The following is a 288358-nucleotide window of genomic DNA, read 5'->3' as shown; positions in this document are numbered from 1 at the left end:
TGCTTTCAGCCAGCTGGCTTCTAATTTGTACTGTAACATGGGTGTATTTTCTTCCAGATGCAGGACTTTGCATTTATCTTCATTGATCTTCATTAAGCTCTTGTTAGCATATTTTTCCAGCCTTAGAGACCCCTCTGAACAGCAGCCTTGCCCTCCAGTGTACTGACTATCCCCCCCAGTTTGGTGTCATTTGCAGATCTGCTGAGACTGCATGCTATCCCATCATCCATGTTGTCAATAAAGACATTGAACAGTATTGGCCCTGAGGGATGCCACTAGTAATTATTCACCAGTTGGGCTTTGTTCTGCTGATCGCCACCCTTTGAGCCCAATAGTCCAGCCAATTTTATGCCCACTTTATTGTCCACTCACCCAGGCCATATCTTACCAGTTGGCTGTTTTGCCTCTACATTATAGAACACAGCGATTGGTCAGGCATGTTTGGCCTTGGTAAATCTACTCTGACTGTTCCTAGGCACCTTCTTATCCTTCATGAGAACTTTGAGGAGGGTTTGCTCCCTGATATCCCCAGAGACTCAGGTTAGCATAACTAGTCTGTAGTTTCCCAGCTCCTGCTTCTTGTCCTACTTGAAGATGGTATGATGTTCGCCTGTTTCCAGTCATCAGGAACCTTCTCCAATCTCCGTGACCTTTCAAAGGTTATGGGGAACAGACTTGCAAAGGCATTGGCCAGCTCCCTCAGCACCCTCAGATATTGCCTGTCTGATCCAGTTGGCTTGTATGTGTCCAACTGGCATAAGTACTCCTTAACTGTGTCTTTCTCTAGTGGGGACATTGCAGCATTCTCACAGACACTGCTAGTAGAGTCAGGAAAGTGGGAGGCCAGCAGGCAAACCCTACCAGTGAAAACAGAGGGAAAAAATCAATTAGCTCAGTGTTTTCCATGTTCCTGGTCGCTGGGTCTGCTGCTCCACTGAGCAGTGGACCCACAATTTATTTAGCCTTTCTTCTGCTGCTGATGTACTTCTAGAAGTCTTTCATGTTGCCCTTCACATCTGTTGCTAGTTCCAACTCCAACTGAGCTTTGGCTTTTCTAACTCTATCCGTGCACACTTCAGCAGTGTTTCTATGTTTGTCCTGGCTAGTCCATCCCTGCTTCTACATTCAGTGGTCTATCTTTAGCATTTGAGCTCAGTCAGGAGTTCCCTGCTAATCCGTGCTGGCCTTCTGTCAGGCCTGCTCAGCTTTCAGCACACTGGTTGATTTTGTTGCTTTTCAAGGACAGTCTCTCACAGGATCCTGCTTAGCAGATCCCTGAAAAAAGCCAAAATCTGCTCTCCTGAAGTCCAGGGATGTATTCTATTTGTCTTGTTCACTTCCTTCAGGATTTTAAATGCTTCATTGCTGCTGTTGAGGTTTGCCACTGACTTTCAAATCTTTGACTGGTTCTTCCTTTTTTTGAAAGTAGCTGGTCCAGCAGAGCATCTTTTCTGTTTGCTCATGAATCACCTGTCTCAAGATATTGTCTTCAACACACTCTCTAAATCTGCTGGATGCTTGTGCCCAACCCTATTGTCTTTCTAGTGGTTGAACTCCTGGTTGAACTTCCTGGCTCTGCATGACTTCTGACTAACATAATCATCAGTATTAAAAGGCTTTTATAAGAATGCTTTAAGATCTCCCACGGTTATCTCTCTGCAGCTATTACATATCCATTAGGCTATCAATTCACATTTTTCTGTTCTTTCCATTTAATTTATATACATAGTCCAGTAACTGTGCTCTAAATGATCTTTAACCACAATTATTATCCTATATAAAGGAAATACTAATAGCTGTTTAATGAGTCATTCAGTTCAGTTTATTATGAATCATTATAAAATCTTAGCAAGATATGTAAGATTTCAGTTGAAGCTAATTGATTATAACTGTCAGACCAGTGAGTTTAAACAATGAACATTATAAAATATAAATAGTAATTTATTTGATAGTTTGGCTATTTTAAGTCTGAACGACAGTTCTTTTTCAGTATAGGTGTCTTTCTGCAGATTTAATAATATTTATGGATCAATTGACAAAAAAAGTAGGATTATCTTTGATCTATGTCAGCATATTTGACTGTTGGGGTTGAGTTGGCTGTGACATCCTACTGTACAGCTTTTAAGATCAGAGGAAACTATATGTATGCCTGGTTTGGTAATACATAGGAGATAGTCCACAGTCAAAAGTAATTTTGCATCGCATCTCTAACTTCTGAAAACTATGGTTATTTTGGCAATAACTTCAAACGATGTAGAGACTATCAAAATATTTCAATAATGAGATGTTTTTGCCTGCATTTCTAGTCTGGAAACCATCTGCTTTAAAATTTTCCTGTGATCTATATAGACATATAGGTTCATAGTCAATCTTGAGAAAACTTGATTTGGAAGTAAATATGGAAATAATTCTGGTTGTTGGGTACTCCTAAAATATGTATAATCTCATAAGTATCGTAAGGTAAGTCGCTTCCTGACACCAGTGCTGCTTGTGGTTCTAGGAGTGGAAGAGCTCTGAGGAGGCTAAGATAAAACACAAGAGGGACAAAGACAACAATTAGATAAAACCAGTACATGAGAGGTTGTCAGCTTATTTTCCTCTCTAGGACTATGAAGTATACACTGGTTTATGCTAGAACCTGCTATTTTTTTGTCAGTTTTTGCATCTTGAGTTTCATTTCACTGATACTGGGTTGTCCTTGTCTTCTTAGAAAGTTATAGCTATCTAAAGATCAGTAGGATACAGGCCCTATAACCCCCAGCACAATTTTCTACCTTGAAGTAGCATACTTCTAATCATACTTACTTAATTATACAATGTTGTGTTATCCCTGATTAAAATTTAAGTACTTTGACATTGAGTGGCTAGATAGATTGTGATTTTTGTTTTAGCTTACAAATTTCTTCTCTCTGTTCCTAGTGTTTGGCTGACCAGAGATTTCTTAGGTAAATATTTGATTGTTTTTCTTTAACAAAAACGTTTTGCTCAAATGTCCAAGCCAGATCAGGCAAGACAAGGAACAAATCATAAGTGGCAAAAATCACACTAAAAAACATATATTACTTTGTGTATTCTGTTTTTCGTTACCTGATGATTGAAAGCTGCTGTTCAAGTTAATGTTTACATGGTGTGGTTTTTGTTTGTTTCTGTTTTTCTTTCAGTATTTAGCTATCTGCTTATTCTACACTTACGCACCAGACAGATCTGTGACATATATCCATTGACTTCAATAGTTATACTGCAGGACAAAATTTGGAAGAAAATGCGGAAGGCTATTTTTAACTACTTTAACTGGCTGTCCAGTAAATTAGAAGGTGAATTAAATGCGTCTTAGCTCTTGGTAAATTCTTTCATTAACAGGCAGAATTTTATTTCCTTTCAGATTTACTCTGAAATACCAGAGAATAAAATTTGAGTAAAGCTGGTACTTCTCAGAAATGAAAATGGAATGTTGATTCATTTCATATTAGATAAATACAGTCAACATTCCTCAAACTAATGTCTTCTAATCACTTAGGTACCATATTCTAACAACTCTATAGCAGACCAAATAAAATTTTATGAATTATTTGAATAGCCATTGTACTGCGTAATTGCCAAATTATTTACCATATATTGTCTTTCAATTTTTTGGCAAGGTCCAACAATCAGAGGAGGCTGAGTGTTCACAATGTATTTTGGAAACCATTCTTATTTCTTCCTTTATCAGAGATTAAAATTGAGAGCTTTTACTATTTTTCATATGATGGGGATACTAAGCCCTTTATCATGGTTAGACTTTTGTCTTTTTTTCCTTTTAGTATTGGAGAAATTCTGAAACAGGGTAGGAAAAAAAGGAGCACAGAGAAATAAGAGTTTCATTATTTTCTCTTGAAAATATGAGAAGGCTGGGATGAACAGAACAGCAAAAAGTGCAAATACTAAAGTTGATTTTGAGGCATTCAGAACCGGAGAGGAAAAAAGATGACACTTTGAACTTTAATAACAGATTTGTTTCTTCTCATTATTCCACCAGTTTTCTAGGGTCTAGACAGTTTCCTGGAATAAACACTGTTTCTGTTTTAATGTTCTAAGTATAGTGGAGACAAAATCTGAGGGAAAGATTAGTGATGTCTTACCTGTGGGTTTTTTTGTTTGTTTGTTTTTTTCTTATTTCCATTCTTGCTGAACTCTGTTGTGATATGAACAGAAATGGTGGACTTAAGCCTCTTTCAGATTTTAACTAGGAATTAGGGGCAGAAATATTAGAAAGTAATACTTTTTTTGCTTACCTGTAGAGAATCTGAACAATTATTGCTCTCCTTTTTGTATTACTTGATCCTGCTGTATTACAGTTAAGAACCAATTCCTGCCTTAGATTCAGTATAAAGAGATAAGACTACAAAATATGGGGAAAGGACAATTCGAAAGAGGTGAAAAGTAAGAAATGAACTTTACAAAAATTAAGAACTTGATCTAAAAATTGTGAGCATAATTCATTCTCTACAGAAGTCAGATGACCACGTGATCAATTTGTCATTAACTTGCTCAAGATCTCACAGGAAATGTGTTGCAGTACTAGGAACTGGGAATTGAACTTAAGTTCCCATCCAACAGTTGCAAGAAAAACAATGCATCCTGGAACCTAAATGAATCTGATGGAGATTACCAGGAGTCAATATATTCATAACATAATGCTCCTGGGAGATTTGGTCTCTCTCTTTCTCTGTCCCCCTTTTTTTACCACGTACAGCTTGCCAGCTCTCCATTGCTTTTCAAAGGGATAGTGAGCATACCTCTTTCCAGTATCTCTACATTTTCATCTCTTTTAAAAAGAAAGTTGCCACATTAATTTGATACTTAGTTGTGTCAAAAATTCAATTTAAGGTCTCTGATACACTGTGTAAGATTGGGACAAGCATAATTCTTTTTTTCTTCAAGACATTAGCTGTTTGCTGCTGGCCCATGCCAGCAGTCTGTTGCCCCGGTCTTTTTGGCTGTTTGCATTGCAATGTGAGGGTGTGTTTTGAGGGGACCAAAGCTACGTGAAGTATGTTAGTATTCAGCTTCTTTCAGGAGGCCCTGGTAAAACCTTTGTATGAGACATGGTAGCCCATTCTTTTGTATGAGAATCTAAGAAGTTTATAGGTGTTAATGCAAAGTGAGCATTACTCAAAGAGGTAACGGCACATGGGCTTTTGCCTGTTCTTGGATGCACAAATTATCCATGCAAAGCAAAGTCTCTTAAGTTGTATAACAAAGTATTGTTTCCCAGAATAAAAAAATATAAAAGAAACACCCTGCTGCCTGTTCAGTAATTCTTTTAAGTATGCTTTTCCCATTTAACCCAATCAGTTTCTTAAAAAGCAATTAAAAAAGGCATCAAAGGAGAACTGTATTTTTTTTTCTTTAAAATGAAGCATTTTTACTTTGATAAATGGAGATGAGCAGATAAGGATGTATGGGTAATTTCGTTGCTCTTACGAAAAAAAAAAGTTGAGTCTAAAAACCTGCTAAGACTATAATATTTTTTTCTTTCTATTCTTTTCTTGTTAAGAGGTGCTAAGAAGTAAATAAAAAGTGGGAAAGATCTAATGTGTTCGTTGAAGTGGTTAGTCAAAAATAAGACAGTAATTCAGTGGTTTAGAAAGGTCATATTATACAACTGCTACTAAAACTTTGGTATTTATGCTAAAGTGATTCTGAGTGATAATTTTGGACCCAACAGTAAAGACATTTTAGCTCCTCTAACACCTTTAATCCTTTAATTTGTTTTGAAACTATTAACTTTCAAACTCTTAAGTGTCACTGTTGCAAGATTATATTGTTGATTTTTCTTCACTTTCTGTTTAGTAGGCAAATCATCGTAACTTATTGAAGTGTTAAGATTTCCATGATTCCTAGTCTGAAAAGTAACTATTTAGCAATTCATTGCCTTTCCTTAGGGAAATCAGGGTGATGGCACTGGAGTGACAATTTTAGTCAATTACTTTTTTAAGATTTAGATTAACCTTGTTCATAGGACAGGTTTTTCTGACAGTATAATCAGTATGGTCTTGAGCTGTCCTGCAGTTTTGCTCAAAGTGCATTTTTCTTCTCTTTTTAATTATAAGGATAGTTTATTAAGTTCATTGCCCTAGTGATTATTCTGCCATGCTATTTAAATTGTTGTTAACAGTTCAGTAATGCAGTCATGGTAAGACTACAGAAAAAAAAAATCTCAAAACTGGTCATGAAGACATGGTGGGGAAAGTTCATTTTGGGGGTGAGCTTTTTTCATAGAGAAGTTACAGAATGTTTAACCTTTATTCCTCTGATATTATTAAGAAATTGAGTTGTTAAGGGAATAATTGAAAGTAGCTAACATTGTTAATAAAGGAGGATTCAATGCTTCATTATCTAGGACTCTGACCTGCTTGATTTTAGGTTTTAGTTTGTTTTTTATGTCTTTATGTGGTGAGTTGAGATTAGTACGGCATTAGGATCTTCCATCACTTAGAGATTTTCTGTATAAACTGCATCTTTCTTTTCAATACCATTCCATACACAGGAGCAGATTAGTGCTGACATTTAGCAAAAGTCTGATAGAATAATCAAAGTCATGGGAATGAGCTTTAAATGCTTCATAGTGCCTTGGTGACTATCCATAGCTTGTTGAAACATACATGTATACAAATACTGACCTATTTGCATTACATGAATTAATTGGGAACTGGTTTGGCTAGCTGAGATGTTTTTGCAGCTCTTCTTGGAAGCTGAGGAATTTATTTGGCTCTAGTGGGATGAATTTGCTGAGGCTGGTTTGGAGATTAACACATTCTGATATTGTACCACGCATCAATTGGATTATAATTTGTGTGATGGATTGGAAGAATAAAAGCCAAATGTACATAATGGTGAACTCTGCTAAAAAGGCAATAACTTTGAAAATAAATTTGCTTCATCATCAAACTTTGTGATCCATATATTTTTAGAGGTATTGCTTCACTCACCATTTTAAGAAGGTTCATTAATGCTGATATTTTCATCTACTGAAGATTTTTAAAATCACTTTGTAAGTATTAGTATTTTTTAAAATTAAATTGAAGAAAGTAGTTTTGAATATATAAAAGGCACCCATGTTAGACAGCATACTTATCAGAAGCCATGAATTTGGGGTGGCAGGGTGTCTTACCCTGGGAGCAGTGTACAGCCTTAGCTGTCACTTGAAATGCTCACACAAATCATGACTTGACCCTTACAAATCAGATTCACACCTTTGTTTTCATAACCATAATTGCCATTTTGTAGTTAAATTCATGCCTAACTTTTGGTATTTCCTGTCACTACTTTTGCTTTGAATGTGGAACACAAATTTTGAAATAGACATGAACATCACTGAACATTGCTCAGTGTATTGCATTTGTACTCTGCACTCGCATTCTGAAGGGAGAGTTTCATTGACCTTGGGGAGTGCAAGTGAAAAATCATTTCCACAGAAATTGAACTTGAGTTTTCTAGGAGCCTTTAGGTAAACCTTATGAGCCTTTGAGAAGTTATTAGATGCACAAAGCTTTCTCATTTTTGAGCTTTATCATCTAGCTGAAGCACTTTGAAGTAGTCCTGCAGATTTGTGTGGCAGAGAAGTCAACTACAATCTTGAATTATTAGCAGTTAGAAACTGATATATTGTCAGATAAAGTTGGAGACCTTCAAATTAATAACTCTTTATTGCAGAGCCAGCAATAGTCAGCAAATACATGTGTCTAAATTTATTCCATTAGGAGCTCACATTGCTTTTTTCATGATTGTGTCCAAATTACAAAGATTTTAAAAGTAGATATTAATTAAACACAGCTCAAATATACACTGTTGTGGGAAAACTATTCAGTTTTCCATAAGGAGCTAAATATATTTTTAGTATCTGGACAAGTGTATGCTAAAGAATTTATATATCTTGCAGACTTGATATGGACAGAGACCTAGGACATACTTGCACTTTAGCCAGAGATGCTCAATCTAGCTTCAGACAAGTTGTTACGTCTTCACTAAATAGTACAGTGCAGTTCTGTGCAGATCTACTGCTTTGGGTCCCCAAATCCCTATACATCAAAGATGTAATAGTGCCCCCTCAGTCAATTGGACCTGTCCACAAAGCCGTATTAGTATGGCATTACTGCTTTGAGTCCCAGAGCAAGCTGAACTGCAAACTAGATTGATTTTCTTTCTAAAATGGGCTTCAATATGCTGAGGTGGACCCAGCTCTGTTGTGCACTGTCATGTGATCAGTAGCAAGCACTATAGTACAGAGTACTTCGAATTCCTTAGTCATCCTGTAAATCGACATAGTGTAGTTAATATACCTGTACTGATTGGAAGGGTTTTGCATCCCTCGCTCTACATAAGAAGTTTGTTGTTTTGGTGTGTTCTATCTTATTGGTCTTGCTACTAAGTGAGAAGAAATGATGTGTGTGTGTGTGGGGGGGGAAGAGCCTTACACCAAATATTTATTCTGAAAGTTAATCATGAACCACATATCCAGCCAGGATGAATTAGTATAGCTTTATTCAGAGGAACTTCATATCCCTATAAGTTAAAATAGAATAATACAGACATAAATGTCCAGGAAAGTACCAAATTACATAATTATGTACCATAGCTGTTGCATCCATATAAAGCAGTTTCTCTTTCCAACAAGCTTTAGCAGTTTGAAATGGTCTTTATGAAAATTCTGTTTTGTAGTCATATTTTTTAATTTGAAGTCATTTCATTTATTTGAGTGAGTGACTCAAGATTATACTTGGAGAAAACAGAAAAAATTTTTGACCCTGATATTTTATGCTGGGTTGAACATTGTGCTGTATGCTTTCAAGTAATTTGATTTTAATTTAACATTATATGCTACTTATTTCTGTAAACTTATAAAGAAATATTATAGGGTACTTGAAAATTAGCTCCTATCAGAGATCCATGGAGGAAAAAAAAAAGCTTTGGTATGCATTTCGTCTGAGATTTAGCCAGAATTTCTTTTTACAATAGGAGAATCTCATTTCTAGAGATACAGCTTTATCAAACTGTACTTTATCTCCATTTTCTGCTCATTTTCCTATAGGTTTTATCCTTACACTTCTCCCCACAAATGTAATGTCCTTAATTCTGAAATGGCAGTATGCATTTTTTGATGATATAGTGATGCTGTTCCTAGTGCAGTGTATTTTATTTCACTCTGCACTTTAAAATTGAAGTTTATGCATAGCTTTTATTTCATGTGATGAAGGGAGAGTTTCACATGTACCCAGAGTGAACTAGATGAGGATCCGTTATTGTGCTGTATTATTACTTGCAGAACTGTAATACCTGGCTGGACTAATCAGAATTTTGATTTCACTAGTCACTGTATAAATAATATGAAGTGAGCCAGTTTCAGCCCTGAAAATTCCACAGTCTAAATAACAAGCTATAATAAGAATAATAGTGTCCTATTTTCTGCTGTTAAGTCTATAGCTAGATAGACTTTGAATCATCTTGTATATCAAATATGCAGAACATGTAAAAAAAAAAATCTCAGTAGGCATTTCTGAATTTCCTTTTTTTCTTGGTGAGAATTGGAATAATGTAGGTCCTATTTTTTGATGTGTGCTTAAATTTTTGTATTCGTGCTCCAAAACCAGACCCCCTCAGTGAAGGTATGGATATGGCTTCATTCATGTGGAACCTGTGCAAAGGATGATGTCAGGTGAGTCACAGCAGTCTCTTCTGATTACATTTCTGCATCAGTATGGTCCCACTTCATCCAATGTGTAATGCAGTCATTGATGTGACTTTTTCTGAATGGTTCTTGCCACAATCTGCCAAGGCCCTGAGGGCACTACTGGACCTTACTGGCCCTACCCACCTCTTGAGGGGCCCTTCCCCAACCCTGCCTAGGCCCAGAACTCCATTTCAGCTCAGCCTGGGGCTGTCAGTCCCTGCCCCAGCAAAGTCACAGGAGTGTCTGGGCCTGGTCTTGTCTCCTGTTGTCCTGATTGGTCTGTCTTCATGGATGCTGGACCTACGTTGTATGTAGCCTTGTTTCCAGTCCTATTTCTCATTCTGCCTCCAGCCCTGTCTCTTGGATGGGCCTTGGATTCACATAATAAGCAGCACTGTCTCCAGCATTCTCTTCTGCTATTTCTGACTGGACCCCCTGGATGGACCCCAAACCTGACTTATCACCTATCTTGGCCAGGACTGTCAGCAGACAGTCACCCTCCCCAACCCGACCCTGCCTGGGTTCTGTGGGATGGTGCCCTGCTGGTGAAGGCACTGCCTGTGCTTTGATCACCTTTGGTTCCCAGTTTGTCCTCCCTTCTGGAGCAGTCCCACTCTCACTGCTCCCTGACACAGCCCACTGAAACTGCAGGCCTTGCAGACTGATTACTTGTCATTGGGCAAGGTCCATTTTCCTCTGTATGTCTGCCAGGTGGCAGGCATACATACATTCTGTCTGTAGCGCAGACAGTCTCCTAGCATGAAGTTGGCCTTCATGTTTGCTTCCTTTCCTCTGTTTTACTTTCTGTCAGAGGTTTCCTTATACATCACTTCTGAAATGCGTTTTGTAGTTGTCTGCGCTGGAAAGAGCCACTTTCTGATGACAGCTACTCTCCTAATCTTGTAAATATATGTGGCATTTCAGAGTTCACACTCAGATTCCAGAATTGTCTATCTCTATAAGGTTGAACTCTAAAAGGAAGACTTTCACTTAGTGGAGAAGGATCGGGAGGAGCTTAAACAAACTGGACATACACAAGTGTGCGGATCTGATGGGATGCACCCATGAGTGCTGAGGGAGCCGATTGATGTCACTGCGAGGCCACTCTTAGTCATCTTTGAAAGGTCATGACGATCGGGAGAGGTTCCTGAGAACTGGAAGAGAACAAAAGTCACTCCAATCTTAAAAAAGGGCAAGAAGGAGGATCCAGGGAACTACAGGCTGGTCAGCTCACCTCGATCCCTGGAAAAGTGATGGAACAGCTCATCCTGGATACCACTTCGAAGCACATGAAGGACAAGAAGGTGATCAGGAGTAACCAGCATGGATTCACCTAGGGGAAATCGTGCTTAACCAACCTGAAAGCCTTCTACGATGAAATGACTGGCTTGGTAGTTGAAGGTAGTGGATATTGTCTACCTTGACTACAGTAAGACTTTCAACACTGTCTCCCATAACATCCTCATATGCAGGCTGATGAAGTACAGGCTAGATGAGCAGACAGGGAGGTGGTTTGAAAACTGGCTGAATGGCTGAGCTCAGAGGGTTGTGATCAGTAGGGCAAAATCTAGTTGGAGGCTAGTAACTGGCAGTGTACCTCAGGGGTCAATACTGGAGCCGATACTGTTTAACATCTTCATTAATGACCTGGATAAAGGGACAGAGCACACCCTCAGCAAGTTTGCTGATGATACAAAACTGGGAAGAGTGGCTGATGCACCTGATGGTTGTGCCACCATTCATATAGACCTTGACAGGCTGGAGAAAGGGTGACAGAAACCTCATGAAGTTCAGCAAAGGGAGATGCTGAGTCTCGTACCTGGGGGGGAATAGCTACATACACCAGTACAGGCTGCGGGTTGACCTGCTGGAAAGCAGAAGGAGACCTGGGCGGTCCTTGTGGACAAGTTGACCATGAGCCAGCAGTGTGCCCTTGTGGCCAAGAAGGACAAAAGCATCCTGGACTGCATTAGGAAGAGCATTGCCAGCAAGTCGAGGGAGGTGATCCTCCCCCTCTACTCAGCCCTAGTGAGGCCACACCTGGAGTATTGTGTGTAGTGCTGGGCTCCCCAGTAGAAGAGAGACATGGACATACTGGAGCAAATCCAGCAAAGGGCTAAGATGATTAAGGGACTGGAGCATCTCTCATATGAGGGAAGGCTGAGAGAGCTGGGACTGTTTGCATGGAGAAGAGAAGTCTCAGGGGAATCTTACCAGTGTGTATAAATATCTAAAGGGAGGGTGTAAAGAAGACAGAGAGGTACTCTTCTCAGTGGTGCCCAGTGACAGGACAAGAGGCAATGAGCACAAATTGAAACACAGGAATTTCTGTGTGGATATATAAAAAACAAACAAACAAACAAACAAAAACCCTTTCTACTGTGAAGGTGACCCAAAACACTGGATCAGGTTGCCCATAGAGGTTGTGGAACCTCCATCCTTGGAGATATTCAAAAGCCATCTGGACACGATCCTGGGCAGTCTGTTCTAGGTGATCCTGCTTGAGCAGGGGATAGGATTAGATGATCTCCAAAGGTCCCATCCAACCTCAACCATTCTGTGATTCCATGAAAAGAGTATCTCTATTATATATTCCTTGTCTACTGAACAAATTTATACTTTATTTCATGTTATTGAGTAAGAAAGATTTATTATATTTTTTGAAATTTTGTTAAAGGTACCTCCCATTTTGATTTATTATCCTTCCAAGGAAATTGGCACCAACAATAATTTCTGCTCAGTTATTTCACAAAGGCAGAAAATGGTGACTTCTTGATAATTACAGAAAGATTCTATTTAATTTTGAGAAGTCATGGCCAGTTCAGATTTAAATGCAGGGTGAATAATATGAGGTATCTCTTCACAAGAGGAAAAATACAATGAATTTAAAAACAAACAGAATCCGAACCTATGGTGTATTATAATAATGCCAGATTCTGCTGTCAGATAAAAAGGTATATATGCAGAGCAACTCCAGCTATTTAAACAGATAAATTCCAAATTTATTCTGTCGCTACTGTCAGCTGGATCTGTCTTTGGGTTCCTTCATTATTATGTGTCCTTAGTGACAAGATTTTCTAAAACACTCTGATAACAGCCTTTAGCTCAACATGTTCTGTGCATTTTTAAGGAACCTATAACATTTCTAAAAATAGAATCTTCACAATTCAATACTATGATTTTTTTTCTTTGGTGAATTTCAACTGACAGCTGTCTGGCAGAAATGAGAAATAAATCACAGTTGAGATATAACTGGAGAGAACTGGATTCTGTATTGGATTAACATACATACAATATGCAAATGTAGATTATTTTTCAAATGTTCAACATTTTTATAATCCTGGTGTTGAAATAGTGTAATTGGAATTGATTCAAACATGTATCCTTTTCACTTATAGTTTATGACCATTTCCAAATGGAAACCAACAGAAAAGCCTCCTGACGCTTCCTAGAATCCCCCTGGGCGTTCATGTCTCTTGGCTGTGCTCTCCAGCTTATCTATCATAACCTCAGAAATTTTGCACCATCTTTTTTAAATTATATTAACAAAGCTAGTAACTTGTTTAGCAAGTATATATATCCAAGTAAAATCTTAAAAAGCTATCTTGCTTTCCCTCTTTAACTCACAGAACTATATCCATACAAATGTCCCAGCCATAATCAGAGGCCTCAGAAAAAGTACCAGAGAGTAATCAGAGACAATATATCTTTCTCACCATTCTTCTTCATAAACCAAAGGAGGGGAGAGAGAAATCATAAACTCAGATACAAATGAAGGTGTATGGATGGGAAGATAAGTGTGAGTTTGGCTCTGTAGTTATAAGAATTCAAAGGTTCTTTCTGTATTAACTATGACAAAATAGTGTGAAAAATGGCTGGATAGTGCATGTGGAGAGCTCACATGTTAAAATAAGGCTCTGCAAGGTCTGTATTCATCAGCAATTTCTTACAAAGTATCTTATCAAAGATTATGCTCATCAGAACAGTTTAAACCTTTACTGGACACCCCAAAACTGCAGAAGATAAGCATATTCTCTTGTCTTGAAAAAGACTGTCATCTAAAGAAAAAGAACATAACTGGTCACAGTAGCCCTAGAACAAATCCCCTTAATAGTGAATTTCTGAAAAATTTGTTTGCACCCTTTACTCCTTCTGTGGAGTATAAAGAATGGTTGAGTTTGTAATTTTTTTTATTTAATACTGAAAGGATTGCCTCTTGATTTTGTTTTTGTTTTCTTCATGAGACTGAAGAGAATCATGAGACTTAGGTTGTGTGCTGTATATTATCCCCTTCCCTTCTTTTTTCTTTCTTCCTTATGGAAGACTGGCAAAGCTGTGCAGTATTGTTTCCATTTACTCTTCTGGTGTTTTTGGTAGGCAAGAATTCAAATTTAAACAAAAGGAAAATCACATATATACCTTTATGAGAAGGCACTGAGTGTCTTTATAATGTGGTGTAACAACTACCTGACAGAACAGCAGCCATAGCATTTAGAATGACTAGCTTAGACATTTGAAATTGTGTTAGTTGCTTAAAAATAACAATTATGTAGCTGCCTGCACTACAGACTGCAGCTTGTGCTTCAGCCTCTTTTGATTTCATTGTTCTGTTCTTCCAGTGAGCCTTCAACAATAATAAAAAATGAATAATAATAAATCATAGGGCATAAATGTTATGTTTAATAGAAGGAAGAAGAGGTTTGAAAAGAAAAACAAATACATTTTTATAGAGACTTAGATAGAGAGGGTTATTACTACTCATGGATAGCCCTCAGGAGCTCCTTCTCTTCAGGAAGTTAGTATGTGAAATATTTCAGTGGTGGCTAGAGCTTGTCACGACCTACTAGAAAAAAGATAAAATTCACATGAGCATAATTAAAGGCACATTCCATTTTCTGTACATCTTTATAAATAATGTTAGGAATTCTTTTATTATTATTATTTATACAGTGCATTCACAGCTTGTTCATAGTGTGGCTAGGTTCTTTCAAACTGTCAGAAATTTTTGCAGGGTATATAAAACCATGTAGACTATAAACCTGTTAATGGTATTCACTACTGGTACAAGCAAGATGTTTTTGTGGGCACTGCTAGCAGAAGAAAGTTAAATAAAGATTGTTAGGTATGTTGAATCTGGAACAGAAAGAAAACAGGATTTGCATAGTTGGATATCAGAAATAGGTGAAAGTTGCAGATCTTGTGTAAATGCAAAATACAAATACATATTGACTCTTCATTTTGTAAAATTATCATATAAAGTATAGCACTGATTTATAATGTAAGAACTGTAAGCAGTTCTTTAAAAGCAGGGATTTTTTTTCCCTGCCAGGAATAGTTAAGAGAAAGATACTAAGTCATTTGACACTTCTATCTGCAACATCAGTCTTCTAAAAAGGTGTTTTTTCCATCTCAGTCTAGCAGTATGTTACCAGATTTTTGTTATTAGAAAATAGTTACTGTATAATCTGTCATTATCATTTGCACAGTCTGCTTTAGCCTTTTCTGTGGAGCAAGGCCTTTCTGCTGTGTTACCAACCATCTTTGGCCACAGTCATGCATGATATATAAGACTGTAGTTTTCCTCATCAGCAGTTCAGCTTGTACATTTTTCTTGAAGTCATATGCTCTGGGATTACTCAATTTAGCTAACATTGACCTTTTCCTCCTAATAGTTGCATACCTGGATGCTCATTGCATAGCTGAACATTTGCTACTGTCTAGAAGAATGAAAAGTCATTTCACTACAAAAACACCTGTAGCTTTCCTTCAGAAGTCGTGCTTTCTGTGGCATGCTTGAGCATAATGTACTTATTACTTACTAAGAAATCATGTTGAAAGTTGTGCTTTTGGAATGGAACACAAACTTTTTCTTTTTTCTTTTACAGTGCTTATTTTCCTACTAGGACAAATAAAATGAAATGGGTTTTTGGGAAAGATTAAGCTATAGATACTGCTCACAGACTTCTTCCTCCAGTACCACAGAAAATAAGCTGAACCAAAAGTGCTGTGTACACTGCAGAACAAGAAAATAAATGTTTTATACTATAATTTTATTGTATCATATTCTGGAAATGGTAAATAGGAGACAGATTTTTTTATTATTAATATTATTAAAATAAATCTGGAAAAGAGTCTCCAGTCGCACTAGAAGAACACTGCTAAGAGAAGCTTCCTTTATATAGTTTGTATTTTCTTCAAGGCAAACACAGATGTCGTATTTCTGGCAAAGAGTAAATTCCAGGTGCAGTTATATAAAGATAATTTAAGGAAACCTCAAATTTTGGATGCCTGGTTGCTGGCAGGGTGGTATTTATGTGATGGCTAACAAGAGAAAGATGGGAATTGAATTCCTGGCAAGAAGAATATGCTTGTTGCAAACATTTGATATAGGGCATTTTTAATGATCAGTGTGGAGAGGATGCACAGGAGTGAATTCCTGCCTGTACAAATCCTGTACAGTGCCAGGCAAAACAGTTGTCCTCTTGGCAAGTCTAAGCTAAAGGATTTAATACTAGGGAGAAAATAATCAAAAGCTGGATGTTATTTGAGCAAACAAAGTTAAAGATTGATAAGGATGGTTCGTAAATACAAGACTTTTTTTAAGGAACTTATGTACAAAAAAGAAAAGGAGAAACTATGTAGCCTTAATTATAATGTTAAACTAGTCAAAAGATGTAATATAATTGTGTAGTTGCTTGCTTATTGCAAATAGCATCATATTTTTATTGTGATAGAATAATTTGGATTTGCATAGTTAAGAGGGAAAGAGAGTTGTGTGGTTTTTCCCCCATTAGTAGTTGTCATTCCATTTATTTTTATTTCTGCTGTAGATAACTGTTTTCATGTGGAGTGAGACTACTGTTGTCATGAAATAACATTGTATTTTTATTAACAGTCATTTAGACAAATTCATACTTCGTGCTGTGCACAAATGGCTCAGCAGTGTCATTTCAGGACAGTGTGGAATGGGCCATGTGGAATCACATTATCCCTCATGGAGTGAAAAGGACTTTATGGCTGCAAGCGTGTACTACGCTGTAGAGATTAGCTTAGTGTCTAGCCAGTGTCATTAGTCAATTCACAGAGATGAGACAGAGCCTGAGCCCAGTATCCTGCTGCTGCATAATTTTGGAATTACTGGGCAGCCTGAGAAAAGAATTATTTGTGCAATTTGAGGGTTAAGCACAATTTAGTCTAAAGAAGGGGCTTTTGATGACCTGAACAAAAGAAATAACGAGTCCAATAAGAAAATCTGGCCATCTGATAAGGTCAATATTAAAGTGTGCTCTAAGATCCTAACTAGCCATGTATTTCATCCACATCATGTTTGGAAGGGATCAAGGGAGGACAATGTTAAAAATTTAAATCAGAGGTTCATTTAAATCCATTTAAAATTTTAAATTCATTTAAATCCATTTAAATCAGAGGTTCAAATCCTCATGTAATGAGAGAGACTGAAATTAGGTTTCTCGACTAGCAGTGTAGAAGTGAAAGCTAAAGCAAAGAGAAAATGTCAAATGCCTTTAATATGTTTGCATGGGGAACATGTGTATCCTTTGGTTAAAGTGAGAGCAGTATTTTTTTTTTCCCCCAGTGATTCAGATGTTTTCAAACGTGCACTGAATGAGTAACAAAAGATTCCCAATGAAACTTGCTACATCCATTCTCTAGATGAGAGGGTACCACTGTTTTCCAAAGTACTTTTTCTCAAAATGTATGGCAATTTTTAATGTTTTAGATCTGGGTGTCTGTTTGGACTGCTTTCATACTCTGATATGGAGAAAAATGTAAACCTGTAAATCCTGTAAATGCTGCCTCCAATTTTCATCTGATGTGTGATGTGTGGCAATGCTAAGATGGCAGACATAAATAACATTAGGTGATAGTATGCAGTAGTGAATAACTCAGTGAAAATTTAAACACAGAAGAAATGTTAAAACACATTAGATAAAGTTCACCCAGATAGACTTTCCATTTTTGCCACTCATCATTTCTCTTGATCTCTGTGTGGGTTTCCAGGGATTTATAGATTGATTTTGATTTTAATTTTTATATTTATTTTTTTCCTTCTGAAGTAGTTTGATCCTTATCAGATGCCCTTTGGAAAGAACTGATGGAATCAGAAGAGTTCATAGCAAAGCAAAGCAAATTATTTTGTTTCTGCTCAAAGAATTTAGAAATGAAGGTTCTAAGGGACTTAAAAATGTCCTCACGGGAAATTCTCTTTTCAGTGATTTATGGAAAAGGTTCACAAAGCAATAAACTCTCACTGTAATGTTCAGTAATGAGGAAGAGGAAAGATTGATGAAGACACATTTATTTAACCAAATAGAGAAAACAAATATGTTATGTGCCCAGAAGACACATCTCAAGACAGAGAACACTTAAAAAAAGCACCCTTTAGTGATTCAAAGTAGCAGTGCCTTTAATGTCATAGCTGTAACACAATAGGTTAATAACAAACAGGCACACTGGGGAAGAAAAGCCTTTTTTGTTTTGCTTTCCATTCTATTTGACCTAACTTATAGCTGTGGGATAATTTCTGCCCTTGCTTCCTGGGCAGACAGGTAGACAGTTTCTCCCACACCCGTGTCTGCCACAGATTTTAAAGACAGACAAGATGTGCAGGGAACTGCAGGTGCTACTTTTTGTTGCTGCCTGGAAGGGCCAGGTTGTTGGGAATGTGCAAAGAACAAGAGCCCGACTTTGCTAACATACTGGATAGCAGGTTTTATGTTACACTGTAGAAGTGAGCACTGCAAATTTCTCCCCTGTGTATGTTGCTGTATGTTCCGCAAGACAATGTGCTAAAACCTCCAGAACTTTTCTTGCTGAGGTGTAATTTCTACACCTCCCTTTAGCTTAGGTTATGCCTAAATATACACACAGCAAGAGGAGTGTTTGATTGCAGCACAGGCCAGAATAGCCATCTACCTTTAATGTAGCTGTCATGGCCAGCAACATGAACAGGTTTCAGGATGCAGCACAGACGAGTAGCTAGAATACAAATACATTAGGGATTTTCTTAAAGTACATTTTTTGATAACTTTACTAGAAATATCCTGGATAATGCTTATCACTCCTTCATTTTACAGTACTCAGGTTAGTCCAGTCATAAGAATAGCTTTAAGTATTTCCAAGGCATGGTTTCTTTATGCTCTGTATACTATGTAGCACAGTTTTAATGGTGCAACAGTTGTTAATGTTGCATTCCTAGTGCACAAAGAACATTAATGGCTGTATTAAACTATTTTACTCAGAGCACTTAAATTGTTGTACAATCAAATGTAACTTGGAGAAAGAGAAGCGGGGATGAGAGCTGGGGGAAGGAAAGCAATGAAAGAAAATTTAAACTGGCTGAATTTGAGGCAAAATACATAAGGCATAATTTTACCAAATAATGTTCATCTAGAATTTTGCTTCCCTACTCTTATTTTATAAGCAAATGATCCATTTCAAATTTTTTTCAGAATCCTTCATCTTTAGGGCTTTGCATTGTCACATACATACCATATACACACCTTTGTCGTAGTTCTCCTTTCTGCTTGCAGATTTTGTGTGCTGATACAACAACTCTTTTTCAGAAAGTTTCCTTTACTGGGACAGTTAAGGCCTGGTGAGCTGCTCTGACTGCATTCCTGTGGTACAAATTCATGTGGCAATTATGGTGAGAATGATTGTGGTGTAACATACCAGTAGTCAGCTTGGGGAAGTATGAAGACTGGGGACTTGAGCTGATATACTTGCCTTTGCAGCCTGAGAGTCCAGTCTGGAATAAATGTCCCTCCATCCCCCCACACTCCCAGTGAAACCTGTCCAGGTGCATTGATGAGTTTGTGGGCAGGAGTGGGAGAAGGAGGCTGAGAAGGAGAAAGAGAACAGGAGGGGGTACATGGGGAGAAAAATTAAAATACTTCATTTTGACATTTCAATTTTCTGATTCAAAATGATTTTTTAAAATTAAATTTGGCTATTTTTTTAAACAAGCAGAAAAATAAAAAACACTTTTGTTCATTAAATCCAGGAGGGGTTGTTTCCTTTGACTGAGAATTATGTTTTATGAGGAGAGGGATAAGGTTGTTTTTGTAAGAAAATAGAAATTCTTTAGTTTTGTATCAGCCCTAAATACTAATATTTTTTCAATGTTTTTGGTTTAGCAGCTATATCAGCACAACCACTTATTTACAAAGCTCCACCTGCAAAACTGGTTTTGTAATCCTAATGATAAATACCTCTTTCTTCCTTAATTAGCACAGTTTAGTTATTGTTAGTAAATGGTACAATTTACTGGAGATGTAAATTAATATAACTATATTGCCAGGTCTTGCAGAAATTTATTGCAACTACAAGTGTCACCTGATGAAACTGTCTTGGGTACTGTGGCCTTCAGATGAGGTGCAGAATATGAAATGTAAAGGTTCTACCCTTTGGTGAGAAGTAGCATTTTATTAAGTTAATCTTAATAAGACTGTGGAATACAAAACTGCTCTGGGCAGCAATGTTAAAAATAAACAGTGCCACCTGGAACTTAGCTGGACCAAGACCTTTATATGATGAAGAATACAGGTATCTTTTTGCTCAGTTTTGCTCAGTACAGCACAAAGCCAGCTAGCTAGCTAGCTAGATGTATCATTGTTCTAGTGAGAAGATTAATTCAGAATGAGGGTATGCCATAAAATCTTTCCTGCTAAATTATCTATAAAACAATATTAGAGGTGATTTTGTTTGTAGTGCCAGAACAGTAGTTTTCAGAGCAAGTTATGCCTGCATAAATGAAATATTCAGCTTGAAGTTTGAAGCATGAGGGAAAACCTTGCTTGGCTTCAGGCCATCATCTCTGTAACTGTTGAAACTACTAATTTCTGTGAAACTACATAAATACATATGGACACAAGCTTTATGAATATCAAGCTGGCAGTTCTGCCCACCTGAGAGATGCTATTGAAGACTGTTGCCTTAAGATGATTTCTGCGTAGACATTCACTTAGTCATGCTAACTTTTCTTTAATGTTTTTGGATGGGGATAAAAGAAAATAGTTTGCACAGTGGAAGTCCAGAAAACAATTTATACTGTTGATAGGTGATGTGAATGCATAGTTCATTGGCTGGACCATTGCTATAAGTCCAGCCTAGCCCTGATTTAGACATAATGAGGAACAACTAGTTCTGTCTTTCCAGACCGGCTAGCTCTGGACCTGCCAGGTATCCAGAGGCAGAATGGCTGCAGCTGCTGCCTCCCATTTCGCGCTCTCTCCAGCTGTTAGAATAATGAGCCAGCTCTGCTGGCTGGTAGGTGGAAAAGACAGGAATAAGGCAGTGGCCCAGCTTTTCCCTTTCTTCTTTAGTTGCTGTGGTGTCCTGAGAGAATAGGGAAGAATTGGGTTTCTTTCCTGCTAGTACCCCTTTCTACTCACTCTCTGTTGTCACAACGAAATAATGATGTAAGCCCTAAGATAGCACATGCTGCACTGAAGTATTGTCAAAACTGAGGGTTTGTTTGATGGTTTTTAATGACATTAAAATAGGTACTCTAAGTAGCTGTCAACAGGTGCCTCATGTGAATAGTGAAGTTGAGAATAAAGATTTCCTATAAAGGAGAGAGTAAGCAGAATAATGTTAGGATTCCTGCTTTGTATATTGTGCATATACACTTTTTCATTTTCTAAAAAAAGTGATTTTATGAATCTATGGTTCTTTGCCTCATTCTGTGAATCCCAGTAAAAGAATGTGGTTACAATTTTCCTTTGAGGTTTACCTTTCCTCTCCCACTGAGGTCAAAATGCCTTCATATGCCTTGAACTAGTTACATGGTCAGAATTTATGCCTAAGTAAATAAATTGTATATTTTGTGACAAGAAAGAAAAGCGTTGTTAGATTTCACAGTGGAGCTGAGTGAAAATGAGAAACCAGGTCTATTAGCAAATTTCTAATGAGCTATATACTTTTAGTGGTATTTTTAATCATATGTAAATGAAAAAAATCAACCATAAAATCAACTTTTTGTACTGTGTAAATTCAACATAAAAAGTAGACATCAAAATTGGGGAGAAAAACAAACCACATGCTATAAATATGTAACATGAAAGATAAGAAATATAACATTTCTATTAAAATAATCTAATTAAATCTAATTAAAATAATAAAAAATCCTTCATAAAAATACTTATTCTAATTTTTTGTAGAATGAATATTCTTTTGTCATCCAAGGAAGGATTTTGAATGAAAAAATTATGAACAAGATTAAGTTTAGGAGGAGAAGATTCTGCCCATTATGTGAAAACAAAGTAATAAATGAATTTGATAAATGCTGAAAGATTGGAGTTGACAAAGACTGTAAAGCTGAGAAAAATCTGAAAGTAACTTTGGAAATACAACAGTTCAAGACCTGTGAAACTTCCTTAATTTCTTCACATGCTACAAAGGCAAATCTGTGTGTTTAATCTTGTATTTAAAAGGACTATGTAGAGCACTCTGTGTATACCATACTGATGGACGAGTTTGCCTGAGACCGTAACCAGTCTAATCCCAAACATTTGTGAGAAGTGGATCCTGTAATGGTCAGCACAAGGTTATAAACTGTTGTTAATAAGTAACAAGCTCTCCCCCCGCAACTTTCTGCAAAGAACTAAGCTCAGAAGACTACTTCTGTGCAACGTGAAATCTAGTTTGCTACAGTAAGGAAGACCAGTCGCATTAAGATGATTCTTCATCACCTATGTGGTGTTGGATGCAAAGTCACTGTTTCATTTAGCAATCACACAGTATTTTCAGTTCCTTGGTTTCCAAAAGCAAATGCATGCAGCCTGTCATTTACTGGGGTAATGGGTGTAAGCTCCACTGGTCGCTGTGAAACTCCTGCCAGGAAGCTTGTTCTTTTCCATAATTTCCACTTTGTCTTGAAACCATTTGCTATGCAGCTAAATTCCTAACTTTTCAACTATTTGGATAACTTTGGCACATTTATCTACTTACTAACTCCCAGCTGAATCTATCTGAGATGGTGGGGGAGATTTCCTCTCTCCCTATCCCCCAACATGCACGTATGTGTTTTTGTTTTCTTGGAAATATATTTGCTGAAACAAAGTTTTTCTGGAAAACTGTCAATTCAGTTTTTTATTGGAAACCGGTGTTTTCATATTGTCAAAAAAGTTGTCTTTTAACATTAACAAAGAAACACATTATTTTTTGTTGAAAATAAGTTCTTATCTTATTTAGAAAATCTAATTTCTCTATAATAACTTGTTAAAACTCTTTTCCAAAGCCAGCAATCTAAACAAAGCATACAAGGTCTTTCAGTATTTTTTCTTGAGTATTTTTCTTGAGAATTTTTTTTTGTAACTTCTGCCATGATTTCAATATGAGAATAATTTTCGTAACCATCACAGAAAGAGGAAATTTTCTTCCCTTTTTTTTTTTACATTCAGTTCAAAATTAATGCCAAGCTCTATCATTGGAATAAATCATGTGAAAAGATGAAAATTGAAACAAATAGTGAGTACTAAGATAACTACCTTGTAACAAAAGCCTTCTCTTTTTAAATTAATGTCTTAATGCACCAGAAAATTTTCAGTTATTTGTTTAGATTAGCATTCTGTAAACATGAACATCGTGCAGATTTTACATTTGTCATTCTTCAGGCTTGCTGAATGTCTTACTGTGATCTTCATTATTCAGCACCTTTTCAAATGGAGTTGACGAGCTCGTTGCTGGGACAAGGCTGATTAACCACTAAAGCAACAGCGTAACACATCCCAGCAGTCAAACTAATAACCACAGACTGAAGGGTAGCTGTTCAGTGGGATTAGGTCTTCTACTATGAGGCTGTAGAGCTATACACCTCTAAGATGTTAGCTTCTTCAGCATCTTTCCCTTAGAAAGCCTATTTATTCTAGTAGAGGTGAATGAATCCTGCTTCTTTTATCAAGAATAATTGAGTACTGCTTTCATCAGTGTAAGTACTTGGTCCTGGGATACTAGTTAAGCAAACATCTAGTTATCTTCATCTAAGATGTTAGCAACCAGGGTGGTAAATTGAATAATGCCTGGTTTAAATGGAGTGCAGAACTGAATTAAAACTTTCTTTGTGGATACAAATTTTCATCTTAAAAAGGCAAATATCAGTATCTCCTGCTGCTTCATATAACTAGAGTTTTCTTAAGTGGTGATTTTTTTAAATAATGGGATAGTTTACATGAAACTTTAGCACTTCCTATAGTGCTTTAGTATGTATAATATACTCTATTCACTTGGGACCTTACATCCTTCTATGATATAATGCTGTCAATGCTATGTTTGAGAGATACTATTAGGAATTTGGGGACAGATAAGAAAAAAAAATACCTTTAGTTCTTTAGGCTTTCCTTCAAGTGGCACAGTCCCCATCTTAGGTAGAACAACCCCAAAGGGTGTTCAACTTTATCAGCTGTCAGATATCTCCACAGGTTATTTAAACAGGTTGGTGAAATGTGGGAGAGACCTACCTACGTATCTTTACCTTGATTATGGTCCCCAAACCCTTGCACTGGGTGAAGATAGGACATCGCTATGTAAAACTACCCAAGAATGCCTTAAGAATGGGAGATCATCAAAAGATTGTCCTAAGTGTAGTTTGGCAGCTGGATCAAAAGAAAAGTTGGTATGAAGAATGATGCTAGACAATAACATGGTTAAAAATGTGTTGGCTTATTTTTTTCATATGATAAAGCATATGTTAATCATGGTAGGAACACCCCAAACCCATATTATTTTCTTCAGTTACCTTTTTTTTTTTTAAAGTTAAAGAGAAATAGTTTAGACAAATTTTTTTAAGAGCATGAAATAGATCTTTCCAAGATGCTGAGGGACAGGGTATGCAAACCACAAGATGAATCTTCCAAACCTGAAGATTATAGGCTTACTCATTTTTGCTGTTGTTTTGATTATGATGGTTACTTCATGACATTAGCAGTTAATATTGCTGTTGCTGTTTACATGCCATACAGTGATATGTGGCAGAGAAATTAATCTGACCCCTTCTGATGTGTCATAACTACTCGTTAGCTAAGGATGTGGTCATGTTTCTGTCTAGCATCTTACTGAACTGGAGTTATCAGCTTGCTATTTGCTAGAAATGTAATAAGTTATTTCATAAGACAAGTGTTCAGGATTGCAATTTACAAATAAAAAGGGAACAATATCCTCCAGAACATATTTCATGCATGCAACTGCGTATAGAAAATTATTTGTGTTGATCTTATAAGCCATATCAGTCTCTTCATGAAGTTCTAATATTGACTAGGGGTTTAATACAGGGATATGTACAGAGTCTCCTCCTGTTTGTGTTTTCCATCCAGCTTCTTTAGGTTGATTTTTAGAAAGGCACCACTTTTAACGTCAAAACAAAAAAGCAAACGGTAGAATCTATACTGTGAACAGAAAGATGTTATATTCAGAACACTAAATGTGTTACTCTATCTAAAACATACAAATAACAGTAGTATTAACTGGGGAAGAAGGGGGCTAATAAATATATACCCATTAAAATAAGCTGGTAGGTACATTGATGGAGTTTCCTGAAGTAGGTAAGTATTTACAATCCTGGCTTGTTATAAGTGTTAATAGTGTTAAAAAGTTACAAGACATGGTGCTTTATTTAAGACCTGCTATTACTGAGATCAGAAGCTGAAGTACAGGATGGGATTTAGGATCACCTTTCACTGGTTCTTAGTGCCTACCTGCTTGAAGCCTGCATGATTAGTGAGGTTTGGAAGTAACATTACATCTTTGACATTATTACTGAAGTTCTTAAGAACTATATAATTAATGGTGCCTGAAATAGATCTGTTCTTTTTCTGTTAGCGAAATAAAAAAGGAAATGAACCTCTGCAACCAATGAAAAAGAAATAACTCTTTAAAAAGTGATGCAATTCTGATGTTCCAAATGTTAATGTTAATGCAAGTATAGATTTAAAATAAAATAAATCATGTCAAACCATATTTAAGTGAACATACTTCAGAAGCATGTGTGAGAATGGAACATGACCCACAATTTTTAATGAGATAGCTTTGTCTAACTTAAAAAAATAAAAATAGTCATGGCTGTAGTAAATGTTTCTGCACCTCTAGGCTTTTTTAATAAATACTTCTATCTGAATATTCCTTTTAGGAATGAAAAGAACTCACTATGGTGATTTACCTCTGATTCCACAGAATGCGACAATTTCTGAAGTTTGTTGGAGTTAGTTTTGCTAAATGGCAAATCAGTTCAGGCAAAAATTTGTTGAGGTTTATTAAACTGTCTATTTAGTTTTATGGCAACTTAATCCTGGGATTTCATTTTAATATTCATAGTAATGGTTGGATCCATCTAAAACTGCTCACACTCATACTCTGTCTCTATTTAATTAAAAGGAGTAGATAAGAGGATTTGGGATGCAGACACTGGATGCTGCACATTGTTTCAAAATTGCTGCTACAACTGTCCACTTTAAAGTATGCATTTCTTTTCTCTCTGGGCAAAGTTAAATGTAGAAAAACAAGCAAACAAAAAGAATAAAATGGTGTCTTGACCTTGAATACATTTTCTAACTAGCTGTGAGAGGAGAATCAGCCAAACTCCCGCCTCCCAGTGGAACAATTTCTTGCTGTTGTAATTATCTCAGAAGGAAGAAGAAAATGCATAACCTAGCTAACTAAACTGTAATGAAAAGGATAACTTTGGCCTTAAGATCCTCCTATATATTTGCAATGACGAATTTCCTTCTTCTGCTCTGTGATTGCTGAATCAGTCTCCTGCAAGTTCTCCTATTCCTCTTTGCATTCATAAAGATAAAAGCTAAGGATATCAAAAACATCTAGATAAAATGAAAGAGAAGGTGGATATAGAGATGTATTATAGTTGTGAGATAATTTAATGGAGTTGATTTAAAGAGAACAAGCAAATGATGTTCTCTGAAAGTTAGGCACCTTAAAATGTGCCAGGCTTGACACCCACAAATGAGGCATCTGCAAGTACATTTTTCTTGAAAACTTTAGCTGTCTTCAAACTACATGTTACAGACTTGATTGTGTAACCATTATTTGTGTTCTTTGAGGTGGATAAATGTTTGCTAATGGTCTCTTTTTGCAAATGTCAGATTTAGCAGCTCTCTGAAAGAAAACTGTGGAACTCAATTAGCCCAACTGTATGCATAAATACTATCTGCAGTCATGTGTGCAAGTTTTCAAGTACAAAATTAGATGATGAAAATTTGGACAATAACTCTTTGAAAGTGTATGATAATTCCCTGGCAAATTTCTATTAGTACTAAATTTAAAATAAAAAAGTACTACGTCTTCTGCAAGCTCAAAACTGATATAATATAACAAGATAGTCAAAGCAAGAGAGTACAGGTGTGAGAATGAGGATGAGGAAATACCAGTGCATAGGCTTTGAATATAGTAGTGGGAACTGGCACTGAGAATAGGCCAAGTTACCTAAAGAAGAGATATAGAAGAAATAAGATATGTTTTTTTTACCCTTACCATTTTTATACATAACAGTAAAATAGTAAGATAATATAACAGTAGTAGTATAGTATAATAGTAAGTATCTTCTTATTTTTAACTAAAATGAAATTTTCTGGAAAGAAAGGGAAAATTTTAAATAAACATCTATCCACTTTTTTTTTTGGCTCACAGACAATGTTGTTCTATTTTGTTTGTTTGTTTTCCCCAGATGTATTTTTTAAGTTATTGAGTTGTTTTTGTCAAAATGGAAGAAAATGAATTCTTACTAATACTAAGATACAATTTGACACATGGACAAAAGAGAGGACGTTTTTCATTAGAGTTGTTTTTCACATAGTTAGAGGGAACAGAACTAATGTAGAAAACAGCACATAAATAACCTGTATGGTGAATACATTTTTAGGTGTTGAGTAAGAGAGATGGGATGACAGTCTGAGAAACAAATAGGATAAAATGTCACTGTGTTGAAGTCAGGAAAAGCAGAATATGCTAGTCTTTGAAATGGAGGGCAAATGCTTAAGGGGAAAGGGATGGATTAGAAGAGGAGTCATGCGACTTAAATAGTGTGATGACTATGAAAATAAAGTGGAAGATATAATATTTATAATACAAGGAAAGGCTTTGGCATTCAGGCTATATTTGCCGAGTATAATTCTGGCAGTGTAGAAACTTTAGAACTTAATGTTTGCTGCACAAAATTTCATGTTAAGGTGCCCATTATTTTGTTATACTCTATCTAACAACTTGAAAAAGTATGTTCTCTAAGTAGTGAAAATGTATTCAGATCATTAAAGATGAACTATGTGTATGAATCCTTGGGTTAGATAGCTGAATGGTTCATATGGGTAGTGCATAAAGATTATTTCATTTATTCTAAATGTTACTGATTTACCTGATTAGTGCCATGGTCCTGCATCATTAAAATTGGTGTGATCTTTGCCACTGGTGTCTGTATGTGTGGCTTCAAGTCTGCTAAGGTAGAGTCATCAATATTTATTGTGCAGAAATAGAACTGCCTAAATGAAATTGTTCTATAAAGTGCACGTAGCTAACTTTCTTCACCACTGTCAGGAAGAAATGGTTTTATATCTAATTGTACAGGGGATTTCCATATACAGTCTAAACTAACAAATAATCATTGTGCTCAGTCAAAGGAGCTGTTTACCTTCCACATATACATTAAACATTTCTCCTCAAAAAATACTGATACTGAGGTGATCTGCTGCTGAATACTTTTTGAAACTTGAAACATTTTCACTCATACTCTATGAACCCATTAGTCACTTTGGCCTTCAATTTTTAAATTTGAAAACCTTATAAAAAGCATATTAAAGGAATTCAAAATAATGCAGACACATTATTTTACCGTAACCCAACAACATTTATCTGTTAAAGATTTATGGATTTAAGTGAGTTGTGATATATATAAACATGACTGAAATAACACTTACTTAAGAGAAAACAAGATTAGCCAATTAAAGAGCTTAGAGTAAAGAAATAGAAACTGCAAGCAGAGCCATATCCTTTTTTTGTTCTTATAGAATTAATAAAAGCTGAAGTGTGCTTTCTTAGAGAAAATGCAGTGTAAGAAGAACATTTTGTAATTGTGGCCTTGCTTCTTTCTTCAAGGAAAAATTTAAAAATCATTTTGCCTGGTGTTTTCCAAAAATGCTTAAGTTCTTTTGACACATCATTAGGCTGAAATCTGAGATTGTGAAAGTCATTTCAGACCATGAGTCTTGGTACAGCTATATACTGATGTATATCAGCCTAGATTCAGCCCATAAGCTTTTGGTGTTATATTCTTTTCTGGATTCATCAAAGCAGGTAACGTGTTTTGTGTGTGTGTGTGTGTACATGTAGATTTTGCTTTCAGGCACAGAGACATGTAGTGTGTGTATGTTGTACGAACCCTACGTTTTAAAATGTCAGTATTTCAGCTGCTTTGAAATGGGATTTTTGTGCTTGTTTGCTTAAAAGGTTTATTTGAAAGTCTTAAAAAGTGAAGCTTGTTTATGGGAATCACCAGGGGTTTGTGCAGGGGGGAAGATTACATTTGTCAGCTAAACAGCTAGCAGTTAGCTAAACAGCAAAGAAGACCAACAAATGTGCTATTCCTCTGAAGTTGTACAAAACTTGTTTTCACTTCAATTTTATTTTGTGTTAGCAGAATTGAATCTATAATTCATGGTGAAAACTAGGGATTACTAGTCCAGAAAAACTAAAGAAAAATAGTTTTGAAAAGTGTACTTCCTCATGATGAAAAGCACAGCTATCACTGCTTTTATGTTCTTTTACATTCTCACTCACTTTAGAAGGTAAGTGCTTCCTAAGAGTTAATACACTTTTCCTTCTCCCTCTTAGGTAGGGAGATATTTTTCTCAGCTTGAAATGGAAAGCAGTCTTAGAGAGATTTGTGTTTTTGAGCAAATAACAAAGAAATGGATTGTCTGAATTTCATGGTTACTGCGGTTGAACCAAGTCTGGCGGATTGATATGTAGGGTAGGGAGCACTGTAGATACTCATAACAGGAAATCCAGAAAACCCCAAACAGAGAAAACTGAGAGGTAAAGAATGAGATTATTTCACCTTTGCTGATAAGGGAATGGCATCTGGGCATTTCTTTTGGGTGGTGTCACTTAACTGAACCTTTGAAAATTCCCCCAGAAATTTAGAATTCTTCTGCTTAACTTTAAGCACGGAATTGTGATACCTAAGCTATGAACCTGCTCATTCCAGATTCCCTCTGTAGTCAATGAAGATGGGTGGCCTAAGAGGAGGCTGCTTTACCCACTGGAGGATCCTGTATCATTTCAGTGAGTACAGAGGAAGGCAAAATCATCCTGAGAAACTAGAACCAAAGCAGAAGGCAACATATGTAATTTAATACTGTGTGTTTTTAAAAAATCTAGCTTCTCTTCTATGCTTTTAAAGTCTGCAAGTCATTGTTATTTTAGAAATTCTTTTTGTCATATTGATGAGCTTTTTTCCATTGAAAAACAACTTTCTCAGAGATTCATTAATTTCTGAAGTGGTGAATGAAACTGCATTCTTGTTAAAGCAGAGGAAAAAATAGAAATACATATATGAATATAGTGTTTTAACACATCCACAGCCATTCTATTATCATTTTAAAGTATCTACTGTGGTGCAGCAAATAAAATATTCTTGTTTCTTTACACACAATCATTTCTGATGCATAAGATATGGACTTATTTATAATTGCATGTACAATAATAAGCTGGTGATAACACCAGCTGTTTTATATAGCTGGATTTTTTCTGTTTAGAAAGCTCAAAGGAAATCCCTGTATTTCAATTCAGGCTATTAATCCTTATAGTTCTCTGATCTTTGTGCTAAAGCAGGCAGCAGGACAGATTTCTGACATACCAGAATGTATCAGAAGCCTGTCATCCCCATGTGTAGTCAGTCAATGTCAGTTCGCTGTGTATAGTCTCAGAGTAGTCAGTGAGATTTTTAAAATTTAGTAGTGAAGGTCACCTCATGGCCCAACTTACCAGTAGGGTAAACAGGGAAAATAGTTAAGTTTTGTGAAAGTTTTGAGAACTCTCATTTTGATCTGATGTCTGCCATCCATAGACCTCAGTTCAGTATGGACACATCCCTACCTTTAACAATGTGAGTTTGGCTCAGAAAATTGAACGGATTTCTGATGTGCTCAAAATGTGTATGTGCCAGCACTTTACTGAAATGAAAGGTTTGCAAAAGCTTTTCTTCTTCTTTGCTCTTACGGATCATTATTTACAGTTACTATTACACTAGCAGAAACCAGCAATAGCCATCTCTGCCTTTGTCTTTGCAGGTTATCAGTACTTATTATAAAGAGCTACATATAACAACTCAGCTGGAAGAGAAGCTGGAGAAGAATATACCTGCTTGGTAAGTTGAGTTCCTTTTAGAAAGCATATAAAATCTGTGCACTGTTATCTACACAGACTTCCTGTTGGTTTCCAGATTAATTTTTAGACAGTTTTTAAGCTAAGGTTCATAAACAATCCAAACCTAATTACATTCTCATGGCTCTTGGTAAGTGCAGAGAACGCTCAAAGCAGCCTTGTGTACAACTACAAAATCCCAGATGGACAGCTGATACAGTGTTAGTATGATTTGTTACATTTACAAAAACAGTTTGATAATAATTGTGTGGTTTTTGGTTTAGATGATTTTAAAATGCATCAAAGATGCTTAGGTTAGATCCTTCTTTTTTCACAGTAGTAAAAGTTCCAAGGAAAGTTATAGGAATTATCATCCTGATTTTCAAAACCTAAGCACTCTGCAGTTACTTTTGCCAAATGAGAAGAATTTGTAAATCAAAATATGCATAGAAAATATGTTACATAGCAAGGCAGGGACTGTGTGTTTGGACCACTTAGCAAATGTGGAACCAACAGGTTTTTATCTGATGGGTTTTTCAGAAAGGTTTATGGAAATAGGTTGTTTCTGCTAGAATGGCATTTCCCTGAGTTCTTTTTTTTTATTTAGCTGCTTCTGTAGTTGTTTATTTCAATTCCTAATGGATAGCACAGAACTAAAAAAGGAAAACCTTCTTAAAAAGGCAGGAATGGATCTATTTATTCTTTTTGCTTGCTTGACAATTAGGTAGTATGAATGAAGATGAAGCAAGTTAAAAAACACAGACAAAAAAAGGTCATTGAGATCCAGGAAATTCTAGGGATAAATGTGCTTTGAGTTATTCAACAACAAAAAAAATATTTCTGAGAATTAGGAATAATGAAGACAAAGACCAATGCTGAGAATGTTTGAAAGATCACAGAAAAAATTTAAATTGCATCTATAATGTAAAATTTTGCATATCGGTGGCACAAAATGTCTCCAGAAATGGATGGCTCTACAAAATCAGCCTTAAATTAAAGGGAAAAGATACATTTGCACTGCTTCAGTAGTACATGTCACATAATTGCTTACTAATATGCAAAAAAGGCTTATATTTTGTCCTCTAATTCTTTGAACATTTACTTACTAGCTGTAGTAAATCAGTTCAAAATCCAGACTTGAAACTCCTCAGGGGTAGATAGGCACACAAATCATATATCTAAACAATCTCCTGACAATGGGATCCAAACCCTATGTCCCTTTTTTCAGTTCATCAGGTTCCTGGCAAAATCTCTGTATCCACTACAGAGAAACTACTGAGAGCCTCTGCCCATCTCTACTTCCCCTATCCATTTGTGGAAAAGAAAAATGAAATGGTTTAAATGACTGTGAAGAATTTTTAAAACAGTCATCAGCATCCTCTGTATTAAAATTTTTGGTTATATTCAAAATTACTAGACAGTTTTTCCTTATAGCTTTTGAAGCTACTTTAAAAGAACAGTAATAAAATATTCTGCAGGGATACACTGCTGTTTTAGATTCTTTTATAAAATACAAAGCTTTGCTAAATAATATAAAGTTGTTTGCCAGTAAATGATAATATTTTTATTAATAATATTACTAGTATGAATACTTTTATTATGTTTCTTGGGGCTTCTTGATATTCAGATTTCTTACTTTGTGGGAATTATAACACAATTCAATTTTCTTGTATAAGCATACTAAAGAACACACATAGTTTCAACAGTGTCTATGTCCATTTCACAGAATTCAATAAATGACTTTATATCAGTATGTTAAAATAACCATTTACGGACAACTTAAGTGTCTTCACATACTGATTCATTAAATCCTATGAAATATGCTTAAGGAAGCTGCTGGAAAAAAAAAAGAAAGTGACAGAGAGAAAAAAACCTGTCTTTAGATTTGCCGTATAGAGGATATCTTTGTAAACTACTGTAAAAGACTCCCCTCCTCTTTTTTTCCTACATAATCAAATATTTTGCCATTTTCCAAATTAATAAGGTTTCCCTTAGGATTCCTAACATAACCCTGGAGAACTCTTTCTACTGAGAATGAAATATTACAAGGGTCGTCCATTAGTCACTTTGTGGTATATAACTGAAAGTCTGTGTTCTCTGTGCCCAGAAAGAAGCTCTAACTCAGTGTTCTTCAGATAGAACTCTAAACTGGATCATGTGTCATGAGTAGTAAAAATAAAAATTCAAATACATAATCAATTGTGTTTACTCTCATTGTTAAACAATAATGAATTATGTTTAATAAAGAATTCATGGACAAACCTAAAAATATTTCTGTGCATCTTTACTGGAATAAAATGGCATGAGAGATTGTTGTCCCAGCATTTTGAAAGGCAGGTTTGGCAGAAGGGAGCCCTTGCCAAGACTTAAAATATCTATTCTGTGAGAAACTTGGACATTTGAAAATACAATTTCATTTTATGAAACAAAGTTCTGTAATTATTCTGAAAAAATGGTGTGCTATGTTTCCAATAATGAATATGTACCCAGTGATACCAGAAGCTTGTAAATTCCTGAATCCTTTGGGCTGCCTAATTCCTATCATATAGGGATCTAGGTGCAGCAAGTTCTGGTGCAGAGACTGTGGAGTGGGAAGTGAGAGCAGCTGCTGTTAGAAGTTGATGTGCTTCTTGTCTGCTTCATTTATGTGCACAATTGCATAGGACTCTTGGAAGAAACTGATCCTACAGTAAGCATTAAGCTTTACTTTAACAAGAAATCAGTCCTTGAGGCAAGTTTTGAAACCTGGCAGGCATGGTTCTGTGAGGAAGTTCATCAAAACTTATGCTCATCCCTGTCTGCCTAATGGTTCAACTGAAATTGTTGATAGCACCCAAAGAAACTAACAGCAGCTCCCACTGACTTGGAGTGATTAGCACTTTTGTCATAGCTGAATTCAATTCGTTGCTCTTAATAAAGTTGTGAGTGCTCAGCAGGAGAAGCATTACACTAAATACAGGAAATGTGGAGAGCCACTGTAAGGTACTTGCTATTAACTTATGTTTGTGAAGTGTATGGAGCCCTCCACAGTGTTCATATGCATGGCACAGTGTTGCTTTGGTAGGATTCAAGTCTCTCTTTGCAGTCAGCAATAAATGTAAAAAGAGAGCCTAAAAGCCTGTTGATTTCTTGTTAGCTAGTATTTGATTGCCAAACCATTATTCTTGTTTTTGTTAAATTTGGGGCAGGCTGAAATGATGATAAAAAAACATACTTTATTATAAAATGTACCATTTTCTCTGACTCTGATATATCACCATAGATTGTACACACTCGACTAAACTGTATAATGCCTGATATCATGCCTTTTGAAATATATGTGTATTTTCTAAATAATAGTCCTTTTTCATAACAGTAATTGAATGGCTAAAAACAAGTAAGTAAATGACTGCCTACTACTAGAACTACTGCTGGCAAACCTCTGCTTTGTTGAGAGGACTAGATGCAACAGCTGGTGTGATTCACCTGATGTTGCAGACTATAGCAACTTCCTAACGAAAAATGAGTGCACCACAAAAAGAACAGGTTAAGAAGTTGTACTCCATTACTGAACGGAGTACTAGGATGTACATTACATACTAGATGGCACTCTGTGTCTTGCCATGAGGAAGATTAAACAGCTTTCAATAAGCATTTCCATCATTAATTTCTGATCCTGAAAGAAACTGGTGGTGCCTTCAGATTCTTGTTTTCTCCACACTATGGCTGAGAGGAACTGAATGATGGCATAAGGAGCAAAACTCCTCTTTCCCTCCCGTGTAGAACACTGAAAATTTTCTGGTAGCAAACTACTGTTTAGTAGTAGTTCTTCTTTGGGGTAAGGGACAATGATGTTCACAAGCATACCTGCTCTTTCTCTCATATTGATTTCAAAGCAACCAGGTACCATAATCTTTGTTCTTAAATCTCAATTCTCTGTGAGTAAACACCACAAATGGAAACTTTATGTAATCGGAGCCAAAAGAACCCACTCCCCACCCCCACAACTATCTAATGCCTTTTCAGTACAACATTATCTGAAATGGCAAGCATACATATCAGTTTTCTAGATATTTACTTTATAGTCTTCACACTTATCAGAGGATAACCTTAAAAAGAGATGGAAATGAATAAAATTTAGACCAATAAACAAATAATGGCTTGCAGGTCTCTTGTCTTGTGCTATAATGGAAGATGTCACAACTATACACAGTCAGATAAATAAGCACATCAAAACTGAAAGCCAGTTCCTCTGAAACTTAAAGCTTTTGCTGTGAATTACAATTCTAAAACCTGTAAGCTGTATAGCTGGGTATGCTGGTGGTGGCAGCCATTATTAGAAAGCCATTATTAGAAAGCTGATGAAATTTGCATGCTTCATGCTTCTTCACTGGGTAGTTCATCATCCAGTATAAAGCCATTTTCTGAAACCTTATTGCTGACAAATATGGACATTACCTGAGCCATGACGTATTCACAGTAGTAGGATCCAGGCTTTTCCAGGAATGAAACTAGGTCATATATCACACAGAACAAGAAACTGATCATGGCGGTCACCTTCTTAGTCTTCCTTTGTTATCCTGGTAGAGATGAGAAGTTGGATGTTATTGCTATTATTATTCTTATTAATACTAATACAAACTTTTCACCAGGTGAACGTAATGCTGATGCTCAAATAGAGCAAGTAGAGATGAATGGTAGACATTTCTTCCATAGTCCCCTTGCCCTCTCAGCCCTATTAATCACAGTTAAAACACTCAGTATTTCAAGCAGATGTCAGTGTTTTGTGGTTTTTTTTTTCTCAAACTAGTCCTATCTTGTGCATGCTGGGAGACTATCATTTCTTCTAAGCTACTCTGCTGAGTCAGGGAACCAAGTCCCTGCTGCTTGATTTTCCTGGCTGCTTAGCTCTTTCCTTGCCTGTTTGGATTTCAACACTTGCAGCAAAGGACTTTTTGTCTTTACTATATGTGAGGACAGTATACTATCTCCTCAAACTGCATTCCACATCCTTGTAATGTGTTGGAAAGGGCTGCATGCCTGTGAAAAGACACCACTTACATCTCGTTTGCGGCCTAAGCAGAAACCCAAATTCCAGGGTGAATAGGTTATAAACCTGGTGGTTGTGCTGTGGATTAGGCTAGCTGGATTGTTCAGACCTAACTTGGCCTTTCTGAAGATATCTGTTGGGGGCGTTTCCACGGAAAGACCAGGTAGGAGGACCACAGTGAAATGGTCACCTTCTTCATCACCTACAGGATTATATTAGCAAACATGAAACCACTTGGGCCTATACAGTTGCTACAGACCCTTGCTTAGCTTTTTGGTGTGTCACTGAGGTTGTCATTCCTGGCACTGCACCCTCTTGGCAAGCCTAAGCTGCACATTGCTAGATTGTAGGTTTTACTGCTCTGTCATCAGCTATTTGCCATGCAATAATTTTGGCTTCTCGCTAGAACTCTCTGTTTTTGTAGACCAGTTGGAGGCATTTGCATACTACTCCATCCCTGCTCAAGCTGCTAATGAGGGTGTTAACCTTCATAATCAATAATATTAATGTGAAGACCTGGCACCACACTGCCTCAATATTTAATTTTGCATTGTCGTCTCCCTAAATACCCTTGTCACATAATGTCTCATGTCACCCAGCTTGAAAATATATATATGATTTGTTTCAAAGACAAAAGCTAGATCGCTTATCAGGAGCTGCTGTTTGTTGGATGTCCACCTGTACATTTCTGTTCTGTTTGCCTTTTTTTTCATCTAGCAGAGTCACCTTCAGCTGTTTCTCAGAGCAAATGAAATAGTTGCAAACATTCTTCACCTAATATAGAGTGTATCAAGCAGGAGGAAGGAGGGAAGCATTAGAGTATATCCTGTTAGAGCAAAAGGAAATCTCAATGATTGCAAGTAGTAGCATGAGTACACTATACCACAAAGAACAATTATCATAAGGAACCTATCTCTATGCTCTTTGGAGATTGTCAGCATGTTCACAGCTTATATGTTGCTGATGATATCAGTGCAAAGATACATATAATTTGATATATTTTTGTACATATTGATTTGCATATCACATGCATCTAGATTTATAATGGTTGCAGGTCTATTGTGAGTGATTCAACAGACTGTTGCAAAAAAGCAAGTCAGTGGACATATGGGAAGGTAATTACAATATGGCTGTTTAGTAGGGTACATTCTGGGGCATTAAGTTTATAGCCAGGACGGAATGATTTCATAATCTTCCTTAAGTGAGTACATAAGTAATCTTACTGATACTTCAGAACTAACTAGTGTGGTAGTAATTCAGGATATTACTGGGCATTTTCTACAGGAATGATGACATAGTGCCCATAGATCAAAAGAAGTTTTGGTACCTAAATTATAGATTGCCCAGTTTACTCTAAATAGATTAGCATCGTAGACTGAACCTTGAGTCTTGAAGGTGAAGCTAAGTCTATCTGTACCTTAGCCATGGATCTGTGTTTATTTTCCAATGCATTTGTATGCCATTACCATAATTTCTTTGCTGTATAATGTTTCTCAGTCAGTTATGCTGACTCAGTCAGTTATGCACATGAAGGCCATGAGAGATGTTCTGCCAGACTTGGGCAAAAATACACAGCAATAGATTTGTTTGTGTTGCTCACAGACTTTAAACCAGCAAGTGCTTGCATGTGGTGGAGGATTCCCAAATGCCTTCTTTCCTTTCCCCTCATTTCATTCACAGGGCAGCTCAGTTATACTTTGGATAGAGTTTGCCTTGCCATAGAATAATTGATTTTGCACATAGCAAAGTAAGCAATCTCATTCTGTGCCTTTATACTGGAATGATTCATCCTAAAAAAATTAGCAGATTAATTATGAAATCATTTCTTAAATTTCCTTGAGAATCTTGGAAATCAATGTACTGATCATTAAAAAAAAAATTTGTCCAATTTTCAATGTTTTTAAAATATTCAATATTTGTTTTTAAAACAAAACAATATATATTTAAACTGTTACAAAATGTGTTTGAATACATTGATTTTTTTGAAATTTTGTGATGATTTCAGGAAAAAATCAACAACCATTCAAGTACAAGGTGATAAAGGGAATGAGCCACTATTGGATCCAGATGAGAAAAGGTATTTCCTATGTAACTCTAAATGTTCCTGTCTGACTACAAAGTGAAGAAAAACTAGTTTTAATATAGGAAACCTAGAGTTAGAGAAAAAGAGGATTTATTGTCTGGCTAGGCAGTATTCTTTTGAAGCTTTTGTTAGCTTTTTCTGTTTTTCATGGGATGCAATTTAAAATATGTTGTTGATTGGTATTAAAAAAAAAGCTTTTAATTGTCAGTTTTTCCTTGTATGCTATACTGCATTTATTTCCATGACTTCTTTGTTTTTGTCTTGCGAATCAGTCTTAATTTTTCTGAAATGCTTTAGAACCCTGTTTGAGTAGTAGTAAAGTATTTTTCAGTGTCCTAATTTCTAACTGACTCTACAACTTGAAATAACTATTGTTTATATACACAGGCTTGTGTCAGTGTAAATCATAGTGTTACATCACAGTAAAACATGTGGGACATCCAGAGTTGTAGAGATCCTAACCAGAAGACCATTGTACATTGAGGAACTGGGGATCCATGTAACAGTGCCCCCAAGCAGGCGCAGGCTTGTGCCACGCTGCACATATAGTCTGACCTTCAGGCTTGTGCTGTGCTGCACACATCCCTCAGCAGCAGGATAAACTCAGCCACCTAATTGTAACAGAGGAGCCTGTAGGGAGCTCCCACTTGGCACCAGTGATTACACCACATGCGTGTCCTTGTCTTTATCTTGAAGTGCAGCAGCAGATTCTCATGTGAACATCCTTTTGCTTGACAGTAGGAATGATGAATAGAATTGTTTTATTCTAAGAAAATCCTGTAAGAAATCTGAAGACCCAAGATGCTGATGAACCTCTCCATGGATGGGATCTGCACTGCGTGCCATGCCATGCTCTGACTGGAGGTCTAACCGAGGCTGCACAACTCAAGGTTCCCAGCATCTGAAGGGATGTAAGATTATCTATCTTTTTTTTTTTCCTTCTAGTGTTAGCTCCAATAGATGTTTTTTTAATCAATACCTTATGGCGTCAGAGTGCTTTACTTATTGAGATCATAATGAACACTAGCCCCAGTGCGTTACAAGGGTCAAGCATTCAAAAAAAGATCATATGATGAAAAAGTGTAAGTAAAAAAACTGATTGCTCTGTTTTATTGTTCAAAAACATATGTGTCTATTATAGGATAAACTGGCCTAACCAGACACCCATCACATACAGGGAAACAGTGTCCTGACATCTAATTAAAATTTTCTCACTGTTTTGCTCTGTTTTTTTCATGAGGATATGGATTTATTTTCTAAATTTTCCTTTTCAAGTTTTCAATGCACAAGCATTGCAGAAGGAGAGCAGGAAACAGTTTAGTCTGCATATTTTGCTAAATGACTACCTTCAGTAGGCCCTATAACAAGAGCTTCTTATGCTATAAACAGAAAATAGAACAAATTTTTTCAGTTGTGTTAAATACTGCTGATTCAGCATGTGTAAGCACAGACAAAATCAACAGCTATTGAGCACTAGAAAAAGGCCTGCTGACTTTCTTATATCAAATGGTTACAGAAAATTACTTCAGGCCGGGGAGGGGAAGGGAGAACAAAAAACAGAGATTCAAAAGATACTTAAAAGTTTGGTGTTACACAAGGAATCTATGTTTTCTATATTCTTCAGAAAGGTGATTCAGAGAAGCCAGTTTATTAGCCAAACACCGAGTGGTGTCAGCATGAACCTGATCACATCTAGTCACCAGTTCTTCACTCCCTCACCCTAGGCAGCATTTAAAGAGCTACCTACATCTACTGTTGATTGATCACGCTAAATACTTTTTGTAAAAACAGGTGTTTCAGTCCTCTTGTCAAAGGAAGAGGAGTTTCTGAAAAGCATACTTGAAAACAGGCTTGTTCTTTCTTGAGGTGAGGAAGAGGAGTTTGCTAGGGACTTTTCAGATCCCTTAAAAGATGCAGGATTAGCAATGGGAGAAGAACCTAGACAGTAGAATTTCCTGCTTGCAAGCCTAACCTTTGCTACAGAGTATGTGGATTCTGTTTTCTGATTTTGGCTTAATAAATCACGTACTCTTGTGCAGTCACATAGGTTCAGAAGGAAGTGTGGAGAACACAGTAATGACCTCAATACATTGGGAGGAGCAAGATGCTTATTTGCATTGCTTTAACCGGTAGAGGGCATTAAAAATGGGGCTCTTAAACTTGTGTGCATGCCTTACTTGCCGAGCTATTGTAAAGGAGGGAGGAGGTTTCTTGTCTTTTGGCAAGGTTGCTTTTTCTTTGTTTTGATATCTCCAACTGAATTTTGCAGCCTGCATGATACACTAGGCCTGTGTTACATGTGAGAATACCTTGGGGGATTTAGGAAAAGGGAGAATTTCCTTTTGAATCTCAGCAGGATATAGGTGTGTTACTGAGCACTGTCAAAGTTTAGGCAGTTAGGAAACAGGAAGCAGAATTTTTCAAGATTACACTAAATTCTGATTTGTTCTGTTACTGCCTCTCTACCTGAACAGAAAACTCTCAATAGAAAAATTCTCTTGGTTAAGTAAAGAAAGCTTTTGGACAGCTTTTCCTCTGAGAACCTGGCACACTGCCTGCCATTTGAGTCGGGAGGAAAAGCACTCCTCAGAGCGCACTCTCAATTGTGCATAAACCAGGCCATGAATGGTAGGCAGGTGCCTGTGGGAAGGTTTCAAATTATTTATTCTTCAGCCCACCTTTAGTGGCTCTGTCACATACAGAAAAGAAGGCAGATTTCTGAATTTGTGAATCCAAAGAAAATGTGCATGAAGGAGCCTGGTTCAGCTCAGAGACTTCTAACAAAATGGAAAGACCTGTCGTGACTCTCAGAAAAGTTTTTTTTTTTTTGATTTGTTTCATTTTATGCTGTTTCATTTAATCCTGTAACACTTTAGTGCAAATGCATAAATGATCTCTGAATTACAGATTAGAAGTAATGCACCATTTCTAGGGAGACCATTCTGCCCTACATTCCTTTATAGATCATTTCAATGGGAAAGATGGTACCATTTAGCTTTTCCTGTATACTTAAAGTTAAGTTTCCTCTTCTGCTTCTTGTTTGAAATGGGCATTTAAAGCTGCTCATGACAACAGTTTTCTAGAGCTGAGGCCTCCATTACCTGGGTGAATTGTGAAATCAATATGCTGTTTCATAAAACCTGAGCACTGGTGGGACTCCCCCTCCCCATAGCCATCAAGGAAGAGCTAGGCACCTCTGTCAGCTTGTGTTCCAGCATAGACAGCAGTTCAGACAAACCTCTGTGTTCAGCATCTGCTGCTGAATATCTCTGGTCAGCAGGCAGTTTCATTAAATAACATTTTGTGTTTACTTACCATGCTCTCTTGGCTGCATATAATATTTGGGTCCTTTTAGTCGCATCATGTGGACCACCTGGACAAATAAAGTATGTGATCCAGAATCATTTGATTTAAGTCACTATAATTACAATAACAAAAACTATTCCTGGAAAGTAAAATAAAGCACTTACCAGTTGTAAAACAGCATTACTAAGAGAAGCGATAATTCCGTGGTGAGGTAAATTCAACAAATCTGAAAAAGGATGAACTAAATTTCTCTCCCCAAATTAAACCTTATAAGAACTGAAAACTTATATCTTGCTGTACTGCAACATTTATATTTATTACAGCATTTGTTTTATAAATAAAATAAATATATATTTATATTATATTTATTCAAGCATTATATTTATTCCACTTAGGGAATATATTTTTCATTGCCAAATCACTCTCCCTAATTTCATAGAATCTATTTTTCAAAATCTAAAACTTTCATAGAAGTAAAATCCAATCAAGAAATGTCAGTTTGTTATTTATATATACAAAGCAATGCTAAATACAACTAGCAGAAAAAAGAGGACAGAGTAACTCAACAGTTCTCCCCCTTCTCTCTCCACATCTCCTTCCTTTCATAGAAAGCAAGTATGTGAGCTACATACGGTAAAAGCACTGGAGAAAATTTACTAAGGGTTTTGATATTGTGATTAGTTCTTTCCTTACTGAAGTTCGTAAGTCTTATTTCTGCTGATGTTTGCAGCACATTAAGTCAATGTTTATTCATTCTGAAAAACCTTATATAAATCTGAACTGCAATTCTGTGCCTGTAAAGCCTTGTCATGTATTTCTTGGTCAGATGTTTCTACCATGAAAATTCAACTGCAATCAAATATGCAGCTAACCCCATAACTGGAAGAGTAATAAACACACAGGGGAAAATCAAACTTCAAAGTAACTTGAAGAGGATAAAACAGCAGGGGATGAAGCCAATAGGAGCTTTCTGAATAATATTAAATGTATTGCCCTGACTTCACTGACTACTGAGATAAAATAAAATGCAGAGGCAAAATAGAAAACTTAACTATTTACTGCAGGCATATGGCCAAATAATATAAGGCATTCTGTTAAGGCACATTTATTTTTAATCTCTCCTGATATGATTCCATTCCATCCCCATACACCTTAATCAGTTCAGAGAAAGAAAGGGGTCAATTTATGCCTCTTGAATTATCTTTCTGACAGAGGCATATAATAGAAAAGCATGTGTTTGCCTAGTAAATGCACAACATTCAGCATGTGAGAACAACAAACCATCTCTAACATTACAACACAAAGCAGGAGAGCAGTAGGTTGCACTCCTGAACACTGGACTGATACTGGCTACTCATCTTGTAGGGCAGTCATTACATTCCCCCTTAACTTTCTTCATGTGTTCTCAGGACACAAAGAAGTAACCAGGACAGTTAATCAAGTGAAATGCATGCTAAAGAAGATAAATATTGTCAAGATTATTGTCTTTATCCAATAAAGAAAGATTTTTTTTAAATATAGACTAAGCCAAACTCTATGATCTTTGATAGCAACCAGTATATTGTCCACGTTAGACAGAAGTGTGTAAGTACAATATAAAGGTATTCAGAATTGTAGGAAATATAACAATTACAGGAGTTAAAATCTGAATCATACAATATGCATGCATGATATATAACCAATAAGAAAGTGCATTAAGGAACTGGTTTTATCCATGCATATTGGAAAATTAGGACTGAGGGAATGGTGATTTTAGGATCAGTTAAATTTACAGCACAGATCATAATAAGCATGTAAATTGGTGAAATTGGGTTAGTTTAGATAATCAGTCCCCAACAGTGGCCAAAAGCTGATACCTAGCAACAGACCAGGCATATACAGCTCCTCTAAACAACAATCAAGTACTATACAGGAACTTCCTGAGTAAGAAGTGATTTTTCTATATTTAGCAACCCACAACTGAGCTGTTTTTCATGAACACGTCCAGCCTCTTTTTGAACCTATGTAAAATCTGAGCATCCAAGACTACCTCAGCTGTTCATCATGTGAAGACTCTCCTCCTTTTGTTTATTTTGGTCCTGACTCCTGCTAACTTTATGTGATGACCCTTAGTTCCTGTACTGGAAGAAATGGTAAATAATTTATCCCTCTCGGGTCTCTCCACACTGCTAGTAATTTTATTGATTGCTACCATATTCCTCCCCTCCTAACTCATCTGTCTTTTTAGTAAAAGTCCTAGTTACTATATGTATGTAGTTTGGTCCCTAATGCCATTGAGTAGAGTAAATGTTAGGAGTCTAAGTACACAGAAGGGTTTTAGCACAAGTCACAGAATGGCTAAGGTTGAGGACCTCTGGAGATCGTCTGGTCCAACCCCCTGCTAAAAGCAGGGTCAAATAGAGCAGATTGCCCAAGGCATTGTCCAGCCGAGTTTTGAGTGTTTCCAATGATGGAGATCCCAAAACCTTTCTGGGCAACATGTTCCAGTGTTTTGGGTCACCCTTGCAGTACAAGTTTTTTGCTGTGTATAAATCAAATTTCCCGTGGTTCAGTTTCTGCCCATTGCCTTTTGTCATGTCAGTGGGCACCACTGAGAAGAGTCTCCCTCTGTCTTCTTTACACTCTCCCAACAAGTATTTATACACATAGATAAGACCCCCTTGAGCCTTCTTTTCTCCAGGCTAAACCGTCCCAGCTCTGTCAGCGTCTCCTCTTATGAGAGATGCGCCAGTCCTTTAATCATCTTTGTGGCCTGTTGCTGGACTTGCTTCATTGCACCAGTCTTTCCTGTACTTGGGAAATCAGCTCTGGACACAGCATTCCAGGCAGAGGTGAAGGATCACCTCCCTCGACCTGCTGACAATGATCTTCCTAATGCAGCACAGGATGCCGTTGGCCTTCTTGGCCACAAGGACTCATTGCTGGCTCACGGTCAACTTGTTGTCCCCAAGGACCACCCAGGTCTTCTTCTGCAAAGCTGATCCCCAGCCAATCAGCACCCAGCCTGGGCTGGTGCAGGGAGTTATTCCTCCCTTGGTGCAGGATTTGGCATTTCCCGTTGTTGAACTTCATGAGGTTCCTGTCAGCCCCTTTCTCCAGCCTGTTATGGTCCATGTGAATGGCAGCACAACCATCGGGTGTATCAGCCTCTCCTTCTGTTTTCTATCACCTGCAAACTTGCTGAGGGTGCACTTAGTCCCATCATTGAGGTCACTAATGAAGATGTTAAAGAGTATTGGCCCCATTATTGACACCTGGAGGACACCACGAGTGACTGACCTCCAGTGGACTTTGTGGTGCTGATCACAACACTGAGCTTGGCAGTTCAGCCAGGTTTCAGTCCACCTCACTGACCACTTATCTAGCCTGCACTTCCTCAATTTCTTCAATTTCTCTGTGAGGATGTTATGAGAGACAGTGTCGAAAGCCTTTCTAAAGTTGAGATCAACGGTATCCACTGCTCTCCCCTCATCTGTTGAGTTTAATGTCCTTAATTTATATTCTAAGTCATGAAGCACAATCCCCACCCCCACTGCAACATGAGGTCTCATTTAGGTTTTACCATGATAGCGTACTCTCTCAGGTCCCAAAGGTGAATCCCTCTAGTGGTGCTTTAAATTGGTACCATAATCACAAAAGCCAAGATAGCAGATTCCTGTGTATTTCTACACCAATAACAGTGCGGCCTGTCCCCCCATCTCCTTTAGTGTTTCTGGGGACTGTGAAGGCAGTAATGCTTTTGTTAAAAGCTTACGCATCAATAATCTCAGAGCCATAAAGCAGGACTCCTCACTTGCATATTCTCTTAACAAACTTTTATGTAATACGTCAATTTTATTGTCTTCTCACGGTTTAGCTTACTTTAAAATCCAAACAGCCCCAAAATCTCTGAGCAGTAGAGCTCATGCAAAGGCCTATTATCCTTGAATATTAGCAAAAAGACACTCCTTGGAATCAGTGTTTTCTGCGAATAAATTTTTCAAAGGTAATATTTTTCTTTTCCTGTCAACCTTCCTTTTACACCTCAGTTTTATCTGAAAAGAGGACAACTACCTGATGGAATTCAATCTGGGCAATTGAAACCATTTTATAGCCTGTAATGGCCTGAGTCTATAATCTGAGTCTATAATGTTACAGCTCAGCAGAACATACTAATATCACTGTCAACTAACATCAACTTCTTAGTGGTTTTAAGGTTTTTAAGCTAGCCTGTCTCTCTGTCTCTCGGGGGGAAGTGGGGCTGATGAGGGAATTTGCCTCAAAATACAGTCTGCTGTTCCAAACCAAATGCTAATGCAGATGTATCAGTTACTGTTGTTCAGGCTATAGGCAATAACTTGAATATATTAAGTTTTGACTACCTTCCCATATGCTGAAGATCATTACTATCAGTGTCCCTACCAGAAAAAAAACCCTGAAACCATGTAAATCAGTGACATTACAGTATATTGCTTCATTAACTCTACAGATAGACAGTTCAGGCCTAGAGAAGGTAATTTGCTCCACCGTGGCCTCTCAGTGGATCATACCCACTCAGGCAGAGATTATCTTGGGTATCTAAATATATGTATATTCAGACAGAGAAAGAGAGACTTTATAAACATTTTTTCACTCCTTTAGAGTATATTGAAGTTTTTTTAAAGAATGACATCCAGGAACTATTATATTGTCTTTGCATTTAAGATAGAAGTATTTTTAGCTGGGGTTATGGCAATGAAAGTAAAATGGAAAAAATTGCGGGGGGGGGGATTTTCACTGCAAACCAAATTTAAATGCAGGACTTTTATAAATGAAGTAAATAGAATATCTGAAAAAAACAGGAATTTATCTTAATTTTGCTCAGAATAGCAACTGTTCCTTCTGATTTGACAATTTATCTTGTTCTTGATTTAAATAAGAACAGAAAAAGAATCAGGTTATTATAGAAATTGATTTGCCTTAACATAAGGTTGGGGAGGGGTGTAATAGAAAGTTTGATATTCATTCACACTTAAATGTCACCACAATAGGGTTATTATTAGGAGTCATTTCCTTATTTGTTTTCATGAAGTTCTATAAAGCTCAAATATCTCTCTGTATGCACAGGATTGGAATGTCTATGTTATTAACATTTATGTTAATAACATTTATGTTAATAACATAGATATTAACATTTATGTTAATAACATAGAAAATAATTGCAAAGAACTTTCACATCCAAAACTCAACAAGTGAAAACCAGTCACTAGTGCCACATGAAATGCTTGTAAACCAGTGACTTATTAGATTTTCTTTTTGTATTCACTTAGTAGAGGTTTGTTGCTTCACAGCAACAGTCTTAAGAACTTCATAATCATAATGCAATTAAATCTAAAATAATATAACATCTGTAAGAACCATACCTTTGACTCATGTGAAAGATCAGTTGTATTTATTTGGATATGGATATTTTATTCTTAATCCAAGAATGTTTTCGAGGTAGTCTCTAGAATAATAACACTGTCAGTGATCTGTTCAGTCATTTATTGCTCTTTGCTCCATAATGAACTCTGCTTTCATAACCCAGAGTAAATGCTCAGTAACTGTGATTTGATTTGAACAGCAAAAGTTAGAGCAAATTTATAAAACAAGTCATTATATTCAGTCAGATCTTTGTGAAGTGCAGTTTAAGAATAGCATCATTTTCTGATTTGTGAGGTAGCATTCTTAAATCCATATTTTAGCAATCTTTTATGTTCCTATTTCAGAGAGAAGTTGCCTGAATCTTTTTTTAGTAGTGACATGTTCAGCTGCCTCTCAGGAAAGCAAGGAAGGCCTTTTCCTTCTTCCCTGAAATTCCAGTCAAAGATTGTGACATAAACTTATCTTCTGTCCTGTACATCCATCCTGTAAACTTATCAGCAATATTTCCTTTCATGCTTCTGTACTTATCTAAATTTTTTACCTTTAAACTTTTATTTCAGTATCATTAGTGGCATCATAACCAGTTAAATTAAAACATGGAGTGTCTAATTACCTTCATGTACAGAATGCATTTTACAGAATGTCTTGTGATTTGGGGGAGACACTATTGAGACATTTAAGATAATAGGTTTATAGATGTTTGTGTAGCAGAATCTTACGTTTGGAAATTTAAACCAAAATATTTCTCTCAATTTTATCACCTTGTGACTTCTGTGCCTCTCAACATTTCCTATGCACTTTCCTGACACTCTGATAATGTGAAGGTTTAAGACTCTTTCTAAAATTGAGAAAAAGATGGACTTTCACTTTAAGGAGAACCGGATTGTGCAAGGGTTTGTAGAGGTTTTTCAAAGGTATAGTACTTAACAATGTAAGTAGGTATCTGATACAATTTGCAAATGCACTGAGGTACCTTAATCCCATTCACTTCAAGTTGTCTCAGATGCGTTGACATATTTAAATCTTGTAAATGTCATATTTATCTAATTACCTTTTGAAAAATAAGGTCTTAAAAATCTGACCAGCATCTTTTAGAAACAGAGTGATAAAGCATGGAATGAAACACAAATTTCCTGGATCCCAGATGATGCATAAATGGAAAAAGACATCCTTTCCCATAGTTCTAAAGAGCTGTTTACAAAAATATCCCTGTTAACTTAAAATTGTTTGATCACTTTTTAAAAAAGAGTCTTAAATAAAAGATTTTAATTAAGATTTTATGGGACAATTACAGCAGTAATTACATATCAATTTTTTTTTTAAATATGTTCCTGGAGGTTTTTTAATTATATGATAGAAACATCTCAATTACAAACCTCTTAAATGTCAAAAATATGCATTTGATAATTAATTTGGTATTCATTTAGCGTACAACAACTCACTGGTAAATATGGATTGTGTACAGTAGCATGTTTCATACCACATTTTCTGTCTACCCATTTTGGAAGTCAGGCTCCCTATAGTTGTCCTGCTCAGAGTAAATGCCAGCCTGTGCTAGAGTCCTAGAATTCTAACTTTCTTAGGAGCAAGCATGCCACATGATGTGAGAAAGCCAAATTCTGCTCTCAGTTATGTTGATTTTGCTAGTGCAATATATGTCTAACAGTTACTAAGAGCAAGACTTGGCCACAAGGTTGCACATCTGTGACTGAGCAGCGTGAGATGCTTGTTTTAGCCTTGGCAGCAGGGGAGTGATTGAATTCTTCCTTGATACATGATGAAGCATTGCTAGGTACTGTCACCAGAGTGAATTTTTCATGAATCAAACCTGGGTTGTAACTGGTAGCAAATACCTGTTTTTCTACAAAGCCCTCTTTTTAGGCCCACTCTGTAGTACAAATTTGTCTTTGCTGTGCCACCAAGATATATGAAAATAAAATATCCCCTTCCACACCAAAACTGGTATGCTGGCATACCAACCGACCCCACCACTCCATCTGCTTTCCTATGGTATAAGAAGAGAGCTTTTGGTTCATCTTTCAGGGCACACAGGGTTCCTTTTCTGATAACAGAAAAAAATACCCTTTCCTTTTAGCATATGCTGTGTTTATTCTTCAGTGCTCTGCTGGCATAAACTATGCCAACAGTGCTCTGTAATGTAGCTGTGCCCAATTGTACTGAACAATTCAAATGTTATTTAACTATACACCTTTTTAAGTCTCTTTGGGAACGTCATTATACCAACTTTGAAATATATTTAGATGCCCACACATCAGTAAAGGGAACATTGTGTATGTTAATTATCAGGCCTGTGAGTTAACTCTGTCTGGTGGTTACTAATTCTTCAGTGTTACAAAAGGTAAGCTGTAGACCTGAGGTGAATAAAAGACTTCTGATTCATGAAAGACTCAGGCTGACCTTGCCTGTGCCATTAATCATGAGTACAGCTCAAGCAGATTGTATAGCAATGCAGCGATTTCAGAAGGAGAGTATAAGGATGTATGCACTTTGGGGGCCATAAACCATTGTTTTCTAAAATGCCTTAGATCATCAGAAAAAGTCACATGAAATAGTTTTACAAGAGATTTCCTATGGCATAATGCCCCACGCCTATCTGTGCCTCTGATACCTGCATTTCTATGTTTATGCATGGTTATGTACAGGACATGTGGACAAATATATGTTTTATATTTTTATTCTGCCTCTGTGAATATTTTGGCAAAACAAATTATTATATTTTCCATCCTTAGAACGCTCTCTGAAACTTTTGATGTGGGTCTGGCACCAAAATACAATGATATGCTGAACTGTAGCAAATGGTCAGCTGAACAGACTGAAATAACTATCTCTATAATATGTATGTCTATAGTACCTACGGAGTAACAATCTAATTGCAAAGAAAAGTGATGTGGCACTCTTTACATATATTCTTTAGTGATACTTACAAGGAGGAAAATGACTTTGTACTAAAAATACAGTAATACCCTTAAAAAACTCTGTCCGTTTTATGTTCTAATAATAGTCTCATTTTAAATGAAGAGGGGGAGCCAAGGGGAATTTCCTTCATGTAAAGAAATAGCTGCTTTCATCTTTTTATTTTTCTGGAAAAAATGTAGTATTTTGATGAACATTTTAAATACTCATTGATGTATGCTAAGATCTTTTCCTTTTTTAATTCAGTCTTTACATGCTCAAAGTGAGCAACAGCATTTTAAATTTGAATTTTCAGTGAAATTTTGAAGGAAGAAATATGATGTCTTGACATACTGTTTTTGTCTTTACGAAAAAATAAACAACCCCAAACCACAGAGCACACCCCCCTTACTTGTAGTCATTAGACATACTCCAGGAAGTTATCTTCATTTTTGTTCTAAAATGATTAGAAGTCAGCATGTTGCTATTGCTTCTTGTCTTAGAGTTTATGTCCTTTATGTCCAATTTACCATTCAGTTTTGTAACACCATCACAGCAGACTCTTTACCACTTAAATGATAAAAGTTTCAATAGGCACTTTAGTGGAATTACGAAAAAGCTACCACTCTTCCACCGTGATGCCAGAAAGCGATCTTCTTTCTAAGTCATGTCAGTAAACTGTACCTAGTAGGCCTGAGCTTGTCTCAGTGTAATTCCAAAGTAACAAAATAACAACAACAAAAAACCATGTATATTACAGGATTTATCTTTCCTTCGCAGATCAAACCAAAACTGACAGTATGATAAATGTAGTACAATGCTGGAAACATTGCTGTCTTTTATAATCAAAGGAGTCTTGTCCTAATAGAAAGCTTAGGTTTATCTTTTTAATTTGTTGGTGGTTTACTTTTTTTAAATTTCATCTTCATATTTTTTCTTAAGTGACTTTGTCAGGGTTGTAACTTTCTTCTTCTCCAAACATGTCTGCCAAAACCTTAAAGCGAGGTCCCCAGTCACTCAAATAGTCATAATCCTGGTCTGCCTCTGTAGTAAGTGAATCTATAGAGCTGAGAGACTCTGCAACAGATCCATTTCCTTCATAGGCATATGTTGCCAAGGAGTCATAAGGAGGTGCAGTTGGATCCACATCATTTTCGTGCAGCCTTTGATTAATGAAATCTCTTATGTCTTTATTATCTTCCGTTGGTGGTCTTTGACGCGGAAAACGCAAGGTATCTGGTTTTATGTCCCTGCGTATTTTGTTATCTTCAATCACTTTGGGATTCCTCAGGGCACCTATGTCAAAAGCCTGGGTATCCTCTTCTCCACCTCCCTCATCATCATAATGAATAACATTATCTCTTATATCTTCTTTAGAAGTCATCAGGGTATCCTTTTTCTTCTGCCTCCGCAGTGCTACATACAGTACCACAATGACTGTAATGAGAGAAAACTTAAGTTAAGACATGCACAGAAATAATTTGCTACCCTGATGACATATCATTATATCCTCCTTTGAAAGTTGCAAGCAATCAAAGGGTTTTTTTTCTCCTTAGAAGATATGCTCCTATTTTTTTTTAAATAACAGTGCTCTAGCCAATGAAGAGACATTTGCTATTTGATGTATGAATCTAACTTTCCTTACCACTAGCTGTGCTACTGAAAGAAGTAACAAATAATTTTCCTACTAGCTTGCTTTATGAGAAATTAGAGTTGGACAGGATGTTAGCTTTTTAGCTCAGGGGGAGAGATGTGATTTTTTTTAAAATGCCTTCTGTAGCAGAATAGAGAAAAAAAGCCTAATTCCCACAAAACAGTACTGAAGAGAAAAAATTATTTTGGAAACTTTGAAATTGTCTCTTGGAGAAAAAAAATCCTGCCTTCAGCTTTTTTTAGAGCAGACTTTGCCCTCTTCAGGGATCTGCTTGGAAGAATCACTTGGGAACCCATCCTGGAGAGAAGATGGTTTCAGGAGAGCCAGCTGATTTTCAAGGATCACCTCCTCCAAGTTCAAGAATGGCCCATCCCAATGAGCAGGAAATCAAGCAGAGGCACCAGGGGTCCTGCATGGATGAACAAGGAGCTCCGGACTAAACTCAAACATAAAAAGAAAGCATACAAGAGGTGAAAGCAGGGACGGGTGACCTGAGAGGAATATAGAGACACTGTGCAAGTATGCAGGGATGAGGTTAGGAAAGCCAAAGCCCATCTGAAGTTAAAACTGGGGAGGGATATAAAGGGCAAGAAGAAAGGCTTCTACAAGTACATCAGCAGTAAAAGGAAGAATAGAGAAAATGTGGGCCCACTGCTGAATGGGGCAGTGGCCCCTGGTGACAAAGAACTCTGAGAAGGCAGAGGTACCAAATGCCTTCTTTGCATCAGTCTTTACTGGTAAGACTGGCCTTCAGGAATCCCAGATCCCTGAGACCAGTGGGAAAGTCTTCACAGCCAGAAAGACTTACCCTTAGTGAAGGAGGATCAGGAAACATTAAAAAAAAATAAATAGAACAACACAAGTTCATAGGATCTGAGGGAATGCACCTGTGGGTGCTGAGGGAGCTAGCTGATGTCATTGCAAGGCCAGTTGTGATGATCTTTGAAAAATCACGGCAATCAGAAGAGGTGCCTGAGGATTGGAAGAGACCCCTCTCATCTCCAAGAATGGCAGGAAGGAGGATCTGGGGAACTACAGGCCTGTCAGCCTCACCTTGATTCCTAGGAAGGTGATGGAGCAGCTAATCCTGGAAACCATTTCCAGACACATGAAGGACACAAAGGTGATAGGGAGTAGTCAGCATGGATATATGAAGGCAAAATTGTTCTTAACCAACCTGATAGCCTTTTACAATGGAGTGACTGGCTTGATGGATGAAGGGAGAACAGTGGCTGCTGTTTATCTCAATTTTAGAAAGGCTTTTGGCACTGAATCTCATAACATCCTCACAGACAAATTGAGGAAGTGCTCACTAGGCAAGTGGACAGTGAGGTAGATTGAAAATTGTTGGGACTGCCAAGCTCAAAAGGTTGTGATCAGCAGCACGAAATCCACTGGAGACAAATCACTAGTGGTGTTCCCCAGGGGACGATAATGGGGCCAATTCCATTTAACATCTTCATTTGTAACCTGGATGATGGGACAGAGCGCATCCTCAGCAAGTTTGCAGGTGATAGAAAACTGGAAGGAGAGGCTGATACACCCGATGGTTGTGCTGCCATTCACATGGACCATAACAGGCTGGAGAAAGGGGCTGACAGGAACCTCATGAAGTTCAACAACAGGAAATGCCAAATCCTGCACCAAGGGAGGAATAACCCCCTGCACCAGCCCAGACTGGGTGCCAGCTGGCTGGAGATGAGCTTTGCAGAAGACCTGGACAGTCCTTCTGAACCAACAGTATCCTGTGCTGCATTAGGAAGATCATTGCCAGCAGGTTGAGGGAGGTGATCTTTCATCTCTAATCAGCTCTGGTGAGGCCACGTTTGGAGTGGTGTGTCCAGTGCTGGCCTCCTCAATACAGGAGAGACAGGGACCTACTGGCATTAGTTTAGCAAAGGGCTACCAAGATGTTTAAGGGATTGGAGCATCTCTCATAGGAGGAGACGCTGGCAGAGCTGGCACTGTTGAGCCTGGAGAAGAGGAGGCTCGGGGGGTCTTATCCATGTGTATAAATACTTGTTGGGAGAGTGTAAAGAAGACAGAGGGAGACTCTTCTCAGTGGTGCCCATTGACAGGACAAGAGGCAATGAGCACAAATTGAAACGCAGGAAATTCCAGTTATACATAAAACCTTTTTTACTTCAAGGTGACCCAAAACACTGGATCAGGTTGCCCAGACAGGTTTTGGAATCTCCATCATTAGAGTTACTCAAAACTTGACAGGGCAATGTCTTGGACAACCTGCTCTATTCAACCTTGCTTTTAGCGGGGGGTTTGGACTAGACAATCGCCAGAGGTCATTTCCAAACTCAGCTGTTGTAGGATTTTATGTTTCTATCTGATATAAACTGTTTAAGACAATTTTATTCGGAATGGCAACTGAAAAGATTTCCTACAGGTTTGTGTGTTTTTTTCAGTCTTTTTTCTTTGAAGATATATTTCACTGAAGGCAACACCTTTCTGCAAAATCTGCTTGTAGTAAACTGGCATTTTGATACATTAAATTCTCCTACTTTGGTAGAAATGACAATGTTCTAAGCACTGATGATGAAGTAACATAATAATGAATGAAGAGTTGCAGTGATTATGTATTTATGGTCAGGCTTGTATAGTTTAGAATAACTTCTGATACTGGTTATATGTTGACTGTATTTTATGTAGAAATGGCTTCAACAAAAATAACTTCAAATACAATTTTAAAGAGTCTGTATCAGGCCAGGTCCACAGCAAGATTATCAATGCAATAGTAAGCAGGAGACAGTCTGTATATAAATTAAATATCTTTCTTCTGGGTTACACACAGCACTGGAGATCTCATTATATATAAATTAATTTTTCTAGGTAATATTACCAGGTTGATTGGAATGAAAAGAATTATTAAAAGACCAAAACCTCTCTTCCAAACCCAACCTGAGTAATTCAGTCTACAGCTCTGTGGAAAGCAGGAATGAAAATATCTCCTTTAGTGTGATATATGTATCAATCAGCAGCAGAGATGATAAGGAGTTCTTTCACATAATTTTTTTTGATTGAATTATTGCTGTTTTATTGAAATAAAATGTAATTTGTTTCAACAAACCACTAGAGAAAGATAAACACAGTTTTTTTGAAGGCATGCATGATCACCTAGCAAATTTCAGGAAAATTCAGCCTAATATTTCCGTTTCCCCAGAAACTCTGTCACAGTAAATGATCTTTGGACTAAGAGCACCAAGCTCTCTGCTGCTTACTTAGTTCACGCGGTCCAGATTACTGGACACAAGGGTGGCACTGGAAAGGCTTTGCTACAGCCACATATTTGGGGCTTCTAGACACTTTGCTCTGTAATAGAGAGCTTAGCTATCCTGAAAATCCTACCTTAAGCTGGAGCTCTAAATGACTGTGTTCCTATCTGTTCTTGTGATAATGAGCTAAAACTCTTTGCTTCATAATGGAATTTGTTTGACGCTGAGGCTCACTGTGAGCTGCTTTTACTCGGGAAACCCCTAGAAGTAAAAAGGTAGCTCTGGGGAATTGTGGTAGATGAGACAATGATCTGTGCTACTTTATTTCAGAAAAACTGAACTGAATGGGTGTATTTATTATTAATTCCCACTCCATGGGAAGTGTGAACATTCATAGTTCCATTCTGATTTGAAACAACATTTTTCTCACAATATAAAATTTTTACACAGAGAAGAAATTCTGAATTTTAATTCTGCTACTCAGAAGCTCCTAATGTAACCGAGAGCCTGTAGTAATTTACTTAGGTGGTAAATTACTATATTTATCTAAACACAAAGAGGTTTTCATACCTTATATTCAGTGGTCCACAGCTCTTTTTGATCTCTACCCTTTAGACCTACATAAGGAGTAGGCCTGAGGTCTAAGAAGCCTGATACTATCAAGACAAGGCATGGACCAGCATCCCTAAGTATTGGTTGGCATTACACAGTCCACAGTGTGCCTATGTAAACTACAAAATAGCTGTATTTCATTATCAGTTGATTATTTTTATATATATATAATATATATTATTACGTATACTATATTATAGGTGCACATGAGTATTGGTTAAACTTGGCATGCTGAAATTAAGAAAAGATTTAAATATAATGTAGATCCAGGTGACAATGCCACATTATGGAATTCATGCCTGCCTGAAATGAAAGTGTTCCTGGTAAGTTTTACAATGGTCTAGCCAGTCACAGTCTGCATGCATTACAACTAAATTCCCCTCTTTCGTTTCATCGTTCTTTTTTCTTTATCACTCACAAGTTGGTATTAAGAATTAAATAAAGGCCTTTACTAAGCCCTTTGCTGCTGCTGCTGTCAGTAGGACGTGCCCATCTTAGTAATTTTAAGTATATGGATATCAGTTCTTCAAGAAAGGTATTTAATCAAAACCGTTTCAGAGAAAAATTTGCATTTCAGACTCCACTGGAAACTGGTTCTCTTTATGCAATAAGAAATATGTAGATGTTAGTAAATTCACATCATGGTCAGTGCTTTGGGATGTTTTTCTAGAAAGAAGCAGCACAAAAATTCTCATAAGCAGTCAAGTATTTTCAATGTCTTTTGTTAAACAACGGATGAAACTAATGATAACACAAACTAAGTCAGAGTTGAGTTAGAATATCACACTTCACATGATACCGCAAGAACTAACCTAGAAGTATAACAATGCACAACAGGATTGCGATCAGCGCGCCTGTGCTGAGGCCTACTGGTAAGAAGATTGCTTCCACATTGCAGGACAGGATGGTACCGTCAGCATCACACCTGCAGACCCGGATAGTCATCGTGTTTGTGCTGCTTTGGACAGGGTAACTGCTGTCTTCTATCACCACTGGAAGAAAATGCAGCTCTTGCTGCCTTCTGCTGTAACCATTTCTCCTGGTTTCAATCCCAGCTGTGTTGTCTGTAAAACATGGCACAGTCACAACAGGATTTTTACTATGATGTACTTCAGTTCACATTTTATGTACGTATCACCTTAAATAGTAGGAAGCTATTCCATCTTTGAAACTCAGTGGATTACACACGTTCTGTAATTACCATGTTTTATCATTACAGAAGCTGTTGTATTCTGACTGGTACAGCTAAGAAATCTATTTTTTGCAGAGCATCAAATAATTTTCTGTTTCTTGTAAATAAATCTTGCTCAGCTTGACAGCAAATATTTCAAAGAAGACATAATTAAAAAAAATGCATTACAGGTATTAGGTGAGGAAGGCTTTTCAGTTTTTCCTTTCTCATTATGTCTTTGTTATAATCTAAGACCATGGTCCAAAAGACTTTGATTGCAAGTGTATTTAGGACTGAGTCTAAATGAATTCATTTCCTTTTAAAACTAAAAGATACCTGGGCAGAATACAAAAACTTTCCCATCCCATTAAAAATAAGTACAGAAATGAACTGAGTAGTTTGTAGTCAGTGCATTTCCCACTAATTAGTTATGAATGTGTTCAGAGCTCCCAGAAGCTGTTTTGTCATTTCTTCCCAGTACCTAAATGAACACCTTTACCTCTGCTTTTCTTAACTTAGACAAACTGGAGTAGCAAGGAAATGATGTGCAGATTAGAGGAATTACATTGAAAGCAAAAAGAAAGTGAAATTAGCAGGGAATTAGCTGACAGGTCTGAATGAAGGTAGCCTGCAGCAGTCCCTGTTTTGCCATCTTCCCCATGTGGTTTACTATATCTTTGAAAGTGTTGACTTGCTGTCCCTGTTATGCCTTTTATTGCAGCTTGGAGTTTTGTTACTAGGTATAAAGATTAAGGTCCCTTAATTTAACGTGCAAATACATGTGTGCAATTCTGGTTAAGGAAGAATAAGATTAATAAGAAGAAAGCCTAAATATCCAAAATAAGATGTGTTTTGACCAGAGACCATTCAGAAAGCACTTAATTGACAAAAGACTTATGTCAGAAGTCACCATTTTATCAAACTCAAATATTGCAAGTGGACATGTTAAGTTCAGTGATATTTAGTTTGAAAAAATAAATTGTTCTTTTACTGTTTGATTTTGCTACTCTAAGTATATTTCACAATTGTTTGCATTGAACCACCTTCCATCTTCAGTTTGTCCTTTGTCTCTATGATTAAGCATCCACTGTATATAAAAAGTTTTTTATCTAATTTGGAATCATCCCGCTTCATCTTCCCATTATTTCTATTAACTTTTTTCCAGTTGCAATGGTAAAGATCACTTTAATATGTAGTACAGTGTAACCAAATGACTTCCCATTCTCCCTGAGAGGGAGCAAACAGACTGAGCTCTTAAATCTTTGACTCTGAATATTTTTTGTTGTTCTTCTATGACCCCCTTCCATTTGTTCAAGGGCCTTTTGAAAATAGAGATGCAGGTTTATGTTTGAACTTTACGCAGAAGCAGCCTGATGCTGAGATTCCATCCGTCTTTTAGGTCTGTCTGTTCACAATAAATTCCTTTTCAGGCTGTGCAGGACAGGGAATTGTCTGGAGGGAAGGAAAATTCTCTCTCACATGGGCAGCTGCGTGTGCTCAGCAGGGAAAAAACCCTCTGGAGCGCAGAGCGAGGCTGGCAAAGCAGGAGACTGAAGCTAGAGGAAGGTGGGCAGGTGTGTAGGAAGTGCTCCAGCCCTGCCACAGCTGTTGACAGCTGGCAGGTTGGTTTTGGTGCTGCCAGGGGCATAGTCTAGAAGCCCACGTGTTGTGCTAGATCCTGTTGCACCAATAAAACTCCTCCGGTGGTTCTGGACTCCAAAAAGCAGCTGTAAGCTGCTGTCTTGCTTTTATCTTTTAATTAAGTTGATTCCTGGGAAAGTATGGAACCTGGAAAAGTTTATTTTCTTGGGTGTACGTATACACATTAAATCTGTTGTAATATCACACCACATTTATCACACTATATTTAGCTGTATAGAATAGCACTAGATGTTGGGCTTGTTTAACATTGGCAAAAGGCATCGTGATTCATAAAGTTATTAACTGTAATGCAGTGAACAAGATTGTCTGCTCAAAAAAAAAATCAGGATTCCTCTCACAAAGTACCTGCTTGGTACCAACATAATTGCTAGGTCAAAAATTGTGATATTTTTGTTTTTAAAAGGTGTCCTTGCGATAGGGACAGTAAGGTTGTGTTATTAGACCTCTACCCTGTGCACAAAGCAGACCTTCCACCTCTTTGGCAAACAAAGACAGAAGATAATGAAAATGCACTACAGATTTTCTGTTTGGACAGATTTTTCTAATAGTACTGTAAAATCTCCAAAAATTATGAAATCTTTTATGTTTGGAAAACATTCCACAAAAGCTTTTTTCTGTCTCACTTATGTTTATGAAATAGTGTAATTCTTTCTTCTTTTTTAATGTGTGCTAAGAAATGCTTTTAAGATTGTGCATATATATATAGAGAGAAATAAACATAAATATATATACAAACATGTATGCATGCAAAGTCGTGTATCTTCCCTTGGTAGCTTATAATTCCATTATTATGGGACTACTGCATTTCTATTTATACAAAAGAGAAAGGTTTTTAACTGGTTACTAAGACAAGGAGCCATCTGAGTGACAACACTGCTTGAAAAAAATGACAAATTTAATTATCTAATAATACTTAAGCAATATCCTCACCAAACTCATATGCTAAACACACTTTTCAAAGGCTGTAAGCCAGAAAGGTCACAGAGTTTAATTACTGTATGACCTTTTTAAGTTTAAAGACTCTCTTGAAGAATTAAATATTTTAAAGAGACCTGAGGAGAACTGGAAGACTTTTACATTTAAAAAATAGTTTGTAATTATTTGAAACAATTTAATCTTGGTGAAATTAAAGCATATTTCAGCAATGGGCAGCAAAAAAATGAAGTTAAAATGTTAAATAAATCCCCATCAAAAGAACAAAGTTATTTAGAAATATACTGTATTTACATTGTATGACTACATATTTATGAAGATGATACCCAGGAGGGCCTTCAAATGTGTTTAAAAGTGAAGGAATGAAAATAATTCATGTAAAATATGGGCAAGCTCTAAAGAGCTATATTTCCCTTCTTCCATGAAGATACAAAGGGAGATCATGTATGTTTTTTTCTGTATTACAATCCTTAGAAAAGTTCAGCAGTTTTCTAAGGAAATACTACAGACGGAGAATAAAGAAACTACAATGCGGCATTATGGGGAGGGGTGCAAACTTCCACTTTACCCAAATTGTAAAGTCCAGTGGGACACAGATGTCAAGCATTTAAATCTTGCTTGGCATAATTATCGTTAGATATTGAAATGCCGTTGTATTTTTAGATACTAGTAGCTGTTGAAATCAAACCGTTTAGACTAAGCATTTCTGGAGAAAATTAATTCCATTATAAAGTTGTCCTTAATATTCATTGAACTGTGTTTCAAGCTAACTATTTGAATTGTCTCTGCTAAAATGCTGGGCTGCATTTTTTTCTGGTTTCATAAGTTAATATTATTCACATTCCCTGTTTTATAAATTATTATGGCTTCATTATATGCTAAATAGTATTTACAAATCTTTAAGTGAAATTCTTTGCTCAGGTGAAAAGTCTTTTTAGCTATCTATGCTGTGTTAAGACAGAAGTAACTCATAAGTTTGGGAATAACTAGTTTTGTCTTCTTCACAAACAAGCTATACCAAAAAAAGACCATAATCTAATAAGCACAGTTTATTTTCCTGCTGTTTCATATTTATTTTTTCCTGAATTTTCTTAATGATAAATGTATTCATGTTTAATAGTTGTGCTTATTTTGTTGGCTTTATTTTTGTATTTCCTAACATTGGCAAAAGTGTTTGGCTTCAAAAATAGTGTGAGTCATATACTTAACTGGTTAAAAAAAGAATAATAAGTGGCCTCTCCTTTTTTTTTCATTCTCTAGATTATCCTTTCTAGTCCTTTTTCAGATGAGATTACTTAATTCTCAGGAACCTGATACTTTGACAACATACATGACATCTTCTCAAATTAAAATTAAGTAATTAAAATTTAAATAATTTTACTTAAAAGTAACACTTAAAACTTACATAGTTAAATAGGGAAAGGAATGATACTGAATTTTATTGAAAGGCTTTCCATTTTCTTTGCAGAGTACTCTAGAACTTTTTTTACCAAGAGCTCATCATAACACTATTCTTCAGCGCTTACCTAATCACTGATAAACATGCTAAAAATTTCTTTCCATATTTGTTTCAAATAATTAGTGGGGAGAAATTTGTTGCAGTTTATTGCAACATATTATAATAAGGCAAACATCAATACCACCAGTGTATAAAGTACTTACATAGATACCTGAAAAAGTACTTAGAGATTGGAGCAACTGTGTACACATTTGTTATGTTAAAAAAAAAAAAAATCTTATTCTGCTTCTGCCCAAACCAGGAAGTTCTTAAACTCTGTAGCATCCTGCACACCTGCCCTGGGCTTGGGTAGGCCTGCCCCAGTATCCATGCTCTCCTTTAATCTATTCCATATAAATACATATCTTACTTTAAGATAAGGCACCTTGTCTCTTAAGGGACCTGACCAGTTGTTACGCCTTCATACTTGTTACAATAGTTGTTATCATTAATTGTTACATTATCATCAGTCTTAGGATAAGTAGAGGTACCACTTTGTGAAGAAACAAAGTACAGCACAATTAATTTGGCAGCAAGGGTATTGGATTCTATATAAATTGTATAAAAAGTATGGACTGGCAATATGAAGAAAGAATTTCCCTACCAACCAGCAAATCAGAAAAAGTAAGTAACAAAAAAAAAATGCTCAGAGGTCTTTTTTAGCTGTTTCTGTTCAAAAGAGTATATGCTTGAAGATGCCTTTTCATCTTGGATTGTTCTTTGCCATTTATTGAGACTATTCAAGTTAAAAAGAAAGAAGAGATGATCAGTTATGACAAAAATTGGGGAAAAAAATCAGAGAGGTTAATCATATAAATCCACATGTTATGCAGGGTGTTGTGGGATGTCATTATACTGCAGCAGGACTGTACATATTTAAAACTAATTCTTCTGTAGGACTACATTTCCTTCAGAAAGCACAATAGCTGGATACTTTGAAAACCGTTAGCAAGGTAATAATATTTGTATGCCTTGTTTAAAAGTAAGTACACCTACATTGGTAAATGAGTTCTTCCTGAGATACTGAGAGAGAAAAGGAAGAAAATAAAACAACTAGTAGTACTTTTGTATGCCTATAGGAAAATCTCAGAGTGCCATGACCATTCCTGTCCCCTAAATGAGAAAAGATGCAAGACCTGAATGTATATTAATATATACCTGACTGTTTAACAATTATAAAAATGCGTTAAATAAAAAGTTCATCTGTAGGCACAACTATAATATGAAGGAATCATAATTGTCATTATAATTCCAGCCTGATGCTCTGAAAGAGAGATATGGGCAAACAACTTACTTCTGTAGTCATGGACTGTGAAATTTGTTTTGTTGGAAGCCTCAGGTGACAGTCTGAAGGAAAACCTTTGCCCAGCTGGTGACAAATCTTTGTCTGCTGCAGTGATAGTCTGTATTACCTGAAATCAGATTAAAATTAAATTTGAAGTCAGTTCACTCTTCTAAAAGAAGCAGTTTTGCAGAAGTGGAAAGTGATCCTCAGATGAAACAATGACAGTGAACATCCTGCTGGATTATTCTCCTTCCTCTAATGTGTTGGGAGGTGGAGGCAAGAAGTCTGAATGCTACAACCTCCAGAGGACTGGTGATGTCCCACAAGGTCTGACTCAGACATATCTGAAGGAGATTAGAAAAATTTGCCAGATACTTGACTGCAGAAATATTTAATATTTGTCCTTTGTATCAAAATACTCGTGATTGATTGTTTGCAAGTCTGATAGATTAATTAAAGATAGTTTAGTTTATCTGGTACTAGTACTACTACTGCTAGTACATGCTGCAGTACTGCACAAAAGTACACCCTAATGTTACAGCCTGGAATGAAGTAGAGTTGAAAGGTCTGCACCATTGAGCCATGAAGAAATACTGGGACAAGAACTTTTGAGTCCAAGTCCTATCTACTGGATTTCAGGTAAGCACAGTGCAATTAAAGTGTTTCATGGTAGGGATTTCAACTGATCTTTTAAAAAGGGAGGTAACTTTTTATGTAACGAAGGTCTAAATATTTATAATTTTTGATACGCCAGTACTTATCTGAGCCTTCCCTGTAAAAGACTCCCTCTTCTACTATTAACAAACTGGTAACTACTAACTAGTAACAAACTAAGTATTGGATAAACCACAAGTTAAATTAGATTCCTCAGTAGATAGTTGAAATATATAAAATAATAAAAAGATGAGATAGGAAGATCTTTGGGAGTCATGGCCAAATCCATAATAAAAAGGTTCAGATATACTGATTACCTATTACATACATGCAAAGGGGAGTCACGGCAAAAGGGAGTTACACGGCAGGCTGAATACTGAATATGTTCATCCCATGGCTGACAGTAACTCACAGAGTTGAAGAGGTGAAGTTACAAGCCTTATCTCAGAAACAGTATTGGCAGCTAATACGTTTGATGGTAGGCCTTGATGCTTTGCGGTACTACTTTGTTTAATTGTGCAAATTTTGTGCAGAAAGCCCAGATGCCAACAGCCTCTGGGACAACTTTTTCCTCATTTAGTTCTCTATTGATACTAGCATCACTCACGGTATAAGATGACATTCTGAGTCCAAAAGAGGTTTTTCATGTTATGTATATGCTTATAAAAACAAGCTTTTAGCAGGACTGTCTTTGGAGCTTTCGTTCTTTTGCTCAAGATAGGATGCAGAGATGTATGTAAGTCTGTTCTACTCTATTTACTCACTTGACTGCAGTTTTTTTCCTTACATTTGAAGCTCTTCAAAGCAAGGATTCTTTCTCTTATTATGACTATTCCCTGCACATTATAGGGTGGCTCTGGTCCATATATTCTGGGATAATAAAAATAAACAGACTGTAAAGGTCAACAACCAGAACTCCAAAAGGTGAGTATTTCTAACACAGACTTTTTTTTTTTTTTTAAGTATTCTAAACATGATGTCATTTTTCAAACCAAGAAATGGCTATTGCTGTAAATAATAAGGAAATAAAAAGCAAAATATCAAGCATTACAGATTTGAAATACCTGTCCCGGTTTGGCATTTTCACATACAGGTGTCTCATAGGGAACTGAAATTTCAGGAGGAAACTCGTTGACATCCAGGACATTTATTATAACGTTGACTTTGCTGGTTAATAGTGGGTTACCTATAAATGATTTTTAGGAGAAAAACATTAAGCAATACTATTTATGTTTGTTATCATCACCAGTGCCCATAACCTGTCATAAAATGTTTTGATCCTGGTATTGTGACTTCTAAAAATCCTTGACTTCAGTTTATTTCTGATTTGTACTAAGGAGAAACCAGAAGCAAACTTCTTATCATTTTGTACCAGACTTGATCCATTACTGTTCATGGAATAAGGAATCAATCAACATGATTATGTTTATCAGAGCATAATTTACAGAAGTTGAAGATGCACTTGTAAGTATAGGTGCAAACTTTTCTCAGATCACTTTTGATGGAGTCTATGGAAAACACTTCCAGTGATTAAAACTGAATCCTATGTTCCACTATGGAATGTAGAAAATCAATATTTATTACTTATCCCATTTACCATTTCAAGATGATAATGAAGGAGGTAAGTGGAGCATACCCATTTTGTAGATGGAGGAAGTAACAGAGAAGGAATGGTACAAGGATTTGCTAAAAAATCAGAGTGAGTCAGTGGCAAATTTAGCAGTGAAACATATATGCTAGCATTCAACTCATGATTAGACCATCAAGCTATGTTATAACAGATATTCATTTAACTGTTTAAGCAGCAAATATTTATGTGCAAAAGAAATGCTAAAAAATACTATACACTATCCTTCTGTTCGTTATCTTACTAATGTAGATACCTTCCATCATTTACTAAGCTGACAGATTTTAGTCACTACATGCATTTTATAAACAAGATTATCTACAAATTCAATGGCCCGCAGAAAGGAGACCAAGTTCAATACAAAGCAGATAAAATTCTCTTTTGCTGTATGCTGAGAAACCTTACATGATAGCAGGTACATAAAAACAGTTTAGCTGCTGAGTCAAAAGGATAATTAATCCCTTTGAATTTAAAAGAGTGGCAGCCACAATGAGGTCACCATTAATTTTTCAAGAATTCCCCACTATGAAGCATGGCTAGTGTAGGAATGGCAGAACGGGGTAATGATTAAGAATAAGAAGAGCTTTCTCGAATCTTCAGACATAAATTAAACCTTTTACAGATAGTCAATTGTTTGCATTAGCTACTTACTTTGAAAATTGAACAAACCTTTGCACTTGCAGTGTTTATAACAGACATAGCAGGGGAGGAAGGTCATTTCCCAAGCCAACAGTATATTACAACTCAACATGCACAGAATCTCACGGTAGCAGTGTAGAAATTTTGCACAATTTCTTTCTTGTTCTTAGGAACTGTTAAATGCAGTTTTTTCAAGAGACCTCTGTCAAAGCCAAAAGGTAGTTCAAAATGATTTCCAAATTAAGTTAGACCAGCCGCAAGTAAAACTTTACTTTATCTGTTTACAAATAGTAGATAAACTGGCCAGCCTTGGAATCTAAAAACAAAACAAAACAAAACAAAAAACAAAATCCCATAATATTTGTAGTTTCTTCCTGTGAACATACCTAAGAGATTTGGTCTTTTTGAATGAGACTTTGAAGTCTCGTTCATTTCCAATTCACCATCAACCCTGCTTGCAGGATCTCTCTGCATTGTACAATATGAATGAGGCCAGCATTTGGTATAGCGGTTGGGGACTGGTAGTGATTCCTTAAGTAAATGAAGAGGCAAAAGAAATCTAGATCACTTGCTCACAGTTGAATTGGTTGCTTTGTACTAACAGGAAGAAAGGAAGTACTAAGAGGTTATCCTAGTCACTACAGGACAGGACCCTATTTCTGAACAGAGAGAAAGATCAGATGAGCCGTAAGTAGGTGAAGTTCACATAGTTACTGTCAGAAACAGAATCTAACTTGCAACTAGCCTGCTAGCAGTGCTCTTTGCAAAGAATGCAGCAATTCACATGCACTAACTCAGGTTTTCCTTGAGTTTTTATATTTTCATTTTAAGGCACAACACTGAACAACAGGAGTTCAGGATACCTGCAAGCATGATAGAGATTAATGCATTGATATGAAGGTAGAGTCATAGATGTTTCTTTCTTTTTAGAAATATGTAAAAAAATGCCTTTCTGATAAAAGAATATCTGTATTTCAAATTTGTGTGTCATGTACATGACATATAGAAGATATTAGCTATCTTGATCATTCCAGTTAAACATGTGAGTTTCTATAAAATATCTACTTAGACCATATTTCTGAAAGTGTCCTAAAGAAATTATTTTTTCAGCTTTTTGAAAGATGTACATACTCTGGGGAATATATATATATATTTTTTAAACATACAGAAAGATTTGACATTGTACCTTCCCTCAGAATCACTATAGAATACTTTGGAAATATACATGCATATGTGTATAGTTTTTACATTTATTTTCCATGGATGACCAGCTTTATTTTCTCTGATTCCTTAAAAGAAATACTAGAGATCAAAATCTTTTCTGCTAACTGTTTTCACAAGGTAAAATTTTACCTTGAATAAGTGGTCAGCAAAATCAAACACGAAAGTAAATAGAATTACTACAGTGTAAAATGGAACAACTTCTGGGTTCCACTTTATTGTGTGATTAATTCTCTTTCTAGTCTAGTCTACACTAATATCAGTATTACTACTTATATCCACAAAGGAAGACTGCAGCAAGATTGTGTACCACTTTGAATCCATACAGAGTTACAAAGACTTGTAATGTTTGATGTGAACAAGAATGAAGAATTACATTTCAGATACCACCTTGCAAATTTGACCTGCATTTTCTCTGTTTTGTTTGTTGTTCATCTGAAAATCAAATCTATCTGAGCCCAATGAGCTCAGTAGTGACCTGCATGCTGGTGTCAATGAGTGAGTCACTGAAAACATCTGCTCATGCCTTTTAAATCCAGTTTGCACCAAAGAGAAGATAAGTGGTTAAATCATTAGACTAGGAATTAAGATACAGGTTTTAGTTTTCAATTCTGCCTGTATGATACAGGCAAATTACTTAGCTTCCGTTTTTCTCAAATTCCCTGTATGTAAGATAATGACAACCCTGTTTACCATGATCTATTAACATCTTTTTGGTTCACGGATACTACAGTAACAGAAAATATATAAAACATTTTAGATAGACCTATGGAAGTGTGTGAAGTCCAAGACATCTGAGAAAACAGATGCTGACAGCCCATTACACCAAGCATGGAGAACTGGTGATTCTTTAATGCCATGTATGGTATGCAGGAGAGGATAACCTCCATCTTGAGTTTTAAGCTCAGGTTTCTTTAGCATTCACAAAATGTGGGCCTACAGCTAGAGGAGGTAGGAAGATGGTTGGAGCAGGAAGGATTGTGTTTACTTGATGGTTATTTTTGTTCTTAATCAGGATCTTGAGGAGAGGAAGGCCGAAATAAGATCTTATGTATTTTATGTAGTTCCTGTTTTGTAAGACACAAAAGCTATTTCCATACTAGGTAATTAAGTGGCAGTGGGGAACTTTTTGAGCACTGGAATGTGATTATTTATACTGTTAAATTCTTACAGCAGCCCCCATTGGCATGGTTTTGGCTTGGGGCAGCTAATGGTCTCGCAGACAATTCAGATGCATATGGTGGGAGTTAGTATGTACTAGGGACATGATTTACATGTGGCCACCCTCTTCGGAAGGCAAGAGTGTTTAATAGTAGAGAAATAGGCCATTCAGTGCCAGCTGGCCTCAGTGCTTGAGATGGACCCTAGGCATGTTTAATTTACTAGTAATGGACAGAGTCTGTGGGGTCAAAGATGATCAGAAACAGCAACTATGCAGGCTGCTAGGGAGTTGATTTACTCTGAGAAGAAACTTACTCTAAGAGTATAGAGAACCTGTATGACAGCTGACTTACTTCTTATTTACTATCCTGTTACTTCTATGGATGTGCGGATGTGTAAGGAACCTTTATGCTGCCTGTGTTTCTGTGTCGTCATCTGCATGTTAACAACACAGTCACCCACCTCCCACCTGTGTTAGCAGCACAGTCACCCACCGCCCACTTTGGCCTGGGTTTCTCTACCAAGGACAAGGACAAAGTTGCAGTGTGTTGTGTTAAGCATGGCGGTAGGATATCTATCACTCCACACCGGCTAACCCCCCGAGATGTTCTCAAGGGTTGGCTGTGCTGCAGTTTGGAGACTGATTCCCAGTTTATGCTTAGATTAGATGTTTGGCATTTCTTCAGGATTAGAAATAAAGAGCACAGGATAATGCTACAGAGTCAGATCTGGTCATTATGTAAGAGGGCTAGAACAACCTCCCATAGCCCAGTTCTCTACAGGGCAACCAGCCGCTACTGTTTGTATGCAACATGTATTCTTTTATTCCCGGGTAACCAGGCCTTCCCACGGCTGTGAGTGTACAAATTGACATAGGCAGGCCTAGACCAAGCAGATTTCACAATTAATTCTTTGCTAAAGGTCCAAGTTCTGCCTCTCTTTAGGCTACCAGCCTGCATCATATAATCTCTGGTGCAGGCAGGATGAAGGAGCATGATCTGGAGTTTAGGGAAGAATTATCTCAGTATGTCTATCAAATAAATGCAGAATGAGGATGCTGGACATAAAACTATTTACAACAGCTATTCCCAAACAACTGGGTTTTAAAACTTTTTTCTCCCTACAGGGTGATGTTAACAAAGTTTATTTTAATAAACATAAGGCAATTCCCTTCTGCTTCATTCTTGAAATGTTTTCCCTTGAAAATGATAACTTCTGGGGTTTTAGTGCTAATAATAGTCAGACCAATCAACTTGTCTAAATAGTCTAAAAGTCTAATGGTACATCTATATCTACATTTGTATTTATCTACTGCCTGCTGCTATACTGAGCTATCTTAACTGCATGGTGCTTGTGTCATTGTTTATAAGGTAGCTTGATTGCTCAAAAGTCATAACACTAGAAGACAGAATTATTTGCTGTGAGAAAAATGTAACATAAGCATCATCTTTGATTTGTACAGGGTTTCATTTTGAAGCTACACATGAACAGTGTGGAACAATGATTAGAAAGCCCCAGGGCTAAGGCACAGGCAGCTGGTCTACCCAAACCTACTCATAACCTTGGCATCATTTTCCATAAACAGTACAGGGTAATGATGGCAAAGCCAGTTTAATTTATTTTTTTTCTCTGGCTTGACAGGGATAAAGATGGTGGGTTTTCTTTATAACTGTCCTTTTAAAAAAAAGAGAACATCATTTGCAAAATGGCCTTTAGCTGTCTAAAACAGAGCTTTTCTCTTTAAAAAAGTGTTTTTTTTAAGCTTCTGTTACAGTGAAAATAAAGATTTGAGAAAGCAAAATAAATATTTTAGCAATAAAGTTTTTTAAGTTACTGAATTTAATATGCCTATTACTAGTTTCAAGTTTGTTTCTCTTAAAGAGATGAGGTCAGTGAGAACTGAAAATCCTTGAATAACAATAATTCTCATTCTCTGGGCAAATTTATGTAACTGTTTGCAGTACAGGGCCACTCCCCTTGGATAATCATGAATATGTCAAGGCAGCACACTAAAATAATGGACTGTTACTCTAAAATGAGATAGCAATTTCAGTGTTTCTACATCAGCACCAAATAGGTGGTAATTTTCATTTAAAGCAGAAACGTTTCCAATGTATTATTTTTTTTTTCCTTTTTTGTTCAGATGTTCCCTCCTCTTGTCTTTGGTCTTTTTGGCTGTGTGCAGTGTGTCATTTCTCAAACCACAACATTTATTTCTGTACTAGCTCTGAGTCAGACAACTGCATATGAAGTTTTGACTGTTAATATATCTCAAATTCTCCAAAGCTCTGCCAATTACAGGTATAGTGCAGGTATGGCAATTGTTTTTAATGCTACAGATAATGGTTGGTGTATATGTTTTAAGGTATACAGATATAAATCACAAATATTTCTAAGGTGCAGATTCTCTATGTTCTGTGAGGATGCACAGACAGGTAAATCTGGGGGGTTTTAGCTGGCTTTAATTACTCTTGGGAATAATAAACATATTCACACAGAGTTTATTAAAACCCTTGCCTTACTGTAAAAAATTATACAAATCTCATATGTTCATTACCCATGAATAAATCTAAATAGTTAAGCTTTACTGAAACATAGACCATTATGAGACCTCCACATGCTATCTACATGCCTTTCAGTTTCTCCGGAAACCAGTGACATTTCTGCTGGACTTTCTCATACATGTATATGTGTTTCCACATACTCAGTCACTTGAGATAGTTTAGTTTCCTCTGTCAGTGTATTCCAAGCAAAGGCTAAAATTCATGTGTTCATTTGTCTGTTTCCCTTGTTATGTTTTTAACCTCTAGGGAGTTATCCCATGTTTCTTTCTGAGAAAACTACAACTGGGAATTTCTTTCTTATTTTAAATAATACATATCTTCTGCTTCTAAAATCTCTCTCTTTCTGTCAGCAGAATGTATTACTTATTGAGTACTCAGTGCAGTACATTGAGGAAAACAAGTTCTCTGTTTTATAAACTTACATTCCTGGACACACAAACAATACATAATGAATGGGAAGTACAGCAGGGGTCCTCCTCCACCCCCAGTGGATGTCAACAGACTTCTGTAGCCTTTGCACAAATGCTTGATGACCAAAAGAATTTTATTCAAAGGGTGCTATAAGCCTAGAAGGGTTTCTGTTTGACAGCATCATGAAGGAGGAATGCTACACAGAAGGCTGACAATGAAGAGAGCTACAGCTACGTAATACAGCGGAGGAGGGAGTTCTCATCAGGGAAAAGGCTTTGTAGGAGGAGGCACAAAGACAAGTGTGAAGGAAGCAAACAAGGCAACCACAGATTGTATAGGAGAAGAAAACAAGTGGTTAGGCAGAAAGAGTCTTGGGCAGAGAGGAAACTCAGAAGAAGAGATAAAGCGCAAAGGTTGATTCATTTAGTTTCTTAAATTATTAGCATGTCCTCTTGACTCAATTTTAATGTACTTTTTGTCTGAGAATCAAAGGAATGTTTACATTTTTCCATCCTCAAAAAGCAGATAGACCTCTTCCTTGACTAACCTAATTTTGTATTAAGTGAATTACAAAACCAGAGACAATAACAGAAGGGTTTTCATACAATAACACAGAAAGTACCTCCCTTCACTGTTGTAAGGATAAAATGAAATGAGAACTGAGGACAGTTCTTTCAGAAGTACAGTACTTATGTAATAAATATAAGCAACAGCCATATAGCTGAATTATAAATATCTTACATAAGGTTTAATGGCTGAACCTCTGTATCTGGTGTTCACTTTGAAACCTTGCTGCTATTTCACCCCCCTAATCTCTTGCTCTTCATGCTGACAAACTTCTTTCAGCTTTTGAGGGAACTGTGCCCACAGGAGGGCTACTAGATAAACCTTACTATACAGGCCTGTTAGAACATCACACTTAGCCTTACAGTGAGTCTTGCCAAAATGATATTTATTGTGCATTCTTAAATCATTTCTTCATAATATGTGTACTCTTCACAGCATATTTATGTCTAAACACTACATTCTGAAAAAAACATCACATTAGCATATTAATTCCATTTTTGCCATACTTACTAACTTTACTTGCAATTATAGAGAAATTGTACTGTGCTGTGCTTTCTCTGTCCAGTAATTCATTAGTAGCAATGGTTCCTTCAGTAGCATCTATTGTAAAGTAGCTGTTCCCATCATTCTTCCAATCTATGAAGTATCTGCACGTGAAAAATATTGAACAGAGTAGATGCAAATGTGCAAAGATTACACATTTTATCATAAAAGCAGTCTAGCTAGCTAAAGGAATTTTGTTATTTTTCTCTCCTCATCTATTACCATTTTTGCAAGAAAATAATAAACAACGATTTGTTCATTTATTTTTTGGAGAGCTGGAATGCTCAAGAGAAAATGGGATGAAATAAAAGATTTAGTACTTTTGGTGTTCAGATTATTTTAAATCTTTGAGCTCTGAAGAAGCTGATACACAGCTTCTGTGACCCTGATCACTCACACCAGTCACTTTGGAAAACACTAGACAGGTTTAGAGGGAAAAAGAGAAAAGATGTCTAAAACAGTGCTTAAGGTACAAATAGCGGATCAGATCTGGTCTCTTTGCATGCATTTGTAGCTGCAAATAAGATGGAGGTAGCCTCACTGGGCTTGTAGAGCTGCCCTATGGGAAGTATACAGGCCGTTGGTACAGTTTTCTGTTTCCAGAGCGGAGGGTCCCTCATATAGGGAATGCTGGAGCATGGGGAATGGAGAAGAGTCTGGTCATCTCCCCACAGGCATAAGAACAATAAAGGGCTCTTTGCCTTTGGGAAAAAGAACCAGCTCTCACTTTCACTGGAGCTGTGAAGAGCAGGGCAACTTTACTGTTTTTTTATTCTTCTGATCCTTTGTTAAAAAAGTACTAACACAGAACAGATTCAAAACTTGAAGTGTGTATTTATTTGTTGTTTTTCCCTAGCAGAACTTCCCCTAGACTTAATAGACATATCTGCTTAATAATATGGCTGCTTACAAGCAATCTGATAATTATTCCAAAACCATTTCCCTTAAATGCTAATGAGTTTGAAAGTCTATTTTCACATTTGATGCTACCGTTTGTAGTCATAGCAGAATAATAATTTTTCTGATGCAGCTCTGCCAGCTACTAATTTCCTTTTCATTGTCGGTCCCTGCATACCTAGATGATGTTTCTTAAAAAACAGGCAGGATGAAACTGAGAAAGCCATTTGTGAATAGTAGGCAATAAGAGCAAAACAGCCCACAACAACGTATACATTTAAAAGATCATAAAGGCCAGAGAACCATGCATATGACACCTCACCTCATGTAAACCAGTGACAACAAAAGCCAGTATTCCCTTCTCTGATTAGTGTCATTTATAGAAAGAATATATAGGCAATGTCATGATAAACAATAAATTATCAGATACAGCTTCACTGTAAAAGAAAGCAAAGATTAAAAGGGGTATATGGCATATCCCTGAAGAAAATATCTTAGATTTGGACTCAAGAACACTAATAATCCAGGAAGACTTTAATAATTAAAATGCAAAAATAAGGTGCCATGCTCCTTTGGAGTCATTTAATTTAATCAAAGTCATAAACAAATCCTATACGTAGATGAAATAGGTTAGTTTATCAATTGCCAGTCATCCTTACTAGTCCACTGCTTTATTTGAGAAGCCTCAGAAATGATATGCTAAAGGCAGAATATATCCTTTTACACAGCTGAGCAGGCACATTTTCATGAATATAATAACATTACCTACCTACACTTGTAATTTCAATCTCATTGTTCAAAATCTGGTTGACATAAAAATTCTGAAAAATATATATGCCGTTTATTAAAAATGTTATTATCCCAAGATAAAAATTTCAAGAATAGTGAAATTACTCTTCCAGGCATTCCCTGTTTAATAAATTATAATTGCTTCCAAAATTGAATATGCATCCATACACAAATAAACGGAAACAAAACAAGAAAAAGGAACTTTGCTTATCTCCCCCCTGTGGAAGATTAGCTTTGCCTAAGTGTCCTACACACCACAATGTAAGTCAGTAAAGAAAGAACAGGATCTAATTCAAATGGCAGTGCAGGCGGTGCAGGGATTTTCCCATTTTAGTTTAATGATGCCTGAAGTAGCCCCATGTTCCTTCACCAGAAGGCTTTAAAACTACGAAATACATATATTCAGTTTGAAAAGAGATTCTTTATACTAATTTTATACATTGTTGTGTTTAAAATTCAGTTCAAGCACAAATACTCATAGGATCAGAATCTGATATTCTATCTGTGAGCATTCGTGCAGGTGGTTAACTTCATGCACAAGCCCAATAAGCCTACTCCTAAACATAAGCATTTGCAGGATCTAAGTCCAGCGTACACATTGCAAGACTAGCGGTACTTTTGCTGAAACTAAAGGCAGAAATCCTCTTTGCATCAGTGGAAATGGGATCAGTGGGAACTGAGAAGTGTGATAAAAATCGATTATCTGGCTACACAGTTCTTCAGAATTTACTGTCTTCGTCTACATTCACACTGTGGATACTATTATGTCAGCGTTGTCAATCAGTCTGGTTTTACCTTAGCATTATCTTAAAAGACATCCCTATCTTCCCCCTTCCTCCTCCCTCCATGTGCTGTACCCGTGGTAAAAATACAGCTGGGACATTGCCAGTCATCTCAGCTCCTCTCGTCCTGAGAATCTGTATATTAGCTTAGACCACAGAAGAGGGAAGGAAGTATTGGAGATGTATTGCCTAAAAATATACTTATGAGAACAACTGCAAACAAGCATCCCATCTTCCTCCTTTCAGTGGTTGTTCATGTGCAGTTCCGAGGAAAATATATCTGGGGGAAGATCCTCTCACAGACAGCTCTGCTGGATATAGAATTGCTCCCAGAGACTTCAGTAAGTCTGCAATACTTAGTAAAAGAGTGAATTGGACTCCATAAAGCTGCTCTTCAAATGGAAATTATTGGGACATCCCTCAGAGAAGTCACTATTGCTGCCTGAGCTCTTATTGGAGGAGGCCTTAAAAGAGATGTAATTTCCTTTTGCAGCCCAAAAGCACTCTTTTTGTACAGTCTGATACCCAGTGTGAGATTCTTTGAAAAGAGCATAGCAATGCACATGCTGCTTTCTTAGAAGCTCAAGAATAATTTGCAGTCATCCTGGTTAAAAGGTGAGGCAGTGCATGGCTCATGGGGACCATGGGAATGCCCTCCAAAAGAGGGCTATTGTCTTTTGAAGGGGGGAGGACAATGGGGGGACTGTGTTAACTCCAGCTGCAGGTCAGAAGGTGGCAGAATGCTTGATGGAGGGCTGTCGAATACATGAGCGACAGCCGGTCACCCTCATGACGATAATAGGAGCTCCAAGCTGTTGAGCAGACAACCTCAGTTGTTCACACTGTTACACCATGAATGAAAGAACTGGACAGCTGTCCTGCTGCTGGTATGGGAACGTGTGACACCAGGTCACTCTCGTGAGGGATAGCAGGTGGCAGGATGCTGAGGAGGCTGTGTAACTCAGGACATGCTCTTTGGTCTTCAAAATGTGAAGGGGAAGACTTCCCTTGCCTGGCAGGGATGACCTTGGATCCTCACCAGAACTTTATAAACTTTGCTAAAAATCTTCCTTTGTTGTTCTGTCATGCAGTGGTGGCATAATGAAACAGTGGTATCATATAACAAGTTATAACATGTACAAACTTATAAAAAGTTACCATAGTCTTTCTTTTTCTTTAAATTGACGCCTACACACAGTGTGCATTTGCGTTCCCCTGCATTGGCCCTCAGTGGGGATTTTCCTGACCATTGCCAAGCTTACAGAGACAGGCATGTGGAAACTTAGGCTGAGGTCAAAAAGGAGAGCCTAAGAGAAAGTTACTAGGACCTCTACAATGCAATGGCCAATGTTTTCTGTTTCCCAAACTGTAACTGAGTATTCTTATCTTGCTAGTATTATCTTGATGGTGAATAACTTATACTCTTATCATTTCATACAATATTGTTCTCTTAAATTTCCATTGTATTATATGCATGCACACATATGTATACTACAAATTTTTCTATCAAGATTTCCACCAGCTAAAAAGCATTATAGCCACCACCAGTGCCCAGGATAATTTTCTCTTCTCAGCTGTCTTTTGATAGAGTTTCACTGCCTCCAGAGAAGAACAATTACAAAGTACTGGCCTAAATATTTTGTTTTATGCTTTTGAGCAACATAAGGATGCCATAAGAGAAGGCTCCAGTGCTGGAGTCACTCTCAGGAAAGAGGATGTAACAAATGTAGAGAAAGTAAAAGTAACAAAGAATCAAGAGGAACCAGAAAAGGTTTTCTGGGTGTGCTGGAGTGGCATCATGAAGGGTGGGTCATATCAAGCTGTTAGTGCTCTCTTGTGCACTCTCAGCACAGACGTACCATGGTGTATTTACCCTTGTTTGTGCTCTCATGTAGCCAGCAGCTACCGTCACCAGTACTGAAGAGCAGCATCCAAGACTCAGATAGACTGCTTTGATGTCACTTTGGACTGGATGGTCTCAGAGAGTAATTAAAAGAGCAGAGATAGAAAATGCAATATCTTACTCATATACACTCATACCTCCTAGAAAATAAGAACAAAAGCAGCAACAGTCTTGTGATTCCTCTAGGCATACCATTGCCTGTTAGATACATGATGGAGCTCATGAATTTGGAGAAAAAATATTCTTGCAAATTTTCTTTCTGTTTCTGTCTCTGAAAGATGATTAGATGTAGCACTTGATAACATGGCCAAAGAGGGACCATCTGAAATGGAACACGTCCTACCAATGCAATTCCTAAAGCTTGCAGGTGATACTATAACCATGCAAATCAAGCCAGGAGATCAGCAAGGTAAGTGTTTGTGTTGTAGCGGTACAGAGAATATTGTTTTAATGGTAGACCAGATGGAGGATTAAGGTGAAATGCGACAGAGGTAAAACATGGAGGGTGGAGCAGAAGGACTACTTAAACACAGAAGGTAGGTACAGTACAGCTCCAGTGGGCATAAAGAGATGGACTCTGACCTGGCCACACAGTGGAAGGAAGTAGGGAAGAAAAGATACGCGCCACACCCTTTACCACTGATTGTAATAGTAAGCAGGGAAGGGAAAAGCATCAGTCATGCCCCTGCAGAGGCTGTTATGCTACAAGCATAACTCTGGCCAAACTTGCTGCTGCTGCGAGTATATCCACAGTGTGAGCAAGCATATAGAAAATGATCTAAAGGATTAAAGCATATTCAACTGGAAGCAGTTTGGAAAATGAAAGGAATCATCCAATTCACTGAACAACTGCATTATTAACATTTAAATACTTGTTTTTCCTTTTATTATTATTTTACTGCTTGACCAATACGAAACAGTAATTGCATCCAGCAAAATCAAAAAAAAAGCGTTAGGGGGCATTCCATTAACTTTATATTTGATGCAGTGCTACATCATCTGTGACATTTATCAGTATGAATATTCCTGTCTGTACTTCAATATTTATAGTGAAACTAGTTTAAATGGACCCACATGGTAAAATTTTATTTTTTTTAATTCTAAATCTAAGAAAACTCCAAACCCAAATTTTCTGTGTACTCTCTGAATGATTTGGCTGCCAACCTCGGTTTAGAAAGCATCTCATTACTCAAACTACAGCACGCCAAACCTAAACACTGTAATGAAGCATTTTAGATGCAAGAAAATTCCTGACATGACAGGATAAAAAGAAATCATTTTTTCTAGGAATGAGGTAAACATGAATTTCTCAGTCCAGGCTGGATCACTGTTGTTACTCTGTACTTTAAACTGTTTTGCTTAGTATTACCCGCTGGAAAGTTTTTAGTTTGACCACTTTGTGAGAACTGCTACAGAAATTTTTGTTGATGAGCAAATATGTATAAAATGTTAATAAATGCAAATTAGCTAGCCTGGGCTATGAATCTTAAATGATTAAGGGAATTAAAGAAATTACAGAAACACAGCCTTTTTTTTGCTTGAGGTGGGGAAGAGCAGGGGAAGGAATGGGAACAACCACAAAAAGACAAAGTTAACATTACTGATTTGCAAAGGAGGAAAGAAGAGCGATCCTGGCAATTTCTATCCTGTAACTGAAGGCTAAATTTTGTGTCTTACGAAATAACAGATCCGTAGACCAAGATCTTCAAAGATAGCTAAGTGATGAACTTCTAAAGATATGGACTTAAGTGATCTTTTTCTTTTTAAATTAATTTATTGTTGATTGCAAGGAGTATCTACAAGTAAAAAAAGTCAGTGGGACTATGAGGAGCTCAGGACATCAACTTTGGTTTGAGATGGACAAGTAACATAGTTGATAAACACGCTTTATAAAAACATTTTAACTCTTAACAGAGAGTTCAGCTCACACTTTGTTGATGGAAAGCATATTCCTTACTCTGGCTCCTGCTGAGTCAGAACACTGATTTTGGGGAGACAAATGTTGCAAAGAAAGGCAAAAGATATTGTAATGTGATAATCACTATTTGGGTTTCTGTGACCTTAAATTGTTTAACCTGGGTTCACTTTAAGTTAAACTGCAGGTAAATGAAATTCAGAATTTATGTCAATTTGGGACAGTTAAATACCACTCATCATATCAAAAATAACAGATGGAACCTAAAAAAAAAATTAGAAACATAAACAAAAGATAATAAGATTCAGTTGGGAAGTGTGATCAGTTAGGATTTTTTTGTAATCCCAATACATATATAATTAAACAGATGAAAGAAACATTCAAAGCAGGAGTGTCAAAAGGGGTGAGGGACTAAAAGAATGCAGATGAGACTTTAGGTGTGATTTGACTACTTGGAAGTCCAAGGGAGAATAATCATGTACTGTGGTTGGAAAATCATAGATCTCTGCATATAACTAAGTGTCTAGCAAATGGCACCTAGACAATGGTATTTGTCTTGGGCACCACATCAGTAGATAGAAATCAGCAAATTGGAGGGTGTTCAGAGAAGAGCAAGAAAAACTGTATTGGGTCTAGGTGTCCTGAATTATAAGAAAAGATTAAAAGAACTAAAATACGTTCAGCTTGGATAAGCGATGACAAAAGGGAGAAATGATAGTAGTCTACAGATAGCTGAAGGGCTTAAACACCAAGAAAGGAAAGGTATTATTTTGTTCAGCACACAGGAGCAGAGGGGTGAAATTAAGAAAGGGAAAATTTATGTTATGCAGCAAAATCTTTCTGGCAGTGATGTATATTATGCTGTATAAAAGAGAAATGATATGAGTTCTGTCACTTGGTACCACAAAGCTAAGCTAGGTAAAATAATGGAGAATGTACAGTACAGGAAAAAACCCTGCATTTCCTGAAAGATGGACTGAATAATCCTATCAGTCTCTGTAATCCTAAGCACTATGATCCATAACAGGAAACAGTATCCTCTTGTTAATCATGCTCAGTTACAAATCTGCTCTAAGGTGCAGTTCCAAGTATTTTAAAATTTAGCCATAAAAGTTTTTTGAGATTACAGTTATTAAAAAAATAGACAAAAAGAAAATCACTAGTACCGCAAGAAACAAGAAATCCAGATTTCAAGTCAAGCCTAAAAATAATTAAAATGTTAGAAAATGTGGGGTGTTGAAGCATGCAAACAACTTTCTGTCGTCCAAAAAAAATCACATCTTGCCACTCAAATCTCCTTGCTGCTGTGTCTTCGATGATACAGTCCTTGAGCTATCATTGTGAAAGTCTCAAAAAATCATGAACCCCTGGACCATACATACACATTTCAAACACTAAGTCAGTTCTTTATTGCCTCACTTACTTTTGCTCTTCTCAAATGTAAGTACTAAACTCTTCATCTCCTGACAGCTGATCACCTGGAAGTGTCTGCCATTCCAGTAATGACCAAAGAGTGAACGCCTTAATTTTGCTAAAGGTGAGATCAAGAACTTTTAAAGCAAGTAGACAGTGCATGCCTACAGAAGCCATAACGCTCAACCAAGAATAATTAGATGCAACAAAGCATTTTATTTTCTTGTGGTAAATGATACAGTTATCTGCTTATTAGGGCTAGATGGGATAGTTAGATTACCAAAGTCTTCCTCAGGGCTGCGGCACTGAATCAGCATTAAGTTACTTTATTTCTTTTTTTCATATCTTGATTTGAGTTAAAGCTTACTTTTGATTCTTGTGGTTTTCTACTAACTTAAAAATGCTGTCTCACAAAGTTTTACAAGAGCAGCAATGGTAAATATCCTTTTTTCTCTGCTGGATAATGTTATAATATGAAATAAGGTGAAATGCACTGCTTGCCTAACAGCAGGAGACAAAAGTCTTTGCATATCATTCATGTTGTTCTGTGTTAAAGCAACTGCAAAGTCCCTTCTCATAATTTTTTTAATGTCCTTTTCACCATACAACCCAACAGCTATTGTACTGTATGCATACAAAGTATTAGATATATAAAAGATCAGATAAATTTTAATAAAATAAAATACTTTCTTGACTAAAACTCAGTTAATATTAAAAATATTTTAAAATAAAATTCTTAATATAATAAAAAGAGATAGGACATCTCTTGTGCAGCACAAACCACACTTCTAGTTTTAATAGCCTTGTTTTAATCTTGTGATCTTTCCATATGGGAATCGTCTTGCTTAAAGGAAGTAAATCCAATCAAACTTATCTATTATGACATAATCTGATATATTCATAGTCAGTAAGAATTATTAGAAGAGTGCAATATTCATAATACCAAAATAACATGGGAAGTTTCGCTGTAATATTTTCCTGTCATTAACCAAAAAAATGTGTGGGACGTAATAATGTTCCAAAGTGGTAGATGTTGTTCTGCAAGGCTGGCTTTTCTGTTTATTTGTTTAAATAATTTATTAAGCCATCTCTTAATGGGAACACGAGCTCTGTGTGCCTGTGCTGAAGATCTTCTGAAAGCTGCTGATGCATTAGAGGTCAAACCAGAGAAAACCCTGACTGGTTTGTGGTCAGATCTTATCCTTTGTGTAATCCTACAGGTACCAGCCCGACCCCAAGAGAAACCCACCCATGCAGATACTTAGTAGTCTATAACCTTCATGTTTAAGTATTTGCAGGGGGATACGAGCCATGGCGCAAAACAAAACAAAAACGACCCCAAACGAAATGTGGAAAGGAACCCACACAGCCATTCAATACTGTCTAACTAACCTTAAGCCTTTACAAAACATCTCTCCCAAGTGCACAGTCAGCCAATGTAATCCAGCTGCTGCCCTTCCTGGAGAAGTGGTTACCTCCTACCCTTGCCTCCTTCCCAGCAGTATTAGTCCTGCAGTTCCCCCAAATGTGACTTCTTTTTAAAATGAAATGGTCAAGTTTGGAAAGAAATAGTAGGTAGGTTTCAGTTGGCGTATTACCTAAATTGTTTCACAGATTGGGTTAATGAGCAGTTAAACTTGCAGAACCGAGGAAGGCAATAAGGTCCCCTGGGGGATGTTTTAAATCAAGCAGCTAAAGGTAATAATATTCAGATGAAATAATGAGCAGCCAATATAGTTTGTCTAACCTAGTTTAGTTGCCTTTACTGCCTTATAATAACATAAAAACAAAGGGCTGAGGGTCGGTAGAATGGGTGCAGGGGCATTACTTTAGAATGGTTGCTTTGTTCACAGGTGGAAAAACCTGGAGACGCTTGTGTAGGTTACACTAAAGAAGTGAAAGACTCCTCTTTTGTATTCTACCATAATGCATGGACATTGTACGTGTCACACCTAAAAATAAATGCATATCAATTTACTAATATTTTAAAATATTCCTGATGGTTTTACCATGACTTTTCTTTCATCATTCCACTCAAATTGCCATTTTTTTCATCATTTTGTAAAGATTGTTCAAATATGCTTAGCACTGACATAAAGCTGTTGCAATAGTCTAAGCTGAATGCTTTTAAACATCTCACTAAAGCAAAAACTAGTCCTTTAATGGAAAGGTGGCTTTTCTGTGTTTTAAAATATTTTGGCTTCAAAAGCAGAGATTTTTTGTATTATTTTAAGGATAGAAGCCAAACTAGTTTGTTTTATTCTGTCCCCCTTTCCAAAGGAATTCAGCAGTATACTTCTCACACTAATAATATTGTGAGACCTATTTCAGTCTTCCCAGAAAGAATCTTGTATATACTGTGCATTAGCTAGTGATGCTTTAGAGAAGGGTAGATGAAATTTCTACAGTTTGGGAGAAGGAGCAAACAGTTCTCTGTCAGACTGTCCCATGCCCATCATCTTTACGTCTTTCACATAACAGCAGATCTTCCATATGAAAAAATAACACAGTTTGAGTCTTCTGCACACTATATAACTCGGTTCTGCATAGTATGGGCTGCATATTTCTGCATTTTTTTAACCAGGAGGGTGAAGGATTAGCGATTTTAGCAGTCAGTACTGCAGCAGTTACCTGATATGAAATGAGTAGTATCAATGCAAACAAATTATACTTTGCTCCTTTGGAGAAAATCAAGCACTATGCAGAATTAATTGACAGGGAAGCAGTGGCTGCAGACACACAGAATCCAATGACGGATCAGAATCAAGTGAGAGAAGCTGTTAAACTTTTCATAAGCCTTATAAATCTTACATACAAATTTCAGTAAAACACCCTAGACAATATAGGAAATAAAATGTGTCACACTTCAATTATCAGCCCTTCCAAGCTGCCAGTTCTGCCTGTCTACTAATTCCATTGCTTCCTCCCTCTCTCCGTTTGAAGATGTTGTTCATTTGCTTATCAAACTCTTCAGTCAGCTCCACTGTCTGCTTTGCATTTCTCATGATGAGTAGAGTATCTTATCAAAACCTGTTGTCCTTCAGAAAATGCATTGTTTTTATTCATTTCTAACATCATTCTTGCTGCCTCATTGAGCAGGCAGAACTGCAAGACAGCAAGGGAGAGGGAAAGCTTTGTTCTGTAGTTTAATTGTGTCTCAGTTGTTTGGACTAAGAGCAGCATTATAAGGCATGTTGGATGTAACCCCTTCGCTACATGCTCAACAGCAGGCAGTATTGCTTGGATGGTGCTGTAGTGCAGCACTTTCTTTACCAGCACCACAGTTACATGCATCAGTATTTCCACTAATGAGCAGATGGAGTATAGAAAGATAGGAAGCAAACTGGAGCCTTCAGAAAGCTGAGAGGGGAGAGACAAATGTGGATTACTCCCTTAGATGTTCAGCCCCAGTAGAAGCTGAAACTTTATTTTGTACTTGAGGGCATGTGGCACCAAGTGATAAAACAGAGAGTGAAGCTGTGTTATACTTCCTCTGCTTCTGTTCCCTTGCCCCCTCTTGCTTTAAGATTTGAACCTACGCCAGGCCACAGAGTGCTAACAGCAAGAAGCATATGCTGTATAGGAGAGCAGATCTAGTGACTTCTCTGTGGCATAAATTCACAGTATAAATTCCATTGGAATAATCTTTGATTGCTTCACTTTTGCATCATGTAAATACTGGCTCTGTTCTTCTCTTTTGGATACTAAAATCTGACTAAATCACTCTTTTTTTTTCCTACAAAAAACCTGAGGTAAAATGCTAATGCTGACACAATCAAAGAAAAAAACAGGTAACAGTAACTGTGCTGACTCTAGAAAGCTGTAGCACATTGTTTTATCACCTGCTTGGGCCTTCAGTGGGGTTAAGAAAGCCAGTGTCACCCCAGTCTTCAAAAAGGGCAAGAAGGAGGACCCAGGGAGCTACAGGCCAGTCAGCCTCACCTGCATCCCTGGAAAGGTGATGGAGCAGCTCATCCTGGAAGCCATCTCCAAGCATGTGGAGGACAAGAAGGTGATCAGGGGTAGTCAGCATGGCTTCACCAAGGGGAAATCATGCCTAACAAATCTGATAGCCTTCTCTGATGGAATGACTGGCTGGGTAGATGAGGGGAGAGCAGTGGGTGTTGTCTCCCTTGACTTCAGCAAGGCTTTCGACACTGTCTCCCATAACATCCTCATAGACAAGCTCAGGAAGTGTGGGCTAGAGGAGTGGACAGTGAGGTGGATTGAGAACTGGCTGAATGGCAGAGCTCAGAGAGTTGTGATCAGTGGCACAGAGTCCAGTTGGAGGCCTGTAGCTAGCAGTGTCCCCCAGGGGTCAGTCCTGGGTCCAGTCTTGTTCAACTTCTTCATCAATGACCTGGATGAAGGGACAGAGTGCACCCTCAGCAAGTTTGCTGACGATACAAAACTAGGAGGAGTGGCTGATACACCAGAGGGCTGTGCTGCCATTCAGAGAGACCTGGACAGGCTGGAGAGGTGGGCAGAGAGGAACCTCATGAAGTTCAACAAAGGCAAGTGCAGGGTCCTGCACCTGGGGAGGAATAACCCCATGCACCAGTACAGGTTGGGGGTTGACCTGCTGGAAAGCAGCTCTGCGGAGAAGGACCTGGGAGTGCTGGTGGACACCAAGTTAAGCATGAGGCAGCAATGTGCCCTTGTGGCCAAGAAGGCCAATGGTCTCCTGGGGTGCATCAGGAAGAGTGTTGCCAGCAGGTTGAGGGAGGTGATTCTCCCCCTCTACTCAGCCCTGGTGAGGCCCCATCTGGAGTACTGCGTCCAGTTCTGGGCTCCCCAGTACAAGAGGGATGTGGCACTACTGGAGCAAGTCCAGCGAAGGGCCACAAAGATGATTAGGGGACTGGAGCATCTCTCTTATGAGGAAAGGCTGAGAGAGCTTGGCCTGTTTAGCTTGGAGAAGAGAAGGCTGAGAGGAGATCTTATCAACGTGTACAAGTATCTGAAGGGAGGGTGTTGAGAGGATGGGACCAGACTCTTTTCAGTGGTGCCGAGCGACAGGACGCGAGGCAACGGGCACAAACTGAAACACAGACACGTCCATCTGAATATGAGAAAAAACTTCTTCACTGTGAGGGTGACAGAGCACTGGAACAGGCTGCCCAGAGAGGTTGTGGAGTCTCCTTCTCTGGAGATCTTCAAAACGCGCCTGGATGCAATCCTGTGCAATGTGCTCTAGGTGACCCTGCTTGATCAGGGGGGTTGGACTAGATGATCTCCAGAGGTCCCTTCCAACCTCAGCGATTCTGTGATTCTGTGATTCTGTGACTGACTTGGTCTGTTGACTGGGTTTGCAAGAAGAAACGTTCAGTGACATCAGGAAGTTGAGGCTGCATTTCTGGTTCTAACCAGGTCAGATGAAGCGATCACAAATTAAAGGACTATTCAAAACAGCTCTGACATTGTAGGAGCTGCTGAATTTTCCTTTTCCCTTTCTCCTCCTCAGTCCTCAGCTCATATGAAGAAACCCAGAATTTAAATCGAACAATATTAGTATGGAATCACCTTTTCAAAGGTTTTATGAATTTCATGAAGGCCCCAGGCAGAAGCTCCTGGATAAGCACCTCCCTACTCTCACTTGCACATTGGTGACCTGAACTGAGCCAAGTCGGGTCCCATCACTTGCCCCTAAAACTGATTCTTCTTCTCTCCTACATGAGGCGGAATTTCAGTGCTGTGTCTCCTTCACAATGTAACTTTTTGAGACTTACTGCCTAAACTAATCTGGTATTATAAAACCGAAGATTTAATATTTACATAAATGCTATCATCAGTATCATTAATGTTTTTCTTTCCTATTTGCCCGTACTGAACATCAGCATTGTATTTAGTTACTTTGCTCCTCTTTCAGCCATCTTAGATGATTCGGTACCATGATTTGCCACACTCACCTTTCCAGCTTAGATGGAAATATCTGAGACCTGTCTGCATCTACAATCAGGATATGACTGAAGTTTCCAAACACATAACTCCCAAAATCTATGCGTCTGTCAAAAAAACTGTGGCTTAAACTAAGGAGCCTGCAAGTGAGTAAATGACCAAATATATAAGAATCTCTAGCCCAAATGCAAGGATTATTTAAACATAAAGAATGACAACCTTGAACACTTTAGGACATTTTAATTTCCTTAAATTAGAGCTGATGTCTCCAAATAGTGCTAAAGGAGAAATTTAGATTGAAAGAAATTAGTATCTGACTAAGTTGCAAAGGTTAAAACAGCTATTCTTGTGGAAAGGGACAAAAAATCTTCAATTACAAATGCTTGAACCTTAACTTTATACTAAGAAGCATGGTTTCAGTTTTGACTTTGTGAACCACTTTGCAGAATAACCACCTAACAGTATCATATAAGTTTTCCTTAGAAATTGGTTTAAGTTTGGCCCTTCATAATTCTCTTAGTGTCAAGCCATGAGAGGTTCACAGCTTGAGGTGGTATGTCTGCAACCGTTAAACCTCTGTTTTAATCTCACCGTGCTTTTTAGAATTGCTTGTGAAATCCATTGCTGCAGAAATTTGGAATAAGAGCCCTTGATCTAAAATCAGGAAGACTATTATTTGAGCTAAAGTAAGATGACAGTGTGTGCCTCTGCCCGCTTCGCAAAATCACATCACCAGGTGGTACACTTATAACAGGCTGCTGTGAAGTAAACTAGAACTATTATGGTCATATTGCTCCTTTCCCTTCACTCTGGCTTCTTAGCTAGTCTCATTAATTTAAAAGCTTTCCCTGCCAAGTTCTTCTCTTCTGCCTTGGAGCTGAATGCAATCTTCTTGATTTCAGCATCCGCTTCCCTCACAAACAAGGCATTCACTGAAAGGAGTAGTCCCTGAACTTCTTGGTTTTGCACATAATTTTAATGTCAAACTCCTGACTGATATTTTATAGGTTTATATGGTTGCATACACCAACTGAGGATTACTTACTGTTGTTCAGAAACATCAGTAATTTGAGGAATAACTGTATTATTGACTATAAATAAAGGTACAGGTCTTTCTCAGTTTAAAACCTTGTCTTCAGTTGCTTTTGACTTTACTGGACTTGGGAAGGATAATTTCAAGTACCTGTTTTTTTAGCATTTCACACAAAAATAATGCAACTGTTTCCAGGAGTAAATCTAGGAAAAAAACATATGCCTGTAAAGAGAATCATACCAAACTTTTCTCTGGAAATATCCAGCTTTCCTCTAGCTCAGGCTTTCTGACTTATGCCAGAGAATATTTGCTTTTGTTCCATGCTCCTGCCAGTCCTGTGAGAACCCATGCAGACTGAAAAATCATCTGCACACACTCCACAAGGACAAAGCAGGGCTTTTCAGCTAAAGCCTCTGAAACGTCTGTTCCCAGTGAACATGCTGCAGCATCAGTTACAGTTCTGGTAAGTGGCATCACATTTACCATCCCCAGTGAAGAGGGTTGTCTTCACTTTAGTCTTAAGCGCATAGAGACAAAGCTGCACTTTTCTTGTAATGGCTACCTGTAGCACCTTCAAGCTGATCACTGACATGGAGGTAGTGCTTGAATTAATTCATTGATTGAGTTGAATTCATAGTGCTTGAATTAACATAACTGAATGAGTTACTTCTTGTCAGCTGAGCTGTGCTAACTCTCTGCTTGTGTGTACCTAATCCATTGCATATTTGAAGTAAAGCATATTAACTTAAACTACCATGAAGGGGATCACAGTAATAATTTGTTAGACACATCTTGCTTGACAGTTGCAACAGGTAAAGCACAGATAAACAGTCAGTTGCTGTCATTCTGCTATAAAGCAGTAATTCATTAAGCTGCAATAAAACAGTGTTTTTGAAGGACAGTTCAAACCGAGAAGATGCAGATTTTGTCTGTCTTGTGTTTGAAGAGCAGTCACCTTAAAACCAAACAGCTGCTGAGGAGGAAGCCATCTCAGGCAAACCTACAGAACAGCAGGTCTGTACATGAAGTCACGCGGGGATCAGTTTATGAGCAGAGGACTATAGAGCAGAGCATGTGATTGCCTGAGGTCATGAAGACAAAGTCTGGAAGCTAGAGAAGAAAACAGAGGAGGAGGCAGGAACCCTGAGGGAAAGAGGGGGAGGAAGTAGGAGTTTGTTGCCTTATATCTTTTCCAGCATTGCTGGATGGTGAGTAGATGCACAGGTAGAAACAGGATGTGGTTGTGGATACAGTAGCTGAGTGTTCACTGAGCCAAATGAGATGGGAAACTAATGAGGCTGGTGGGGGAGGAGCAAATGTATCAGCCACATATATCCCTTGGTATTCAGAGAAAACATTGGAATAGATATCCAGTTTCTAGAGTTCCAGAAACCAGATCAAAGTAACTGGAGCAAAGAGAAAAAAATGCTTCAAGCCACTGAGATCAAAAAAGAAGCCCTTGTCATCAGCAGAAGAAAGGAAGGCAGTAGCGCTGGAAACTAATGAAGAGGTGGGATGTGGTTCAGGACGAACAGCAGAGAAACAGCTAGAGGAGAGAGAAAAATGGACAGAGAAATAGGAGACTGGTATTAGACTGCCTAAGCTTAGGGGATATAAGAAAACAGCCTCACATGTGGATTAGTAGGAGGACTGCAAATAATAGCAAGGGGTCTGGAGCAGGAGCTGAAAGGTATCAGTGCAGGACTTTGAACTGGTTGGACTGGATGAGTTGGAACTTGACACAGAGGTCTTAAAAGTAGTTGGGGAGACTGGGACCTCAATAAAAAGCAAAGGATAGCATGGAGTTAGAACTGGGACAGAGACAAACAGGCAGGAATAGTGCAAAGAGTCTGTATAGCTCGCTAAAGCAAATGAAAACGAACCCCAAATTCCTGTGTTCCACCATCTTTTCCCGTCTGCAAAACCTACTGGCAAAGCATCTCATCCCCTGCTAATGTGATACCACAGAGAAAAATCACTTGCTCTGTTATTAAATGAAGAGGCTTAGGGTGCTGGAACTAAAGGTCCCAATCTTTCTGATAATCTGTGACTTACGTGTTGACATCACAGCATGGGATTTTTCTTTTTGTAGAAAAAGAAAATTAAAAAATTGTACACAAACATAAACACATCAAGAAGAATTATAGGATTGGAAGGTCAAGCACTTTCTTATTACATAGGTAACTTTAATTCATCTTGTTGGTGCCTGTACATTGCAAAACACTATCCATAAAGATTTCTGGACTACAGTGAACTAGTTCAGCAAATAAATAAGGCTGCTCCTTTGGAACCTCATGCAGGGAATACAGACTTGTCCCCAAGATACTGAGGGAAGGCTTGACCTGTGACTGGTACACATGAATTTTTGTGTTTTTAATATCACGGTTTTATGGCTCTAGACTTGGACAGGATAATGTGCAGTCCCCACAGCTTTCCTGCTTTGAGCGGTTCTTGTGGTTCATAAGGTAAAGCTCCTGAGTCAAGCAGGGGAGATCTGAAGGGCAGTGTTGTGGCATTGAACAAGAAACTCATTGTAATAGGAGTCAGATCTGCAGTTCACATCAGCGGCAAAAATCCTTTCATGCTTTATGCCATACGATCATCTCCTAGGAAATCTGACAGCTTCTAAGGCACCAGTGAAAAAGTTGTTTAACTTCACACAGTGTTAGATAAACCTTACTTTTCAAGGAATCATTGGCGATAATTCAGCCTTGCCATTTACATTTTCTTTCTTGTTATTTAGATAGCACTGCCCTAACTTTCATAAAGTATGGACAGGTGTAAGAGTGATTCTGAAAAAGCTGTAAAATACCTTGCACCAGAAGTGATGAACTTTCAGTAAAAATATTTTGGTATTTATAAATTATATACATTGTCATGAACACTAAAGTACAGGTGCTTGTTTCTCCTACATGGCTTGCAACCATCATAAACTAGAGGTGTCTGAGAAGAACATGAGATCGTTGCTCCTTTCAGAAGTGCTTTGGGATTTTTAATGGCCACAAAGTACATAGGACCACAGTTTAACATTTATGCTGAACATCTCCTGCAGCACTATGAAGAAAATACGAACGGACAGAATAGCTCTCCTAAGAGACATAAACTCTAGATTTAGCACAGTTTGAAAATCAGGTGCACTGGGGTAATGTTCCAAAACAGCTTCAAAACCAGTCACCCTTGCAGGTGTTGAATACCTGTAGCCCCTTTTCTCCTTGTGTTTAATTTCCCCTTTTTTACTGAATGTGCACTCTGTGCCCCTTCATTTCCACATCTCTGTCAAGTATCATCCCACAAAACAAACTTTTAAAAATTCCTGATTTCTCAAGGAACTTAGTTCCAGATGTAGGAGAAAAGAGAAAAAGAATATAAACTGCAGCATTTTTAATGGCTTCCAGTGATATATTTTTCTTTTTCCAAGCATCTGAATCCAGCCTCCACTCTTAGCTGTTATCTCCCCCTTCCTGCTATGTCTAGCATAACAGAGTTAACTAGGGCTGCTTCCTTTAATGTGAGCTGTTTCAGACTGCTTTGTTCTCCAGAGTTTTGCCTTCTGTTGCATACAGTGCAGATTTGTCTTCTATCCCAGTCTCTATTGTTTTAGCAGATTGCTGATTTTGTTGTTGGTGTAATGGGCATCAAAATGGCCAAACTGCTCTAGAAAAAAACATTTCAAACTGTGCCACCCAGCAAATTGTATCGGCTGTTGTCTCAAAGAACATTACTTGCTTTTCCATGACTATTAAAGGGCCTATTTAGCTGGAAGATGATCAGACTCCTTCTTTAAAATATGATGAAATTGATGGAGCCATTATTTACATCTATGAGACAATCTAGAATTTAAACAGCTGAAAGAGCATAATTGCTGTAAGATACATTTGCAAGTTGTAATCACATACAGCTCTTTCCACTAATTTATGCTTTTCTAACTTCTGTTCACTGACTTTCAGTCTCAGTTAAAGGATATAAAACTCATGGAATACTGAACACTACATCAGTAACTAACAATTGCATATACTTCCTTTTTTTTTCACTTGGACTAGTCAGCACCTGAATACATGCTTCCAGGGCATAGCAGCTTGATCAGAGCTCAGTTAAGTAAGAATCTTATCATTGAATTCAAAGAGCTGGAGACCAAACTGAGTATGCAATATCAAATCTGTCATCAGTTTAAATGAGGTGAGCTAACGATGAGATTTCAGGACTGAAACATCGTTCAAAACCAGACCACGAGAAGGGTTACAGCTGTACAGACAGATTTCCAACTTAATCTTCTCAGCACATCAGCTTGCTTACTGGAACCCATCCTTGTCCTTAAAGTACCTGTACCACCCTCCAAAGCCGATTGAATTCAATGTGTGGCTGACTTCTGGGTGGGAATGCATCCCTCTGAGAGCACTCCTGTACTAGGACATAGTCCATGTCTTCCCCTGCACATGAACTGGCTGCAGTTCCTTAAAAATGACCCAGGGAGCGCTTCTGTGGTTCTGCAGTGTTCATGGTCAGCAAATTGAGTAGTGAGGCTAAAATGCAATGGTATTTTATAAATCAGTGTACAGATACAGCTTGTAAGAGAAGTTTCCCAGTCAATGGTCTAAATCGTATTGCTGATCTTTTGAACTGAATGTGTAGGTGGCCATTTAAATACCCAAATGATGATTTCAGGGTTAAAGAAAGGTCGACACAAACACCTCAAAACAGCTTAAAATTCAGTATTACAGCGAACTCTGTATGGAGACACCTTCATGTTGAAATGGGGGATTTTCCTGTCTAGATGCAGGATATCCTAGTCTCCTAGGATAGTTTGTGAAATATAAATCCTCACTGAGGAGAGGTTATACATTCAAATGACTCTGCTGTCATAGGAGAAATGGCTCAGCAATATGATTAAGGGGCTTGTTATCTGGTCACAATATAGTTTTCAACATAATATTGACTTCAGGGGGGCTATGTTCATAGTCTCCCCACCAAGGAAAAAGGTTCCTGTTTTAGTCTTTGTTACTGAATGTTTTGATCCTGTCTGGGAAGGAATGTGTCACAGATTCATGGTCAAATATATTCTTGTATTAGAAAATAATGAAGGGTATATTTTAAAAAAATGTAACAAACAACACTAGTAATAGGATTAAGCAATAATTAACAGTGAATTCCACTGGTGAAATAGGAGCTAGACACTCACTGTCTGTTGCATATTAAATTTTTGAATATGATTACAACATAGCATCTAACGACTTTATTGTACATTTTGAGAATACCAATGCTGAGTCCGAACAGACATAGTTAATAAACATGGATTATATTAAAAAATCCAAATCAATTTTATAATGAATTAATTCATTTGGAATACATACTCTGAGTGATTATATGCATGACTGCGTAGGCACTAGTGACATTTTACTGTTCCATCATATTTCCATTTGATAAACGTTTATATTTAAAGATTAACTACTTCTATTCTGTCTCAAATATTGTTCATGAAAGTCTGGAACTAAAAATATTTCCTGAAGTCAGCTAGATCCAGCCTGGATTGGTACTGGAGGTATGTGTAATGATGCCCTACATCTTACACTAAGTCTGCACAGGAGCTTCTTTATTGGTACATAAGTCTGGTTCACTTTTTTCTAATGTTGCTGGAAATACGTCAGCAAAAACAATACATTACATTTGTATAACAATTGTTCTCCCCCTTTATTTCAGAAAAATAAGCTATACCAGAAAATGGGAGGTTTTGCTGGCACAGGTTTACATTCAAGACTTCTCCTGGAGTCTGCTGAACACAGCAGTGTTGGTCAGCAATCATATCTCCACAGTCTTAGCCGACACAGATATAGCAATTATTTATTACAGCATTTGTTATTTGCCATATATGAAGAGTGAGCAGTTTGTGTGAAAGGGGCAGCACTTACTGTCACCCAGTGATGTGTAATAGAGATGTAGCATGTACAATCTCCCTTTTCACTCTTGTACTTCATAACAGCTTTTCATGGAGGCCCCAGACAGAACAGTATTTCCTCAATCTCATCTCATATTCTCTGAAGTCATGTCAGTGTATGATAACTTATATGATCCTCTTTATGGTATGAAGCTGTCAGCACTTAATGTATTTTGCCAAACAACCACCTAAACTAGCATCTCTTTTCAATATTTTTTCAGAGCAACAACTACCCATTATGGTGACCAATTTGGAACATTTTATATCTTTTTACCAAGCTCTTTACTGCCTACATTCACTGTCAGCAGCAGTTTGGGTCATGTGAGAGTTACTGACGGAAGAAAAGCTTTCTCACCTTACAGAACTGCTGCCAGCATCAAGGTCTTGTGCTGTCACTGCACCTATAATGGTCCCCACAGGAGTATCCTCATAAACCTCCATTGTGTACATAGGCTTGCTGAAAACTGGCGGTTCATCCATGTCCAACACATTTATTTTCACAGTGGCAGTGTCTTTGAATGGACCCACAGAGTGAAATCGATGGTCAAGATGGAGGTTGGAGGCCTCGACTTTAAAGGTGTATGCCTTTTTTGTTTCAAAGTCTAATGGCTGTAAAAAGAGCAAAAGCAAAATATCAGATTTGACTAAAAATTAACAGTGCAAAATCAGTTTGGTAGGATTAATCTGACATAATTTAAGATGTCTTCAGTGCAGACCAGCACCTGAGCTAATCGTCTAAGCTTCTTCTGCAGCCACTGGAGAGGAACAGACACCTTTAGACTGCAGTTCATCTCCTGCTAAAGTGGTTGTCTGAAATGTGCCAGATGAATCACACCCAGGAAATGACTATTTCTCCACATTAAACAATCAGGATGACTGACAGGGATGTAGACAGCTACCCTGTAGATGTCTGAAGTTAAATGGGTGAGATTCACCTCTTGCAAACGAATCCTGTGCAGACTAGCCAGAGAACTGCTTTCCCAGCTCCCATGCACCAGCACTATGATCAGTCATGTCCAGCTAATCTAATTCCTTAAACAGAAGATTTGTGCTCCTTTTAGCAGGGAAAGCTTTCAAAGAAACATACCAGTGATGGAAATGAGCCCAAATGAAGACTCCAATTTATACCAATGGGTCAAACCAAACTTCAGGTGTAGCTGGAAATCGGAATTCAAACCTGATCTGAACCAATGCTTTCCTGTAAAATGGCTATCTTAAAGTGGAAATCCTATTCATGCAGCATATTTGAACAGCATGTATGTTGCATATATAGACTTTGACACTGCCTTATGATCCCAGGTGTAATTCATACAGTCTGGAAGACAGCAGAGCAGTTTTTGTGTACCCATCTGGCTTTCTGATGGATATGCATTCTGCAATGGGATTGTTTTGGTCTGGATTTCTGTCAATGTAGATCAGTTTAGTGTCTTTGGTTACAAAAGTGTCTTTGGTACAAAAGTAATCAGCTTTAAACCTTAATGCAGTCATATTTAGCTGAAAAGACATAGAAGCTTTATTTTCAGTTAAAGGGTTTAGCTGCATTGGCTTTCATGTTTTTTTAACGTTACTGAAGCAATCTTTTCCAGATGGCTGGGTAATACTGGCACCTAGTGGTTTTGGTTATAATTGTCAAGTTAGAAATTTTCTGACTGGAAAGGATATGCTAGCTGGAAAGGAGCACACGATCACACATGTAGAAGCAAGAACAGGTTAATATCTCTCCATTTTTTTCTCCTAACCATCATTACCACAGCGTTTCCAGTCATTTGTCACAGCTAGGATAGATTTAAATTATGCCATTTTCTGTCCTTATCACAACAGGACATAATTGGCCAGATGCCTGGCTGGCATAAATAGGAGTAGCTCCATTAAAATCAATGGAGTTACCTTGATTTACATTAGCTGAGCAGCTAGCATAATGGTTTTAAATCCTTATGAAAGACATTATAATTTTAATAGACTACATGGCCAGTCTTTTCTGAGCTGGGGGTTTAAAATTAGACATTCAAGTCTACATGCCATGAAAATATTCAGGCTTGAAAACCTAGTAACCAACCCACAATCACATGCAACCATTCTTCTACACACAAAAGTCCCAGTAAAAGTCAGTAAGAGCTGCAGCTTCATGACTGGACGGAAAGCATTTAGTTTTAAAGAATGCAAACAAAACATATTTCCAGAGACTTATTGCATCTGTGTGTCATCTCTGGCTGTCAGTGTTTGCAGACCACCTCTGAAGGTATGCAGTTGTATACAATTTTGGCAGCAGCACTCAAGTTCTTACCCAAACGGTAACTATTGAGCTGGTCCACATTGTGTGAGGGCCCATTCAGAGTTCATCTGTTACATCAGGCTGCATATTGGGGAACATGACTTGAATGCAAGTATATGTACATGCTTGCCTCTGTTATGCACAAACATCTCCTCACAAAGCAGAAAACCAATAAACTCAAATCTGCATGCAGAAACATGCCAGGCATGGAGGCACTTGATTGCATTAAGGCTCTGCTGTGTGCAATTTTCCATCCTTCCAGGTGACAGAGTAGCTGCACCTTGACTTGTCTTCTCCCCCTCAGTTTGCTTGCGAAGTCTTGAGATCAGTTTGATGCAAGAATAATTAAAAGAAGAAAATGGAAAAAAAAGAAGCCCAGATAAACTTCCAGGTAGGCCCTTGTGTCTATAGACTGAAGAAGCTATTACAGCTACTGGTGCTGGTTACGTCAATTCACGTCAAATGCAAGCATCCCAAGGGGTGGCATATTCTGGCTGTTAGCCCTGAGAGCTGTCATTTGTACAAGTGAACACCCAGAAAGCTTCACATCAGTTTTGGTATGTCTGCAGTTTCAAACTGTTTTTAAGCAAGTTGAGAGCAAGCTTTATCAGTTTGACTAAGAAGAAACAGACAGAATAACATGTGGAAGTTCTTGTGCTGCAGTGGCTGAAACCCTAAGCTGTTTCCCCCCCCCCCCCATGAATGGACATGCTGCTCCACTACCCAAATTGCTGTCATACTTTCCTTTCAGTTTCTATACCGCTCATGTCCACCATTATGTACTGCAAAAAAAAAGCCCACCAACTCCTTCTCTGGCTGATTGTTAAAAACTGGTAACGTTTTTAAGCAAAATTTTATGGGGAGAAAATCTGGAGTTTATAGTCTGGAGTGGAAAAAAATCTGAGTAATTATGAGGGATAAAACTAGACATAAAGATTAAGACAGAGAAAGCGAGAAATCTAAGCTCTCAACTGAGTAGTAATTCTAACTGATGTCTTATGTGGATCTTTCACACCTCTAAAAATGCATTAAAACTTTTCAGACTGCCTCATCAGATGCATGAGTATATTTGCAGATAAACGTGCTAGTGGCAAGAGCTGTAATATATTCAGAGTCATAAAATATATGAGAGTCCTTGCAAGCTCTCTTTCACTGAGTTACTCTTAAAGACAGCAGTACCAGATCATGGTCCCTGGCCATTGCCTGGTACATGGCTTTCATGATACAAGGGGAAAGGAGTCATTCTTTGGGGAGGCATAGAAAGGAGCAGGATTTTGGCCAATTCTGTGTATTGGTGTGCTCAAGCTGGCATATTTTAGAACACTGCTAACTAGAAGCCAGATGATGGAGCTGAATTACTCCTCCCCCCCCTACATATTATGGGGAGTATTTTGCAGTATTATGCTATAGTATATTTTTGAAAGGCTAGTTTGACCCTAAGAAAGGAAAATGTTTTCCCACTGTAAACTCAGGGCAACCCATTCTCTTTTGCTGTCCTTCCACAGGGGTGGTGATAAGTACAGCTAGAGGTTAAAAAATATGCAGTCAATTCACAGAGCAGATAACACTCTAAATAAGACAAGACAGGCTGCAAGTGCTGACCCTTCTTCAGAGAAACAAAGCAGAGACAACCTCCCACAAAACAGCAGAAGTTAACCTTTTAATATAAGTGAGACTAAACTGCAGCTGAAAGATTTGTGGAAAGGCCAGAAAGGTTGCAAAACAGTAAATCTAGGATTTTCCAAAAAAAAAAAAAGTGCAACATATATTTTGGAGTTAAAGAGTATTGTATTAATGCATTGTGCTTGTGGAGAGTCCATACTACAGTCTCCTGATCAGTTCTGTTCTGCCCAGTTCTGCACAGTTGAGCCATACAGATAATTATTGACAGTTTCAAATTTTGGCATTCATCTGATATGTCTGGATTCCACCTGAAAACAGAAAAATTGAAAGTCTGCCTGACTCTCAGACAAAACCTTTTGGCTTTTTAGTTCTAAAGATCTTGGAATACCATTTCTTTGTATGACTTTTTGAATACCACTCAGATACTACTCAGATCTGTGAAGGAAATGAGTGGTCCACACAATGTTTTAGCTGCCCAAGGTTTTTTTTTTTTTTTTTTTAACATTTTTTGCTGCCACATGGTAAATGTCTGATGCTGCTCAGTCCTATTTTCCTTTAAAATCCTGAGTGCTGTTAAGTGTACAAACATAGCAGAATGTTAGGGAGAGTATTCAGTTCTTTAAAAAATATCTGTAAGATTACTGAAGGTTCTTTCAGTTAATCAGATCTTAATATGGAATGACTTCATAAAGTTTTTTTTAATTAACCAATAGAAATATTTATTTTTTCTATAAAAATTAACTATATTCAAAAAGTTAGGCTCAAATAAGGCTATAATTTTATTAAAGTTCAGGATTTTTTCCACAGCAAACAGCAGTTTTGCTAATACTAAGGGAGCTTTTTATTAACCATGGAGTATTCGGCTATTATAGCAGCATTTCTAATTGATATTCTAAGTGCCAGTGTCAGAATAGATGTACTCAGCCCCTCCACCAGTTCTTATCTGCCTTCTCTGTGTTGTGGATATAAGCTGCTCTATATAGATGCATAGTAAAGCACTATCAGCATGTACACAGCTGTGTGTAGCAAAGGCATTTTGCAAATCCCAGAATCAAATAACACATAATGACAAATCACTTTATCTTGCAACTCAGGAGGTACCATGAACTGGTTTATTTAGTAAGACTCGGAGAGCACATAAACAGCTCTGGTTCAGAAATAAATATATTTTGAAATATTGCTGTGTCCCTTTTATTCAAGATAGAAGTGAAGCAATGCTGATAAATAGAGGCATATATGTATCTAAATTTATATTTATATATATAAACATACATACATACCCTTAATAAAAACTAAATAACTGAATCAGAAAAATGAGCTGTAAGACATAATGAGTTCTGATGAGAAGCATGAAAAGAATGGGAAAAGAACTATACTATCAGCTTCTTCTTCACAAAGAAGCTGGATTGAAAACTCCAGAATTTTCTGATTTTTTTATCCATACCTAACAGATACAGCAATATCATTAGTGATACAAATATTCATGATCCACATCTGCAACTGGGGAAGAGCCACATTTTGTGATGGGACTGTCATGGTACATGACTTTAGGGGGGAATTCCTATTTATATTAGTATCAAAAAATAGGAGTAGTTTGGAGAGGGACAAGGGAGGTTGTCTTGAGCAAAAGTATAGAATTAAATGGACTGAATGTGTATTTTCTTTGTGAGCAAGAGGTAGAGAGGGGCACACTGTAAGTAAAAGGTACTTATTATTCTCAAGACGAGAGGCATACACAGAGCTTTACTTGGAAATTTGTAGCTCAGATCTCAGGGGGTGTCTACCAGGATGTATAAATATCTGAGAGGAGGATGTAAAGAAGATGGAGCCAGACTCTTCTCAGTGGTGCCCAGTGACAGAAGGAGAGGCAACGGGCACAAACTGAAACAGGCAGTTTCATCTGAACATCAGAAAACACGTTTTCACTGTGAGGGTGACTGAGCACTGGAACAGGTTGCCCAGAGAGGTTGCAGAGTCTCCATCCTTGGAGATTTTCAAACCCAACTGGACATGGTTCTGGGCAATCTGCTCTAGCTGACCCTGCTTGAGCTGGCAGGTTGGACCACATGATCACCAGAGGTTCCTTCCAACTCCAACTGCTCTGTGATTCTGTGAATTAACCTAGCAAATCTGAGGAAATGTCTATATTCCTACATGAGAAAACACGAAGCCTTGTGCCTGTGTTATGTTTCTTTTTTCCAAGACTGGGAGTAGTTTGTTTTTCAAGTAGTGAGATAGGTATGGGAGAGGGTGGAGGAAGAGGAAGGTAAGATAAAGCAGGAACATGATAATGTAAGCTGTATACATTATGTAGTAAAGACACAGTATTAAATTTACTAGAAAAATTGTAAACAGATTTCTGTAGAGAGGAAGAACAGTTTTTAAATCACAGCCAGCAGAGCGTGGCCTACTGCAAGCAGCAGGCTATGTCACATGCTCCCGGCCTTTAATGCTCCATCTAGGAGCATACATGAGAGGGGAAATCTGGAAAAATCTCTCAGCCTAGCTAATCCACCCATGGCCAATCAAGTGCTGACTGCACAGTTAAAGAAAGAAAATAATAGGCTGAATATTTGAAATGAATAAGTGGATGTAAACATCTATCCAAAAGCTAAATTTCTCCATTTATCACATAGGAATATCTTAGCACTTTCTGCAGGTGCCTTTCACTGTTCCAGAAAAAACAAAACAAAACAAACAAACAAACAAAAAAGCTGCATCTGAATACAACAGAGACTAAAGTTCTCCCCTTCCTTATTCCTCTCATAATTCTTTTCAGTGGCTACCATTATCTTTATGATTACACATAATCTTCACGCAGGCATGGCTTTTCGCCTGTACCAAAGGGCTTAATGTTTGCTTTGCCTCCTCAAAATGTGAAACTACCCAGCACTTTCCTCATTCATACGCAACCCTGAATTATGTTTATAGGCAGACAGAGGCCATGCCCACAGGGAAGAAAGGGCTGGGGTGAATCGCCAGGGTGCAGCTCGCACGCAAAGGAAGGTAGCAGCTCTGCAACGCTGGCTGAGGGACGCCGGGAGCCTGCCTTAGGCTCATTATTGCAGTGCACAGGTGCTATCAGCCTGACCTGACAGTGTAGCAATGTCCTAGCACTACATCCCATGAGCAGGACAGCTTGGCTGCCAGCAAACTTCTTGCTTGCTCCAATTAAAGGCTTTGTGAAAGTGAAAGAGGCCCTTGAGGTTATGAGGGAGTAATACTCCCAATACCTCAGCGAGGCTGCTGGGTTCAGTCGTCTTACTCCCAGTTTCGGTTATTTTGTCATCACTTTGTAATGTTACTTCTTCTTGCCATGCAATGCTTTATATTCTCCCTCACAAGCTGTGATTTTTGTGGATACAGCTTTGTCACCTGATCAGCCAAGAGTGATGCAGAAAAAAATAGGTACAGAAATTCCCTGAGCTTCCACTGACCCATGCTGGGAGGTTCAGGCAGGGCAGTGCAGCAGCACAGGACCGTGCCACATCGAGCCTAGAGGCAGGTTTCTTCCTAGATTTTAATGACGCTGTGCTCAAGCTTGTAAACTAAGGTCTGAGCCAGCATCAGTTGCTCCGTTCTGGATTAGCTCCTGCTGAAAAATACTGTATTAAACAGAGAAGTTCATTCTATGCCTAATATACTAATATTTTTTACTCTTATAAAGAACTGTATGCAGCACTTCCCTAAAGCCAGGCATTCTTCCCTCTTTTTACTGACATTATTTTCCCTTTTTTTGAGAGACAGAGAGGAAGCTATTACAGTACTAACCACACAGTGGTGCTAAATGGCATTATGATCGTTTGATTGGCAGCATGTAAGAAAATCGACTCCTTTTTTTAATATATGTATATAGTACAAGACAGTAATAATAAATCTTATTTTGGATCATAGCTTGAAAATAAATTAGCAACCAATAAACAGACGATTTAAGATGTGCACCTTGTCCAGCTTTAGCTGGTCATGCCCATTTAGTATCAGTGAAAGCAGAGAATGGTCTTTTGTCTCTGCTGATTCACTTAGTGCACTGGAAAGAACAGTTGGCTTGTACAATTTTTGTCAGCAAATGTATCCTTCACCAAAAATAAATTTAGTCCAGGGACTAAACTAACTTCATTTTTCTTAATTTTGATATAGAGGTGGCATCATGCTTTTTGCATAACAGCAAAAAAGCATCTATGCAGAGACTGACAGTTTCTGCCTGCAAGAAATTTTTCAGGAAAACAAAAGCAAGCTTTATAAATGTGCAAGGATGTGGTTGAAATGGCTCAGTGCTGAGTTACTGCAGTGCTTACAATGTGAGAATATGCTGTGATACAGGAAGAAGTGCAAATATGTTTTTAAAGCACAGGACAATTTTTATTAAGGGTTTTGACTGATGATTACTTATAATTCAGACTTCTCAGTGTTGGCTCTACTCATTCACGGACTCATTCACAGACAGATTAAAGAAGTACTTAAGTACCTACCTAACTGAAGTATTTGCATAATGTACCCTGAACAAATCAGTGTTTTGAACACCACGTAATGTGAAATTTGGCAACTCGTCCTTTTTCCTCCAATTTTTTTTCAGAAGGTGCTTCTGTGCAGGCAAGTGAATAGCCCTATTGCAGACTTGTGCAGTGTGGGTAGTATGCATTTTAATAGATGTCTGTGGAATTGTGAATGTCCAGCACTTCTGAAAATTTGAAAACTACAATTCAAAAAAATATATGTGTATTATTACAAGTGTAGAGAATATGAAAGACAAACTGGGTTCACAGTATCTTTAAAAATCCACATTTCTTTTGTTTAACTCCAGGATCTAGCAAGGAACTTAGACTGATGGATAATTCCAAAATGTCTTAAAAAGCCTAAACCATTCAAAGCTTAGTGAACGGTGCTTTTCCCTGAGAAAAGTTTTGTGAAGGGCAATGTGAAGGATCAGAGTATGGATAAAGGCATTTGTTGCTGGAGGACCTGCATGTTGGGTTTATCTTCTTTTCGCAGTCCTGCATACAACAGAGCTGGCGTTCACTGACCTTCAAAGCCTGTCACTGTACCCAGGTGCTTTGTGATGAGAAAGATTAAGAAGGGCTTAGGATTAATTTGTTTATTTTGCCTCATGTTCAGTGACAGAGATCTATCACTTATATTAGGCAACATCTACTGACTTATTCATTACAGGATCTTTTAGCTATCGTAAAAGCACCCTAAAATTTCAGATATACCGTATCTTATTACTTCAAAGACTAAATAAATACAGCAAAATAGCATCAGCAACTCTAAAGTATTTGGATATCGAATTGGTTGTGTCTATTATTTTTTCAGAAAAAAAAAGGTTCAATTAGATATTAAATCCCTTTCAAAAGTGACTGAGCATTTTGTCTGTGCTGGCTCTGTGATGGTTGTATCAGGCAAATCTGTATTTAGATGGTCTTCACTGGTAACAAAAGTTATATGCATCCTGTACCCTATTTGACTTGTTGCCAATTTGAATATTTTTGCATATACAGTCTAATGTATATACACTTAGGTGTAACTATATGGAACAATTCCATTGCTGCAGATAAAAACAAATTGCACAGCTGAGGCTTAGGACTAAGCGAGGAAGAACTGAATCCTATCAAAAACCTACTCTTGATGCTGAGCATTCATTTTTCAATGGCTCCTACTCATTACCATTTCCAACTGGCAACGCACTCTGAGGGACATGCAGATGCTAAGCGCAACAGTTCCAAAAGCACTTATTTTTGAATCATCTGCCTGGAGGAAAATGGTGATGAGAATGATTTTTAAAAATGAAACAGTTCACCAGTTTACACAAAGAGGAAGCAATATATTCAAACTTTTAGTCACAAAAGAACGATGCATGTGAAGAGTTGAATTTATGTCTCATTGGCAAATAACTTCACATGGGTACCCAAGCTTCCATTTTATGTCACTAAAACTGGCAAAAGAATAAGTGATGTGACATCATCTGGCCTTTTAATGTGCCTATCGATAATTTACTATTTCCCAGATCAAGAGATTGGAGCCAGGAATTTGGTCATTAGAATGCATAGAAAGCAAATCTAGATCCTAGAAAATAAATCTAGGTCAGATTTGGGGAGAGATTTAAGCACCTAAATTCTAAAGTTTATTGGAACTCAAGTTGCTCATTTCCTAAAAGTTGTTTTATTACACACGTCCAGAACTCCTTCCTTTTGGACAGGGCTAAGCAGCTATGCACCCGTCTCTCTTATGATACCAGTCAGGACCCTGAAATTATTCCCATACCCTCAAAAGGTGTTCAGTTTCACAGATGTGCTTAGTTTACACAAAATTACACCTTTAACAGTTTACTGTCCGTAATATATAGCGACTCCAGCCTTTAAAAACTAGCTGATGTTTCGGCTTTGTTTTTACTCAAGAAGTTGGTCACTGGTGTACCTGTCACCTGTGCTGAAGGCTGAGGTTCAGAAGACAACTTTAAGGTTAAAATGGGAGTGTCCCTACTTTGGATCTCCTGCTGAGTACTTTGATCACCCGGTTCATAAAATAATTACAAAATTGATAAATTCAGTAATCTTGAGCTTATTCTAGCCCAGTACAGCAATATCAGCAGCTGAGATGCTCCCTTATAAGAACATTTGATAACCTACTAGTTGGGACATTAGTAGGAGAGCAGAAGTAGGATGCGTGGGTCTGCAGCCATTTGGGCCTCCTTTACACTGAGTGAGGACTCTTCACCAATGTACTGGACAACAGTTTTATTATTAAAATAATCAAACATAAAACCAAAATAATCAAAATAAAATACTAAGAAGTGAAAATGAAATACATTGTCCAAATCATAAAATATTGCTCTTTTATTCCAAACTGGACCATTTTTTCATGGGGTTTTAGTATAAAAAATTCCAATATAAGAGAAATTATACTTTGTAGGCAGAGCTAAGAATTACTTTTCCACAAGTAAAAGTGATGTAATTTGTGAAAAGTCATACCTGATTGCATATGAAATAAAACACAAAATTCCAATTTCTTTTAAGACTAAGATCGCAACTGTGGATTCTAACAAAGATACAATTTACTGTGTGTGTACAATTACACAATATTTAATTCTCTTAACTTCTCACTTGAACGACAGGTTCATACACCTGGTCTGTGCTGCATACCTTTTTCAGTTTGATGACTCCTTCCTGGTTGTTCTCATCTGTTGTGATTTCAAACAAGTTTCCTCCATCTCCTGGAACTATGTTGTACTCAATTTCTGCATTTTTCCCAAAATCAGGATCCACAGCTCTGATCCTTCCAACAGCAGAACCAACATGCGAGGATTCAGGTACTTTCAAATGGAAGATACCTGTGAGAAAGTGGTAAACAGTCATTCCTGGGACTTCTTGACATATAACATGGTATGTCTGATAAAAAGTAGGGAGCTTGTGCCAAAAAAAAAAGGCTTAAATCAGCCTATTAAGATGATAAGTTCAAAACAACAGAGGATTAGAAAAAAATATGCATGTTTTACCCACTGAACATGCTAACTTCCCCTAGTTTCTAGAATTGGGCTAATGTGACTGTAAGGGCCTCGTCATGTCTATCTATCTGTCTGTTCATCTGTCTGTCTAGCTATATTTAATGTTACCCATACAGTTGATTCTTTTGGAATTAAATTCTACTTATAGACAGTACGTGTTTATAAGCCTTTTCCTCCTTCTAACACAGTTCTAACAGTTACTTTTAACACAGTTTTCAGTATCTGTATTTTTATTTTTATTTTGTCTTAGAAAACAGATCTATCCATTTTACAGTAGTTGAAAGGAAAAATTCAACTGAACAAGGATTTCCACCTGTTAGTGTAATACCCAGTATTAAAATTTCATACACAATTCCTTATGGGAAGAAATTGAAGAGTGCTGTTTATATATTAGCCACTAGAGGGTGCTCTTACTAGAATTTTAGGGGTAAACATGCATTTCTAGTTTTGCACACTTTTATTTTCAGTTTAATTACTATTAATTATAATAATTAAAAAAACCCTGAAAAGCACACAAGACTTCCCTATTTTTTATAAGCATAACTATTGATATGTGAGGACAAAATGGTTTCACTCATGGAAAAAGGTATATGGAAAAGATGCTAGACATAGTCATTAAAATAGCTTTAAAAAAAAGGTCAGAACTACTTTGAATCAGCCTTGACTTTAACAACATCAACAGCAGGCCTCAGATTATAACATCTTGCTTTGGCTTATTACATTGCTGCCTAAAAGGTCTGCCTTTCCTGCGTAGCTTCGTCTCCTGTAGGAGGCATATTAGGGGCACCTCTGAGATTTCCCCCTGGCTGCAGTTCAGCCACACTTCACAAAATCAAACTCTGAGAAGTTGCACCTCCTATAACAGCAGGATAGATGACTTTCACATCCAGCTGATGAATTAAACAGCAGACACAGCTCCTTGTTGCTATCTCCTTACAGTGCATGCTGTGTCAGCTTTTTCAGCTTTGTAATGCTTCTGAGAAAAGGAAAAATAACAGTAGTACTGCAAGATTAGGAGCAAACCTACTCTTCTCTGAGCTAGAAACACTATTTTGGACTATGGTGCCTGCATAATTGTTTCTTTGAATATCTCTGAAAAAATTAGTTCTTCCTGCTTCCTCCCTCTATCCATCAGTATGCAAAGTATATCTGAAGGCAAAATTTGCTTTATTTTGTTTGAGAAAATCCATGTGTGCAAAATTCACTTGTGTCAGCATCCACACCCGGACATTATCATGTGTGTCTTTGTCGTATTCATTGACTGAGCTGCTAAAGGTTGTGCAATTATCATTTTGCAATTTTTTTCCAAGGGAACATACAAAGGGAAACTTTTCTTCTTCTTCTTGTTTTAACAGCTGGAAAGGAATGCTATGAGGCAAATAATTATAAGGCAGTGTTACTTCAGCTATTTTTTAGTAGTACTTCAATGACTCTGACTAAAGAGTAAAAGCTTAAAGTATTATATAGGACATAGAATCACAGATTGTACTATTACCTAATGTCACTTACAAACATGCTTATTACTGGGTCTCTGCTACTCAAGTTGTTCCAAAGAGGTGCAAAAACAAAGGGTTCACGAGGGCTTTTCTTACACTTGAATCTCTTTATTATGTTTCCTCAATGTAGTTCTAGCCCTAATGCCCAAGTCTTTGACAGACACTTATGTTGGATTACAAAGCTCATTGCCATAGTATTTGCTCTCTACAGTCAAATTTGGGTGAACATAAAATGTAAGAGCATATGATAATGGATTTTTCCTTCCTTGCCTAGTTGATACTGAAACTTTGCCTAGTTTGCTTAGTGAACTGATGAGTACTCAGATTCATTAAAACAAACATTTCTCTATACAATATTGTACCTAGCTGTAAAGCATATCGGGCTTAGATGAAGTCAGAGAAACACTACGTTGCTCTTTTCAGATTATTTAGCCTCTAACAGTTATTTTCAATGACTTGGAATTTCGTCATTTCCAGAAATTCAGCAGCAATAAAGATGGGGTCATTCAGATTAATCTGAAGCTCTGAAGTAATTGTCAACTCTGCCAGAGTCAGATCTCTGAAGATGTAGTATGTAATTATGCTGTCATCACCCTCCTGTAATAGTACCTTCACAGCATATGGAAGATCTTAATGGTGCTATTTTGACAACATACTTTTGAGAATAAAATAAATGAAAACAAATAATGTATATTGTCGCCAACTCAGGAAAAAAAATCAACATAATATAATGCATAGAATGATTTTTTTTCTCAAAAATACTCTTTGTAAAGAAAAGAAGGCATTTGAAATGATCAATACATGCTGCACATGAGAGGTAACAGAACGATTGTTCTGTAGATTTTATTTTTCTGTTTCTAGAGGACACTACTGTTGCTGTGGACTTGCTGTGACTGTTTAGCATTATTTAATTTTTATTGTCCATTCTGCCTACATAGACTCCTACCTCCATTTACTGTAGAGCTATATTGAAACACACTTGAGTAATAGCCTGTTACTCCCAAAGGTCCTGAAAAGCTTGTTCTTTGCAACTTCTAGAAATCGTGGGACAAGCAGCCTGGACAAACATGCAGCAACGAATTACACTGTTCAAACATTTCTGTCAAATTTTGCAGATTCTGTCATGTGACTTCTTTGCCCACAAAATCTTTTCTTCTGGTTGCAAACAACTCTTCTAAATATTTTCAAAGTTTGGTGCTGGCTTTTGTAAAGGATTAGTGATATGGGATTTACCAAAGGAAAAGTCCCTTACTTTTCTCAGACTGCACTAGGAAACTGAACTCTGCAACTCTGCAACACTTCTGTTGATTTCAGCCATGTATGTTGCATGCATGTCCGAATATTTTTACACATAGGAAAGCTCAATGCATATTGCCTGGTTAAGACTTGGTCAAGATGCCATAAATAGAATCTTAAAAAAAAAGACATTAAAGGTGATTTTTAAGGCCAAATTTAATGTGCCAGGTGACAGATTTAGCTTATGCAACAATTCACACTTAAATTTCACTGATGTACAAACCAGATCCCAAAGCTAGAGAAAGGTCAGTGTTTATTTAACTTAACACAGGCACTGAGGACATCCCCTCACAAAGGCTATGGCAGGTCCTGTCTCTGTGACCCATGTTGTTAAACTTCCCTGGAGTTCCAGGCTGAGAAGTATCAACAAGGTTGATAAAAAGAGATGAGTGATGATACTGTTGAAGCCTTTATGCTGAAACAACTGATAGGGATTATTACTCAGCCCCAAAAACATTCAGGAAACTGAGATGGAGGTGAGCTAACAACTAATATACTCCACCTCTGAGTTTCTAAAACAAAGATAGTTCCAAAGAGTTTGGTGGGAAGAGATCCAAGATGAGTAAGTGACAGGTAATCAGTGATATTGACTGAAATTCAGCATACATTTGCTGTTCTTTTGACATGATTGGATTAGTTTTCATTTTTAAGGCTCAGAAGTTCTTCTCTGGCTTGATTTTCACTTAGAAAGTTTTTTTGCTTCCGCACACTTATAGTTTATGGAAAAGCTGGCATTTACCAAAAAGGTTTTCAGTTCTGATGAGAATAACGAATGAAAACCATCAGTATATCAGCAAAACAACCATTAAATAGTAATCCAGGTTAGCATCTAAAGACTTTGACTAAATGCATAATGGCCATCAAACAAACAGCTATCAATCCCAGACTTTTTAAAATCTGTCCCCCCCCCCCAAAAAAAAAAAAAAAAGCTTGTGTGCATGTAAATTATCTTCCCCTGCTTTTTTTTGCCTACATTTGTTTCAGGTCTTCTTTAAAATACCTCTTCCAAAGTACTGCATTACAGTTAGTCATGATTAAAAAAAATAGATAATCAAAACCTCTAATTTTTATTTTTTAGAAAAAAAAATACTGATTATCTATATTATGTAATATTACAAACCTTGCAAAGCTGAAACTCAAAATCAAGCAGACAAGAAAGAAAATTGTTCCTTTAGCAACAAAATGAACAAAAATACTGTAACACTTGTTATCTTGACTTACCAAGGCATGGCAGTTACTTATCCCGAATGGCCTCAGCAGTGCCTGGCCAGGTTCTACAGGCACTGTTTTGTGCCTGTTTAAGAATAATCCACAGTTCTTACTTACTTGCATATGTTTTAATATTGGTGTAATAGGCAAAACGAAGGGTACTGTACATATAATCTGGTGTCTGATATATTTAATTTGTTACAACAGCTACAGTTAATAATCAGTGGCATCTGATGTACAGGCTCCTACAGCTGGGAAGATGGGTATTTGTGCCTCTCTTAGCTGCACCCCGGTGCCATGTAGGGGCCTGGGACCTCGTGTGGGGAAGAGAAAGGCCGTGCTTCACCACCACGTGCTCTGATGCAGGGATGGAGGTTGACAGTCAGGCATGAACTCACATTGGCAAGTAAAGCTTCAGTTACAGCAAGGCTTCTTCCAACCCTGAACCCACTGCTCTGAATTAGGGTTTACGGCCTCATTAGATACAGCCCACCCATTCTTAAAGATGCCTGGCTCTTTGCTGCAGATTCCAAAGTCCTCATCTGCCAAAACCTACATCTCCCCAGACTGCAAAGATCCTGTATGTTCAGGTGTCCCCAGTTCTTCAGGATAAAATGCGCAGAGGTAAGAGGCCTTTCAAGTTTGACTCCGCCTGACTCTACACTAATCCACATGATGGAGCTTCCCTGAGCTGGTAGCTTCAGAGCCAGGAGTCCCTATCAGCCCCTCAGGTAAGCTAGCAGACCGAGTGTTTGGAGGACCTCATCTTTTTTCCCTCCCTACAGGAAAAAAAATCCAGCATATGTGTTATAATTTTTGTGTATTGAAATATTTCAGCTTAATCATTTGATGTTTTTTGTCACTGAAACCTGTTGTCAGACAATTTGCTAAAAATACACATTCCTACTGCATGTCTGAGATTAATTCCACTGAGTGTAATATCCCCCTAGTCACAGCACCTGCCCAATGGGAAATGCCAGTTCATTTTCTCAGCTGAGGATATTCTGACCAACGGCTTCTGTTTCCAAAGAGGGTCAGGCACAGCAAAGACAACAGAGAATGCTCCATTTAACAGTACAATGTAGAAATGATTCCAGAAGCAATTTTTGGAACCAAAGACTTTGAGGAGTGGCTAACTTAACACCCAGACAGGAATGATGCTTGCCTTTGTTTCATGAATCTTAAATTGTCTTTTGTATTGTAGCACAGTTTTAATAGGTGGCAAAGAAAATGCTCACTTCTAGAACTCCCTTATGTTTGTAATTAAGGCTTTCTCCTAAATGATATGGTAAGCTGAGGAGACTAAATCAAGTTCTTGAGTGACTGCTTTAATCATTCCATTATTACTATATGAGAAAGATACCACCATTATCACTTCTCTGTCTTGCTGTAGAGCAAGGTGGTGCCTGAAATGGTTATTTGTGCAAAGTCTAACTTTGTCCATATGACTATGTTTTGTAAGATGTGTTTCCTGGATGCTAAAGACTTATGTGGAAGAGCAGTTTTAGATGATCAGCTTCATTATGTATCATGAGCAATGAAGAATCTTTTCCACTAGAAACTGTTCTGCTAATAACCAGTCTACTATGTATGATAGAAAAATTATTATCAAACAAAAAAAATTACAAAGCCCAGACTGGAATGTCATGTAATTATTACAGAATGAGAACTATATTTTATTGGTTTTGGTACATTCTAGAAGCTTGAAACAAATGCTTTTATATAAATTAGGCAGTAGTTATAAAGAACTATAAGAATGTAGCATGCTTTACAGATAGACAAAATTTTCAGAAGAAAATATTTTTCCTTTTCCAAAAATCTCAGACAGCATGTAATTGGCATTTATCAAGTAGGCATATTGGTAATATTCTGGTGATCACACTGTTACCATGAAATAAATCAATACGCTTATTCCCTCCATAAAATTTAAATTGCATGATATATGAGAAACTATATTGGCAAGGATGGGATGCAGAGTTTGTAATGCTCTGCTTAATATCTCTGCTTCTTATATATCTTGTGGGAGATTTTTCATATTTTCTTTATTACTTTGGCACAAAATATAATAACATGATTTTATTACAATTCATTCACTGTTAAAAATGTGGTCAAACCATTTACTTTAGGATCTAAGCCAAGTACTCTAAATTTTCTGCACTGGAAGAATCTTTTTCTCTTCATTGACTAAGGAAATTAGGTTCCTATCTTTAGTCCTCTGAATCACACCTAAGTTACATGCCTAAAATCACCTAAACAAAACATGTTTCACATCTGTATTACTCAAGACTGCTTGTGAAACCTTGATTTGCATATATCCATGTATATTGCATTGGGTACATTATTCTGTAAACACTTTTCACTAAAGAATACATTACTTTTCTTCACTGAGTTGGCACTGTTTGAAACAAAAAATGAAATTTTTAAACAATATAAATCTAAAAACATCAAGTACAAGAGAATAATGGATTACTGTTCTTTGTTTTAAGTGTGGTTTGCTGTATACAGTTTCTTTATAATACTTTTCTTTCCTAATATTGAAGTGTGATATAGAGCAAAAAATATGATACTTCTGGCCTGACATTTGTAGTCTCTTAGGCTTTATAGCAAATATAATCGACTTATCAAAGTGATGTTTATATCTTCCAAATTAAATGTCTAAATTTGAGATCCGTATATAAATATTGCTCCATTTGCAATGAAATCTGTGGATGGTCAGTGCTTACTTAAAGATCCATCTCTTTGACAGTGTTGGCTATCATATCTATAAAATGAACAAATTTGCTGCAGAAGCTACTGAGAACAAATACTCTTCATGAATTCAAGAGAAAACAGGATTTCTATAGAGAACTTTTGTTATTATATTTTTCTTTTTATGACTTTCTTAATGCAAAAACTCTACTAAATACATAGTTTGGACTCTACTTAAATAGTCATCAGCTTTCATTTTGATATGCAAATGGAAGACATTTTCAAATGTCCTGAGTATCTACAGCTCCTACTGTTGTCAGCAGGAAGGAACCTTTGGATTGTTGCAAGTGCTTTTGAACATATGGACATCTTATTTAACACTTTTACAAGATGTGAACACTCCTGAAAATCAGACTAAAACTGTGGTTGTTAGGTATTTCTGAAAATCATTGATCTGTTGAGATAATAATTAGATAATTGCCTATGGTCTGTTTCACTTCATGTTGCACCATAGCCTCTAAATTTTCAGAAAAAACATGCGAATGCTCAGAAGCAGAACAGCTGTGTTGATTTCTTACTTGGACAGAAGGCCTTCAGGAACAGGGCAGATGCTGCTAGAAATGATGTTAGTGATGCAACAAGAAACACTGTCGTCTCTGAGTCATTTTGCAAACAACTGTTAAGGTATTGAAAGGCAACCCCATGCTGTTAAATCTGTAGCCCCAGCTACTCTTCAGTATCAGATAGCAAGCGGAGACTTGTAGTGCCTTTGAGCAGTCCCAAGGTTGCCATGGATAATTTCATTCATTCGTTCTAAATACTCCCCGTGTTTTGAATGAATAATTTCTTCACTACTCCCTACAGAAAACACACTGGGGCAGAATGAATGTCATGTTTTCTGCCAAAGGATGTTGAATTTCTATGAAACATTTTTGTTTTCACCTTCTATCCAGAAGGCAGCAGATGTAAAATATAATTGTTAATAATAATAATCTACTATGATAATAAAATATTTAAAAAATCCTGACACATAAAAGTTGCTGTTAATGATCAAATACCACTTAAAACTGATGTTGGAGGGGGAAAGAAAATGGATAAGTGCAGACTAACAAGAGTATTTTATGATCAATAGATAATATTTAACTTCTAACCACTATTGTCATCGTTTGTATTTCTTGGACTATTGCTTTTATGGAGCTGTCAGACTATTACATTTTACGTATTGATGAATTATCTATATTTTGTTTGCTTATGGAATAATACCAAGAAACTTTTTTTTTTCTTTTTTTTGGTTTACTTGCTCTGCTTTGCAGCTGAGGGCTCAGTCTCTCTGTTTAGTGCCTTAAAGAGGTTTTATTCCATTCAGCCAGTACTCCAAACAGTCTTCTAAGAACAGCCTTTGCTCTTTGTGTATTCTTGAGAAAGTTAAAAAGATCAGCAACAATATGAGTGTGGCAGACATAAAATTTACTGAACATTTAATGTTCTTGAGATTCTATAGTAACTGAATATTTCTCTCCCCACTTTAATTCTCAAGTTTTTTAATGTTATGCTTCAGTGGGTTTGGGGTCATTGTTCAGTTTCAATAGAATGTTTCACTCTTTAAGATGTTTTATGATCAAGATCAAGCCACAGTGACAACTACCATACCTAAAGAGCTTTCTAAGGAGCTTTAACTGAGACTACATCCACTTTCTGGGTCATATCCGCTCTTAGTGAAAGTGTTTGAGGAATTCTGATATGAAAAGGAGTAAGAGAAAAGTTGGAAAAAGTTGGCATAATTATAAATAAAAAGCTGAAGAGATGCTGAACTTTATGTAAACTCATCCTTTATGTTACACACACACAAATAGTAACAGATACCTACATCACTGTCAGATGCTGTGAGTAAAGGTGGGCTGCATGGCCTCAGTAGCAAAGCACAGGCTCAAAAACCTACATCTGTATAAGGAAGTTTCATGTAGCCAGCTATATTCTGTGACATGGAAGCCAGCCAATATAGAACAGCCTATTTCCATGTTATTAAATTCTCTTGCCCACAGCAAAATAGGTCAGCTTCATGGAAAGTGAAGAGAGTAGGAACCACTCTCTACTACACAGAGTAGCTCCTGATCTGTCCCAATTCTCCCATGTGCCCCAAATTTGTCTGAGAAAGCTTTATTTGGTGTAGGCCAAAACCGTGCCAGGGATTGTTATAATAGTTTAACAGTACAGACGATTTAAGTATCCAGGAAAGTTTCCTGACACTGTTTAGTAGTATAGATGCAAGTAAAGAAAATAATAGTCACCAGTTAGTCACAATAGTCATTGGTAGTCATCACTGCTCATAATATGAAACTGCAAGGAAAATACGTTTTGTGCTCTGGACTCAAGTATTCTTGGTAAAATGTAAATAAATACACAAACACACTAGCAAAACTCATTGTAAAGCAAATTCACCAAAATCTTGTACTTCTTTCCCAACTATAATACAAAGGCTAATCTAGCAAAGTTTCTGAGACACATAATTGTTAGTACAAGCAGTATACGGTTACTAAACACCATTTATAATAGAACAGTCGAAGGTGGCAAATCAAATGGGGTCCTTGATGTATCAAATCCTGCTCAAGCATGTGACAAGACCTAGTCCATACACAATGACCAAAAGCCCCAATCCTGCAAATATTTGCATACATGCTTAATTTTACTACTACAGTTATTTCTACTAAACAAAGCCAAGCATATATAAGCAATGTAGGCAAAGAGCAATTTTTTTTTCAGGAAAGCTTTTCACCATACAAATACTTCTTTAGGTCTACACAAGCAAAATAAAATGGGCTGTTGCACACCTTGACCACCACAGCTGTAGCAACACCAGTACTTAGAGCAAATAACTCTAAGTATTTTTTTTCTTAGAGATACTTTCACATTACAGTACTGAAAATGTACACGTTCTTAACCATTTTGCAGCATATCATGGAAATACTCCCCCAAACTGTTCTTTTAGTCTATATAAAAATATCTATAATCACATTGATTAAGTGCTGGAGTAGGAAAAAAAAATACAGAGGCATTTATATGACTAGCTGGCCAACATGTGGCTAACATGGGCTGCTCAAATGGAAACAACAGGAAAGGGTCATTGTGATAATGGTGTAGTGGACAAGTCAAGCAAGACAGAGCTGTAAAGAGTTTATCTGGGATGGTGAAGACCCAGGAGCTCAGTATAGCAAAATGTGGTGAGACTCAAAGCTGGAAGTGAGTCAACAAAGGGCATTTTAAGGAACAAAAAATTTAGGGAGGAGGGGGAGGAGATGGCTACACTGCAGTTAAAAAATAAAGGTGTGGTCAAGGATAAATTTGTCTCTTTTAGGGTAAGGGAGGCGAGTATATGTTGGATGTAAGGTAAGACAGCATGGGGAGGAAAGCGAAGGAGATGTTGATAGTATGGAGATATGAGACTTGGAAGGAATCTGGACTGAAGTTTTCCATGTCCTCCCCTGATTCCTGTGCGAACACTGGGCAAATACAATTTGCAAATATTTATTCAAGCACGTACTGATTTGACTACTGTTTTGTTGGTGTCATAGCTATTGTTAAGTGACTCCCAGGTATTAAAATCTAAACCTATAATGACCTCTGCATTCCTGTCTCCCATCACTCCTTGAAGTGGCTGATTAAGATATGTGTTCACCTCAAAAAATGAAATTTTATTGTATTCAGAAATCACAGATAAATGGATAAATTGGACTCACCTAATATTTTCTGACTGGATGTTAAAAGATTGAAGCTTGATTTACAAAACCTGTAAAGATAAGGAGCTGGTGCTTTTTTCCTTTTTGTCTTAGTGGTTTGAAAATGAACAAAAGATGGAGTAGACCAGGTTTCAAACTTCCCTCCCTTTCTGATTCAGAGCAGGCTTTGACTTGGTCTCCCACCTAATCACTGGCTGTAGGCTAGTCTGCAATGAATCTGTCTACCTGTCTTGTGTAAGTAGCTCCCATTTGGTATAAAATAAGTAATTAGCTGCCGGAACTGAATTAGCGCATCTTGTCTGCCAGGCAAATGCTTTAATCAATAGAGGATAGACTCATTTTCATTCTGAGAGCCAAGGAATGTACAAGGGTTGTATTCAAAGCACAACAACTTTTAACAGGAGCTTCACAGAAAGCCGTCCTCCCCTAGCTAAAACCCAGTAGGTAGAATAACTTCCCAGAAAGCTGGATCCGCTTGTCTCAAATTCTTAATTAGGCAGATAGGAGCTCTGAACCTTACCTTACCCAAGCAACTTTTCTAGCAAATTGTCAAAGTACAGAGGAGATAACCTGTCTTCTTATTTTGAATCACAACCTCTGTTTTTATTATTTTAATTTTTTAGGTTATCGAACAAAAAAATTAGCTAATCACACGGTCCTCTCCAGGGTTTCTGTAGATGTCTATTTTACTGCTGGGGGTGATCAGTGTTGCATTCTTCTGAAATCTTTTAAGGCAGACACCATCATTTGAGGAACTTCTTTCTCATAGGCCAGTAGATGTGTGGTTTAAAGAAGGAGCTTGACTACACTCATCCAAAGCAGTGGGTTAAAAGAGTTTTGTTGCTATCATTTCATGTGGACCAGAAGGCCTTTTATGTGCACTCTGCATGTGAACCCAAATCTCTAATGAAATCTGAGCAAGACAGATACAAAGCCACATGAGTGGAATCTGTTATATTTAATTTACTGAATGAACAAACTGACTTGCTTTTATATATGCTTTTTTATATACGCTTTTATACACACCTTGTTAAATAGTGTGTGTGCAATTTCTGTGATATAGCAGCCTTCCTAGAGATAATTGAACATAAAAGTAAATAATAACGATGAGAATTTTCATTTCATAGAGTGTGTATGAGTATGTATGTATAGGCAGTTTATTCTATGATCAGCATTTGCTTTTTTTCTTTCAAAATAGTTGTAGTTCTACAATTTTTAATACTTGAAAGTAAGACCTTTAAAATATAGTGCAAACCCACAAATAACTGCCGAAAACTGATGCTTTCTAAAGGGTAATGATTTGCAACCTCTTTTCCTAATTTCATAATTGCAAAAGTGATCATCTAGACAATACATCGCTCAAACAGCATATAGCAATGGCTATATGACTGAAGGAAAACAGCTTAGCTCTCTTTTATAAGGCTGTTTTTTTCTGGAAGTGAAATTACTAAAATTGCATTGATGAACAATATTTTTTCCAGTTTGTAAATTATCAGTTTTGTTTACTTTTCTATATTTGCTGACTTTTCCTTTTCCTTTCCACTTTAAGATTGTTGTTTCCTCTGCCCTGCTCTCTCCAATTAATAAATTCTACAAAATAGATTGCACCATCTACTTTTGAAATCCCAATCCAATTAGCTGCCACGTTTCTAATACACTAACAGGGAGATGAAGTGCAGGTCTTAGGACCAGTCCTTCAACCTCGTATTATTTAAGGTATCATTACCAGAAAGATGAATAGTTCCTTTCCTATTTCCAAGCATGTTAGCATTTTTGTTAGCCATCCTTTTTCTGTGCAAGCAATCTTGATGGCTTTCACTGGGATACTTCTGGAAAGACTAATGATAGGAAAACCTCACCCTTGTGATGGTTAGTCATAGCTCTGGAGCCTTCCAAACATTTTATAATGTGGTCACCAAACAGCCCTGAGAGGATGGTTTCTGACCATCAGAGAGCTGTTATCTTAAAGCCAATGTTAGATAAAATTAAATAATACAGGTAGATAAAGTTAAAGTATAGGGTCTAATCCTTATTTCATTTTACTCACATTAAAACTATTTTTCAATCATTGCCCTACAATAATGAGTCCTCTAGTGGGCTGGAAATGATATTATAAAATGCATCTTTAGCCAAATAGTTCTGTTCAATAAAAAATATAAAATAAGGGAATGTGAACACCTTAAAAATAAACCAACTAATCTGAATTCATAAGACACTTGAGAATGGTCTTTTCTTCGCTAATATCAAAATAAAAACTATATACACTTTAAAATTTAATGACATTTCTTCTGTATCAGGGATTTATCCTGTAAAAAGTATATTTATGCCATATTAAAATAAAAAGTCATAGTATTTCTTTGACTAAGACCCTTCCTATGTGCCTTTATTGCTCTGCATATAAGATTTTATTTCTCTAAATTGCTTTCACAGTCACTCTGTCATCAGTGAACAAAAGAAAGAGACAGGAAAACTGAAGCACAATAACCTTACAAAATATGAATCAACCACTTCACTTAATTGGTTTGATTCTATAATGTATAATTTATACCAACTAATTATAAAGCTTTTGTCATTTAAATGCTGAAGTAAATATAATCCATCCATCCTTTCTTGAAGCTTATTTTAAGAGTTGGAAACAAGCCACAACTGTCCTTGCGGCTAGCTCAGAATTGTCTAACACTTGACGCGTTAAGAGTTAGCCCATTAGCTTCCAAGAAGGATTTGCTGAATTGTCTTTTTACTTAACCAGTTATCATGTACACGAGTAGCTGAGAAAGAAAAGCCATCAGGTCCCTTCTGAACCAGGATGCATGCCTACAGATAAACAGCTTTTATCCAGTCTTCTCTGTTCAAAAGCAATGTTGTGTTATGCCAAATTTTCATTTAATTGCTTAAACATTGCTACTATTATATAAAAAGTACATTTTCTTTCACTCCTTTCCTTAATTTTTTTTCTGCAAGAATCAAGTTTTGCTATGAAACAGTTATTTTAACGTTTACAAACAAGTTCCATCTTCAGTAATGAAACGTGCGCAGTAATTCAGAAAAGCAGTGTCTTAATGAGTCAGGCAAGACAGACATATAGAATCCTCATGGAAATACATTTCTACTAAGAAGTAATTGGAATCTATTTTTCCTTGTAGTTATTATGAAAATATCAGTTTTCTGAAGTTTCTTAGTTTTCCGAAATGTGGGCCAAGAGATACCTGCAGGTCAAACAACTCAATCAGAAATATGTGATATTTAGAGGTTTCCTTGTTGTTACACAGGCATCTCCTCATTACTGAGAAACGTACAAGGTGGGAGTTCCCTGATGACTGTGTTTAAAAGCAGAGGTACTAAATAAAAAATCCTGTGTTTGGCAGGATAGTTGATGGCTTTTCATCACTGTAATCTGATATCCCACTCAAACCTGCCTGTCTCCTTAAAGGACCCTCAATGAGATGAAGGTGTTCCATGCTAGAATTTTTTGGAAAGCTAGTAATGCATTATTTATCATTGTAGTTTCTTCTAAGCATTAATAATATACACTCTCCCACTTCTGCTGTGAATTTTTTTTTCATCTTGACTGAGTTCAGAAAATAAGTTTAAACTTTATTGTTATAATGGATATCTTTTTATTCTATAAGATAATCTGGGGCACGGCATCTTTGGCATAAGCACTTTGGGAAACTGCAATCCTGATTATGTAACACAGAAACATCTACCCAGCACTGGCTAATGCTAATGGAACTTTATTCCCTTTTTTAAGTCTGTACTTGCACTTGCTGGCTTTGTTGGCCAGTGACATGATACTGGAGGCCTCAACCCAGCTAAGAACAATAAGGACTCTCTAGGTCTTGCCAGGCCTGAACTTGGGACCTACCAGGACCTGACTTTAAAGGCTTATTTTTCACTTAAACTAAAATCATGTATAAATATCCTTTTAGCTATGGTGGTCAAGCAGATGATCAACTCCATTCCCTAACAAGCAGTAATTCTGATTCATGGCAATGTTTTCAAAAAGCAAACCCAAACTAAGTAAAATTACAATATTTGAAATAAAATTCATACTCAACTTTTTTTTCCTACTAATTATTTTTGTCAGTATCTGCAATTAACAGGGTGGCTCTATGAATTTCGGGCATGCTATACACTATCTCACATACCACTTAATCATTTGGGACTGGCTGAGTAATTCCCCATTCACCAGGATTTTTGTTATCACTATTCTGATTAAGCAGAAATCCTTAGTTTACCACAATCTATGTCCTCTGTAATATGTTCACAAAAAAGGGAATATGTCAGTTGACTGTCTGCCTTGATTAAACATGTTGCAATGCACTGGGGCACCCAAACTGACATTTAAGCCTGTGAGCCATGCTAAATGTTTATTACTTCCAATATCGACATGCACCTCAGATATTATTCTCTTCTGTTTTGTTGAGATCCACTGCTATACTTTGGCTTCTGCGACACTTGATATAATAGAACGAAAAGGTTTTCAACTCTACTCCTGTGCAAAGCAGAGAACAAACTTGGTCTCTTGGGTTTTTTGCTCCTTCATAGCAATGATTGGATAAAAAAGTCGTAAATACAGTCCATGCATGAAATGAGACCTCAAGTCTATCATCTTTTTCAAAGAGGAAAATATATCCCATGATTTCTCTGTTTCATGAAAATTTTCTGACATATGTGAGACTAGTATATTTTCTGTAACACTCTAGTAGATGAAGGTATGCAATGAAATAGAAAATGACTAAAGCCCCTAACAGCAAAGGAAGTCAAGTGTACAACTGAAAATCAGACACAGGAAAGAGCACTGGCACCAAAGAGCTTGCCAACGCACTGAATTTTTCAATTTTCAGGAGATTGTAAGATTTCCTCTTGCACCTGTGATAACCTCCTTGCAGAAGGGATTCCAGCTGAGAGGAGCAGACAGATTGCAATGGGGGGTGCTTTGAACATTGAGCATAAAGACAGTGGGGACATTACTTCAAAGAGACCCTCTGTGATGATTCCCCTGTGGAGCAGAGGTGGAGTTCCTCACAAGTGTTTTGACAGGCTGTTAGAAAACACAAGGAAGAACCAGTGGTTATAGTCCATGTGAGTTCTGACAGAATAGTGTAAGACCGGACAGCAGTCTTGGAGGCAAAATTTAGGTTGGTAGGTAAGAAACTGAAGATGAAGACAACCGGAGTAGCATAGTCCGAAATTGTCTCACTGTGTACAACTGGGGAGAGAAAGATGGAGGGGCAAAGTTTTAATGCCTAGCTGAGAAAGAGGTGTAAGGAGCAGGGATTCACATTACTGGCAACTAGGGACACTTGCTGAAGAAAGGATGTCTGTATAAAAGCCGTAAAATTCATTTCAACCATAAGAAAACCAGGCTTCAGAAAGCTTAGAAAGTTTCCTATGTGATTAGATTGAATCACAGAATCACAGAATCGCTGAGGTTGGAAGGGACCTCTGGAGATCATCTAGTCCAACTCCCCTGATCAAGCAGGGTCACCTAGAGCACATTGCACAGGATTGCATCCAGGCGCGTTTTGAAGATCTCCAGAGAAGGAGACTCCACCACCTCTCGGGGCAACCTGTTCCAGTGCTCTGTCACCCTCACAGTGAAGAAGTTTTTCCTCATGTTCAGATGGAAGCGTCTGTGTTTTAGCTTGTGCCCATTGCCTCGCGTCCTGTCACTCAGCACCACTGAAAAGAGTCTGGTCCCATCTTCTCGACACCCTCCCTTCAGATACTTGTACACGTTGATAAGATCTCCTCTCAGCCTTCTCTTCTCCAAGCTAAACAGGCCAAGCTCTCTCAGCCTTTCCTCATAAGAGAGATGCTCCAGTCCCCTAATCATCTTTGTAGCCCTTTGCTGGACTTGCTCCAGTAGTGCCACATCCCTCTTGCACTGGGGAGCCCAGAACTGGACACAGCACTCCAGATGTGGCCTAACCAGGGCTGAGTAGAGGGGGAGGATCACCTCCCTCTTCCTGCTGGCAACACTCTTCCCGATGCACCCCAGGATACCATTGGCCTTCTTGGCCACAAGGGCACATTGCTGCCTCATGCTTAACTTGGTGTCCACCAGCACTCCCAGGTCCTTCTCCGCAGAGCTGCTTTCCAGCAGGTCAACCCCCAGCCTGTACTGGTGCATGGGGTTATTCCTCCCCAGGTGCAGGACCCTGCACTTGCCTTTGTTGAACTTCATGAGGTTCCTCTCTGCCCACCTCTCCAGCCTGTCCAGGTCTCTCTGAATGGCAGCACAGCCCTCTGGCGTATCGGCCACTCCTCCCAGTTTTGTATCGTCAGCAAAATGGAATCACCATTGTGATTCCAGCTGAAGAGTTCAGGAAAATTGGCAGGTGCAGAAAAGCACACAGTTAAAGTAAAGGGTGCAGTCACCATAATTCTGCATTTTTCACTAAAGAATGTTAGAAAAGACAATGGTAGTCAAGAAGGAAATGCAGAAAAGGTAGATCAAACAGAAAACAATCTAAATAGGGTCCAGTAGTGAGAAGAAAGAAAGCAACAATATAATGCCAGAAGTTTAAAAAAGGGAACTTGTACGGCTTGCTTTAATGCCCAATGTTAAACAAGGCTATCAGCGTAATAGGCATGTTAGAAATCTGATGAAAAGAGCAAAGTCAGTGAGACAGTCCAATACCAAAGAGCAAAATATACATGAAAGGCAAAGTAGGCCTTATCAGTGGAGGAATAATGATATGCGTTAAAAGAAGCTCTAGGTCAAATCAGACTTGAAGAAGAGAACAGTGTTAACACTAGCTAGTCAGGAAGAGTTCTCTAGTTCACCCAAATTTTACAGCAATCATAATGAGTTTTGATTCAATATCTGTGCAGGAGCAATAAGAGCCCAAACTACATGATGGTTGTATTCAGTTAAATAAAAAAGTGGAAATAAATAAAACTGAGGAATATTGTCATAAAGAATCTGAATGAGATAGCTGAGAGAGTTAAATCGCTGCAGGTGGTGTGGATGCTGTTTAGGGACACCATTTTGGAGGCACAAAGCAAATATTTGGCACCTATGGAAAAGCAAGTCAGTAAGAATAAACAACATGGCTATTAAAAGCAAGACCTTATCTTTCAAAAACATTAAGTTGTGTCTGAGTGAAGACAATAGAAAGAACTATAAAATCTGCTTTAACTATAAAAGCACAGTAAGGAAGACCAATAATGAGTTTGAGTAAAACTCTGGTATATAAGCTAATAAGAAATGTCTTTTAACACATCTAGAGGCGAAAGTCTGAGAGGGGGTGTGTAGGGCCAACCCAAAATCAAGTTACAGAAGTGCTCAGAGAAAATATGATCGCAGATGTAAAGCTGAATTCATTCTTTTCTTTGTGTTCAGCGTAGAAAAGCTTTGAAATTTTTCTACCCTGGAACTCTTCTTAAGGGGAGATCTATGAGAGAAGGTTAAATTAGCTACAGAAGCCACTGTGGAATGAATAGTTAAAACAGTAACAAATCATTGGGACTAGATGGTATTCACCCAAGAGCCTGAAGAATGAAATAACTGAACTATTATGATGTGTAATGTCTTATGTAAAAACACCCTGGCACATGAAGACTTGGAGGTGCTAATATAACACTGATTTTTTTTCTTTTTTTTTCAAAGGTTTTCAGGGAGTTCTGGGGAACTAAAGATGGATATACCTGACATGCACAGGGCAAATTAGTAAGAGCAGAATTAGTGGATACATAAATAATATCAGATAATATTTGTATGGATAATATCAAAGAAAACTTAACACAGCTTTTCTAAATAAAGGTCATATTTTACATAACTTTCTGAATTCCATGCAGTAGTCAACATGTATGTAGATGTGTAGGGATGGATTCAAAACAAAAGGAAGCTGTTTGCCATATATAAGTAATCTCTGGAACTAGGATGTCATGGACTCTGGAATTTTACATGGGTTACAAAGCAACTGGGCAACTTGCTAGAACAAAAATCCATTGAGGGTTATTGAATACCAAGACACCATCTGAGCCAAAAATTATTAGAAACTGAGGAAGCATTCTGGAGTATGTGTTATATGGATATATGCCTTATATATATCTTCTAGATCACACTGAAGGAGACAGAATATCGGGCCAGGTGGATCTTTGTCTTAGCATGGTCATTCTTATATTCCTGCAGAAATGCAACATATTTTCATACTGAAGAAAGGAAGAATAAGAATTTATACATGAGAGAAAATTGTGAATTGTCAGGTATGGTTTGGTACCTAAGGACCATTTATAATACAAAAAGCAGGATTACAATGCATGCACAAGGAAAGACATACAAAGAAGTATAAAGCTGCCATGCTCTCACTGTAAATTCACACAAATCACAAATGTTATAATATGAATTTGCCTTAGTAACAACTTTTAGCAGCTAATTGTTTTGCCATAGTTATCAGACTTTATGCTTGATCAGTGTCTGTATTTCAAACCTATGAAACATACAGAACTTCAGTAAATTTGAAGGAGTGCTGTAAATGTAAATGATCCTTCTGCTAATCATACACAGACTACAAGACTTTAAATTAGCATATTTCTGAAAAGCCTCATTTAGACTAATTGATATAAAGTGATATAAATTGTCAGTGAATGATCACAATTTTGAGGCTGTAAGTATTTTCAAGGACAGATTTAATCTTCTTGGCCAAGATGTGTAAAAGATTTGCACCTGCTTATCATAACAGCAATGTTTATCATGAGCCAGTTCTGTCTTTGGTGCCTGGAAGTCTCAGGTTAGAACTATCCATCATTTGAAGAGGATATCTACTTTCCCTTGACAAAATATTATTTCCCAAATCATTTTAAAGTGTAAATGAAATGAACTCTCAGCCTGAGGCTGGCCCTCCAAAATGGTGATGTATTGCCTTTTAAAAATTCAGAACTCACAGTTGTAAATAGAGCTTTATATTCTTGAAAAAACAACAACTGTATATTCTATATTTTTTCATCATATACAGTTCTTCTTTGTAGATCCCTAATACTTATTTAAATAATTTCTTGCTTTAATACTTTAAGTCATGCTTATTTGAAAGTTAATGCATTTAGAATACTACATACTCTTAGGAAATCTGGGTGGGTTGTCATTGACATCTGTGAGAGTAATGTTTACAGTGGTAGTACCAGCTAATCCTCCCAGCTGTCCTCCCATGTCCTTGGCTTGGATAAGAACTTGATATTGTTCTTTAACTTCTCTGTCCATATTTGGCAAAGCTGTTCTTATTACACCTAGGAGAAAAAAGGGGAAAGAGAAAGAAAAAATAAACAAAGGGCTATGATTGCCTACTACTATATTTTAATACGGATCTCTTGGACAGACCTCCTACAGAATTGATCAGAGAGTAGCTCACATAGAAACACAAATCAATCATCACTTGGGTCTTTCAAAACTGCTCTATACTTATTTGCTATTCAACAACTCAGAATGACTGCTACGTGATTAGATCAGGACATGAATCACCTTCATTGAGCATGATGAGAGCAGTGCATTTTCACTAGAGATGTGAAAGGCAAGGTTATCGGTTTGCCACATCAGGACCAAAGAAAGCTGTGTTGTGCAGACTCAGACAATGTAAGACAAGATGTTTGGTCACCATTAGTATTTCAGAGACTTATCTTTATCTGTTTCAGATGAATCACTTGCCATCACAGTTAAGTTCCTCTCATTCTGTACTAAAGGAGGTCTTTATTAGAAGGTTCTCCCTTATTTGATGAAGTTTGCTCGCCATAGCACCTAGATACAGTGAAAAAGTTCAGGTACTTTCTTAAAGTAATGTAAAATGTAATCAATATCCTAGTAAGGCATTAGTCGGATGGCTCTTAATCTTTGGTGACTTCAGTCTAAATAGGTATGCCATAATCTCCCTCCTGATATGTTAGAAAAGTGTATGATAAAAGCAAGATTTGCAGAGAGAGGGAAGTAATGCTGATCATTTGATTAGCTGATGAAGTTGTAAAAAGCTACAAGATTTTGGGCACACAAGCCTTTCTCTTAAAACCGAACATATAGAAAAAGATATATTACTTCGTCAAAATTTTACAAGTGCATGCTATATTGTAAAATGCTACAAATCCAGCAATAGTTTTCAGCAAATGGCTTAGTGCAAACAGGCTAATGCAGGTAGCATGCATAATTATAAAATAAACCAGTTGGAAAGGCATTCTTCTCCTTTAGGTTATTATTATTTTAGAACACACTCTTTTTCAGTATTAACCTGTTTGGTTTTAAAAGTAGTCTTTTTCCCCAGCATTATAATGGAGCTGGAATGATAATAAACAAGCTTTAAGGCTCATTCTTATTTTTCTGGCAACTAACAGCTGGTATGTTAACAAGAATAGGAACCATTAGCTTACAGTACTTGTTCGAGTCTAGAAATAACTTTGACCTAAATTTTCCGTTTATGGAGCTTATCAAAAATTCCTATTAAATTGAATTGTATAACAGTAAGGCTTTTCCATTCTCTCCACTTGTAACACTGATTATGATAACAACAATTAATAATAACTATTATTTTCTATCTCAGCATGGCATTTACTGTACTGCATAGATCTGGAATATGAATCACAAATATTTGAAGTAATTAAGAACATTTACATAGAGCAACAGTGCACTTTGAGTTTTTTAAAACAGTGTTCTTCAATGTTTTGTTTGTTCTACACAGAAATCTTGAATTTTAAAACACCATGACTGTAAAAATTTAGGAACATGCATGTTTGTAAAGTTGGACTAATATACCAAAAAAATTAGTGATATCATGGCAACAGGTATCATGACAACAGTAGAATCATTAAGAATTTAAGTAGAAAGTGATATTCATGAAAAAAATCCTCTTGCAAACAGGATGAATATTACTAGGTCTCCTCTTAAAGCTCTTAATCCATGTTTTTACATTGTGGAGAGGGTACATTCCACAGTATTTTATAACATTCTTGGTATGCTTATTCTAAGAATAAAAGAGCTATGAGAATGAATTGCCCTTGTTACACTAGCAAAACATCATAGAAGATTAAAAAAAAAAAAAAAAAAAAAACCCTGACCTGGAGAGATAGCATGTTGTGAGCAGGAGATGCAGTTCATCTGATTTTTGTGTAACAGTTTTAGGTACTATTGAGTGGTTTTCTCAGTTAGAAATATTCCTAATGGTCCCCAGAAAATGAAGAATTAGCTATCAGTCTAGCAGTAAAGTGCTCAGTCACCCACTGTTTTTCCCATCTGGAAGTATAAAGGTATTCCATATTTTTTCTGTAAGAAATCTGTCTCTAGTAAAAAAATATCAATGAGAATAATTTTCCTGTCTAACAGTTCATAGGCAATTTTCCCTTCACTATCTGTTCTATTTCAAAAGCATAGATGAAAACCGCTATTTCTACCAAAACCATCAGTTCGTATGGATGGGACAAAGATGATTTAAAGTTAGTTAACCACAGCAAAGGATAAAAATAAAATGGTGATAAAAAATCCCTGGGAAATAAAGGACTGCAGACTTTGGTAATCCAACTTCAGCTTCACAAAGAATATATGAACTTTGAACTTGAAGACTTACTCTAATGTACAGGTCTTATATGCATGTAATACTGTTCTGAGTGTTATTAAACTCCCTTACTTTAAGATTTTACAGTAAAAATTGTTTGACCCAGAACTGAGAAATTTTGACTTTTTTTTCTTTGCAAAGAAAACATTGATATCTAATGTGGTGGGAAATATGACCTCAATGAGGCTGCTGAAAACTGAAAATGGTAAGTGTGGGACCAGAGTCTGAAGAAACACTCTGAAAAGTTGTTGGACCATAATGAATTTAAAAGGAGATGATCCACTTATGAGGAAGAGAAAATCCAGGTTCTGTGAATAAACTCGTGAATAAACATTGAGGTTAATATTCCTACTGAAACCAATTTGGATTTCAAGACTATAACTAAGGTCAGAATTTGGACTATAATGATTTAGTCTATGGAAAAACTGAATAACTTAGACATCTAGCTTCAAAAGAGAATATTGACCTCATAGACATAGCAGAAGATTGCGTGGAAAGATGTTTATCAAAAGGACATTTTAGTAACAGAACAGAAAGTATAGAGGAAAGATAAAGTAGGTTATCCTTCTGTGGAGTAATAATATATGTTAAATAAACCTCAAAGTAAAACCAGGAGAGCAATCTCATAGCATCAACAAGTAATCCCCAAATATAAAATTCCAGCCTGGAGAAGAGAAACGCAGTGGCAAGTGTGTATGAACAGCCACCTGACCATCACTGACTTCAATATGCTGGGGAGATCAGAGAGGATACTAGAGAAGGAAATGCAAAATTAATAATAGCGAGAGATTTCAATTAATTCTACATAGTTTGGGCAAACATCACATCAGACAGATGCACAGACTACACTTAGACATGAACAATGACTGCTTCAAGGAGCAGCTGCCTAGAGAAACCTTGGGAAGAGAGGCAACCATTGATTTGTTAGACTTGGTAGCACTAAAGCCTGATTCAAAGTGTATCAGTCCAAGATCGGCTCTCCAGCACAGACTGTAAAGCACTTCATGGTCCTGTGAGCGCAACAGGAGTTAACTGTTCCACTCCCACATAGCGGGGTTTACTTTCAGTGGAGGACTGCAAAAGATCAGGAGGTCAGTAAAAAGAAGAGTTAAGGGGTAGCTGTGGCATTCAAACTCATAAAGGTTAAAGACTATTTAAGCATACTAGATTCATGTCAATGTAAATGTTTATCACCTGTCAAGAACAACCTGAAAAGGGATTATGTGTAAAGTCATGTGCAGGCCAAACATGGTCCTAACTTCATGTATAAAATTATGGCCTGTGATTTGACCATTATCACTTTGCAATGAGATTTTGAGGTTATAATAGAAATTTCTACAAACATAGCAGCTGATGTGTGAGAGTAGCTAAAAAGCATACAGAATGCTTAGAACTGCTAAGAAAGGAATAAAGAATAAAAGAAATATCATTAAGCCACTGTATATTTCCATATAAGATGCCTGCATTTTGAACACTGTGTGCAGCTCCTGGTCCTTCGACACTGAAAAGGTTATAGTACAACTGCGAAAGGTCCTGAGAAGGAGGAGAAGGATGATCAGTGTTATGGAATGGCTTCTGTTTAATGAACTCTTCAATCTGGAAAAGCAACAACTAAGGGAGAATATGATATGGGTCTGTAAAGCCATGGCAAATGACAAAATAATAAATAGGAATTAACCGTTCACTGTCTCTTCCAGTATAAAAAGTAAAAGGTATGAAATGAAACTAAGAGGTGTCAGGTTCCAAAGAAGTAAAAGGAGGTGGTTCTTCACACTAGACAAACTTTCACTGTGGAATTTGTAGTCACTGGGTGTACAGATACTGAAGACCCACACAAATTAACCCTACTGAAAAGTGGTCAAGTTATGGAGGAGAAGTCCTTTCAGACCTACTGGTTACATGGACACTGCTAATGACTCAGGAAGTTCCTAAGTCACAAATTGCTGGAGACTGGGAGAGTATTCATGGGATACATCACTAAAGGCTTGCCCTCTACTTTTATTCTTCCCTGGAATTGAGCAGGTGATCACTGTTGGAAATAAGATACAGGGCAGGATGGACCTTTGGTCTGACCCAGTATGGATGTTCTTAAGTTCTTTAAATAATTACAAGGGAATATTTCAAATTGTAAATAGAATGCAAGGGGCAGCAAAAAGCCAGCAACAGCAACCCGAACAAATGCTTGTCCATCTGCCAGGAGTTCGGAGTTTGGTATGTCATTTTGCTTCAGAAAGGCCATCTTCTCCTGTCAAAAACACTTGAGGCAAGTGTATGGCAAAGGTAATATTGCATACTTCAGAGACTTTGCAGTAAAAAACTACTGTATCATCTCCTCAGTTATAAAACAAGGAAATGGAAATGCTTGAAGATCCACAGTGCTGCCCAAGCCTTCTCCATTTTACAGTAAGTTATTAAACAGCATTCTCTGCATTATTATTCAGAAACTGTCATGTTAGAGCCACAGATAACTCTCATCTTGTGGCCTTTCTAATGCAAGGCAGGTTACAGCACATTGCTGCTCATAGTTGCATTAATCTATATGCTTTTTCTGGTGCAGGATTTTAAGCTTATGCTCAGCTAGCTGTTTCTTGACTCTTCCTTTACAGCTGTGTCCCTTCTTTTACCACCAAGCTCTACCTGAGTAACTCATCTACAGTATTAATAGAAAGATGTGGAAACACTGGTTTTGTATGATGTTCCAGGGCTAGCAAGGTGCAAGCTATCTCCTAAGGTCCACTCACTATTCACTACTGAGTAATAGATGAGAGCATGTGACCTTATGAGATAACAGCAATTCAAAGTGCAAGAGGGAAAAAGGTTCTTCCTTTAGGTATTAGTAACTATTAAATTTTTCTTGGGTAACTCATACTAGAACACAAGTTGTGGCTTCAGTAAAGGTTTTTCTTGCCATTGAGTTCCTTTTCATTCCTCACAAGATTGAAATAAATTAAAAAAAAAAACTATAAAGGTAAAGACATTTTTTTCCCCCAGACACCTAAAGAAGTCACAGTACAGTTTTAAAAGTAAAGTTGCTGACTGCAAATTGCAAAACGATCTCCTGCTAAATGGAGCATGTGACAGAGCAATGTCCCCTTTGGTGCACAAACAGCCTTATGTGGTTCTCACCTCCAAATTATTGATTGATGTGGGAGAAAGGCTCTTTAACACACAATCCAACATTAAAGCACAGCTTCACTGGGAGGAAAAACTCTATTTGTTGCAAGGGTCATATGGGCAGCTAACCCTGTAACACATTCAGGATGATGCCATATGTGGCATTCTCATGTAGGTTCTTGGTTCCTTAACTGAATTATTAAATATAGAAACAAAAAATTTATTTATTAATTTAAAAATATAGGACAAGATACCTAATTAACTGGCCTCCCAAACTCCCAGCTACTTCAGTCTCTTTAAAAATATTCTTCTTTACTACTCACACATCCAGTAACTCCAGACAAACATACTATGCCCCAGGAAAAGAGGAGGGCAGGAGATGATTAGCTGTTCCATGGTCCCAGATTAGCTCTATATAGCAAAACAGTCATTGCCAGAGAATTTCTGACTCTAAGTTCAGCAACTAAAAGTACTGAGAAAAAAGAATGAAGACCTGAGATACAAAATGAAATCACCAGGGAAAGAAATAGAATGCATGTAACACTTAAAGCTTTAGCTATAAAGAAATGGTAAAGTATAAGGAAAAACTTCTTCAGTGTATACATGCTTTAGATATTCCAGGATTGCTGGGAGGAGAGTGGACTTTTTTCTTTTTATAACAGATCATGATTCATTCAAAAACCAGTAAATAACCAAAACAGCATTATGTACAAAGTTACCTTACTGGCTTAGGTACAAAGCTGGTACAAAGCTACCCTATCAGCGCAGCCCATATTTATTCATGGATATTGCCCATATGTATTGAAATCCAAAGTTTAAATCTTCCAGGATTGCTGATAAACTGTTTACCTGTCTTCGGATCAATGGAGAAATATGGTTGCCCCTCAAGGATGCTGTAAACCACTCTAGCACTGTTTCCATAGGTGGGATCGTCAGCATCTGTAGCCTTTACCTGAAGTACATACGCACCTGCAAAGAAATATAGGTAAGCAAATTTTCAATATAAAGCAGTGAGTAGGGATATTTCAGACATCTTAGTCCTGTTGATGGTGGATTCTGCTGTTACTCTTGTTTCTCTGAAAACAAGGTGAGAATAACCCAGTCACCAGGTCCACATTAGCATCCATGCAGGTAACAACTGAAGCAAAATGGGAAGGAAAGGAGAGCAAGCCCACCATCTGAAGACATTTATAAACAAGTTATGCACACATTGCTCACAAAACCCTTTTATCCAACACATATAAAATGGAGGCCTGGGAAAGCTCAACACTAGATTTTGAAAAGGGGATATGCCTCACAGTCTTATGAAAAGGTAGATGTACCTGCAGATGTGCACACAGACAACCGTGCAAGTAAAATATGCGGGTTGTCCTTGAAACAAGTGTTTGGTCGAGCAACTTTGGAATCCGCCAGCAAACAAATCTCTAAGTACCTTTAAAAAAACATGCTCAAGTGTCCTAAAGGCAAGCTCCTCAGTCATGAAATGCATATTCACACTGTAGAATGGAACTGGATATTTTGTTCAGTAAGTTGTGCTTGAAATCCAGACTCGACTCTTGTTCCCTTTCCACTACAGCTTGGTAGGAAACAAAAGTACTGTGGAAGCAGAACCTCTGCTTGATGCTTTATCTTCATGCATGGTTGTATACAGACAATACTCAGTGGTATAGTTTGCTTTATATTCCGACCTACAGGAGACTCATCCCATGAAGCAAACAAAGCACATTATGAATCATAAAATTCACTGTAGATAGCAATTGTCCTACAGAAATTTCCTGTCCTTCCCACTGGTCACGAAGTAGTTTACTTGCATTTCCCCACTGCCCCATAATGGAAATAGTATTCAAACCATTTGCATAGTCTCCAGCAAAACAACCAGCCAGATATCTAGGCTTTCCCTTCATCTTTGAAGTATTAATGTTTTCTCACTATCCCATGTTTGCCACACTGATTTTGAGTGATTGAGTGGGGAAACAACCAACACGACAAACAGCACAAAGAGTCTTAAGATATGGTTTACATTTGGAGACCATCTGACACTCTTTCAGGAATATCCATGGAATACTGCAAGTTACTTATGTGTAACGAAAAATAGAAAGTTTTAAAGAAGATTCACAGCCTAAAATTAACTGTGATGGACTTGCCAAAAGTTTATTTCTGAGAGTGCCTCTTTGAAAGATCCTCCATGTAAAAGACTCTACAACTTAGAGAAAAAGGTAACTCATAGCAAGGGTAACTGTTAGAAGAAATTTGCTTTTAGTTCTCCCCCACATCTCTCCATATGAGAATTGTCAGTGGTGTCACAGGGTTTGGAATTAACAGTGTAAAAGGACTTGCAGCATGATGACTTATTTTGCAATGCTGCTCCTATTACAGTTTATTGGACAACAGAGAAAGAAAAGATGCTCTAAGTGATATTCTTGTTTTCTCCTGAAGAAGACACAGAAATATGTGTTATTTGGCTAACAACCAATTTTAAAACCAATTGGCTGGTCATGTTTTTAAGCTGAGGGCAAGTTTAATTAAAGTCAACTTCTAAAAGAAAGGAAAGATTAACAATGAATAAATAAGTAAAATAATACCATAGATATCAGTTGGATTCAGGCAATCAAAAGCCTGAGGTTGCTCTCTTGATTTTCTGGATGTGAAGGGTGAGGAATGATTTATTTCAGAGGCCTTAAGATGTTAGCAAAGATCGAAGTCCAAATTCGGTATAATGGTTGTGGAAGCAGGGGATACTCAAACATTTGTACTCACATTTCTTTACATAACACATAACTCTAATTGGCTATGCACTAAATAGTTCAGACAAGAACAGCTGGAGGAACACATTTTCCCACTGGAATGGCAGAGAGAAGCTATATAATACCTATAAAACATCTGATGGCTTTCAGATCCTGCCATCCATAAGGAGGATCTAGGTAATAGGATCTCCCAGTCTCAGCCCTGTCCTCTGCTTCAAAACCTCAGGGAGCCATAACAAAAAATGAGTTGTCCTCCAGTGACCAAGATGGAGAAGGAAATGGTAGCTCTTGATTTTATTCCCCTTTTTCCTCAAAAATCAGAAGTGCACTGCTTGTGCTGCCCTGGATCCTTACTGTTGTGGAAGGAAAAGTGAGATGTCCCTTTCTGAACAGTTATACTGACAAAACATATCATGCAGAGTTCACTCACTGTACAGTGCAACATCCCTCCTTCCACAATTGTCTTCCTTTATTGCTACAATATCTTACTATCTTTTCGGTGTAAGAAATACAGTCTACTTTTTCCTTTGAAAAGAAATGCTACTTTTTGACATATGTAACTGATTTCTTTCCTCCCTGCCAAGTTGTTCATTCTTTCACTAGATCCTCACCATAGGCCGGGGTGGTTTGCACTGGTCTCAAGTGGTGGAGCAAATGATCAGATTCCTAAATGCTGAACCAGACCTGGGTGACTGAGCGTACTGGCCGACAAGTGTGCTGCTTCAGGACTGATTTAAGACAACAGTCTGTCCTTCAGCCAGAAAAGGCAGTCCCATCACACACTCCCAAGTCTCCTCATGGGCCTGGCCTAGTATTTCTGTTGTCACACTGCTAGCTAATTCAGGGAGCTGTTTTTAGTTTGTCTTCTGAATATATGTGGACAAAATTTTATTGTCATGTTACCAAGGTCTTTGTTTTGCACCTTGAAGGGAACAATATTCTGCATAAAAAACAGGACAGATAAACCAAGACTTACAAACACAAGAGCAGAAAACTGAGCTGCTCTGTACTTATTTTCAAAAGTGTTGAGCACCAAGACGACCTACCAAATTCCCTCAGGACTCAGTAGCATGGTGCTTTTGGCAGGCTTGCCGTAACACGTGCTGTCTCACAGACAACCAGCAGGGACCTTTCCAGCCCTGCAACGAAGAGCTTCAGAATACCTGAGTTTATCTGAGAGAAATAGCAGATTGGTCACATGGAGGCCTGGTCACTTCCTTCAGAGGGCGTATCACGTATTTTACTGCTGACTATTCATGCAGACCGACTTTGGACAACTAAGGTAGACGGTTAAAAGACTCCTAAAGATAGGCAGTGAGGAAAATTGCATGTTACATAACCAATATTTTTGCAGTACTTCATGGACTTTGGGATTTATCTTCTTTATGAATTATGCTTCACTACAGCTCACATGCAAGTTGAAAACAACACAGAATATCAATCCATATTCCAGCCTTTTTTTTTTTTAAAAGGACAGCTCTTAAATCTAATACTGTACTGATTTTGAGATTTAAAAACAATATTAGCCAATACTGTGCAGTTGAACTGACAGAAAATGAATCATAAATGTGATTTGATTTTATGGAAGTTAAAGAAGAAAGCATTGTGGCTCTTAAGTACTTAAGCTGTTAGTTAAATAGCAACACCAAATTTCTAGCCATTTCACTTACAACACTGCACCTGTATTTATCACTATCTGAACTTTAGCTTTAATCCATAGAAACTCAGTTCAGGGAAGAATAATTACAGCGCACTTTGAGGAGGACTGTCAAATGTGCTAGTTTGCTATGCAAGGTCATATTCAGAAGACAGACTTAGCTCTGGTAAGGTTTGTGTGAAAAATGCTGTAGTCTCTTCTTAGATGAAACTTATATAGATCTTAGCAATTTTTTGCCTTAGTATGAGCTGAATGATTTATTCATTTATTTGTAGAATTATAGATAAATACTGACTCATTTATTTACTATTTTACTCTACTAAATCAATACCTAGAGTAAATCTGATTTTGACTCCTTATAGTTAAATGGCATTTCATTACTGCTATTATGAAAGAAACCAAGAGAAAAAGGTCTGTATTTAATAGAATAAAAAATATATATATTTTCTCTCATTATGCCAACTTTTCTAGGAACATGAGTTTTTAAGTTCTCTTCAGATCTGTCACACAAGTCACAACAAAAAGTCTTTCAAGTCATACATGATGAAAAGGATACATCAGCACAAAACTACCCACTGGCATAAAGGGAATTCATAACTATATTTCTCCCAGGTGAAAGAAAACAGAAAAAAAATTGCAACTGATTTAAGACTGAATGTGTATATCAGTAATACTTCAAAATAAGAGAAATTATTACAATGTATAGTAAATTAACGCAAATTGAGAACCACTGACTCAGTAAATTCAGTTGTTTCTCTTAAATTTAAACAGGTTTAGGTAAGAAATACTAAATTAAGATAGCCAAATAACCTTAAGTTTTCTTGTCATGTTGCAAGCATTAATGTATATTTTAGATGTTAACATTTGAAATGTTAAATGTGTTCACAGGGGGATTTTTAATTGGCGAAATTGATAATTTTTCATAAATTTAATCCATACAATATCTCAGCAGATTGAAACAACAGGTATTAACAGCAAGCATGCTGATCTATTTTTGCTCATTTAAAGAAAAGCCACAGGGGCTGGGACTGGATTTTGGAGTTCATCTCCTGTTCCATGGTTTGTCTCCTAAGCCCTAGCGGCAGCAGCTTATAACCAATACACATCCTTTTTACAAAGCAGCAAGCAGCTCCCACTCCTTTCCAAAATCTCCAGAACCCATAGACATCTCCTTACTGCTACCCAGATTTCAGCACCAGCAGGAGTGTCCTCCACAACCAAAATTATTTTGCAAGACAATGATGTATTGAAGGAGTGGGAGCCAAAATGAGTGCTTGAACGGAGATACCAATGGTGGAGGTCATTTCACCTATCATTGGACTTCCTCAGTGCAGGCATCTACAGTCATGTTGGACACCCATGGCTTCCTGTGCAGTCGGCGGGTGGACACAGGGAGGCTGGCAGCATGATTTGTGGCCAGGGATGCAAAGGTAGGCACGTTCAACACCACACACAAATCCATCTTCATTTCTAACATCTCATGCAATAATATGATTTTCCAAGGTGAAGGAAGCAAACTGTATCCACCAGCATGCCTGAAGATTCAGCAGCTGACCTAAGTGCCTAAATATTCTTGTAAATACCAATTCTTAATCGTCTAAAAATATTACTGTAGCTATTTTTATGTACGTGCTCCAGGTGATTCAACTTTCTTATACAAAATAAAGAAGAATTGGTAATTTATAAACTAAGTTTTATTGAAGTGAACATTCAAAGTCATATTTTAGTCTGGTAAGTAGTATGCACTAAATATGAAAAACTAATCTGTTTCACAGTGACAGCAATTTCAATTGTATTAATTCATCTGTCAGATCTTCTACAACAAACAGATAATATGTAAAGCTTATATTTTTATGAGAGGCCAGGTGTTTTTTTTTATGTAGCTCCAGTTATTCACCAACTTATATCTAATTTTCTGAACAGCTTTTCTGAAACTGGCTTCTCATCCCTTCGGTATTATCAAGGACAGTCCATTTTATCTAACAGGCATTCTATTTTATTGCAAAGCGTAAAACCAATGTATTTTTAAAGCTGACACTGCTACCTAATTGTTTTTTCCAGACAATAATACAGGGCACGACAGCTGCAAATCTTTAATGCACAGAGGCAGTGAGAGAGGATCACATTTATTACAGCCTGCGACATTTTAATTAAAATATATCTGTATTATTGCATGAAATAATCAAATGACCAAAACAAACATAGTATTTTTGCTGTTTGGAAATACCTTCAATGATAGTCAACATTTTAAAAGACTTATATTTTTAATATTTGTTATGCAATCAATAAATATTTCAGAGACTATAAAGCACAGAAGAATGAAATGATATGCTTAAGCAATTATTTATTTATGTTCTAGAAAGAAAAGAAGAATAATGAAATATTATCAGGCATTCACATGGCTCAAGAAAATGGTATGGAATCTTAGTGAAGACCATATTTTCTTTCAAATAATACAGATAATATTAAGGACTAACATGTTGCAAATAGTTGTTTTAATCACAGAAATCATACTGGCTTGGATTTTAATCTAGTTGAAGTCCAAAGGCATTCCATAAATAATTGTGAATAGACTACAGATAGTGACTTTTTGTCCTTTTCAGCATGGAAATAAGTTTTGTCATCACCAAAATCTAGTGGGATATTTTGCTGGCTCCAATGACAGCACAGGCTAGTACAAAGATGCATAGAAGTAAAGATGACAATATAACACATACTTTATACGAGTTTGCTATATTTGTTTTTCTAATGTTTTAGAATTCTAGACCAGAGAACTGACTCATTAGGCTAAATTTCTGCTCTTAAACTTGTTTCTTTAAATCAGCACTCAATTGTACAAGTTCTATCAGACTTTTCATTTTCTTAAAATGATGCACATTTTTGGATGCTTCATTTCTTAATGCTCCAGTTTCTTAGGATTTCTTAATTTTTTATGTTGAGTTCATTGAACTGAATAGCATGACCAAGAATTCACAACACTCAACTGGGACTAGATAAATTGGTCATTTCACTGAAGTTAAAAATGAGAGGCTACAAGGTTAGGATAATGTGACAACAGACTATTATCTAGATACATGATCCCTGCAAAAATAGTATATAGGCAATAGAATTGCAAAGATAAAGAAAAAAGGAGGGGGCTATGTGTCAAATCTTTTCTCATTAAGGCCAACTTTCACTAGGCCTACAAATTCCATAAAGTTACTAATAAATACCAAAATTCAGTTATTCAGTGGTAGTGCATTAGTTTCCACAGAAAGTGAGGGGGACATGCTTTGAGGTTTTGGAGAGGCAAGAGGGGACTGAATGGAAGCAGTGAGGTTTCAGGATAATTGAGTTATGAGAGGGAAAGGATACTTTAAGCGACAGTAGGACTTCACAGCGTTGTGACTGGTTCCCAGGGGCTCTGGGTGGAGTCTCCCCCACTCTACTTACCCTTGACCCCAGGGGTCTGCAGTCACTCCTGATGCACTTAGGGTTCCCTGTGAAGTATCATTGGTGCCCCCATGGATGAGTTAATAGTCCAAGGGCTGGGCAAGCCTTTGCAGTCTCTCCTCAACAACCTGAATATTGCACCTGTCAAACAGAAAATCTCCCGAGACATCAAGTAATGTCGGCAGATGTCCACACCCTCCTGCAAGAGAGAGTCTCTGATAACTATCCCTCTTCTTTTCTTCTCTGTGCAGACACTTGATTGAGGCTCAGCTGGCTCTGACAGGAGGTCATCTTCCACATACGTTTCCTGAGCACTGTACCTGTTCTGTAACTGCAGAACCAGAAGTGGAGAAACCCTTTGTTGCATTGCTGGAAGTGATAAGTATCCAGCCTCCTCCATCCCAGGCTCCCTTGAGGGTAATCTGTTGTTTCTCCTCCTTCCTGGCCATGTGGAGGTCAGTTTGTTGGTTCTGCAGGGTCTCTGCAAGGACCTTGCTGATCCCCCTGTTCATCCTCCCCAATATGCTCGCCTCCTGGTACAACTCTTTCACCTGGGACTCAGTGCCTCAACAAGAGCACACCCACAGATAAGCCACTGTTGCCCCATGCCCCAACCCCAGGGAGAGGCACCAGGCATGCCCTCCAGCCAGAGATGTGGACAGCAGCATCGTCCCTCAGGAGACTTGCCTGAGTCTGATGTGCTAAGGAAGTTGCTGAAGCCAGAGACTGGGTACAGAGCAAAGATCTCAGGACTCTCTGCACTTTGCTGCGACAACTGCTGCAACTCTTGTTAGCTGTCTCTGTTGCACTATGAAAACTCTGCTCTTGCCTTCCAGCTATAAAGCTGTTTCCCAAGCAGGTGCTGAATCCTCCCTGATCAGCAGTCGGTTGTAGACAAGAGGTATAGGCAGTCCCTTAGCAGGAAACAGCCACCAAAGATGGCTGGTAGAGCCAACAGAAGTAAAAGCCTTCAGAAAGCTGCAGAAGCTAATCCTCACTAAACGAGCAGCAGCAAGCCACCAACATTTCCCAAAAAGATGATCCCAGAAGGAAAAGCTCCCTGGAGAAGATGCTTGGAAACTGCTGTGAAAGCTGCTGCAACTCTGAGCTCAGGGAGCTGCTGCTCCTCTTTTCCTGTGCCCCTGCAGTAGGGAACTCCCATTGCTAAATTATTCCTTCCTAGAAATCAAAAAAAGTCATCCTTTCTCTGATATAACCTGCCTTTCTACACTCTTGTCCTGGCAGAAGTAATCACTGATCTTCTCGTTTTCCTTCCCTCCTGCAGCCATGTCTGCAGTCATCAAGCTAACAGAAGAAGAGGGAAAAGCCCGGTGCTGGGCTCTGCTCCAGCACATTGGATGGAAGATTAGAAACAAGTACAGCTGAGGAGCCATGAGAGTACCCTGAGGAGCAGGGCTCTGTGCTCTTCCTACCATTAGAGAGTCTAGCCTCCTGAGAGCATGGTGACTGGTCCCCAAATGCTATCTTGCTGGCAAGAGGCATTGATGGGCTATAAATGCAGGGAGTGGAGTGGTACCAGATTCTCCATCAACTTGGGAAGAGATAAAGTAGGCAGTCTGCCATGCCTTTAAGCAGTTACGTACTTGGACTTCGTCTTGACCCAGTTTTGCTCAGCTGGGTCCAGGCTTGCATTTGGGACCCTACCTGTAAGCCACTCCACGATTTTACTGGCTTTTTTTAGTAATTACTGGGTATGAGCTATCATATGTGAAAAGAACCACTTTGGCAGAATTTACCTTTTGTAATGGGCTCTGTACCTACAAGTAACTGTACCTCTCATCTCCTAGGACCTATTTCTGCTACTCACAATGAGTAAATTTTACCCTCAAAGTAGCTGCAACTACTCAGGGTGAGTAAAAATGGAGCAGATCTTCTGCCATAAGCTATCTATGTATACTAATTTTTTGCAAACTTGTTTTGTCACAGAGTTAGAGGAGCTGTCACACCTTGCTGTACAACCTCTCCTCTAACACATGTACGCTTTCATGTTTTTGTCACTCTGCTGGGAGTTGTTCATGCTTAGTACCTTTGAAAAAAAATCAGACAATAGACAATTGCGCAAACATTTTTTATACAGGCAGCAGGAAGGAGAGGAGGGGCATACGTGCCAGCATAGAAACTCAGTGCTTTGCAAAATATTCTCCTTAAAGAATTCCCAAAATAGTGGCCTACCAACCTGAACAACATCCATCTTCTTTTCAGAATTCAAGTAAGAACCTAATCAACATCTAGCTTTCTTGTGTTTGCTTCTTCTTAGAAAAAAAACTGAAAAGTGAATTTATGACTGACTGCAGCACTACACTGCAATTCAGATCAGGAGATCCCCTGTCTCAATAAATATTCCCCTGATCTGTCACTTGCAGTTTTAGCAAAGCTCCAGTACCGGGAGAGCATGTGCATCTGTAAAGAGAGATGATGACATTGCCCTTTTGGGGCTTATCTTTTATAGAAAAAATTACCAATAATATGTTCTGAAGATATACTCCTGAAGCTGACTCCCACATAAGTAATGTGAGGAAGGCATATTTTACTTGGAGAGGCCAGTTTCTAGTTTATGTATTCATGGCTGTGCAGCCCTGATAATAACACAAGCTTGCTGGCTCCATCAATATCTTGAATACTAGACACAATCAGGGAAGCACACTTTTCTCCTGTTTTGCATTCCAGACACCACACTGAATATATATATTTTTTCTCTCAGCTGTCAGAAGTAGCTGTGTCCACAAGAGCAATACTGCCATTCCCTGTTGTAATTGATGAAGAATGGCAGTGTTTTGCTAATACCTTTGTGGTGCTCTTAGCTAAAAGCAGCTGTTGCAAGTCTCAGCATTTAGTGCATGACCAAACCCATTTCTAAGATCTCTAGAATAACATTACTTGATTTACAGTGCCAGCAAAGGGAATATGGAGGCTGGCAAGGAGGACAGTCTTTGTTAAGCTGAACCACATACATACTCTGATTTCAAATGGAAAACAGTGTTTTAAGTGCTGATTTTTTTTCCTGGCAAATTGGAAGACATGGTATTGCGAAGAAGAAAGATTTTTTTGTTTCTTCTTCCTTATGCTGTAAATGCTTCATAAAGTAAAACTAAGCATTTAAAAGGAGTCAGTACATTTTATTGCCCAAAATGTTTTTGTTTCTCACATCATTTCTTACAAATTAATTAATAGGTCCCTTTCTCCTGGCCATCCCTGACTCCCTCATAGATTATATGGATAAACAGGGGAAACTATAGCTGTGGGGGTTTTAGATAATTATTTAGCTTGGAAATAAGCAAAGCAATTATTTTCTTTTCCCTTTTTTTCCTACCCTCATCTGTTGGGGTCAGCCAGAGCTAAGCCACTAAGGGCAGACAATCTGGCTGAGCGAATAATGACTCTGTTAGCATTGCATATTTATTTAATTTATTTATTTATATTAATTTAGGCTATTTATATATTTATAAAGACATCCAGCCTCTTACACAGTCCCAGGGCTGTGATAATGTTTACAGAGGTTGCACTTTTGAAGAAAACAAGGAGCTCAAAATAGCAGCTAATAGGCTATACCCAATATGCACATAAAGAAATAGCTTGGTAAAGTAACTGCTGGAAATCATGCAGTAAGAGAGCAGCACAAGACCCAGTTAGCAAATACTAAGTTTAATATCCCTCCATTTGAGAAATATATCTCTTGAGAGTGATTTTTTTTCCTCCTTTCTTCAAGTACGTAGACTGTTTTCCTCTTATCGATATGACAGAAGTTCCTTGCACATGTATGAAATTTAGAGAATAGAAAACTTAGCTTTGACTTTTGCTTTTATCATCTTGACAAGAATGATCATTAAGTGATAACTTTTTAGTCCATGACTCAACAAGGACTTGGCCTACACTCCATAATTTTGCCTTCATGGCTAGCATGGGGGAGATAAAGAAAAAAAACAAAGTACAGCCTGTAGTCATGACAGCTAACTGGCAAAACCCCTACTGTAGTCATCACCATGCTGATAAAATCAAGCTTTTGTGGGCTTAGTTTATGTTGGGCAGAGAGGTGGTATTACCTCTATCACATGAAAAATAAAGCCTTTCTGATGTCAAATGCTATGTTTGAACCAGAGGATTTTGCCAACAGACCTAGAGGAGTTTATTTGTGCCCTAGGAAGTAAATATTTACTTCAATGGGATTATGAAATAATAGATATTAGCCATACCCTAGTGCACTGAAATCTTAAGGGTTTGAAGAAAAAGAGTCCACCACAGAATAATAGCACAGACAAAACAAAGAATTGTAGTTCATTTATTAATCTGAAACTTTAAGTGGTTTCAGTGTGATCAAAATATTTTTAGATGCAAATATTCAAAGAAAAGGCTGATTATTATGCTCAGTTTGAGTGAAGACAGCGATATACTGGAATTAATGCTTAGCTTTTGAATGCTAATGCAACTTGATGGTTGTACTGATGTTTAGCTGCACAGCACTTGTTATTATCAGCTGCGTGCCTTTCAACAACACGCCATCATTCTAGCGCCAGATGAAAGAGTATCAGGAAAAGGAGAATTTTTAAGCAATCCAAGAACCAGCACTCATTTTTTTCTTACATAATAGCTCCCTGGAGATTTCAAAGATGTAGCAAAGGTCTTGAAATAGTGACCAAAAAAAAAAATATATATATATATATATATCCCACCAGAAATGGTGGATATCACACAAAGAATTCAGAGAAAGCATTATCATTATTTTACTTTTTAAAGTTTTTCATGAGCAGGAGTTTCATATATCAGTTCTTCAAATGTCAAATAATTTATTCAGAATGTAGTAATAGGATAACTTCAGCTTTACACAGGACAGAAGAACAAATTATTCTGAAATAAATGTCATTCATACTGAATGGCAGTTAAAAGGACTTTGATTTGATTCCCAATAGATGCTAGGGCTGTATATGGAGGCCATTTTGTTTCATTTATTTTTACCAGATGTTGGACATGGTTAGAAATAAGTTCATTTAACATTCACTCAGGCATCCTTACATGAATAAAGTTCAGTTCTGCACTAGAACTGGCTGAAAATCATCAATTTTGAATGACAGGAAGGAGTTTGTCAGGATCTTCTGGGCAACTATGTTTGAATGGAGTCATGCTTTTAGATCAAATTTTCAAAATCAAATTTCACACTATTCTCATGACATCTCAGAAAAAGAGATTTGGAGAGGATGATGACTGAGCACTCATTAACCTTGTTTTACCTACAGCAGGTCTCTGAAAGCTTTATTCATCATCCTCAGATCATTATCTTGGGGATGGTACTTTGATGTTCAGGAGGAAGAGGCTCATCTATAGATTTGTTTCCGATTGTTGATTAACAAATAAACTCATACTTATCTCTTGAAATGTATATGGCAAATTCTTTTAACATTTTGCTCATTTTATAGCATAATGTATTGAACACCTTCATCAAATATAAAAATGTTCTGGTCAATAACAAATACTAAGATAACAATACACATGCAGCTTGATATTTGGATGGCTCAGGGACTGATGGTAATCCCATTTTCAGTTTTTACTGGCATAAGCCCTATGTGACTTGGCCAGGCATGAAGCTACTTCAGTACACAAATTGATGAAATATACCCTCCACTAAAGACTCTCTGCCAAAATGGCTCTAAGTGAAACTGGTAGGAAAGGACCATCATCGAAATAGCCCAGAGATGGCTGCATATCCTGCCTACCCACGACTCTGTGAAGCATGCATAGATATCTAGCTAAACCTTAAAATTTCTCTCTGTTGATAGAAGCTTAAAGAGGGGAAGATGGCAAAACCAGACAAAAATTGCCCACATATTTAGGGCTCTCACTTGATCTGAAACATAGGAACTTTGCTTCTGTCAAAAACATCCATTTCTGTCTTTCAGTTTTGCATATTCTCCCCCCTTTCAATCTTCTCCATGTTTAATATTAACATATTAATTAAGACATTAAGCCCCATTTTGCATGGATGTGTCTACACACACAAGTCTCTCAAGGACAGTGATTCCAGACCTTTTAGTACTCTTGTTATTTCCTACCTTCTTATGGATTTTTAGCTAAATATCTCATGAACGATGCAGTATGGTCTTCCAAGTGTCAAATATGTTGACTTTTTTCCTTTAGATTTTTATGAAATTACCTTTGGCTTTTTTTTCCTAGATAAAATTTACAAACCTTCTAAGAGAAAACTTGAGTAAGATGGAAACAAGATAACATGCAAAAATAACCTCAGAAAGGAACACTGATTTGTACACAATCTAGTATGCAGTGTGATATTCTGTGAAAGGTGCTGATTTTCCTTTAAATTAATCAGAATATTGCTTTGAAGGCTCTCCTGCTACTTCAAGATCAAAGCACTGAAGGCTCCATAGAATTTTACTTGCATTAAAATTTAAAATGTCATCTGATCCATTCAGTGCCTTAATTCATCATTTGTACGGTATTCTACATAGCCTCCTATATCAACCTCCAACTACACTAACCTTCAGTAGTGAAAGGGGACAGTAAACCCACAGATCAATGATACTGAATGGTAGAGTTCTGACTTTAAAGGCTTTAGGGCTTGGATTGCATGGATGTCATCAAACCCCACACAGGTTTTCCCTCATGCAAACTCATTTGCAAGAGCAAATAAAAGGGTAAAAGAGGAATTGCCACTCTTAAGTCAGATCAGGGTTGGCCTCCATTACAAACAGTGGTCAGTGCTTCAGGAAAAGATGGAAGAAAATCAGTATTTGAAAACACATCGGATAACATGACCCCATATAGGTTCTGGTATGATCCCCAACAGAGACTGATTTAAATCCCGAAACATAGGAAAACATACCCTTTTGAAACCTTTTTTATCTTTCAGTATAATAGCTCGGCATTCAAAAAAAAAGAAAAAAAGGTAACAAACTAATTTCCCTTTATACTGGGGACAGGACAAGAAGTAATGAACATACAGGAAGGGAAACAGAGGTTTCTGATGTATAAGCAGAAATAACTTGCACTGGACAGGCTACGCTGGCTCTTGTCCTCAGCTGTGCTTTACGTCCCTTTCTCAGAAACCCCATTCTTGATGCAGTAGTGACCCAGCCACTCATAAAGATACAAACTGATGTTAATTTTAGATTTCCTTAATAATCCAGACTGTAGATTTTCAGTAGTTCAGTGGATGCTGCACAATCAGCTGAATCATGCTTGCAGCAGAAACTGCTGAGAGAGAGATGGGACGAAACACCTGGCAACAGAAAACAGTATGGTCATTCAGAATAAAAATGATCATTCTTCAAACAAAGGCCTAATGCTAATGTTAAGCACAGGGCTGTATTTGTCTAGAAGGACTGCAGAGTCACTTGGAATTTTTTTGATAGAGCCTTCAGTGCTTTGATCTTGAAGTAGCAGGAGAGCCTTCAAAGCAATATTCTGATTAATTTAAAGGAAAATCAGCACCTTTCACAGAATATCACACTGCATACTAGATTGTGTACAAATCAGTGTTCCTTTCTGAGGTTATTTTTGCATGTTATCTTGTTTCCATCTTACTCAAGTTTTCTCTTAGAAGGTTTGTAAATTTTATCTAGGAAAAAAAAGCCAAAGGTAATTTCATAAAAATCTAAAGGAAAAAAGTCAACATATTTGACACTTGGAAGACCATACTGAATCCTTTTTGAGAACAGGTTAGAAAAATATTTATTACAAATGACTTATATGTGGTTGATCGTCAAGGAAATGCTTTAAGTAACTATGAGATCCCTTCTAACCCTAACTTTGTGATTCTATGCACTATATAAACAGCTGTTCCCCCCTCAGAATATTATTATGTTCTTGTCCCTGTGGCTAAGATAGAAGTGCATCTGTGCTAGCATTATTATTTGGTTCAGGAGTGCACTTGTGAAGCAAATCTTCCAATTGTCCCCACTTACTATGCTTGGTTAATAAGTGAACCATTCTTCAAATGTGCAGACTGGATTCTTTTGGGGCAAAGCGAAGCTGGAAGATGTGCTGTAGCTATGCATTTGATGCAATCCAGCTGTTAATAGGCAGCTGTTCAGTCCATGGGACAAAACTAGAGCTTATTTAAAACCCTGAAAATAGGTGTAGTATGGATGCCAAATCCTCAGCACTCATTATCTGTTCCACCATAAAAATCTGCTTCTATTGTACCATACTAATGGCTAGTATGATATAGGTAGTACTCTGTCTTTGTACAGCATCAAGTAGTAATGCAGGATATTTTTGGAGGGTTTTCAAAGTACTGGACAAAAAACCTCCTCCTCTGCTTGGAGAAGACTACTACTCTAAAATCTCTATTTTAAAAAAAAATATATAGTTTTCATTAGTGCATCCTAATTATAGGTGGTGAAATTTTACTATTTAACTTCAGGCACTTGAGATTTCAATCTCAGTGCTCTAAAAGTTAATGTACCTGCCTACCCCAAAATGCACAGTGTTCCTTTATCAATTAAGTCTTTATTCACCATGTATCTAAAGATGAAAGTCTGAAACCTCATGTGATAGTATTGTATTATTGACCGAGTGGACTGTGACTGCAAAACTTCCAAACTGAGTTACGCCAGATCTGGTGACTAGTTGGCCAGCAGCCCTGGGGAGATTGTGCCAGTACGAAAAAGGCTGTGTTCACATATGTGCTGTTCTTCCTTGTGTGTTAATGGTAAACCAGAAGCCCAGAGCTCCACTCTCAAAATTACCTTCTTTTGGGTAAGACTGGCAAACAAAACTGTTTTCATAGCTAGTGTAAAAGTGTGCATCTTCTGACAAAATTTAATTATGTTGCTATCTTTTCCTTGGTTAGGAATATTTCCACAGTTTCAGCTGATGTTATTCTGTACTTCCCACTGTAAAGCCCTGTTTGGGAAGGGCTAGGTCCTGTTCCTCCTAAAATTAGCAACAAAACTCTCATTATATTGAATAGCGAAGGACTGTGCATTTCAGTATCACAGTTGCCTTGAAATTCCCAATCCATCTAGATCTAACATTCACTTTCCACTGTTTCACAAACCAGGTGTCTGCTGTCATGTTGATACTTAACCAGAGAAATAGGACTAAAATTCAAATTTTCAAACTTGATATTGTGAAGTATAGATTGATTTTGATCAGCCTTTCTGGTAGAGATATTGACTTAAAACTCTGCCTGGGTGATTCTTTAAATATTTTCATACTCAACTTATTAACTAGGCAGACAATACATTGGTTATCTAAAATGCGAGACCGACCTGGAACTCTTGCAAGATAAAAAAACTCCTGTCACCTGTGACAGATACATCTCATTATTGATGTATGCGAGAAATGATCCAATTCAACAATATTTTGGTCCATTTTGCAAAGTGATATGCCTCTGAGAACCAATATTATTCTAAAAAAACCCAAATCTGCTTAGGTTCTGAAGCCTTGGTGAAAATTTGATGTGCATGCATTTTACAGGAAACATTTCTCTAACTTACTAGATCGCTTGAAAATTTTTAGCACTTTCAAAAACATGGTACTCAGTGTTCTGTTGCTAAATTCAGTTAAAATTGTCTGAGGCCATCATCAAAAGTTTTTAGAAACGTAACACAACCTATAAGTCTATTAAAGATGTGAGAGTAGACAAAAAAATTACACAACTCCTTTAATAAAGTATTATTTATACCCTAAATCTAAACTCTTTTGACTTCTATCTCTTTCCCAAGAACCACAATTACACTTGTCAACTTAACTGATCCCTGAAATCAGATCCAAATTATTCAACAGTATGATAAAATTAACAACAAGCCTCAGGCATAAGGCAATAATTGTTTTTTAGCATTCATTTTTGTTTTATTAACTTCTAGAGACCGACGGCAAATGAGATCATTCTGAATACTGCATAGGATAATACCGTAGTTGAACTGAACAGTCCTTTATTTCTGCAGCAGAACAACTTTGCTCTTTTCTTCACAACTGGGGAATGCTTTTGGTGAGGCGGGCATGTGAATTTGCAAGGATATGTGTGCAGCTGCAGGAATAGATGCTGTAACTTCCAACAGCTAAATGCAGTAAGGTCTCCAATTTCCTCTCTAAGTTATTGAGGCTTCTGGTCATAGCAAAAGTTACTGTCCTTTAATAGCAAAACCAAAAACAAAACAATAAAAACGCCGAATCTTCCATACAGCTGCAAAATGTATTCTCTTCTTTTTGGAGAATGGTGCTACTGTGCCTCAACTGCTTGCAGGCACAGCGGTATAATCACACACACACATATATGATATATGATATATGATATATGATGTATGATATATATATATATATATAAACTATCTCAGGTATATATACAATATTACATATATATGTTTTATATATGTATATATAAAAATATAGCACACACACACATATATTTTATATATATATATAAAAATGTAACCCTTTTGCAATGTCCAGAGGCCTAAACCTTAGGCTGCTGTATTCCCATTCCCATTGGCTCCAACTGGAGAGCCAGAAAGAGCACAGTGGTGTTCTGCTCTAAATTCTGCAGATCTGGTCGCTACATTCATGTTTACTTGCTACATTCACTTAACCTGCTGTTTTTTTCCCTACCACATGGCCTACCACCTCTGTTCTTCTGCAGCCAGCCCTCTTTTCCAGCTGCCTCTTCCTCTTCTGAGACTTCTACTCTTGATCCTTGCCCAAGCCCTGCTCAGTAAAATATCCCAGAAACCGCTGCTGTTTCCCCTAGATTGCTCTCTACAAAAGACAAAAACAAACCAAACCAAACCAAACAAGAAAGCTGTCTCCTTCCCAGCAAGTAATGCTTCTGGAAGCTGATGTTCAGCTGCTCTGCCATTTTTCATCGTTTGACTCTAACCAGTCTACTTCTCTTGTTTCTACCCTCTTTTAATTTAATTTTATGGTGCTATTTGAAATAACTCTTTTGACACACTTTATTTTTTAAGATCAGTTATGGGATGAATAAAAGAGAGATTATGTTTTCTAGAAATGTATTACATTCCAAATGATTGACACTGCTCCACAACAAGTTTTTCCATGGCCCCACTGCATCCATTGCCAACAACAGATTTCATGTCAAGAGGCTGGTAAAAATATGTGTTTAACACAACTATCTAAACAATATGGAACTTTAAGGAGAAGTCTAAGCAGTGTCAGGCCACTTCCAATTGTCTGAATTTTAATTTGTTCATTTGAATTTCTCTGTGGGACTCTACGTTCTTTTCATCATCAAAAGCAAAAAAGCAAATTAACAATAATTCATCTGAACTGCAGCTAGTTGTGGAGAAATTTATAGGAAGACAGTGGAGAAAACAGGCTCACTCACTTCTTTGTTATGGCAGCTAAATATAAATCATAGAACACAGTCTGGTTTCCTTGAAATTCAGTATGCATGTTAAGGTTGCATTGAATGAGGGGAATATACTCTTTGGCCATTATGTAAAAATGTTTAATTAATTTTTCTTTGTCAGTTTCAATATGTTTCTATTACATGCTTGGGACTGTTGGGGTTCCCAGTGGTGACTGAATTTTGCATCTGCAAATTACTGTTCTCAAGTGAAGAAGCACTGAAAATTCATAAGCACACATCATTTGTTGGTTGTGTTCACACAAACAAAAATCCTGCTTGGGCTGTGCTTACTCTTACATTGCCTAGAACACAATCTGTTTCTTTAAGATTAGCAAAACTTTTTAGAAAAGCCCTCTGGATTATTTTCTCTACAGTATAATGCAGATGATGCAGAAAATTTTCATAAAGTAGTGGTTCCCAAACTTTCTTTCTCATGGCCCACCATGCAGTAGCAAGACATCATATGAAGTGCAGGTGGGTTAGGCAGAAATGAGCTCTGGGAGTATATCCAGTTCATTCAGTTATCTGATTAGCTGCAGGAGTGCAATGCAGTGGTGCAAGTAAGAAGATGGACAGAAGACACCAGACTATGCTGGACAAGGACTGCTTTGGATATGGTGATGTGTGATCTGCAGGGGAGCTATTGACTGATTACCAGGGACCACTAGATAGATTACCACTGGCAATCTATCGATTACCAGTGGTAATCTATCAGTCAAATGCGTTTAACAATGACTGACATCATGCTTTAAAAACAAAAATTTGTACTACAGAAGTCCCAAAGTCAACAGAATTATGTTGTAATAAAAGAGTAAATAAGAGCACTTATATCACCCCCACAACTTTATATATTATTTTGATTTCCTGTACTCTATCGCTGCATTCATAACACTTTATTCCTTTACCAGAAACTCATAGCTCTGAACAGATAGTTCAAGTAAACACTTAATAAGCTGTTGTAGTTTTTGATTTTTTTTTTGTTCTCTTAAATATTTGCATGGCATTTATTGTGCAAAGAATAATCATATAGCTCAACACATAATTGTGACAATCACGTTGTTATCCACTATTATGTTTTTTCTCCTATTATTTAATTGTTAGCACTTCTTACAAAATATTCTATTTTATGGTAGAAACACAGCCTCTAAATTATGATTATAATGTCCGTTAGAAATCTTCCAAAGACAAAATCCACTAGATACTTCCATTTTCCTAGCAGGATACAGAATTTGGTCTATGAAAGCTCTCAAATTCTTATTCATTGATTTTGTTTAATAATTGCTCTCTGCTTGTTTGTCATTTTATCTATGTCCTATGCATTTATGAATGCTACATTGACTTTTACGTAAAGACCTAAACATGTCAGAGCGTCTGTTTCTTAAGGAAAAGTGGATGGGAAGAGAGGACCCAGCATGATGTTCAGTAGTAGAGTTGTCTGCTATCGTCATTTTCTCATACCTTCCTACCTTTTATTGATTGAGGAAAAATCCCCATGAAACCTGTGTGCAATCAAAGGAGAAAATGGTAAAAAGGAAAACAAAACCCTGCACCTCAGGGTGTTTTTTCTCAGTATCCCTATTTAAGTTTGTCATTTCTGGAAATGTCTTATCATTGAGTAATATATTTCTAATCACAGAATCACAGAATGGTTGAGGTTGGAAGGGACCTCTGGAGATCATCTAGTCCAACCCCCCTGCTCAAGCAGGGTCACCTAGAGCACGTTGCACAGGATTGCGTCCAGGCGGGTTTTGAATATCTCCAGAGAAGGAGATATTTTTCAAATATTGATCTTATATTTGACACAAGCTTGAGCTGCATCTAGCCATTAGATAAAAAATCACACACATCTTCTGATTTATTTTAAATTATCACATTAAATAAGTTATACTTCTCCTCAGATGAACAGGTAGATTCATTTTACACCAATCATTCTGTTTTCAGACCTTTAAGACTGAAATAGCAAATACAAGGTTCAATTCCCATTTTATCAAGAACCTGCTCATATCATATGTTCACGTAAGTTCAAGTAGTATCCATGAGTTAGCCTGATCGTTCCTTTGGAAACACCAGAAAATTGCATAGGGACCTACAGCTTTTGCTGCCCTTGGCTTAATTAAAGCCCATGATTTCTTGCCTTAGACTTAAGGTGGCTTTTGTTAGCATTCCTCAGAAATGACTTCCAAGACTTATCCGCCCCAGGCCCTGTGCTCGCCACTGCCGCCCTCACCGCTCCCAGCCCCAGCAGCATGAGCAAACCAAGGCACTCCGAGCTGGCGGCACAACAGCTTGAGGCACATGAGGAACGAGGCACATAGGCAGGCAGGAACCCTAACTTACAGGCAATGCACTGACTCAACAGCTCGGTGCTGACGCTCACCGCTCTCTGATATGGCTGTGAGCCAGCGCAGGGCTGAAAGGCACACAGCTGTATTAGTGCTAAAATACCCACCTGAGATGCAGGCCATTTTAGCCCTTGCACAAGTGTTCTAGTGAGTGTGAAGAGCCTGGGGAGTGGGGCTGCCTCACTCCCTGCGTGCGTGGGAGGAAGACGGTGAAGTCGCGCAACAACCTGCATGCGATGGCTTGCGCAGGCATGCCAGTTCTGAAAGGATCCAAAACTAGCAAGTCCTTACTTAACTCACTCAATACATTTATAGACGGAGACAAGAAAATAAATACCTTTATGTAATTCCTGGTTTCAGTTTCTTCACAACTCTGGAAACTCCTTTAAGCAGGATCATCTGAAGAATCCAAGTGCTCCCTTTCCCAGCATGGCTTTTCCATTTAAACTTGGAGTCTCTCACACTTAACCTAGGACAACATTAATGGATTTTGGCAGGGCCCTTATCTTTATAAAGATCTTCTCTCCCTGATGTATTCTAGGAATCCCTCAGCTTTTAATTTCTCACATCCAGTTCTCAGTTTGTTTGTTTTTCTACAGCAGACTTTTCCTTAAAATAAATATCCTTTCTGCAGACAAACGTAATCAAACTTGCACTCTCTCGGTTCAGTAATGCATGTATATATACATACACACACACACACACACACACACACACACACACATGGATTCACATATGGTTTGCAGCACAAATTGTGTGTGTGTGTGCATGCGTGTGTGTGTGTATATATATATATGTATATATATATACATGCATTACTGAACCAAGAGAGTTAAACCTCGTCACAATTTACCTTCTGCAGGACTTTATACTATACCTCTTTTTTTAAACTGATGGTGGTAGTAAAAACCTTTTATGTGCAAACTACACAATGTCAAGACTATATATGGTAAATTACATAATTACTAGAAAAGTACTCTGAAACCTTGTTTCTCAACTTTTTCAGGTTTATGATTCCTTATTCAGAAAAAGAAAAAATTGATAAACACCTTAATATTGAAGCTAAAAAAAAGGAAATATCCTTGAAACATCAGTAATTGCTTTTGTAATGTTCTGTCTCCCAGCACTTGATTGCACCCATTGAAAAACTAAGAACAATTAGTTTGAAGAGCAGAGATTGACTGGACGGTTAGGACTTTTCATCTGAGTTTGTATGGAGGGGGAGGAAGAGCTACTCACAACGCAGATCTCACAAGAAGGGGTGGCTGCGGTAGGAAATTCAATTTGCAAGAGGTATTTTTTAAATCAGACAGATCTACTGAACCTGACTGAATTTTTCCAGTCCAGCTCCAGTTTCTACAATGGTTTCTATTAGTAAATTTTTGAAATGACTCTTTTCTTCTGAAATCAGACTGAAATGACAGTAGCCACAACCATGCAGAAAAACTGATACAGGTACTATGGCACCAATCACAACATTGACAGACTCTGACTTCTACCTCGACATGTTTGTTCTCACTGGCAACAGTTCTCTTCCATATCTCGGATCCTGGGGTACCTATGTGTTAAAAACATTAAGTATTTTTTTTTAAATGTGTCTTCTATGTCATTAGCTGCTGCTCCTACACTGTGATGCAGAATGATTTTCATACCATTCATTATTCCTCTTTTTCAATGGGGGGAATGTATTTAATTATGATCAAAGGATAGTGCCAATGAAAGAAAGGTTAAGTAGGAGGCTTAAGATATCAGATGGCTTGACTCAGCACAATGTGGTCTTTATATTATACTGAACCAGAACGTATAACTTTGGGAAATCCTTTGCTTTTATGTGTACCAATGCCCCTATTTCATGAGATAACCAGCTCTTTACTCAGAGTTCCTTAAATAACCAAAAGCAAAAACTGTGATTTAGATTACAGTAAGGACATTTGAGTTACCTGTTTTTGCCTTTATCTGTGTGAATGTTACTGGCTATGATTAATGAGCAATGTTTATAGGGACTGTGGCAACAACCACCAAGGAATTCTTCTGACAGCATGCCACATGCACTAAGGGCTCAGTACAGAAGTTACAGACAACCTGAGGCAGGGCTCACTTAAAGGGATATATCTTTCACAGTGTTGCAAGTAGATGTCTGAAATTAAATAATTATTCAGTCTCTATTTTTTTTTTCAATACTTGTACACTTTGTGTTCTTGTTCGGCTTCAACAATGCCTGGGAATTAGAATGACATCTTTCTAATGAAGTCTCATTTTTCATCACTTTCACTTTCTGATTAAAAGGCACTTAAAGAAGCATTTAGATTCCCAACATTATAAGGAAATCCTGAAGTAAATACAGAACAATTTCTCTTTTTCAGCCTTTAATCCCCTTGCAACAAAAAATTGTGACCTCCTGCATAAGAACCTATGGAATAGATTAAATTATCCCTTTTCTGGTATAGCAAGCAAGAAATCTATGCAACAGAAGGACAGACTTCCATATCTGCAATCTCACTAAAGGGAAGAATTGAAAATTACAGGTGTGTTCTCATTATTACTATTTATGTCATATGTGAGTTGGAGAAACACTTCTAATTAGCAGAACTAAAGCTTTATTTTGAAACCAGAAACATGAAATGATGAACTTTCAAACTCCCAGGCCCCTTAAATAGGAAAGACAGGTATTTAACACACTATACTGTTATTTATTAAATTACATAGAGTCAGTCACCATTAGTTTGTTACAAGATATAAAATTACAAATATCAGTAAGAGGTAGTGGTGTTAAGGATGCAAGTTCTTACTCTGACATATACTCTATAAAACCCAGTCATCTTTGTGAGTGCAATGCACCCCATACTTGTGCAATACTAATTTGATTTTATGTTAGTAAAACAAGCAGCTTCAGGAATTTTTTGTGTCTTTCATTTGACAAGATCAAGATTTTTTTCTACAGAAGTTATCCCTCTTCACTGAACATAAGAGGAGAGGTCCTGTTCTAGGTAATTTATAGTGGTTTCTCTGTGCTGCAGGTTTTGGTAAAGCCAGACCTCATATGATTATCTCCACAATCGATGCTGGCACATTTGCTTTATTCCGCACAGCCCACAGGACAGAAAGCTATTGGTTCATCTTTGACAAGTTACTGGTGTGCCACCACACGGCATATGATAACTCTGTGGAGATGACAAAGAGTTCCCAAGTCACACGTTCATGCAAACATATTTAGCAACATGCTTCCATCTGTCTTTAACACCAGAAAAAGAAAAGCCTCTGTGATCAGGATCAGGGCTGCAGAAAGGCTGAGAGGCCTCTTGTCCCTCCTCTTCTTTTCAGTATGTACCTAGATCAAATTCCCAGTTACTCCCATTGGAGATGAAGCTTTGGGACCACTGAGAGGTAGCTCTTAGCACATTATTACAGCAATCTTCAAGTTACAGAAGCAGAGAAACCCTTCTGCTGGCTCGCCACCCCATGCAAGGAGCCACCCCCACAGTCAACTTCTTCTTCAACGTCTTTAGCAGAGTCACCATGGGATGGAAAAATTAGGACACCAGACATAGGCAGTGACAAGTGGTCGCAGACTGCTGCCTAGCACACCCGCTACCCATTTGGTCTGCAGTTTCTGTCCTGTGCTATCTCCACGTACACTTCACAGGGCGACGCCGGTGCTGGCCTCCGGTGCAATCCAGGCATGCTGCTCGCAGACCCAGCAGTGTGGCTGGCTGCCAGCTACACAGCAAACTGAACCAGACCTCCTGAGAGTTAATCTGGGATTAAACAGGCAAGGCTTTTCTTTCTTCCAAGCCCTTTACACTCATTAACTAATTAAATCAACAGAGTAAAACTTAAACATTACATTAAAAATAGATATATGTGATGAATGTGTTTTAAGCTTTAATGTAAAAAGAACAAAGCAGCTCTAGAAGTATGAGTCCAATTTCACACTAAAATAAAACTTACTTCCCTCCTGCACTTGACTTTATTTTTATTTTCCCTTTAATCTGTGTATAACCGAATTTTATCAAATTAAATATAAATACGACAGGACATTCTCCCAAATATAATGTGTGCCCCTTTTCTCTGCTTTCTTCATGTGCTAAGGAAGGCTATAGTTTCGAAACCTGGTTTTAAGCTCTTTGGATTTTTAGGTTATTCTATTAAAAACTATATGCCACTTCAGTTTCCTTTTCTTATTACATATTTGATTTATAAAATTCTTTAGGCAAAATTCTCTTCTCAGTTACATGCATGCAGCCCCACGGAAGTCACTAATTACCATTTAATCAGATACATAACTTTTATTCTTAGGGAAGGAAGATAAGAATGAGAGCAAGGGCAGGAAAAGAAAGGACGCAGAGCACAAAATAATAGACAGACTAGCAGAGATAATTAAATAACTCAGATATAACTGAGGCTGAATGTGAGCATTCTCTTCTCCTTCCTTTGATTTGGTGAGTTAACATTCATATAAGATCAGTGATACGTTCAGCTTTTCGCAGTTTCATTTAAAAAACAAAGGGAAAATTGTCTTCATTATAATTACATTTATAAAGTCAGCGCTGCTCACAAATTTTCACTACTGCTACTTGCAGAAGATACTAAATACTGTTAGAGTAGAGGGACAGAAAGCCAGTTAAAACACAAAGAAGGCCAAAACCCAAACCCCCAACAACAGCAGACATAACTGTGGAAGCAATCATGCAGACAGATTACATGCATTGCTACTACTATCTCCTCTATTCCTAAGCTAAGCTATCAAAAAATACCTAGGCAGATCTTTGCAATTCAATGTCGTGCTGTGTAGAGATCAGCTTGGCTGGCTTCTACATGCAGAAAAGCCACAATAGCAGCATAAACTGTCCCAAGCTGACAGCATATTGCTTTGGTTAAACTACTTGCAATGTCTATACTAATTTTTTTCTCATATATACACACTGTCTTAGACCATGGCCATTCATGACATAAAAAGGGTCTCCTGTTGCATGGGGTAATGAGGAGCTGCAGCACCTTTAGCTGCCCCCACCCGTGTTGTTCCATACCTGTATTTACCACTCCTCATCTAGGTCCAGACTCGCACAGCTGAGCTGCCACAACAAAACCTGTGTCCCCTCCGTGTCTGAACCTTGTATAAGGCTCTCTAGCTTAGCTTGAACAACCTTTGGTAGGTAGCCCAAGCTAAGACAAATGACTTTCCCCTAAAACAGATGAGAAGTGTTCGTATGGTTCATTCTGCTTGCTCAAAGGTGGCGATGGCACTTCTGAGAGATAGTAATATTTTAAATCACCATAATTATTTCTGCAGAAATTCTGCCGAAATCAGCATAATTCTACTGATTATGGCCTTACATGAAACATTCCAAAAATGCGACCAGAAGCAAAATTGCATTGGTTGACCTAAATACATTAAAATACTGCCAACCTAGATAAAGTTTACTATGCTGTATTTCCAGTGGTTAACATCATGAGCCTGGCTTCAGTGAACATTAAGACTGAAAACTCAAAAAGCTTTTTGCTATACCTACTATAACTGTGTATAGTAATACATTTTCACTAGTCATGGGCAAATTTCAAGAATTTCAGAGTTCTGATTTGGTTCAGATAAGGACTTGGGAGTCTGAAAGCTAATCCATTTTTCTTCTGAATCTGTGGAGTCTATAAAATGGAATTTGAAAACCCATGAGAACAGACTCTTTCAAGTAGGTTTCTAATTCTCATGCAATTGGGAGGAAAAACTGAAAAACATGTCTGCCTATGATTTCTCAGAATTTTTTACACCACTCTCTATTAGAAAGTCAGAGGTGGAGGTATATATGAAAATGATCAAATAATGGGAAATAAATGTGAATTACAGAGCATCTCAGAACTTTCAAAGCTGGATTGATTCTAGAAATGTTTTAGAAGGATGCTTACTCTTTGTTGGACAGGTCTGTTTATACCTAGCTTTAAAGTATATCTAAATACAACATAAATATTGATAACATTGCTTTTAAGGTGGCTGCATGTATCTTGTCAGATACTCTCAACATCTCTATAATGACCAAATGATGAAAACTGGTAAAAGGTTCTTCTGATTTAGCTTCTAAAATCTGATACTTGCATATTATTTTCTGTTTGTTTGGATTTTTTTCTTTAAAGCATGACATATAAATAGCATTTCCCTGCCTTGAAAGTCCATTACTTCCCTGCTTTTAAGCTGGCTGCAATATGACTGAGCAGCAGCTTGGTTCAAATTCTACATATTCACCAATTAACAATTAGCGTGTATGAAGAATTATCTCTCATACAAGATATTTAAAGATAACATAGCCTGATAGTTTTCCATCTCCACAGTCTTCCATGGAGTGCCAAAACAGAGAACAAGATGTATGGAAAGGAACACACTGAGCCTCACAGGAATTGTGAAAGTCTACTATCTTGTGAAAGTCGGACCGACACATGTGATGACTTAACCACGTTTTAGTTACATCTCCGTCTATCTTGGCTGTTAGGTTGTAAAGATGTGTTCACCAACCTCCTTACAGAACAGCATTCTGGTTCACAAAGGCTACCTTTAAGATTTTTAATTTATCTTCAGTTCCCGAGGTATATACTTCACAAATTCTTATATTATACACTGATAAGATTGGCACACAGCCATTTTGTGAACATTGCTTTTAAATAAATTACATCATTATATTCAAAAAAATGACAATCCAGTAAAAAGACGATAACTGAAGACCGGCTTTGTTTGCTAAAACTCTTGAAACATGCGCAAGTACAGGATGCTGCACTGCAGATCCAGAAGTTTCACATGAGCTTTGGTTATTTTTACTTATTCTGTTTGAGGTGATGCTTAGAAAGGTTGAGAAATAATATGGGAGCTTTGTCATTAAAATTGTCATCATCTCTGATGTTGAGCAAAATGCATCAACAATTATGGCAAATGAAGCATGGAACACAGCACTGAAAACATGATGGTCCAATTACTGGGTAAGTATTCTGCCTTGAAAACGTTTCAATGTCAGATGGAGCTAAACATTTAAAGTATGGCTCCACTGCCAAAAGAATGTCAGAAAATAAGTTTCTCAGTCTAGATATCTGCTTCTTGTGCTTACTCACGTCACTGAATACATTGGAACGGATTCCAGCTGGTTACCTCCATTTGATCTGCCAGACTGGCTACACAGGCATGATGGAGTGTGCTTACTGATGTCTCTGGCAGCATGAACATAATTGTTAATTAGTTTCCAAGGACAAATTCTTAATTGTTGATGAAGATTCTGTATCAAAGCATAAGTGAGCAGTTTTGTTCCTGACAGCATGTGGGTACCAGGGGTTCACTACGCCTGGGTTTCAGAGTGCACTGAGCAGTGTGAATGTTCAGCACCTGAGATTAGAGCTGCAATAAACGGTAGAGTGCTTGAGTTTGTTTCGTAATTTAGAATTTGTGAGCAAACATTTCAAATACTCACTATGAAGAAAAATGGGGACGAAACATTAGAAAGACAAACTATGGCGAGCCAAAAGAGAACTTTCTTCCGTATATACCCCAAGCTGGCAGTACATCTGCTCAGTGCCTGCCATCTGAGTGTGCCTAATTAGAAATTACCTGGAATAGGCTCTCTGAGAGTTATAACAGAAGCAGCACTACAGCAGATGCAGCTTGAATCCCTAAGGACTGAAAGATAAGGCTGCAAGAACAAGGGGACCGCTGAGCAATGGGAATATCATATCATCTTGTGTGGTCGTTCTGCACAATGAAATGCTTCTGAAAGAGCAAAATATCACTTGCATTTGGAATTTATATGAAATCCAACCTGGAGTGATGATTACAAGAGACCAGCAAGTATAAAGACAGCGAAACAACACACTGAGACATAACAAACACATGCAGTCCCATACTGATACTTCTGGTGCACCACAGTTTAGACTGATGTGTTGTGGATTTTTCTCCTTCTCTCCTCTCTCCTCTCCTCTCCTCTCCTCTTCTTCTCTTTTTCTGCATTTTTAAACTATTATTTTCAGGTTTTAATATCACCTCCACTTCAAATCATATTGAGCTGAAATCTAACACAGAACTTATGTGTTTAGTTTCCCACACTGCTACCAACAAATCCTCTTAAAAATAATTTTCAAAGGTTAAACAAATCACAGTTCAGCATCAGGGGAAAAAATACCATTTTTTCCCATTTTCTAGCCTTTCCTTCCCCCCAAAGTACCAAGCTTGCCTAGCATAGCATTCAGTGCTTCCCACAGAGTGAAACACAACACTCAGCATCTTTAGATAACTCATGCTGATGAAAAACAGAAGCAAGTTTTATCGGAGCTGCACTGAGGTAAGGCCACTGTATGTCAGAGAAGAACAAGATTCATTTTTTACCTATCGATATTCTATGGTGATCCTAAAACTCCTTCACCTTGTGGGGATTGAAACAAGGAAGAAAGAGCCAGGATCTGGTAGAGTCTCATTAGCGCCAGCCGTATGGGGCATGGTGGGCTCATGGCACAGACACAACCACAGAGCAGTTTGGTCCCCTCCGCTGCCGCCTCCACACTGCTGGACTCAGTCCCACTTGTCAGGGTATCTGCAGTCCTGAAATAACCTGACTCTGACCTCATCATGTTAAAATATGGCCATGCCTTTAAAAAACACAAACCTAAACAGATACAACCTACTGGCACTAAGTTTATTTCTCCCCTCTCAGCTACTTCCCTGTGACAACTTTTTCAGTGATGCTTACAAAATACTTGCTATTGACTGGGTCTTTCAGACAATATTCTGCGGCTTGGCTTCCTCGCTCTAACTCTCTCTGCTTTGCACAGCACAGGGAGCAAAGCTGAAAGGGAGCCAAGTGCTGGGTGCTTGGCAAATGCTGCTGCGTACGGCCCCCCATGGACTGGCTGCCGCCTGGAGGCAGCTATGAGCATACACTTCTCAGACACCCCTTTTGGGCTGACATGAGTGCAGACGGATGTGGATGGCTGAACAGCTTCTCTCGAGACATCTGGAGGAGCTGTGGCCACTTGTAGCCCCCTTGGTAAGAGAGTCTCCTACTTTATTTTAATTCTGTCTCTCGCATTGAAGCAGAGAGTTTTCCCACTTAAGAGGTGATCGGAATACACTATTAAAGAATCCTTTATGGAAATGTTAATGCTAATGATGCTTTTACTTACAACAAAGGCAATATTAACTATTTTCTCAGGCAGAAAAGTACCTTCCTTCTCCAGCTTAGGCTAATTTCAATTAGAATTTGGCGCAACTTTGCAGTATCGCCACCTGCCTTTTACAGGCTCGGTGGGGTTTTCAGACACAGAAAGGCGATTTGTCAGACTCTTAGTGGTAGCTTAAGGAAACCATGAATTAGTGAAAGCCACTGTAGTGAGTAAATGTGAAGATGGCTGGAGTTCAGTAGCCCTGGCTTTGACTATACGGGGCACCCACCCAGCTTCACAGAGGTGACCAGAGCTCAGCAGCCTGACGACAACCACAGGAATGTGTCACACAGACTGCGACTAGAAAAGCATTGGCAAAATAGTGAGGGGCTTGCGAATCACTTTGTAACACTTGCGCTTTTAAAATACTATCAAGCTGGGTGGAAAGAGGGGTGTAATTCTATGCCTTTTTCTAAAGGAAAAGAAACCCTACTTTCTCTGCTGGTATTTGTCATGTGAGAGAGGCTAAAAATATTGGGAAATGTCCATGCAAAAGAAGAAAAAGCCTAAAAATATTTACGATTTACAAACATTTTCACCATATTTAATATTGAAGTGTTTATCTTCATTGTATGCAGATCAGCAATGACATACCTCTTGCACAATGACAGCTGGGATTAATGGCTGTTCTTGCTTCTCCGGGAGCTGTACTGTTCATTTTGATACACACAACACATATCACACAGTCTCCAAGCACTTCTCAGGTCTAGTCCTTACAACAGTCTGCATAAAAGTTTGCAAAAGCTGTGTTTGCTGTCACAAATGACAACTGATCTTCAGTTAAGATTGCCATTATATAAATTTCAAGTATTAAAATGCCTTAAGGCTTTGTAATGTTTTTGACCTATCCTGACCTACAAGCCTAAATACAATTTGAATTTTGGAGGGTAGATAACTTGCTAAAAAATGAGTTTTAGATTAATGAAATGATATTTCCAAATTTGTCCTGAATATCTAACCACAAAATTCTCTGAAATAATACTTAGAAATGTCAAAGCATTTCATTTTGAAACTTTCATGCCAAAACATCATAATTCTAAATGTCATTGAAAATAATAACTTTCATCAATTTTAATAAAAAATAAAAAAGTATTTTTAAAACCAAAATTTACTCTCTTGATTAATGAAACGCTTTGAATGTAAAATGAGTATTTTTTTTAGGTCATCCAGTCTTCCAGGTCAATGAAATAAAAAAATTCCAATTACTTGTACAGACGTACTTGTACATCAAAACTGTTTCTATTTGCTTGGCACAAAAAGGAAGATTAAGAAAGGCAAACAGCTTTTATATGCACCTCTGACTCCCCTAAAAGACTAGGTCCTGATGACTTTCCAGGGCATCAGCATGTGTATTTCATATCATGAACACAGATCTTGGGAAACAGCAAAGTACAATGGCAGAATCTGGTGCTCAGATGAAAAACAGACGAGAAAGAAAAACAGAAGTTCAATTCACAAGATACAGAGCTGCTTTAGGAGAGACCAATGGCAGAACGGAATATTTTGGTCATTGCCAAGGTGTGACATGCCACTTCATATTGTACAAATGTCAAAAAAAGTCACAGTGAGCTTTTTCTTAAAAAAAGAAGTGTATCAAGAAAGTTTCTTCAAAGGTCATTAACCTTTCACGTGGCCTATGGACAAAAGACAACTGACACTGAATGTTGTATGTTGCCATAATGCATAACTTAAAATTGCATTGTACTAAAATACAGGTGAGAAAATATCCATTAAAGACAGAGATCTGACAGCAAATGGCTGACATGCTTACAATATTTCCCTCATCTTAAATACTACTAGCAGAAATTGTTTCAGTAATCTTAGTTTAATAAGCATGTCATCAGCTATGGGTCATCTGCTATTCTGCATGCATTCAGACAAGCATTAATTTAAAATTAAAAGCTGCATGCTTTAAATCTGTTTTAAAGATGTATTTCAATATGCTTGAAATTAATGCTAAGATTAAATGCTTATACACTTTGCAGAATTGGAGCATACGCTTCACAGGAATACTTGGGAAACTGCTGAAATGTAGAACTGATTTACAAAGACAGGTAAAATTTTCAGAATTGATGTGAACATATGTAACTCAATGAAAGTTCATGGAACTTCGTCGGCCTAGTGACAGAGATGCTCTTGGTAATTTTTCTGACTATACTTTCATAATATAAAGGGGCTACATGCTGTAGTTCTCTTGGTTTTATAACAGCTAGTCTCAGAAAATTCTCAGCAGAAGTGGAAGAACCCTGTTCTAAAAATGTAGAAAGCTTTTTCAGAAAAATGGATTTTTTTCCTCCTTGGGTAAATAAAGAAAAAATATATTTAATAATATGCATGGGTAACATGAAACTGCAAAAATAAAACATGAAACTGCAAACTAAACAAATCACATTTAATATGGGCCTGGAAGTTCTGGCTTGACTCCCTTTCCCGTATTGCTATACTACTTTGTTGTAAGAAGGGAGGCCCTAAATGCACAGAAGAGATATGGTTTATGGAGAAAAAACTACCACAGATAATAATGAAGTTCTGAGTTGCCTAGATCCATAAATCTACTCAAGAGTTTGAGTTTAGCAACTTCTGCATGTGGAAATAAAGCTGCAGTTCTGTAACTCTGACTTTGTTCTACATCAAAACTAAAGCTTTGTCATGGTTCTATTTTGAATGAAAAATTCAAAAACTGCCATGGAAAAATATTAATTAAAAAATCTTTATCACAGTAGAGTTTTAGTACATAATATATGGTGTTCTGCAAATTGGAATACATTGTCAAACCTGCTGAGCTGTAAAAATACAGTGTAGCTCAGGTACCCATTAAAAAAAAAAAAAGAAGAAATCAAATGACAGAAAGTCCCATCTTTTCTAACCAGCAGAAAGAAAGCATATATCCAGGTATCAAACAGTTCAAATTAAATTTGGTACCAACAGCAATAGCTCAAAGCAGCATTTTTTTGTATAGTATAGAACAGACAGCATACAGTATAGATGAGCAAAGAGTATTTTAATAGCATGCCCATGGTTTTTCTTCTTGATGATAAAAAATGTATTTCTAACAGTGAAAACAGTACTTGCTATTCTCTGTCAGAGAAAAAAATATGGCTGGGATTAAGTATTTGCTAACATAATATGTGAGGGGAAAAAAGCGTGTGTGACCTGTGAAGCTTCCTGACAGTCACAAAGGTGGGCTGTGCCACCCGTGTCTGAACGTTGGCCTTCTACCGCTGCACAGAGAGCTGACGTGCTGAGACAGACAGATGTGCTTGCAATATCAGAAACTTACAGGCATATCAACTCTAGGTTATGCTAAAGAAAAAAACACCTGAGCTGGTGAATTTTTCATCTTATTACCTGAGTATTTGCAAGGCAATGTTGAAACACCTCTGAGAAAGTCTGCAACATATTCTCACTCGACTCTGCACACCTACACGGTCCTCATCAGTGCAGTACCACCACAATTCCAGTACAGAAACTGTATCTATCCAAAAAGTCTCACTTCCCCAAACGTTTTGTTAGACAACTTCTGACCAGTTTCAACAGGAAAGCTACACTGAAATTAGCCTAAATGTACTCTTCAGGCTAGCTATTTCTGCAACTTCCTTAAGACTTCTTAAGACTTTTTCGTGTCTGTCCTTAATTCCTTCTGCAACCAAGTTTGTTCTCTCCCTCCTCCCTTCCCTGCCCTTCTAATGATGTTAAAAGCTTACACTGATCAAAAACTGTCAGCAGAAGTTATTCTTTCTTCATGGAGAGTTATCCTTTGGTAAAATGAGGAATAACAGAATGGGTCAGCATCTCCACTCACTGATCCTATTACACTGCTCCATGGCCCAAATATTTTGGGTAAGCACACCCTTGAAGCCATCTAAAATATGCATGAATGGCTTCAAGCAAAGCCTTTAAGGACATGACTATTCAATAAATCACTTAGGCATATGCCTAGTTTAAAGAACCCATTTAAAACTACTGAAGTCAATGAGGCCAAATAATTAAACATAAATAAAATAATTAGGTTTTATTATTGGGATGACTGAAGGATATATGGTAACACAGTAGGTAGTTTCATTTCCTTTATGTATGATCATTCCTTCATCATGTTTTTCTATTCCTTATCTGTAGCTGAATATTTAAGTGCAGAATTGGTAGCCAGAAAGCCCTGAGATAAAAATGTTAACTGTAACACAGTAATTTTCTTACCTGCTCCTTTCTCCACCTGTAAAACATAAGCACAAAACATTTGCTTGCCTTCGCCTGCTGTCGCTGCACTGTGGATGGGCAGTGCTTTATTCCAGCTAGGTTTAAAGTAATTCTCGTTATTTGAGAATTCTATGGCATCAGTCCACTTAAGTAAGGTAACGCTTTACAAACATCAATGCCTACAACACAACATTCTCCTGCAGCTCATCAAGGGATTCATGGCAATATATGCTTTTGAAATATCGCACGTGTTATTTAATTGTAGGAAGAAACATATGTTGAAAAATGATTATTTCCCTAATCAAAATACCTAAGCTTTGAAAGAAGAATAAGATCAGACACTGAAACCAAATTCAGTTCTCTTCAAAAGGCTAAAAGAATGAGTCGCTGCTGCTTCAGTGTCTTCTTTTTCTCAGTAGCAAGGCTGCAGTATTCTTTTTTCATTTTAATTTTAAGCTCTTACAGCTTGTCGGAGGGCCTCTAACACTCAGCTCAATTTTGTTCTAGTACATTGATTTTTTTCTTAAATAAAACAGAAGACAAAAAAAGACAGGTATTACATGTAAATGAAGTACAGTCCTACATGCATGCATAAAGATAGTTATTTCAATATTTGTATGGCACACCGATGATCCAGAAAAGTTCTATCTAAGAATGATACAAAATATCTAGCTCCATACTTCTTACTGTTGAAATGATCAAGGTAGAAACTCCTCGTTCTTATCAGCTAATACGCTGAATCATTCAGTTGTTAGAGTTATTCTGAGCCTGCTCTGGGATTTTTTTTCCCCTCATTTGCATTTCTCTATTTTGATGATCAAAATCACTCTCCTCTGGAGACCAGATAAAAAGCAATGCTTAAGCTGGCACTATTGCCCCCCCCCCCCAAAAAAAAAAAGAAAGAAAAGATAAAAAACAGGGTAATGAAAGGTAAAATTCAAATGGTAAAGACAGAATCCATTTTGCCCATAGTATTTAGATGCTATCCAGGCTGAAGTATAATTTCACCCTTCAACTTTAGGGAGAATTATACTCTAGAAATTTGCCTTCCTATTTTAACCCCCCATCCTATTTATATATATTCACAAATTCTAAAACATATAAGACAAGCAAGCCATGTTATACATAAAATACTGACACTGTACAATATTGAAGCTAAAATTGAATATACCTAAAGATGGCATAGATATCTTGCAATTTATTCCTGAGGTCATATAAAAGGAATGTTTTTAATTACTTTGATAAATATTTTCTGATCATTTGTTGGGTCATTATTTTACAGATGAATCTAAGCCCATTAAAATCCAAATCCAGGTCTTCATCTTAAGTATATAAAATTTGAATGTGTTTGGAGTTCAGGGACTCTCTCAATTTCTAAAGAATCGAAGAATTTGAATTTGCCCAAAGATCAAGAATGGTAAGATCTGGAAAACAGCATACTGGAATGGCTCATATTGCTGTCTTTCTATAATCTGATCATCTCCTGACTGATTCCTCAGAGCAAAGCTACAGGGAAAAAGTATGTCATTCTTCTTGCAAAATGTCAATAAGAAAATAATAATAATAAATATGATAATAATAAAACTCAAACCCTAAATGGCACTTCTTCTGTCACATATACTTGACAATAAGAGGTGATTTTCCAGCTATCACTGACTGCCAACCTTGCCATACTCCGTCAGTTGGAGACTGGCTACAGATCACTTCATTTACAGGAAAGAAAAGGACAATGAGGCACTTTTCAGCCATTGCAATTCAGGCCTGAGAATCAGATAGTAAACAGGCACACAACTAAGCAGGACTGTGAAAAATGCTATCAAGTGGATGTTAATAATCCAACCACATTCCTTCCCACATGCATAAAGAAAGACAACATGGTTTTCATCTTAACTCACTAAACTAAGCAAGCTCTGATTGTTTAGTTACCATTAAACTCATATTCTGTTATGTAACTCTGGGCTGCTTCCCAGCTTTTTATTCTGTGTTTTTTTTATTTTCCAACTTAAATTTTTCCCTATCTCCTTTCCAAATGTATTAAAAAGGACATAATTTTTTTCAGGGTGAATTCCTCCAGTTCCTTTACATATACAGTCTCATCTATGTTGTATCAGTTCTGTTATACATGCATTAAAACACAAGCCTTGCAATGAATCTTGCCTCCTTGTGTTAAATTATGTGATCACCTATGCTGCAGTATTTAAGACCCTTCTCATTTTCAACATGTTAAAGCATATGCCTATAAAATAGAGAAGTAACATCACATGATGGTTTTATACATAGCAACTACAGCACAGAGGTGCTGAGGATGTGATTCATAAAAAGAGTCATTGCAAAATGCAACAAGCACCAGCTTGCAGGCTTTTTCTGCAATGCTTGATGTTTTTCAGATGCCTAACAATAGGATCCACACAGGTAAGCATAGTAGTGAAAAGTTGCTGTAGCCTGCAAGAAACACCAATGAGAAAAGTTGTATCCTAGATATCTTCTTTCTCAGAAACTGTTTATTTGGGAATAACAATTTTGCACCCTATTCTGTGTTAAGAGCTTAAAACAACCTTATTCTGACAAAATGCAGAAGCAGATGATGCTCTCTTCTGCATGCCCAGTAGATGCGCGAGTTCCAGATTTTAAGTGCCTCTTCTGTCAGATGGTGGTTGAATGCTTATCTCCTACTTCCTAAGTGAATGCTCAGACCATCACTCTCTAAACATGCCAGGAGGAAGCTGATCTGTTTTATGTAGGATCATTAGATATTCATCAGGCCAAAAAGAGGGGGAAGTGAGAAAGATCAAAAAATGCTGTCTGACCTGGTGGTTAAAACATTAGGAGAGGGTATTCAGGTCTTCTCATACAGAGGAAGGAATTAAAGCTGCATTTCCAGCACCTTGTTTGAGTATTCTAACTACCTCACTGCAAAGTCAAGAAAATGTAACCTCTCCTACAGCCGAGCCCTGCATGGCATACAACTCTGAACTCGGAAAATGTTCGGGACCTGCTCTCAAAAAAGGATTAAGTATATCTACTTTTATGAATTCTGACAGTGCTTAGGCATTAATTGGCATCTACCTGCTCAGCAGTGTAAAGTTCAGATGGCTCTGTGTGCAAGCAGCATGTGGACATGCTTAGATGACATTTTAGGCAACATTTATAGCAATTTATTTTTCCAGGTTTAGGCAGGTACTAAAAAACTACATTGGGATTTAGAGAAATAAATCCATCTGGACATCTTGCCCTACATGGCATGCCCCAATCACCTGCTACAGTAGCGTGGGGAACAGAGTTCAATACGTTTCTGATCTCGTCAGAGCTCCTTAGATATTGTGCCAACCACTGGACCAACCTTCCAAAACATTTTGATTCACATTTCTAATGTATGCTACCAAATTTTAGGTGCTTATAAGCTAGCCTCTAGGTAAGGGATGCTCAACATGCTGGAGGAACTTGGTGGTAAGGCTCAAGCTTTTAAAAGTTATTTGGGGATTTAAAGACTGACTAGGGTTTTCAAAGCAATTTACCTGCTTAGCTCTTAGTGAAATCAAGAAAAAGCCACAAGGTGCCTATTAAACTCTTTCAGTGACAAATTACCTTTACAAGTCTGGCCTGAGAATGTGCTGATGGAAAACATTCACTAACGGGATCTTACTAACAAGCCTAAAAACTTTAGCGTAGATGAGAGCAGAACGGACGTCATGCACACTGTGTCCACACGTGTCCACTTTAGCCATAAAACACATTTGCAATATGGATAGGAAGGCTCACATCAGCTTTAACGTAGCCAGTCTGGGTAACAGTAGCACTGGAAATGTATCTTTATGAACATCCAGGCAAGGTATCTGGTGAGTTAGTACCCAGCATCCCTCGTATTACACTGCCATGAAACCCATGCTGCCTTTGCTGTTACTGTTCCCTTGTGCCATCTAAAGTAAATTGATAAAAGTGGCTAAAATGTAAAGCTTCCAGACTGCAGTACAGGTATTGCTGAACTGCCACCACCACAGCTCTACAGTAAATCAGTAGGATGTGCTGGTGATGTTCTTATCTCATATCTTTCCTTTAAATCAGCAGTTCAGAGTTCTCTTATTGCTGTGCAGCAGCCCAGTGAAAGGATTCCTTTTTCATAACCTGCCAGTTCAATTACCAGCTTCATGTGGATTTTGGAATTTAAGATGCTGATGCCTCCCTGCCATCCTTTGATGCAGACAGATAGCCCAGCGTCTTGGCACCTTTCAGGTCATTTATGAAAGGTTTTCTTCAGAATGAAAGGCTAGGATTTTATTTTGTTTATTTGTTATAAAGAAAAGCTGACATAAGAATTCATCATCTCTTATTCTATGTTAGAGCAATTCCTAGTACACTAGTGTCTGAATCTGGGTTGTGGTAAATAAAAGCAGTTATTTACATATATTCAGCCACTCCCTCCCCATCCACAATGTAAACAGTACCCTCCTCTTATTCCCCCACCAGTACAACAAATAAAACTATCAAACATAGCTCTTTGGTATATCATACTAAGACTATTTTTTCTACTCAACCAGGGAAAGAGGTGTTTGTTTGTTTTTTTTTTTCTGCTGTATTAGCAGCTGGGTGATCTTTTGAAGACACAGGATCATCTGTTGTTTGAGCAGTGAGGTGCTATGTCCCACTGGATTATGCTCAGTGATTAATATTGGTTTAGGATTTAAAACCTGTGAATAGAGGATTCGTTCAGAATCACATGCAAGAACCATGAAAAAACCCTGGGACTATCAAACATCTCCCAAAAGCTGTCCGACAGGGTTTGGTTTGTGTTCAGGCATGAGGTGATACAGAGTGGAAGTAGCAAGAAAAAGTGGATGAATTTGGAGTTACTGAACCAAAGAAGGAGCAAGCGGGGCTGATAGTTTGAGCATCTGTGTCTGTATCATCTCTTGCAAGACTATAAATTGCAAGCTTGAGCATTTGAACCTGCCCGTCAGGCATCTTTCTCATCTGAATTCTCTCTTTTGAAATTACTGATTACTATTGCCCTATTGCTAAAAGGACAGCAGAAATAAAGGGGACTCAGAGGCAAGCAGTGAAAATGGTCAAGAGACATGAAAAGTTTTCCACATAGCATTTTAAAGATTTCATTGGTTTAATCTAGAAATGAGACAAAAAGGGCATAATAGAGTTGTATGCAGTAGATAGGATTGTACCAAAGCTAAATCATCTGTTCAGTCTTTCAAATTTAAAGTCAGAAACTTTAAAAATAAGGAAAGGAAATGCCTTGTAGAAGGACATTGTCCATTTATAGAATATTTTGTCACTAGACATAATGAGATGGGAATTAGAGAATTTTTTGACATGCATATGAACAACCTAAGAACTACCTTTCTGGCTGTTAAAAATAAATAAGTAAGGTGAGTTTGGACAAAAATAGACCGTGACATAATAATCTGCCTAAATTTGTGTTTAACTTCCTCTGAAGCCTCTAGATCCATCCATTGACAGAGACAGGATGATAGATAGACTTCTAATCTGATGTTCCTATGGCACAGGAAACCTGTCTACTTAATTATGATATGTTTCAGATAAGTTAGGATATTCCTTTAGATCACACCAAATGGCAAAATTCATGCTTGCTGTACTAAGACGAATAAACATAGATGGAAGATGAAGGGTATGATTTGAGAGAAGTTCTCCAGCTGTAGATTTCCTGATCTGGTAATGACTGGATTGACTGTTGGGATTCATATTATCCTTTACCAACTAAAATTTATATCCCCAAAATATCATGTCAGCCTCAATGGGATGATTACCAGGCAAGAAATTAATTCCAGTGAAAATCATCAGTTGTAAACAACTGTGTACCAAGATGCAAATGGTTAATTTAAATGACATATCTGAGATTATCTGTAACGATAGTCTCAGTCAATGACTGGTGCAAATTGGTGTATTGGGCAGTTATTGCTGGATGTCCCTCTGCTTTGTGCCATTTCCCTGCTCTCTCATGACTGTTCCATAAGAACGCTCATACTTTGGTATGAGTAAATATCATTTAAGGTTCTTATAAAAATAAAAGGATAGTCCTGAGGAATGTTAGCAGAATCCATAGTATTCTCCTCAGAAATGCCAGTCTGAATCAAGTCCAAGACAGTATTAAAGATGTTGTTACAGTTTTCTCCAACAGCTCCTGTGAAAGGAGCTCTGTTCAGGTGTAAAGTTTTTCCTCTTCTTCAGCTATCGTTGTCCACCTTCGTACCTTTCCAAAATCAACACCTCCTCTACTTCCAGGTTTTTTCTCTCTAAACCTCAATGACTCTACCTTTACTGCTGATTTCTCTTCTGCGCAAAAAGTGCCCAGGCATAAGAGGCAAGTAAAGGTGGCTAGAAAGTGGAATATTGCTTTTCTGGGATGATATTGTCCTTTCATTTCATTCCGCTCCAAACCAGAAAAAAAATATTGGCACAACCCAGAAAACAATATTGGCATTGCTGAGGTTTTAGCAAAGAGGATGGTTGGTTCTATTCTCCATTGGTCTTCCTCCCACTTAGTTGAGGACCTGTGCAGTTTGCAGGCTGATGAGGTCACCCAGCAAGCATGGCAACTGCTTTGCCATCGACTGCGTGGCAGAGAAACCAGGGAGCAGACAAACCAGGCAGCTTCCCAGCTCCAGAGAAGACTGCCTGGCTCACGGGATCCCTAGACAGCCAGTTGCTGGTGGGAGCGTGTATGTGTGTGAGGGGGGTCTACGCCCTGCCTAGCTTGCCAGGTCATATAAAGAATACCTCCCTATTAATTTGGGAACCACCTGTTTAGTTTGTCAGTCAGTAGCTGACCTGGAGGGTGACTCACCAGGCTGCCGTCTGGGTTTTCACGAGGCATTTTGACAGAACTGCATGTCTGCATCTTTCAGTTCTACAGAAACTTAAAAATGCCTCCTCTGGAAAGCATTTAACCAGTTCTGCTGGGATCCAGGTTGATCAAAGATGGGAGGGGCACTGAGCTTATATCCTAACAACACCCTTAATGGTTCTTTAGTTAGGAAATAGTTTAGGTATATGGCATAGGCACCGGGTTGCCTTACCTGTCTATGCTACAAATAGGAGGAAAGTTAAGTATCCAGGATTCATTAAATCTAAGATCTGCAGACAGATACACTTACTTAATTAGCTGGCATGTCATTTAAAGATGCCCTAGTATGTGCAGTTCCTCATTCTGCAGATATTTTTAGACCTCTATTTTATGTAGATCTTTTTTTCCTAAGGTATTATTTTTATCTGCAGTGCCTTTGCTGTAAACTTTAAACCTTACAGAGTTCTCCAAACAGAGAATAATTTGTCCTTAAAAGAATATCTGTGATCAGTGATTCTTTCCTTTTAGCTCCTGTTAAGCCAGATTCTCATGAACACTTTTCTTATCCCTTCAAACCTTCCTAGGATTACATCTAATTTGCCACATGGAGTTATTCCTGCACACAGAATTAAAGCCCTTAATCATACTTGGTTTGTTGATTCCCATTTGCTTAGCAATCCTGAGACTATTTTGCCTTCTGTTTTGTCCTCCTCTAGGGCTGATGACTTTACTGATTCACACAATCCATCAGTGATGGATTTCTTGGACCATTTATCTTAGTATGGAATATCACTCGTGTCTGCTTTTATTCTTTTTGTTTACTTCAGTGCTATATACTAAAGTGGGAGAGGAGAACACTGGATATGCACACACTGTCCATGCAAACTATCCATTAAAATCAGTTTAAACTTTGGCTGGTTCTCATTACCTGCAGTGTCTTTATGAGAAGATGGTTAGGACATGATTGCTTGTCATAAATGAAGAGCTGCCTGCTGCCAGTGAAGACTTGCACTTACTTTCTTCATTGAAAAATTATAAATAGAACTGAGCTTAAAAGAAAAAAATAGCTCAGTGGCTGGAAAGCAACTTTATAGAAAAATGATGTTCATAGCCACTCAGCCAGTAGCTGGAAAAGCAGCTTTTATAAAACATATTTAATGTTTACAGTCACTCAGTGGCTGAGAAAAGTAATACTTTAAAAATATATTTAATGTTTAAAACCACTTGGTGGCCAAAAGAACAGCTCCTACTGAAAAGATATTTAATGTTTAGAGTCATTTTGTGGTAAGGAAAAAGCAACTTCTTGTTAATTTTTAACATTTACAGCTGATCAGTGGCTCCTAAAACAACTTTCAATACAACATGTTTTATGTTTAGATATGCTGTATGCCTGTATAGAAACAATTCCTACATCTCTCAATACTACACTAAAACATACCAATACCTTCCTCTCAGCAGTAGCATCACTGACAAAAAAACCCCCACAGAATCCTAACAACTCTCATGAAACGTATCTTGAACCTAAAGATGATTATGCAAATCACAATGCAGTACCAATAGTACCAATACAAAGCTTTTCAGTATATACTAAAGGAACTAATACTCAGCATAATAAAAATAGCCAACACACACATTTAGAGATAAACCAAATAGCTGAGTTTTAATAATGAAAGTATTACTTGGTTAACCTCATAAAGAGGTCTGCATCTAAAGACTTGGGTGTGATCAAATATAAAATGTTATCTGACTTACGCTACTGAGCTGGGGTAAAGGCAGAGTTTGGATAGCAACATATTGGTTGTATCTCCCATGACATGTTTTTTTTTTGATTTTGCGCACATCCAGTTAAACACAATAAAGTATGCCCAGATGTACATGAAGTAAGACTCATATGCTTTGCATGAATTTAACACAGACACTGACATTTTTGGGACATGAAACCAGCTAGCAGAAAACATTTATCTAGTGTTTCACTTATTAATGGCGAAATCTTCTCAGACATTTTGCTGCATGTTTGTATGTAGGGTTCTGTCCATCATAGCTTGCATTTTACATGGACTCTCCTGGCCAACAGTATTTGTCAAGTTTTCTCATTTTGGCGACAATATCCAACTGCCAGGGTGCATGAAAACAAACTCACAGTGGGTATAACAATAGCCACAATCCTTTGACCAAGCCAGCTTTGACTGTCTGCATTGTTTTCTTTCACCCTTCTGAACCTAAAAGGATTTTGTCTGTACGGTTTTTCACAGTAGCTCTCTAGGTTGCCTAGTGATCTATCACAATGTCAAGAAACACTTTTGTTTCAAAAGCTTTTACTGCCTACTTCTAATTTTCTCTCAACATCTCACTGCTTTTTGTGTGCAATGCCCCTTATACATTGGAAAGACTCTGTAATAAAAGGCTAAGCAGCCATAACTGTCTTTTCCTTCTGCTCATTCCTAAAAACACAGCTTTGTCTACAATGGCTACAACACTTAGACTGATGATCAGTGCAGTAACTTTCTATCGACAACTAAAAAAATGAATAAAAAAGACAAGATATGTAATTAGCAAAGTAATTCTAAGCGAGAAACTGCTGAAACATCAACTGCAGTGTGTAAATTGTCATTTAACACAGCCCCAGAACAGCAAACTGAAAGATGACTATGTGACATGAATTCTTCTGAAAAGTGTTCTATACAATGTAGGAAGCAGGCCTGACCCAGGCACTAGACTCTATAACAAAGTACTGACTAGAGGACATGGGGATATGATCCCACAAGGGAGGAGTCAACACTCCTCACAAAATCTAGTAGGACTGGGTGAATCAATGTCTAGGCAGCTCTTGATTATTTGCACAGATAACCAGAATCTAAATTTCCAAAAAGCCTTCAGGAAGGAGGCTAATCAAAGGCTCTTAAAAAATCAATAGCATGAGAAAGACCTGCCTCTTCTAAGATAACATACAAATAAAAAATAGAAAACAAATGGTAGGTATAAACGGTCAGTTTTTATTCTGGTGGAAGGTTACCACTGGAATCTCACTCGGATCTGAATTAATAAATTACCAGGAATAGAGAATGCATAAGCAGGTGACAGCTTGACAAACCCAAAGCTTGACTACAAAGTGTTACAGAGGGGTCTTAATTTACTAAGCCCTAACTGGGCATAGGAGATTCCACATTAAGAAATACAAAGTAACACACATGGGAAAAACTGCCTTCTCTGTACTTTCACAGAGAAGCATTCTAGCTCAGTTACTATTAGAAAGATGATCTTGGAATCATTTTGGAAAATCCTGCAAAGATATCACCTCAATGATCAACAGTGAACAAAAGAGGGAAAAAGAGTGATGAGAATTATTAGGTAAAGAACACAGAATAAACCAGAGCCATCATTATTCCACTGTACAAATCTGTAGTATGTTTGTATCTTGAACACTACATCCAAATTCCATCACCATCTTTGAGGATTTGATAGCACTAGAAAAGGCATGTAGATGATGACCCGGATGGACATGGAAGGGCTGCCGAGAGAGGCTGCACAAATTAGACTGTTGGATATCTTTCCATGAATTTGTGCAATTCCATTTAAAAATGTCTTTGACCTCTACAAATGCCCATAGAAATATATTCTACAACAGCTTCAATACGCTTTTGGAAGTCCTTACTAATGCATAGCCAGAAGCCAGGAATATATATGAAGGATCACTTTGCATTTGCTCCATGCTTTACAGTCCTTCCACAGGCTCTGCTCAGTATAAGCTTCTGGCTAAGCTCAGGCACAAGATCCTGGGCTATGCCAAACTAGTGTGCAGGCTCCTGAATTGTTACCTACCCACCAGTTCCTCAGATTAGTTTTCTATATGTTATAATCCTTTTACGTAAAACTACATAGATGGATACATTAAACATATGGTCCATTTGTTAATGTTTAAATATAAGTCATAATGAAGTATTCACTTCAAAAGGAAAATTGCCATAAAATTTATAGAGACTGTTTTTTAGTCAGTACTGTGGGAAGCATATCCATAACACTATTCAAGTACCTGCCTTGCACCATGGAGGATACCCAGTTAAAATAACCTAACATCAGCTTTTTAGTGTCATTGACCATTTTAGTGTCACAGTGTAGTAACAACAAAGTACCAAATAGAATATCCAAGCATAATCAGTAATATAGCTATTTAATGTACACATATTCCACTACACATTAATTAATAACTAAAAAGGCAGCATAATTGCAATAGTGATTTGTATTTTGTAGAGCCCCCTAAGCAATAAAGAGTTAATCTAGTGGAAAGGTATGAAATGAAATTGCCTAAGAATATGGAATCTGTATGTTATGGAATTGACAGGTTTAGTACAGACCTAGCTGGTCTGTATATAAGTATGGAGGAATAATGGAAATTCCTTAGAAAATAATTTGTAAATTGTGACACCAGATGTTATTAGTTTGTCACATATAACACATTGCTGATTATATGATTGTTCAGAATCAGCATATTCAGTGATAAAAATGCATTAGAAATGCAGATGTATTTCTGTGCACATTTTTGTCCATAAAATATAATAAAAACATGTAATAAGATCTTTCCTTGAATGTGTGTTTAACACTGGTATGCCCCTACTCTCAGTCATCTGGAGTGATAGTTTTAATAAGGGAATAACCTTGATTTAAACTCTCCATATACAGTATTTGCATGCTTACATGAGCTATATTGCAACAGGAGCTGGCACAGCCCCTGGAAGCAGCAACACAGTTTATTAAAGTATACTTAAGGACAACATATTTTGCCAATACTAACTTACAAATGGGGAAATTGCAAACCCCATTCTCAGTCCTCATACATGGAGATTTCCATTTTATGGTTTGGGCTACATTTGGGAACTCTTATTAAATCAAGACAATAATTTCAAATAAAGATATTTGCAAAACTAATCTAATACTAGAAGAAAAATCAGGGGTCCAGCCTGTAAACTTTTATAACACTCTTATCAGGCATAGGATAACAGCATAGTAATTTGTGTTCTTAAAAAATTAGTTTTATGTTATACCCTGACTCCATCCTCTGAGTTTCTCTATAGGGAATTTCATGTCATTGTCCTTTCCAAAATAAATGCTTCACCAGAAAGTACTCTGCAAAAAAAATCTAATTGTAATATGAGCAACAAACTGTACCTTTGAAGAAAGGCACCAATAACCTTCCATTACAATGCATAAAGTACGCACACTTAGAAAATATCAGAAATAATGGAAGTCATAGATGAGTACAATAGCCTGCATGATACACCAGTCTACAGTCAAGGGTTTTTTCAAGAGAAGACCTTTTTGCTTATCTTTGTGATAGAAGGTGCTCTCTTCATACAAAAGCAGAATAGGGTGCATATATGAAAGGAGTGGTGCTAGCTGGCCATTCAAGCCTTTGGCATAAGACAGATAAGTGTCCTGGTTTGTAATGGTCTTAAAGTGGAGTTTTAGAACACAGTAAAAATCCTGCTAATGTTATCTTTTCTGGTTTAAAAGCATGTGAAAAAAATTGGTTTCCAGTAAGGAATGCACCACTAAGTAAAAAATGGCAAACCTAAAGTACGTCATCTTCAGAAAAAGGTAAAAGATATTCATTATCAAAATTTTTTATCATTTTGGAGTGGTATGGATTAGAGGGGAAAAAATCAGTGTACAGAAACTGTAGAAAAAAATTCTAACAGAAACTCACTGTGAATTTGAAGGACAAAATTAAATTTCCACCTAAAATAACAAGATAAAGTTCTCAGAAAACATACTCTGAGAAAGTTGGATGTGATAGATATTGTTAAAACTTACCTATGGGACAGAAAAACAGATATTGAGTATTCTAGGAATTTATATCTTTTTGTATCTTTTCCAATAAAAGATCATCAGGGTCCAGGATAACCTTGATATTTGATACGGCATATGATACGTGACTGGAACTATGAATCTGGGAATGCTAAGGCATTTCTTTCAGCCACTGGAGCCACAGTAATAACAATAAGTATGAAGGCAGGAGACATTACAAAACTGAGCACAGTGTGGCCATGAAAACTTCTAAAATGTGTGTAAGGGGTCTGAAGGACATCTCTTTTTTCAAGGCTTCCTAGCTCCATGCAGTCCTTTCTTATGACTGTGAAGTGTGGTCCTTCAAAGGTGTTCTAAATAATTCACTTTATTTCACTGTCCAAAAAGAATATGCACCGTGCATTACAGTTGGGTGTTAAGTCTTGGGAATTTTACTAGCTTCTTTGCTCCTCCATTGCCCTTTACATAATAACTCAACCTTTTATATTTTGCTCATCATTACCAATGAGAAGGCCCTAGGAGAAGCTTATGTAAACCTGAGTTAATCTTTTTGTGGAAGTGTCATTGTGAGTATAAAAGACAGCTAGTCACTGGTCACAACAGCTCATCAGACTCATGAAAATGACTAACACGGGACAAAAAAAATCCAGTTTCAGCTCATGTTGTAGTGGACTTCCCACAAAAGTCAAACAATGTTCATGAGTGCAGTTCATAACACACTTGCAAAAAATACAGTAAGTGAAATTTAGGACATTTGGGAATTTGCAATTGAAAACTAGAAAATGGAAGTGTAAAAAAATAGAGGAGAGGAAGAGCCAAGACAACCATATGCTTCACCAGCTGAAAAATCAAATGTTTCAATGTTAGCCTCAGACAGTGGTGGGCATCTCTATAGGTGGAGCTAAAGGGTACTGATGGTAGAGAGCAGTAGCTTAAGATCCTCTGGGAAATCGGCACTTGCGTAAGGTAGCAAGAACATGGGTAACAGTGGTGAGACCTACATCTGAGAAGGTACAGTCTCCTGGCACATCACAGATGACATCAGGCATTTCTGTATATTGTTGCTGCAAGAGAACCCAGCAGCTAAAATTGTTATCTGCTTTAGTAACCACTAATTGGAGTTTAGGCCTCCATTTAGAGCACTATTTCCCTCCCTTGAAAGACTTTCTTGACCAATTTTCAACCATTTTTAATTTTGCTTACAGAGGAAAATAAAAACTGTTATGAATAACTCTTCTAGAGGTAGGGAATGCAACTGGATAATGTGCAGATCAAGAGGATGCCTTTTTGCCATGGTGTCAACTGTTGCTTTTCCAAAGGAGAATAAATTGATGCATGATGCAAAATATTCAGTTGCATCTATAGATGCATCTCTATAAGTGACTATAGTGAACTCTACATGTGTATGGTATCAGAATGTCATCTCTTCTTATCTACTCAAATCACATTTTATCACATCTTATCACAAAATTTAAAATATTGCCCAGTTAATTCCATATAATAATTTGTGTAGACAGCTAGTGGCCTCCTGGATTGTCTTTCAAAACTTCATTACCTAAGCTGCATAGCTGCAGGGCCAACAGAAACCCTCTGTACATTTCACAGCCAGAAAACTTTTGTAACTGTTAGCAACTATAGGGAGTATTAAACGATGTACTAGTACTGACTTGTGAGTATTCTCACATCTCAGCTTTGGAGAGGAAATGGCAATAAGTAGAAACTAACATTTGTAAGTTAGAGGCCTCCCAGGCCAGAATGGGATTAATTTCCGCTGCCCACAGAGAAGTCTGAAGTGCCGACTGGCAGCAGGACACAAGCAGCATGTTTCTACTGCAAACACACTGCTTAGGACCATTAGAGAATCACTGATCAGGAGGAGACTTGCGGTGCTCATTTAGTCTAGTCTCCTGCTCCAAAGCAGGATCAATGCTATTTATGCCTCTCCTGACAAACGTTTATCATGTTGTGAAAACTCCCCAATCCAAAACCTATTCCAGTGCTTCACTATCCTTACTATAGCCCACTTTTCTTTGTAAAGAAAACCATTCTCTCCTCTATACAGCAGCATTTATATATTTGAAAACCTATCATGTTTCCATTCAACCATCTCTTCTTTTGGCTTGAGAATCCAATGCACTCAATATTTTCTTGAACATAGGTTTTCTAGACCTCAGACCATTCTTGATGAGCTTCTCTGACTTTAATTCTTCAGTTGTGGAGAACCAAGTGAGGAAAATCATTACTTTCATCACACACAGGGTAGTAGGACTTGGATAAAGAATCCTCCCCTAATTCATAATTAGGGGATCAGACAAGTATTCTAGCACTTTAAAAGCAGCATAGACAGAAACAGTAAATGGCATGATGTTACTGTACCACTTAATTCTCCATAGCAAACAGTTAACACTAACTAGGAAGAGAGGAGAATACACTTCATCACGCAAAATACCAGCTGGGAGTATAAAGAATCCCTAGACCCCAGGGTATTGCTCTTGAAAATCCTTTTTTCATCTTCCATCTTCACCGACTTTCAGGAAAAATGAGTTTCTAAATATGAAAACTGAGCTAAAATAAAACTGTAATCTGTGTATTTCTAAGGACGAAGTGAGACATTTCTAATAATAAGTTTTAGAAGTTATGTTTTCATTCCAGCTTTCTTTTCTCAGCAGGAAACACACATTGAGACAATTAAGTAATATGCAATTAGTTATCAAGTGTTTAAAGCTTCTTACTCACCCACTGGAGACATTTCTGGGACACTGGCAACATAAGGCCCATCTAGGAACTTTGGCTCATTATCATTAATGTCCTGCACCTTGATGATGAACTCAGATTCAGGCTCCAGTGGTTTCTTGGTGTCAACATCAACAGCCTGCGCCCGGAGTGTGTAGAAAGGTTTTTCTTCTCGATCTAGACTCCTTATGGCATGTATGTCTCCTGTAGTCTCATCAATGGTAAAAACCGTGCCTGCACCATCTCCTGAAAGGGTGTATTTAACAGTGCCCACTCCCTTGTCCAAGTCAGAATGAAGCTTGAGAAAAAAAAAAAGGAAGAAAAAGATCGTTAATGGCTTTTTCTACATTGGAACACAAATATTTTTATTTTTTTCTTACATGTAATGTAAGCGATTAGAGGAAATGGTTTTATAAGCCCTTAATTGACAGTAAGGGCAAGAAAAAATTGTGGGTGGTATGGTAATTAATATATTTACCTCTATCTAATAACTAGGATAGAGAGCATTTCAAAATTCTATCTGCTTTCAGCCATGAACATTGTTCACTACTAAAACTGCAAGGAAGCAGGGCTTCAGATTTGTTAGAAATTGAAAATTAAGACCAAAGATGGAAAAACACCAATAACCACATAAAACAAACATGAGATGACATGGAGGGTGTCAAAAGCCTTAACAGGCTTTTGGTTTTCACAAAAGTACAGGGGAAATACTTAATTCTCATTCCACACTGAAGAGCTTGCTGAAATCCTAAACTCAACTTTAAACCTGGTCTAAAAAGGACAATATACCGCTCCTTAATTATAGGAAGCACTAAGCAGAACTAATAAATACCACCTTATCTCCACAAATATTTCATCATTTATTTCTGTCCCTTCTCAGATACTCACAGGGCAGTGTGAAGCACAAGAGTTCTCTTGCTCATTGGAGGAATAACGAAAAATAAGTCAATTCTAACTCAATCATTTCTGCCTCAAATACTCATATACACATTTTATAGCTTATTAGTATATTAAATCTCTTATTTTCAATTTGATAAAATACTGGAATACAAAGATTGTGGAGGGTTTTGTCTGACTGATCAGTGTCTATTATAATGTGGCCTTAAACACTATTTTGAATGCAGGAATTATTAAAATAGAAATACAGTATGATGAACTTCTTTCTCAGATACCTTTACCTGATTCATGCTCATCCTTTAAACACAACTGAAAGTTTTGAACAGACACTCAAGGTTATATCACTGATGCTGAAATAGCTTTTAAAATACTCCCCTGCTTGTCCCATCTAATGAGGACTAAAGAGAGCTACTGCAATGGACACATGTTTGAATGGAGTTTTCAAGAATGAATTTTCTTAAGCAATATAGTAAAGAGATTATGGATACAGACTTTGTTTACATGATGTACTGCCCAAGGTGAAACGCAATAGAGGAAACATGGGACATGAAAGAAGATTATGCTGAAGATGAATTATTGAGAAACTAAATGGTTTTGGTAATGGCGCAAGAAGCTAAGCTACACAGAAAGAGGTAAAGGAGATTATTAACATTTATAGCTATTGCCTTGACATTGAAAATAGGTCCTTGTGACTGTGGAGGAGGTCATGGTTTGCGGGACAGACAGAACATGAACATAATCTCTTCTGTCTATTTTTCAGCTTATCATTCCTGCTCAGCGAATATACAGAGATGTATGATCTCTCACCTAGTTGCCCCCTACATGGGATTTAAATCATCTCACCAGTTTGAAGTAAAGCATTTTTCTTCTTGAGCACTGGTTCACTGTGAAAAGATTCAAAGGCAGTTAATTCTTCTCCTTGGGAGTTAAATATTCCTTGCTTGCGAAATGAAAAGCTAATGCAGTCTGAGATAATTAATGTCTCTTTCTTCCTCATCATTTTAACTTAAGTGGCTCACAAGCATCCTGCTGTTCCATTATACCTTGGTCAGTTAAAACTTCATATTTTATCTCTACTGTCATATGCAAGCTTAAAGACACACATAGAGTGAAAAAAATAGAAATAAAAACAATGATGAGAAAACCTGAGGAAAAATACAATTCTACAGAGGGAACTGTACCATCAGCTTATGCGCATTACTCTCTTAAACAGTGCATGTTTAGGCTTTATTGTGGAGTCCACCTTGTTCCATTCTCCTGGAAATATGAACACCACAGAGCAAAAGACTGTGATATCTAAGCAGGGATTTGTAAACAGGGAAGAATATCTGCTCTCATCTCCTGTCCTCAAGCTTGGCACTAAAGCTGAGATGGTTGAGTGCCTTTCTGATTGCCAGCTGAAGAGTTTATGTTCAACTAGTAACAAATCGGGGTGCATTGCATGTGGTAGCCAAGTGTTTGGCTTTTACTGCAGAGAAATAATTATAGTTGTTTCCCATAGTCGGGGGAAAAAAAAGAAAAGTATAACAAGGAAAAAGAAAAACAAGGGCTCCTAAGAAAAAGGAAGAGTGAAAAGAAACTGAAATATGAAGACAAGCACAAGCATAGCTGTTGCAAAATGCATTGGAGCAAAAAAGCCTTATAACTGGCAGAATTAACAATTCTACAGTTATGGATGTGTTTAGTCTGGTTCACAAGTACCACTCAGCTAGCATAACCTAGGAACCATTCCACTGATTTCAACCGAGTTGTATTGCTTTGTATTAGCTGGGATCTGACACATTGCATTTATTCCATCAAATCATGCTAATCTGCCGACTGTATTACAGACTCCTCAGATGCCATTGCTGGACGATGGGCAAATGCATACTTACTTGTAATCCACGTTGAGCCATGCAAATTGTGGGGCAATTCAACATCACAAAGGGTCTACTGTAGCAAAATAGCTGATTGCTTTGATTTAAAGTGAACTAAATTCTCCAGCAATAAAAGGCACAAAATATTGAAATTCAGATGCCAGAACAGAAAGAGAGAACTAGCTTTGCCTGGACCTACACAATACTAGAAAATAATCTTCACTTTCAATGTTTAAAACTTTCCAGAAAGCAGTGTAGGCTAAAGAATAAGTGCTTGCTAGTGTGTCTCTGATTTATATGTTACAAGTTGTACTGCAGTGGAAGAAAAGGCTTTTTTTTTTGTGCTGAAAAGTATGAATAAAATTTGGGAGAGACCACTTTTTTTATCACTATGTCCAGCAGTAGTTTTATTCTCATATCATGTGTTTCCTTGTTGCTTGTATTTCTTTTCTAATTCTTGCTTTTCTGCTATTGGAGCAAAACTATAGGGCAAGAGAACAAATGTCCAAGTCTTAATCAAAAAAACCCTGCACATTTACATTTCAGAATTACATGAATTTACTGTTACAGTGTGTTACAAATGACTGTATTCACACTGATTGTTCTTACTATTATGTTTCCTCTGTAAATCCTGTATTTTAAGAAAGCCACAAAGCTTTGAAAACGTGAAGGATTCATTTCTAGCATTGCTCACATCTGTTTTATTACTCTCGCTATCTCAGTAACACAGAGACAATTTTTAGTATCGTATCTTTGGGCAAATCTGCCCCAAATGTAGAATTAATGATTTCTTGCAGCAAACTCCATGCAGAAATCATGAATATTTTTCTGTGATGGAAAATAAAGTCAATGATTTATAAAGAAAACTTTATAGTCTATCATTTATCATAATACATCATTCCATAGGTCTTGCTCATGTATACAAGCAATAAAATATATAGCAAAGGAAATGACTGACAAAAAATCAAATATGATTAATCAGCCTGGAGATTATTGTGAAATACATTGAGTAAATCTACACAGAAACTTTGATGGTGTCCTTGAATCATATCCAATATGTGATTTGCCAGACTGAGTCAGTCTACTAGTGCATGTGATCTAGCATTCTGCTTCAGCCCATAGCTATTTGAAAGTTATTTTTCTTCAGCGGTGATGAAAATGCTGACTACTGGCTACAAGCACTTCTGGGATAAATAATTTATTCAGTTTTTCAGGCAATTATGTCTAATCTCTAGCAGGAAGTATAATTTTTCATATTTTAGCAATAAATGTTATGGCTGGCCATAGCGGTTCTTCTCCTTCCTTCCTTCCTTCCTTCTACAGTTTAAAACAAAGCCACCTTATTTCATCTGGTAAATTCTTAAAATTGTTAATGTTACAGGTTCATGATGTACCCCTGGAACTAATATGATAGGAAGTCAAATTCTTCTGAAATTATTTCCAAAAAGTAGTAGCATATTTTAAAAAACAGGATATTGTCAAAACCAAACCAGTGAAGGAAATCTTCAGGTATTTTCTCTGGAAATAAATTGGTGCTATCATAACACAGAAAGAACATCCACTTAAGGAGATTCAGAACTATACAGGGTGGTCTGTAACAATTGCTATTTCAGGAATAGCCGTCCTTGATTATATCTTGCATGTGCTGAAATACAAAAAACTACAATGGTATGAGTTCATGGGGCCATAACAGCTGCATTTTGGTCTAATATCTCCTTTTGTGACTTACAGTTTTATACCTTCTAGACCTCCTTTTCCCCCCTTTTCCAGAAAATAGTTGTACATTTCTAAAGGACAGAGGTCTACAGCAGAGATGAACTTTAAAAGAGCAAAGGCACTCCTAAAATCAGAGAAGCAGATGATGTGCAAGGACCTTGTCTTAGGAACTTCAGAACATGAAGGTGGCATCTGGTGGACTCTAATAACTTTTATTGATTGCTAATAATGAGTTAAGTACATCCTGAGTCTGAAGAAGGTGAGTCTAACTGAAGTCAATAAAACAAACGCATGACTAAATATTTTGCTAGAGGCAGACTTTGTATCACCGTCTTAAAACAAGTAGGTACTTCACTGAATTAAAATCTTACCGCTTCAATAACTCAGTAAGTGTTATTAACTCAGTGTCACTTCAAGAATTCATACACATGCACAGATGATTTTATATTACATCTGAAAACATGAAAAATCAAAAAATGCATTAGCTCAATGCACTTCAAGAACTGCTGTAGACTCATAGCTAAATTCAACAGGCTGCAGTATGGGTCAAAAGTATTTGTTCTTCAGTATTGAGCTGTTCCTCAGTATCCTAAGCATCTGATGCTCAATTGGACGTCTTCTTTTGAAACACCTCAATAACTTGCAGTGACATACAATGATTTGGAAAGTCAAAATGCTTTGTAAATTCACAGACACAGGTAAAGAAAGCAGAAGCAATAGAAACTTAATAAATTGCAAGACATTCTAGACTTGAAATAATCTCTATACTCTTACAGATTATGCAAGAACAAGGACCATGACGTTCACTAGTATTGCTGTGATATTCACTTGACAGCAACACAGATGCCAAAAAATTGTTTTAGGAATTTATTGGTCAACTTTCTGAATTCTCAGGCTGTATACAATTAGAAATAGGGAGGGAGAGAAAAGAAAAGGGGAGGAAATAAAAAAGTTTTTAAAGTCAAGGACCGTTTAATATCCCTAAATTGATGTATTCACCTAGTGATGTACTTTGAGATTCTAGGTTCTATTCTATTGCCAAATTCACAGACCAAAAAGAAATTCATTGTTCAGTTTATTTATTGCTAGTAGATCAATTTCAATGCTATACTGCAGTGCATATCTGGACTGCAAAATATTGCTAAATGCTCCATGATATTAAGCCTTCCTTGCATGCTCAACAGTCCCAGTTATCCACCCCATATCTAAATCTTTAAATCATTTTTCACTACGTAATATATTTTAGGACCTTATTCCATATTTTCCTCCGCCTGTATCTACTTCTAAGCATTTCCGTTTGCTTTGTAGCCATGGTCTCCTTTTCTTCCCCCCTTTTCTTGAATAAGATGTGCAGTGAAAACTGAAAGTGTGGAATGATGGCCTGAGGAAAGGAAAAGAGGTCATTGCCATATGGAAACTAGAGATGCAAACAGTTCTACTATAACAATCCTGCACTGCAAAGGTCTGTGTGGTGAAATAGGGATGGCTGCTACAGAAAAGGAAGATACGAGCCTACAGAAACCTTTGATACCAACCACCTAAGAGGACTTTCTACTTGGAACCTCATCCTTTTAAAAGATACTTATTCTATACCTATTGTTTTACTGGCAAGAACACTACAGTCTACTCAGTCTGCATAGTTTCATTTAAAAATTGGTAACTGCATTCTCATTTACCATTTTTATACAAACTACAATTTACTCTTCCCTCTGGAAATATATACAAATTGCAGTTTATTTCCAGATCAAAGGTGGTGGCATCATAGATTTCAATTCAGGCAACAGTCTAGTAAAATGACAACAATGTAATTGTCACTAATAAGATCCAATACTCTTTCCTCCCCTCTCTACCACACACACACGCGCACATACGCACACATGCACACACACAGGCTCCAGAGGAAGTTTAGGGAGAAGGTGAAATCTGCTCATAGCACAGTCAGTGTGAATGTTTCTTGATCCTAGAATGTGGATAATTAAGGGCATCTTCCAAATATTCAGTTAACATGCATTAATTAGACAAGATCTCATCCTAAAGCTTGCGTTGGAAGGAGTTAGGAAACTACTATAAAATGGGGCAGATGAACACCAATCTGCAGAATACCTATGTGGTAAGAAGCAGCAACTAAAATGGGTAAACTGAACAGGGTAAAAGAAAGATGAAGAAAAATGAAAATAATAACAGCTTTTAAGAGACATTAGGAAAAGCTGGTTTTGTTTCTTTTTAAGACTGAAAGTTAATTCCAATAGGAAGGGGTGTCTTTGTACTATATTTGTACAGCTCTTTCACAGCAGATCCCCATCCATGAACAGGCTTTCTTAGCCCTATGATAATTTTAAACAGTAATTAAATATTTTAATTAAAATATATCAAGGATAAAAAAAAACCTATTTGAACTAGCAAGCTGTCTCATCACCATGGCTAATTGTCTTAGGGACATACTGATACGGCTTCATTTCCAATGTTTTGTGAAATAACTACTTCTAAGAATTGGCATTCTTCTGTCTAATTTTTATAAAAATGGCAATAAACAACATGGTTCTACATTTTGAATTACCTTTTGCAAACTGTCCGATTTAGATTAGAATACTTTCTTATTTGAGAGGAATTAAATAAAAAGGTTTTCTACACCTTTTCTAATGATTTCTGTTTGAAAAATAATGCTGAGCTTCATTTAAATTAAACTACCAATTATCCAATTAAATAAAAACATTATCTCCTTCTGCCACAGGGATTTAGTTTAAGCATATTAATTCAGGCCAGGCTTTTCCTATACTGAGTGCAGTTGCCAGTTAGTAATATTGATGGCAAACAAGTCATTAGGGAAAAATAAAAACAGTACCTGACCTGGTCAGTTCAAATGAATCCTCATCCCTCTCAGCATCATTGAGTTGAGGGGTCAGGGATTGTTATTTTTCTACTCTGCTCTGCCAGAGTAATTTTATTGCACACAACAATAGCACGTTATAGCTCCTTCTAAAAAGAAGTATTTCTTTCTTTCCACGTGAAACCCAAGAGCCCACAGATGGAAAAACTATATTGCTAAATTTAAAAAATTCTGCCACAGTAAAACATCTAAATATTAAAAATCCAGCAATATCTCATTATAACTTGATAATACAAGCAATTATACAAGTCACAAATTGCATATATTACTGATGATGATTTTTACCTCATCATTTCAACTGAAGTAGATGCATATAGAAAGAGTGTCCTGATCTTCTCTCTTAAGCATTAATATAAGAATTAATATAAGAAGGTAAACAGTCGTTTTTGTATTACATTGTTCTTACTGAATTCATATAACTCCATGTTACAATGTGCTACCTGTATGCATTAGCCATGCTGAATTCCATTTGGGAGATAAAATAAATAATAATTTTGAGATTTCTTCATGTTGCTCGAATGTGTGCATGTAGAATATCTGAAACAACTGTCATGATGTTTACCAATTCCAGTATTTTAAAAAACATCCATAAATCCTCAGATGAGCTTAAAACATACAGTTTTTAAGCACTACATTAAGGAATTATTTTAGTACTATTTATTAAATATTTTTAAGTACTTTCTGAACTTTTTAGCATCACCTAGCTAATCAGTAAGTGTACTTCCAGAAAAAGTCTAGTAACAGGAGCACTGTATATTAGTCTGCGAAGATGCTAACTCTAAAGCAAGTGCATTTGTAGTCAGATAGCCAGTTATGCTTCCGTCTTTTTCTTAAAACTCAGTTTCTGAGAATACAGCTGGACCAGTAGAACCTACCACTGGAGATACAATATATGTCAGGGTAAGAGTGTTTTCCCCTGTCAGAATCACTGTACTATTCACTAAATTATGTAAAGTAAAACAATAGGACATTATTTAATGAACCAGATACATCTTCAGTAGAGATTTTTGCCAGTAGAACTGTATTAGGTAGTGGATATAATATTTTTTCCAGACTTCTTCACCTAGACAGCAGGCCCTGTTGGACATATTATCACCCTTCCTTGGAGAGATGGGATGCGCTATGAAACACCTCTGTCCTGCAGACTGGGGATAGCCGATGAGACCACGAATCTGTTGAAGCCTCTAGATATTACCACAGCAAAATAACAACATAATCACAGTTTCCAACAACAAATTCCAGTATTGGTCATTAGACAGTAACATAAGTTCAAATTTGAGGAAGTATAACATATTCCAATAAGTAATATCAGCTACTATATGAAGTGTGTAGCTGCTGAGGAGAGCTCAGTAGAAAATGATTTCTCCATCTCATTACATTTTTACAACTGAAAATTTTTCAAAACATCTAATACAAACAGATCTGGTATTTGAATCTGAAACTCCCCCAGCTCAAAGACCTTAATGCATCAGGTGGGACAGGTGAGGTTGTGCCAGGTATCCTCATGCACAGATGGGGCCTCTTCCTAGCTTTTCTTTACCTTGGACCTGAAATTCATGGTAAACTATCTTCTGGTTGGAAAGAGTCTATGCAAGACATCACCTGTTATAAATGAATGCACTTCAATTGACACCAGTGGAACTGGTTTTATTTGCACCTGCAAAAGCACTGGCACTCCGTCTGTACTATGTGTGGCTGGAATTCAGCGGGCCATGCAGGAGCATAATGCTGATGCATGAAACAGAAATGGGGGAAGAGATGTTGCACTGAACAGGGGACTGGGGGAAAACCGTCGCAGCTTTAAGCAGCAGATACTACCATTTCTTTTCAAGGCAATGCTTATTTCTTCATTCTGAAAACTAAATAAAGAAAATACAGCATTACAACCAAATTCCACATTCTTGCTGTTTAATCATGCAAGATTCGCAAAACACCCAATGACATTACCATAATTAATTAAAATGGCAAATGTAGAGTTGTGCTGCACTTTTTAGGTAGTATACGTTTGCAGTATTTCCTTTTTGAAACAGGAATCACTTTAAGGATAACAAAAAGACCTGCATCTCTCTGGATGACACATACTGACAGTAATATATTATTTTGCATTATGTTCCCTGCTGTACCCCTACTGTAACATGTATAAAAGATCAATGCATGAAAATATGATTTATGCTGTATGAATAAATATCATAAAAATAGATAGCAGTTACTTAGGAAGCCCTCACATGAAACATGTCACCTCTATAATAAAATATGAAAAACACGCATTAGAGCAGAGTTATAATTTCTAATGACTACCTGATTATATTTATGAAGAAAAGAGAGAACCACTGTTGAAGAAGTTGAGAACGAACAGGAATGCTGTATTGCAAGGTGTCACTGAAATTAAGTTGTTGGCAAGATAAGATGTTTTCAGTGTAAAGCGAGATGTTTATGCTTGTGAAGGGAATGACAAAATCTGTTTTCTTCTAAGGATGTGTGAAGGTGACCCATTTTCTGTAGAATATTACTGTATAGGTGTTTTAAGCTACAGGGCATAAAATCATATAGTTTATGATGTCCTTTTTTCCATACATGTTAACTACTTGGACTTTATGCAGACTTGACTTTAGGAAGGTTTTTGGCACTGTCTCCCATAACATCCTAATAGACAAGCTGATGAAGTACAGGCTAGATAAGTGGTCAGTGAGGTGGACTGAAAACTAGCTGAAGTGCCAGGCTCAGAGGGTTGTGATCAGCAGCACGAAGTCCAGCTGGAGGCCAGTCTCTAATGGTGACCACCAGGGGCTCATACTACTAGCAACACTGTTTAACATCATCTTCAATAATAACCTGGATGATAGGACCAAATGCACCCTCAGCAAGCTTGCAGACAACACAAAACCAGGAGGAGTGGCTGATATACCAGAGGGCTGCGCTGCTGTTCAGACAGGCTGGAGAAATGGGCAGAGAGGAATCTCGTGAAGGTCAACAAAGAGAAGTGCCAAGTCCTGCACCTGGGGCGTAATAACCCCATGCATCAGTACAAGCTGGGGGCTGACTGGCTTAAGAGCAGCTTTGCAGAGAAGGCCCTGGGGGTCTTGGTGGACAACTTGAACATAGGCCAGCAGTGCACCCTTGTGGCAAAGAAGGCCAACAGCCTCCTGGGCTGCATTAGGAAGAGCTTTGCCAGCAGGTGGAGGGAGGTGATCCTTTCCCTCTACTCAGCCCTGGTGAGACCATATCTGGAGGGCTGTGTTCAGGGCTGGGGTCCCCAGTACAAGAAAGGCATTAATTTAGTGGAGCGAGTCCACTGAAGGGCTACTAAGGTGATTAAGGGACCAGAGCATCTGTCACGTGAGGAGAGACTGAGAGAGCTGGGACTTTAGCCTGGAGAAGAGAAGGCTCAGGGGGATCTTATCAGTGTGTATAAATATCTGATGGGAAGATGTAAACAGGATGCAGCCAGATCTTCTCAGTGGTGCCCAGTGACAGGATGAGAGGCAATGGGCACAAACTGAAACACAAGAAATTCCACCTGAACACAAGAAAACATTTCTTTACTGTGAGGGTGCACTCACAACAACTCACAACAACACATTGCCTAGAGAGGTTGCAGAGACTCCATCCTTAGAGATATTCAAAACACAACTGAACACAGTCCTGGGCAACCTGCTCTAGGTGACCACGACTGAGCAGGCGGTTGGACCAGATGATCTCCAGAAGTCTCATCCAACCCCAATTATTCTGTGATTCTGTGATTTCTCATCTCAGCTAATAATGAGTCATGATGTTATGGACAACTATTTTCTTGAGATTAAATGTCCTAAGGAAACCATTGCTACAGCTGTTCATTTAGAGCCTTTCTTCACGCACAGGAATTGTCCTACTGATGTCAGTGGGAATACCTTTGTACAGGCTGTAGGATTAGCTATGAGTGGGGTGGGTGCCCTGGTGACGAAGGATGCAGAGAAGGCAGAGTTACTGAATGCCTTCTTTGCTTCAGTCTTTACTGCTCAGGCCAGCCCTCAGGAATCCCAGACCCTGGAGGCAAGAGAGAAAGCCTGGAGAAAGGAAGACTTTCACTTGGTCGAGGAGGATCCAGTTAGAGATCATTTAGGCAAACCTGACACCCACAAAGCCATGGGCCCCGATGGGATGCCCACGAGCGCTGAGTGAGCTGGCGGATGTTATTGCTAGGCCACTCTCCATCATCTCTGAAAGGTCATGGAGAACAGGAGAGGTGCCTGAAGACTGGAAGAAAGCCAATGTCACCCCAGTCTTCCAAAAGGGCAAGAAGGAGGACCCAGGGAACTACAGGCCAGTCAGCCTCACCTCCATCCCTGGAAAGGTGATGGAGCAGCTCATCCTGGAGGCCATCTCCAAGCATGTGGAGGAAAAGAAGGTGATCAGGAGTAGTCAGCATGGCTTCACCAAGGGGAAATCATGCCTAACCAATCTGATAGCCTTCTATGATGGAATGACTGGCTGGAGAGATGAGGGAAGAGCAGTGGATGTTGTCTCCCTTGACTTCAGCAAGGCTTTTGACACTGTCTCCCATAACATCCTCATAGACAAGCTCAGGAAGTGTGGGCTAGAGGAGTGGACAGTGAGGTGGATTGAGAACTGGCTGAATGGCAGAGCTCAGAGAGTTGTGATCAGTGGCACAGAGTCTAGTTGGAGGCCTGTAGCTAGCGGTGTCCCCCAGGGGTCAGTACTGGGTCCAGTCTTGTTCAACTTCTTCATCAATGACCTGGATGAAGGGACAGAGTGCACCCTCAGCAAGTTTGCTGATGATACAAAACTGGGAGGAGTGGCTGATACGCCAGAGGGCTGTGCTGCCATTCAGAGAGACCTGGACAGGCTGGAGAGGTGGGCAGAGAGGAACCTCATGAAGTTCAACAAAGGCAAGGGCAGGGTCCTGCACCTTGGGAGGAATAACCCCATGCACCAGCACAGGTTGGGGGTTGACCTGCTGGAAAGCAGCTCTGCGGAGAAGGACCTGGGAGTGCTGGTGGACACCAAGTTAAGCATGAGGCAGCAATGTGCCCTTGTGGCCAAGAAGGCCAATGGTCTCCTGGGGTGCATCAGGAAGAGTGTTGCCAGCAGGTTGAGGGAGGTGATTCTCCCCCTCTACTCAGCCCTGGTGAGGCCACATCTGGAGTACTGCGTCCAGTTCTGGGCTCCCCAGTACAAGAGGGATGTGGCACTACTGGAGCAAGTCCAGCAAAGGGCTACAAAGATGATTAGGGGACTGGAGCATCTCTCATATGAGGGAAGACAGAGAGAGCTGGGCCTGTTTAACCTGGAGAAGAGAAGGCTGAGAGGAGATCTTATCAACGTGTACAAGTATCTGAAGGGAGGGTGTCAAGAGGATGCGGCCAGACTCTTTTCAGTGGTGCCCAGTGACAGGACAAGAGACAACGGGCACAAACTGAAACACAGACACTTCCATCTGAACATGAGGAAAAACTTTTTCACTGTGAGGGTGACAGAGCACTGGACCAGGTCACCCAGAGAGGTTGTGGAGTCTCCTTCTCTGGAGATATTCAAAACGCGCCTGGATGCAATCCTGTGCAATGTGCTCTAGGAGACCCTGCTTGATCAGGGGGGTTGGACTAGATGATCTCCAGAGGTCCCTTCCAACCTCAGCAATTCTGTGATTCTGTGATTCTGTGAATATGTCATAGAGAAAACAATGCCATTCTGCTTCTGAAGCGTTAAGTAAAAAGACAGCCTCCTGACAACTGCCACCATGGCAAACAGCAGGGCCACAGAATGACACCTGCTTTTGGAAGAGATCACTGCTCACACCTTTCCTTGGTAGAGTTCATTTTTTCCACCCTAATTTGCTGGAGCTATTTGTCTGAATTTCCTCAAACCTCTTTCTATCAGAATGTTCCATCTAGTTTAAGCAGTTAAATAGTTGGGGCCCCTGTTAACTTGCCTCTTCTGAAATTAATTAGCGAAAACTCAAATTTCCTGCAGGAGTTGCTGGGGAGCAGTAGCTGCTTCCATACCACACTGGAACCTAGGAGAAGAAATATATCTCCAGCCAAGTGTTCATGAACATCTAAAGGCACAGTAGTCATTAAAACAATTACCTCCTGACATTAAGCAGTTCCCAACACAGAAAATTGTGGTTAGACATTAGTTGCAGCTGTTCAAATGAAATGGTGCAACTGGCCACATACATACAAAGTGAATGCCATCCTAACTCATGCTCCCAGACTCAGCTCTGCAAAATATCCAATGGTAGCTTCCCCTGACAGCCAAAGGCACAGTATAACACCTAGAAGCATGCACTCGGCAAGACTCCCTAAATGAGTTTTACCCAGCTTTAAGAAGCCACAATTCCCTCTGTTATGCAGAGACAGGAAAGGTCACGGATCACCATATAGACCCCTGTTGCATTACCTAGTGATCTGCCCTATTTACGCCTTTCATGTGTGTATATTCCAGGGAGGTTTTTTCTTTTTTTTTCCAAAAATTTCACCGACAAATACACAACCTGTAGTAGTCTTAACAGGAGCTCTGTATTAAATCAAAAAGAACACGTTCCTGTAATTAGAACATGTAAAGAAAGACTAGTGCTACACGGTCTCCTACTTTTGCAGTAAACACACTGCTGGCAACAGACATTGAAAGAGTATCAATTTAAGTCCATTGCATTTGGAGAGGTCAGAGAATCTAAACCGATTATAAAAGCTTATGCTTAATTTGACATTGATTGGGACTTTAAGTAGCAAATAAATCTTCTGCTGTTTCATTTTTTACTTATTTCAGTATGCGGTTAAATTCCATTCTGCTCTTGAGTGGTTTTGGAGCAAAGACCTTTTAAACTCTGTTGGTGTTGATGAAGCTTTCTTCCTTTTGATTTTCCCCTTAATACATTTTTTCTTTATTTTCAAGCCTTTTTATTCACTGACTGACATGCAAATGGCTATAAAACCTCACTTCCACATGTATTTAATTTTAATGTCATGTTAAATACAACAAACTTGTTATGTAAATCATACTTGTAAAGTGCTGTCACTTAAGGTGTCTGGTTTTGTTTGATAATGACACATTAGAACAGGTAGAGAATGACAGAGCAGAATGATTCTGCCTCAGCCTGCCTATTATTGCGACAAGGCATACTATCATAAACTATTTGACCATCTCTCTTTCCTAAGCAGGAAAAAAATCATCTTAGTTTTTATCATGGAGGTGAAAATATTAATTTTAGCACCTATACAAGAGACAATTTTAAGACATTTATGGGCATGGAATTTTATAAGTGGAACAGAGTATCTTCTGAAGTTTTAATTTCCTTGTCTTAATTTAAGCTGGCCACTTACAAAATTTTGTGGTCTGAAAATAACTAGGTGTAATGAAGAAAAAAGGGATGAGATTAAGCAAAAGCTACGACAGAAAGAGGAACACAAACATTGGTGAGTGGCTTAGTTAATGTGGTCACTCTGGAGGAAAAGACCAGGAACTGCTCAAGGACACCTTGAAGGTCTGCTTGCATCCCATTTCCTGCATCATGATGGGAGCACTTCAACCTGCCATCATTTCCTATGCAGAATGATGACTAAAATCAGTGGTGGAAGTAGGGGCATCCTGGTAGGGGCAGAAGGCCTACCTGAGAAAAAGAAGCTGTATTAATTTCAAGCTCCCTTAGAAACAGAAAAACTTTATGGATATACCTGGCAGGGATAGGAATTTTATTTCCAAGCTTCAGAGTATTAAAAATAATACTAAAGGGGTCAAATCTGCAATTCTTTACTCAATCGAATCTAAGCAGGGTCTTCAGGAACAGTATCAGTGATTTCAACATACTGCAAATGAGCTGGTATTCATGATATTGAAGTGTAATAAGTTAGAGAGTATAATAAATAAAACAAATACGCACCTTATAGATAAGTAACACATACTGCAGAGTTTGCATTTTCATTGTGCTCGACTTACTGAAAAATGTTTTGGCAGTTTTGCAAGCATAAGAAAATTTCTCTCTCAGCGGGGTCTTTTAATTAATCTACCTTTGGATTGGATAAAAATAGGTTCTTGAGACACAGGAAAAGTGTCAGACACCATTTGTTCTTCAGGCTTGGATTATTTCAGGCAAACAGTGTTTATATGGCATGACGCAGAAGTTTATAAAATTACAAAAATCCTGTATATATTGAAAGTTACAAATACCTTCATGTTTCACATATCATTAAGCTGCACTGTGTAAGTATATCCATATGTCTTCTTTTTAATAAAAACTTCACACCTATGTATGAAAAAGCAAAAGAAAAGTATCTTCCACAGCCCAAGCCTAAATCATTTCTACTCAAATGGAACAGTTTTAATTATAAATCTGAATGTTGATTGTCTCTGCTGGATTGTCCCAATGCAATTACATAAAAAAGTGTTAAGTTTACAAGTATCTGTACTGTAATGATTGCATTTCTTTCCAAGATTTACTCAAGATTTATTCCAAGATTTTTAAAGGATAATGAAAAATGTTCATAAGAATCAGTGGAGAATACAGTGCAACACATAAAGAACTTGAAGAGCTTTATAAATTGGAATGGAAATGACTGTATGGATACAGTAAGATCTCTGGTTTCTATAACTGTGGTTTTACCTATGTTTTATACTGCTGAGATGAAAGAATAGCCATCCCTGCTGCAATAGCAATTTGGGATGGGGAAGGAGGTGAAGAGCACAGAGTCATTTTCCCCCAGAGAGAGAGGACAGCAGGGTTATTGCTGCAGAGACTTTGAAGAAGCAGGAAACAGGGTGGAGGGGCTGTGTCTGGGCTAGCTTATATGCCATGTCTTTTCTGACAGAGCTGCTAATTTGTCCCTTATCCTACTACATATAGTTCTTCCAGAAGTCCTGGGGAAAATAATTTACAAGGTCAAAATCTCTCCAGGGTCCAGAGAAGCCTAATTGTGCCCATAAGGGTGAAATCTTGGCCTCAGAGAAGTCAATGCCAAAACTCCCGTTGTCTTCAATATTATTCAGTAATATTTAGGGCCTTGCAAGTGCTAGCAGTTTTCTCCTGCAGAATGAGAATAAATATTTTCTTTTGTTTCAGTTCACATGCTTAGGTGAGTTTTACTTCCACTTTTAAGTCTTAACAAACTGAAGATATTAAAATCAAAGTAACAGTAATCTTTTATTTTCTTGCATGGAAACAATTTACCTTATGTATACAGGATTTTGCAGAACCTCAAATAATACTCTTTGATTACTTCAGGATTCAAGAGGCAAGCGAAACTTGATCGAGGAATGCTTTTTGCCCTTTTAATAATAAAACTTCATTTAGACAGAAATAACTGAAATTCTTTTACTGGTTTTGGAGTTACTCGTCATGTAAGAGGGACTTTACCTATTTATTAATGTTCACAGAAGTAAGGCTTTCTTCATTGCTTAATGTTGTAGCTATTGACTGGATTTGCAGCAGCTGCTAATTATGATCAGGGAAGTCATATGCACAAAAGGAAGCATTTTTAGCAACTTTACTAAGAAATATTCTTTTGTTATGATAGTGATTTGCACGTGCCATGTTTGAGCATAAAACCAGATTTAGCTGTTAAATGAATAATAATAGTTCACTGACTGGAGACCTTCTAGGTCTCAAACACCACCTACTTCCTTTGCTGTCTGCCCCTACATTTTCATGGATTCATAACATAGTTCTCAAGGTCATCAGCTTAAAACTCCTGTTCCAAATATAGAAAACAGGACTGAGAAATATGGTTGCTCAGATGTGTTGTTTTTATTTCCAAAAAAGAAGAAGAAAAAGAAAATAAATTCTTTTCAGGGTCCAGAGTTACACTCATGACTTATGATAAAGAACAGATTTTTACTTTGTTATGAGAAAAACGTTTGTTTCACTCACTTGAACTCTGCTGTGGATAAGTCATTTTAAGCAAACATATTATACAATCTCAGTGAAAGATGATGAATTTTAACTACACTTGAAAGGCATAGGTATAGAAACTACTTACTTATTAATGAGATCACAGAACACTGATACCTATCTGGAATTAGATTCGTTAATCCTAAACTTATTAGCATCTGTTTGTTAATGAAGCTCTTACTCTAACAATATTTGTACCATAAATTGAACTGAACTAAACAATAAAGGATAAAGTAGTCTAATTTACATAGCACAATAATTTGTTTACTGCAATTCATTCAAGACCATAATATTTAAACTGACTTTGGTTTTGCTTAAACCGAGTCCAAGAAGGGACAGGTAATTATACTTTTTGGCCAATGAATTTGCCAAAAATGAATAAGCCAGAAAAAATGAGTTATTGTTGTTAATCATCTTTTCTGAGAGAAGAATACTCTAGACAGAAAAATTATCAAATCTGTGGAAATCTAGTGGAATCTAGTGTTATCAAATGGTCAGAATCTAGTGTTTCTAATTCTATTAAAATATTGAGTTTATATATATATTTAGCATAAAGTGAGGTGTTACAAAATCTCATTTCTTTTAAGGATGTCTGAAGTTAACTTCTTTTCCACAGAAGTAGATTGTATAGATTCTGTGTAGTGAATACTGCCGAGTAATCCCACTATGCAAATCTAACACCAAGCACTGACACAAGGTCTATTTTCCTATCTCATTCAGAAAGCAAGATCAGCCTTCTGAACAAAGATCATAGCATATAAACACAGGAACGCAGCAGTTACTAGCCTCTGAAAATACACTGTGCTAGCCACCTCTGGAAAGACATTCAAGGCCGTGCTCTCTAGCATTGCACTTTATTTATGTATCGGGGATAACACGTAACTACCAAAATTTATATCCACAGCAGGGCCCAGGTCAGTTTGTAGCAGCCACTTGCCCCATAGTGCTGGTTCTGTTAATAGAGCAATGGGGAGTTTGACCCAGAAGAAAAGAAAAAGAAAACGGCTTTATACACAGAGCTTCTCATTCCTGCTCTCACCTTCCACACCTGCATGGGGAGGGAACTGTTCCTGATGAGCTGCCAACAGATCCAACTTAGAGCTACATCCTTTACGCTAAAACTAAGTCTTTTGAGTGGCTGGCTTAGAGGTATGAAAAGAAAATGGTGTTCACTTGCAGTGTACCTTTTTAAGCTTTCCAAATAGATTCATCCCTCACTGGTGCTCAGCTGGACTTGTTTTGAGCACAGCAAAATCTGCTTTGAAAAATCATCTAGCATAGACGAAGGAAAATATTTAAGCAAAAATGAGCTATTGATTTACTCTGTGTGTGCCTCACAAGTGTGTATTTTTTCATTTTAATGATACATTTACAAGAAGCATGGATTGGTGTTGAGGGATACTAAGCACCTGTCGCAGAATGAAATTTGATGCTATGAAATCATAAATAAGCTGTGTCCCAGCACACTTACAGCCTTCTGAGGATGACGTTCTTTTATGAGACTCTAACTGAATTCTAAATTTTCTCTGAATATTCTTTTATTAATTTTATTAAAAAGCAGAAATTTAGTGACAGACCAAGCTAAAGATTTTGAAGTTTCTTTGCTAATTTTTTCATTAACTTAATGACCTAGTTAGACTGGTTGAAAATGATTTGCATGCGAGGTCTTATCCAGCACATTTAAGGAGGCATTATAACACAGATCTCCTGTCAGATAAAAATAATTTTAAGATTAGTTTGTTTTAAATAGTACTTCTAGTAGTGGTGTCTTCATTACTGGAACAGCTGGTACCTGGAGCAACAGTCATTTGCTTTCTTCCTAAATTGATATACCAGCTGCAGCTAGTAACAGTATAGCACTTCTGTCTTCCTGAAAGATCTATTATGCAGCCAACTGTGTTAATACTGTGGACCCCTGGTGACAATTTTGGGGCTGTGGGACTCAGTTATTAACAGCACGAAGGAGTTAACCATGTAAGATGGTATTCCTAGGATTTTTTTTTTTTAGTAAAATCTCTGGGTTTTGCCTGTGTAAAGATAAACCCACACAAGTTCATTCTTAAGAATGAGAGGAATGTGAAACGGATCTACATTTTAGAAGAAAAATATTGGGGGAATCTGAGGACCTCTCTTCATTTGTACAAATAAAAAATAATTTTATTAATATACATGAAAGAACGTCAACGAAATCCTGACTAACCCCCCTCTATGGTTCTGATAAAGGTTCTCTCTACTGGAGCATGTTTGCTTCAGAAAGGCACTATTTTCATTTTTAAGAAAGGCAAACAAGACAACATTTTCGGAAGAGATAAAAAAATTATGCAGAGTGGCTCTACAACTTGTCTACGACCTGTGATTGGCACAGCTTTGATCAACTGCTGAATGGGTATTCCAGCTAGGCCAGGCTGTACAAAGCACAAGTATGAAAAGATACATATCCATCTGTAAACAAGTTATAAGCAAGCAGTTATGTATCTCAGCTGGCAGATATTTCTCCTCATCACTATGGTACAGGGTTCAAACATAAATCCCTCCTCAGCATGACACCGCAGATGCACCAGAACTGCCAAGGTGCCTCAAGATGACTTCTGAAAAGTGCAAATAAAGCTTTGTACTCCCACTACTACTGACTACATTTTGTGGGCTGATGTCATGGCTTCACCTACCTTTCTCCCGCAGGAGAAGGATATGTGTCATGCTAGGCCAGGGCAACAGATACCAATTCCTTCTCTGTTTTGTCCATAAGAACTCTGACAGATCCTCACTGAGCAGTATCATTTGCTGTCCAAATCTGCAAGGATGGAAAAGTACTGTTCCCTGTGGACAAGCAAAGCAGTGACTAGCCAGAGCAACAGAAAAATAGCAGCACATATCAGCACTGTGGGATATATATATATCTGAATCTGAGTAGCAACATACTGCCAAAGTCGTGGAGGTGTTACGAACTTTGACACAGGAAAGTTAATGATGTCTGGATTCTACAAACAACCTTCATATATGAGCTCCAGATGATAACTCAGTTAAAGTGGGCATGATCATGCCTACATAAAGGAAGGGAAATACAGACAAAGAAATACAGCAGTACAAAGTAGGTCACTGGTACAATTTACCGATAGAAGCCAAGTTTAGTGACTTGAATGCCAGTCCTCTACCTTCTAGCGCCTTCCAGCACACAGCAGCTGTAGATGAGCTTTAAGTTTGTTTTTCAGTCAAACCCCAGAACCCAAAGCAAAGAGCAAAGAAGCAAACCAGAATCATCTAACTTTATACAGCTTCAGCTGGGGACACCTAAGAAAAGAGCAATCTTAATAACCCTATCCAGTTCCAAAGAAGAGCAGAGCTGATCTTGACAGAGAACTCTGCTCAAGAGCAAACTTGTCCTTCTTCCATATGAAACTACATCAGCTCAGTGAAGGTTTAAGGATGAAAACAGTAAGGGTCAAGATACTGGAATCACAGAGAAGAAAATTTGGATCATTTATCAGTACAAAAGTAAATAATCAAATATCATCCCCCTAGCTGCTGATTCTATACACAAACATACATACGTTATTGTCTTTATGACTGTTTTCTATTCATTCTTTTCCTGATGAGATAGAGGAGAAAAAAGGAAAAGGGAAAGGAGGGAAAGAAGGAGAAGGAGGAGGAAAAAGGAAAAGGAAAAGGAAAAAGAGTAAAAGAAAAAAAAGAATATGATCAAACATGTAAATCAGATGCATTACTAATGGATGTTGCTAAACAGCTAGCAAATGTTTCTAAAAGACGAGCAAATAAATTTTACATAGCCAAGTGTCAAAAAACACACACTTTATGAGAATCTTAAAGAAAAAGATGGAATTTTAGACTGCATTGTACATACAAGACTTCACTATCACAGCTTGTGAATAATGTATTCATCCTTTCTCAACTCTTTCATATATAAAAAGTTTTGAAATATTATTTTTTTTAGTTTAGAGAAAATCACAGCAAATATTTTCATGAGCATGTATTCAGGAAAAACTGTTTGCCTTTATAGGAATAAATATACTATAAGGAGCATAAATGAGTTTTTAGAGAAGACTTCTGTTCTTCACAACTCCTTTTACACTTTATCATACCCAAAATTTTCTCTTGAAAAAAATTATTATCGAGTTGGACTCCTCTTGTTTCTCTCCTTTTTTTTTTAATGATACTTCATAATATCTTTCATTGTTGCAGGGAAAGCCTATTTAAGTAGACTGCACATTTCCTAAACCAAGTGCATCAACCAATAATTATTCATCCCTGGTGATCAGCAATAACTTACTTATATTGATTTTGTATGGATACCAACCTAACTGTTTCCTGCAATAAGATTTTCACTTCACTTTGTCATCTTTCTTGTGGCAAGACCCCTTCCTTTACATCATGTCCTCTTACCCTCTCAGCAGACTAGGACTGTTCAATGAACAGAGTCCTAAACTGTCTAAGCTGCAGTCAAATGTTTTGGAAAGTTGAAGGCGCAGAAAGTTGGATGAATTGCTCTGATAGATAAGAATATACCATAATGCATGTTATGGCTGTTTAAACAGCAACTCATTTAATCTACTAGACCTCATATTCCAGGAGGAAAGACAACATAATGAAGCACACATCCTCTCCTCCCCTGATACACCAGTGTCATTCCCGTGTGTTAGGAGTGACAGTCAGAAAATTTGCAAAATGAAAGGGAACTGATTCCTACAAGACAAAAATTAATCTTTTGAGTGTATATATGTACATGCATACTTTTATGTTATCCAAATTAAGTTCAAAGAGGTAACTTACATGACTGAAGTTATGTGTGTGCTTATGTCTTCACTTCGCAAATTGTGGTTACAAGTAAGTAGCACCTTAGATGACCATAATTAAAAAGAAAAAAAAAAGTAAGTGTGTGTAGGAGAAGATGTTAGCCTAAGCAACTTTTACTCAGGCTTTATTTCATACTTGTAGTCTTCCTGTAGATCGCACATGCAGGTCACAGAAGGTCTTATATATATATGAGACTGCATGAGTATAACTCGTGGGTTATTTATTTAAAAAGTGATTCAACAGCCCAGCCGGATATACACATGTGCATGCAAAAGAAATTTTTGCTCAGACCCCTCTCTCTTTTGCCTCTCTCCCAATGGCCTGTCTCTGCTCTGATTCTGTGCAATCTGTGTAAAGACTTATTTTCTAGTATCCACACTTCAAGGATATGGACTATGAGAGATCTACAGTACACGCATGAAAATGTGGCATATTTATGTCATATTTTCAACCAAATAACATTCTTAATGTAAGTAAGTATCTCAAAGAGCTACTCTAAGACCGATATCATACAATTTGCATCATACTACCATTCTGCAAAATTTCTCCCTTATCTTTGGGCATTTGACTGTATAAATCACTTCAGCTCAGTAGCTCTTCTTGAAAGGACTGGAAAGTTTAACTCAAATTGAGGGAAAGAGGGATGACTCTAAATATGCCAACACTTACATAGCTGTGGACAGTTTCTCCATATTTGATTTTGATTAGCTGAGAGACATTAGCTATATCTACATTGGCAATAATGTGTACCAGTAAGAGTGGATTTCTAGAATGAAGCAGCTGATGCTGAGGAACCAATGTTCACACTAAGTGGACCTCAGGTTTGTGCTCTGGACAAGGTCTAGTCTGCTCCCATGGACTAAATGCCAATTTCTGTAGGGCATCCTTAGCTTATTTTTATCCAGAAATGATCCAGAAATGATCCAAAGTACAGTAAGTCTGCAGGATCAAGAGATTTGCTTCAAAAGTGCACTTCAGATCCAAACAAAAACATTCATGGAGATTCATTGGATATTAGCTAACTCACAAATGTCAGGATTTTGAAATACGGTCAGGACTTCAGCATGTAATAAAGATAAAATCTGGTTTTATTCTTTTGAAAAAATCAGAAAGAATGTTTAAGAGGGGTCTGATTTATTTATTGAACACAGCTCAAAACACAGCACCGACTTTAGTTTACGTTTGAATTGTAAATGAAAACATTTTCTCTTTAAATAGATACACATAAATATATATCTCTTTCACCATCTGGTTGTGAAATTAGTGATAGCATAACATGAAATGTACTGAAATTTAACAGGGAAAAATGAAAATTTACTTTTAAAATCCTGAATTTGATGATCAATTCTCTGAAAAGCATTTGCATGAATAAGTAAGTCAAAATGTGTGGGACATTGGCAGCATTTAGACAAATGTCAACATTATCTGTCTCTGAAGGCATTGTTTTAGGCTCTTGTTCATCTCTTCCTTTAGTTTAAAACACCCACACATATTAAGACTATAAATGACTTTCAGCTATTTAAATACTTGCTCCTGATATAATGTCAATGGCTTTGCAAAGTCCTTGCATAATTTTACATATATTTATATTTTTAACTTACTTTTTTTCCTGCAGTTTGAGCTACATTGCTAGGTAGTTACACTGGAGATAAACTACTGAAGCAAACAAGTTCTGCATATTTATCAGACTCACGGCATACCAACTGTCCATCAGTAATAACCACGACAACAGAGCCCACACCAATATATGGAATGAAAGAATCTTTGTTTCCTGTCTTGTGGATATTGGGCAGAGGAGCAGCAGGGTTTTTTTCTCCTTTAGTGTAAAAAAATTGACCTGTATAATGCATATAATGTGTTCAAATTCAGTACATATCTCTTATTATCTTACATGATCTATAGGAAAAATAATGCCAACAGGCTGATTACTTATATCATTGTTTTTAATGTGTTTTTTACTAGTGATACTTGGAGATAATTAAAGAAAATGAGCAACATATTGGAATTATTTAATACATTGAGGAAACCATTACTTCAGAATCAATCTCTGGGGCTGGACTCTCCTAAGAAACAAGTTAAATATCTATTCCAAGGAAAACAAGTAAAGAAGCAGAAGGCAGAAAAGCAAATAGAGTATTATGAGTTTTACAGCGTGGTACTTTTGATTGATGTTTTTTTCTGTTATTTTAATAATTTTGTCATCTAGTCTGATGATTCATGAATGTAGTAGACTAGCAAAGAATTGACAGCATTGCCCTTTTCTCCCCTTCCCTTATTCCTTTGAGCTTACTTCACCTTGCAGTTACAAATTTGACATTATTAATGTCAAGACTAGGAATGGTCTTGGAAGCTAACTATTTAATCTAAAGAGCATTGCAGTGGCTGGATGTAGAGAAATTTAATCAGTAATCCTTTATTTCTCTTTCAGGTAGGCAGACATGCCCAGCTCTTTTAGTTGCTGCACTGCTCAGCATAGAGAGAACTCCCTCCTTACCAATGCAGACAACATCAAACTTTAGATGAATATTTATAAAAAACACACATTAAAAATAAAATAAAGTCAGAAGGATGGACTTTCTAGTCTCCAAGGTTTCAATGTAGTTTTGATAACTACTCTGACAAATAATGCAGTCTTTCCTCTGCTTCATTCCCTTTCTATTGAAAGGAACTAATACTTTCCTGCCTCACAGAGCTGCTTCAAGAATAATCATTGCAGTGTTCAGATGTCTTAAGGATGAGGCCCATAAAAGTACCTTCGTGGATCACAACATTTTATAGAGAAGGGAATTCATTTTGTATAGGATTGAATACAGTTTTGCAAAAAAAAAAAAAGTCCAGTCTTTCTAAAACAAAAGAATTGTTTATACATTGCTTTTTTATTGACAATATACCTAGTTTTTCTACCCCGGGTAATAAAATTATGCTATGGCAAAACAGTGAAAGTTGCTGCTAGACTCATATGGCAGAATTTTACACTCAACTTGCTAAAATAGGAGTGATGCAGTGCAGGCAATTCAGAAACAGGCCCTACACAACTTTCAGACATGGCAAATGAAGCCTTGCAATCCATGTGTCAGAATGGTAAATAAAGTAAACCAATCTTGCTTGTGCCCCATATGAAAGAAGAACATGATTTTGCCTTATGTTTTGCATTACAAAAAAAGTGCCAGAATTCCTGCATTGTTGCCATTTAACTTTTCTGATCATACGAGAGTAGTTTGCCAGCACAGAAATTACTCAGAAGAAGTAGATACTGTACTTTTTAAAAATGTCACAGTAACATATACCTTTACCAAAAAGAAATGTTGAATAAAACTGGTCACTGTTTCAAGTTTTCAGCATCTTTATTACAGCGCTTAAACTGCACAAATGCCGTCTGCCAGAATTCATTAGGCTTATGTGTGAATCTCCTGATTCCACAAACACTCATCGATTTTTTTTCTAGGACTCTACTACTGGCATCAATTAGGGTTAAACTAGAAGCAGTACCTGCTGTTGGACTGATACAGCTGGGGTTGACGAGATGGAGCTATTAACTGTCTTTTATTATAGTGCTGGAAAAGTGTTCTAAGACTCTACAAGAAATACACTGCACTAATAACTTCAATGAGTTGTTTTTTTCCTGGCTTACACTTTACCAGTTTATGCTTTGGTTCTCACAATAAGAAAAACATTGTTAAAGCAATTAGACTGCTCTGCACTGCATTTTTACTGTTGATCCGTAATTCACATAAACCATAATACCTAAATATCTATAGGCTGATGTTTTTTGATGCAATGACTCAGGTTAAACATCCAATGTATTTTGACACCCCAAAGAAAATGTCTTTGGTTTCTGTGTTAGGAAAGACCAGACAAACTCTGCTCTCTTCAACAGAGTAATACTACATTCACTCCAAGATACAAGAAAAAAAAGATAAGACTCAGGTAATCAGCTTAGTGATCACCAGCTTACTCCAACATCACTGTTGAAAAGCAATGACACCAGAAGAATCTGAATAGAACAACCTCTGCTGAATGGCACAGGGTCATCCCCAGGGAATATTGCTTGCTCACTGCCATAGTCAAAGGGAGGAAAGATTTTACTAATTAAAACACATTTATTGACATTACCTTCTGAGATATTGGAATAGAAAATTCTCTCTCATCCTGCCTCACCTTACGCTTTTTTAAAGGGCAAGTGTAAATGAGTGCCAGAGCACTTCCAAAGTCCTAGGGAAGGACAGAACATCAAAATACTGGTGTACACATGCCTGACAGTCCTAATGCTTATTGAAGCAGCACACAAAATACCTACTTTGCTTAAATTTGTCTGAAATTTACTTTGTATATAAAGAATATATAAAGAAAGTATGCAAGCACATACAGAACTCTGAAGGTTTTTGAATTTACAAGATAAGTAAGGACTTCATCCACAGAAGAAAAGCAGTAGGTATAATAAAGGTTTCCTTTCATTTACTTTACACTTTACAGTGTATCAGACAGTCAGACTTACATGACACGATTTCAACTCTTATCCATATTGGCAGGTCATTTTATTTCCATGAAGCAGATCGCAAAGCGTCATTTAAATGACCTATTGCATTTTCCAAAAATAGCCTAAGATTTGTATAAAAAGACAGAAATCTCACAGCATGAAGACATTTGGCAATATTGACAGTCTGTACCTACAGTGTCTTCTGCAGCTGTGTTTGAGTTAGGGCTCCCTCCAGCACCCCCTCAAGGCCACGTTTGCCTGAGCAGAGATCGAGCTGGTTCCTTCTTGGCTAAAGGCAGAGAGAACCACTGCCAGCAGCGGGGCTTATTGGCCGCCCAGGCTTGTGCCCAACCTCAACCCTTGAGCCAACACAACAGTAAGTATTGCCCCGGTCATGACTAGCACAGGGGTCTGGAGCTTAGACCAGCCTGATAGCTACTGGATCCTCTAAGGGGCTCGCAGGGGGCTCTGAGGAGGCTCAGCTAGCTTTATGCAGAAGATCTTCAGCCAGGGACATGTACGAGAAAACTAGAGAAACAGTTACTGTGAAATGTTCGGTAGGAGGAAGCATGTAGAGTTTGCAAAGCATGGATATTTGCAACAATATCACAAAAGTCTTGCTAACTGGACATTTTTCTCGACATCACATTAGGATGCTGACCTGCAATTTTAAACTTTTCTAATGTTGTATTATTACTATCCTCCCAGTATTTATTTAAATTTATTTATATTTATATTTTATATTTATATATTTATATTTATTTATATATATTTCATATTGAATTCCTTCTACTGTTTTAATCCTCAGTCTCATAAGGTCCTTTCACCATACTTCACATTCTGCCTTTGTCTTTACTAATCCAAATAGCTTAGTATCACCAGCAAATATTATCACCTGGATATTCACCCCACTTTTTCAGATAATTCATGAACTTGTTAAACAACATAGGCTCCAGCCTAGATCCTCACTAAATATAGCACGATGGAGTCCAGGATGCAAAATTATAGTGTTTTTTTCTGTGATCAGTTTTGTATTTTCATGACATAAAGGGTCACTAATTCATCTGTCACTGAAAATTGACTATTTTTAAATAAGCAGTAGCCAGGTCATAAAGGCATCCAGTTCAACAGCATCAATAAGAGATTCAGCTTACATATTCAGAGACTAATAGATACCAGTAGTTAAAGCTGGTGCTGGAAGACAGGAGTTTTTTTCCAAACGCTGCTTTGTTCTCTACCCACACTTTTCCCCCTGCTGTGGAGGTGCGGGACAAACATCTGCACACAGCTGTTTTAGACAAAACATACTGTGTTTCTGAAGCTTTTATTTACTGTTTGGGTTAACACTGCCCTGCCTCAATCTAAAAAATTTTGGATACCATCACTTGGGGGAATAATGTCTGAAGACAGCAAAGCACAGGTATGTGAACCTACAGGAAGCAAAATGTGATATTTTAACTAGTTGATGGAAAATATCAGTAACAAGTAACAGAATACCTTGACACTGAGATGTAAGATATTGGGCAACCTCCGGACCCCCAGCTTTACTGTAGTCAGTGGCAGAACTCCCACTAGTTTTAAAAGGACCAAGATTTCATCTCTTTCATTGCCCCCTGTCTGTTTCTAACTACAGCATTATTTCTACAATTTCTGAATTTGTATAAAATCATTCTTTCTTGCCATCTTACTTCTTGGGTATTTCTTCACATCTTATTCCATACATACTATTTTAATCTGTTTTTCTGCTGCCCTTTTTACATTTTATAGTGCAGCAAGAATCAACAACTGTTTTTTGTTCTTCTGCGTGTTTATGAAATGAAATCTTCCTCTAGAAGAAAATGATATTTAAGGTGGTAACCAATAAAACTATATGTGGTTTACTTTCACTCTGTGCCAATGGTGATGGATATTTTCTTCAGTGTATTAAATTACTATGTTTGTCAGCCTTTCCCCTTCCTTTTTCACCTTTCCTGAGATATCTACCTCCAGGCTGATTTCACCTGAAGTATGTCTTGCTTAAGCACCTCTCTCCTTAGTCGTTCACTCTGGCCTGGAAATAAAAGAGAAGGGCAGTTTTTAACCAGATTGTTCTTGTGGTTGAATTCATTTTGTACTCCCAGAAACAATATAACCTCTCTTTGACAAATGAATCTACAATCTTAATGGATTATCTGGAATTTTATAATCAATATTTAGATTGAGTAAATGGTCAGGAATAAGGAGGAAGAGAGAGAGAGCCAAGAGTGACCTAACAGTGAGACCCAACAGCGTTCATGTAACAAAAGTTTTTCTACTCTGGGGATACCTTAATTTTGTTTTTTGTTGTTCTTTTCCAGTTGGAAGACATCTAGTCTAACTTGTTTTGCATTTGAATTAATGTATAGCAAAGACAAGGACCACTTATGAAGGTAGTTCCTTTTATGAGGCCTAGCAACGTATCTGGCAAAAGTAAGCAAGCTTTTGAGTACACAAGGCTTTCTACAGATCAGAACACAAGCTGCAGAGTTCAAAGTTAAATGTAAGGTGGGACCATTGCTCAGAATTTAATTGGATATGTACCAGATCATCTCTAAGGAATAAAGCACTTGCAACTTTTGCAGCAGAGTGGATGTCAGGGACACGGAGGCAGAAAAAAGGATTATAAAATAGTTATCTCTAGAGGGAGAGGAGAGACAGGTCATTTACAGCCTATGGAAGGTGGAGATGTGTGAGAGAAAGGGAAACTGTCCCTACCATCAAAGCAATATCTGCACTGAGTCCACTGCTTTTGGTATTATATAGTGTTACAAATTTTAGTTTGATATATATGCACTCTAATCGCCCTCAGAAGCACAGGTCTTCTGCAGCTTGAGACTTCTGCCATAAAAAGACTCTCAAACCAGGTAGGACTTAGCTGCAGCACCTGATAAAATTGCCAAAACCAAATCATCTTAGTTTCTATTTATAACTTCCACACAAGGATGTGAACTGTAGTAGCTGAAAACTGGATGCATTTCTTCCACTTTTGCTTCTCCGATAGGTTGGTGCTGGACACCTGATTGGAAAATGTTTTCTTTTTCTTGAAAAGTATGCTTAGTTTAAAATTGATTGATTCTTGCTAGAAAAAATGTTTTTATTTGAGGATATTTGAGATTTTATTTGAAAAATAAATTTGAGTTTTGTTAATGTTATATACTCATACATGATTATTGAATTTCAATAGTGACATTCAAAAGAAAACTTCTGTAGATGTAATGCTTTTCCTTACCAGTTTACTTTCTACAACCTCTTTTATATTTCCCTGTCAATGGTGACAATATAAACTACAGACAAATACTGGTGCCATTAACACCATTTACTCAGTTGTGTCCAGAAGTCTCTTGAGACCTGGCACCTTCATACTAACAGGAGTATCTCCACAGGCTTTCAGCCTCTGTACTGATGTCTGAACTCTAGGCCAATATAGTCCGCTGACTATAGAGTTAGAGTTTTAACTCTTTCTGTTTGTGACCTCCCTACCAGTCAAGAACAATGGTCACCACCTTTTACATCTCCTAAAACGTGGGTTACAACTCAAGAAATTGATCCTTCCTTTTCATTTTGATCTGTCTTCATCCTGAATTCATTCTTTCTCCTTTCAAGCAATCAATGAAAACAGAGTTTTCATCTTTGTTTGATCTGCAAATACCTCATATAACTTTCATGAATGCTACAACCACAGGCAGAAGGTGTTGCTATTACCAGTATTTGTGCTTCTGATTTTCCCACTATGAGCTACCTGAAGTAAATCAATGAATAAGTGAAGACATTGAATCAACAAGAAGCATTCTGTTATATCTAAGTTGCTCATCTCTACAACACATGACAATAAAACTGGGTCTTTACACACCTTGTAAAAAGATGAGCTTGCAAAAGTAAACATTAAATGCAAGTTTGAGTTGCTCATGGGAGTTTTGCATTTCCATGGCTCTACTTTCATCCCGCAATTTCATGTGCAGCTGTCAAAATTGCTTTGTGTCTCATATACTTTATGCAATATACAGGATACAAAGCTTTCAAAGTCATCACTTTTTTCTCTAGCTAACAATAAGTGAGAGAGAAGTTAAATGGTCTCAGCTCAACACGAGATGAGAAGTGCAGAGTTCTGCCCCCAGTTCTGATTCCTTTTATACTTTCATGTTATTTCATGTCTTCATCAGTTTTCATATCTGTAAAATTGTGACAATATTAGGCAGCTAATGTTTGGGAAGAGAACGATGTGAGGATCAAGTGATGCCTTCTAGAACATTTGGAAGATAAATAATTAAAATCACATTAATTTTTACTTGAAAATATGCACAGTAAATGCTCAGCTGATGATTAAACAACACCTGGGAGAGGCCTGCTAGTAGGAAAGATGGGAGAATGGATGTTCAAAGTGAAGAGAAACATGTAGGGTAAGGTCAAGTAATCAAAAGCAATCAAGTTAAAAAAAATTACTGCTCCTTTCCAGCGAGGTGCAATAACAGATCACATGCATCTTACGATGTTGGAATGCTGAATAAAAGCAGGTAGCTTAGATCTTAGTGGATTCATTTCACTTCACATGTGCACAGCTGGTTCTGCATTTTAGCTAAGAAATCAGTTAATTCGGTAAGCCAGACTAACATGATCATGTGTGATTGTCTGATTACACCTTAAATTACCATCTAAAGCTCACTAAGGCCAACAGGAATTTCACCCTGGTGTCTGCAGACAGAGGTGGGTATACGAATTGCTCTGAGTTAACATGTGCTGAACAAGCTCATTGTTGTAACTACAGTTCCTGCCCTTTCAAATTAAAATTATCCAGAAATGAGCAACTGCGATGTCCTTCTCAAGAGAGTGAATTAACAGGTTACTCGTAGCAGTACCTGTAACTCTCATCTCCTTGAAGGCGGCACAGTACAAATGTCTAATGCAAATGATACAAGTCTCTTTCTAGAACTTTTGCTTCAGTTGTGAGCATAGAATCTGATAAGCTAGCAAATCCCTTGTGACAGTTTTAATGAAACATTATCATGATTCTCTTAATAGAAATCTTGCAGAAATATAATTAAGAAAAGATCAGATTAATCAGGGTGGAGGTATTGACAGAGACTTAGACTATTTTTTTTCTTTGAAGGTCAGTAGCATTTAAATTATGTACATGTATTTATTTTCCTTTAATTCTATCTTTTTTTCTTTCAAGTTAACTCAGTGCTTGTGAATAACACCAGATTGAGTGCCACAGCACTGGAAATTTGTTTGCCTCAGAACAGATTCTGCACAAGCAGTCCAAATTTCCTCCCTGGACTGCCCTGTCATCCAGACATCCACATGACAGATAAAAGAATGTAAAATCAGAGTGTGCACACAGAAAATGATGTCATTTTAAGCCTGAAAAAAGTGGTCCACATGAATTTCATTATATTAAAATCTACCTGCTAAAAAATGCATAAATGGGTATTGTGTTCGTATTTCAGATGCAGTGAACAAATTATTAACCACCAGAAAAGCGCTCCGTTCTGCTCACAGATACACAGCAGAGAACTGCTCTGCGTGCTGCTCACCAGCACTGTTTCTGCCTTCGTGTATGGGGAAATGTCTAAACATGATGAGAATTTCTTAGGAGCGAGTCAAACAAAAAATACCATTCTGTTACGTACACCCCATATTGCCAAAAGGCAGTGGTGGCTATAATGCTTTTCATGGGGTTGGGGTCGCAACAGAAAATTCTGTAGCAGACATATGTGTACATATATGTATGTCAGCATGTGTAATGCCATGGAGTTTTAAGAGAACAAAATCACACAAAACAAGACAGTATAGGTGAGTCATTGGCAAGATAATACTGACAAGCTGAGAATATTCAGTTGTTGCACCCTGGAAAAAAGAAAAAAAAGTGACTATTACTTTGAAAAGGACTTTGTAATGTTTTCCTATGTACCCCTTCTTGTGTTCAGCACAAGTCACCTCATGCTTGTCTGCAAGCTTGAGAAGAGCCAGCCAAAATCCCCACTAAGAGCTACTGTGCAGGTGTACAACACACAGGAAAGTTGTAATGTGTTTAAACGTTAGGAATATATGTATATATATGAACTACATATATACACACACTCAGAAATGCATGCATATACAAATGGAAATGTGCTACATGTATAATAACTAACACTTTTTGCCTTCTTTTATCTTGATAATGAGGAACCTATATTGTTTTGCTCATATATTTTGTTCTCTTGAACCTTCAATTTGTTAAGCTGCTCCTGCATGTTACTATTAAAACAGAAAAATAAAGAAAGAGTTTAGCAAGGTTTATAAAGTTCTGGTGGCGTTGGACCTTACTGTCCCTGCATAAGAAAAATTAAAACTGCTACCTTGTTAGCGGTTTTAAACTGTGTTGGGACATGGCTCTGCCTGAGGATCAGACAACTGGGTATTTTTCTCACTATTCTGGGGAACTAAGGCACAAAAAAGAATCAGAACTTTTTAATCTTAGCCTACACATATGCTATTTTATGGAACTTCACAGTACCAAGAAAACACACAAAGCACAGTAAAGTATGTACCTGCAGGTTTTCTCTGCAGAATCCCTCCAACTTGCAGAAATATGTCACATGTCAGCAGCATATTCCAACTTCGCATTTTAGCCTAGGTCTGATACCTGGATCTCTGCTAAAGGGGGCTACCTTTTGCTGGGTAACTTGTTAGATTTTTACAGCACTTCCATATTACATAGGCAGAGGATTTCCAAACCTTTGATTTAACGTTCAAGTTAAACGGTCAAGGTATATTAAGAGATTACTTTTTTTTTATTTTCAGCTTTAAATGTGTCAACATGAAGTACTATTTCAAGATATCTAACTGTGAGCTAGACTAAACCCCATCAGTTTCTAAACTATATTTTGATTTGCAACCTGACACTTCTTGAGATAGTCTTCTAAAAACAGACATAAAATGAATTGAGTGTGTAGGCCGATAACAGCTGACATTGCTGTAAATCTGTGTTCTCCTCCAGGTGGCTTCCAAAATTAACTACTCATCCCTAACTGTTTAGTGAAATTGTCAGCTGATTTAATAGATGCATTAAACTCCTATTTATAAATTACTGTGACATTGTTAGTGCCACAGTTCTATAATAAGCAATATAAATGCCAATGCACCTATCACTATATTGTGCCCTGCTATCATGGCTGGAAGAAGAAAATAGAAAAACTGTAATTCCAGGTCACATGAAATAACCTACACTTTGTAATACACTTCATATCTCTTTAAAATTTAACACAATAGTATTACAGAAAGAATTAGTTTGTACATATATTGTTGTAGAATAATGTTAAATTATCATAACAATAAAACAAAGGTATTTCTGCAATCAGTCAGGAACTTGATTCTATTTCATATCTTAAAAAAATTCAATGATTTTTTAAAAATCACATAAAATCTAAAGATATTGATTAGCCACCATTGGATGTATTTTGGTATGTTAAGGATGGCTATGAATTTATATTGGGCATTATTTCATCTTCGGGATTTAAAAGCACAATTTCTATGAAGTAAGAACTTCTTCCATTCAGTGCTCTGCCTTCTTTGAGTGCTTATGGAGGAGCAGAGGAATATTGCTAATATCCCCAACATCTTTTTTTTTCCTTTAAAGAGATAAGCAAAGAATGACTTATTCAAAAACTGGCAGGTTCTTTTTCAGGTAGGTTGAAAGAAATGGTTAATACAGATAAAATAAGCTATAATAAACATGAAATGGAAGCTGAGAAGGTAATAAACACAGTTTCAAAAAATGATTGTCTGGAATGCATTTCATGTTCTGGAAACAGATTTTCTGACTTAATGTTATAGATGTACTAACTACATATCCTAAATTATTTTGTGTTTCACCAGCCAGATCCCTCTGTATTTTATTTTATTTAGTAGGTAAAAGCATCATATTTTCTTGAAGTATACCATAAGTACTCAAGAAGCATCACTGTTATGTATACTACAGTGGAATTACATCTCTTTCCTCATATTTGAAAAAAAGGTCTTTTCAGCAACTTGAAATAATTTTTAAAAATACCTTCAGGTTTAAAAACATACCTGTGATGTGATAAGCTTTACTCTTAATGAAAATATCCTATTAATTACGAAGTTACTTCTTAATTAAAATGCATTGATAATAGGCAATTTTGTGTAAAAATAATACGGTTTTGGCAGCCTACAATTGACCCTAAACGCTTATCCAGCCTACAAAGGGATAAAGACTCATGAATTACAGTGGTGCAGTGATAGCGTCTCTGTCTTCTGAGGTAAAAAGCACAGCAGTCGTGTTGCCTGCACTACAGCCCTGCATGTGATTAGAGCCCTTGTTTGCATCCTTAGCTAGTGGTCAGAAGAAAGATATGTTAGAGAAAGTATCATTTGTAACACCTGGAAGTAACAAATATGCAATTTATCATGTTGTGATCTCCCTTTCTTCTTCAGACTGTAAAACAGACTCACCATACTATCGTTGTGATATAAACACACGGCTTTTCAGATCTTTTTGACTAATATGCTTTAGTGCTTAACACTAATGTCTGAATCTGTAATATCCAAGCACGTTGTGAGCCGGTTTGTCAAATCACCTAGCGAACCACCTACAGTTTTCTGCTGTTCTATTCATACATCCTCTACTTATAAGACTTTTTCTTGGAAGGGCAGGAAGGGAAATTAATTTTCTGTGAATTTTAGTTATATTTAGAAAAATTACTCCTTCCCAGCCTTTATACTAAAAACAAAGAGTTAAAATATGATGTTAAGGTAGAAACTGAAGCATGATGCCTCATTTTCATTGTACGTAAACCTGAACCCACCCTCTAGGGCAGCAGCATTTGGGGGCCCAGGAAACGAATCCTTGACCTCTTATTTTCATCTAGTAAGGGCCTCCACTCAAACCGAAAATTATACATAACATGCATTAATATATTATATACAGTGCTACCTTTTTTTTTCAGGTCTCATTATCAGCTTTCCTTTCTGAAAACTCTATTGCCTAAATTCATTCCCCCCACCACATACACACAGCAAGCAGGCTATCAAATTACTTATGCACTGCTAAAGAAATAGTGGCCACAAAATGAGAAAGAGAATTGTATACATTCTGTGCAAGTGTGGCTGTGCATATGTGTGCACTGAGAATAAAAGCTACAATGCATGAGTTTGAATTATAAAGCAATAAATCATATTAGGAATACATGAAAAGAGTCTGAACAATCAAAAAGAAAAGCAAATGATACCGAGGCATACAATAACAGAGCAAAAAGCAGTTATCTGTGTTGGCTGAAAACCAATTGGAGTAATCCTACTGATCACAGAAATGACTGTGTGCATTCTGGGCTAAAAATTTCTGGGTTCAAGTCTTATCCTTGAAACTGGTCTGACATTTGCTGTTAAAAATAAAGTACAATATTACAGTAGATTCTATAAAAGTTAGTTGTTGTGCACCATTAACTTATTTCAGGACTTCCAATTATTTTTTTTTTTATTCCAAAACCAGGATAAGGAAATAAGATAAACATCATAATAATGCCTACAATAGCTACAGGAGAGGCTGGAAGGTGAGGGAGATGGACAGACAGAACTACTGTCTGTTGAAGAAGATTGGTCCCATCAGAAACATGCACATATTTATAGCACATTTTACTATTTTTCTGTGTCATTTCAACTTTTAAAGAAAGAGTGAAAAATTACCTTTCCCACATACTGAGGTTCGGAGCCCATGTACTCCTCCAGCACAAAAAACTGATTCCACACCCAGCCTCGCTTGACTCGCTGGGCAGATGATCTCCTCCCTGGCACTGGGACAACATTTTCTCTTGGCTCTGCTTCTAAAGTCTGCTGTGGTTGTGGATGCAGTGGCGTTAGGAGACCTCCATCAAACAGGACCCAGAGAAGCAAGGATAAGCAGTTCCTTGTAAGCATTGGCAACAGCTTCCCTACAGCAAGTAATAAAAACTCCAGCACTTAATGCAGAGCAGAGGAATCCAGGTTTGAGGTGTCTGTGGCCTCCACCACTTTGCTTCTGATTTTATTGCGGAAATGCTAATGCAGGCATTAATCCTTCTGATGACAAGGGTTTTGCCGCATTAAATTCCATCTAAAGGGACCTATAAAAGAGATTTACATAGCAACATCAAATTACATAAAATTACATTGAAGCGTTCATCAAAATTCTCACACCTAGTTAGTTTCTAGAGACAGACAGAAAAGATTAGGAATCAGAGTTTTAAAAATGATTACTATTTTGATTGTAGCACTAAGCTGCTCTAGAACATTGTCTGGTTATTATAGAAATAGCTCATTCTGGCTCTGCTCAGCATTACTTTTGTGACTCTCTGAAGACAAGAACACAGCCTTGCTGTATGACCCAGTTATCAAACAAAACTGTTACATGTCAGTGATGTCAAAAGTGTTTACTCTGGATTCACGCAGAAAATATAGGGGAAGAGATGAGACACTTTTCTACACTGCTCTCAAGAGCTGGAATGCTTTTCCAGAAAAGTGCCTTGGAAGAATCCCCTTTCTATGGCTGGACATGGATGAAGTTTATACTGAACCTTAGTCTCGGGAGAACAGATGTGTATGAATAAACTAAATATATGAATATGAATAAACTAAAAAATGGGAAATAATGCCCATACAGCTAAATACCACAAAGCTACCAACACACCATATGCAGTCTATGACTGGAATTCTCTTCTCAGGACAAGCCTCACCTCAAAATAATAGCTATGTTGCTCTTCAGGACTACCATAAAATAAATTAAAAAATGATGTCCTGATACAGAGAAAATGATGGAACTGCAGTCAGTGTAGAAAATGAAATAACACAGAAACCAGTAGGGTAAGACAATGATATTTATACTGAAAAATGTCAGGTACACAGATTAAAAATAAATCAGTGCTAACTAACTATAGGGCTGAGACAGAAATATCACATCATGGTGACAATTACAACTGTGGTGATCCTTGTAGCAGCCAAATGCCATCAGCAAAACAAAACAAAACAGGAAAAAAACAACCCTTAAAGGAATTGTTATACTACCATATTGCTCTATTTATACCAGTGTAGACCATTTTAATAGAAGGACAGTTGGACAAATACACTATGTTTTGTAGCCACAGTATAATTAACAGAGGTGCTTTCTTCTCATATTCAATAAAATGTAGCCTTAGCATAGCTGTCATCTGCACCTCTGCATCAAATTCAGTGATGATAAAAACCAGTGAAAATGAGCACTTATATAATCCAAAAATCCAGTGACCCAGCCCACACTAAAGACACTGTGCAGACTGCTCAGTCTACAGAGTGCATGCTGAAATGAATGGAGCTACTCTGGAAGTTAGAATTAGTCAATAAACGGAAACGCAACAGCTACGTTCATTTTTGGGTGGGCATTAGCAAGTACTGGGGCAACATGCAAAGACTTTTGTGTTAACTTTTCCCCACTACTCAAGCTACTGATGTTTCTTTAAACAGAGAGAATGGCTTTCATGAGGCTCCTAATGCTTAAACTGAGCCCTCAAATGTTCAGGAGGCCCAGGACATTTATTTGATGAACAGACTTTCCCTTTCATGTTTCTTCTTCATTATGGGGTGGACAATCAGCAGTCTGTATGTTGCACTACTTTGAAGCAAAGAGGATCGAAGGTGTTTTTTGACAACCAACATTTCTATAAATCATAGTTCTATTCTAACAAATTTGTGGATTGAAGACTTGAGAATAAATTAATAATTCTGTTTCATTAAGACTTACAACCTAGGAATGAAGTGCAAGTCTACACTATGGTTTACTGTTTGTCAGGTACAAAAAATACTGCTTCTAGGATTTAAGATAGATGCATCTTACATTAAAAAAAAAAAGCAATATATATCACTACGCAATTCACCACATTGTTAAGGCCATATCATGCCATTGATTTTTAAGCAGAAGTCTCCACCAAATCAATAACGGGTTCTGCTTAAAAATCAGTTACACAATATGGACCTCAGTAAAAAAGACATGGTAAATTACCTTACCATATATATTTTCTCACTGCAAACACTGCCAAAGGTTATATTTTCCTTATGAATAATATTATTATGATCCATAACAATAAATAGCATAGAAATTTCTATTTGTTAGCTACTTGCTGAAGTATCTAAATGGAAAGGATTTATAACTGGGAAGCTGGAAAACCTAACAAGTTTTGAGGAAGAAAAAAAAAGCAACTGGAAAAATAACTGCAGTTTCTATTCTAAATATAGAACAAGCTTTCCCATTCTGATTAGAAAGGCTATGTTTGGATCTTAATAAAAAAGAAGAGAATAGAGATGTGGTGAAAATATATCCAGTGAAGGTGACCTACCTTAACAAAGGATTAAAGCTTGCTATCTGAGGGAGGGAAGGAATCCTATCTGCTCACGATCCTTTTAAAAAAGAAAAAATCCTAATTTACACTCAACGCATTGCAATTTTTTGCCATCTAGAGCAAAATATTCCTAGGTACAATACATATTTCACAGATCCCATTTGCATTATCATTTGTATTCTTTGGATTTTATTCTAGCAAAGAACCACACTGCTGACCTACACTCACACAGGACCATACCATGTTGCAGAACCACACTCAGTATCAGTATACGTGGAACGTATTTCTGTTAACAACTTTATTTATTTAACAGTTCACATTATTTTTTGTGCTTCCCTCTTCAATGCATTCACCAGCACATCACATTAGGTTCAGATTGTGTTCCTCCATAATTCAGTTCCAAGACTTCCAACCTCCTGAGCCTCTCTTGACCCACTGTTGCAGGATGTGTGCCCAGTTCTTAATGGCAAAATCACAGTAGCCATGCAACATAGCAAAAAAGAATTCTAAGTACCCTTTTGAACTGGCTAGGCACGGATGGGAGTTAGAAATAAGCAACGTAAAAAAGTGGTGGGATGGTCTGCCCTGCTTCACGGACCTCAAAATCATGCAGTATTCAACTGAACTGCTACACCACAGCTCTTTGCTGAGGAAGCTCTGTACATTACGGTTCTCCCAGCAGATCTCAGCCTCCGGCCATGTCTGTCAGTCAGGGAGCTTTTAAAATGTTATACAGCACCAAAAGTAATGTGAAGAGACTGAAGGACTTCAGTGAAAGGGGAACAATTCCCCTTTGGCTGGAAGGCTAGTAACCAAGTGCAAAATACATAGCACTTTAACCCCTTCTCTGCTGGTCTCTCAGATTTCCAAATTCATGTTGCAGAATGAGGAAAGGGTGATGCTAACACTGCTTCATACTTAAAACTTCAAGATGCTGATGAACAGGAGGGTCAGAGAAAAAGGGGAGGCTAGCAGGTATTGCTGTACGGGATAGCAACACAGATGTCCTCAACTGCTGCAAAAGAGTTCACTGTGAAGATTTTCTTTTTCTTTTAATTTAAAGCTTGTCAGTGTGAAGGCCAGTTATTGAGAACACGCTCAGTTCCCATTTTAGCTTTCTGCTACATAAAACTTGAGCAGTAGGAGGCTGAGGCAGAGGGTCTCCTGCCTCCTCTCCTTCCCCAACAATTCAGTCCCTGCTTTGGAGGAAGCCTGGTAGAAGTGGCCTGATACATTATATTTAATAATGCACTTGGAACTTGCATAACAGTTCAAAGGCTAAGACTAGTATTTGCCTTAGTGTGTGTTTAAGGGTTTACATTTTCCTTTTAAGCTATGTGTTATGCTTCCAGCCAGGAAGCCAGACCTATTTTGGAGTTTTTACATTGTCATTGTTCATTAGACATTTAAATCTAGCAACCTTATATACCTTTGCCTGGAAAACTGTTATGAGAGCTAGGAGATAAGGATTTAGAAATCCAATCAGAACAGGTAGCCATCAGGTAGGTTACATATTCCCTACAAAAGTTTTAGGAATTATTTCCTCTGATGTTCACAAACATATATTTAGCTAGTAAGAGTTGTACACAGATACACACTCTTAATGCATCTCTTTCCCATACAATATGAAAGTACAGAATGCCAGATTTTTCTTAGATCTTGCTTCCTTTCAAGATTAGTCATTTCTTCAGTCTATCTCATATGGATTTAAGCGCCATTATTGGGGACCAAACCCATAAAGAGAACTACAGAGGGAGAGCCTTTATACAAAATCCCCAAAATGAGTTTAGCCACATGGACTGTTTTATACACTGAAGTTTTACATGTTTTCCATTTATTCATTTCCCCAGTTTGAAAAACAAGATCAAAGTGACCCAGCAGCATGCACAGATAATCTCTTAAAACATGATAATTAAGAAATGTTGGTTCTATTTACTCTGCCCCAAAGACTGCAGGTTTAGTAGTTCATAAAATGCAAAAGAGGAATTAAATATCATTATTAATATTATTTATTGAGAGTAACAAAATACAGCATAAACAGTGCTCCTGCAAGAATTTCGTCACTGACCTGAATTATACTGCCAGTCCGCAAAACAAACTGAGCAAATTAATTTTGTAGGAATAGCAAAACTGATGCATACCATTGCTACTGCAAGAGCTTTTAATTAGAGAGCCATGGCACAGCAGACATAAGTCACTTTACCAAGTTTGGCAAAGGTTAGTTCTTCTTTTGGAGAAGACAGCCATACATCCTTTCCGCTCACTAATATGTGCGTAAGACCTGACTTAGAGAAGTCTTTGAAAGGCAATTCTGTATGAGGCATCTAGTTGGATCAGACATCAGATGAGCTACTGTTGCATGCAGACTAGCAAGAAACACTAAAGCTCCATGAAGCACTCAAAACTGTCTTCAGTCCAGCAGAGATGATAATTGCCCCTCTGTGAATGGAGGCAAATTGCTTACTGACAAAGTATCCATTATGCACTGATGGTGGGAACATTTCTGCAGCCACCTTAATCATAAATCTGTCAGCACTGAGAATGCTTTTGCTTTTGAGAAACAACAGCTAATGTAGAACAACTATCTTCCTACCTGTAAAGAGGTTTGAAAAAAACTTGGCAGTACTGTAAAATGGTTGATCCGTGCCAGATGGAAAGCCAGCTAAGATCTACAAACATGGATACGTTGTAATAGCTGATCATCTAACCTCACTTCTCTGAAATATCTTGAAAAAAGAAAATACAGCAACAGAATAAAAAGATGTCTATGCTGTTAGTTTCTATTAAAATTAACTCCAAAAGTATTTGATATAATCTGTGGTTAAAGGAATGGTAACAGGACTTGGAAAACCTTAGTTCATCTCTTACCTTGACACAGTTTCCGACGTTAGGCAAATCATCTAGGCTGATTTGCCTGATCTGAGGCATTTAGTTAAATAATTCCCATTTGATCAGCTTCTAGATTTTCGTGAATTTGATGATCTTCTATTTCACAGCCTATTTGGACACCTTGGAAAAAAACATAATACTTCCATGCTCCGCTTTTGCCTACCTTGTCTTTATCAGTGAGGGGTCAGGGTAGGAACTACTTGATAACATCAAAATGAGGGGGCAGGGGGAGTTATAAGTGAATAGCTTAGAAACCTCAAACTATCATGGAGAGTAATTCTCACTCTGTCCATCCTAGGAGCTGGAACAGTTTCACAGAACGATTGGGCAGGTCCCACCTTGGTAGCCATGAAACTCATTTGGGAAGTGGAATATACAGAATCTGTGCCAGCTGGCTCACACAGTGGCAGAAGTCATTGTTTCTACCTGCTCGGCAAACAACCTAACTGCTGGACTCTTAACAAAGTCTTACATAGTTATTCTTTAATCTTTGCATGGGATACCAAAAGCGAAAAAAACTAGAATGGTTCTCCAGCTACTCATGAAGCTGAACATCCTGAATCTCAGTCCCCTCTTCAGTGTTTTTTCATATGAAGTTGATTGTCATCAATGGAAAGTACAGAAAACAACACCCTATCGCCAACCCAAATATTCTGTAGCTTCATGAAGAGAGCGCTCTCATAAAATATGAGAAATATGGGTACAAATACCACAAATAGAAAAAAGATGAATCTCGGTATTTCTGGGGGATCGGTGTTATCCACTGTTGAGAACTGCCAGATCCAAACTACTGGATAACAAGTACTGGCCTTTCTACTGCAGTAAGGTGAGTTTAGCTCTCCATTTTCTAATTCTATTACAAAACTCCCCAAATCCTAGTGTTTCAGGTCAAATATTTTAGTTGGTATGAAGTTACTGATTATTCAGCTTGGCAAGAACAATGTGAATTGGTTAAGACTCTGATTTTTGGATTTGACTGTCAAAGACATTTACTTCCAAAAGTAAATTGCAGCTGTCTAATGTTGAGAGTTGAGTGAGGAAGTAAATGATGAACTATACAAAAATATTCTGTGTGAGGGCAAAACAAAAAACAGATCCTATCTACAACTAGTTATACACACTTACTGCATCAGCTTTGTCATCACTAGTGATACTTATAACAGATCATTTATGACTTAAATATAAGCCATTGAACCATCATCCTTTACATAGGAAATTATCATGTTTAACCCACAAATATGCATGAGAATATGAGGGAGATAACTGTCAGAAAACAAGACTTGATTTTCATTATAAAAAATTAAATATAACTGTGAATGCAAGAGATTCCTTGGTTCATTAAACACTTGATACTTAATGCAAGTTCAAAGAAATTTTCATTACAGATTAAAAATGAATCCTTATTTCAGTGAGATTCAACCCCAGGCCAGTATTATTCTGTAAAACTATAATGTAACTCTGCAGTTAACCATCAGTTAAAATTAAGAAATAAAAGGCCTCAGAAAAACATGAAGTTTCCTTTATTTTAAGAAGATGGTCAGATGATGAAGTAACATCATTTTTTTTTTGTTCTGTCTTATATCATGTTACGTTGGTCTTGCCTCAGAAAAAGTACTCAAGTGAATCTGTATCTACTTGATTAATCAACTAGAATCTTTATTTTTGATAAATTACAAACATTTTCATTTCTGATAGGAATCTATCAATGTCAAAGCTAAAGCATGGACAATCAAGAAACTATTCTTTATCCTACCACCCTTCTATGTTTTTTAGAATAAATATATGGGATAGGGGGAAGGGAGAGAAAGGCACACACATCAAGACCTTTCAACATATTAATAATATCTATACGGTAAGAATTTACAAATCTCACACTGCAAGACAAAGATATTTATAATTTTATATGTAATGTGGGAGACTGAAATGAATGTGAGCACATTTTAAAGTGCTCTGCAACATGCCATTTTGTTATTCCTCAGCGTCTTCTTGTATTTCCCAAACTGTCAAGAATTCTAGTAAATACTTGAGATAGCAAACATACTTAAGTTCTTAATATTAAAAGACTGCTATTGATCAAACTTTGATTATAATAGATGTAATACAATACATTACAGCTTCTTATGCTACAAATACTACTTAGTATATACTAAAGTTGGATAAGGAACTCAAGGCTAGATATTTCAAAATAATTATGTAGGTTATATTGGTTTGTGTATTGTGTATATAATGATACAATTCTTAATATAAATTTGGTGTATAAACTTAGACACTTAAAATCAAAAATACTGGTCTCCCATCTCCAATTATTACAATCTGGATAAAATATATTTGAAGTGCTCTGTCTCCCTCACCTAATATTAAAAAGTATTTAATCCTTGATGTGCTTTTCCATAATAGATTATGGAAATCCATAGCTCAATTTTTACTTTTAGCCAAAATCTTAAATTTTCGGTCTTCTGAAAGGTTAATAGATTTATTCTAACAGCACTGAATTATGTAATTTCATATGCTCCCTCTTCAGGGAAAATGACAGTAGTTTTGTCCAATAAGTTTCAAGCCATTTATCTTGTGAATATTAGCAGATAGTCCCAGAGACAGCACAGGATGGAGAGATAACCCATCAATTTTCTTAATTGTTTTAACATTCAGTTGAGGGTTCTCAATATTCTGGTATCACCTACTTTACACTAGGCATACTGCAACGCTTAATAGCATGCTTAATAATAAATAACTCTTATGCTTATTAATTTATCTCTCTTCACAGTTGGTTTTGACTCAGTCTTGCCTATTTATATATGTTCTCTTAGGCCCAGCAGTTTTAAGTGGTCTATGACTCTTTTTTGATGATGGATAAACCAAGAAAAAAAAAATCCTTTATGGGTTTGGAAACATTGAAAATAGTAACTCCAGGGCCTATATTTTTACTCTTTAAAGCTGACAGTTGCCTTTGTTTTACCCACCATTACTGCATGGGAGTATAAGAGCAGACACTTGCTAAACAGGTCATCACAATGACCGAAACAGGCTGTGTTTATATTGACAGCAGCAATTCTAACTGGAGAGCACAGCCATCTATAAATTACTTCAGCCAACATAATCCTCAGTTGGCTTTTGTTGTTCAAAACCAGATGTGTTTCACGAAAATTCACCAAATATCAGTGCTGTGAATAGCTCGTTTCTCCTTGCGAAACCTTTCACTCAGGTAAAACCTTTCACTCCACAGTTAAAGTGGAAGTGTTCCCACCCAAGTCAGCAATTAAACTCCGAGACGGTAAAAGCATTTTGGAGACAGTAAAAGGAAGGCATTCTGCACAAAGTCTCTCCTGTGTGCCTTCTGTATACATCCCAAACTCATGACTAATGAATTGAGTAATTTTATAACAGATGCCTGCTGCGAATTCCAGCACTATGGCCCAATGCAGACAGCAGATGAGTTGGTGCAGGAGGAAATAAAAGACTCATTTTGGTGGCACTTACTACTGCAGCCTCATTCTGTGTCTTGTCTGGAGAAACAAAGACAATTCATACTTACAAAAATAATTTTCCTTTCAGCTTACTTCCTGCCCTTCTGAATTTTAAATAAAAAGGACAAGAAAAGGATATATTAGAAGAGGGACAGGTCTTGCCATTTGTATAATCCTCACACCCAGTAATAGAAAATTATTGGAGGTTATCTTTATGCTGTCTATAACTGTCTGATTCTTTTTTCCCTCCATCTGGTAGATGAGTGGGCTTCTATTAGCTGGTGTGAATATATTTTCATAATTTCAGTAGTGCAAGTATCTGTTTTAGTCTCACAAATTAAAGGCAAGTCTTCCTCTGTCTCTGTTCTGTTGTTCATGCATGCATGCCCCGTCTCCCAGCATTACAAAAAATGTAAGAAATACTCAATCTAAAATACAAAACGCAAAATGTCATGAAACTTTGCAAGCTTATTTACAACATCATAATACTTTATTTTGGACGAGAAAAATGTCCATAAGAAATCATAAATCATTTTCAGTTAGCAGTGATTTAACTTAAAGTAGAAATCTCATCATCACATTATGCTTTCCCCCAACAGCGAGCTTTGAATGATTTTAATGTTCGGATAGAATAATATTAATTAAAATAAAATACATATTTTTCAGAAAATATTACACCCAATATCCTCATTCTTGATAAAAGGCAGTGGGTTTCTTTATTTTTCTTTTGTTTACAATTAAAAAAAACTTTTCCCCTTTACTTCAGTCTTAGCTCCATGCCACAATAAAATTACAGTTATATATTGGGTATGTGGTTTATGATTTATATAACTTAGTTCAAGACATGTAATGAGCAGTCATGCTTGTTTATTGCATATATTTCTTTTATTTTTATAATAAGCATAAATTTGTCTAGTTACTGCAGTTTGCAAAACTGTGGTTTAAATAAGAAATCAATAATGCATTTTTAAGGTTAAGCTCAGTGAAACAAAGCACTGAAATATTCCCTGATGAGACTGCACCTCAGCTGAACTCGCAAAGAACAGCACTATGGAGAGAGGATAATGTCATACCTGCAGCATTATAGATTGCAGCCAATCAATCAGATATACTGTAATCGCTCAGGGCATAGTCCTTCTATTGTGCTAAAAAAATACCTTCGGGCCTCAAGGTAGAAAGATTGACACATTGAGTTTGGAGCAACCTAAATCAAATACTTCCCTGAAATGAGTGAATTAACCTTACTAGAGAACATGGCCAAAACATGCACACGCAGAGGTCCTGTGGGCAGAAATGCAGTCCTGGGTCTAAGGATAAACCAGACAGAGGGCTAACACTCTGCGCTGGAAAAGCACAGAGGGAGCTAGGGCTTCGGTGGACATAAGTACATCTTTCTGCCCACCTAGCCTTGGCGGTGTGGCCAAGCATGATCCGCTGTGTGGGTCCCCTGTCCATTGGCAGCAGGCAGGTCCCGGCTCTCCAGCGGCGCCATGCAGGACTCCATGAGCACGGGGCCCTAACCCCAGCCCTTAGCCCCTTCTTACGAGGACAGCTCTTCTTCAGGTCAGATCAGTGGGTGAGCCAAAATGAAACTCTCTCATTTGTTAAAGCCCAGATCTCCTGGAGTGATTTCCGTTCCCTTCTTACTAGGAAAGGAGTCTTTGAAAGTCCCAGGGAATTTTCAAGTAGGTTAGAGTTCATTTTTCCATTCATTCCATTAATTCCTTCTTTATAAATACATTAACCTCTATTTATCATTGCTATTAACTGTATTTTTAACAGGGAGGGAGGCCCAAAACATTGGTATATATTCTATGCTTCTAAAAAAATAGTGTGATTTGTCAGACCAGCTATAGACTTCAAGTGCCTAACGACATCCCTATAACTCTTTGAGAGACAAAATGTGCTCTGTACACATAAGAATTACATATTGTAATAAAAATGGAGATACTTTAATAGATAATAAATGTACCAAATATACGTTACTTGGAAGATATAATTTAAATCTAGTGAAGAGAAAAATTAGCTCACCTATGGTATCTAACATGTTTATATGAAAAATAATTATCTGCTCTAAATTTTAATGTTTTGGGGCCATATTTTATCATAAATGTAATAATGAAAAGTTGGTTAGTGACACAGACTCTATCTGGATAATCTTAAAACTTTAAAAAGTTCAGTTTGTACAGAGATTCATGAAACATCTGTAAATTAATTCATTTATAACTCTCAAATTCTTAAACAAATTACTCAGCTTCCTACCTTTCTATAACAGAGAGGGTAAAAATCTTTCTCACCTTTTTAGGACAGATTATTCAGAAATATCAGGCGAATAATTAATTCACCAGAAAATCAAGTATTTGCTTTCCTAGGTGTTAGGAAGGTGTTAAAGGCAATTGATGATAAGACAGTAAAAGCTTATTGCTTAGAGAAATTCCAACTAAACTGCTTTTATTGCTTTGCTTCACTTTAGCTAAAATTCCCTCTGATGTTAGAGCTTTTGAAATTCGTGGGAGGGTTTTATCCCCGTGAAGAATCTTATTTTCCATTTCAAAAAGAACTAAAACAAATCTTTGTTTTTAACCCCTTTTGATGCACATACACATTTTTGTATGGTTTGTGGCATTACAGAGCATTAGAAACCAAACCTTGTAACTTAGAAATTGAATAAAGTTTTACTTTTGAGATTTTGTCAACAGTCCTTTGGCCATGCAAACAAAACACAGTATGACAAGCTCATGTGACCAACAAGAATTTTTCATTGATTCACCACTGGCCAACCCATGTACCTCAGCATCTGCTAAACTATCCAATGCCTTTCTGCTTATTTACCTGCTAGCTCTACTCAGACACAAGGACAGAAAGGAATTTCTGGTCAAACCCAAAGCAAGAGAGAGACTAGAGAAGAGCCAGACAAACAAGGCTTCGGCTGACATGTGCAAAACAGAATCACTGTCGAGCAGTTCAAAACCTGGACTGTCTCTAAGATCTCCCAACGGAGAGCCCTAACCATCTCTTGACAATACAGGGACAGGCGGCTGTCCCTTTCCTTTCCCCTCTGCTTTGACAAACACTTGGAAAGTCCTACTCTTCATTTCAGAATGAAAAAGGGTCTGAAATCTCGCATGCTTACATGTGCGTATGCATCATGATGTTTCGGCTATACTTGTTTGCCAAACAATGGAAATCTGAGAAACAAGCCTATTTTCTCCAGGGGAAAGAAAAACAAACAAACAAAAATATTCCAAGATTCAAGTTTTCCATTAGCACTGGAGAAGTAATTCATGCTATAGGACACCTACCTCCAAACAACAGAAAGTATTATACCTCCTTAAGGCACGTCTTTGCTCAGGAAGAAAGGCTCTGTTCTACTTGGTATCCAAGTATCACTAATGAAAATTAAATATTTAACTAGTTAGTATCTGGGGCAATACTGGGCAGCCAGGTGGGACATTAACTTCTATGAGCAGCAGACAATCAGAGCAGAAAGAATAATTCTGATTATTTCTTAATAAGGTGGCTGAAATGGCTCTCGGTCAATCAATGAAAATGACTTACATACTAGACCATTGTTCAAAAACAACATGAATAATAATTATGCCAATAAGACCCTTTGGTCATATTACAAAGACTTTCATATTTTACTGTTACTGAAAAATAACCATACCACAATTATGCATGTGAATCCTCAGACAAGGTGCAGGGAATTGCTAATTGCACTATAAGTACTCTGCTGAGCATCAGTAACCAAGCAGCATCCCAGTTGTCTAACTGGTTAAAGCTATTTAAATTAAGAACAAAATACAGTGCAATAGAGTCCCAACTTGCCAACACACCGATCAATTCACTCATTTACTGTTCACTTATTAACCCCATTCCCTACCTCCTTCTCTTATTTGGCATAGCAAACTTCATAACTCATATTCTGAGGAGGGCAAAGCAAAGACAAGGAATATCAAACTGTGTTGTTGTTTATTAAATTGTAATAGCTAATGCTACACACTAAGTTTATAGTTAGACACATGAATTAAACACCAGTCTGTTTTTCAAAGATGCTTTCAGTCAGAGGTTGCGAATGCAGAAGACTTTGGAAAAGTGAGCCAAGTTTTTATATGCTTGCTAGCCCAGGACACATGTATCCTTTCATGATCAACTTGTATAGAAGGCTAGACTGTATGTCATGTTAAAACTTGGGGTTGTTTATTTGTATGAGTACTAGAACAATTTAGACTATCCTCAGTGATGCTTTTAGTTCTGTTCAGATGCTTGCTGTCTGAAGGGGTCTTCAAAGCAAAGAAACCAGACTGACCAATCTGATTTTGAAGAATAACTTGCAGTCTTTTCAAGTATCCACAACAAAGCTAAGACTTGTTTTAATTGACTTTCAAAGCTGAAGTCCCTTTCAGTCTAAAGGAGGTAGCAAAGTTTCACCTCCCAGATGGCCCTTTTGTTCTGCAAAGATTAAGCATTCCATCTCCCAAAGGAAAAAAAAAATGTTTATTTTTCTCAGCGCAAAGCCAAAGCCAAGCATTACAAATTCTCCTACCAGTTCTTATTGATTATTTTTATACTCCTAGGAAATCAAGGAAAAACCCTCAGGTCTTGAATTTCCTTCAACTTATTTCAAAAATCAAATCATTCTCAGTCATTCACATGATACAATCTCCCTATTAGGTGGGAAAAAGCTTTCATCACAACTACCTTCGCTTTGGTCTTTAGGCCAGAAAACTCAGGACAGTAGATGTTTGTATATGCATGTATGTAGTTTGTGTGTATATACCTATATGCCTCATGTGAAAAAGGAAAGTGTACTCCTCCAAGGCTTGTCTTAGAGTAGCACTTTGGCAGAAGAGAGAAAAACCCCATAAATACTGACTGCTGACTCTATGGTAAATGAACCTTCCCTTCCCCTTCCAGATTTATATTAAGATTAAGCATTCCTGAAGAACACCACTATTGATATGGTTCCTCAGATTTCAATTCAGGTTCAAGTGTCCCCACCTGTACTAACCACACTCCAAGAAAGTCGAGTCGCTGTTCTCCAAGTGGGTGGAAAAAACAACTTAGCCACTTCAAGTATCTCCCATGTTTCACTGTCCAGATGTGTAAAGAAGATCATGAAGCATATTGTTCCATCAAAAGAAACAAATATAATGCATTATTCCCCAAAGTATAACCCCCGATACAAAATGCACACTTGTTTCCTGCTATTTTGACTTCATGCCTATTACATTTCTTTTGAAATTTAAAGCACTCATAGTAGCAATTTCATGTTCCATGTTTCATTTTTAAATTTCCTCCTCTCAAAACTGGAAGTATAGATTTAATTTACACACAAAAAAGAAATGAAAGGAATCCTAAGTTGACCCAGAAGCTACCTAAGGCTACACAGGATGGGGTAGGATGAAAATTTAAGACTGAATGGATACATTTCAAACAACTTGCAACTGATTGCTAATTCACCTTTTGCTGTCCTCCAAAGGAACATATTGGGAGAGGAAATAGTCTCTGCTTATCGAATTCTAACCACCGTGTTCAAAAGTCCAGCCCAATTAAGAAGGCTGGACATCTTTAAAGCCCTGAAAAGCTGAACTGGATGCTTACTGAGGTTTAAAGGAGATGAGATTTTAAAAAAGAAACCTGGCAGAAGTGGAAAAGGAGTAGCAATTTTAAATGGCCAACCTTTTCTTTTCACATCGTCTTCTTTGATGCTTTTCCCTTTTCTTCTTATATCCTTTTTAGCAAGTTTACTGTATTACAGCAATGAGAAATAAAAGGAGAATTTCCTACCAGTTTTTAAGTCAAGTTTGTTCTATGTCCTTTGTTGTACAGGAGTCAGATGAAATCTCACTTATAACACCCAAGTGATTATGGAGCATTCAGTGGTGAGGCCATAAAGAATGTTATTTTTTAGCCACACAGACTTGTTGGATAATTTCTGCTGCCGCATGCCAGGAGATACACATCTGCTGTTTCTGCAAACTGGAGCTGGCCAGAGACCCCAAGAGCTTCACAAGCTGACTTCCCTCCTGGAGTCAGAAACTTTCTGCCCATAAAAGATCTCAGCCCTGAAAATGTCCCATCAGTAGCCATGACGGTGTCAGCCTGCATTTCAGAAGACATTTTTCCATGAAAATTTTAGCATTGAAATTACTGTTTTGATTTTCAGTCACAGCAGAGAAGCCCAAAACTGACTATACTGAGGCAGACTCTCAATGAACCCAATCAATGCAAGTCCTCTTATATGTAAAATCGAATCAGTAGCATCATGATCTCAACGAGGGGAAACATACCTCACAAAAAAGACTGCATCTTATTGATAATGTAGGGTAGAGAGGCCATGCCCAAACTGTGGTATTCTGGAACTCACTGGAAGAATTAATTTGACAGGTCTTCACAGTAAAATCCCAAAATATAACTTAAAATTTCTTAGAGACACTTGCTTCAGTACTACTTTGCATAATACAGTTGGTCATTTGTGTAGTAAAATTCTCTAATTGGTGAAAATTTTCTATGAAATTTAATCATTTACTACATTTTTCAAAATGTATTCTTAACACTAGTATAAATGGGTGGCACATTATATGCAATCTCAGATATAAGTTTTAATTAAGTGTTAGTCCCTTCTCTGACTTTTGATTTACAAAGAGGGCCACAGGCACACGGAGTCTGCAATGTCTGAAATAATAAACTGACATTACTATTAGTGAAAGTGGACCAATGCAAATAATATGCTATCCTGACTGAAATTTTATTAAGGCAATAGGTTGTGACCTCATGCTCATTACCTTTAGTTTCTGAGGTATTAATGATTTATAAAGAGCTACAGTACAATACTGCTTTAAATAAACCTTTCCAGTTACTAGTCATAATTTCAACTCTAATAGATTCAGTCCTTTAGTGGGGTGGATGTCCAGTGTTTGATGAGTGATTATTCTTAATCAGAGTTTATTCATTTGCTACCAGTTAAAATATCAAGAGGAGAATCAGAAAGTCGAAAATGAAATATATATATGTTTGATGTATGCTACAAAGACTTTATAATCTACAAAACTGGAGCTGATGATTTTATATTTTGCTACAGATTAGAGCATATCTGTGTGTATGTGAAAAGAAAATAGCTCAGAAATAATTCAGTTGGCATAGTTTCACCGTGTTTTGAGTGGTACATCATCCAAACAGAATTGAAGTTAGTGGTCTTGGTGGGATGGATAATAATGAAAAGAACTTAGAGATATCTCAAGCAGTATGATCAAACAAGATGTACAAAAAGTAAATCTGTAAGCCAGCCTGGGGAAACATGAACAGCTCCCTCTAGTCAGAAATGCCCCAAACTACTTATTACCTTTCTTAGACTAAATATTGTAATACTTTTACAATCTGTCACTATGTACTGTTTAAAAGCATCATATTCCCCTATGCAACAGCCTTCCCCTTCAGGACACATACTTCCTATCTCCTACACATACATTAGACTTTTCAACTAAATTAAAAGATTTGATTATACCTAGAATTTATTTTCGTCTGAAAACTCTAGTTGTATTTCTTTATGTCCTAGAAAAACTCAAGTGATTGAAAAAGTCATGGCTATAAACAAAATAAAATGCATCAGATGTTTCACTGGTAGTGTTTCCTTCTCTGTTTTCCTGGAAACCATCAGATTTTTTCCAAATACCTTATATTATGTGAAGTTTTGATATTACTCTAATTAGACAGAGTAATCCCCAGAAAAATCTATGCAACAACAAAAGACATAATGATCATTTATTTTTTAAGGATGCTTAAAAAATTCAAACTTCATGGGCTATATTTGAAACTGCATTGACTGCATTCTTATCAAAAGTCTAATTAAAGAGAAAAGGTTTTTTCCTTTAAATTTGTAGAAAGCATACACAAAGAAAGGAGGCATACACTAGTAAAAATCATAGAATTACATTTTATGCAAGATAAATACTACTAGGATTATGTGAACTAGGAACCATCATAAAGTGGAAAGCTCTCTCTTTTTGACTTTTTACATCAGATCTGATCTGTCCTTCAACTGTACGTTGAAAACTAAATATGATAGACAATTTATGTCAAAAATTTCATATCAGAATTTTTTGGGGGGTAAAACTAAATTAAACCACATAAGGCCAGTGAAAACTCATTTCAGAAACAAAATGGGGAATTATTTTAAAATATGATGATCCATTTTACAGTTTTTCAAATAAAATTTTTATTCTCAAACATAAAATGCCTTTTAAAACCAATAAATTTTGAAATGAAAATGCTCAACATTGAAAAAAGATATTTCTATTCATCTCAAAACAATTTTGACTTTCTCATTCCATATTTTGAAATTTCAGCTTTTCTTTGTAAATTGTGCTTTTTTCCTAAAACAGATTGCTCCCAGTAAATATCTTAGAAGTATCAGCTTTTTAGAACAACCCTGAGTTGAAATCGAGAAACTATGTAAAACCTGGTGTGCTGGCACAGGGATTTTTAAACAGAAAAGAAAAAAAAAGCTTTCTCTTAATACAATAGAGTATTCTCAGGAAAGATCTCTTGTTAAAACAATATAATGCAGTGTCATACAACTGCTTTCCATTCTCTCTTAATAGCAAAAATTCTGCAAACTTTTATGAACAAAAACTCCAGCAAAACCATCACTAACGTGACACGTCATGATGTTTTGTAAAGAAAATAAAACAAAAAACACCAGAGAGACCATCAGCCGCAAATAAGGTATAGAAGCAAGACAGAAGATTACAAGACGCCATCCAACAAAATGAAGGCAGAAAAAGGGATAAAGTGGGTCATTTCTCAATAGAGAACACAAAAAGTTCGTCCGGATGGTTTAACACACCATAGTAAGACAGTGGTAAAGTCTATGTCCCTATGATGGGCAATGGACTAAGAGTTCAGGCTCCAGAAATTCAGCAGCTACAAAAGACTTGGCAAATGAAAACAGTTAAGCCAAGGGGACTAACGCATTCCTGCAATCCATCTGGAAGAGCAAGGTTACAGAGCGAAGGATTTTGAAGTCAGCCCGTACTTGTACTCACATGATCGAATGCTATAATACAGCAACTCTAAATATTTCTCCCCATAAAATGAGAGTTTAATTTTACCAAACCAGCAAAATTTTCATGTGCCAACTGACTTGTGACGTGGAACCCCTATTTACACGAATTTCCTTCGTGCTGTCAACACCAAGTTTCTCTCTTGGCAAACCCGTACGCTTGTGCCTGCTATTGCAGTGGCAGCTAGCCAACCAACCTGAGCCGGTCCCAAAGCTCAGCTTCCTTCCCTAGCCAGTTTTGTCACATCCGTTCTCCTCTCGTCTTTGCCGACTACATACAGCAACAGAAAGCCCTGGCTTTGAGTCAAAGGCCACTAAGTCAATATGATTTTTTTTCATGGTCTTCAGTGCATCCTGTCTTACTGAATCACTGCCATTCAAAACCTGGCACTTCTGATTTAAGCAAGGTAAACAATAAAGATAATTGGGTTAAACAGATTACAATTCAGTGGATACAAGAAATAGTGACAAATATTTAATGTAATTCAATCTTTATTGCATTTGGGTTTTTTTGAATAATATAAGAAATATTTTATTCATACTTTTTTTCCTATTATCAAAATTAGGAATGTCATTATAAATTTCATTATTTATCCACTAAGGCAATGGATGATTAGATTAACTAAAAAAATGTAGAGGAGCTCAAAAGGGTCAGATTCCAATGTCAGCTTTGTAAGGCTAGTAAAATTGGTCATGTTATTCTGCACTTAAAACAGCTATATTGGAGATCAGAATCTGGCTCCATATTTTAATTATATTCTGTACTCATTCACAAAACTTTTGAAGCTAAAGTAATACCTCCACATTCCCATAGCTGCTAACCAACAACTTTGAAGAATAATGAATAAAGTGCCTACTTCATATCAAAAGTATTTAGTTCAAATCCTTGTGGAGCTGTACAAAATTACTTTGACTTTCTGCAACGATAAATGAATTCAGAATCTGGCCCCAAATGTTTATTTACCAGCTATCACATTTATATTCAACTAGATCCTTGTGAAGAAAACTATTAACATTTTTGAAAGAAAAAGGAAAGAAAAAAGATTTTGTATTTAAATGACCAACTGAAACGGCAGAGAAGATTTTTACAAATATGCCTATCCATATAATTTTGTAATCGTTCCTTACAATGGGATAACATGGTCAACTTTTAAATTTCTTTAACTGAGTTAGCAGTTTGCCCAACACTTCCATCAAGAGACAATGCACAAACTGCCAGATCCCATTATACCCCTTAACTTTCCTTGTTATTCAATTAACAGTTATCTATTTGTAGGTATAGTATTTATTGATAAGGATCTGGCTGCTTGTTTTAAATTCACAGATTTTACATTGGGATGGGTCAAGAGACTGCTGCAGAAGAGAGTATGTGGATATAACACAGGGACGATTCTGATCTGAACCTTTTTTTTTTGTTCCTGACAGATTTACGTGATCAAAAACATTTTTTTCAAATTAAACATAAATAAATCACAAGACCAATAATGCCCTTATGGAGCAGCGTCAGCACTTCAGGGTCACGCGCATCACAGATTCCTTAGCGAGCCTGTCCAGGGCCTCACTTGGATACCATGAACTGCAGGCCAGCAGGATACTTGCACAACACCGTAATTCTCTAGTGAAAGCCAGGCTTTTTGCGCGCCAACTCGGACGAAGAGCATCGTCACTTACCTTGCTGTTGCTCACATTCCTCTCATTCAGGTTGTAGCAGCAGAGCAGATTAACCTCACGGAGCAGAAACTGCTTAGATAGCAGTTCATCCAGCTTCAACCTCTCCTCTCCCATAATCTCCAAAGTTAATGCTGTGACTTGACAGTATTGTATCCAGACTAATGTAATATCATCTATGCAAACATTCATGTTGAGAATTATAGTACCTATTCACATCTAAAAGTACTCACACATAAACATTTTACCAATTTAAGATAAAATAATTATTGCTTTGTAAAACTGTTGGTACTCTGAATCATTTAAGTCAGTCAGAAAAGCATTAAGAAGTGATCTTTTCTCAATGTGTCATCCATGCTTTATTTCACTCTGAGAGCATCTTTTGGCATCTGTATGCTTATTGGGATTCGGAAATCTTCTCTAAGATCATTTTACTACAAAAAAGACTCACTTGGATACAAACAGCCTGCCACTGAGCTGATAGCAGACTTTTCATCAGTCATAATTCTCTCTACCTCTATTTCCAACTTTCTTAGAACTGAAAATTCAACTATTTAATGTGTTGAGTAAAACAAAGCTCTATGTGAATATCTGGAGCCTGAGTCTTAGCTAGCCGGTTGTTTCCCTGATGAGGAGGGGGCACCTGTAATTACCACATGCCTCTCCAGAGAGCTGATTTGCACAGGCTGCCCTTGTGCCTCTTTCCATGAACTGAAGCCTGTCAGGACTCTTCCCCATCACTAGAAGCCAGGCTCCTGGAGCACTGCCTTGGACCAAGGAAAGATTAAAAATGGTCATGGAGTTCCACATGAGTTATTAGCTGTTAGCTTGATGCAAACATGACTAACGTGTAAGGCAATTAGTTTGGCTGACCAGAAATTGCTCAAAGAGCCTAACGCTTCTCTTCCATCCTTAAATATTCCACAGAAGAGGGAGAAGGGTGGGGAACTGCTTGCATGTCACTTTGAGAGCCTGGGTAGGGCTTCATTTCTTCAAACAGAATCCTCTCAAGGAGGCAGATATGCCTTCAATCTGTGCACAGGCACTTTGGAGACTGGAGGGAAACATGAATCAAACATTACTGGGCATGGGACATATTAGAAACATAGAAAGGGACACAGAAAATGTTTCTGATCCTCAATCACTTTTGTAAAGCCCCATCATCTTCAATAAACATATTTAAGTAAAATACTGAGTACTTTTATCATTATCAAAATTTTTCTGAGATCTGTGCATTTATTTTGTTACCAAATTTGTAGCCACTTAAAAGTTGATCATGTCGGTCTTTTTGTTTTGTTTGTTTTATCACACCACTTGACTTGATGAACAGCAGCAGACCTGGCACTTCACTGTTAATTGGGAATAAAACAAATTGAGGTTGGGATCTAGCAAACTTGTCTCCAGGAATCCACAAGCAATTTTCCTTCTAGGCAATTGGTGACCAGACCTTAAAAGGACGAGATAAAAGATTCTGGATTTCAGGTACACAGATAGAAATCCCGACAAGCTCCAAAGACAAGCAAGGAATTATTACAGACTTTTATCAATGCAACTCACACAAAAATCTGCCTAGGACTACTAAAGAAACTAAAAGTATACAGATACCATTAAAGAAGCTAGAAAACATGCATATGAAAAGTGCAGCATTCACATAGCCAGCAACACAAAAAAAAAGGTGGTGAGGCGGGGGGGAGAATCACAGGCACTAGGACATACAGTACTTTTTTTTATCTGGAATGGCTGCAAACCATGCTAGATTTTGAGCAGGGACGTTCTGGGTAAACTGCATAAGTTCCCTTGGACATTATGGACCGTCCTTCCTGATGGTGCTTTTGCTTGTGCCCATTTCTCTCTTCAGAAGCAGGTGCTCACTCATTCCATAAACTCCTTTCTCAGCTCAGAAGCTGAAACCCTGGCAAAAGCCTTTTCCAAGCATTAGAGACAACTAGTGTAAAGACAAGTAAAAATGGGAGGAGAAAAAAAAAGTAAAAATCACAGAATCACAGAATGGTTGAGGTTGGAAGGGACCTCTAGTGACCATCTAGTCCAACCCCCCTGCTCAAGCAGGGTCACCTAGAGCACATTGCACAGGATTGCATCCAGGCGCGTTTTGAATATCTCCAGAGAAGGAGACTCCACAACCTCTCTGGGTGACCTGGTCCAGTGCTCTGTCACCCTCACAGTGAAGAAGTTTTTTCTCATATTCAGATGGAAGTGTCTGTGTTTCAGTTTGTGCCCGTTGCCTCGCATCCTGTCACTGGGCACCACTGAAAAGAGTCTGGTCGCATCCTCTTGACACCTTCCCTTCAGATACTTGTACATGTTGATAAGATCTCCTCTCAGCCTTCTCTTCTCCAGGCTAAACAGGCCCAGCTCTCTCTGTCTTCCCTCATATGAGAGATGCTCCAGTCCCCTAATCATCTTTGTAGCCCTTCGCTGGACTTGCTCCAGTACTGCCACATCCCTCTTGTACTGGGGAGCCCAGAACTGGACACAGTACTCCAGATGTGGCCTCACCAGGAAAGTCTTCCTTTCTCCAGACTTTCTCTCTTGCCTCCAGGGTCTGGGGTTCCTGAGGGCTGGCCTGACCAGTAAAGACTGAAGCAAAGAAGGCATTCAGTAACTCTGCCGTCTCTGCATCCTTCGTCACCAGGGCACCCACCCCATTCAGCAAAGGGCCCACATTTTCCCTAGTCTTCCTTTTGCTACTGATGTATTTGAAGAAGCACTTCTTGTTGTCCTTGACATCCCTTGCCAGATTTAATTCCAAACGGGCCTTAGCCTTCCTCATCGCATCCCTGCATACTCTGACAACGTTCCTATATTCCTCCCAAGTAGCCTGTCCCCCTTTCCACTTTCTGTATACTTCCTTCTGCTGGTTGAGTTTTGCCAGGAGCTCCTTGCTCATCCATGCAGGTCTCCTGCCTCCTTTGCTTGACTTCCTACTCATAGCTCTGGAGCCTGGAGGAAGCGATGCTTGAATATTAACCAGCTCTCTTGAATGCCCCTTCCTTCTAGGGCCCTCACCCATGGGATTCCTCCAAGCAGGTCCCTGAAGAGGCCAAAGTTTGCTCTCCTGAAGTCCAGGGTTGTGATCCTACTTATTGCCCTGCCTCCTCCTCGCAGGATACTGAACTCCACCATCTCATGGTCTCTGCAGCCAAGGCTGCTCCCAACCTTCACATCTTCCACCAGTCCTTCTTTGTTTGTTAGTACGAGGTCCAGCAGCACACCTCTCCTTGTTGGCTCCTCCACCACCTGTGTCAAGAAGTTGTCACCAATGCTCTGCAGGAACCTCTGGGAAATATATTCTTTTTTAAATATTCTTTAAATAATCTTTAAAAATATTCTTTATATATTCTTTTTAAATATTCAATATTCTTTTTTAAAGCTGTGAATCATGAAGTATTGAAAAATTCAATCCTTGACCTTCATGTTACAGTCTTTTGCACTCATTAATAATAATAACATACCCATTACAAATAATAAAGGAGAATTCCTTGGCTATCTTTTCAGTTGAGGAAACAAAAAAGGATAAGACTTCATTCAGTTTTCTGTTGGTATAATATGTAGGCAGATTTTTTTCATGTTTCACATATCTAACTTTTTAAACTTTCTTTTCTATGTGGTATAATGTCCTTTCATAGATTGTTATCTTGTCAATACACTGTTCATTACAAAATAGGTTCATTATATTTACAGACCCTAAAAAGAATATGAATAGCAGCAGCTACATGTTACAAAGAGAGAAATTAAGACAGGGAGATGTGATCTGAAAAACCCATCAACACCAACAACAGAATTTTAACTAAATGCAACTCTACATCTTCAACATTTACATGGCCCTTCTCACTTTTAAGTGATTAAAAAAAAAGTTTGTACTTAGAAGGTTGGCCATTCTTTTTAAATTACACCATGAAAATACAAAATTGGATTCCTAGTTGACAGTATTACTTAAAAATTTCCTTTTCATGAAGGAAGGCCATCAGGGTTGGGGGGAAGCTAAACTTAATTTCGATTTTCCAGGTTTATTACAATCTGTAGAAAATGCACAGCAACTTATTTGTACGTTCATAATTTGTGGCTATTCTAACTTGTGTATTGTGTTCAAAGGGTAGGTATTCTCTTTAGAAAAGAGTAAGATATTTGATTATTCAGGTGCAGTATGTCCTGAATACTACTGAACCCCCACCTACAAAGAGTGAGTGACTATCTTCTATAAAACCTCTGTTTATAACAATTGAAGCTGAATAGCACTGTTATAAGTTACTGAATACAGCCTGCCATTACTTAACTATAATGTATAATCATCCAGTATATCTGATTTTGTTGTGCTGTTTTGCATCCTTTAGAAGCCTTCTGAAATGCATTATTTTTGAGATTAATTAGTTATATTCATTTAGTAGTATTTATTCATAGCAGTACATCATTATCATGAATTGCATTTCAATACACTGATCAAAAATTGGTTTTATTATTCAGTTCACAAACTATGTACACATTTAAGGTGCTTAAGGTTATCTTAAACTCTACATATTTCAACTACCAGTAACAGGACAATCATTAGTAAACATATATAGCTGTATGCTGTACAACTGAAAGAACAAATGAATGGTTTATAGGCATCGATGCCAACTTCTCATATCAGAAGTTCAAACCAGATGAAAACGCTGGAGACCAAGAAAAAAAACTCGCAAGAAACACCATCTAATTTGTTTCACGTCTTTGTTACGCAATGATCTCTTCTCATTCAGCAGACCTTACTTGCCATTTTTACCCTGATGAGTGAAAGTGGCTGTTCCCTTCCAATTTCTCTTTGCTTCCCTGTCACCCTCCTGCTGAGGAAACTGTCTGATTATGTCTGATCTCCCCTTCACCACTCCCCCCCGTGGATTAAAGGAAGATATCATTCTTCATTGATGAAGTAATCCAAACAAAAATGTTTCTTTAGGCCCACAAAAGTAAGTTGCTTATATCACTCAGAAAAACAAGTGGCTACCTAAAATGTAGGTGATTCTTTACTCTGATACATTTATAGATAAAATTTATCCATTTTTTCATAGAGAAGATAACCTGCATTGCAAAAGGCTGTAGAGAAAACTGTGGTGGAATTTCCTAAGATGCTCAGTAGGACTCTGAATGATTGGAATTTTGGGGTCTCGTAAGCCTAAAATTCCACAAAATTTTAAAAGCATCAAATGTCCTCATCAACTTTTGTATCACATCTTTCTTCATCAAACATGCTTGAAGAAAAACAAATGGATTCAGGGAATCTTAATTTCCCTGAAGCCTGTAGAGGAAATAGACAATAAAATCATGAAAGAACAAGCAAAGTTCACTGATGAGAAGGAACACATTATACCATTTTCGTTCCAAACTCTTTAATATTTGTTTTCCTTTCTTCTCTGCAAATTCCCTTCTCTGTGTAAATGACTAAAGAGTATTAAAAAAGTGATCATAAACAGAAACCATTTTTTTTTTAAATTCAGTCCATCTGCACCTTTCTCCACCCTTTCAGTTTTCAATTATCTATATAACAAAAGAGGTTAATGTATGAATCTTTGCAGAGAGTAACGGTTGTGTTCCTGTCACAGACCAAAGGCTTTGGTGGGATCAAAAATAAATGGCTAGATTTTGATTTCAACTCTCCTAACCTATAACTCAAGCCATTGCAAAAACTGCCTCCTGGAAATCTCAGAAAGAAAATCAATTCTTTAGATATTTCTCATCCTCAAAACCTGCACTGGCTTTGTAGAAGATCAGAAAATTCTCACATATTCATACAAAGAAATGTCTACTCATCCAAACCAACCCCCCAAACCTAGCATTAATGATTTCACAAAAGATGATAAATGGTTATTTGTCAATATTTCTTCTCTCAAATATTTTGTCATGATGTGGTTGTCTGATTTATAAAATATAAATATGCAAAACTGTACATTATATGCAAAACTGTACATTATACTTCACAATTCATCTCATGTCTAATGCATTTTAAGCCTGCTTCATCTGATAAGAATCATAAGTGGTCTTCAACAAGATACAAATGTCTGCTTTTGACAGCAGATCAAGAGGAAACAAAAATGAGTTAATGAAGCTTTCTCTATCGTGCATGTTAAGAGACTAAAAATTGATACTGTCGTGAAGCAATGATTTGAACCAATCTCATACCAACATATTTCTGTTCCCCTCATGACAGTAATTTCTATAAATATTACTGATACATTTGTTAAATTTACTCACTGGTTGCTTTTGGCAACCACAAAAACTACTGTAGCAATTTTAAAATGTCCTATTTTAATTACATTGTTATTAAAATAAGGATTGTTTTCATAATGTCATTTCCATATTTTAGATAAAGACATACTTTGACTATGAAATTTTACCTGCCCTCATTTTACTTAGGTGCAACAGACTCCATGGGGCGTTCATGTGCTTATTCTAAAACCTTATTGCCTTCTGTCTTACTGCCTTCCTACTACTACCAGACTGTTCAGCTTCTTTTTATCTAGGTGCTGCCAACTGTCCAAAAATGATGTCTGCTTTAATATTTGTATTTTCAATTTCCCTAATTTAAATTCCTACAATAAACAGAAGAAAATCCAAAACCTTAGTACGTGAATGGTGTGATGGATGAACGATGATTTAGTTCACTGGAGCACAGGCACGAGTCCTTTTTACACTGCAAAAATCGCATACTCCTTGGGAATCCCCAACATTTGCACACGCATCCCAGGAGTATGTTGCAGACCAGAGAACCTGCTGGGCTACCTTGAGTAATTGGAAAACCTTTCTATGTCTTCCGCCCTTCATAGTGCCAAATTGCCACCTGAGCTATGCAGTGAAATGGAAGCTCACTCTATTATCCTTTGGCTACCCCAAACACTGTGCTGGGAGAGAGAAGGTTTAGATTCATCCCATCCTTACGTTCATAATATCTTACAGGTAAGCAATTAGCAAGACTTAAAAATCACTTGAACTGAATCCAAGTTAAGGCAAAATGCAAGTAAAAGTGTATTTTTCAAAATAATACAGCTTTTTCCTTTCTCCATCTCTATTATTTATAAATAAGTGCAAAAGACAGGCTTAGTCTATTCAGCTAAGGTTAAATCAGAAAGTTCTCCCTCTCTCTCTTTTCCTCACAACCAGATAAACCTGTTATGCTCTCACAACCAAGATGGCAGTAAGGCATTCATAATCTTTTCCTTTTTAAGTTGGACAGCACTCTCTGAGAAAACCTCTCTTCTATAGCTTCCATCAAAAACCTCTCTTCTATAGCTTCCATCAAAAACCTCTCTTCTATAGCTTCCATCAAAAATCACCATTTATTGGTGAAAAGTTACACTCCTATAGCCATGACCCCTCTCAAGTCTCCTGAAGTATCCAGGCAGATTCAGTTTTCTCCTGGAAAATTACTATATTTGCTACCTAGACAGGAAATGAGCAGACCATGCTTCCTGAATAAAATAAGTATTCTTCTGCTTCCTTGGATATGTATATCTTACCTCTTGCACTCGACTGGCTAATTAACAGTTTTTTACTCAGCAACAGAGAACTTTCCTCCCCTCTCTTCCTTTGGTGAACCACTGATATATCTCATTGTGATACATAATCAATAAGCACTACTAATTCTATATCTTTTCTGTACTATATGAACAAAAACACCTGACAGAAAAATTTCAATGGTATACAGATATGTAGTTAATTATTATTATTACATAAGATAAACTTCATAGTATTTAGTCATTTTCAGGTGACTGATCTTCAACATCTTTTTCTAAGCCACCGTCAACTTCTTTTCATGACTCAGCCTAGCTTTCACCTGTATAATAATAAGCAGGCATGAATCTTTCACCATCATTAGTGCATGCTGAAGATCACTGTCACTTTATTTCTTGTGTGAATTATGTGGATTACCGACTCCCACAGAAACCCTCTGCCAATTTTTATTTCTTTACACAAGACCTTCAGTACTTTACTGTATGAAATCTCAAACCGAAGTGTCAAAATCATCTTGTCATTCCCATATTACTAAATGGAAAAGACCATAGCAATACAAGAGTGTGGGAGTGTTTTTCAGGATGAAGAAGGTGGTGATTAAAACCCTACACTGGGAGCATTATTTTTCTTGTCTGTTTTCTGTCAACCTTTCAGAGGACTCAGATTTGTATAATGCATTCTTAGCTAAACAGGCATGCCCAGTGCAGAAGCTAAATTAAGCTCACACTGTCATAAAATGTAACTAGCTTTTTTTTTTTTTTTTTTTAATTAGGAGTAGCTAGCTATGCTCTTCCCATTACCAACAGAAGACATAGCCTAGCAAATGGACAACATCTCTTCTCACGTTGCTCAAGCTGTCCTAGTGTGTGATTATTTCAATTTTTATTGGGAATCTGTAATCTTTGTTACTTCTGTATATGCCACAGGACAGAAGCTGAGAAATATGCACCACCCTCCTTCCTAGCTGCTTGCTGGATTTCTTTTCACACCTCTGTCTCTGCTTGGGCATGAGACTAAGCAAAATGTGTATCTTGCCCTTTATGGGACATCTTATTTCACAGTGATTCTTTCTTATTCTTTCAAATGTCAAATGGAGACAAAAATGTCTCCAACAAGTTGTCAAGAAGTGGTTTCTACAAATTTAACACAAAGTGACCGTTCCTTTGGAAAGAAGGAACGTTAAAATCTCTAAGAGGTATTGTTGGGTTTACTAACCACCAGTTTAGGCTTTGTAATCTATAGCTTGCGCTGTTGGCTTATGCAACAGGGCTTTCGCAGCCTGTGTACACCTGAGATTGATATAAATCAGTTGTCAACCCTCTCTCCTTTTTTTTTTTTTTAAGCCCTAAAAGCCTTTATGTAGTTTTATGAAAATATATTTTTTCTGCAGCAACACAGCCACCAGTCTTTTGTCTTTGCATACAAACCTAACTTGTAGTATCAGTGACATATGGGGAAATTCTGAAGGAGCCATATATGAAGTCCTAGGCTCTACTGACTTAAGTACATTCTGCAGTCTCTCAGCCTCAGCTGAAGCTAGACTGCACTGTACTGATGGGCAGGTCTGTAATCAAGCTCCAGTCTGTGGCCATGAGCATCTAAAAAGTTGTAAAGAGTGGGCCACCAAAACTCTCTAGGTTTTATGCAAGATCTCATACTTTCAAAGATCTTTTCGCCAAGCTACTTTTGCAAAGAACAAGAACAGTCAGCTTCATCAATCCTTAATATCCCATTACAATAAAATATTTTTGTATGTTGTCATGGATCAGGGCTGAAATCCTCTTCTCATTTTGAAAGTGCTACTTCTCAGCTTTTGTTCATGTTTGTAATAACCAGTACCTCACTTTGCAAAATACAATTGCAAATACAACACCAAACACAGTATGGGTGCCAATGACATACTAAGAATAATCAACAGACAGCCTACATGCTTGCTTCCTTTAAAACATTTCAGGACTGGGCCTCTCTATTTAAACTCCTTCAGTTTCTCAAAATCCTTATTGAAAGCTACGTTTTATGTCCTGCATATCTGCCAGAAACAACAAACTGATGTTTTCCTGTGTTTACCAGTTCATGGTGGTGTGGTATACTGTTAAAGCAGGCAATCCAGAGATGGACTCAGACATCCTGAGATCTATTTGCACCCTTTGTTATATTCACTATTTTCCCATGTATGTTGTACATGGTTCACGTGGTTTACCTTTTTAGCTCTTCCCAGAGCTGTTCAGAATCTGGCCACCCTCCTCCACTTGTTTCTTTTCCCTCAGATTAAATGTCCATAGTGTTCTCTATTCTATCAAAAAAGAATTTCCCAGGAAACATCCTGGATGCCAAATGCAACCCACATAGAAATCTGAGGAGATTCTTTCAAAGGCATTGAAAAAGTATATTTCTGAGCTATTTTTAATATCATTAAAATGAATCCTGCTGATGCAAAAAGCATAAATATATTTACTTTCAGTCCTGTCTCCTAGAATTTCTTCTTAAACAGTAACAGAAATTGTTCTTTTTGTCATATTTTTCTAATTATTTGGATCTTTATAGGAGAAAAGAATTTCATCAGAATTTTGTTTTGGATGTACAGGTAGTGCATGTGTGTTTCTGTGGCAAAGAACAGGCTGAAAAGTATGTACCTTCTACTGATCATCACCTCAACCTGTTATATTTAAAAAACTTAATTATGGAATTTGTCTTTCAAGCCTTCCCCTAGTTACATGAATTGTGGGGAGGGTTGGACTTGCTTCTACTCTGTACTCTGAAAACTTCACATCTCCTGAAATGTAATAAGAACAGTCTCTTGACAAATTCAAGAGTTTTACCAAGGCATTATTACGAGCTGTCACTTTTTCTCCAGTTCATTAAATCATACATGCAGCTCACATACTTTCTTAACATGGGTAAAATTGCCACTATTTATAGTGAATTTTACCTTCTTACTCTTACCCTTACTCCTTCATCACCCGTTTGGTGACAGTTTCACTATTTCTAGTGTAAAAGTGCCTAATCTGAAATTAATGTTTTCTCTATGCAGACAGTCCATTCCTTTTTAGCTGTAATATTGATCAGTTGTTGCTCTGCAGAATTTTTCTCTTGTCAAAGTGCCATTGGTATCCTCTTTTTTCCAGACTCTGAACACCACTAGCTCTTGCAAAGCAACAGTCTATCACAGTGCTTCCATCTTTTTCCAGATACACGTGTATTTACTAATGCCTATACACGAAACACTAGTTTTTTATCCAATTATTATTATTATAAACACTAGCTTTAATTCCAATTTTGAACTGTGTGCTCACTTCTACCTCAAATAATTTGTTTGGGTTTTTTGGTAGTGTTCTGAATTCTGCTTGCTGATTTCTTAGAGAGCATCTTCGTCTTTTGAGAAAAATATAACAAATCTCATGGCTGGGTTCATATAACGCGAATATGCGCAAAACAGATAACCTGTTGTCACTAAAATTTAACCTACAGCTTCATATCTCAAATGCATGTCAGGCAAACAAACTCAATAAAGATTCAATGCCTTTTGAGCCCCAAATTCCTGACATGAGATATACTATATCATATATGGTCATGAGATATAGTATATCAGATATAGTATAGCGTGTGCATGTGTGTATATATATACACACACACACAGAGATATATAGATTGTAAGAATAACTCACTGATCCGTGTTACCTATTCCCCTCAAAAGGAAGGATGTAGCTCTGCTCCTTCACCCTGTTTGTTCAATAGCCCAAATACCGTCCTGAAGTTTTGTTTTAGTTGAGCAAGTTTCCAGTGTGAGCAAGTATGGCACCATCATAAAAAATAACACCATCATAGCCTGCAGCAAGGAACAAGTGGTAGGAATATGGTTTTGAAATCAAAGTAGATCACTCTAGCACAGACATTTAAAAAGTCTAGGTAGCATCTCAAAGTGTCTTGTTTATTCTTTTGTATCTCTTCCATATATTTATTGATTTATTTTAATTGCCATTAATCTTCCCTAACCCCTTGGGCCTTAAAGTCATATATCTGAGGACAGATCTAAACATGACATTTTTCAAGTTCTTCAGTAGATCTGGTGACATCAGACTGATACAGGAACACTAATAGCAGCTTCAGGTAATAGCATTTTTCTACCTCAGAAGAGACACGTCAGGCCACTAATGTTTTTAGCCACCTTTACTATATTCAGAGGCAGCAATGACACAAGTTCAAAGAAATCATTTTGATCATAAGTACATTTTAAGTATTTTCAATTTCCGGTTAAAGATACTGGCCCAAAGTCAGGTACATATGGAGCAAAACAGATTTCCACACTGCTCCTTTTTATTTCTCTGCTTTAAGAATCTACATTGTGGCTTTTGTCAGTATCATAACACCCTCTAAAACTCTATTCTTTCAGCTTTGTACACAAGGCTATGCATGCTGAAAAGTGTTCTAGCTTTATATCAAACCATAAAGTTACATATCATACTAGTTATAAAATCGCCAGGAAAGGCTACACCTGAAAACATTTGTGAATGCACTTAAGTAGGAAGGTGGCATTCCAACTAAAAGAAGCAGTCCTGGATTTAACTATACATGGATAAAATAAGGAATTGCAAATTTCAATTCAAGGATTTTGAGCATTTGGTTTATCTGACATAAAATAATGAACTATGCAGTCCTGCGCTGGACTGTTCCTTCATCGATTGTCTTCTGATGTTTTTCCCATCATTCAAGTGAGATACATCTGCAAACCTCTTATGCTTAGGGCTCCAACAGGGTAAGGAAGCTGCATAGCCTCTTACGGTAATACTCAGGGAAATATTTCCTGACTTCTCACTTGACCAGAAGAGCAACATCATGACCAAAAGCCAAGCTGCTATATTCCTCACGTGAGGGGTATACAGATGATGACTGCTCATGTGACTGGATGAACAGAAAACCAACACAGTATAACAAGATGTAATTACATCTCTGTAATGCCATCACATGACCAAATGTGAACCTACCACGACAGACATGTTGCTAGTCATGTGAGAGGGGAGAGCCTGAGAAATGCCATAGGAACCAAGGCCATAAGGAGCAGACCACAACGACAATTAAGTCAACACTGCCCATATCTGAGTGGCCACTGAGTAATGAGGGCATAAGGCAACACATTGATGGAGATGTCTGTCCATAAAGTGGGTGTTAGTGCTTTGCTTTATATTCTTAATAAATACATGGAATATTCCATTATAGATAATCAGGCAGAGTAACAACAGCAAGATGGAGAGAAAAGCATAAAGCATAAACACTTCAGAAACAATTGTTTGAAAAAAATTAAATGGCATGTTATATGGCTTGCATTTTGTAGAGTACATAAGCCATAAGGGCATTAAAATATATATGAAATGATAGTGTTAACAGCAGAGGTAGCTAGGAAGTGGTCTATATGTTTTTCCAGAGATTTTTAGTTAACTTTTTAAGGAATGTGGGCTACAAATTCTAAACTGTGGCCAGCATTACATAAAAATGTAAATGTTTGCCAGCAAATGGCATACACCAGCAGCTCAGTTACCACTGTTTTCTCTTGAGCTCACAGAAGGATTTAAGGCCCAATATTCCAAATAATCTCATTTAACAGTAATGTTAAATGAATGTACTATACATTCACTGTGTAGATGTATATGTCCAAAGTGACTGTACTCTCAAGACCCTCAAGATAAAACTCTAGTAGTGCACTTCTGATATCATTAAGACATAGCACATATCCAATTAATAGGAATCTAACTTGTTAATTAAATATGCAGCAAATAGCTAACACAGTGAATGAAACTTATCTTCTTTGAACTGTGCACCTCCTGAAGACCTAAAATTTCTCTGCAAAGTGAATATTACAAAAAGGAAACACTGGAAACAAGTGAAGGACAGAAAACTACTGAATAGTTGAGCCTGGATCTATCTGTTTTTTGAAATATTTGTAGCATTTTTATTCCATATACCTCCAGAGACATGGCTTATTAAACTAAATCTATAGCAGTGCAGTGCTTCATTTAGTCAGCATTATAATTTCCACAGTGTTCTTCACCAGCCACAACAGTGCTATGTGCCTCCAGTCTTCTACATTTTGGACCTTGGCTGTGTGATGGAAACAGAACTCAGAATACAGAGTATGAAAATTATTTAAATATTCAAATCCAGATTTTAAATACATATGTCTTTACATTACAAGATTTCATAAAAACAACATTGAAACAAAAATCAGCAGCTTCCAGGATTTTTTCCTTACTCAGCTATACTTGAAAGAATCATATCCTTTTCTACTTTTTATTTTTTGGAAAGAACTACTAGTGAGTTCTGATGTTCCTCTCTCAACACTTTTCTATTCTGTAAAATGCAATACCCAACAGAAAATAACCAAGCTATGCAACTGAGCATTTCAGTGACTGAGAAGGGCATCACAGTCATCGCAATTTCCTTCACCTCTCCGGGAAGAAGCTTCAAAAATTTACATTCAACTCTTGAAATATATTAGGTTTCCATCAACCTGGATTCCTTTTGGAGGCGGGCACAGAGAGAGAGAGAGAGTGTGTGTGTGTGTGCGTGTGTGTGTGTGTGTTCAGATTCAGAGCACCACAGAGAAGCCTGGCTCTGCTGCATTGTAACCGCTCTGCTTCAGGTACATGGGTACCTTATTTTGCAATGCTTTCTAGCTCACGAAAACCACAATCTAAACCTCATTCTGAAGAATATATATGTATTTAATAATAAATACATAAGTTTATCTAAATACATATACTTAAATACTATATATATTTATTTACATTTGTATAAATATAAAAAAGTTTAATAATAAAAATAAAAGAAGGCACCTAATATATGTAGCATCATGGTGAGTTTCACTCACGTGAGACCTGGAAATTCAAGAAAAGGAAAAAGAAAATATACTGGTGGAGTTGAATAATTGACAGCACTGGCTTTTATTAGGCTTCACTTCAGCTCATGTCATCACTACCGCTCCCTCTGGTGGTATACAGTTCACTCATAAGAACTATAGAGAACTGTCTCGCCAGTCTTAAAATCTAAAGTCAACTGTCATACATTCTTCCCACAGGCATGGATCTCTGGATTGCACCTGACACATATTTCTCTATTGCAACTGTCATTATTGATAAGAAAAGTGCTGATAACTAGTGAAGCTCGTTCATCAGAGAAGCTAGCCTGGTGGAACACCCCCTCTGCATTGGTAAATGATAAAAGAACCTTCTGAGGAAGAGCTAAGACTTTATTAATACACAGAAAATGACTCAACCCACAAAATACTTCACTTCAGCCAGCACTAGCCAATGGAGCAAAATGTGAATCAGTATTAAAAATTCACATTTATCACCTTAGCATCAATAAAAGTTAGTTTAAATGCATGAGACCTCCTATGCACCTTCAAATCATACATAATAATACAATAGTCTTTCCCTGAAAAAGTCAGGTGCAAAAGCATCTTGATAGTTTTCTGATGTTTTCCGCTACAACAGATTTTCTTTGTACATTGTTCTGTTGAACAATTCTCAATCCCTTCTTTAATTATGGTATCAGTTTCATAACTATGGTTAACTTTTATGATATTTGTATGGTATGTAAACTTTTATGATGAATGATATTGTATACATTGGAGTAGTCCAACATTACTGTCTAGGGCTAGTTAATTACTAGTACTGATCTTAAAAGGTTTCAATAAAGTAGAATATATTTTTTCTGTAACAGAATGTACCATTCAAAATTTACCTTCCCTTCTCATTGAGCTTTGTTGGTGCAACAGACTTCGCTTTTAATGAAAGGTTTGTGAATCTTTCTCTAAAGTTTTGCTACAAGAACAGATAAAAACCTCGTCTCAAACTTCTAAAATTTAAACACACACACATGAAAACCCCCACCTTTTCTAGGGATTAGATTTGTACTGTTGTATTATACGACCATTTGGCTGCATAAATGTTGGAACAGTCTGACTTGAAATCCTCCTGGAGTATTCAGAGTTGAAAATAGAGCCATAAGTCATTCAAAATTTAATTTCCTCTAGATTTCCAGTGAAACCTCAGCTTTGATCTATGACTTCTCTGCCACAACAAACTGGCCATTCTTTATGTAACTGTGCTTCAGACACATGCTTCCATCAGTGAAAAATAAGGTATGAGGGATATTTGGATCATTGGTACAGGACTACAATAATGAATTAATAAACTGAAAGTGACAGAGAATGCTTTGAAAAATAGAAGCGTGATGAACAGACATAAATCAATGGGCTAAGCCTCTGATTCAGCCAAGGGCTTATGGCCAGGCCTAACTTCAAGCATGGGAGCAGTCCCAAGCCCATCTCTCTGCAGTGCTGGCACAGCAGGGTGTACTGGGGGAGCAGGGCTCTGCTCCAAAAGCGCAAGATTTCCACAGCTTTGTAACCCATTAGGGACAAGCCAGAACTGTGCAGCAGTGATAGCAGCAGATGTTATTCAGGGCATGGCTGGCCCTGAGGACATGGTGGTGAGAACCGGTCTTCTGATGCTTTCTAATCCTGCAGTGACTCTGCCCCGATGAACATCCTGCAGAGCAGAATTGCCACCCTACCTCACCATTATTTCCTTTTCAAATCGCACCAAAAAACATGATTTTGACATGCCCATAAAAGGCTAGTTTAGAAATGCACTGGTATGCTGGTAAGTCCATCAAAAGAGTGGCTAATTGATGGTTGCTCAGCTCATGGCTGCTCATCTATTAAATTCTAGGAAGGCCATGACCTGTCTCTGCCCTCAACAAGTCCCTAGTGTAGCTGGAGCTCCAAAACAAAGGAATCAAAAAAAGTTTTATGAAGTAGTAGCCAATTCTGTGGTATTGAAAGCAAGGTGTCTGTATTTTAGAGATGCAAAAATAAGGAAACAGAGAACAAAACGGGCAACCAAAATTAAACACCAGCGTATGTAGAAGGGAGTGGGCTACAAGGGATCATATTACCAAAAATAATAAATAAACAAAGAAATAAATAAACTGAAAGACTGAACCCTAAGTTTCTGCTGCCTTGACCACCAGTCTGGCCCTGGACCAGGAGCAATGACAAGACAGGGCTTGTGACTACTCCAATCCAAAAGGTGGAACTCAGTTTATCAATCATGTCACTCGGTTCAGGCAAATTCCCACTATTCCCCTCAGCTAAGGACTGTAGCAAGACCTTCAGGACATTTTATGTCCTAGTCCTAGATTAGGCTTCCATTCCTTCCAACATAGTATTATTTTAGAATAAAGCAGCCTGGCTGATCTGTCTTTTCAACTGTTTGGTCTGCATCCCTTTCTGATACATGTAAGGCCATAACTCCCCATACTGCTGAGAGACTCCCAACTTCTCATACAGCAAAACAACTGAGCTTAGTCCACAGGGTGTCATTAAAAAAAAATCCTTCAATAGTCATAGTACTTCAAAATCTATCAAATTAAAACAATACCAAAAATAATTCAAAAAGCTACAGTAGAATTTTGCTTTTTCTCAGGAACCAAAGCAATCCAACAAAATGGTTGGTAAGAAGTAAAAGCATTTCTCTTACTTTCACTTCCTTTCTGGAAGCAGGGAAAACACTGAAAAAAGATCCCTTGTAAGTAGAAATTATCAGATGTTGGCACTAACTGCTGCATTTTACTGAACACCCATCTATAACAGGTGAAATCAGTGCAAGAATTTAGCCCTTTGTACCATATAGTAAATTACAAGCCTAGTTTCAAGCTAAAGAAATCACCCACAACATTATTGTGGAGGGTCTGTATTACCTCCTTCTTAAATCCACATTCACTATATCCTAATATAGCATTGAACTTTTGTCCGAGGAGCTCATATTTCCTTTCAAACTTAATATGAACATTCTGGTACACAGAAGTTGCCTTGTCCACATTTTTCAAAAGGGATACCTAAGAATACAGAGGCTAAGTACCTCATTTATAAATATTTAAGTATCTAAATATGGGCAGCCAAAATTATGTCACTTAAAAAAAAAAGGGCATTAAAAATGACTTATCTTACCTCGCAATGAAGTCCCTTCTAGACTGAGGAAAAGAAAGATATCTTGGCTCCTAGTCTGTGTCTCTCACAAACAGAATTACCCTGTTCAGAGCTATTTTAGCGGATTTTTTTTTTTTAATAAAAAGAGCTAAATGAATAATGCTGAACGGAAAAAAAAAATCACTTAAAAAGCTCTTCTTATTGCCATCATGGAAGTAGCAGGAAGTTCAGCTTCTAATGAATACCTCCAGCCTTAACTACAGTTGTGAAAAAATTTGCTTTGCCCAAGTATAATTCAGAGAAAAAGCAGACTCACATTTGTAAGACAAATGACAATTCCAAAAATATTATAACCAAAGGATCTAAACCCACAAATGGAGTTCTAGGAATGGATATTTTGAACTGTTTATTGGAAGACTGAAGCTTATCTGCTTCTATATGAGCATAAGGGACTCATGGATCTGATTGCAGAATGGTAATTAAAGCATTGGTGTAAGATTAGGAAATAATTTGCACTGAATACACAGCAGTGTACACTATATACTTCAGAAAATATCCTAAACCCTCTCTCTTGCCTTTCTAAGGCCTTACTCTCATTTAAAAGCCTATCCTTTAAGCCTGTCGCAGGTCTTCATATTGATCTAAATGTCCATCTTCTGTTTAATGCAACCAACCTTAAATGTTGCATTCTTGAATTTTTCATATTCAATGACGTATCAGCTTGAATAGTGAATATTACTGATCCCACTCAGTTGCATTATCCTTGCCAATTACTCTCCTTCTCTTTCCACCTTTAGGCTGCTTCAAAAATACATTACCATGGACTCATAAGAATGACTACAGAACATTCTGCAACTCATCTTGTTAGCAGCATGTTCTTCATGTACCAGCACAAATACTTAGGTGAGCCAGCATTGAACAACAATACAACTCATGTTCTATCTCAAGAAAATCAATTTACAGTCTCCCACATGAACCTCTCTTGTTCTGTTTTTGTTTGTCCTTGTTTTCTCCTTATTAAAAGAAAATTGCAAAAGCTACATTTTTGTCACTGATTTATTGTGGTCAATTAACGAAGCATGCATTCTGTTTTGTTTGTTTTCAGAGACAAGATTAAGGGATGTAGTTTAAATAAATTATTTGAGTAACTGGATATGAATCATATCTCTCCAGAATTTACAGTACATTCAGTTTTGCTTGACTTAAATTCCTGGAAGAAGACAGGTTTCTACAGTATATAGACAATTGTTTGAGAACAGAATTATAATATGAGAAACAGGCTCAGGATAAAAGGGAAAAATAAAATGTTATCCTCCAAATACACAGAGATTGCTTTTTCAGCAAGAGAGCAGAAAAAGGCCTTATATGCATCTTTGCAATGTAACTTAGCTTTAACTCCCTTCTTCCCTTTACTTCTCAGACAGTAACCATCTCCATCATAGCCTCACTTAGCATAAATGGAATATGCAGAAGTTGGCTACAGGCGGCCTTCAGGAATACATTAATACAGAGCTGGAGCTAGCTAAAACGAGATGCCCGCATGGCAGGACAGGTCACTGCCCATACCCAAGGGTTCTCATGTGCAGAGCATCCCTCATTCACAAAGCAAATTGAAGTACCTCATGTCTCTTCTTTATCATAAATAATTTCTCTTGCTTTTGCTTCTTATGCCTTAATTACTTTGGCAATCTCCTTCCTCTGCCCAAAAGCCAGTGACTGGCTGATCTCGTACTCGTACAACAAAGCCTTGTCGCTCCTCTACATCTGTGTCATTCTAATTTATGGTAAACTTGAATTGCTTTAAAGACCTGTGGTCTAGTTTCAAATCCTTGACCAGGCCTGACACATTTGCAGCAAATAAACAGTATAAAAACTGAAATTCTAATCAGCAGTTTTTCCTAACCAAAGATAAATTCCTCAACATGGTATTCATATCTCATCATCCAAAGCACTGAACCCTCTGAAGAACTGCATTTCTTTTATGCTTGTACATACTGTGCTGCTTCTAATACACTGTTAGAATTAAATGGTTAAAACTGTTATTCATTTTAGTTAAATATTTTCTGTTCTGTGTCTTAAAAAAAATACCCAAATACAAAATAATTTCTATACAGAACTTTTTCTTCCTCAGTATTTATTGCTGTATATCATTTGCGTAGTGTGACACCATGCTAACTTCTGCAACAGTTTACTACATTGGTTTATTAAAAAAAAAAAAACAAAAACAAAAAAACCCCTCTTTATGCCACAGATTTGTCCTGATTGAACTTTTACAGAAATGTTAAAAAAAAAAAAAAGGGTCTTTTCCTATTTTAAGCCTATTTTGCACAAGCTTTCCCTTTTTCTGTCTTTCCTGTGGCAGAACACACTCCAAACTGCTGTAGTACAGTAACCGATCCTCATTTTTGGCTCATGCACCATCGAGGCAATTATTGACTATGTTTCAAATCCATAATCTTCACCTTTTGCTGTACAAAGGTGTTAACTTCAGGGTTTTTTAAGTGATTAAGATTGACAGTGAAGTCCTTGAGTGACTACAATGTACTGTACAGAACAGAACTCCATTTTAAGGGCTCTGTTCTCGCACAAACACATTTTAATACTTCCATTAATTCATGAGATCTAGTTCCTTTTCTAGACTAATGCAAGACAAACAAAAACAACTCTGTCGTTAACCACTGCCCTAACGAGGAATTCAAGATCCCTAATCTTTCCAAAATTGTCCAGATGACTCTGGTGATACTGTATGTCTTTTTAACTTATGCACTGGACTAAGCTAAAGAAAGCAGAGAAGCGAAGATGGATCACTTCATCATACATCTTTCTAATCAGAGACACATGAAAAACTGCACTCATTCACCCACAAATTCAGACTATGTTGCCAGAATATAGTAATTATGAAGGGGTAAAACCTGCCTGAAGGCACCGCTCAGGTAAGTGAGAGCTTGACCGCATCTGCCCAGCCCTAACTCATTAGATGATTCTGGTATGTGCTATGAAAACAAGCCAAGCACAGGTAACTGTTATGGAGGTACCTACCCAAAAGCTCAGGACTACACCTGCCCTACTCTTAATGGTTTAGATATGCACAGAAAAGAAATAAAGAAGCATGGATAAACTCTTAACTTTACACCCAGGTAACACGATCGTTGTAGAAGGCCAGAAGGTGACAGTAACCCAGATAACAATAGTCAGATGGCTTTAGCTATGGAGAAAGTAAAAGAAATTGGCCTGGGCTTATGTGGCCAATTAAGCCATCGGTGGCATATGCCAACCAGCTAAGTTAGAGGGCAATAATGGTGAAAACAATAGCCCTTCATTGAGAACATCCATACACAGAGATCCCATCCTGCTTAATAAAAATGTTTTAAATTTTATGCCACTGAGTGGTATGGTTCTGTCCCTGTGGCTACCTCAACCATGATAACTAATCTAAAATATTCAGGACTGTAAGAGCCCAGGATATCCTGCAGTTGTTTTCTGTTAGGCTCCTAGGCTTAGGAGGCCTCTAGCATACCCAGAGATGCTCTCCATGTGGAGCTTAAGAGTGAAACAAAGAGGCACATAGTCATTTTTTGCAGACCTCCACCAAGGAAAGTCTAGTCCAGAGCAGATCCTGGATCTTCTAAGGTTTCCACCATAGCTAGTGCAGCTGTCTAGGTACGAGTGTTGCCAAGAATCTGAGATTCATGTCTTTCAGTACTCATGAGAATCAATCACTTCTTACTAGAACATGATTTTATATTCAGCAAGTAGTCCACAAACAATTGAGACCTTGGATTATAGTTAACACAACAGAAGCATACTAACTTACAGTAGTCCCAAGCAGTGTCCTATTTTCTTTAAAACATGCAGAGTTTCCCCCCAGAACTGCACTGGAAGGATTATTGGTTACAACTATTCAACTAGCAACCCAGGCCAGCATCTCCCAGGGCTCCTCTTTTTTAAAAGACCTAGTATTAAGAGAAAGAACTTCCTTGAGGCACCAGCACTTGTACTGTGCACCTCCTTCCCTATCCCAGCGAAGCTCAAGCTGTTAAGAATGCTAATTAAGCCCCTACTGTCTGATAACATATGCACGGCACAATTTTTATAGTATTATACAAATATTTAAAATGTTTTGACAGACTGTGTTCTGAGAACACTTAACTGAATAGCAAATGACTAAATCACAGGAGTTCCTTTGATGACATTACAGCTGATATGTTGTAGCACAGGCACATGCTTAAATACAGTAAATGGATATTTATAGTTTGTAAAATTATGACGATGACATTAAGAGATTCAGTATAAACCAATGTTTCACTGTTTTGGAAGGCTGAAACTTAGTAGCAGTCTTGCTTTTGGTGCTTTCCTTATTTCTGTCTAAAAACACAGAAAAATAAATCTGAATTTGTTAGTGGATACTGTAAAAAGCCAACTGCAAGTAAAAAGTACTGCTTGCCTCCCAGCTTACCAGAAATAGGATATATTGCTTTATCTATTTACCACAGTAAGGTACAATAGAAGTTACATCATTGGCCTTTCTACCCTTTGATCTTTCTCTAAATTGATGAAACACTTAACACCAATGTTTTGTTGCCATTGTAGCAAATAAAACTAACTGGAAGTGAACAGTCAGCCTTAGAGGTCTGTTCTCCTAACCATGTATGCACATACCCTCTATTAGCATTAATGAGAATTATCCATGCATATGGATTAGAGATCAGACCCCTTAATTTGTTTAGATGAGACCAATTTTAATCAGTGTGAGCTAATGCATAATTCTGTAGCATGCTCATGTAGTTGGTGAGTCAACATGTTTGAGGTTTTCATTTTATATTCTAGGAGCTCCTGAGCAGACTAAGAATTTTGAAACAGAAGAACATCAAAAAATTAGTCAGGAATATTATTCTCAGGGTACTTGTCCCCTGATGAGAGGAAAAGGAGCTACAGGGACATTGAATGACCTTGCAAAGCAAACCAGGAGAGAGAGCGAGTGTTGAATGCCAGAAGCATGTTTTCACATTGAACCTCTGCTATCATTAAAAAAAAAAAGAAAAAAATCCCACAGCCCTCACTGGGTTCTGTTGTAATGAAAACATTGCTCTTGTCTATTAAACACAGGTCACTAAAGCTATATTTCTGGTGAAGCTTCAAAATTTGCATTACCTCCTAACCTCACAGCAACCTTACACTAAGCACAGTAAACATGTTAATTTGAACAAAACAATCACCAAGAAAAATGATTTAAATGCATTACACAAATAACAGCAAAATGTACCATACAAGGTGAGATCAAAGACCTGACCTCCCTTTGAAAATGAATTTCAGTTTCAAAAAGCAAAACCCCACTTTCATGCCAGATACACTTGCATTCCACTATTTCATTTTTAACGGGTAATCGTTTTTTTCCTAACGCATGCCCATCATACCCCTTTCACAGACATCAGACTTTTTTCAGATGCATAACTATGAAGACATTTCCTGCTTACACAGATAAAAAGAACATGCAGACAGACACAAAAGTGTTTTTTGTTTTTTTTTTTAGAGGAAGTATTCAAGAAAACTTAAGATTGAAGACACATGTCTATGGCTAAAGGACAAGAATTTGCACCTGTAAAAATGTATCCATAAAAGAGACCAGTAGTACAGACCCATTTTGAAGATGATGATCCACAGGCTTGATAAGGCCTTTTTCTTAATCTTCCTTTCCAGGTTTCATATTATTGGATATTCAAACCATCTCTTTGAGAAATGTCACTTTTCATTTTAAAAATAGCTTTTGGTTATTCTCTTGGGCTTTCTGAGGTTCTGCATGAAGCCGTGAGTAATTTGAACAGATCATCTTAAATAAAGATCAGTGTAACCTTGTAACACACTCCACAACTAGGTAGTCCGAACTACACATACACAATTTGAAAATGCCTAAAAGGTTTAAAGAGTTCTAAAAATACCCTGTGTTACAGTTTTTCTTATTAGTTCCCACAAGGAACAAAGAGCTTTTGCTACTGAATTCTGTACAAGGATCAGCAGGATCTAACCAGTAACTGACACAGTTACACAATGCTTCAGTTTTGAGATGTGGTATTTTTAGCCCATCAAGGGATGGCAAAGTGAGCCATCCGCCTGGCAAGGTGGATTCTGCCGTTCTCCTACCTTGCATCACTCACAATATCTCAGTGGGAAAGGGTAGAGTGGGAAACAGAGTTAAGTATCTCCTTGTAAACCTACACGATGCTCTGTATGTATAAAATGTCACATACTTGGAGATCTGCGATTTAAGATAGAAGAATTTATGAAGGGAATCATGAGCATGTGGCCAAAGATGCATGATAAATACAGTTTATCACATGGATTTCACAGGAGGGTGCATTTCCTTCTTACATATACCTTTAATTTTTTTAATGTACTTTTCAGCCAAAATCATAACCAGTGAGATGGTATAGAGAAATATAATATTCAGGTTTCTTTTTCATTCTGGGAAAGATTAAGTATCTTTTAAGGAAGACAGCACATTGCACCACAGAGTTCTTTATGTGAAAATATTTTATGTAAAGTCAATACTGAGATTTACATTAAAACTGAAATAAAAGTAACAAAAAAATTCCTCTGAGCTATTCGTTTAGACTAACCTGTTTTAAAAATATTGCAGGTTGCAGAGAGAGAAGAGAATGATTGGATAGCAGAGTTAAACGTTTCCATCACAGACGATACTTGGTAAATTATTAGCACATTACACATTAGCATATTATAGATGCTTTCCATAATTTACAAAAGCATTACAGTAAAATATTGTTATAAAAGCTTTCTAGGTGAATCATATTTTACTGCTACCTACATTAATGTAGTATTTTTCAAGATAAGAACTTTGTCACATGGGTTTGAGGGACAAACAAGCTGGACTGTGTACCAAAAGGATAAAACAGCTTATCTTAATGGGAGATGAAGGACTGAAACTGCCAAATGTTTAGGAACTGATCCCCGCTGGGTATCATGTTACGTATTTAGGAATCAGTTAAACTCTATCTTTGATAATCAAATCTACGTATAAACAAATTAATCTCCTGGTCTCAAAGTAATTTCTAATATGGTTTTATTCACTTCTCAAGGCCAATCTGTGTTGCAAATCCAATTCCGCACATCTGTCTATCTCTGCTCAACACTTCAGCAATCTTTCCAAGCTTTACTATCCACGATACAACTATATTGTCCTGTTCAAGTTCCATCTTCAAACTATATGCTTGCATATAGTACCTCCGGACTCAATGAGAAGACTCTATCCATATTTAGCACTCTGGCCATTTAAAACAAAGCTTATCAAGATTAAACTTCTTTGGAGACAAAAGCTCACTGCCAGAAACAACTCTTTAATTAAATAACCTAACTGACCTTAAGCAACCTTCTAATACCTCCATAATTCACAGTGATGGACTTCATCGTCTTTCTAGTTAAATTACCAGCAGATTCAGCTGTACTGAAAGGTTAAAAAAAAATACGTTTCTAGTCTGTTCTGAAGGAAAAGAGATGGATAAAAACAACCAAACAAAAGAACTTTTGAGGTTTACCAATCATGTTTGTTGTCACAGACCTAGTAAGCGGAAAATTAGACAGTACTGTATATTTTGGTTCAAGTGTGCTCCTATATTACACAGAACTGTTAACAGAGAGAGCTGGTTGTAACACCCCCTTCCCCAGCATTATGTATTTGCTCTAGAATAAATCTGAAAGATGGTGCCCTGTTGTAAAGAGGGCAATCTGAACGGAATCCAATAGTCATGCTTACAAAAAAAATCTTTTTTTTTCTTTTCTGAACAAATTGGTTTAGATTGTGTTCTATTGTTCCAAACAAAGTTATTTTCCTTTTTAAGCCTTTGGGTTACTCTTAAGAATGTCTCCAGCTAGTCAGTAAATGGCTACTTCTAAGCCTATGATCACTTTTTTGGGGTGGATTCACTTTGGTGAATTCCTATTGTATCAAAGAATTTTTTTGGAATGTATGTTTACAAAAATAGAGGTGGGTAATAATTCATGGAATTTAACTTACAGTTAGGTTTCCATCTGTTTTATTCACATTACTCTGTATATTACTGAGGGCTGTGACCATCTTTCTGGGTCTACATTTAGCCGTAATTGCATAGAGCTTATTAAAATAATAAATGTAGTACTGCTACCTGATGAAAATAAAAAGGGGAAAAAAAGTTTGCCCCAAAAAAGAAAAACAGTTATTCTGGTTACAATCAGAGTATTTATGCATACATATCATATGATCATGGAGAAAAAAAAAGTAACCTTTAATATGACATTCTCAGTAGCTTCTGATCTTGTGAATTACACTTTTACAAAAAATACCAGGGAACAGATATATTTGACAATTAGCAAAGCAATCCAATGGCTGAAACTTACTGAACGGATGCTATTCACTGAGCAGAAAGCATACAGCACCAAACAAATTCATAAAAATTTCAGCCTCTCCACAGGCAATTCATAATCAGGGTAAAACTGGTGATTATATTCTTGTAAACTGTGTGAAGAGGATTACTCCTTTCCCATCAATATCTGTAAATGTCTTATTCAGAAGGCTTAAGTAGTTTAACTAAAATATTCTCATACACGCAGAGAGTCAGCTGAGCAGCTCATATATTTGAGCCAAACGAACTATGTTCCACACAACTTTCTATCTGTCTATCACTATTTGAAACACTTAATCTGCATTTGTAAACTAAGGGGAAGTTAAAGACTTTGCCTTCAGGAAGCTGGAAGCACATCTACAATATCAATATATCAATAAAGTCCAAATGAGGGGGAGAGGGGCTGGGAGAGCCTTTTAGGTCACAGAACCACTAACACATGTCACAGGACCACTAGAGCACATGTCAGGGCTAATGGAAAAAAAGAAGTTAAAACTTTCTTAATTTCCTAATCCCCTAATTGCTTCCCCACTCTCTCCAAAAACATATTGCAGCATAGCTAATACACTCCTACAAAATGATAGAGATATGCATTCATGTGGCCAGTGTAGAGGGAAAATCACAATTGCTCTCACAGCCTAGATATGCAATTGCATACGCATCTCTGCAATGGCCTGAGTTAAATCAGTCTGACTAGCAAAAACAAGTGTAGGTCCTAACTCTTAGCCAGAATTCTACCTTGGTATACAGCATATTCATTGTTTTTTTCCAGCTGCTCCTCTCTATAGCAAATAACATAAAATATCAGAGACCACAGAGCCCTTTCATTTGACAACTTTGGTTATTTTTGTCTTGAATATTATAGCTATTTCCAAAGGCTGATTTTACTATAACTTTGCAAAGAAAAAGACAAAAACAACAACAACAAAAAGGCACTAATGCGAAGTATTTAGTGCTCACAATTTTGAAACAGACTTCAGAGAAAGGTGCAGCTGCTCACCACCTATAGCTGTCATGCTGTGATAGCACTGGACAGAAAAGAAAATCTGTTCAAACTCTTTTTTTTTCTTTTTCAGCAGAGAAGTCCCCCATATGAGGGCAGTTTCAAATCAAAATAGTGAGCTGAAAACTATTCAGTTCTATATCCTACCGTGACATCTTACAAGCAAATCACTTGTGTGTGGCTTTCAATTAAGCATGTCAGTAGTCTTACTGTACTCATTACAGTTAGTCATATGCTTGAATATGTTTGAAAACTTTTTTAATGCAACATTTTATGTGAATCTTACTTATACCACCTACTATATTTCTTCAACTGTCAAGTACCTAAATTTCATACAGCAACAGCACAAGTATTAGTTTATGCAAAATTCTATAACTATTAATTATGATATCTGCAAAAATTCATTTAAGATACAAAAAATTCCCTGCCAGTTTCAAGGAAAAAAAAAATATTTCTCATTCTAATCTATATACCACTGGCTCTTCTGAATTGCCTTTGCAATTCAAGCAGTAACACACACACGAACATACACATACATAAAGCTCTCTCAACATTAGTTGAAAAATTTCAGAATCTTCCATCACAAAATAATAAAGGTTGAAGGCAAATTGTAACTTAATTGCTACCAATAACTATTATACCTCTGACAGAAATTGTTGCTTACCAGGTAACTGCCTTCCATGGTTCTTGATTTAGTGTACACAAATGCGTAAATTTTCTAGGGTTAAGTGATTTGCAGTGGCTCCAGTTCTTGTTGCTTAGCAGATGCATGGATAGCATCAGAGTTCTGCTACCTATTATCACCAGAGTTTTGCAAAACTCTCTTTAGGAATCTCATATCTATTGAAAACATCTGCTGGAACAAGCTTGGCATTTTATCTTCTATAGCTTTCACCATGACAAAGTTTAATTTTTTTAAAGCCTGAAATGCAAATGAAACACAAAATGAAACGCAAAATGAAACTCACAGGAAATAGTCCAAGTGAACTGAAATCAGAGTATTGTTTTATGAATGCTTTCAATCAATATTCTGTGTGTAATCTGCCTGATAATATTTTGTCCCCTGACATAGTTCCTTGTTTGGACACAGTACCCTTAGACAATTACAACTTCAAACTATGTTACAGAGTTGATGAGCTGCAGACAATCTATAGATTGTCTATAGAATCTATAGATAGTCAGAAACACACAAAACTAATCATAATAACAACAATCTTTTTGTTGATTAGGTGTGTCAGCTTATTTCAGAAAGTTTATACTGTGCGAGTTTCCTTTTATGCTTTAGAATAAGAAAAGTTAACTCTCATTTGGGTACATACATAACTGTTGTTCCTTTTCTTACAAGCTCATGAGTTTTGTCTTGCTTTGGAAAGGCATGAATATTTACTTGGGTAGCTCTCTTATGCAGTTCCACTTTGAGACAAAAAAAAAAAAAAACAAATTCAAGAATCAGAAAAGTCAAACAGAAAATTCTGAAACATTTGGCCATCCTAAGAATGAGTGAATTTGGCTTCTTTCCAGGGCTGGTTACCAGTATTAAGAGCAGTCTGAGAGACCCTGCTTGGACTCTGAACACTCAACATTATCTTTAAGGGAAGTGTAGCAGTGCAGTCCATACTTTTCAAAGCAGTATGCCCTTCCTCGACTTAGCTATGTCCCATATGTTCCCATTTTGTTACAATTCCTGTGATAGAATAGAAACTTCCTATTATACCCTGGAAAGCCTGATGACTCCTAAACACTCATCCCAAAAGGCAGTTAGAAGAAATTGCATGGCATTTCTCATGTAGGGCAAACCTCTTTTTTTTCTTTCTGCTGTCTTTCATATGAAGTATTCCAAAACCATATGGGCAATTAGAACAAATGTTTTAATTTCAGAAAGGAGTTCTAACTCTGTATTTCAATTCTTGCTTACGAAAACCCATAACTTTCTGAATAAAATTTGGGATGTGGCTCTACAACAGCTTAGACCAATCTAGGCCAGAATGGCCACATTCTTTCCTTTCTCCATTTCTCTTTTCCCAGACCTCAAATTCTGATCCTCTGCGTTATGCTCTATTGAGATCATGCAGGAAGCTGATTAAGGCAGCTGACTTAGCGTAAAATGTAACTGGTGAAAAAAAGAAAAATAATGAATTTTGATTTCCTTTGTATATTCCTTTAAAAAGGAAGATATCAAAATATAGCAGATGCCTTGAATAAAATCTAAGGAGTACTTTCACTTTTCTTCCGTAGGACTTTTCTTTGTTCTTCTAAATCTGAACTGAACAGTCACCACTTTCACAGGCTAAGCTTCGGCGTTCTGATTTTTGGTTAATGCCTGTACAGCACTTTGCAAATGTAAGTGCAATATAAATAGGCAATACTGGTATCAGACTAAGAGATTCAGGTTTCCTGTGAAAATATTATCATAGCACACTTAAAATAGAGCTCTCAATCGTACACAAAGATCACCTTAAGTTCCATTGCTATTGTCTGAGACAGGCAACTATTGAACTAGCTGCTTCATACATTCTTTTACTTTATATCCTTTAAAGATACATGATCCAAGGTGCTGACTACCTTCATTTTGAAATTTTAAAAATAAAATGCACTAAGCAAATACTTTCCCATTAGCTTAATGCTAAAAACTCTTGCTAATGGCACCACGACCAGCATATTACCCTACTCTTCCCATTTTTTTCTTTTCATGCATTCACTTCTCACAGAATTCTGCTCTTGTGTTAAAGTGGGAATCATTTTCTGACTACCTGCAAAGCAGAGTTTGAGCAGTGTACGTGGAAGTGATATATACAGTCATTTCATTAAGAACTTTGCTCATCTCTTTCTGTCTTTCTCAGTCTAGTCAACAAGAAAGAATGTCACTATTGACAAGAATGATCAGGATGACAGAAACTTTCTGTTACATCAAAATAAGGGAACTTTCCATAATTTAAACTTTACATCTTTTTTTCTGGATTTTAGACTAGCTAAAGGTGAATATAAAGATTATGGATTTGTACCTTCATTATGTAAATTTAATTATCTATTCTGATGACTGTTTAAAGTCATGTATAGAATTTCATGCAGAATTAGCAGAAGAATGTTGCTAGATTATTTGTCAGTTTTATTCAGACAGAATTTGTCTATTTTTCATTATTAAAAGGGGAGCTATGAACCGTAATGATTACCTCCTTCTTCAATGATATATTTGCATTTACTCCCACTCTGTGTAGCTGAAGTGGTTAAAAACTGAAACATGCTTTTGTTCTTCCTACTTGCTGCATTAGCTGTTCGAGAACCTGAGTAAGAACTGCCTAAGGGCTTAATCCATCTCACAGTGAAGTCAGTAAGAAAACTCTGATTCACATCACTGGGACTTGAATTAGTCCTAAATACACAGAAGAAAATCCAGCTGGTAGTGCAGTTCTCATGTTCAGGTTACAATTCAAACAGAATTCTTATGAGTATCTGGCAAGTTAGAACTAGCAATAGGAATTCTCTGCAATTTATTTTGCAGTTAAGGTTATTCTAAGCAAGCAGAAGGAGAAGCAAGGAAAACTAAAGAGATACTACAAGTAATGAGGACCATTATTAATACCAACACAGAGAAAGTAAAGGACAGCTATTAATGAGAAGCATTATATACACCTCATTTCCAGTAGCAGTAAATTATTTCTTTAAATGAATTTACAAAAATGAAGGTTTACAAAAAGTTGGGGGATAAACAGATTTATGTCCAGAACATTATTTTTATGATAAGACTCCTTGAAAGAAGATAAGAGAAAGGTTCCTTGGAATAACAACTTCACATAATGAAATCAAACCAAGTTATTAAAATTACTGCAGATACAGTACTGTAGTACAGGGAGGGAGAGTCCTGACTTCACCTATACAAAGTTTTAGAAGTATAAAAAGAGTCATCAACAACCTTCATACAGTGTTCAGAATAACTATTCTTCTTCACTTTCGTACAGGCAAGAACAGTGCCTGCTTCCTCACGTGTACTGGAAGCATAGTATGTCTCAAAGAGAATAAGCACTGTAATTTTCTTGCTCTGCAAAACTGAATTGATGCCATCTCTTGTCTGATTTGCCCTTGTCCATGAGGAACTGGAGCAAAAATGCAACTTGCCAAAGCAAAACTCCACCAAGAATTTCTGCTGGGATTGGCGTTCAGTGGGACTAGTCTGTATTGTGTTCATCAGAGACCACTGGGTAAATCACTGCTTGAGCCTTGCTCTTAAGTTTTCTGTCCCCCTTCTATATTTTAATACAGGTTACACAAGAATTACATCACTACTGAACTCTAGTGCAGCACACTATGAAAACAGTTTCTTCTTAGTGATCACATACTGCAGAAGTTCAAGTTAATTGACATAACAGAGTCTACACTGATTAACATAGTAGCATATTGCTCTATCATGGTTAGCACCATTTTGTTTTTCCCTGGAAACTGATATTTTACGTTAAATGCTGCATGCTACCTTTAACACTCTATGCTTTCTGCAGCAGCATGCTGAGGACTCAAGGTTATTAGTGGAAAAATTTATCTACAGAGCAATACAAGAAGACAAATCATTGTCATAGACAGGGAGTGCACACAGAGCACTGATACAAACAAGGAAGGGCTGCATTGTTTTCAAGCATCCATAATTATAACTATTTTCCTTATGATTACATTTTCTTAAAAGGAGTGATCGTGATGAATATACTACTGTGTGAGATATGGTCCAGATATACTTCCAGGACAGCTCCTCCTATGTTTTAAAGACTAGATTCCGTCTTCTTTTCCCTTTGAAAAAGAGCATATCAGATCTTGATCCAGTACCACTAAAATCAATAGGACAAATCTTCCAGTGGATCAAGATCTGATATTCAGTTTTTCAGTATAATGTAAAATCGAATAGCTGTTCTAAAGTCAGCAGAGCTGATAAAACTAATTAAGAATCTGGCCCAGCAAACATGTCATTGACCTCAGCATGAACTGCACATAACTTTTAGGGATGAGATATAAACAATGACATATTTAGATATCTAGGCATATGACCTTTTATAATCTATTTTATTTACATGACAATAACTATTCCAGCTGAAATAGCAAAAAGCGCAGCTGTGACTCTCTCATACAGATCCTGTCAGTTTCTGACCCTAAGGAAACTAACAGCATTCTGGAGTAGCCTCACTGAAGTCATCTGACTTCCAGCGATATTTCTGAGACATAGCATTGCATATTTACTTGTGAGAAGAGTCTACATGCTGCATGCAGTTTTAAGGCGCACTTTCAAAATGCAAGCGCTAATGTGACCTAGGTGGTCCTCATAAAGAAGGTCTTGGAAGAAATGACAACTTGAACGTGTAGTAAAATGATAAGAGAGCAAACTTTTGCTTTTGGAACAAATGATTTAAAGAAATGCTGTCTTAATTACATGAGGTAGTCAAACTAAATGCTCTGCCTACTCTATTTTCCCTCATTGGTTTGAGGGGAACAACAATCTTTTATTATAAAGGAAAATGTAAAATAGTTAAAATACATTGAATATAAGGTGTTTGATTTTGAAACTCAAGCTCTAACTTCACAAAATGTTTGCCCACAAGTGGGGTAGTCTTATTTATGTACATGTACACATCACAAGAAGTTGTACAAAGGGGTGCTGCTTTAATATGACAGACGAAGAATGAGATATTACAGCCTGGTTTACATGCAACTGAGTTTTTACCATAGTTTCAGCATGTAGGGTGGAAAAGGGAAAACATTATCTCCCCCTGTGATCTGAGGAGCTCAGGTTTTCCTGCTTCCAGAGCCTGAGCGAGCTTGACGAAAGATGACCTACCCATACAGATATTCCACAACCAGTCATCTGAATGATTATGGATTAGGCATTTTTAGAATTTGCTCTCCTTATCATCCAGAAACGTCAAGCCACTTTAAAAAAAATCATTGCTACTCAGCTTAGTTGTGCTTCCTGCATTAGCAAAGAATATGACAGGAAATGAGCAAAAACCCCTTACTACTTCTAGTGCTAATTGCTCGCATACTTCTACTATTTTAACGGTGCCTGTGAACCCAAAAAAAGAGAACCAGTTCTCAGACAAAACTTACAATCATTATTCTAACTTCATGGCAACAGCTTCCACTTTCATTCAATTTCTTGTAGTCAAAGGAACTAAAGAAAATAAGAGGGGAAATATTTCCTTCATTTACTGATAGACTGAAATATCTATGTTCAAAATCATTCATAATGAGCCCCTAGCAAAGAATCACAGTTTGACCACATCAAATTCAGTCACCGTTCACCTTTATAGAGCAACTGTCAACACCATTTCTCAGGGTCCAGATTCCCTGCACTCAGGAGTCCATTTTGACCCCCAAAGCATTAACCTAGCCAGCTTGCATTTCATCCTACACTGTCATGTAAGATGTACTTTACAAAAAATAAGAAACATCAACCTTGAAAGGAAAAAAAAAAAACACACACACACACACAACCAAACCCATTCAATAGCCCAGACCCAAGATCTAGGCTCTGTCAAAATGATTTTTTATTCCATTTAACTGAAGCAGTGCCAATGCTTTATCACTTCTGAGCTCATGTCTCACAGCTGAGGCAGCCCACTTGAATTGGTAAGTTGTTTACTTAAAGTATACATGTGTTATTCACATTGTCAGTAAGATTTAAAAGGAAAGAACATTTTGCAGGTGAAATACAGCTGCATCTGCCACAGGAAGCTGAAATACAAAACATTAAAGCACATGGAACTAATTGCTGTGTCTCTCACTATGGTCCTTCTAGTCCCTATTTATAGAAATACAGGCATACCTCGTTTAATTGAGCTTCGCAGATATTGTGTATTTTACAAATTGAAGGTTTGTGGCCACCCTGCATCGAGCAAGTCTATTGGCGCCATTTTTCCAACAGCATGTGCTCACTTCATGTCTCTGCGTCACATTTTGGTAATTCTCGCAATATTTCAAACCTTTTCATTATTATTATATCTGTGATGGTGACCTGTGATTGTGACCTGTGATCAGTGATCTTTGACGTTACTATAGTAATTGTTTTGGGTGCCACAAGCCATGCCTATAGAAGACAGCGAACTTAATCGATCAATGCTGTGTGTGTTCAGACTGCTCCACCAACTGGCCATTCCCCCGTCTCTCTCCCTCTCCTGGGCCTCCCTGTTCCCTGAGACACAATATTGAAATGAGGGAGATTAATAACCCTGCAATGGCCTCTAAGTGTTCAAGTGAAAGGAAGAGTTGCACATCTCTCACTTGAAAACAAAAGCTAGAAATGATGAAGCTGAGTGAGGAGGGCATGTCGAAAGGCAAGAGAGGCTGAAAGCAAGGCCTCTTGTGCCAAACAGCCAAGTTGTGAATGCAAAGGAAAAGGCCTTGAAGGAAATTCAAAGTGCTACTCCAGTGAACACATGAAGGATATGAAAGCTAGGCAGCCTTATTGCTGATATGAAGAAAACTTTGGTGGTCTGGATAGAAGATCAAACCTGCCACAACATTCCCTTAAGCCAAAGCCTTATCCAGAGCAAGGCCCTAATTCCCTTCAACTCTATGAAGGCTGAGAGAGGGGAGGAAGCTGCAGAAGAAAAGGTTGAAGCTAGCAGAGGTTGGTTCATGAGGTTTAAGGAAAGAAGCTGTCTCCGTAACATGATAGTGCAAGGTGAAGCAGCAAGTGCTGATGTAGAAGCTGCAGCAAGCTATCCAGAAGATCTAGCTAAGAGAATTGATGAGGGTGGCTACACTAAACAACAGATTTTCAGTGTAGACGAAACAGCCTTCTATTTTAAGATGCCGCCATCTAGGACTTCCATAGCTAGAGAGAAGTCAATGCCTGGCTTCAAAGCTTCAAAGAACAGGCTGACTCTCTTGTTAGGGGCTAGTGCAGCTGGTGACTTTAAGTTGAAGCCAGTGCTCATTTACCATTCCAAAAATCCTAGGGCCCTTAAGAAATATGCTCAATCTACTCTGCCCGTGCTCTATAAATAGAGCAACAAAGCCTGGATGACAGCACATCTGTTTACAGCATGGTTTACTGACTATTTTAAGCCCACTGTTGAGACCTACTGCTCAAAAAAAGATTCCTTTCAAAATACTACTGCTCACTGACAATGCATCTGGTCACCCAAGCACTCTGATGGAGACATACAGCGAGATTCATGTTGTTTTCATGCCTGCTAACACAACATCCATTCTGCAGCCAATGGATCAAGGAGTAATTTTGACTTTCAAGTCTTATTATTTAAGAAATACATTTCATAAGGCTATAGCTGCCATAGTTAGTGATTCCTCTGATGGATCTGGGCAAAGTAAATTGAAAACCTTCTGGAAAGGATTCGCCATTCTAGATGCCATTAAGAACATTCATGATTCATGGGAGGAGGTCAAAATATCAACATTTACAGGGGTTTGGAAGAAGTTGATTCCAAACCTCATGGATGACTTTGAGGGGTTCAAGACTTCAGTGGAGGAAGTAACTGCAGATGTGGTGGAAATAGCAAGAGAACTAGAATTAGAAGTGGAGCCTGAAGATGTGACTGAATTGCTGCAATCTCATGATAAAACTTTAATGGAAGAGGAGTTGCTTTTTATGGATGAGCAAAGAAAGTGGTTTCTTGAGGTGGAATCTACTCCTGGTGAAGATGTTGCGAACATTGTTGAAATGACAACAAAGGATTCAGAGTATTACACAAGTTTAGTTGATAAAGCAGCGGCAGGGTTGGAGAGGATTGACTCCAATTTTGAAAGAAGTTCTATTGTGGGTAAAATGCTGTCAAACAAACAGCATTACATGCTACAGAGAAATCCTTCGTGAAAGGAAGAGTCAATTGATGCGGCAAACTTCACTGCTGTCTTATTTTAAGAAATTGCCACAGCCATCCCATCCTTCAGCAACCACCACCCTGATTAGTCAGCAGCCATCAACACTGAGGCAAGACCCTGCATCAGCAAAAAGGTTACAACCCGCTGAAGGCTCAGATGATGGTTAGCATTTTTTAGCAACAGTTAAACATAACTTTTATATTCACTGGGAAACCAAAAAATGTGTGACTCGCTTTATTGCGATATTCACTTTATTGCAGTGGTTTGGAACCGAACCCGCAATATCTCCAAGGGGTGCCTGTAGTATAGTCAGACTCACGGCACTGGTGACTTGGTGGTGGAGGTACCAGTTTTCGAACTTTTAGGAGATTATGCTGAAGTCTGTTACACAAGCGTAAGTAAAAATGGTCAAGGTAATCTTAGCTAAACCTAATGTCTGTATATTTATATCACTGCATATACATTTATACATACACTGCAATACAATTTGGAGAAATGCTGAATTTGCCTTATGAGTGTAAAATGTGCAGTTGCTGAACACCTAAAAAAATTGCTACTGTAAAAAAGGTGCTTTCCAAGTCACCGAAATCCTCAGTTTTCAACCATTAAAGTTTACACTTCATTACACCTGCTCAGAAGTACCTGCATTTATTTATATATATTTTTATAGAGGTGGACTGAGTTGCTTAACTTCTCTGCTCTGGTCAGGGTGCTGTTTTAATAGGACAGATCAAGTATTGTCATACTGACATAGCGTTATTTTTTTAAAGCATAAAACTCTATTAAAGTGCAAACCATATCTAAGAATGGCTATTTGCTCAAATACCCAGATTCAGAAAACCCAGATCCAGATACTAGAAGTGTCCCCTAACTGTTTAATTTTATTTGAATGTAATTGAAAAATCTTTTGAAGCCAATGTTGAAAGTTGAGCTCATTTTCCATTACACTGCAGTACAGTACCAAACTGCCTATGCATTTCATGTAAATTAGCAACAACATTATCAGACTACAATGAATTTAAACACTCCTCCATCTGTACTTTCTGAAATGTGAATAAATAAAAACTTGAAAGTAATGCAAATGAAGTCACTGACAAAAGATCCATAAAATTCAGAACTAGGTCAAAACTGAATGCATTAGTGTTCAATATAATTCCATCTTTGGTTTTAATGCTCACCTCCTTCTTTTGTTCTTGCTGCCAATTGATTACCTTTCAGTAAAGTTTACACATTACCATTAAATGTTAATAATGCATAAATATTAAACACACCATTGTAAAGTTAGCAACACTATTAATATCCTCAATCTCTGTAAGCAATATTAGACGTTACCAAGATCAGCATCAATCAGAATCATAAAAATCCTGTCTTTCTGGACTTGATACCTACAAACAATGGATGAGGTACAACTGATATTTAATACAGCCATCTCTCTCGTTGCAGAACTGCAGAGAACAGTAAAACCAGTGTTAGGAAAGAAAAGCAAACACTTTTTAAAATAAGATATTCCTATTAATATTTCAGTATTATCTAACCTTTTGTTTGTATGTAATGCTTATAAAATGCTGTATCCACTTTAGGACACTGCATATTTTGAAGATCTTAGTAATATTTTGTTCTCTAGTTTGTTCAACAAAAAACAAAATCAAACCTCTGAAGCATGGCTGGGCAGAAGCATCCCTGCCAGACTCCGTCACCACAGATCCTTGTCAGGCAGGGCATTGTTTTAAAAGCAGGCAAAAACTTAAATATGCAGAGCTGCTCTATATTTTCAGTCCCGCTAGGTGATGACTGCTATTTAAAGTATACCTGTGCAATAAGCTTTACATTCCCCCAAGTGTGCTAAATCATTGTGTTGGCTCAAATTTGCTTTTTAAGAGCTTTGTTGACTTCACAGCTGGTGAGTCGACACTTTCTATCACTCCACCACTTGGCAACAGATGCCTCTTACTTATGCACAGATGCTGAGTATCCACCCAACCCTAACATTAGCCTTGTGTTCTGAACTAATTGGGCCAACACAGTTGTAATTAAGATTTGAATAATTAGAAAACTAACATGATTACTTTCACAATTAATCCTTATATTGTATCATTACACTCTCTTTTGGACTATTCTGTATATCTCTTCTTTCTTTGCGACTTGTAAATGCATCGGCCTTCTAAACAGTAAAATTATTTTGCAGATAATAATATTTTAAAGGTCCTGGTTGATTCTGATTTTAAAGAGTTACGAGGTGTGCTTTTGACTGACATTTTCTTGCATTCCATTTGCCCATTATATGAATTCTCTTAGAACAATCATGCAGGAAGAAAAATCATACACAAGAATGAAAGAAGGTTCTAAAAAACAGTGTGTGAATGTATGTGGAGCCAGTGTATTGTGAAAGCTCCTTAATATGAGTTGATCTGACAAATCCTGTTTTAATCTTTTGACTTGGTGTCTGTTTTAAAGTGATGGATGCTGGGGAGTAACTGTTTAGCAAAGAAATACGGTTGAGTGGAGAGGGAGAGTCTCTCTTAATAGGGGAGTCTGTCCTGATGAAATGGCAACTGCAGGACTTGCAAAGAACAGCATTTTAGAAAGCAAACCATTGAGATGACAGTAAATAAACATTTAGAAAATTGATTGGGATTAGGAAATGTCCATTCAAAGCATGAGGGGTGCATCAGTCCATCATTCAAAGCGTGTGAGGGCTGGCTGAATATATACACATTTAAGGCTTTGAGTGACAAAACTAATTTAAAAAAATGCTCAAGAATTATCTGCTAGTAATATGTAAAATTAATATGTTCATGTATGTGTTTGCTCACAGAAATGCCTTTTTTTGTCTCAGATACATTTACTAATATATTCACAGAGCATGAACTCTCATATCTGCCACTAAAAAAATCACAACTAGTTATATTGTCATTTTTTGGCATTAGAGAGAGAGAACGAGAGAAGAAATATCATAGCCGTACAGGAATATTAATGAGAGGCATAATTTAGAAAATCTATATTCTGTTTATAGAAAGTACAGGGTGAAGTACAATCACATGGTGAACTACGTGGTTTTGCATGTTTTCTTTGCCAGCCTAGATAACCTACCCAACTTTTGGCACAGTGCAGGAAATCTGGTATTTTAGAGTCAGAGATCACCTCTAAGGGTATGAATCTTGTTGCATATGGTATGTTTAAGAAATAATCAATATATAATCAATATTCTCAACTGTGTGTTAGTAAAAGCAACAAAAATTAAATACATATTTCCTGTAACTGTAAGAAAGTATATCCAATTATGGGATGGGGGCAGGGGGAGGAAACTGCTGCAGATAAAGAGTCTCTTGAACTAAAGATTTATGTTTGCTAGTCTACTCCAGGTGTTTAAAACACACTATCAGCACCGATATCTTAACTTGTGTTAAAGGGTATTGCAGGAATATTTTAATCAGGGAAAGCGAATAAACAGGAACAGAGCAGGAGAAGTGGTACAGAAATGAGTCCAAAGGAGAAGAGGAAGTGTTAAATGGCAGCAGCCCGTAGCAGTGCAGCCTCCCCTGAGACAGCAGCAGTTCAATTCCCCGGAGGCAGGAGAAGGAGAGAAGCCTGTAATTACTGGCTGCCATTGTTAGGGAAAATAAATATACTGCTTCCATACTCAAGAAGAAATACAGCCTCCACCCTGCTCCCCCTGCCAACACCAATTCCTTAATCCAAAACTACAGAGGCTTCTGCTTCTGGCTATGATAATCCCCAGTTCACTATAGGACACTGGGACAATTTGTGACTACCAGCCAATCTCGTGTAAAAGTCTGAGTTAAGTGTTGGCAAGAGGGTGACTCACAATTTCCTTAGACACCGGAAAGGGAGCAGGCTGATACCGCAGCAGCGTGGAAGGCAACACAACTCCCAGGAAGCAGTTATATATACCAGCCAGCAAGAGGAGCAGGAAAGTTAGAGGAGAACAAGTTTGACGTTGGGCTGGCGTAGCACTTGCCAAGCGCTGGGGAGAGGAGTCTGTCCACGGGCACTGTGGACAGGAAGGAGGCAAGCCAAGGCAGATATCAAACGGCAAAGGCATATCAGCAGAGAAGAGAAATCATGTCCGTACTGACAAACTTCCCTCTGATCAGAGGGCAAAAAGCTCAAGCAAGCGCTGACGGGCATCGCTACAGCAGAGGAACCTCCCCTGCGCTCAAGCAGTCACAGTCCTTTTACTAGCCACCACATTGCGCTTCCTGGGGCTTAATGACTACTCAAAGGAGGAACTTTTTCATTATCCATATCCTGGCCTGTGAACAGCACCTCATCCCTGGACACAGCAGCACAGTAGAAATCAGGAAGACAACAGTTGTGAGACTTTTGCTTTGTTTAGATAAAGTCTGTGAAAATTCAAAGGTCTTAGGAGTACTTATCAAATCTGCCTGCTTAGCAAGATTTTCTTAGCTAGATTTTCTTATTCTATTAATCATTATGTTATTCACTGTATCTCACAGCTGTACCCTGACCCAGCTCCTGTTAAAGTCAGAGAAGGTTGAATCGATTCTTCACCCAATTTGACTGATTTCAATTACTTTTTGCCTTTTACTTCTGTTGCTGTAGTGTTGTCTGACCATGAGGCCACACACTAAACAAGCTCAATAACTTCTTTCCATGTTGGTGAACACGAAATCCACTGGAATAAAATGAAAACTGGATTACAGCTTTGGACACCAGCCTTACTGCAACAGGGCTGCCTTAAGGATATCTTCCAAAAAACATAGGGCATGGTCTCAAAGAGGGATGAATGAGATTATTTGATTATAAATCTCTTGCCAGTGGTTATCAAATAACATTCTGTTTCATGGAGAGCTTGAGAATGTTTACAATTTTAGAATATCAAACTCCAACGCACATATGATTATATTGTCATAGAGAACGATAAAGTCATGCATCAAATGATTATTTGGAATTAGTTTCCGTTCCTGTGTCTATATTTTAGTTTGCTGAGCTATACATTTCTGCATAATAAAGAAAAAAATATTAATATTTTCATCTGTATTCCTAATTATTGTCAAAACAAAAATAAATGTTTAACAATGTTTTGAAAGTAATTACAGAAAAAAAAGTAATAATGGAAAAGTCCAATGCTTCATTAGACATTTGGAAAGAAAACTGGAAACTAGAACAATAATTCTGATTATTACTTTTTCCTTTTTGACAGGAGATATTTCTCTATTTCCTTGTTTTTCCTTATATCCCAGTCACAACATTCATCTTGGTGTTATGGCTCTCTCTGCCTTTTCAAATGTTTGCCTTCAGGGGTACTGATGCTACTAAAAGACATTATATTTCGTAAATCTGCATTAAAAATCACTTCTTTTTCCTGACAAGCTATTTAGAACATCACATTTAGGCCTTATGAATTGCACTTTAAAAAATATATCTATATATCTCATGAAACCTAGACCCATCTGACCCAAGTTTGTTTCTTTGCAAGAAGTGCAATTTCGAGTTGGGGACATTATTGCTAAGGAGCTCCGAAGAAGATATTTTCCAATACAAAAACTATTGTTCACCCTATCAGAAAATTTAGAAGAATGACTCCTAAAATGGACCACTTAGCTACAGACATCAGTGATATTAGATCATTATTCTTTGAACGTGTAATAGGAAAATGAAGGGGCAGGAAAGCCATATAACACCAATAGCTATAACCTGCATTAGTTATATACTTTATAGTTTTAGATAGTATAAAACAAACCTCTAGCTCTATTTTATTAATCATTTTACACACTTGCTGCACAAGTACACACACATACGAGTCAGAAGAAGAGAGTCAAAGAATGATACATGCTAAAGAATGCTTTGAAGTTGTAATAAACTATTTCTCTACCATGCTATCTGTCCAAAGAAAACCTGAAAAACACTTGGTAGAAAGAGGAATGTCTTATGTATCTGAATACTGTGTTCAAAAATTTTTAGATATGTAAGTGTTTTGCTTCATACAACCTGCACTGATAGAAATAATTGAAGTAAGCCACATAGTAACCAGCTCCGCCTGTTATTTGTCAACGAGGAAGACTTACATTAAGTTGGACTTACTAAATGTCAACTCTTGATTAAAATTATCATCTATCACCAGCTTCCCAGACAACATGAACACAGTTGTGACCTAGAGCAGGCAGAACACACACACACAAATATATAGATACACACACACACACAAACATAAAAGTAGTTTTATATTGAATGTATATTCGAGGAAAAATTAAGCATAGCACCCTGCCACTTTTACCTGAGCTGGTACCCCTGGGCATGTGATTACAGAAAGGGCCGTACAGCTGCTAGGCCACGAGAAATGAATGGTAATTCTGGATGTTCAGCATCCCCCTCCCGCTCTCCCCACAGAACTGTAACAGCAAAATTTAGAAGGATAGTTAAGTGCATGAGTTTACTATTTAAAATATTCATGCTCACTGATCACAAATAAAGCAAAAAAAGTCATACAGTTACTACAGAAAAAGTGAGTTGATTAAAAAAGGTGACCTTTAGAAAGCATTTGCAGAAAATGTCCATTGTTTGTTAGATGCTAATGCCCAAGGGAGTTCCAGATGGATTAAAAAAGTCTCCAAAAAGTTTAAATAATAAGCTTAGAAAATATTTCTGCACTTTTTTTTAACTTTACCTATTAAAAAAGTTCAGATGCTTGTCCTGATGACTATGCTCTAGTCTCCCATACATAATACCTCATTCACACCCAACCTACGATTACTCATGTCGTGTGCTGGTGGAACTCAAATGCGTCCTTGACCAATACATTTTGGCTGTCAGGGTTAGAGAGAGTGACAAGTAATTGCTGTATGCTACGTTTGATGGTTAATTCAGAGTGGCATTCAAGTCCATTGATGGACTTCAATTTGGTTGCTTACATATTCTGTATGCTGAGCAAAGGAGAATACAATTTCATATTACAATAAAAAAGTTTGGGTGGTTGGGGGGTGAGGAAGCAGGGAAAATGCAGGAGAAAGTGATGGTGCCTGAAAATTTAAACCTAGATTTTATGCAGTGAGCACTGAAAAATGAGATGGAAGTGTTCACCCTGAATGTGTAGGAAGGTTTGAAAGCTAAAAAAACAAACAAACAAACAAAAAAACCTCCTAAGATTTGTAATATACTATTCTCAGAAAGCCTGGCAGACATGTGGGAACAAACAGAAAACCAAAGATAAGTAATACTTTTCATATTATATTTTAATTAGCAAGCTTAGTTGAGTGTTTTCCTTATCAGCTCTTACCTTCTCAGCATCAGCTCTTATCTCTGTATTTATTATGACATATGTACTCTTTCACATAGAAGCCAGGCCTATCAGATTTTCTCTCTCTTTTTATTTTGATGTATGTGTTTCTTTAAGTAGCTAGTTCAGAAGTGGAAGGGCCAAATTACCAAAATAAGATCTATTTTATAAAAAAACTGTCCAAGTCCTATTGGCTAGGAGATCAGAGGGAAAAAAAGAAAAGAAAAAACTATTTAAGTTTTAAAACTACTTAAACTGTTTAAAGATGAGAATATGAAACAGCTGAATCTTCAGAGGATTGCTCATCACATAATGATAAAGAAAGAGGAATCTTAATTAAAGTGCACAAGCCATTTTTCTTCTACGTATCAATGTAAATCAGGAGTTCCATAACATCATCTTAGAGTTACAATGATGCAGATCTACACTAGATCACTCCCTGTCCTAAATTATCCCGATTTTACCCAGGAAAGGAATAAGCAGTGTTACGTGCTACAGTGAATGCAATGAATTCATATCTCATTTGCCAAGGTAAAGAGATATAGTTAAATATTTAAAATTATGGTAACAAGTACCAAGATTATTATTAATATTTCAGGGATAAATGAAAAGCCTGTTAACAAGCAAAGATGCAGGTTTCCTAAATGGAAATGAAATAGCTTTTTATTTTGTTGTATAATTAATACTCCCCAGTTTAATGACTGAAATATTACTTGAACTCACAGAGTTTTTACAGTAAGGCTACTGGAACTAAATTTGAGTGAGATCAGATTCTGCAAAATGGCTTCATCATAAAACCTGTGACAAAAGTATTGAATAAAAGGCTGATCAGGCTGTTCAAGACAATAGAAACCTAGTCAAGAAATACTGGTTCTTAGCTTGTCTTCATGCTACAAGTATTCTTAGAAAACTGTCATTAAATTGCACTATCAGTTACATCTGTTCCATTTACCAATATTCTTTTTGTTTCTTTTGTTTTCTTAAATGAGAAAAGAGAACTGTGGAATGGAACCATTTTTTAGATTACATACTATATTATAGATATTGAACTAAATATAAAACAGATATATAAAAGTGAGTAACATGTACACATAGAACCAGTATGTCTGAAGACAGAAATGCCAAGAGATTCTTCTTAGTAAATGTAGTCTGAGGGTAAGGGTCAAAGGGGATTGAAGAACCTAAAGGTTAGGGAAATAAGGATAACCAGAACCTACGTCACCAGTTCAAACCAAGCCCTGTGAGTAGTGGTTAAAGCATATACACAAACCAAAATCTTTATGAAATGACTAGATGGTCACAGACAAGTGTTTGGCAAATGCATGTCCGCAATTACAATTACGTTTAGCACTTGCTGGGAGCCTTAAGAGAACAAAGTCCAAGAAACTAATGTTTATAGACTCTGAATGACCTAGGTCAAAAAGCTGAGTTTTGAGAGTGCTGAAGCAGACTGTTGGTCAAGAAAGGTCAGAAGGCTTGACTTGTGTCTCTATGTCTTTTTTTCTGGAAAGAGAGTAGATTTGCATCCCTATTTACTTTCACTGTAGGGGAAAAAAAAAAAAAAAAGGCATTTAAAACATTTTTTTATCCAAGTCAGCCACAGCTGTATGTTTGGTGTGCTGGACATAGTATTAATGCACTCAGTAAGTAGATATGTGCATGAAGAGAGTAATAAATCTGATCTAAATTTGGAAAGAAAAACCACACACCAAAGCCATTTAACTGACTACTTCTCATCATCTGCTTTGGAGACTCTTCTGAGTATACTGTTCTCTAAAAGTTGAAGTACAGCATAATTCAAGTGCCTAAGTATATAACTTTTAAAGTTTAAGTCGGAGACAAGCACATTATTGTGAGTTTGGTGCTTAGATACTTTGCTATTTTGAGTCTCAGATCTGTGAGTTTGCTATGGATGTTCCCAAAAAGTTTTCCAGTCGGAGCTTGGGTCCCATGTACAGAGAGGAATCCCAGAATCCACATGTCCAAAATCATGCCCTCCAGGGACACCAGACAGTAAATACGGCTAAAATTATACATACATCAACCAGTGCATTCAGAGCCTTTAAAAATATTGACAGCTGAGACAACTGTGGAAGAGTGATGACGTTCCAGCACCAGAACTATCTGTTGTACTTCAGTGAGTCTGACCTTAAAGTTGGAAGACCCTCTTCACCCTCCAAAAAAAAGTAAGTGCTGCATTTGACAAAAATTGGACCACAGCTGCTCCTAGAGTAATCTGACCAGGTATGATGATGCAATATTTTAGCTTCCAGCTGGTTGGGTGAAAAAGCTGCTTCGTTAAACAATCTACTTCAATATTAGCATTGTAAAAAATATGCCCTTGATTTATGCTAAATACCAAGTCTGGTAATAAATATGGCCAAGCAAGTTTGTGTTTTACTGTGATACAAAAGTTATCTACATGAAAACATTTTTCTTCCCAAACTACCAGGCTTGAAGGTTCAAATGGAAAGCTGACCAAAGTCTTCTCCCTCTCAAAACTCCACTGAAACTTCAAACCTTTGCTATTTCAGTATAAAATTATTGCCTCAAAAATTATTCTTTCAGTGATACATGCCAAACCCAATGCCACCTGCAAAACAGGTGGAGTGTAGGGAAAGTTTTTATTAAAACAAAACAAGATGCAGATTTGAAGTTACTCATTTAACCATATTAAAGAACGCTCTTGTCATGTCCCCTGAGCTGCGAGATGATTGCCTACTCATGGTACATGCAGAAAAGGAAAAGAAAGAAAGAGGGAGCATGCTATGAAGAACAGAATGGAAGAAACACAAATCATTAGGAAGAGAAAGAAATTTTACTAAAAGGAAACTGCTGCTCAGAGGTACAAGAATAAATACCCAGGAAACAGACCATGAAAATAACAGCAGTCACAGAGAGAGCAAGAGTCTGGTGGGACTCAATGGTCTTGCTAGGAAAGGTGACGCTAGTTCTCCAAGGCATGTTACTAAAACACTGCTTGAAAAGCTTCCCTTCCTGTGAAGCAAATTTCCAAAGAGCTGTGAGAAAGGCAATCGAGGGAACTCTGTAACCCCTGAAGCTTATTCTCTTTCTCTTTTCCTTATCATTCTGAAATGACATAATATATCCCTTTACCTTCTGCTATCTGGATTATTAATTGCATTTGTTAACAGTTGCTTTCTTTTTCATAGATCATCATCACAGTTTTAGCAGGACTATTCCTTCTTACTCTGTGGTTGGTTTTATTATGTCAGCTTGAAGAGAGCTCCCTTTGCTTTACTCCCTTCCAAACCTCAATTTATTAAACTCCCTTAAAAAACTTCCAAAATATTAAAGCATCAGTATCAAACACTAATTTTCAATGGAGTTGGGCCAGACAGCAATCCTATCTTTCTGTCAGTAATAAGGAGTCTCAGCTTGAGGCAAAAAATTTAACACTGGCCTTATTCAAAGAACCAGAAATATCTGAAATAAAGCTGAACTCTGCGTACAGATTTATATTTAATGCTATTGGATATGGCCTTAGAGTCAAAACAAAGGTACAAGGGAGAGGGGAACTAGGCTATATTGACATCTCTGCCACTGCTCTCCCGTGTGATGTTTGCCAAGTCTGAAAAGATTCAGTGAGTCAGATGCCCCAAATTATATGTTTAATGAGGAATGATATTCCTCATATTGCAGAGAACACTTTTGGATGATCACTACATATGAAGAAGTCCACAATCCTCCAGTGGAAGAGATCAGAAAAAAATATTGTGCATTTTGTCAAGACATGAGGAAAACCAGCATTTCTCAATGTCTGGTGAGCTGTCATCTCCTGCAGTCTCTGAAGCTAGCCTATTAGAACCTAAGTGCTCTTCAGAGCAGGCAGAACATCTGATCTTTTAAAACAATAATAGAGATGTAAGTGCATTTGTCAGACTTGTTTAGAAACCCACAGCCACAATGCCATGAAAGCTGATTTGTTTGTTTTTTACTTACAGCAACAGCTTTGTGAGACAAAAGGGGAACAGAGCCATCATGCCAGTGTTTATAGCCAGTCCTTGTGAAAGACAAGAGGGAAGTTGTTGCTATTTGTATGTAACCTGCAAGTCTGCAAGTGCACAGGAATTGTTTACACTAGAAATCCTTCCATGCAGAGGGTTAGGCTATTGTCTTGATTTTTTTTTAATGAATATTCTGAAGTATATTAATGAATACTAATTATGCTAAGAAACCACCGATTATTCTTGAAAGGAGAATCAGTGAAGACAGGTATAACAGCAACTGATTTGCGCATTCAAATATTTCTACCCCAGTCAAGACTTGCATCTCTGGGTAGAAACAGCACAAAACTTAGCAAACGTCCTATCAGTGTAACAGGAAAAAAGTGAGTCAACACATTACACCAAGATGAGAATCCTGGTGCCTGTGACTACTTCCAAAAGCAACTTCCTTTCCAAGAATGGTGACATACTGAGCAACCACTATAAAAAACTACTTAAATCATCCTTTTCAAGAAAAAGAATATATTAATAGGCAGTTAAAATTGCCAATATTCTTCGTACTTTCCCCAAACCTCAGGTCAGTTCTGTTTATGCTTTTGTGAGAAAGAGAACTTGGCATTTCTCACTGGAAAAGCTAACCAAATAAATAACAAACCTGCAGGCAACCAACATTTCTCCGAGCTGTTTTTTTTTTTTCCTTCTTCTTTTTTTGGGCGGGGGGGGGGGAGGGGGGACACGACACTAGATAAAAAGTCCACATTGAGTAACTGAGCTTTTAATGTAAGATTCAGTGTTATGATTATATTAACAACATAGGATGATAACAAAGGATACAGATATTTAATGCCAGATTAACTGAAGTTGGTATCAGTTAACAGTATTGACTGAAAAAAAACCCAGCGTAATTAATTCACACTTTTATAAATTGCCTAGGAGTTATATATCTGTTTAAGAGAGCAAGATTTGAAATCAATTAACTCTCCATTGATCTCACAGGATTTTCTTTCTATTATGACAGATTTTTAAACACAACCTGTAGATTTTGTGAGCAGCAGGAAAAAGCACTGACATATTTCATGCAACAGATCTTAATTTGGTCCCTCACAGTATTAAAAAGTTTCGGCAGTTTATTAGCTCATTAATTATGTCCCCTGACAGCATGAATATTAAGCGTTGACTTGACTGAGACTATCAAATTCAGTTCACTTTAGGCATTTTAGGGTGGATTTGCCATAGATACTGTGGGTTGTCTAACTAACGTGAGGCAGCCTAAGTATCCCAGACTTTTTCTTATTCATCATTTAATCTTTCAAGACAGCCTCTCTCATCTACTCTTTTTGAATAAGCACCTTCAGTCATCAGCCCCTTTCTTTCCATATGCCATACCACCCCATGAAAAATGCATCCTCCTCCTTTTTAACCAAACACTACTCCTCCCCCACCCCCAGCAACTACCAATGTAATTTTCTGACCACTCATATCGAAGCAGCAGCCCGACTCACGCTCATCCCCTGACAGAACTGCTAATCCTGCAAAAGGAACTATTCAAAACCATATCAGCTGCTCAGTATAAAATTGCACACAGGAGTCACAGCCCTCAGTCTGACGGTAACCTGGAAAGCTGAATGCATTTTCTCAAGTCGCCTTTCAAAGTCCCTTTCCGCAGCAGTTACATGTCATGGAACTTCGAAGCCTTTTGTCTCCGAGTTTCTACTTGCAAATGAACAAAGCTCCTTACTCAGAATTAAGTTTCACCATCACGTGCTTTCGCTTTCCAGTTACTGTGCTTCCTCAAATGAATACAGCAAACACAGAAGGGGAAAACATGCTTGCCTTGCCTCCTCCCCTCACGCGCTCCTGCACATTTCTAATGTCCCCCCCCCCCCCACGATTCGGGGGGCCACGGTATCAGAAATAGCTGCAGCCCTTCACAGGACCTCTTTACAATCTCAGTCGCTGCAGACAGGAGTTGCACGCCGGGACACTCGCCTGCCGCCGAGCCCTCTCCCGCCACGCGGCGCGGCTCCCTTGCTGCAGTGCAGGCTGCCAGTTTACTCGCTCAGAACTTTCAGTGCAGAAATGCAGCATGACGCAGCCCGCCAGCGAAAGCGGCACTTACCTTAATTGAAATCTTTTCGCTGGCACAGCTGGAACATCAGTCAAATCAACAGTGATTTGGGGGCAATCTAAGTTTCAATCAGCGCCCTCCGGGTAGCTGCATGCTGTGCTGCCCTTTTGTTGTTGTTGTTTATGTTGAACTCTTCACTGTCTAAAGGAGAGAGAGAGAGAAAGATAAGCCGAAATCCTCCGAGGTTCCTGGGGAGGGAGAGAAGGAGCACCCAAGCAATGCTTCTGAGCATGAGATCCTCAGCAAACGTGCTCAGGTCTGGAAGATCGTGTAACCGCTGTGATAGGCTGCTGTCATGTCCCCTGAGCCGTGAGATGATCATTGACCTGATTAGCTCTGAGCACTCCCTACACGCAGCGGCAGCGAGAACACGGAGAGGATTGGCGGGGCGCGGGGGGATTGGGAAAGGCACCAGGGCCGCTTGGGAATCTTCATTCTTCCACACTAATGGATGTGCTGCAGCTGAGGCTGTAATTTGGGAGGAGGTTAGGCACGACGTTAACCATCTGAGGACTTAAACAAATGTGCTTCTGCATGCTGTTTCTCAAGGTGTACCAGCGTTCAACACAGGGTAGAGCTGAGCAATTAGAGGCTGATGTAGCTGTTTCGTAATACAAGCCTCACTGTATGAGATGTTCTGTAAGCTGAGAGATAAAGTAGATTCATACATATGCCTCTGACCCTGGGGACGATAGAAGTTAATGGGCAGAATAAGTGGAATTAGTCTGGTGGGCTCGTGTTAGCCCCCAGATGGCAATCAATCACCATGGGGAAAAAAGGGGGGGAAAAAAAACCAAACAGACTATTATTAAACAAATATATTTGATAATCTAAATAAAACATAGGCAAAGAATGCCACATCATTACAGAAAGGACTCTTCAAGGTAGAGATAAAAATCACTAGCAAAGCACACAAATACAAATTATCTTTAACTTTTGCAGTAGAATAAGGAAAAAAACTCAAAGAATGCACTTAAAGGGCGTCATTTGCCTTTCACTTATGTTGAAATAAATAAATCTATTTAAGATTACAACTTAAATTTAGATTTAAAAAGGCAAAGTGAAAGAAGAACGAAGTATATTTGTTGCACGTTTTTGGTTCTAGGAAACTGTTCTTACTAAATTTAATTATAGAAGCTAGTCTTTTGTATTCTAAGTACTCAGACTGATGTAGTCAAATCAGTCCAGCCAAAGTACCTCAACTTTTATGACTATCCTCATCTGCGATTTGCTTGTTTCATGGATGACAGCTCATCAGGCAGCTGACTCAATTTTCCATTCAGATTTATCCATGGAAATACCAGTTTCTGACTAAGAGGGAAGTTCACAAGGTAACATATTTGCTAATGATGGTCTGGTGCACCAACAGCAAATGGAAACAATTTTATTGTGATAGCAACTAAGGGATAAGATTCGGAAGCTATATTATTAGTGTTAGTTCTCCAGAAATTGCTAGTTGAGCTCTTTGAATGCTGAAACAAAGACAGTCATAAACATATACTGAAATTCTTAATTGCATTTACTTAGAGTCCATTTGTATCCATTTTTCAGCTAAATTAGTATCATTGTATTTTAGTAGGATGAGTAGTCAACAAAGCAATTTCTAAGTTGTTAAATGACAGGGGAAATAAATTACATACTTATTTTTTGCTAGCATGCACACCAGAAATCTAACCATTACAGAAAAAAACAAGTATCATGTGACTTGCATCATCAGAATTAACAGAAAAGTTTGAATCTCAAATTTCACTTAGCAAGCCACAGAAGATGCAATTCTTTCTCCCCCTAACTACAGCTATCAGAGAAACAGGCATTACATTTAAGCCAAGTTCCCTCTACTGTCAGTGGGAAGAGCCAAACAGTTTTTCCCTAACAGCGGTAGCTAATAATTTTCACGATCCTTCCCTGGAATTGGGAAGTGTCTCTCTCTTCCCACTGCTCAAAAGACTCTCCACATGTAAAATCTAGATAGCAAGATTGTCTTTGGCAATCTTTCATGTTCAGATAGCAATCTTTTTAGAACATAGTTTATCTTTTAATATGACTTACAGAGTGCCTATCACACAGGGATTCCCATTTTGCCTGGGACTAATAAAAACAAAATAATAATTAATCAAAGAAGAAGGCTTTTACACAAATTAATATAAAATGTAAATGCATTCTTGAGCTTGACTAAATGGATTTCATGAGCCAAGACTGAGGTGATTTGCTGCTACAAGCCCTCACTGAAAAAGAGGTTGCTTTCCTTAAGCGTAAATTTGTACCATAGAATGGTCAGCAAGTCATCCCAACACTTTTGATCCTGTTTGTTCAGACATGATATCCCTTACCGAACAGGTAATCCACAGACACACACTGTATTATTTATGATTTCAAACACAATCAAAGAAATTAAATATGAAAGAGACCTTATTAAGAACATCTAGACAATTTCTTTGCCATTGCGGAAAACTTCCTATTTCAGGTTTATTAATGCTTTGATTAGTTCAGTCCCAGTTCTCACCAGTCATGGAATTTCCAGCACTTTTCTTAAAATACTGTTCTGCAGTTTAATAGATCTCCACATCAGGAACATTTTCCCTCTTATTACCCTTTTTTCAAACACTATCCCGTTTTATACTAAAAATTCCAGTCCTGTAATATTAATTGTTTTTCTCCTCACTTATTGTTCTGATTGTCTTTTTTGTGTTTGAAAGTCAACATTCATTAGAAGTTAATAGTACGTAACTGAATTATCTTAATTGTTTCTTGCTACAAGTAAAGGTCTGAAAAAGAAAATAGCCGATCCAGAAAAAGGAGTGAACCATAAAGTGACAAAATTTGCAGTGACAACATGATTTAAGTTTGTGCAGAACCCACTAAGACTTATTGTTCACTTGGACAACTGGGCAAGACACTGGCATTTTAAATTCAGTGTTGACAAGAAGAAGCAATAATTTGAATCAGTCGTAAATCCTGCTGAAATCTAAATAAGAGAATGGAGGTTGGTTGACCTGGGTCCTATTACCAATCCTAAATATAATTTTCAGTTTTGCATTCAGTTCTGATTAGTCATCTAAATAAATAGACTGAGAATGTTCAGAGAGGGGAGCAAAAATGATCAGAATAGTAGAACATCTTTAATAGGAGCTAATATAATTAATTATTCAGATAAGAAAAATTAGGCACCTTTGTGGACTCATCATTCTAATACAAAGGGAGCAGTACATTAAACCAGCTGACAAAATATAAAAGAGAAAAAGGAATACTTTTCTATGCAATCCATAATTAACCTTTTGAATTCTCTGCTACAAGCCATGACTGAAAGAATTAAAAAATATGCAGGTGTGAGAAAATTTTAAAGTCCCAATAGGACTTAAAGTGCATACACAACATAATTTTCTTTGTTTCAGGACAGTTTGTCAATGGGAAGTAATGTTACCTCGTGGACAGGTCAGGATAATAATTTCTGGGAAAAAAAAAAAACTTCTGCCAACTAATATCCTTTACTAGTAAAGTTTAAAACACTGTTACAATATCATTGCATAAGCCACGGTATTTTCATTGTCAAAGCCTATCAGATACTTATGTCTCATTAAAAAAAATAACTTAGATGTTTTGGGGCATATTTTAACAAAGGAGCAGCATTTTTAAAAAAAATGTATTTCCCAAATTGGACATTTGAGTAGACTGAATGCCAAAATAAGCAAAATACAGAAGCAGCAGACTATACTAATATAAGGTTTCTTTATCTTGTAAACATCTTCAGTTCAGATACACAAACTAATACAGCATAATACTTCACCATGCATTAATTTAGATTTAGCAATGCCTTTCCATGTCCTTTTAGTCTGCAAAAAAAGTGAAGGAAACACCTATATGCTAATATTTTTCAGCTGGCCAAAATAACACATTCAGGCAGTTGCCTCAACCCTGCTGATGCTCAGGAACTCACTATGATATACCACACAGCTATGATAAGTCAGTCATGTATATACCCATAGTTTCAATGCACAGATTTCTCCTCTTTGGACAGTTGAAAAGATCTTATAGTATGAAAAAGATGTCACACTGCACAAGACCCATTGAGAGTCTCAAGTTGCCCAACAGTTTCTTCACCTATTTAATGAGTAAATAAATAATAATAAAAAAAGAGTTATTATCTGCTTCATTTTATCTGGAAAAAGCGTAACTAGAAATCAGATGTGGGTGCATTCTAGGATAAAAGCAAAACCAGCAGAATAAAAGAATTCAGAGAAGAAACAGAGTAAAGCTATCATTATCCTTCATCTCTCCAGAGAAAAGCACACAAATAATAAATCACTTTTAAAGATATTAAAAATGCTTTAAAGCGAACCATTTGCATTTCCACAACAGTCACATTTTTGGCACCCATTTTTTTCCATGGCAGCCAGAGACAACCAGACTAAATAACTCTCAACAGCACCTGAAAATGGCCCAGCATTTTAGCAATAAAAGGCTCAGTCTCATCCCCATTAATTTCAAAAGCACAAGCTGAGCAGATTTAAACTCCAAATTCTCATCTGGCTTACATCAGCATAGATGTGTTGATTTAAGTGGAACTGCACAGCAGATTTATATATTAGTGAGATCTGGGGTAAAAGCCATACAACTTGTCATGAATGAATACTAGATATTTTACTGCATTCCAGAGATCAGCATTCCCACAATATCTTCCAATATTTCTGTTTTTGGTATGGCTCCTTTTATAGACTTTTTTCTAACTTTCTGCTGCGCTGAGTACCGCCACCACAGGAAGCTTCTTTGCATCTAGGGAAGAGTGTTAGCTTGAACATTCAGCACTTTTATTCACCACGTTTTTCAACAGGCTGTTGATACT

General features: G+C 37.4%; 1 protein-coding gene and 1 long non-coding RNA gene across 4 annotated transcripts; both read right to left on the bottom strand.

Annotated features, from left to right (window-relative positions):
• Window positions 1-14755: 14755 nt before the first annotated feature.
• On the bottom strand, window positions 14756-19312 carry LOC106492612 (uncharacterized). Its single transcript, XR_001294033.1, has 3 exons — window positions 19231-19312; window positions 18644-18706; window positions 14756-14842 (listed from the first exon to the last, which is right to left on the bottom strand). It is a non-coding gene; the product is annotated as an uncharacterized lncRNA (long non-coding RNA).
• Window positions 19313-48184: 28872 nt separating this feature from the next.
• On the bottom strand, window positions 48185-283528 carry CDH12 (cadherin 12). Of its 3 annotated transcripts, none has more exons than XM_067290983.1 (12): window positions 283510-283528; window positions 214722-215137; window positions 178504-178798; window positions 129111-129230; window positions 122677-122844; window positions 102826-103013; window positions 92150-92403; window positions 71203-71339; window positions 63567-63688; window positions 61858-61975; window positions 56112-56363; window positions 48185-51243 (listed from the first exon to the last, which is right to left on the bottom strand). In XM_067290983.1, exons 2-12 carry the CDS (start codon window positions 214950-214952, stop codon window positions 50744-50746), a joined length of 2385 nt encoding a protein of 794 aa, XP_067147084.1. In that variant the 5' UTR covers window positions 214953-215137; window positions 283510-283528; the 3' UTR covers window positions 48185-50743. The 3 variants fall into 3 exon arrangements, with proteins under 3 accessions (XP_067147084.1, XP_067147083.1, XP_067147085.1); XM_067290982.1 differs by lacking the exon at window positions 283510-283528 and adding an exon at window positions 234470-234570; XM_067290984.1 differs by lacking the exon at window positions 283510-283528 and adding an exon at window positions 217379-217422.
• Between the last annotated feature and the right edge of the window lie 4830 nt (window positions 283529-288358).

This window comes from Apteryx mantelli, chromosome 2, assembly GCF_036417845.1.
Source record: "Apteryx mantelli isolate bAptMan1 chromosome 2, bAptMan1.hap1, whole genome shotgun sequence".
NCBI lineage: Eukaryota > Metazoa > Chordata > Aves > Apterygiformes > Apterygidae > Apteryx > Apteryx mantelli.
This window is presented reverse-complemented; position numbering and strand designations above follow the sequence as displayed.

Excerpts from the sequence above, each read along its gene's own strand:
- CDH12 (XM_067290983.1), bottom strand. The coding sequence starts at position 214,952 with ATGCTTACAAGGAACTGCTTATCCTTGCTTCTCTGGGTCCTGTTTGAT. Across the intron at positions 178,799-214,721 it reads AACCTCAGTATGTGGGAAAG|CTTCATTCTGACTTGGACAA; the intron begins GTAATTTTTCAC and ends TTTTTTCTCAAG. Across the intron at positions 92,404-102,825 it reads GAGTCATCAAACTGAAAAAG|CCATTAGACTTTGAAACAAA; the intron begins GTATGCAGCACA and ends CTCTTTTTACAG.